General features: G+C 41.9%; 1 protein-coding gene across 6 annotated transcripts; it reads right to left on the minus strand.

The window, feature by feature from the left end:
• Positions 1-27241: 27241 nt before the first annotated feature.
• On the minus strand, positions 27242-223594 carry LOC126191013 (hydroxylysine kinase). Of its 6 annotated transcripts, none has more exons than XM_049931700.1 (8): positions 223485-223594; positions 106745-106901; positions 87507-87630; positions 85868-85948; positions 72270-72388; positions 45423-45597; positions 38027-38280; positions 27242-27745 (listed from the first exon to the last, which is right to left on the minus strand). In XM_049931700.1, the coding sequence occupies exons 2-8, from the start codon at positions 106889-106891 to the stop codon at positions 27557-27559; spliced, it is 1089 nt and encodes a 362-aa protein (XP_049787657.1). In that variant the 5' UTR covers positions 106892-106901; positions 223485-223594; the 3' UTR covers positions 27242-27556. The 6 variants fall into 6 exon arrangements, with proteins under 6 accessions (XP_049787657.1, XP_049787660.1, XP_049787661.1 ...); XM_049931703.1 differs by lacking the exon at positions 223485-223594 and adding an exon at positions 147450-147519 and having other exon boundaries at positions 106796-106901; XM_049931701.1 differs by lacking the exon at positions 223485-223594 and adding an exon at positions 199819-199842 and having other exon boundaries at positions 27243-27745.
• Between the last annotated feature and the right edge of the window lie 64764 nt (positions 223595-288358).

Below are 288358 nucleotides of genomic sequence, written 5' to 3' on the forward strand. Positions count from 1 at the left end.
TTCAGTCTGTATATTGAGCAAGCAGTAAAGGAAACAAATCAGAGTAGGAATTAAAATCCATGGAGAAGAAATTAAAACTTTGAGGTTTGCCGAAGACATTGTAATTCTGTCGGAGACAGCAAAGGATCTGGAAGAGCAGGTGAATGGAATGGACAGGAGGACATAAGATGAACATCAACAAAAACAAAACGGGAATAATGGAATGTAGTCAAATTAAGTCGGGTGATGCTGAGGGAATTAGATTAGGAAATGAGACACTTAAAGTAATAAAGGAGTTTTGCTATTTGGGGAGCAAAATAACTGATGATGGGCGAAGTAGAGAGGATATAAAATGTAGACTGGCAATGGGAAGGAAAGAGTTTCTGAAGAAGAGAAATTTGTTAACATCGAGTATAGATTTAAGTGTTAGGAAGTCGTTTCTGAAAATATTTGTATGGAGTGTAGCCATGTATGGAAGTGAAACATGGACAATAAATAGTTTGGACAAAAAGAGAATAGAAGCATTGAAAATGTGGTGTTACAGAAGAATGCTAAAGGTTAGATGGGTAGATCACATAACTAATGAGGAGGTATTGAATAGAATTGGGGAGAAGAGAAATTTGGGGCACAGCTTGACTAGAAGAAGGGATCACTTGGTAGAACATATTCTGAGTCATCAAGAGATCACCAATTTAGTATTGGAGAGCAGTGCGGAGGTTAAAAATCGTAGAGGGAGATCAAGAGATGCATACACTAAACAGATTCAGAGGGATGAAGGTTGCAGTAGGTACTGAGAGATGAAGAAGTTTGCACAGGATAGAGTAGCAAGGAGAGCTGCATCAAACCAGTCTCTGGACTGAAGACCACAACAACAACAACAACAACAACAACAACATCAACCCTGCTTGTCCATGACGTCTAGATGAGTATGCCCAAGTACTAAACTATATGACAGTATAAGAGGAAGAAAACAGAATACAGCGTAGTATAAGACTTGAAGAGAAAATGAATATTGAAGTAACACCAAACCCAACTCAGGATCCGGCCATCGTCACTCCGACCGTAAACAGAGAATGTTATTGTCCCTGGGATCCCATGGATCTACTCTTAACATCACTTGAGCAAGTGCAGACCAGCACTTCTCATTACATTTTGTGTGAAAGTCTCCCCTCAACAAAACAGATACCCCTTTACTAGTCAACATTACATTCTGTGAAGATATCCTTTTCTCTGCCTTATTCTGGATAAGTTTAAATTTCTTCCACAAATCGTCTATGCCGTTTTCAGTATCATTAAGTTCCTATGCTAAATGTGATGGAACATTGTCTGTTTTCACCCTCTCAGCAACTTTCTGGCTGATTAATTCCTCTATCTGTTCCTCCAGACCGCTTATATTTATGGTGTCTGAGGTTGCTAGCTTTTCACTAAAATTTCTCTCTACCGAATCAACACAAGTGTTGACCCCTGCAATTTGTGATTGGATAATAGGGATCAGTTTTTCTTGTCTTTCAATGGTATCTTTTAAGGTATGTAATCTCTGTTTCACTCCATCGAATGAAACATTACACACACTTTGAAATGACCATAACTTTTCATTAGATTCAGACTCTTTATTGGTACACTTGTCCTCAATATCAAATTCTAATTTCTGGAACAAATTATGAAATTGATCATCCTGCTTTTGGTTAAAGTCTGTAAGCATTTGATTCATTTGTACAGTTAAGGAATTACTTAATTCATTCTTTAAATGTATGCATAAATTTTCCAATTTATCATTTAACATCTCAAATTTAGAGTCTAAAGCTTCACCCTATGCTTCTAAATTTTTACTTAAAGTAGTACTTATTTCATTTCTCAAATAGTCAATTTGAGCAGTTGACATTGCATTCTGTGCTTCTAACTTTTCGCTTAAAATAGTACTTATTTCATTTCTCAAAGAGTCAGTTTGAGTATTTGAAGTTACACTCCATGCTTCTAACTTTTCACTTAAAGTAGCACTCTGTGCTTCTAGTTTTTCATTTAAAGCAACATTTTGATCATTTGAGAAGTGGCAGCTACACTTTGCCCATTTATTTTTTCACTTAACGAAGCGTTAACATCTAATTTGGTATTTAACTTGGTATTCACTGAGTCTAACTTCAGACTTAGTCTCTTAATTAAATTTGCTACTTCAGTCCAGTCTGGTGTGACCTTAGTCACTGTCATCGCTAAAGCTGGTTCTACAGTTTCTGTAGGTTGTTCCCCCTCCTCCATAGTCCTCATTTTCTTTGGTCTTGTGATCATTAAAAAAAATCACCTCTGTAAATAATGACCACCCTAGTTTACATTCAAATAGTTATTATCTTGAGCTCACCCAGCATAGGATTGTAGGCTGCATCGGTGAGGTGTAGAAATGGCATCAGTGAATCACACGGGCACCGGCAGTGTCAAATGTTGGTCACGGCGTGACTTTCTAGCTGCGTGTAAGGATAACTTTGTGACAGGGATGAGTGAGCAGGCAAAAATTAAATATGTTAAGAGACAGTTGGAAGGGGGAGCTCAAACCTGGGTGAACCAAAATGATGATAAATTTTGTGATTTTAAAACCTTTGAAAATTTTTTCTTGAACAAATACTGGGACCAGGCAAAACAATTAAGATTGCAAAACGATTTTTTGAATGGACCCAGTTACAAGAGTCGAAAGGAAAGTATGAGAGAGTTCTGTTAGAGAACTGAATAAATTAAATCATCTGCGAAGGCCACTGGGTGTATTAACAGAAATATCTACACTAAAGAGAAGATTACCAGAGCATTGGCAATGGGATTTGATTCACAGTGCAACAGATTCAGTGGACGAATTTCTTAATTTTGTGGATAATATGGACAGGGCATTGTGTTACAGACCTAAATACATGGGACATAGGGAGAGTGGAAGGTATCATGGAAGGCCACAAAGGTATAACAGAAATTTTGGGGGGAGAAGAGACAATTTTGATCAGATGAGGAGTGATAGAGAAGGTATGAGAATAGGAATGCCAGATGCAAATAGACAGGGTAGGCAATCAAAAAAACTAATTGATGCCTCACTTAAGGTCCGCAGGGGGGCTGGTAATTATGTGAACAGGGCCAGACAAGGACATGATGGGATTAGTAATAAAGTCAGCCAGGAAAATAGGGAAATTGGGATATGTCATATGGATGCTGTCTTAGGAAATGAAAATCTATGGGGAGGTTTTAACAATTATAGAAATACAGATAAAAGGTATAAGAGGAAAAAAGAAAACAAGGTTAATATCAGCAGTGAACAGTGAGAGTTTAACATTGATGACATGTTTAAAAGGGAAGAGAAATTACAAGCAGAGGAGGACAATATTGGTATGTGTGCAGCAAAATTCATTGAAAGATCAGAGACAGAGGTAGTTTCATCAAAAAGGGGAACAAAAGTGGATATGTAATTAAGGGGCAATGTTCACAGTAATAATGGGTGTGATGAATGGGTAGAGATGTCTATTGGAAATAGTATGGAGAATTGTGGAAAAGGTGAGGAGAGGGTTATTCAGAGTGATGTAAAGGCTAATATGAGTGGTGTATTTGACAATGTGGAAAATGCTGGTAAATTACCTGCTGATAAGGTTACTGTGCTTGTGGGTGCAGGTGTTAACTGTGGTAGTGATAATGACTTCAGTGTGGATATGGAAATGTGTAATGATATGGAGAATGTTGCTGTAGGTTGCCTAGAAGATAAAATTGAAACCTATGTTCTCTTAACTGATGATGCAAGCCTGAAAGGTGTTAATTGTGGATGGTTAGGAAAGGAGGAGGCTGATTATGATTTGAGTGATTGGGTGTCCTATGCAAAATTACATAAAGCTTTGATGCCTGAAGAATGGGGTAAAATAAAATTTAAAATTGCCAGAAAATTGGAAGAATTAAGTGAAGAAGAGAATGTTGAGTTTGCTACGAGGTGCATTCAAGTTCTAAGGCCTCCGATTTTTTTTCTCCGGACTGGAAAGAGATAGAAACATGCACATTGTTTTAAAATGAGGCCAGGTTCATTGTCAATACGTCCCAGAGATGGCAGCACTGTACGGCAGATGGAATTTTACTGCCAGCGGCGAGAATGAGAATTGTTTTAAATACTTAAAATGGTGACGTTTTCCTTACTTGAACAGCATGCAATCATTCGTTTTCTGAATTTGCGTGGTGTGAAACCAATTGAAACTCATCAACAGTTGAAGGAGACATGTGGTGATGGAGTTATGGATGTGCAGAAAGTGTGTTCGTGGGTGCAACAGTTTAATGAAGGCAGAACATCGTGTGACAACAAACCGAAACAACCTCGGGCTCGCACAAGCCGGTCTGACAACATGATCGAGAAAGTGGAGAGAATTGTTTTTGGGGATTGCCAAATGACTGTTGAACAGATCGCCTCCAGAGTTGGCATTTCTGTGGGTTCTGTGCACACAATCCTGCATGACGACCTGAAAATGCGAAAAGTGTCATCCAGGTGGGTGCCACGAATGCTGACGGACAACCACATGGCTGCCCGTGTTGCATGTTGCCAAGCAATGTTGACGCACAACGACAGCATGAATGAGACTTTCTTTTCATCAGTTGTGACAATGGATGAGACGTGGATGGCATTTTTCAATCCAGAAACAAAGCGCCAGTCAGCTCAATGGAAGTACACAGATTCACCGCCACCAAAAAATTTCGGGTAACCGCCAGTGCTGAAAAAATGATGGTGTCCATGTTCTGGGACAGCGAGGGCATAATCCTTACCCATCGCATTCCAAAGGGCACTATGGTAACAGGTGCATCCTACGAAAATGTTTTGAAGAACAAATTCCTTCCTGCATTGCAACAAAAACTTCCGGGAAGGGCTGCGCGTGTGCTGTTTCACCAAGACAACGCACCCGCACATCGAGCTAACGTTACGCAACAGTTTCTTCGTGATGACAGCTTTGAAGTGATTCCTCATGCTCCCTACTCACCTGACCTGACTCCTAGTGACTTTTGGATTTTTCCAACAATGAAAGACACTCTCTGTGGCCGCACATTCACCAGCCGTGCTGCTATTGTCTCAGCGATTTTCCAGTGGTCAAAACAGACTCCCAAAGAAGCCTTCGTCGCTGCCATGGAATCATGGCGTCAGCGTTGTGAAAAATGTGTATGTCTGCAGGGCGATTACATCAAGAAGTAACGCCAGTTTCATCGATTTTGGGTGAGTAGTTAATTAGAAAAAAAATCGGAGGCCTTAGAACTTGAATGCACCTCGTATTAAGGATCTGTTTGAAGGGGATACTGATGTATGTTATGAAGAAAGACCTAAAGATATTTGCATTATGCAAGAGGAAAGCAGGAGTGAAGTAGAAAGAGATTTATTACAGGAATCAGGGCTGAAATGAGTAGAAATAGAGGTGATACAGCCAATAATTGATACCAATGTGGGAGGAGTTACAGATATAGCATTATTGGACTCTGGCTCAAGTTTATCTGCAATCTCTGGATCTTTCTGGCAGCAGATTAAAGGTTTAGGATTAATAAAATTACCAGTTACAGGAGTCAAAATTAAGACAGCAACTGGGACATGCAGCAAGCCCATCAGCAGAGAAGTATTACTGGAATTTAATAGTAATGAGTATTGTTTTGATATTAGTTGCTTTGTAGTGAAGGGTTTGGCATTGAATGTAATTTTGGGTATGGACTTCTTGTACAAGTATGACTGTAGCATTTTTATAAAGGACAGAGTGGTAGAATTTGATGCTGGTGGAAATAGACGAAGAATAAAATTTAAAGGGGAATTAAAAGGAGGCGAGACAATTACTCATTTACAAAGGATAGATGAGGTAGGTGATGAAATGTGCACTGAACAGCAGATATATGACAAAGTAAATGAAATGGGACATTTAAATGAGTAACAAAAGGTGCAGTTTACAGATTTATTGCGTAAACAAAAGCATGTGTTTTCTGACAGACCTGGAAAAGTCGTAGATTTCATTTATATTTTGAGGGTATTGCCACATGAAGTGATAAGGGCCAAACCTTATCCTATAGCAATAGCTAATAGAGAGGCTGTAAGGGCAAGGATACAGATGATGTTGAAGTGGGGCATTCTGGAAATGGGGAGGAGTGAGTATTGTAATCCAATAGTAGTGGCGAAAATGAGGGATGGTTCTATAAGAATAGTATTGGACGCAAGAAACCTAAATAAAATAATAGTCAAAGAAAATGATCAGCCAGAGAACATGGATGAGCTGTTGCAAAAATTTTATAATGTTAAAATTCTGTCAAGTGTTGATTTGACTTCAGGGTTCTGGCAGGTGCAATTGGCTGAAGAGAGCAGAAAGTACACTGCTTTCTTATTTGAGGGCAGGACTTATATGTTTACAGTTGTGCCATTTGGTTTATCAATATCTGTAGCAGTTTTGGTAAGGGCTTTGAGTCATGTGTTGGGTGATGAACTAATGAGAAAATTGACAGTGTACGTAGATGACATTTTGATTACGAGTAGCAATTGGCAAGAGCACTGTCAGCTGTTGGAGGATGTATTCAAGGCTATATCTAAAGGAGGGATGACCCCTAAGTTAAGTAAGTGTGAATTTTTTCAAGCAACATTACTATTTACATCTACATTTATACTCGGCAAGCCACCCAACAGTGTGTGGCGGAGGGCACTTTACGTGCCACTGTCATTACCTCCCTTTTCTGTTCCAGTTGAGTATGGTTCGCGGGAAGAACAACTGTCTGAAAGCCTCCGTGTGCGCTCGAATCTCTCTAATTTTACATTCGAGATCTCTCGGGAGGTATAAGGAGCGGGAAGCAATATATTCGATACCTCTTCCAGAAACGCACCCTCTCGAAACCTGGCGAGCAAGCTACACCGCGATGCAGAGTGCCTCTCTTGCAGTCTGCCACTTGAGTTTGCTAAACATCTCCGTAACGCTATCACGGTTACCAAATAACCCGGTGACGAAACGCACCGCTCTTCTTTGGAACTTCTTTATCTCTTCCGTCAACCCGATCTGGTACGGATCCCACACTGATGAGCAATACTCAAGTATAGGTCAAACGAGTGTTTTGTAAGCCACCTCCTTTGTTGATGGACTACATTTTCTAAGGACTCTCCCAATGAATCTCAACCTGGCACCCGCCTTACCAACAATTAATTTTATGTGATCATTCCACTTCAAAATCGTACCATACGCATACTCCCAGATATTTTACAGAAGTAACCACTACCAGTGTTGGTTCCGCTATCATATAATCATACAATAAAGGATCCTTCTTTCTATGTACATTACATTTGTCTATGTTAAGGGTCAGTTGCCACTCCCTGCACCAAGTGCCTATCCGCTGCAGATCTTCCTGCATTTCGCTACAATTTTCTAATGCTGCAAGTTCTCTATATACTACAGCATCATCCGCAAAAAGCCGCATGGAACTTCCGACACTATCTACTAGGTCATTTATATAGCCAGCCGTGGTGGTGTAGCGGTTCTGGCGCTGCAGTCAGGAACCGCGGGACTGCTACGGTCGCAGGTTCGAATCCTGCCTCGGGCATGGGTGTGTGTGATGTCCTTAGGTTAGTTAGGTTTAAGTAGTTCTAAGTTCTAGGGGACTTATGACCTAAGATGTTGAGTCCCATAGTGCTCAGAGCCATTTGAACCATTTTTTCATTTATATATATTGTGAAAAGTCCCATAACACTCCCCTGTGGCATGCCAGAGGTTACTTTAACGTCTGTAGATGTCTCTCCATTGATAACAACATTCTGTGTTCTGTTTGCTAAAAATTCTTCAATCCAGCCACACAGCTGGTCTGATATTCCGTAGGCTCTTACTTTGTTTACCAGGCGACAGTGTGGAACTGTATCAAACACCTTCTGGAAGTCAAGGAAAATAGCATCTACCTGGGAGCCTGTATCTAATATTATCTGGGTCTCATGAACAAATAAAGCGAGTTGGGTCTCACACAATCGCTATTTCCGGAATCCGTGTTGACTGCTACAGAGTAGATTCTGGGTTTCCAAAAACAACATGATACTCGAGCAAAAAACATGTTCTAAAATTCTACAACAGATCGATGTCAGAGATATAGGTCTATAGTTTTGAGCATCTGCTCGACGACCCTTCTAGAAGCCTGGGACTACCTGTGCTCTTTTCCAATCATTTGGAACCTTCTGCTCCTCTAGAGACTTGCGGTACATGGCTGTTAGAAGGGGGGCAAGTTCTTTCGCATACTCTGTGTAGAATCGAATTGGTATTTCTCGGTCATCAGTTAACTCCTGATGGCATTCTGCCCAATAAAGAGAAAATCAAGGCTATTGTTGAGTGCAAGGTGCCAACGAACAGGATACAATTGAAATCATTTATAGGACTATGTTCATTCTACAGGAGGTACATAAGTGATTATAGCCTGAATTCACCTAACTTATGTAGACTATTAAAGAAAAGTGTAACCTGGTGCTGGACATCTGAGTGTGACAGGGAATTTAAAGCCATCAAGAATAGCTTAAAAAACAGCAAAATTTTGTTCTATCCAGATTTGTCTTTGCCTTTCTGTATTGGGGCAGACAGCTCAGATTATGGGATAGGGGCAGTGCTATGTCAGGAGAGGGTAGTAGATGGAAAGACCGAGCACAGGGCAATCGCTTTTGCAAGCAGAATGCTGTCCAAACATGAATTAATGTATGGTACCTCAGAGAAGGGACTTTTAGCCATAGTTTTTGGATTTCAGAAGTTCAGGATATATGTGGAAGGTACGAAAGTGATTGTTTACACAGACCATAAGGCTCTGAGCTATTTGCAAGAATGTAAGCTGTTAAATAATAGACTCATGAGATGGGTCATGTTTCTGCAGCAGTTTAACTATGAGATAAGATATATTAAGGGCACAGACAACAATGTGGCTGATGCCTTATCAAGATTACCTTTCATTGGAGAAGAACATGAAGTGAATGGAGATGAGAAAGAACTACAGATATTGTATATGAAAGGAGTGGGTGGAGAGAAGGAAATCAGATCCATCTGTAAGGACATGAGGAGACTTCAGAGTGGGGACCAAACCTTGAAGTTTATCAAAACAAACTTTGGAAGTAAAGAACATGAAAAAATAGCTAAATATTATAGAATTTATAAGAGTATTTTATTTAGACGAAGAAATTTAGACAAAGAGTAGTGGAAGGTATGTTTTCCAGATGAGCATGTGGAAAAATTAATAAATTACATCCACCTTAGCCATGGGCATTATGGGGCTCAGAAATGTTTGGAAATACTGCAGGACTATGTTAGTTTTAACAACATGGCCAGGAGAGTAAACAGACAACTGGATTCTTGTGACAAATGTCAAAAAGCGAAGTACAATACTATTGCAGTACAAAGAGAAATGCAGAATATTGTTCCTAAAAGAAATGGTGAACTGCTGGCTATTGATTTATTTGGAAGGCTTCCAACAGGTCGAAGGGGTGTAAAGTATGTTCTTTTAGCTGTTGATGTATTCTCAAAGTTTGTAAGGCTGTATCCACTGAAAAAGGCCACTAGCCAGAATATAATTAACAAGCTAGAGAAAGATTACTTTGTGAATGTTATAAAACCAGAGAATGTTCTGTCTGATAATGGAGCACAATTTGTATCTAGTGTGTGGGGGGAAGTTTATGCAAAGATCTGGGATAAAGCATATAAGGATTTCAGTGTATCACCCTGCGGAAAACCCAGCTGAGAGGTATATGAGGGAACTGGGTAGGCTATGTAGGACATATTGCAGTAAAAAGCATAGTACTTGTGCAGAATATCTAACTGTGTTTGAGGATCTTATGAACACAGTGAAGAGTTGTGTGACAGGATTCTCACCCTATGAGCTCATGAAAGATATCAAGCCAGACAATCTAATAGCAGAACACATAGATTTTCCTCCATCTCAAGGCTTGACAAGTCAAGAGAAGATGCAGATGGCCAGACAGCAAATGTTAAAGAAAGGACATGAGAGACAGAGGAGGCATGGAGAAAGGTATAAGACAACAAAGTTCAAGGAGGGAGATAAGGTGCTGGTGAGGAACAAGAAAAAATCCAGTGACATTGATGGTGAAACCAAAAAGTTATTTGAATTATACCATGGACCCTTTGAAATAACTGGTTGTCCACACCCTAATGCATATAGGTTGGTATATCCAGTGTCCAAAAAGCCATTTAGACTGAGAAATGTAACAGAGTTGAAAAAATATGTGTTGAAAGAATAAAGGGTAAGGAAGTGAGATTCCCATGTATACTATTGTCTAGTTAAAAAGGGTGTTGAGATTTTATTAAAATTTCTAATGTATCTGTGGCGCCTGGTGTTGATACTGGTGCGTGGGGGTAGGATTGTTGTTGGGACAGTCAGGTAGGGCAGTCACTAAATATGCAAATTGTAGAGGCATATGGGAAATAATTAACTTGCTTATTATAAGATGTACATGAGGGAAGTGAGGGAAAGAACAATAATGGCTAAGTGGATGCTTGTAAAAGTTTATGACCTTGGTGAGTTTGTTTGCCATTTATGATTGAATCTAGTTAGCCATGGAAATGGCATAAAAGAATGGGTTTCAAGATATTGCCAAATATTATGTGAAAATTTATATAGGAATTCATGAAAAAAAATTGAGCGTATTTATGTACAGTGATATAGCTGTATGGGTGCTTAAAAAAATATAAGAATCTGCATCTGGGAATAACTTCTCTTGGTGCGGGGGTAGAAGTGTCAGAGCTCCTGATCTGGGAGCATTTGAAGGGTGAAGTAGAATATATTTAACTATGCCATGTTTGTGTTTGATTTGTGTGCATGTTTGTCATTTGTACAAGCCTCAATAAGAACTGATCAGTGAACACAGGATGTTCCAGGGAGGGTTTGGATAGCCTGACTCCTGGGAAATGTGGGTCTGCATGTCTAGGCAAGATTTATGAGGATTCGATTAAATTTTGATAGGATGGCTTGGCTAACAAGAGTAAGCACAGTACTGCTGGCTGACAAGTTTGGAAAGCCTGCATTCCAATGCATAAACCTGTGAACACAAGGATCTGGTTACAACCACCTCGTGCAACTTACAGAAACAACTGTGTAAAAAGTGAAAGTGTTAATGTGCAGTGAGTGTGCAACCTACTTATAGACTAACATGGGCATTTATATAAGTTTCCTTGCATTTTTCCTGCCCAATCAGACTCAATAGGAGACTATCTAATTGTATATTTGAATTGGATACATTGTTGAATAATGTTTGTATGTTTTCTGATGACAGTACTTACACTGATTAACTCACCACTATAACACTGTTCTACATGTTTTGGTGCCATTATAGTTACAATTAAAATGTTTAATATATAAAGTAATATGGGTTGACTCCATTTGGTGCTACTTCATGTTGCCATTACTAAGATAATGTCTCCATGAAGTGGGGGTATGTAAGGTAACAGGGGATAATATAGAACTCTTTAGAGTAATTTAAAATTTAAAGCACAGCAGCAGAGATAATATGCTGGGCAAAATAGACGCAAAAATACTTGTTTTGTGTTTTGATAGGTGTTGTAGTTCCATTGCATAGTATTTTGGTTTTCTTTTAATTGCAACAAATTATATAAGTGTGTTGATAATTTGTAAAATTATATAATGTATTTAGATTTAAGTATTTAAATATTATAAAATATTGTAAACAAATTGTGGCCATGTTTAGCGATTATTTTGACTACTGTGGTGTCATGTGGCCTGACTCAGGACTGTGGATATGAGCGGGAAAATTGAGGTCTTTTGTCGTTGGCCGTTGTGGTGGCAAGTTGGGAGCGGCAAAGTGCCGCGAGTGCAAGCATGGACGCCAGTGTATGCGAAGGAACAAGGTGAAAGTGTGTGAGTGTGAGACAAACAGTGTACGAATTGCACTGATTATAATTTGTGAACTTAAAAATGTATGGCTATAACGTTAAAGTGTTTCTTTTGAATAAATAAGTTTCAATCTGAATGTGTATAGTTCAATTCACTGCTCTTCAAAAGCCAGCCAATATCTAAAGGGTCGCAAATGCAACCGTTTACTACCAACCCCCTTTGCGGATGAACCACGTGAAAAATAGGTAGTAAACGAGTCAGAGTTCAGTTGCACCCTCATGCTAAAAGCAGCTTTTGAAATTTCTGGTTTTTCTTGGTTTGTAAACTAAGAACTTAATGTAGTTGTTGTGTTTATGAAATAATTGTTTATACAATTTGGCAAATCTCGTTTTTTACTGTTGACATTTTCTGCATTTTTGAGAATGATGTCCTAGTCTTTGTATCTATTTCTTGTTTCAGCCTTCACAATTGCCATGCAGTCTGGTTCTTTACAGCTTCTTAGGGAAGTACATTTCAAAATATCCCACAAAAACTGAACAAAATGAGTTATATGCATCACTTGTATCTGTTAAAGACAGTACTTGTCCCTGGAATTCATTTGTTAGGATGTTTGTAATTCTACATGGTTTTCTATAGGAAAACTTCTTTCTTCTTTCAGTGGTGTTGAAGGAATTTTGAGTCCAAGTGCATTGTGATGTGATAATACTAAATCAGTATCTGTTACTTCTACTTTTATACAATGCACATTTGAAAATATGTTACCTATAAGACTGTATTATATGTTACCCGCTGCTTCACTTGTATATCAGTAGTTTTGTTATATGTTACCTGCTGCTTCACTTGTATATCAGCAGTTTTGTTATGATGAGCGATGGTGAGTAAGCAAGCTAGTAATATTACAATATGTCTATGTATATAGTATAAATAAAAAATATATGCAGTGCTAGTATGTAGGTACATGATGAATGTTTATCTATTATTTTGCTGTATGATGAATCTGAAAGCATTATTTATATTTTCTAATTATATTTAAAAATGCCTCAATTCATTATATTCAGGCAGAAGTAGAGTTCTTAGGTGTTTCTCTGGCTCACCTAGAATTGGATTTGAGATTTTGTCACCAAAGCAACACATACCAACCATTTCTCGCTTCCATTTTAATGCATAATGGTGCCTACAGTTTTTATCCATTGCTCTATGGTTAATTTATGATTAACATTGTAAGTTAATAGATCATAATCATACGCAGCCTCACCAAAAGCAAACTATGTTCCACATGTAAAGGTATGACTCTTTGTTTGTTGTACATCCTTTAAATGACACCATTCTGAATACAAAAATCTTAATTATGGGGTGCCCCAGGGCTTGGTATTGGGACCATTGTTAGTCTTGATTTTTATTAATGACCTACCTCAACAGTTTTCAACAGCTGATGCCATATTACTTGCTGATGATATCTGCTTCATTATAAAAGGGAAGAATGGTTATGAGATGCAGCAAAAAATCGACAAAACAGCAGAAGTGGCAGAAAAATGGTCAATGGCAAGAAAACTGTATGGATGAACTTCAACCACATAAGGAACAAAAATAGGACCAATGTAAAATTCACATTATCGATCAGCCAAATGCAGCAAAAGAATCACACAAAATTTTTAGGATTATGGGTGGATGAGCATCTAATATGGGAAAAACATGTAGAAATGCTTAACAAAAGATTAAGCAAGTACTGTTACATATTGAGTGTTTAAAGATCGCTGTGATACTGAAACTGTGTTAAGTGCTTATAACGCATATATACATAATCTACTGAAGTATGGAATAGTGTTCTGGTGAAATACCTCTTTTGCAAAGCAATCTTTTAAGCTCCAAAAGAAAGCTTTAAGATTAGTAAGTGATGTTGCTTACAGAGCACCATGTAGAGGTATCTTTAAGGAATTAAAAATCATGGCTTTACCGTCTATATTTATATTTGAACGCATATGCTTCATTAAAAACCATCAAGTTTCACCTCTGAATTGTGAGCTCCACCATTATCAAACAAGGAACAAGGATGACTATCATAGGGATGTGGACAGAAAATCAATATATCAGGACAGTGCTGTTTACAAACCAAAAATTCTGTACAGTGCATTGTCAGATAGCATCAAAAAAATACCACACAGTAATACATCCAAAAAAGAAGTAAAAATGTACTAATAAACAACTGCTATAGCATTAACTAATACCTGAAATTTTGCTCAAATCTGTAGATCTGCTCCACAAATTTCTAAACAAACATTCATAATTATCAACCAAACCTAGATGAAACCAAACTTCTTTCATTCATGTATGTACGTAATTATGCACCTAGCTTTCATGCTGTATGTTACTATGCCTAGTTAACTAAAGTACTGGTATTTAATAGTTTTAGTAAAATCAACTAAGGGGTTTCACAAGCTTTTCTTCTGTCTGTATGTACATAAGCAGAATAATGTTTTTGTTATAAGGATGTGTTGATACCAATGATAAGATTTTGTACATGATGTAAATATGTAATACTTTGTACTGTTCTGTACTTTGGCAAGTCCAATATCATGAATGTGATAATACAGGTGCTAAATAAATAAATAAATTATTGGAACAATTTAAAGTCAGCAAATTTGTATTTACCCCTCTCACAATGGATTTTGTATTTTTCTTTGTCAACAGCCTTTGTTGCCCTGCCGTATACACATTTTCCTTTTGCTTTTCAAATGGCTCATGAGTACTGCATCGTATTGCACTTCCATCATGTGTGTAGAAGTACTGGAAATGACATGTTGTGCACAAAACTTAGATTTATTTTGCAGTTTTCTTGATCCTACACTTTGTGTTTAAGGCTACTGAACTTCACTGTAGCCCACTTTTCTGAAAAGGTCAAATTATTTTGTGGGAAACTTGGTGTGTTCATTTCACTTTTTCTTTCTGGAAGTTTGGGGATATCCATTATCAGGGCACTAATTGTAAACTGTAAACTAATAAAGTGTTCATTTAGCTTGGTAATTTCGTCCTTACACTTTTCACACTCTTTCTTTTTACAGAAAAATTCACATTTTTATGGAGAGACACATTTCAAACTTTTACCACTTTCCATGGCTACAAATACCTCTCTTTCTTTCCATACATGAGAGGTAGTGTGCTCAAACTCCTACACTCACCCCCTGAAGTATTCTGCAGCACATCGAACCTACATGATATTGTAGTCCGCCCCTATGCCCTTACTGTTCAAAAGCTCTTATCCAGTCAACGGCAAGTCTTTGTGTGACAGCATCCATGTTATGCAGCATTCTATGTGGATATCCCTATCAATGGCTACCATCAAAATGCAGTTAACCACAAATTTCACAGCTCAGTTGCTGTGCATGTTGTACACACCACAATCCAATTACTTCAATGGTTGCTTCAGTAACTAAGCCATTTGGTTGTCATCCTCTGAGTTCTCCAGTAGCCTGTACTGTTAATAAAACACACACTCAGCAAATACTCCTGTCATGAAAGAAACACAAGAAACAGAGCCAAAAATCCTATCTGTAAAAGACCAAACTGATCACCAACCTACCTCCAATAGCTATAAAACAAACACCTGCAGAAGTTTTTTCACCAAAAGTAGTAAAAGTATCAGGAACAGTTACAGCAAAAACAACAAAATCAGCAGCAGCTCCATCAACAGCAGAGCCAGACTAGTGTATATACTTCTTCTCTACACTATCTATTGAAGGTTTCACTTTTCTGACCATATTTAGATCGAAAAGGATGTATTTCATAAAAGGCCAGGAGTCACTAGTTTTGTTTGTTTTTTTTTAGGTGTAAATTTCACGCGTGTGTAGATTTTCATTTTTGACTAGAGTTATCACTTCAAAGTCAAATTAATTCATGTTGGTCAAACAGAGTGTAGGTAGTTAAAACTTTTGGAAGTAAGTACAAAAGTTTGTTTACATTAGTGTTTATTTACCGATTAGTAGGCTACAGGTTACGAAACTACTGTGGTCTTGAGCCAGCTTATCTCTGCTTTTGTGTTAAGTTTGTCTATCAAACCATGTGTGACAAATGTGGTGGTTGCTGTAGAAATTTGAAAGAGGGGGTGTTCTGTGCAGACTGTGTTATGGTTTCTTTGGGGTGAATATAGCAGCGAGGAAACAAGGGTCAAAAATGAGGCTCTTCCGTGACAGTGTAGGTTATGTAGAAAGGACAGAAAAATCGCTGAACAGGAGGCAAAAATTTGTGCCCTCAAGGCTGAATCAGAAAATGCAAACTTGGAATTACGCAGGTTAAGGGAGGAAAAAGAGACTGGGAACTGGAAAGAGGTAGCAAGCAAAGGGCGAAAAAGGGAAACACTTAAAAAAAAATCCAGATATTCAATTAGTAAATCAGTTTGGCTTGCTATCTGAAGTGGAGGAAGGGCCTCATCCAGATGTAGTTGAAAGTAGGTTGAAGCAGAATATTAGCTTAAAGAAAAAAGACAGGTCGGGATCAAACCAGAATAGCAAAAGAAGAGTTCTGCTTATAGGCAGTGGTCATGAGAGGGGGTGTGGGCCAGTAGCTTCAGGAGAAATTAGGTGCAGGGTACCAGGTCACCAGCTTTGTGAAACCAAGTGCTAGCCTTATCCAGGTGACAGAAAACTTAGGTCAGCTATGCAGGGACTTTGAGAAGGAAGATCATGTAATTATAGTTGGGGGAGCAGGAAACAGCCTGCCTATGAATCCAAGATACAATATTAGGAGTGACCTGGATAAAATAGGAGCAGAAACTGAGCACTCAAATGTGGGATTTGTGGAGGTGTTTCAGCTCTATGATCAGCCCTGGGGAAACACTGCTGTAAGGCATGTTAACACTGAGGTGAACAGGATGAACCAGACACCGGCAAAATCTCACGTAAGGCATTGTTCCAGTAAATACCATTGGTAGGTGGGGATACACTACACATGGCCTGTGCCTGAATAGGATGGGAAAAATAAGTTAGCTTCTCTATTAGCAGAAACTGTAAGGGGGCCCACAGTCACACAAGGGGTGATCCCTGTGGTTAATGTGTCCAGGCAGACAGGTTTTTTTAGGTTAAAGCCAAAGTCCAGACAGATGACAATCAAGATAAATAGAATAAAAGAAACTTCATGTACAGTAAATAGGGGCAGTCTCAACTTACTTCATCAAAATATCAGGGGAATAAAAAATAAAGTAGATGAGCTATTAGTGTGTTTAGATGATCTCAAAAATAAGAATGGGACTGATATACTTTGTCTGTCTGAACACCATGTAACTGTGGGCATGGATAGTGTCAGTATAAGTGGGTATAATTTAGCATCTTACACTTGTAGATCTAGGATGGATAAAGGAGGAGTTGCCATTTTCATAAAACAAGGGTATAAATGGAAAACTGTAGAAGTAAGCAAATTTTGTGTTAATCAGCACTTTGAGGTTTTTGCATGTGAACTACAGCTAGATAATGTCGTATTGATATTAGCAACAGTGTACAGGTCCCTATTAGGAGGGTGGGAGCTGTTCATAAAAAGTTTAATTCCCTATTATGCTGTCTGTCAGACAAAAAGAAGACGTTACTAATCTGTGGTGATTTCAATGTAAACTTTCTAATTCTGATAGTAAAAGTGAACTAGAAGTGTTATTAACAACATATAACTTAGAATCAGTGATCAATTTCCCTATACTTCTAGCTCAAGACAGTAGCATGCTAATAGATAATGTATTTGTACAGAAAGAGGATGTAAAACAAACACATGCTTTCCTTGTGGTAAATGGATTGTCAGACCACGATGCACAACTGATTAACTTACAAAACCTAACAGGGTGTACTGTTTGGAAACCATTAAATACACTACTGGCCATTAAAATTGCTACACCATGAAGATGATGTGCTACAGACACAAAATTTAACTGACAGGAAGAAGATGCTGTGAAATGCAAATGATTAGCTTTTCAGAGAATTCACACAAGGTTGGCACCAGTGGTGACACCTACAACGTGCTGAGGTGAGGAAAGTTTTCAACCAATTTCTCATACACAAACAGCAGTTGACCAGAGTTGCCAGGTGAAATGTTGTTGTCATGCCTCATGTAAGGAGAAGAAATGCGTACCACCACATTTCCAACTTTGATAAAGGTCGGATTGTAGCCTATCGCCATCGCGGTTTATCGTATCGCGACATTGATGCTCGTGTTGGTCGAGATCCAATGACTGTTAGCAGAATATGGAATCGGTGGGTTCAGGAGGGTAATACAGAATGCCATGCTGGATCCCAATGGCCTCGTATCACTAGCAGTCGAGATGACAGGCATCTTATCCACATGGCTGTAATGGATCGTGCTGCCACATCTCGATCCCTAAGTCAACATATGGGGATGTTTGCAAGACGACAATCATCTGCACGAACAGTTCGACGATGTTTGCAGCAGCATGGAATATCAGTTCAGAGACCGTGGCTGTTCTTACCCTTGACACTGCATCACAGACGGGAGTGCCTGCGATGGTGTACTCAACGATGAACCTGGGGGCACGAATGGCAAAACATCATTTTTTTCGGATGAATCCAGGTTCTGTTTACAGCATCATGATGGTCGCATCCGTGTTTGGTAACATCACGGTGAATGCACATTGGAAACGTGTATTCATCATCACTGTACTGGTATATCGCCCGGCGTGATGGTATGGGGAGCCATTGGTTACACGTCTCGGTCACCTCTTGATCGCATTAACGGCACTTTGAACAGTGGACGTTACATTTCAGATGTGTTACGACCTGTGGCTCTACCCTTCATTCGATCCCTGCAAAACCCTACATTTCAGCAGGATAATGCACGACTGCATGTTGCAGGTTCTGTACGGACCTTTCTGGGTACAGAAAATGTTCGACTGCTGCCTTGGTCAGCACATTCTCCAGATCTCTCACCAATTGAAAACGTCTGGTCAATGGTGGCTGAGCAACTGGCTCGTCACAATATGCCAGTCACTACTCTTGATGAACTGTGGTATCATGTTGAAGCTGCATGGGCAGCTGTACTTGTACATGCCATCCAAGCTCTGTTTGACTCAATGCGCAGGCGTATCAAGGCAGTTATTACGGCCAGAGGTGGTTGTTCTGGGTACTGATTTCTCAGGTTGTATGCACCTAAATTGCGTGAAAATGTAATCACATGTCAGTTCTAGTATAATATATTTGTCCAATGAATACCCGTTTATCATCTGCATTTCTTCATGGTGTAGCAATTTTAATGGCCAGTAGTCTAAAAGTGTGAGCTCGCTCAACCCGGTGTCTATAGAGCACTTCAGAGAATGCTTAAGAAATGTTAACTGGGGAGATGTATATAATGAGCCAAATGCTAATGATAAATAGAACATATTTCTTGATAAATTTATATCCCTTTTTGAACATTGTTTCCCAAAGAAAATTTCTAAATGTAACACTAGACACTTTTCAAAGAAACCTTGGACTACTACACATATTAAAGTGTCTTCAGAAAGGAAAAGAAAACCGTATGAGACAGCAAGAACTAATAAAATCTAGAAGTAGTTTTACACTATAAAAATTATTGTGACATACTGAGAAAAGTTGTAAGGAAGTCAAGAAATATGTATGTTAGAGAAGAACTCCAGCAATAAAATAAAATCAATATGAAATGTTGTTAGAAGGGAGACAGGAAAAGTAAGTAGGTAGTATTACTATTAAAGAAAACGAGACCATCCTAACCAACAGCACACAAGTAGCTAATGTATTTAACAACCATTTCTTAAAGTGTAGGAGAGAAAATTGGTGAGAACAGTTCAAAAGAAAAAGCCAGGCAATACATGGAAGATTCTGTTTTGAAAAAATTTAGTCAGATTAACTTTCACCTAACAACCACTTGTGAAATAAGTAAAATTATTAAATCTTTGAAAAATAAATGTTTGTTGGAGTAGATGACATCTCTAATAAGGTATTAAAACAATGTGGAGCAATGACAGATGATGTTCAGAGTCACATATGTAATGCATCACTAACTCAAGGTATTTTCCCAGACAGGTTAAAATTTGCCATTGTCAGGCCTCTCTACAAAAAGGGGGACACCACAGATGTCAATAATTATCAGCCAGTATCCTTGCTTTATTTATCCTATTTAGCATTGGAGGGCAGCTTGGAGGGTAAAAATCGTAGAGGGAGACCAAGAGGTGAATACACTAAGCAGATTCAGAAGGATGTAGGTTGCAGTAGGTACTGGGAGATGAAGGAGCTTGCGCAGGATAGAGTAGCGTGGAGAGCTGCATCAAACCAGTCTCAGGAATGAAGACGACAACAACAACAACAACAACAACATCCTTGCTTACAGCATTTTCAAAAATGTTCAAGAAAGTAATGTACTCAATGGTGGTTAGATATCTCAACAGTAATGGGATACTCAGTAAATCACAGTTCAGATTTCAAAAATGCTGTTCCACTGAGACAGCAATATACAATTTCACTGTCCACATAATAGAACCTTTAAATAGTAAAATGTCACCAATAGGAATTTTCTGTGACTTGTCCACAGGATTTGATTGCGTGAGCCATGACATTATGTTACAGAAATTACAATTCTATGGAATAAATGGAATAGCATATGAGTGGTTTAAGTCGCACCTTCAGAACAAGACGAAAAAAGTTTCCTTATACGGATCAAGTGATTTAAATAAGTTTGCCACTTCATCTAACTGGGGTGAAATTACATTAGGTCTTCCACAGGGTTCAGTCATGGACCCCTTTCTGTTCCTGATATATGTGAACAACCTCCCTTCCTATGTGAAACAGGAAGCTGAACCAACACTGTTTGCTGATGATACAAGCATCATTATTAATCCAGTAAAAGAAACTCCAATTGAAAATGATACAAATAAGGTCTTTGGAAAATTCATTAATTGGTTTTCTGCAAATGGGCTTGCTCTAAACTTTGAAAAAACACAGTGCATCCAATTTTCTGCTGCAAAAAGTACAGTTCCTTCAATAAATACAAGACATCATAGATGAGAATCTTAATTGGAAAATTCAAATTTTGGATCTTCTAAAGCAACTAGGTTCAGCAACTTTTGCGATCAGAATAATTGGGGATTTTGAGAATATAGAAATTACTAAGCTAACATATTTTGCATACTTTCACTCTCTGATGTCATACGGAATAATATTTTGAGGTAACTCAACATTTAGACAAAAAGTATTCACTGCTCAAAAGAAAGTGGTTAGAATAATGTGTGGGGTTCATAGTCGCACATCTTGTAGGCATCTTTTTATAAGATTGGGAATTCTTACAACAGCCTCACAGTACATTTACTCACTAATGAAATTTGTTCTCAACAACATGGACCAGTTTAAAAACAACAGTGACATTAATGATTATAATACCAGAAAAAAGAAAATACTTACACTATCCTTTACTCAAACTATCTTTAGCACAGAAAGGGCTAAAATATGCTGCTATAAAAATTTTCGACAAATTACCAGATGAAATAAAATGTCTGACAGACAGCAGTAATAGTTTCAAAAATAAATTTAAATCATATCTCCTTGACAACTCCTTCTATACCATAGATGAGTTCTTGAATAGGAATAAATAAATCTATAAATATAGTTTATGCATTTTGTGCCATTTAATGGGGTAAAAATAGAAATATTAATCTTTAACTCTGATAATAGCAACAGTAGCAGCAGAACCATCTGTAACAATAGCAGGCACAAATCCTGCATCAGTATATTCACCAAAGGTATTAAAAGCACCAAGAACAGGGAACAGCAACAAATGCAGTAACAGCTCCAGCAACTGCAGAACCAGCTCTAATGTTGTTGTTGTGGTCTTCAGTCCTGAGACTGGTTTGATGCAGCTCTCCACGCTACTCTATCCTGTGCAAGCTTCTTCATCTCCCAGTACCTACTGCAACCTACATCCTTCTGAATCTGCTTAGTGTATTCATCTCTTGGTCTCCCTCTAGAGGGAGACCAGCTCTAATACCAGCAGCAAAATCAACAGCAGTAGCAACAGAACCATCCATAGCAACAGCAGAACCATCATTAGTGAAAGCAGAACCATCCATTACAGCAGCAGGACCAACTCCAACTTTGGCAGAACCAGCTCCGTCAACTAAAAAAGAAAGCATAGCGCAGATGGAAACCAGTGCCTCCACCATATCTAATGATTTTTTGGAGGAAACCAGGAAGAGGAGGAATCCCACAGGAAAAACAGAGATACAATGTTATCTAAGGTAAGTGGTTCAAACACAGTCACCTCTCCCACTTCTAATATACTGTATCACAATGGTCAGTCCTTAACAAATAAGTTACAAGAACTTGAAGTACTACTGGGATCTGACCTAAGCGTTGATGCCATCTGCATAACTGACACCGGCTAGGAAGACAGCAAACAAATACTGTAAGTATTCCTGGTTTCCTCCTAAGCAATTAATTCTGTAGATCTTTTCACAAACATGGAGAAACAGCCATATTTATCAAGCAGAATATAAGGTATAGAGCAATCCAAATGCATGCTGATTTGATAAAAGAAAAGGATCTTGAAACAGGAGCCACTGAACTTTCTGACATGAACTTAGTTATTATCACTGTATAAAAATCCCCGACAGAAATTTTGAAGACTTTCTATATAATATAGAAATGTTCTTAAATACTCTAGAACCAGTCAAAAATAAGATCACATTTGGTGACTTCAACAGTGATTTTTTGAAACAGTCAAATCACAGAGATGAACTGCTGTAAATGACAAAGAGTTTCAATCTAATCCCCACTGTAAGTAAACCAACAAGAATTACTTTAAACAATACAGTTAGCCTAGAATAAATGTTCACCCATGAAGGCTACTAGCCATATAATACTGAAGTAATAAATGATGATGAGGATCTGTTGTTAACATTGGAATTTTTTTCAGCACAAAAGGTCACCTATTAAAGTAAGTGAGTGCAGGGACTTCAGTGATAGTAACATTACAAAAAAGAGAAAGCAGAAAGGTGGAAGGAGTATATAGAGGGTCTGTACAAGGGTGATGTACCTTGAGGATAATATTATGGAAATGGGAGAAGATGTAGATGAAGATGAAATGGGAGATATGATACTGCATGAAGAGTTTGACAGAGCACTGAAAGACCTAAACAAGGCCCTAGAAGTAGACAACATTCCATTAGAACTACTGACAGCCTTTGGAGAGCCAGCCCTGACAAAACTTTACCATTTGGTGACAAAAATGTATGAGACAGGTGAAATACCATCAGATTTCAAGAAGAATATAATCATTCCAATCCCAAAGGAAGCAGTTGTTGACAGATGTGAAATTACTGAACTATCAGTTTAATAAGCCACGGCTGCAAAATACTAACATGAATTCTTTACAGACAAATGGAAAAACTGGTAAAAGCTGACCTCAGGGAAGATCAGTCTGGATTCCCTAGAACTGTTGGAACATGTAAGGCAATACTGACCCTATGACTTATTTCAGAAAATAGATTAAGGAAAGACAAACCTACGTTTCTACCATTTGTAGACTTAGAGAAAACTTTTGACAATGTTGAGTGGAATACTCTCTTCCAAATTCTGAAGGTGGCAGGGGTAAAATACAGGGAGTAAAAGCCTGTTTACAATTTGTACAGAAACCAGATCGCAGTTATAAGAGTCAAGGGGCATAAAAGGGAAGCTGTGGTTGGGAAGGGAGTGAGACAGGGTTGTAGCATCTCCCCAATGTTATTCAATCTGCATATTGAGCAAGCAGTGAAGGAAACGAAAGAAAAATCCAGATTAGGTATTAAAATCCATGGAGAAGAAATTAAAACTTTGAGGTTTGCAGATGACATTGTAATTCTGTCAGAGACAGTAAAGGACCTGGAAGAGCAGTTGAACGGAATGGACAGTGTCTTGAAAGGAGGATATAAGATGAACATCAACAACAGCAAAACAAGGATAATGGAATGTAGTCGAATTAAATCGGGTGATGCTGAGGGTATTAGATTAGGAAATGAGATACTTACAGTAGTAAATGAGTTTTGCTATTTGTGGAGCAAAATAACTGATGATGGTCGAAGTAGAGAGGATGTAAAATGTAGACTGGCTGGCAATGGCAAGGGAAGTGTTTTTGAAGAAGAGAAATTTGTTAACATCAAGTATAGATTTAAGTGTCAGGAAGGCATTTCTGAAAGGATATGTATGGAGTGGGGCCATGTATGGAAGTGAAACGTGGACAATAAATAGTTTGGACAAGAAGAGAATAGAGGCTTTCGAAATGTGGTGCTACAGAAGAAAGCTGAAGATCAGATTGGTAGATCACATAACTAATGAGGAGGTATTGAACAGAATTAGGGAGAAGAGAAATTTGTGGCACACCTTGACTAGAAGAAGGGATTAGTTGGTAGGACATGTCCTGAAGCATCAAGGGATCACCAATTTAGTACTGGAGGGCAGCGTGGAGGGTAAAAATCATAGAGGGAGACCAAGAGATGAATACACTAAGCAGATTCAGAAGGATATAGGTTGCAGTCGGTACTGGGAGATGAAGAAGCTTGCACAGGATAGAGTAGCATGGAGAACTGCATCAAACCAGTCACTGGACTGAAGACCACAATCTAAATCTAACATTACACACTACTTCTACTAACTACACTGAGAAACATGGAATGAAATGAACAATGAGACAGATACAAATAAAATGTTCAACTACCTCTATGGTACATATAAACATTGTTTTGATATAGCCTTTCTGTGCATCCCCCTCCACTAGCCACTGGCGGCCAATAATATTCATTCTCTTTCTGAGCGACTAGCAGAGAATTACAGCTAGAGAACGAGAATCTCGCTCCTACATGCTGCACTGTTGCCGCACTTCATGACAACCGAATTATTGATTCAACTGTCAAATTTTTTTTTGTTTCCTTTTTTTTCTTGCAGCAGTGGATGAGTCAGGTGACGGTAATAAATGTGAAGTGCTTCACAAGCAGGCGTGGCAGTTTATTTAACGTTTTTATAACTTTTTAAAATGTGAATTTAAAAAGAGGTCTCATACTGTTGACATTAGAAAACATAAGAATGGACTCCAGAACTATGTGGTGTCAGCCAAAAGAACTGTAAATTGAATTGTAAACAAAAGTGTCAGAGCTGTAGGAATCTTAGAAACAGTTGGTTTTGTGTCGCCTGGAAAGCATCAAAATCGCAAGGAACCTGTAACACAAATGGATAGTTTTAACAATGATGTTTTAAAATGCTCCATGTGAATGATGAATGCCTGACATAACAAAAATGTGTTACAGTTATGCAGGGTTCAATGGTAAGTGCTTCACCATGGTAAAGAATTTTAAAAGGTGCTGGTTCCAGATATGTCAAGAAGAGAGTTTTTAGTTCAAAGAAGTGACCTAGGTGCAGCATGAACTATATCCCATATAAAAATTCATGATACAAGAGAAGGAGGTAGTTCAACAGTGTATTATCTTGATGAAACATGGGTCAATTAGAATCATTACAAGAAGATCTGCTGGATAATGAATGATGGTACTGGTGGTTTTAAAGTTCTCATAGTTCTTGGATAATTATTCTGCATGCTGACACTTCTTCTGGTTTTATTTCTGAGAAGAAACTTGTATTTACGTGCAAGAAAAACAGCATTGATTACCACTCAGCAATGAATGCTGTCAGTTTCGTGATGTGATTCACAATTCTTGTCATACCATGCTTCGAAGTCGGTCATTGCCAGTTATAATTCAACTCTTATAGAGAAAAAAAATCAAGTACAAACATCAGAAAAGCGGATATTTTTCCCCAGCTTAAAAACAAAATATTAAGCACTGTATAAACCAGACTTGTGCTAATCTCCTGCTGCTCGTTAATTTATACTGTACAAGTCACATGACATAACGTACAAACTTCCTTGCACGTAAATGGGATCACACAGTTTTGCGTTTACCCATGTGTCACTGTCATTGTAGCCCCATGGAATTAGTTTGGGCAAAGGGTTTTAAGGTTATGTGGGAGAAAAAAACAAAACATTCATGATTACTTACAGTGAATCATTTGTGCATGAGGCAATAGACACTGGGGCAACAGACAACATCCCACCTGTAGTGTGGGAACAGACTGTGCGGCATGCTGAAAAGCTTCAGAAAGAAGAATTTCACAGGGATGGATATAAGCCTTGAACCTATAATCGTAATTTTAAAATCAGATTGTTTGTAAACAGACTCAAATAGAAGTCACGATAGTATTATGATGTAGAGTTTGGAACAAAGTAATAATATTTCTTAGTTTTAAAGACTTATGGTTTAAAAAATGTTTTTGTCAACATATCAGTCGCATACACAAAAATGAGAACTTCCTAGCCTTTTTGATTAGGACTTTGTATCTTTTTAATTGTGCAGACTATAATGTTCAACATATTGCCCAAGAAGAAGTTAAGCTTCTCCCACTATACTGTAAACCTCTGTCATTTTCAAGGCACAAACTGGATAAGGCCCTAAAATGACAGTAACTGTTACTTGTTCGAGATATTGGTGGTTTTCAATATTATCGGTCAGATTCCCTGGAGTTATTCACAGATAGTGGTTAATTGTTTGCTTGTTCAATGGATCATAAATGCAGTCTCACACTGTAATATCGAACGTGTTAGTTTACATTCACAATGCCCATTAACAATGAAAAATATGACAACTTACTGACCATTTTTATGATAGTGTTTACTACCACAAATTCTTTTTTACACTCATCAATCATCAAACATTTTTACTTATAATGCACTTCAAATTGCAATAAATGGTAATTATTGCAAGCAGTTTCAGTGTTCTTTTGAGAAAAATTGTACTTCATGTCTTCACAAAACTGTTTTAGCTGTTCTCACGTCCCAACATCATGTTGAGTAAATCTGTGGAGCAGTGGATGAGAATTAATATTTCTCTCATGATGATTGATTGAAATTGGTTTCAATATTTATTATTCCCCTCATAGAACTGAACATATAATACAATGTACCATATGCAAACAAGCCTGACTTATCTGCAGCTATGCAGTTTGGCAATGTGGACTCTGTTTGCCCACTCTCTGCTGCGGCACAGGCACAGTTCTCATCCCCCCATGCTTCCTTTCTGCTCCACCTCTATTCATGGCAGTGCAATCCTATGTGACATGGGCTTTAGTACCTCAGAGAAATATGAAACACAAAATAGCAAATATGTATAACAAATGTATAAATATGATCATATGTATGTATTGTCTAACCATATTGTCTGTAGGAATTGTTTGTGGGATGTCAACTATATATGTAGTAAATGTTACTAAGATTCAATATGTAATCATGATTAATTTGTTTATTGTCTTAACGTATAAATGTCTTCGTGCGTATGTCTTGTCTAACTGTATTTTCTGTAGGAATCATTTCTGGGATATCAATTGTAAATGTAGTAAATATTTCTTATATTAAATGTGAAATAATGGTTAATTTCAGCATTGTCCTTATGTGAAAAATTTGTAATGTTTATCTATGTATTATATTTTGACTTGTCCTATATTTAAACAATATGTCATGAGACTAAATAAAAATAAACAAATAAATACATAAATCAGTTATAAACGGCTACTTCTGTTAGCTGTCAGATTCATGTTGTTCTTTCCACTTACAAAAATCTAAGCAGCTAAACTTGTGTTTTATTTTTAGGCTGTGCCTTATACAGCAAAAAACACTTCAGTTTTTTAGAAAAATAAAGCACTTCTAGCAGAACACACACATGCTTCATCTCAACTAATAATCACAGTCCCTGTGGTGCTGTTATTTCACTTATCCATTGCTGATTAATCTTGTCATCTGATGTATTCCACAACAGTCTGAGCATGTCCCATCCACGGGCTGCTGTTACCAACAGATAACTGTCTGGCTCTATGGAGTATGAGTATGCACCTAATACAAGGCTTTGGCAGAGACGTGCACACACACAGATCTGTAACAGAGTAATCAGTGACCTTCGGGTTTTTTTCCTGTTTTTAAAAATACAATTTTCAAAAGAGGTAGAAAAAAGCAGAAACTTTTGTATACATTTTCGCATTATAAGTGAGGATTCTTTAATATCATCAGGAGTAAATTGTAATTTTTAGATGATCAGTTTATACTAATGTGAGCATCTGAAATAATTTATGATTTCTAGCATGAGGCTTTATTTAATCTACTCCTTACATCTGGTTACACAAGGCATGTCTTCAAGCAAAAGAATAGTAATCAACACCATTCTACACAAAAAAGATGACTACATAATATGAGGGTAATCACAAAAGTAAGGTCTCCTATTTTTTTACAAGTACAGAACTCTGTGTGGCAGTTGGTCACACTGTTATGAAGAGGGCTTCACGTGCTGTGTGTAAACATGTGCTTAGTCTTGGCTTGGCAGCCGTTGAGAATGGTGCTCCCATTGGATGTTACCACCAAGTGCGAATTGTGCGCGGTTAATTGGTTTTTGAAAGAAAAGTGCACTGCACTGATTGAAATCCATTGCCAATTGATGGAAGTGTATGGTGAGTTGTGCATGGATGTCAAAAATGTTCATAAGTGGTGTAGGGAGTTTGCAGCTAGTTGGACCAAAAGTCATGATGAATAAAGGAGTGGGAGGCCATCAAGTTCTGAGGAGACAGTGTTGAAGGTTGAGCAAAGCATGCGTGAAGATCCACAGATCACTCTGGATGATCTCTGCACGTTGGTTCCTGAGGTTTCCCGAAGCACCGCTCACAGAATTTTAACGGAAACATTGAACTACCAGAAGGTGTGCACAAGATGAGTGCCACGCTTGCTGACTGAAGACCACATGCGGCAATGAGTTGATGCTTCCCATGCATTTCTTCACCACCTTGCAGCTGAACAGGACAACTTTCTGGACTCAATTGTCATGGGTGATGAGAACATTTTGCCAGAAAGCAATTCATCTCCGACAATGAGGTGAAAGAAGAGGTTCATAACTTTCTGAGCAGCATGGCAGTGGGCTGGTATGACATGGGCATACAAAAACTGCCACAGCATCTACAAAAATGCATCAACAGAAATGGTGATTATGTTGAAAAATAGCTAAATGTTCAAGCTGTAAACTGATGAAAACCATTGTGGAAATAAACAGGTCTATGTACTTATAAAAAAATAGGAGACCTTACTTTTGGGATTACCCTCATATTTTTCTAATATGTCCACGACAGAGAAAAGTTATTTGACTACAATCAGTAGGCCTAAGTCATTGTGATCAGTAGTTGCATTTCAGATGTGCAATTCCAGTACTGCCCATAGACACAGATAAAAATTATAAAATCTATTCTTTTCTTCAGAACCATTACTTTGTCCCTCAGAGAGGTTGTAGAAGATTAGAAAAAGGGATAGATGACTAAGAACCAAGGTTGTGTAGAGGATGGGCTATGGGCAGGCAGTGGGTGTTATAGAATGAATAGGGTAATTTTTAGATAAAGGCCATTTATTGGCAAAAGCATGTTGAAAGGGGTTACATAGGCCTAGGGAGGTGAGAGTGAGCCAGAGCTTAGAGTTTGGCGAAACATTGTTTGCGTAGCTACTGAAAGTTGTTGTCTGCCAAAACTAAGTCCACAGTGCCACAGCACTGGGAGAAGTGGGAGATTTTCAATGCTACAGGGCACGCATCCGACTCGTGAATGAGCAAGAATACCAGAGAGTGGGCCCGGCAACGAGCGGCCGGGTATATTCGATGCACCTCGCGGCTTCCTCCGCTCTGATTGGTCAGGATCGAGAAAACCGCACGGGCGGCATGGAATTTTCCAGAGTGTCACCTGCTAAGCGACACCTGGAGCAGCATTACCTCATAAGCACATAAGAGAGGCACGTGGCCAAGGTGCCCTTCCTCAGTGCTGACTTCCTGTTGCTAAACCATGGGACAAAAGAATTTACAGGCAGCTAACACTGCCAGCCATGGCTTGGCCGCAATGGAAAAATGAAGTTACTGCTTGGAGGCTCATATAATAAAGTAAAATTTCCTGCTGTCTGGCTCATTCTTTACAGTTGAGAGGGACACCCCTGTTATGAGGACAAAGAAAGACAAAGATATAAGAGAAAGCATCAGGGAAAGCATCAGAGAGAGTAGGGAGTAATGGATAGCACACTGGTAATCTCTATGCTAGCTTCAGTCCAGATGACAGAGTAAGAACTAATAATGAGAAGTGGGATGAATAGTAAGATTAAAAACTAAGATGAACATAGAAAAGGAGATGAGGAAGGAAAAATAAAAAAGAGAGAAGGATGAAGATAAAAAAGTCAAAATGAAATAGAGTAACAGAAAATGATGATATACCATCCATAAAAAAGTTATACAGTGGAGAAAGACTACCAAACAAAAATACTACCTACTGAAAAAAATGGGGAGGGGGAGGGGGGAAGGTCTGTTGATGGATGTTACATCCAGGTGATGATGGGTTGTGAAAATATGTTACACAACAAGTTCCCATCTCAGGAATTAAGGAAAATGAGTACTATGTGTTATAATTCAAACAGTAAGTGTGATGTACAGGTCTCTCAATACCCTTGAGTGAAGCTGCAAGTCCCTGAGGCATACAGTCCTTCAGTGTCCATTCCTGCACCCATCCAGTTTGGTGGTGGACTTCCCAACATATCACAGAGTGAACAAATGTTAGTAAATTACTTGTGTGACTTCAAATTTTGTTTTGCATTTGATGTTGTGTGCAATTGTGGTTGGATGCTTGGGAAAGTTTTACAGTGGAAAGATATGCAGGGATAAGAATGTTGGTGCAGGAAATATAACGCAGTTTGACAAGAATGTTATGGATTTTGGGAGAGCTATAGAAGCTGTAAGTGGGTGGTGTGAGAAAGATATCAGGGAGTGATGAAGTTTTTTCAGGACTCTGCTTGAGAAACTCTGAGGTGGGATAGAGTAACATAACGAGGCATTTGAAGTCTGTGCAGTTGTAGGTGAGAAATTGGGCACTTCTGGTTTTTTGGGAGTGAACTTGTTTTTGTCAGAGTGTGAGACAAAGATACTGCCCTGGAGATCAATTTCTGGAAAAGATCTATGGTACAACTGCAGGAGAGGAAAGACCAAAAGAGTTTTTTGGTGACAATGAACAAGGTTAAAGTAATTGGTGTTTTTATGTGGGATTGAAGGCTCTACATGATGTGTTGCAAATGCTGGTCTGCCAGGGTTCAGATGCCCTCAGTAGGGGCTTTGAAGGCTGCTACAATGGAATGACTGATGTGGTTGTTTTCATTTGGTTTGGGGTGTAGACAATAGATGAAGGTGCATGGGTCAGGAAAGGTAACGATTTCTTTGGAAGCAGTTGTGAGTCCTTTTAAGGAGCCTAGGGATTTACAGATTTTCTACAGCTCAGTCTGGATGGAAGGAATGTAGCATTAGGGGCAATTTCTTCAGCTGATAGATCTAATAGCTGGTGAATCATGTCTGCCATTTATCTATAATGGGCAAGTAGGACATTACAGGAGCCCTTGTCCACAGGAATCAAAATGCTAGGGCAGTCTGCTTTCAAGCTCGCTCAAGGTTAGTAAAGGTTGGAACTTTGTGATTTATTTAGCAAGGATGATGCTAGGAGTGTGGAATTAGTGGAATGCTTGGAAAGAATAGTTTTGAGAAAGAGGAGCAGGATCCCTTTGGGATTTGGGTTAGAAATGTTCTAGGCAGATTTAATACTGACTGTTGGTTGTGAGTTGGGATTAAATAGTGAAGTGGTATTTCCAGTTGATATTGTGAGTGTATGATGGGAGATCTTCGACAAGGGCAGTATGATTAAATCTGGGTGTGACACCAAAGGTTAGGCTTCAGAAATATTGATGTGATGCCTCAGGATCACAGAGTGTTTAAAAATGAATCATAGCCAGAATTTAAGGGGATAGAGTTGTATTACAGGTATAACTGGCCTGGGGTGGGGTGGGAGATTGGTGGGAATGGGAGCTAATGTAGGGACCCACATTGAGCTTTCTGGTTTGGAGATGGGTCGAGTAGTGGATGGTAGTATCAGGAGAGAGGGAGAGAAACAGAACTTTTTAAGTATTTGACCAATAAGGTGGATAGCTTCTTCAGGTAGTGGGAGGTGATTTCTTTTTTTTTTTCTTTTTTTAATTTTATTGCTAACTTCAACTGGCATTACAGTAAGTACTAGAGTGTTAGCAGATTCAGGGGCTCAAAGTTTGAAGAGTTTAAATAGAGGCAGCAACTGTTGGTAGTGGTGGGTGGTCGAAGAACTATGCATACCACGGATAAGGTTGCTAAGGTGTAAGGATTCACTTCTTTAGAATTTAAGGTGGGATTGGTGGAAAGATTCGTTGCAGGCAGAGATGAGAACTTTTAAGGTAAGGCCTTTACAAGCCATACCAACATAAATCTCACTATGTTCCCATTCCTATACCTCAATACCTGCAGTTATTCTGTAAACATGCTCTTGCTGTACTCAAGCAGGAGTTCCTCATACTTTTCCTCCAGTATTTCTTCTCCAAGAGCCTCAAGTGGAAATACCACTTCATCGTCCAATCCCAATCCACAATAAACAGAGTGAACATCAAACCCTGCCTAGAACAGCTGCAACCAAAACTGCTAAGGAGACTTCCTCTTCTTTCCCACAATCATCCTCTACAGGCATTCCTTACTGCCAACATCACCTCCCAAACCGTCCTAAAAATATTACAAAAATTCCAAACATGACTCAAGCTGATCCTCAGCTATCCATGATCTGAAGGCAGACCACTCTGTCACCATCCTCCCATGAGTATGAGGAGTATTTGACAGAGCAACACTGTCAGCTCTTGGACAACTCAACACTAAAGAACCATTCCTAGTGACCCTCTATCTTCCAAACAAACTGAGCTGAAGAAATTCGTTAAAAATACGAGGCCCCTTGTTTCCCCATATCAACAATGTTTTGAATGCATCAATAAATTACACAGCCAAGGCCAGGAGTTTCTGAAGTCAAGTTCTGAAATAAGATCATATCCCTCTGACATCACCTCTCACTGCCATCTCTCACCTTCTGTTGTCCCCCTAACCTCCACAATATTCTTGCCACACCATACGACATTTTTACACCATTATTCATACTCCACATATACAACCTGCTTTATTTACCACTGTAAAAACATGCACCATGTACCCACCCACTATCACCTACACTGGTAAACACTACAGCATCAAATACTGTTTACCAATATGTGTTCATTGTATGGTGTTCTTACACCATTATTCATATTCCACACATACAACCTGCTTTCTTTCCCACTGTAAAAACATGCACCATGTACCCACCCACTATCACCTACACTGATAAACCCTTCAGTATCAAATACTGTTTACCAATATGTGTTCATTGTATGGTGGTTTATATAGGAATGACCACTGCAAAACTGTCTGAGTGCATTAGTGAAAACTGAAGAACTGTTCACTTAGGGGGCCCTCAGTACCCTTTTGCTACATGCTCTGCAGTATAACTCAAGGAACCTGTGTGCCTGTTACATCTGGTGGGCTATTTGAAGCCTTCAATAAGAATTCTGGAGATTTGAAATTGCTGTCCAGTCTCCACCGCTCTGCTGTACTTAACCTCCATTAACTTACAAGAACCACTTTCATATTATTATTTATATTTTATTTGTGTACTTACTTAATCATTTCCTCAAAAACTTTTTTTTTCTTTTTTTTTTCATTGTCATCCCTCTCTCCCTTTCTCCCCGCCATTGCCGGTCCCAAGCCCGGATGAGAAAGGAGGAGGGTTAGAGGATGGGCCAACCCCCCATCCTCTGTAAAAAAAAAAGATTCTGGTTAAAGAAAAAGACAAAAGGAAAAACTGGACGGATCAAAATGGTGACGAAACTGGATACGTAAATGGATTTTCTGGATTTAGAATTGGAACATGGAATGTAAGGTCAATCATGACGGGGGGAATGAAACAACTTGGAGGAGAACTGAGTAAATATCAATGCATAGTGGCAGCAATTCAAGAAACAAGACTTCCTCAGGGTGTTATGAAGATTGGAGATACTCACACGCTCTTTAACAGCAATGAGCTAAGCCCAGCCTGGACTTCTGGAGTTGGTTTTGCTGTACACAATAAAATGATATCGGCTGTCAACAAATGGTCTCCTGTAAACGACCGAATCTGTTGGATGATTTTACACGCTAAACCATATAAGATCTGCCTAGTCAACTGCCATGCCCCATCAGAGGATGCCGATGAAGAAACAAAGAATAACTTCTATCTAGAACTAGAGAATGTAGTAGACAAACTCCCAAGACACTCAATTCAGTTGATAATGGGAGACTTCAATGCCCAAGTGGGAAGAGAAGTGCAGTATCGTCCAACGATAGGGCCTGATAGTATCCATGAAACAAGCAACGAGAATGGTATCAAATTAATTAACCTTGCCGATACAAGGAGAATGATCGTTAGAAGCACATACTTCCCCCGCAAAGCAGTGCATAAAGTAACCTGGATATCCCCAGATGGAAGTACGATGAACCAGATCGATCACGTTCTTGTTGACCGAAGACATCATTGTAGTGTCGAGCATGTAAGATCCTTTCGCGGGGCAGATATGAATTCAGACCATTTCTTAGTGGTAGTCAAACTACGTCTGAAACTTTCAACCATGTGGAGAAGAAATTCTGAAATGATGGTCCGCTTCGACAAGAATAAGTTGAAAGATGTAGAAGTGAGACAGCGCTATCAAGAAAAAATTGCAGAACATCTCACAATAACAGAGAACCCTAACAGTGTGGAGAACGCATGGATGCTGCTGAGGAATGCAGTGTTAGAAAGTGCAAATGAAGAACTAGTTTGCGATGCAAAACGAAGAAGTAAACCTTGGTTCGATGAACAATGTCGAGAATCTGTTGAGATTAGATCAGCGAAGAGGATAAAATGGCTACAGCAACTCTCGGAAGAAGCAAGGGTAGCTTACTACGAAGCGAGGCGTAACACGGACCAACTCTTGAGAAAGAAGAAACGGGACCACCACAAAAGTCTGTTGATTGCAGTCGAAGAAGCAAAGTCGTCACGCTCGTTTTTCCAGGCCTCAAGATTCGCCAGAGGCGCATACAGACAACGTACATTGGTCCTAACGAATGAGACGGGTGAAGTTGTACCGCCAGAAGAGCAAGCAACCCTATTTAAAAAACATTTTGAAAACCTATTGAATCCCGACAACCCACCAGTAGGGACAACACAGACGGATGCCCGTTTTGACAGAGTTGAAGTCCCTGAACCATCTGAGGAAGAAATCAGTGTTGCCCTAAAAGCACTCAAGAACAACAAGGCTCCAGGAGGTAGTGGTATCACAGCTGAGATGCTTCGCTTGGGAGGGGAAACACTGGTGGGTGCTTTGAAACGATTAATTTCTACCATCTGGGAAGCAGAAGTTATTCCTGAGGAATGGAAGGGAGCAATCATATGTCCCATATTCAAGAAGGGAGATGCTACTCATGTATCCAACTACCGAGGGATTTCGTTACTTGAAATTGGCTACAAAGTTTTTACAACACTGCTACTAAACCGCATGAAACCACTGGCTGAAGGAATTGTAGGGACCTATCAATGTGGGTTCGTTGCTGGACGATCGACAATTGATCACATATTTACTCTGAGGCAGTTGATAGAAAAATTCTACGAATTCAATAAGGATCTACACCTCATCTTCATCGATTTTCGACAAGCTTATGACAGCATTGACCGCGCCACGTTATGGGAAACGTTAGAGGAACTTGGCATCCCATCAAAATACATCCGCTTAATTGCTGCTTGCTACTCTCAGTCTACGGCCCAAGTGCGGTTTGGTAATCAACTATCACCATCATTCAGTATACAAAATGGATTGAGACAAGGAGATCCATTGGCGCCAATATTATTCAATTTGGCCCTGGAAAAAGTAAGCCGTGACACTTGTCGAACCAGAGAGATGGAGATGGTGGGAGCAGACACAATCTTGGCATTTGCTGATGATGTTGTGATCCTTGGCGACACTCTAGAGCAAGTACGCAGGGATACTTCCCGATTCCTCCACAATGCAGAGAAAATTGGGCTGGTGGTGAACGAGGAAAAAACTAAATATCTTGTTGTATCACGCCGCCGAGATCTCCCTCCTTCCATTGATGTCGACAGGCATACCTTCGAACGAGTTGAAGAGTTCAAGTACCTGGGCTCCATACTAACAAATAGAAGTGAAGTAACGAAAGAAGTACAGCAACGTATAACAAATGCTAATCGCATGTTCTTTAGCCTGAACAATCTTTTCAGATCTCGGCTGATATCGCAGAAGAACAAGATCCACCTATACACGACACTGGTGAGACCAGTACTTTTATACGGCTGTGAAACTTGGGCAACATCAGCAACAGCAGAAGAAGCAATATGTGCATTTGAAAGGAAGGTACTTCGGAAGATATATGGACCCATCTACAATGCCATGGAAGGTAAATGGGAACGAAGAAAAAAAGAAGATTTATACCAGCGGTATGGAAAGCCACACATTGGACGAATATTGGCACAGAAGAGACTCCAATGGTTTGGCCACATCCTACGGGCAGACGGATCCCTTCCAAACAGAGTCCTCCACTCTCAACCCACAGGAAAACGCCCTAGAGGACGCCCAAGAACTCGATGGAAGGATAGGATAACAACGATCCTGAAAGAAGTGGAACCAGCAGCCGTGGAGGAGGACGCCAACGACCGGATGAGATGGACTGCCATCTGCAACAGCTCCCTCCTCTCGTGTAATTGACAGACACTGCGTGTGTGTTTCTTTTGTTTTTTTGTTTCTGTAATGTATCCCTCTTGCCTTTTAAACCTTTGATTGAATGCCCTGTTTATTTTTTCGTTTCTTCTTTAAGCTGTAATGTACATATGTAACTTTTACTACTGTATAGAGTACTTTTGTAAGTCTTTTTGTCTTTACTTTTCCTTTTGTTCTTCTTGCTGTAGGCCTTAAAGGCCCGATAAGGCAATAAATGATGATGATGATGATGATGTCATCCCTCTCTCCCTTTCTTTCTCCTCCCCTCCCTCTATCCATCTCTCATGCTCTGTTTTCCTTATATCCTTTTTTATGTCCTATTAATTTTTAATTGCACTATTCACATTTCTTCAATTTAATCCACCTTTACTTCTTACACTATCCTTCTATCAGTTCTGGACTTTAACTGGAACAGTGCTTATCAGTATATCTACCATCTTTGACCCCCCTCCCCTTTCTTTGATATCACTCTCTATCATTGTCTCCCTTCATCCTTGTAATAGATGGATTCTTTTCATTCTGGGGGATGTGAATGACCTATCCCTCCTTTATAATCCTCTTTCCTCCCTAAGAAAGGGCCCAACAGTTCCAAAGGCTATGATAGTTTTCCTGTAATTTTAAATGGATCTATTGATAGTACTTGAAGTTTTACCTCATGAAGGTAAGTCCTTGCCAGCTATTCTTTCTCCTTCCTTATATGCAAGTTTTATGTTTTTGTTATGATCGACATCATTGTGCAAAATTATGCTAATATTACGTAAAACATTGTTATGAGTCAAGTAGCTTGGGATTGTCAAAAAGAGGAGATGAGAAAAGAATAGCTGATGAAGTCAATAAACAAAAAATGGTGTGTGATGTTATAAGATTCCAGGGGGTAGGGGGTAGGAGGACATAACTGCTGCTGACTGACTGAATGTTCTGTTTCAACAATTACTTATGTAAAATTTGTATATTTCTCTTTTTACATTTTGAATAATAATCTACACATAATGTAGTCTAGCATTAAATTCACTTGATGTTTCTTCAATTTGTAATCTATGACTATTCTATTTCACTTTGACCCAATGACCATTCCTCTACAATGCTATCTTGTGAGAAGTGGAAAATAAGCTTCTAAATTTTGTTGTTAACACTCCTATTTTGGTAAGCCATGATAGATTAAAAAAAGGTATGTGTTATTTCCTTAACAGGTCATATAGTTATAAAATGTCCAGTTTGGTGCATTTTGAGTAAGGGTGCACAGCTGATGGTGAACACCTGATAATGATCTAGGGACCAGAACCAGTCATGTTAATATATACTAGTACACTTTAAGTTAACTAGAGCTGCCACCTGAAAAACAATGTTGACAGTTACAAATGGCCAATGTTCAAGAAGCATGTTGGACAAAATAACATATTCACAGACTGTAAAATATTCCATGCTTTTAATAATCATGAACTTATAAAATTAGTAACAATTGTGAAACCTACAATCATACCTTCAAAAGTTCAAGTTCCCTTTCAGGAAGCCTTTTTATTTTAGTGTAGCCAGAAATAACATGTCTTCCTGCAGTGAATGGGTCAAGTTCCTTTGCTTGCAGAATCATATAGCAAACAGCAATCGAAAGTTCAAATATATAGAATGATACATGACTGTCTCCAAAATCTAATATTCCACATATGTCCCAGATATCATTCTCAGAACCTTTACTAACAAGTATGTTCTGCTCATTGAAGTCACCATGAATTAACCCTGAAAAAGAAAGCAAGATGTTAGGTGATATTAGACTAGAGGAAACAGATTAGTGTGAACTGATTTTCCCAAACCTTTGTTCTGCACAACTTATTATTTTCTTTGCTTTCTCATTATGCTTTTATACATCTTTGTGTCACTTCTGATTTCTTTCTGCCCAATGGAAAGAGACATTCAATTCCAGGTTGCATATATTTTTGAATGTATTGATATGCTCAACCATGTTTTCCCCATAGAAGCAAAACTGTGGGGATTGGTCTTGAGTGAAAAAAGCTTTTCCCATAATGCAATGTTTTTAGTTTGAGTCCCAGTCTAACACACAGTTTTAAACAGTCAGCAAGTTTCATCAAGAATTTTGTTAGTTTGCTTTTTTATTACTATCATGTGATGTAGTGCTTTTTAAATAAGTGTTCCATATCAATGAAGTACCTTTTAATTATGGAACATGTATTACTAGGTAATAGACAATGCTCAATGGTTCATCAAAAGCAGCTCCAGAGGTCATGAAGTAGGAAGACACTTTGCAGAATCACAGGAATTTCATTTAAACACATACAATGCAAACTGCAATTACCTATCCATCAAGATGCAGTTATCCTGTAAGAAATCAGCTTTGGTCAAGAAAACAATCCATAAAAACAACTATGAAACTGCACAGATCTCAGTTCAACTTAACAGACTCATGGGAATGAGACTGGACAGAGGCTTCCCACCACAATACCAGAACTTGCTCTGTGTAAGGTAGAAACACCCTTCCTTTGTTCAGTGGTGCAGAACATGGATAATGTTTAACAGAATATCCACCTTTTATGGTAGAAGCATGTACTCTCTTCACATACGTGTTTGTAGAGCAGACAGGCAAACCGTTCGTCAAATAGTTACAGAATGTCCCAACGAGGTCTCTCGTAGTACTTTCGACAATTTCCTGATGGCAACAAATGATGCAATTAATTATATTAAAGATTTAGAAGTCTCTTTGTTAATTTCATGTGTTGTTTGTATTATATTTAATATTTTTATTAATATTTTGCTTAAAAAAATCATATTAATCATCACAATTCATACATGACTACGCGCAAACATTTGTGGGGACATAGCTCCGTGGAGTTGCCTGAAACAATATTGCTGCTGTGAGGCAGATCAACTAACCTCTCTGGACCTACAGTTACTTCACTCTGATTGATGTTTGTAACAATGTGCTTTGTACCTAGTAGGACAAGAAAATATATTTGTATGAAATCATAAAACTTGTTAGTGTTATTATACATAATGAGTACTGTACTTCCTACAAATTTATTGTGTTCTCTAGATTCCATCCTAGCAACCTTGGAAGATAGGATTAAACAATAAGTACAAAATTTCACAATTGTCCCAGGTAAATGTTAGCAATCTAGAAAGAGACCTGCACACAACTCATGGTATGCACATGAATGAAAGAGACAAAAAGACTGCCAGCAAGTTAATTGTTGAGGAAATTAGACAAAATTGTCCACAAAGCAGTGTACATAAGTGCATTGGCATGGTATGACACAATCCACCAAATCAGAATATGCCACACAAATAGCCACTGCAGGCAAGCCTGGGAAACTTGCAAAGCCTGCTGGACAGTTTGGTAGCCCTAAATCATCCTGTACAGTCCAGCAGGAGAAACTAAGACTTAATGTCATACACCAGAATTTCTGTAGTCTTAAAAACAAGTACAATGATCTGGATATTATTACGTCTTAATTAACCTGATATTTTAGTCATACCTGAACACTGGTACACTGGAGACTTAATTAGCATTAGTCAACCACACTCCATGGAAGTTTGATCTCCCTTTAGTAGGAAAATCAAGTCTGCAGATGGCATAGCAATCTTCACTATTGCAATTATTGGTATGTATAGGCCACTTGGGGAATGTATGGATACATTTTTCAAAAATCTATCTGACTTGCTGATATATATAGACAGTGCAGTCTCTGGGTTAAATGGCCATGTAAATACTATAATAACAGGGGATATAAATAAATACTATAATAACGGGGGATATAAATAGACTTATCAAGCAATGATGCCAATACCAAAAAGCTACTCCTCCTACTCGATGAATTTAATCTGACTACTCTTATCCATGAGCCAACTAGAGATACTGGTAACTACAAAACATATCTGGATAATATGATAACAAACCTGACCCATCTTTCCTACAGCACATCTGTTCTATAACATCTCTGATCACCATGCAGTACAGCTTCAATTGGAGGCAAATGAGATGCCCTTTGTCACTAAAAAGAAAATATATGTAAGCAAAAGAACCATGTTTAATGATAACACCAATTGACTGAACTGCATGTTAGTATGCATACCATGGTTTGAGAATGATGGCTTTTCCTATGATAGCTATGCTGCTGACTTCTATTACTATTTTGATGCCACATGTCCAGCTGTGGCCACAAAAGTTAAAACAAGATAAACAAAAGCATCTGGATAATTAATTATGTCATTGAAGCAAAGGAAAATTAAAATTATTCCGTAGTGCAATGTTGAATAATAAACAAAATCTCAAGCTAAAGGAGGCCTTCAAAACTTATCAAGAATACAATAAAGATTTATTAATACAGACCAGGAGCAACTACATTGCAAATAAGCTTCAGGCTTCACACAGTGTTACTACTGGAGTCTGGAGAGTGATAACCAGTTTTAGAACAGGCAGAGACAAATCCTGTATGGATTTTATTATTGACCACAATGGGATGGTAATAAAAGATCAACTTGAAATTCCTAATGTATTAAATGAATATTTTTCTTCAGTATGGGAAGCTACCAATGACAAACATAACAACATGCAGTATAATTTTAAAGGTAATCCACCTGAGCATAGCCTATTTGTAGCCCCACAAATTGCAAAGAAATAATTAACATCATCAGCTCTCTAAAATCTTCCAGTTCCACAGGGCATGAAGGCCTCAGTATTAATGTATTAAAAGTGTGTAGACAAAATGTCTCTGTACCTCTGTCTGCAGCAGTAAATAATATAATAGAATCAGGTACTTTCCCAGACAGACTAAAAATAGCTGATGTAACTCCAATATTTATAAAAGGAGACAAACTCAAAATTCAAAACTGCAAACCAATCTCAGTACTTCTTGTCTTTTCCAAAATAGCTGAAAAAGTCATATACAGCAGAATTATAAACTTTCTCCAGATGCACAAACTAATGTTTGAAAATCAAAATGGATTTTTAAAATGTAAATCAACTAGTACAGTAGCTGCTCAGTTAACCTAAGAAGTAATAAACAGCATTGAGAACAAGCAACATGTTGCAGGTATATACCTCTACCTTGAGAAAGCTTCTGAACTGAAAACATTTTGTACTGCCTAAAACTGAAAGTGGAGATCACAAATCCAAAATCACTAAGATAAAATATGGAGTGCCCCAGGGCTCAGTACATTGTCCTCTTCAGTTTTTGATTTATGTAAATATGGTGTTGCACTCAAAGTTCCAAAATAGTTTTGTATGTAGATGATACATCCATTGTATGTTATAAGGAATCATTTAACTAGAGACCCACTGTAATAATGTGACAAACGAAACTGTTCAGTGGTTTAATTAAAGCCACTTACATGTAAGCAGGAGTAAAATGTGTCTCATGGAGTTTAACAACAGTAGTTTTAATAATGAAATTAACTATACATCAGCAATGAAGTAGTAAAAAAAGAGTTTAGTGCAAAATTCGTAAGTTTAACAATCCAAAGGAATCTAAAATGGGACATACATGTTGACACTCTAGCATGTAAGTTATCTAAGAATATATTTGCAATTAATATGATTAGCAAGTTCTGCAAAACACTGTTGTCCTAAAGAATGCATACCATACTCTATTTTCCTCTCACCTGAATTACAAAATAGAAATTTGGGAGCAGCATCAAAGCAAATCAAAATATGCTATTGTTACTTAAGAAAGGGTTATAAGAATCATCTGTGGAGAAAAATATAAGGAACCATGCCATGGTTTGTTTAAAAAAAAACTGGTGTACTAACCATAGCAAACATGTACATTCTAAAAGCTGCATTACTTATTAAAAGCGTGCAGGCCAATATTTGTTCCGGTTTGTATCAGAACAATACCAGAAATAAAGAAAAATTTTACACCAGCAGCCACAGAACAGCACTCTATGAAAAGGGTCCACAATATGCAGGTATTAAGTTAGCCAATGCACTGCCCAGAAAAGTTATGACCATACCCACAATGAAGCTTAAATTTCAGCTAAAGAAATTCCTGTAACAAAATTCATTTTACACATTAGAAGAATACCATACTTACATGCACAATAAGAAGTGCTTCGTAAAAAGATGTAAATAATGTTAAGCGCCATCTTATTTGTAATTTAATTATTTTGTTAATCAATTATGCATTCTGAAGAACTTATTATTGTGCTATGTATCAAGAATTGTAACCTGTTTTTATACATATGCAATGAGTCATTTGATGTTGAATAAAGTATTATTATTATTGTTATTATTATTTCTTCCCTTTCTCAGACATTACGTCTGGTTAAAAATTGAAAGTGACGCGGACCTCGATCAAGCGTAACTTCCTTTTAACTGTGCGGTATATGTTACATTGCATTTAGGAACTTTCGGGTAATTGAACATGTATCAATAATTACAGGTTTCTGTAGTTGTATATATATGTTTGTATGTAGCTGCATTGCGTTGATGTACCAGTGGATATTGTGTGGTATGACTCCTGTAGTTGATAGTATAATTGGTACAATGTCAGCTTTATCCTGATGCCACATGTCCTTGACTTCCTCAGCCAGTTGGATGTATTTTTCAATTTTTTCTCCTGTTTTCTTCTGTATATTTGTTGTATTGGGTATGGATATTTCGATTAGTTGTGTTAATTTCTTCTTTTTATTGGTGAGCATGATGTCAGGTTTGTTATGTGGTGTTGTTTTATCTGTTATAATGGTTCTGTCCCATTATAATTTGTATTCATCATTCTCCAGTACATTTTGTGGTGCATACTTGTATGTGGGAACGTGTTGTTTTATTAGTTTATGTTGTATGGCAAGTTGTTGTATTATTTTTGCTGTGTTGTCATGTGTTCTGGGGTATTCTGTATTTGCTAGTATTGTACATCTGCTTGTGATGTGATCTATTGTTTCTATTTGTTGTTTGCAAAGTCTGCATTTATCTGTTGTGGTATTGGGATCTTTAATAATATGCTTGCTGTAATATCTGGTGTTTATTGTTTGATCCTGTATTGCAATCATGAATTATTATTATTATTATTATTATTATTATCATCACATTAGTATTTTTCAAACGAATATCTACCTCCATCTTTATATACAGACCCCTGTTTACAGTACATTATTATACGTATATTTCATACAGCTGTACAATGAACACTGATTTTTGCCGTGTAGCAAGTGATCTCAACACTACCTGGAAGTAGAACTCTGATCTCTGAGCATAGAACTGTTGTGTACCTGCAGATTCCACCATGCTGAAGTTGGACAAAACATTCCTATCAGTTATTCAAAATTATGAATTATTTACTTGTCCCTGATTATAAACACTATGTCACTGAATGTAACATTGTCTGAAGCAGGGAACTTTATTATCAATCCTAGATTGCAACACTTGATTAGAAAATAGCCACATGAAAAAAATACGTTTTTTCTATGACTTTTACAATAAGTGTTTGGTTTTGTTCCTGTGAATGGTAACAGAAAATTTAGCACTCCACAAACATTGTGTGCTTTGTATTTTTATTGCGTGTATTCTGAAGGAAACTGACAAGTATCTCATATACTACATGTCTCACTGTGTACATGTATATATCTTGTCAAATCAGACCAAATGTAGTATTTGTAAGTGCAGATAATCTTCTTGAAATTTTGATATATAATGTCCTGTTGAGAAAAATACATAAACTATGGTACACAATGCATCACTTGAGATATCAAGTATGCAAAAATGTGTTTCACTTTAGACTGGAATGTAGGTGCCCTCAGACATTTTACACTTAATGATTACTTGCTTAGTTCATTCCTAGTTTTCGTCATCCATAGTTACATGTCTGAGCTAAGGATATCAACTTTAAGATATGTCTTCACTGTTTACTTGCTTTTACAAATTACACACGTATAAAGTTAGGATAATATAGTAACAAATCTATCAATTAATGTTGAATCTCATGGCATTCTTTTGCACAATGACATGCATTAGTAAATCGTAAGTGAAAACACACACACACACACACACACACACACACACACACACACACACACACACACACACACACACACACACACACACCAGCTGTCTGATCAGTCTGTCAATGCACAGTTCACATCAGAGTTTACAACTGACACAGCTGACATGTCTCCATTTTTTCACTGGTTTTGAAACAGTCCATTTCGTTCTACTCCAGAAATCGAACTTCTAATGTAAAAGGCTCATGTGATGAAGAATTGGAAAGTATTTTCTTTTGCATTGCAGTGAGACTTCACAGCTGCCATATTGCAGTTAACAGGAAATGAAGTATGAGGATCTTTGGCTGGCATGCTAAAATAGCTGCAGTTTGACATCCAGTTTAAATAGAGAATAACGCTTGTAGCAGCTTGTTGAATATCTCTGCACCAGAGTACATAATTCCACTCTGAACCCCAGACAAGAGGGAAAAGTTTAATGAAAATTAATTTTTATTCCTTGTATTAAGGTGATGTAAATCACAGTTCAAACAAAACTAATTTTTACTGTCAGCAACAAAACCATTAAGGAGTAAATTTATTAGGAAGTGAGGGTAAAAATTCCACAATCCTTAAAAACTCTTATAGGTCCTACTATGCTTCCTTGGGACATATTGAATGTTACTTTGATTTCTTTTGAACACTTACCCTTCAGCATAACATACTGTGTTTTATTAGTCAAATATTCATCTGTACTGATTCTTTCATAGAAGTACATTTTGCTCCAGGAAAATCATAGTGTTTGAGCTTTGAATATGCTCTAAGATCTATAAGGATTTTATTAAACATTTTTCCCTTTATAACAATTAAAATTTGAATCAACAAAATGGCAATCCTTTTTGCACCATGATATGGTTTTCAAAATGATACATACTGAGAGAAAAAATTGAATATACCTTTCTCCAACTTTTCTTGATTTCTGAGAACGATTTCTTCAAATGACTTGATAACTTCTGTTACCAGACTCTTATTATTCTCATTTGGAACAGCAAACAATAGTTTCAGTACCAGTGGACAATGCTGTAACAGCCATATATTTTTGCGATTCTCAAATCCTGTATGTTGAAATCCCTAAAATAAAGAAACAGTTGAAATTCAAGCTTTTGTTTAACACCAAGGCAGAAGAATCAGTACTACTACTACTATTACTACTGTTACCATAAATGTCTTTCTCTTACATATATTTCATTTAAATTGGCACAAAGGATTAGGAACATGGAACAAACAAAATGAGAAACATTGGAAGTAACAGCTATTGTGCAACACAAACACAGCTAGCAGTTAGTACTTGTGTGACGTCAGCTAAATAACTTCCTTTATTTGTTTATACTAAAAGAGAATGTAAATGAAAGTTCCAAACTTTCACCTTCATTTTCCTAAATCCATGCTATGCTTCAGCCAGGATATTTTATTTTTCTGTGAATTTTATAACTTCTCCTTCCCCCACCGCCATCATCACCTTTACAAACTGGCACAACTTTCCTGTTTTACAGACATGTTGGGAACGTGTCCTTTTCCATTACCAAATTTACTAAGGGATGTCAGAGGCTTTGCTAGATATTGTGAGCAGTGTTTAATTACTACACCCCCTGTATTTTTGTTTCTCAATGATCTGATGGTATTATTTTGTACTTCTGTTCCAGCTCCTTGAAAAAGGAAAAGGAATTTTGTAATTTCTGGTGAAATCACTCTGTTTTTAGGAAGTGCTTCATATCTTTAATTAGCTTTTTTCACTATGATCAAACAATGGAAAATCCAGGATGGAATGATACAATATTGTGAAAAAAAAAGTTGCTACTCACCATGTAGCGGAGATGCTAAGTCACAGATAGGCACAACAAAAAGACTGTCACAAATAAAGCTTTTGGCCAGTAAGGCTTTCATCAGAATTAGAACACAAACACACACATACACACTCATGCAAACGCAACTCAAACACACATGACTGCATTCCAGGCAACTGAGGCCACACGGCGAGCAGCAGCACCAGTACATAATGGCAGTGGCATCTCGGAGGGGTAAGAAAAAGGCTGGGGCAGGGAGAGGGAGGGAAAGTAGGGTAGGGGTGGGGGACAGAGACGTGCTGTTGGGGAGCGCACAGGGACTAGGTGGAAAGAGGGTAGGGCAGGAGGTTAGATGGAGGGCAGCGGAGAGGTAGGGATAGTGGAAAAGGAAAGAAGTAAAAAGACTGGGTGCAATGGAGGAATGAGGGTTGTGTAGTGCTGGAATGGGAACAGGGAAGGGGTTGGATGGATGAGGACAGTTTCTTGGCCACAGTTTGTCGATGACCATTCATGTGGACAGACAACTTGTTTTGTTATCCCACATAGAATGCAGCACAGTGGTTGGCTTGTAGAGCACATGACTGGTTTCACAGGTAGCCATGCCTTTGATGGGATAGGTGATGTTTGTAGGTGGTGGTGGGAGGGTGTATGGGACAGGTCTTGCCTCAAGGTCTACTATAGGGGTATGAGCCACAAGGTAAGAGGTTGGGAGCAGGAGTTGTGTAAGGATGGACAAGTATATTGTGAGGTAAGTGGATGGCAGAATACCACTGTGGGAGGGGTGGCAAGGATGGTGTGCAGGACATTTCTCATTTCAGGGCACAATGAGAGGTAGTGGAAACCCTGGCGGAGAATGTAATTCAGTTGCTCCAGTCCTGGATGGTACTGAGCTATGAGGAGAATGCTCCTCTGTGGCCAGACAGTGGAACTTTGTGAGGTGGTGGGGGACTGGAAGGATAAGGTACAGACTTGTTTTTGTACAAGGTTGGGAGGATAATTATGTTCTGTGAAGGCTTCAGTGAGACCCTCGGTATATTTCGAGAGTGATCACTCATCACTGCAGATGTGATGACCACAAGTGGCAAGGCTGTATGAAAGGGACTTCTTGGTATGGAATGGGTGGCAGTTGTCAAAGTATTGTTGCTGGTTAGTAGGTTTGATATGGAGGGAAGTACTGATGTAGCGATCTTTGAGGTGGAGGTCAACATCTAGGAAGGTGGCTTGGTGTGTTGAGCAGGACCAGGTGAATCAAATGGGGAAGTAGTTGAGGTTCTGGAGGAATGTGGGTAGAGTGTCCTCACCCTCAATCCAAGTTGCAAAGATGTCATCACTGAATCTGAACCAGGTGAGGGGTTAGGAATCTGAGTGTTTAGGAAGCATTCCTCTAGATGGCCCATGAATAGGTTGGCATAGGATGGTGCCATGCACGTGCCCATAGCTGTACCCAAGATTTATTTGTAGTTAATGGCTTCAAAGGAGGATAATTGTGGGTGAGGATATAACTGGTCATGGTAACTAGGAAGGAGGTTGTCAATTTGGAATTTGTCAAGTGTTGGGAAAGGTAGTGTTCTATAGTGGTAAGGCCATGGGCATTAGGGATATTAGTGTGCAGGGAGGTAGCATCAATTGTGACGAGCAGGGCACCGTGTGGTAAAGGAACAGGATCTTGGAGAGTCAGTGGAGGCTATGGTTGGTATCTCTTATACAGAAGGGTAGGTTCCTGGTAGTAGGTTGAAGGTGTTTGTCCACGAGAGCATAGATTCTGTCAGTGGGGGCACATTAACCGGCCACAACTGGGTGTCCTGGGTGGTTGGGTTTGTGAACTTTAGGAAGCATGTAGAAAGTGGGATGTGAGGCATAGTAGGGCTGGGCAGAGAGATGGACTCTGGGGAGAGGTTCTGGGATAGGCTTAAGGATTTGAGGAGTGACTAGAGAGCCTGCTGGAGTTCTGGAATAGGGTCACTGTGGCAAGGTTTGTAGGTGAATGCATCTGACAGCTGGCCAAGTCCTTCTCCAAGATAATCCTTGCAGTTCAAAATAACAGTGGTGGAACCTTTATCCACAGGTAGGATTGTAAGGTCAGGAGCAGTTTTTAGATGGTGGACTGCAGTTCTTTCTGCGGATGTAAGGTTAGTTTGCATGTTGAAGGATTTGGGGAATGAAACTTCCTGGCTGATTCAAACTGTGTGCTGGACCGAAATTCAAACTCTGGACCTTTGTCTTTCACAGACAAGTATGACTCACGACCCTTCCTCACAGGTTTACTTATGCCAGTATCTTGTTCCTACCTTCCAAACTTCACAGAAGCTCTTCAGCGAACCTTGCACAACTAGCACTCCTGGAAGAAAGGATATTGTGGAGACTTGCTTTGCCACAGTCTGGGGAATGTCTCCAGAATGAAATTTTCACTCTGCAGCAGAGTGTGCACTGATATGAAATTTCCTGGCAGATTAAAACTGAGTGCTGGACCGAAACTCGAACTTGGGACCTTCGCCTTTTTCAAGCAAATGCTCTATCATTATGTTGGGGAATGGTGGGAGGCAAGGTTCAAGGTTAAGAAATTCTGGAAAGTTAACAGGGGTGATTTAGGGTCAGTGGGGGTGGAACCCGGTTAGATGGAGGAGTGAACTGAGTTAGGCAGGGTTCAACATTGGTCTTTGGTTGAGTCTGATTGGTAGGGTTGGTGGCAGAAAAGTGTTTGCACTGTATGGACTGGAAGAAGGAGAGAAGATCTTCATAACTCTTTATAACTATGTACGTAAATTGTACATCTTTATTTAATTTTCAGGTAGCCCATGCTCAGTCATTATGAAAATATATAGTTGCATATGATTTACACCGCTTCATGACTATCACGTTTTATGTGGCTGTGGCGTTTTTCAACTAGATAATGTATCATGTCACAAGCCCAGGAGTGTGATTGAGCAGTTCAAGGAACACAGTGGCAATTTACAATTGATGTGCTGGCCCCCAAATCGCCAGGTCTGAACCCAACTGAACGCATCTGCGATGTAATTGAACATGGCATCAGAGCTCACCATCCCATATCCAGAATTAGATGACGTGCAGACGTGGTGCCAACTCCCTCCATTGACCTACTGAGGCCTCAAAGCTTCCATGTCATGACACATCGCCACTGTTATCCATGCCAAAGGGGGACATACCGGCTATTAGGTATGTAGTCATATGTTCTGGTTGATCAGTGTAGTTTGTTCATGATATCCTGGACCACCTTTCATGCAAGTGTGGGGTGCAAAGGAAGCAAGCTCTGCCTACTGAAGCCCAACAGATTCACAACAATGGTAAAAGTGGCGGTGTGGTGTGAACATGCTGTGCTTTCTTCCCACTGTTCTGGTAATCACACTTGCTTTCTGGTTTGATACATCATGGTAGAACATGACAATCATTTAGCTCAAAGTCGACTAACTCCTACTGGCTTCAGCCAATCCAGAACTAGGGAGCCCTTGTTCAGGACATTGTGAACAACCTATAGTTTCAATTTTGTTTTCTAGTGCTAAACATGATGAACTAAGCTGCTGCATAATTTTATATATGTGCTGACTCTAATATAACTTGTCCTTCAGCTGGACTTCAAGGAATAATACACAAAATTCCTTTTTGTGTACACTTATTTATATCTGTTTGCAGTACTAACAGGTAAGCTGTTTGAAAGTGCATAGTACTGATCACACGTGACAAGTTAAAACTTGACGTTTGGCACCAAGTGTTGGGTTGAAAACGGGAATCAATTATATTCTCCACAGAACGCTACAAAAATTCAATCTTAGTAAAAGATTTTTCACTCACTTACTCAGATCTGACACTTATAGGGAAATAACCCATATTATCTAAGGAGTGGTAAGGATATGAATGATGGGCTTGACATGCAATAGCAAGAGGTAGTGTAGTGTATCATACAGCAGCCAATTGTGATATTCTACCAATTCTGCTTGCCCTGTGTTCTTCAGTTTGCACATTAGGCATTTAATGTTGATATTTTAGTGTTACACATTTGGTGATTTCTATTTTACTACTGTGGTGCTCATAAAGACTGATGTAAAACAAATACAAAAAGTATTATATTGACCAATATTATTCCATGAATATCAGTTTCATGATCAGAAATTGTAAGTAGAAAATCAGCTTCCACTTGAAGAACACCCCAGTTTTTTACAGCTGCCAGGAGAGTGGACAACTGGTGTCACTGAAAGCATTCTCTCTCTGTATGTAGAATGCACTAAGTGCTGACATTCTCAGTTGCTCACAACTCTTCCTATTGCACAAATTGTGGTACTTTAAAAATATATTAGTCATTGAGGGCTGTTGATACAACGTGACTCTTAAACACAGTATCTAACTGTTATTTGTTTTACACATTTTGGGAAAAATGAAGAACCATCTGACCAGGCATCTGAATCAATGTGGCTAACTAGTTTCCATTTCTCAGATACTTTCCATAGGATATTTGTATAGAGCTTGGCTGATCTTCAGATGTAGGCTATAACTAATTATCTTTTCCTGGCATGCTAGAAGACTCTGTGCAAGACCCACATTGAACATGAAATTATTTCTTCAATGTTTTATGAATGTTGGCTTGAATGGTGACTCACTTCACCCCCCCTCCCCCCAAAGATTCTCCTTTGTGGTGGGACTTAACATAATTTGATGGATGATGACTTAACTGATGGAATATTCCATGTAAAGTAGGACACACTTATATGATATTTAAAAGTTTAAAATTTGGTACTTTTTATATATTTTTTGAAAAGGATGGACTTGTTACTGTATGGCAATAATGGTTTGTGACCCATTATTGCTTTCCCTCCATAATTTGTACCATTTTTATAATGCCATATGTTTTTCCATGTGATGAGAGTGTGAATTATTGGACGTTTTGGACCTTCATTTCAACTGACTGGCAGGTAAGAATTAGCATATCATTATTATTATTACTGTTAAATACCCAAATGTATTGTGTAAAGAGTATAAAACTGAAGTAGGTAAACTGTAGGTTGGGTTAAATAATATAATACAACAGCATGAATTTTCGTGTAACATGAGTCACTTTCATGTAATTAAGTTTTTATGACCAGAGAAATATTAGAGACAACTTTATCTTGTTCAGTAATTTACTTCTTAGTGTGAATGTGTAACTAATATCACTACTAAAAATTTCCCAATTTGAAACAATATTGTAAAAACAGAAAATTAAATGAGTAACATGTGTCAAGTAATCTGAGTCACAGTTGTATTATTTTAAGATTAGAAGAAGAGGATGCTCTCAGCAGCAGCAGAAAGACCGAGTAGGAGGAGAGAACAGTTAAAGAGTGAAGGAAAACATGAAGAATTTAAGAAGAAGCATCTGGAAGAAGCTCTAAAAAGCCAGCAGAAGCAGAAATAAAAGTTTATACAGTTGAGTCAACATAAGCAAGGGCTGGTATTAGAAGAAAGAAGAGCTAAAAAATAGGAAGCAAGTTAGAAAAAAAAGGCAGCATGAGATGCAAGATCAGCAACCTAGTAAATCAAGTTTGTCACTGTACAAGTCACATAGTGCTCTGCTGCAATTGCTTAGATTGGCAAGGTATTGCCAATTATATATGAAAATGTGAAGGTAGTTTCAATCTGGTCAGATGAACCTGCCTTACAATTTAAAAACAAATATGTTACTGCTGCTGTACCTCAATTTAAATCATTCTATAATGTGAAATCTACTGGAACTTATTTGCTACATCCCACGGTAAAGGAGCCATAGATAGATTTGGTGCAGTTGTTGAAAGGCTAGTGAGGAATGCAGTAAAAAAGCGAAAATTCATAGTAGGTGATGCATCAACCTTTGCTCAGGTAGCTGCGAGTACCATAACTATGGAGGTTTTTCATGTGTCTACTGATGAAATTCAAGGAATCAATCTAAAACTTAATCTGGCTCAAATATTTTCTTCGGCACCATCAGTACCAAACATAAAAGCATTCACTGCTTTCACTACAAGCAAGGAGTACTACAAACAATCTGCTGTCTCCACAGAATTTTGCTGCTGCAGATCGTCATACTGAAGAAACTATAGAAAGTGTGAAAATTGGAGACTGGAACCAAGTGGAATATGACAGTAAATTCAATGCTGGAGAAGTACATGCAGTTTTTGGAAATTCTTACTTGATCAGTGCAATGGAGTGTGCTGGTCAGTATTGGAAATGGCCTGTAAAATATGACAAAATTATAAAGAAAATTAATCCACTTGATGTTGTCAATGCCAGAGGATATTTTCAGTTTTCTGACTTTTAATTTAATTTACAGTTCATTTTCCCAGATGCCATGCTCTTATAATTTTTCATAGAGTTTGAAAGTGAAATGTTAATGTTAAGTTTATCTTATTTGGCACATAATGTCATATTTTCATTTCTCTACTTACAGGAAAAAAGTTTTTCCAACAAGATGTAGTAATTAACATGAATCACATAACACTGAGTCACATGCCTCTTTCAATATATTACTGCATTTCACATGGTATAAATATTTTTAGAAGTCTTTAATCTGTCGTTTGAATGCCAACATAATATGTATTTTCTTTGATAAAAACCAGATCCATACTTCTAACAGTTTGAGGGCACTTTTGACCTCAATTGCACGTTAGGAATAGAATGTCCCAAATTTGTAATGTGAGCCACAACCTAAATTACACTCTTGTTCTTTAATTTAAATGCTCTTCCCTGCTTAAATAACACTTCAAGATCTTTGTCTGAATAACACAATTTATAATTACAATTTACAAAAGAAAATGTGGGTTTATAGATAACAAGTCAACATAATAAAATACTAATTCACTACAGCCTGCTTTCCTCTGAACTGTCAACTGGCTCACATATACAGCTACAGGAGGACCCACAAAGCAACACACAATCTAAACAACAGTACAACTTTGCCGTTTTCATTATTCAAAGCAGAACTTGAGGAGAAAGTCATGTTAGATATAGAGAGGGGAGGAGATGGGTGAGATGACATGATGCACTTTATTTCTGATGAACGATGCTCAATACTGGCTGAACTGAAGGCATCAAAACTGAGTTAAATGTGAGTGGTGACAAAACTGAGTTAAATGTGAGTGGTGACAAAATTGATGCTATCAATCAAAAATTAATACTGTGGAAAAATCAGCTTCAAGTTCATGACATGAAACACTTCCCATAACCGAAGGCAGTCATTTGTGGACCAGACATGACTGAATATGTTTCAGTAATTGAAACATTTCATCATGAATTCTCAAAGAAACTGGGAGACATTTGATTTATTTGTCAGATCTTTTGTGCTGTCAATATAGCTCATTATTCCTTACTTGAGGTTACAGATTGCAGTGGGGCACCTAGTTCAATGACTGGTTTATCCAATTCAGAATTTGCAAGACTTTTGTAAAATGTTTCCCCAAGAGCAATATGTTTGACTGCACAAACAAGCATGGCAACTCACTTCAGTGTTTGTTTCAACAATGTGTGTGAACATTTTTATTTCTCTTATGAAACTGACAAACTCCCATCAATGTATGGGTTCAACAGATTATAATCTGCGTGACTCCATGTGTCACTGGGGTTATGCAGGCTTCAGCCCTTCTCCACAGTGAATCACGCATTATTTCAAATAGACCTGGTTCCATATTTCCAGAATTATTACATGTTCTGAAACTGAAATGTGTATAAGCTTACAAACATCACAACTTAATGTTAGATGCCTAAAGTTAAAAACAGACATGTCTGAGAAACACATACTTATAAAACCATGCTGCAATGTTCATCTCTTAGAAATACAATATTCATCTCTTAGAAATAGCTGCACTCTGTTGCAGACATGTATTTGTAATTTTCCTGTGTGTGTAGCCTTTAGCATACAGCCACCACACTAACAGCTGCTCGAAATAATGCAGTGGTTAGGGAACTCAGCAGACTCATGGAGTGCGAGGGTGCTCTAGGAGTTCAAATGTTGGCTGGGCCTGCTGTAGACAATGCTGCATGTGGTCACCAAATGTGCTGACATATTCTTCAGCCCTTGTTCACAGTGAATGGTGCATAATTTCAAATATACCTGGTTCCATTTAGATCGCCTCAGACTCTGGTAACATCTGCACATGGTCCGTGGGTTGTGCACACACCAATGTCTTTAAATGTCCCTATAGCCAGAAATCCAATGGATTCAGGTCCAGTGAGTGGAGAGGCTGTGTTACTGGACTTTCTTGACCAGTACACTACCCATGAAACGTTACAGTGGGGTACCATCACATGATCCACAGACAATCGACAATATGTAGATGTTACAGGAGCTTGTGACCAATGCATGTGATGCAATCTGTAGGGAGCCAGGTGTACTTGAAAGAGGGTGTAATTCACTGTGAAAGAGGGCTGAAGAATGTTTCAGGATGCATGGTAATGACATGCAGCTCTGCCTATAGTGTCTACTTCTATGTAACACATAACATACAGATTGGACTGCGAGGATAGACTGGCTCACATCTCAACAACTACTGGTTTCTGGACATATCATTATAGGAACTTTTCTTACAGTTTTGACCACTGCTACAACCTGTAGGAACATGTGACACCTTTTTTTTAAACATTCTGTATTTTTTAATCCTAGATATTGAACCCTGATATTTCAATTCATATCCAAATTCACTCAGACACCAAGCCAGAATATACATTAATAAGCAATTCTTTGGCCTGCAACACCTATCATTTTGGAGGATCAAGCGCAAAGTTGAAGCTGACTGCCACCAACAAACATTTCATGTAAATACCATGAAGATATGAGAAATTAGGGTTCATATAGAGGCATATCGACATGTCATTTTACCCTCACTCTATTTCCGAGTAGAACAGGAAAGGAAACGACTACTAGTGGTACAGGCTACCCTCTGCAATGCACTGTACAGTGGCTTGCAGTCTATCGATGTAGATGTAGAAAGTGACGGTAAGCTACGTGCTGGTAAGTGGCATCTGACCAGTTACTACAAAATGAGGTACCTTGTAAAAAATACATCACTATGCCATAAATCCAAATGAGACATATGAATTAATACAGGAATAGTGCTGATCACTGATGACACACAAACGCATGCATCTTATCCAAGGAATAAATTACATATTCTGTTTTCAAAAATAATTCATATGAATTGAACCCTCATTACACAGAAACTTAGGGACGAGGGGGGACGATTAGATTTTAACATCCCATCAACAATTAAATGGGAAAAACAAATACCCAGTAGACATATTGTTATCTTATTGTTTCAAGCAAGACTCCATGTATTAGTCCCAGCTTGGCACACAGCTATGATCTTAAAGAATACTTTTACATAATGGGTGGTTCATCTAAGTTGCTCACTTCAAATATTTCCTGAACCATTTAAGACATTGTAATCCTGTTTTCACTCAAATGATTTGCGAAAAAGACCATACACCTTCCCATAGGTATATTAATTGCAGAATCAGTATCAACTCCAGTTTTTCAAATGGAACAGTATCATAGTTCTAAAAGAGAGAAATTCAACAGTGTTTCACTCTTCAAAATCCAATTAATAGTAATGGAGAAATTACAATACTTAGAACTTTGGATTTATCTGTTCACAAACTGATTGCTGTCTTGTGCAGAAGTTCGTGTTGTTATTTAGAACTGTCAGATCAAGCTGATGGGTGCTCCAGCTTGATGCAGTCTTAGCTTAAAAACATGGAATACTGGAGAAGAGTTTACTTCAAAACTGATATCAATCATGGCACTATTTTCACCAGCTGCGACATATTCGCATATATGAATAGTGATCCAATACTGTCAAATGTTTTTTATTCCAGTCTTTGATCACAATATCAATTCTGAAACCAGTCATCATCAAAAGAATTGATATTGTGATCAGAGACTGGAATAAAAAACATTTGATACCAACCACATCAGGGACAGCTTCTTGTTAAGGGTCAGAGGGGCCCGACCCCATCACATATTTTGTGATACAATTTTCTTCTGCGTATTTTCTCAGTATTGTATCAAATAGTTTGAGTATGACATGATTTTAGCGTATTGCGAATGACGGAGACTAGAGGTAATGTGGCCCAGTCCCCACTGCTCTGTTGCAAGGACACAATGTTACTCTGAGCTGCCATTAACCGGGCTGGACCGGACCTTACCACTAGCCCCTCTCAACCATCCCCCATCCCCTCAATGCATCCTTCCACAGTGACGAACTTGTTCTCCTTTCCCCACCCAAAGCCAATGGGCCAGCGAGAAGTGGCTTGTTCTACCTCCACAACCCCAGCTCCTAAAACTGCAGTGATAGTGATATGGTTTCATCTCCACTTTTCCAGCACCACACATAACCCACTTTCCTTGCACCCAGCAAATCTCTTGTCTCTCTTCCTTCCTTGCCCATTTGTCCGCATGTCCATAGCCAGAGCTTTATCTAGTTAATCCTGTACACCTAGCAGAACTGCTAAAGCTGTCTCACCATTGGGGACACCCCCCACCCCCTGCAGACACACACACACACACACACACACACACACACACACACACACACACACACACACACATATGTTACTTAAAATGACCTATGTAGACAAAAAATATTGCACACAAATAAATTAAAATGATATAAAATTGTGTGCCATATGTGATGTGTTTTCCCCATTTCCCTTATTATTCTATCAAATATTTTGAAGCAGTCTAGCTTAAAAAATTTCACTTCAGTCCTCAGTTAACAGAAATGGGTGAAAATAGCAAGCCTTTGGTGAAACAGCATGTTATTTGCTTCAGAAACTGGGGGCTAACCTTTAAAATCCTTCATTAATGTAAGAAGCAGCAGCAAAAACCATGAGCTAGCTGCGTACACAACAGTTGTATGAACCAACTGCAGTGTTGACACACAACCCAAGTGAAGCATGTATGGTAGTGGTCATTTTTTTAACTGGTTAGTCTTTGCACCTGCTCTGTACCTGCACCTTTGGCAAGGACCTATTTCGCCAAGGACTCGATATGCACCTACCTGAAGTGCAAATTTTAATTTGTCATATTCTGGAGCTGACAATGGCCTTGCTGCTGTGGTAATACTGGTTCCCATCATATCACCAAAGCTTGACTATTACTTGGATGGGCAATCATCTGGTCTGCCGAGTGCTGTTGGCAAGCGAGCTGCACTTGGCCCTTGTAAGGCTAATTGAGGAGCTACTTGATCGAGAAGTAGTGGCTCCGATCACAAAAAGTCACAATGGCCACAAGCGCAGTGTGCTGAGCACATGCCCCTCCATATCTGCATCCAGTGATGCCTATTGGCAGGGGTTGACCAGAAGTTGAGTCAGTACTGCTGGGCCTTCTGAGGTCTGTTTGGTGGGAGTTTTAGTATATTCTGGAGCTTTGTGTTTGAAACTCGAGTATTCTTACAGTGATTTTGAAATTAATGAAGGAGATTATTTACTACAAATACCCTTTAATTTATTAAGTATGAAAGATTACACGCACGCATGCACGCACACATGCACACGCATGCACGCACGCACGCACGCACACACGCGCACACACACACACACACACACACACACACACACACACACACACACACACACACACAAATAATGTAATGTTGAGTTCTCTTCTACACACACTTTATTACTGATAAACAAAATTTTGTGGATTAGGCCCATTTATAACTGTGTAATTACCATATTTATTATTTTTCTTGTATTTTTACGCAGTATGGCATAACTGTAGATTATATAATAAACCATTTGTAACAATTCCATTCGAAAGTTTATTGACTTATTATCTGGACCCCACTAACAAAAATCACCACTGAATCATATTTGTCTACGTGTGGTTGGACTAACACAGCAACTGCAAGGCAAATGACATGGCATACGATTATTCACTAGTTAACTATAGCAACCATTCTGCTCTTGTTCCTGCCAGGGCCTTGAATCACACATCAAAATTTGAATGATTTGCAACTGAGGTATAAAGATTGTTTAATAATAACTTCATGTCATGAGTTTAGTGTAAAAATAAACACATTGCAAAATTATATCAGTAACAGCAACAAAAAGGAAATCACAAAAGAGTTGGTCATAAATACATCCTTAAAAATTCCATTATGTTATCAAATGTCTGAAATGCCCACCATCCACTGCAATACATGTTTGCAGTTGCTGGTACAAGGACTGCTGGACAGACTAAAGAGATTTCTTTGATATCATTTCTTAAATCTTGTTGGGCCATTAGAAACTTCTGCAAAGGCTTCTTTGAATTTAGCCAGCAAAGAAAATCTGTCATGCCAAATCAAGTGAAAGTGCAGGATAACTGATAATGCCTTTACCTCCTATCCTGCAACTAGGAAAGAGATGGAAGCACACTTTCCTCATCCCAAGCAAATAGTGAGCTGGGCTCCCAACATGTTGGAGTGTATTGTATTGTATTGTATTGGTCCAAGAGATCGCAATATTGTACAGTTTGTACATATGATACTAGACAAGTCAAGTACACCTTCTGACAAGCAATTTTTACAATTTATTTGTTACAATTGTAATCTGTACCTGCAAACCTGTGCAATATCATGAGAAGATAACAGGTATCACATTGTACTTTCACTTGTTAGATGGATTGTAACTTCTTTTCATGATACTATGGAATGCAATGGAACATTAGTGGGAGCAAAACAGGAATAAATACAGATGAGTACATTACATATTTTAAGGAAACATGCACTGTACATAATTATCAGGAACAAATGATCTTTTATTTAAAAACTAGACAATATTTATTACCACCTTTAAAAAAACCATTTACTGTGTAAAAGTTTTGTTCTGAAAGATTTAAAAAATATATATGTTATTGGCATTTCTGTTCTTTTAATTTCATATGGTAATTTATTATTCCAACATGTAGGACACTTCTCTGGTAACCACTTGCTCTGGACTGAATCATATGTAGGTCAGACTGCTGTCTTGTTTCATAACTATGAATGTACTCATTTAATTTAATGAGCTGTTTTTGTTTAGTAGATACACCTTAACAAATGATGTATACTATGGGCCTAAATGTAAACAGATGGCAATGTCATAATGACAAGTCTCTTGAAATGTTGCCTGAATGATTCATTATATCCCAGATTGCATATTATACATCAAATATTTTTGAAAATGTACTGAGCTAAGCCACTGGCCTGTAACCATCTACATCATTTTCAGGTCCCTTTTTGTGGTGTGGGGTAACTTCAGCAACTTTTGGAGGTCTCTGAAAACTCCATTACTAAAGGCTGCTTAGTTATATGAGTTAGTGGTTCTACAATATATTCCTCACACTTCTTTACAATGAAATCTTGTATGTTGTCACTGACGCTGGAGTATTTACTTTTTATGTCCATGCCAATAATTACTTACGTTCATGTTCCATGTATAATTTGCACAATAAACCGTAATGGTATGGAAAAGGTCATTATATATTGACATAATTTTTTTTGGAAATATGCCTGCATGCTGATCATTTATTAGTTTTTATGTTCTTTAATTGAAGTCCAACAGATGTTAGTAATTCCTACCCATCACCATTTATACATTACAGCAATAGATAATCTTCTGCGGAAAGGTGTTGCCACGCTGGATAGCTGTGTGATCTAAGGTGCATTGTCACTAGAGATGGGTCATCCGTGAACTAACAGGTCCAAAGGAACAGTTCATCAAGATGAATGGATCGAGCAAGAAACGAATTCTAAGGAACGGTCTTTCATAGTTCACTTCAGTAGCGGCTTTCTACATGTAGTTCCCAGGAATGGGAAATGGTCCATCTCATTCCCGCAACAGCACTTTGGCTGGTCTTGTACCAGCCTTGGTCCTGTTCCTGACTGTTTCGGTCTTGGTCATGGCTTTCTACTTACAGTTCCTGGGAACGGGAAATGGTCAGTCTCATTCCCGCAACAGCGCATCGGCAGGTCTTGTTCCAGCCTCAGACCTGTCCCATCTGTATTGGTCTTGCTCGGCCGGACTCTTTCTTCTTTGCATGGCCACTCGTCACAGTTCCAAGCAAACTGCTCATAGTTAGTTCAGATCAAGTTGTTATTTGTTTCGTTCACTGCACATGCCCATTCTAGATCTGTTTCAAACCTTATTTAAACTTTGAACTTCTGGTTCTTTTTGTATTCTATTCAGTGTCCATAACCAGTAATTAAAATGTATTTAATAGTTACGTAAATTTCATAAACATTACGGGGTATGTAATAGCATACATATTTTCAGGTAACAAAACGGCATATCAGCTTACTTCACTATTTTGATAAACAGCAGAAGAAATACTTGTAAAAAGGCAAGATTTTTTTGTTATTAAACATGCAAAGGAAGTCGACACGGCACACACGAGTGGCCATTTTCCATCTTTTTCCAATCCGAGGTAAAAGAGCATGTTCATTGTTACGGAAGGCAGACCGACTTACAATTGAATGAAGCCCGCACACCATAATCGAGTGTCTGATGTCACATTTTGCAAAGAGAATACGATAACTTCTGCAACATCATTTCAGTGATACAGGGTGGCACACAAAAAATCGGCCCCGAGTAATAGACTGCCCATTGTTGCCCACCAATTGTCATTATTGTTTCGAAGCTGTTGTTTGCACTAGCTTATTTGTTATTTCTTTGCTGCCTAATTAGTACATGTTTATCTATTCTGCTAGTAGCAGTCAACGAATCGTGCATAACTGGCAAGCAGTCTGTACTCAGGGCCGGTTTTTCATGCACCACCTTATATTATTTCACTGCGATCAGCCACATAACGCCACAGTTGACTAAATGAGAGGTTTTGCAGAATCGCAAAAATTACAAATGTGTGAGGATTCTGTCATGAATAAAATCTCTGTACTCCAGGGTGGAGGCAAGTGCTCCCTCCTGGCACCTTCCATCTTCAGTCACCTATGCTACTAGTTTTCAATGTATCATAGGAATCATATATCAAGCACAAATGAATGGTGCACAAGTAAAAATGAACGATTCCCAAAAAAGAGCAATCACCAGTGAAATAGTTCCCAAGTATGAACGAGTTTGCCTATCTCCAATTGTCACAGCCCATGTGGCTCCCCCCATCGAAGGTTTGAGTCCTTCCTTTCGTCATAGTTGTGTGTTTGTTGTCCTTAGCGTAAGTCAGTTTAAATTAGACTAAGTCGTGCAAAAGCTTAGGGACCGGTGACCTCAGCAGTTTGGTCCCATAAGACCTTACCACAAATTTCCAAATAGGAGTTATCAAAGAGAAACTTCTTCAATTTAATTTCAAAATTTTACTTTGCTGTTTGCCAGAAAGTTTATATGAATGGGTAAGTGATCAAAACTTTTGGTTGTTGCATTGGAAACCTTAATGTGGCGTAATGAATGCAATTTCTCATCTGGTATCGTAATTATGTATGTCATTGTACCTGCTGAAGTGTAGTGGTGTATTTACTATTAACTTCATGATGGAATAACTATACTGTGACACAGATAGATTGCTAATTACACACCGAGCACAAGGCAGGCACGATGATAAATTTTCAGCCAAAGCCTTCTTCAGAAAGGAAGCACACCACACCTACACATTCATACACACAAAATTCACTTACATATCACATCACTGGCTGTTCTAGCCAGAATCTTTTTTAAATGGGGAGGAAATGTCGACAGTGAGTAATAACTATTGGCAAAAGGAATTTAGGGCATCAGACATTGCGCCAACAATAAGCGCGATTTCATAGCTGTATGTTGGCCATGGTCCAGACCTTTGATACAGTGTTGCTTGGATGTTGGAGCATTTGCGACTTGGAAGGCAATGAAAAGCAAAGGAAAGACAAGAAAGAACGAGCACTGAGTAAAGTAAGGCAAATCTAAAAGTCAAATGACAGAAATAAACCCATCACAACAAAAGTCAACAGTGCAACAATAATTCGTGTATACAAAACAAAATACTGCTTGCATTGCTCCACTTATGAATGGAAAGAAGGGGAAAAATGAACACTGTGTAAATTAAGGCAAATTTAAAATCAAATGACGGAAATAAAACCATTACAACAAAAGTCAACAGTGCAGATTGTTGTTGTGGTCTTCAGTCCAGAGACTGGTTGATGCACCTCTCCATGCTACTCTATCCTGTGCAAATTTCATCATTTCCAAATACCTACTGTAACCAACATTCTTCTGAATCTGCTTAGTGTATTCATCTCTTCGTCTCCCTCTATTGTTTTTACCCTCCACACTACCATCCAATACCAAACTGGTGATCCCTTGATGCCTCAGAACATGTCCTATGAATCGATCCCTTCTTCTAGTCAAGTTGTGCCACAAATTTCTCTTCTTTCCAATTCTATTCAGTACCACCTCATTATTTACATGATATACCCATCTAATCTTAAGCATTCTTCCGTAGCACAACATTTCGAAAGCTTCTATTCTCTTCTTGTCCAAACTATTTTATCATCCATGTTTCACTTCCATACACAGCTACACTCCATACAATACTTCCCGACACTTAAATCTATACTCGATGTTAACAAACATCTTTTCTTCAGAAACGCTTTTCTTGCCATTGCTAATCTACATTTTATATACTTTCTACTTCGACCATCAGCAGTTATTTTGTTCCCCAAATAGAAAAACTCATCTACTACTCTAAGTGTCTCATTTCCCTCAGCAACACCTGATTTAATTTGACTACATTCCATTATCCTTATTTTGCTTTTGTTGATGTTCATCTTATATCTTCCTTTCTTGCTGTCTGGCAGAATTACAATGTCTTTGGCAAACTTCAAAGTTTTTATTTCTTCTCCATGGATTTTAATTCCTGTTCCAAATTTTTCTTTTCTTTTCTTTACTGCTTGCTCAATATACAGATTGAATAACATTGGTGATAGGCTACAACCCTGCTCCCTTCCCCACCACTGCTTCCCTTTCATGCCCCTTGACTCTTATAACTGCCATCTGGTTTCTGTACAAATTGTAAATAGGCTTTCACTCCCTGTATTTTACCCCTGCCACCTTCAGAATTTGAAAGTGAGTATTACAGTCAACATTGTCAAAAGCTTTCTCTAAGTCTACAAATGCCAGAAACTTAGGTTTGCCTTCCCTTCCTCTATCTTCTAAGATAAGTCGTAGGGTCAGTATTGCCTCCCGTGTTCCAACATTTCTATAAAATCCAAACTGATCTTCCCTGAGGTCAGCTTCAACCAGTTTTTCCATTCATCTGTAAAGAATTCGTGTTAGATAATTCATGTATACCCAGCATAATCTAAAGTTTAAACAAATCACATTTCATTTGTAACTGGAGCAATAACACTCACTAAAATTGACACATCAGGAATGAAAATTAAATTAAGAGAAGTATAGTAAAAACATTGAAAAGGAAAACATAACAGTGGCTACATAAAAAGAAACTTACCACATATGAACTTCCAAAGGAATGAAAGATCTATCTAGGCTGACAAGAAGAATAAAATAAGGACATAACAAAAACAGTAATGTTAGGAGGTCAAACTATAGTGAAATACGCTAAATTCAGAATAACTAATCAAAAAATTAATAAGACTCACAAACTGCCAAGCACTGAAGAGGCACCACCCAAATCAGTTCTTCCCTACCACCCGCCCTCAACCAGAAGCAAAATTTTATAATAATAAAAAAACGATATCACAAGTCAATCACATAGCGCCCCCGGGCACAAGACACAGCAACACCCCTCACCCCACCATTGTAATGAAAAAAATATTAAATGACAGAAAAACCTCCTCTCAGAGAAACCAAAAAAGTAACAACCCACAGTACAGTAACAGAAAAAAACGCAACGTAAAATAAGAGAAAAATATCAGATCCACCAACACCTAACTAACAAAACGAGACTTGCACATTTTGTTGAATATTTTCATAAGTACAAAAAATACACAATAACGTTTAGGAATACTCTTCCTCCAACAGTATTCATCAAAATGACCTTGCAATACTGAAATCATTCTCTTTCCCCATCCGACAATAGATTTTACAGCCCCCCAATACCACTCGATAGTATTGGTACATGCCCCCATCTTGTAATCTTTAAACTGAATATTGTGATTCATGACCAAATTATGATAACCCCTTTAACACAATCCCTTGTATGAAGCAAACCCATCCGACATGACCATGGAACCTTCTTCCACATATTCTTCTATTAAAGATGTCAACACTTCCTTTGTATGGTTTGGTACTACCCTAAATACATCAGCACAATCCCCTCCAGAAACCACCACTCCAAAAACCCAAAGCCCAACAACCTCATGCCCCTTTTTCATGCTTTGTCTTTCCAGAATGTGACTCACCTACTTGAACTGTAAACCCCCCCCCCCCCCCCCAATTGATCCCCTATACTCTAAAAATTAACCGTAGACTTCTCTACAAAATGATAACCAGTAAATTACAGAGCTACATGAAACTCCTGCTTCATGCATGACAGATTTACAGGAATACTGATAGCAAAACTAGTAGGTTAACATGACTATTACTTCTAAATTCAGCCTCTATCTTTCGAACCAGGTCCCCCTGCATATAGACCTCCATACATTATTTTTTCTGCACCTCCATATGTATTTGTCAGAAGTTCGTGATGATGGAACCTTTGTCAAAACCATATAATTTCCACAAACATGGCACTTGCAAAATTCTGCAGTAATGCCCAATGATTGCAAAAATCTTGTAGTTGATTTATGGACAGTCATTCTCTTAAGGACAATTTTTGCTGTAAACACAACTGACTCACCCATAATGAAAAGTAATTGCATGAGAAACCAATATCTTAAAAATCATGACTACTTTCATCAACAAAAGATGCCGAAATCAAATTACGATATGAAAACAAAACAATGTACAACGAATTTTTAATATACGCGTGTAACGAGGAAATCCAGAGAAATCATTTAAGTTTCATTGACCACAATCTGCGGCACAAACAAAATAATGTCACATGTCATTGGTGAAAGCCGACGGGTGGAATCAGACACTAGAATTGACCCCATGTTTCGACAGTGACACTCTATGCTTTAATATTCCAAACAAGCTTCCCTACAAAAAGAATACCATTCAAGAAAGGTAAGCTCATTCATGCAACATTCATGAACACATAACTACACAGGATACCTCAAACACCAACAGTATGTCATCTTTGTGATATCTCTCAAGGCCACTTTCTATTTCTCAAAACATGTTCCTCTTCGAATTAAACACCAGAACTTCGATACACCTCATCATGAGTACGACGCGGTGAAACACTAATCAGCTGCATTAGTTCGACGTACTCACAATGAACATTATCAGCCATAAGCCCATGTAATTGCAAGAAAAGAATCGTAGGCAACGTATCTACATCTAAAACCTCCTTTAAATCGTCCATGTTCATATGAATAGATAAATCCATACCTACAAATGAAAACCAAAAATTAAAAATTGTCAAGAATAAAAATCAGATCTTCCAAAATATCTCAAACTCACTAAGAATGAAAATAAGCACCTAATGAATTGGAACGACCAAATGATTTAAATTATCACAAGCGACAAAATGTGTACACAATATCTAGCTCTGTCCTTTAATAACACATTCATTTATTTCAATTTACAATGCTGACACTTTGTCACAGAAGATAATCGATTATCTATGGCTTGAAATGCACTATGAGACTTAACATCTGAGGTCATCGGTCTCCTAGAACATAGAACTACTTAAACTTAACTAACCCAAGGACATCACACACATCCATGCCCGAGGCAGGATTCGAACCTGAGATCGGAGCGGTCAGGCGGTTCCAGACTGAAGCGCCTAGAACCACTCGGCCACACTGGCCAGCTTGGTTATTGACTTACTTATTAGGTGGTGAACGGAAAAACACTATATATGCTTAATGACTGAACTGATTGAACAGAGCCACAGATACCACATGTCAGCCATGACCAATAGTGTAATAGTAAGCTCAATGTGAACACAAACATGTTTTCAAAACAGCAACCAATAATATTACCCATTCCCAAGGCTACATCAAGAGAAATATGATACAACAGTTTGTTTCAAAGATACAAAGAACATTAAATTAGTGCAAACCATCCGTAACTGGAGCCTTATCAAAAATATCACTTGACCTCTATAACCCAACTTAAAGGGACTGCTACCAATACAAAAGGCCAAGAACCATTAGCAGTACAAAAAGGCGATACTAGTACACATAGCCAAAACTTGCAAGAACTAAGAAAACATGTTACCAAAAACATCATTTGGCCTCTGTAACTCAAGATGCCCATAGTGATAAAAAATTGAAAAACAGAAAACTGGCGGCAGCAGAAAAACCCCCAAAAAATACAAAATGATACACAAAAATTATCACAATTAATGAAACACAGTATTGAAACAAAACAAAGGATTAATAGTTAATATCACTATAACACAAACTCAACATCAATCTCTCAAAGCAAGTAGCACACCAGGCAAGAATTTTATACACAAAAGGAAAATGTATTCATAAATTATTCCAAGTACATGTAAATTAGTCAGTGTTTCTGTTCGTTACTAGAACAACAAAAGGTAGCATTAAATTAGTAGCATAAGTTTGTTAAGAATTGACATCACCCAACACAATAGTATTACGTTATGGTTCAAAGCTGCCTGGCAATACAGAAGGCTCATGTGGACCCGTAGCCTGAGGCCTAGGTCAGGTTGGAGTGTGATAATTTCAGTGAAGCCAACACAGGTGAATGACAAAAACTAGATGTCTTGCCTGACTGACCTCTACCATAGCTCAAGGTGTAGGTTACACTGGAATTTGACAATTTGCTAGTAAGTTGGCAAAGCCAACGAAATTTAACATGAAAATACAACTGTCACAATAGACTGATGTGTAGCATAGAACGAGATATACATTTGTCATTTCACTAACCAAGTTGTGTGTCTTATATCCAATTTTACGAAAATTCTGACTGTGATTAAATTCTAGGTGGGGGTGGTTTGACTTTGTGGGCACTCAACAGCAAAGTTATCAGGACCCATTAAATTCTAACCTAACTGAACAAAATATATACAGAAGTGACAGGAACTAGAGATAACTCAGGATGTTACACCAATGCCCCTAACTAACAAGTTTGAAGTGCTGTCTGCCATTTCCCTAAAACAGAACCTGATCCAGTGAAACTCACTTCATCTGTTGGAAAACATGCTGTGTCCTATGTCAAGGGGAAGAAAAACCAAAAGGGTAAGGATGAGTTAACCACTGGCAGCTTAAACATACACAGAGTAATGAAATCCTTTAGGGAAATGGCACCAGTCGATGGGAAGGAACATTGTGCACTCATTGTGAATACCTGGGGGCCGCATTCGACATGTTGAAGAGGCTATTCAGGCAATCATTGAGGGAACAGCATGTAACCACCTGCAGATCACGGTGTACTTTGGGACAAACCATGCCTGTCATCTGACCTCTGAGGTCATATTTGAATCATTCCAGTGACTGGCAGAGAAGGTTGAGAATACTGTCCTTAGTCATGGAGTTTCAGCGAAGTTGACAATTTGCAGCATTATCTCCAGAATAGATCATGGCCCTCTGGTTATGAGCCAAGTGGAAAGCATGAACCAGAGACAGGGTAGGTTCTGTGATGAGCTAGGCTGTGACTTCCTAGACTTTTGCCAGAGGGTTAAGACCTGTAGGGTCCCCCGAAATGCATCAGGTGTCCACATTACATGTCAGAAGCTGCTACACGGGTAACTGGCTGTATATGGGGTGCACACGAGGAATTTCTAGATTAGACAACTCTTAATCCATTATAGATAACAATAACTACAAGGGGCCCCATAGTACCAGTGTAAGATTCAAAGAAATGCCTCCCTCAGATGAGAGTATTAAAATCCTAGTGCTTAATTGCTGAAGCATTCGCAACAATGTGCCGTAGTTTGTAGCACTTCTGAAAAGAAGTGAACCTCACATAATACTGAGTACAGAAAGCTGATTAAAACATGAAGTTGACAGCAGTGAAATATTTGGGAAAAATTTTAGTGTATATTGAAAGGATAGGCAAATGGGAAATGGCGGTGGTGTGTATTTGTTGCAGTATACAAGAAATTCAAATACACTGAGACAGAAATTGAAACTGCATGGGAGATTATTTTGGTAAGTCTGAGTATCAGGGATGGGCACACTACTGGATCCTTCTGTTGACCACCAGACTCACCTCCAAATGTGACAGTAAGCTGCAGAGAAAACCTGAGCTCTTTAGTACAAGAGTTCTCCAAACATACTGCAATTGTTAAAGGAGACATTAATCATCCACCAATCAACTGGAATAATTACAATTTTGGTAGTGGTGTGTGTGAAACCTTATTAAATGCCTTTTCTGAAAATTACCTGTAACAGATAGTCCAGAGCCCCTCTCATGATGGAAATGTATTTAATCTAATGGCAACAAATAGACCTGAATTTCTTGAGGATTTCTACTTCAAAACTCGTATCATTGACCATGAGGCAGTTGTAGCAGCAATAACAACCAAATGGCAACTAAAACAAATAGGAAGATTTATATGTTCAGCAAACTAGATACAGAAGCAATAGGGTCATGGCTCAATAATGAACCGGAAACTTTTAGCTCAGGACAGGAACACGCAGAGGAACTGTGGCTCAAGTTTAAAAGTATAGTTGACCATGCAGTGGAGAGATACATACCCAGTAGTACAACTCATGATGGGAGAGATCCTCCATAATCACTGCAAACAAATTTCTAAAAGAACAAAGACTACTGCATAATAGATGTAAAACAAAGCACAGGGCTATGGACAGAGAGATACAGAATTAAACATGTTTGGATCTTTAGAGAGCAGTAAATGAAGCCTTCAATGACTACCGTAGCAGAATGTTGTCAAATGGTCTATCAAAAATTCAAAAATTGTGGTCATATGTAAGTTGTTAGTGGAAACAAAGTTACTGTCCAGCCAGTCATGGACAAGACAGGAACTGAAAATTAGAGCAGGAAAGCTAAAACAGAAATGCTTAACTCCTTTTTCAAATGTTCCTTTACAAAGGAAAACCCAGGAGTACACCAAGTTAGTTCTCATCTGACACACAAAATTAATGTAAAATACCCTTGACATCTATTTTTTGTAGAATCTTAGAAGGTATTCTGAGTTCAAACATATTGAAGTAGCTCAGACAGAATGACCACCTCAATGGCAACCAGCATGGATTGGGAAAACATCAATCATATGAAACCTAACTCACTCTTTTTTCACATGGCATCCAGAAAGCCGTGGAACAACAAAGTCACATAGATGCAGTATTGCTCGTTTCCAAAAAATCATTTGACTTGTTACCAAATCTATGCTTATTATCAAAAGTATGTTTGTATTGAACATCAAGTGAAATTTGTGACTGGATTGAGGATTTTTTTGGGTACGATGCAGCAAGTTATCTTGGGTGGAGGGACATCAACAAATGTAGGAGTAACTTAAGAAAGTTGCTGATTGTATTGTATATTAATGACCTTGCAGACATTACTAATAGTAGCCTTGGATTCCTGCAGATGATTCAGTTATCTATCATGAACTCTGAAAGTAGCTGCACAGTTATTCAGCTAAATATTGATAAGATTTCAAAGTGGCACAAAGTGAGGTAACCTGCTCTAAATAGTCAGAAAAATAAAATTGTGCAGTTGTGAATTTTAAAATTTTCCCGGGTAACTGACTGTTCAAACAAATTTCGGGCTTGCAGCCGGTCATCATTCAATACCTTGCATGATATTTCAACTGGGAACCTGCCAGTCATCTTTAAGTGAGCCATCGCAGACTGGTGGAAATGTCCTCCATTCCGCAGTATATAGCGCACCGTAACTATTCTGTGCATGCATTGAAAACTTGATAGATGGACCACACTGCCTGCCAGCAGCACTCTCCCTGGTGGAATAGCAGAACTTAGCCATCCTCTGCGTTGCTGTTTGCGGCGGCCGTTGGCGCACTCTGCCGTCTTTGATTTGAGCAAAGTGGTTAAAGAACTTAAAACCTGAATGATGACAGAATGCACCAACAGCCGCTGCAAACAGCAATGCAGAGGACAACTGAGTTCCGCTATTCCACCAGGGAGGGCACTGCCGGCGGGCAGTGTGGTCCATCTATCAAGTTTTCGACGCATGCGCAGAATAGTTACAGTGCGCTATATACTGCAGAACAGAGGATGTTTTTGCCAATCTGCGACAGCTCACCTGAAGATGCCTAGCAGGTGCCCAGTCGAAATATTGTACGAGGTATTGAACAATGACCGGCTGCAAGCCCAAAATTTGTTTGAACAATCAATTCGCCGGGAAAATTTTAAAATTCACATCAGATGCCTTTACGGGGAGGAGATGGCCTCACAGATCCGAATTTTCGAGAAGCTGCATGGTAAAAGAGCAAAGCTTTTAAGTTCTTTAACCTTTTTGCTCAAATCGAAGATGAAAGAGTGCACCAATGGCCGCGGCAAACAGCAACACAGGGGACGACTGAGTTCTGCTATTCCACCAAGGAGGGTGCTGCTGGCAGGCAGTGTGGTCCATCTATCAAGTTTTCGATGCATGTGCACAATAGTTACAGTGCACTATATACTGCAGAACGGAGGACATTTTTGCCAGTCTGTGACAGCTCACCTGAAGATGACTGGCAGGTGCCCAGTTGAAATATCATGCGAGGTATTGAACAACGACCGGCTGCAAGCCCAAAATTTGTTTTAACAATAAAATAGTTCACTTCACAAAACAAAAATATGTAGTATCCTATGACTCATACATATACTCGATTGTAACAATTTGTGGGACTATGAAATGGAATGCTCTTATAGTCTCAGTCATAGGTAAAGCAGGTGGCTGACTGTGGTTTGTTGGTATAAGAGTAGGGAAATGCAGTCTACAAAGGAGACTGCATACAAAACACTCATGCAACCTATTGTAGAATACTGCTAAAGCATGTGGGACCCTTAGGTATAGGACTGACAGGACATGTAGAACAGATACAAAGAAGAGCAACATGAATGGTCACATTGTTTGACTCACAGGACAGTGTTGTGACACTTGAAGATAGATGCAAACTATCCTGGGGAAACCTGCTTGCAATGTTTCTACAACCAACTTTAAGTGATGAATGTAGGAAGTGATGGATATAGAAAGTGCTGAATGCATGTGGCTCTCCCATAGGGATCACAAAGACTAGGTCAGACTAATTGCAGTGCACACAAAGGCACATAGACAAGCATTCTTCCCACACACTGTATGTGAATGAAACAGAACATACACTCAGCCAAGCACTTCTCGGTGGTTTCCAGAGGACATATGTAGATGTAGAATTTTTTTTCAGATTCATTGAATCTTCATTCTTGTAGAGTTTGTACAATTCATCTGTTCTCTTTGCATAAGTTCTGTATTACCCTTTAAGTAGTAGTATACACAGTTTCTCTTGGTTTTCATTATACATTTATTTTTTTTTCAAACTGACCATTGATTGGTGGACATGAATAACGTAGACAGAATCTGTGCCCCTGGTATCACAGTGCTACAACATCCTGTTTCTGTCTCATGTGGCTATGAAATCACACACTTGCACACAAGACAACAATTGTTTTCATGTCTGAAACAGATAAATCCTAAGTTCTGAATTGTAATGACTCTGAAAGTAGTAATTTGATGTTGAAGACTGAAATAATGTTGAATTAATCTCTTTTGAAACTACAGTAGTAGTAGTGGAATTAATATAGTTCCATTTGAAAAAGCAAAGTTGATTTCTCTATAATTAATACAGTTATGAGAAAAGACTATATATGTCATTTAGTGAGGACTTTCTCACAATTCAGCTGGGTGAAAACAGAATTACAATATTTTAAATGGTTCCAGAAATATCTGAGGTGAATCAATCTGTGTAATTTATTAATTTTTCTTGAGACATGATTAATTAAAGGGCAGGTAGTTTTCACATACCTGCATGGCAAGATCTAGCTGTGCTATGTAATTGCCTGCTTGTTGTAGCAGTTGATTTGTCACTGGTATCTCATGAAAGAGAGAACCTGGCTGATACTTCAACAATCTCACAGCATGTTCTGAAAATTAAACATAACATATGCTAATTGTCAGTATACATTTGAATTAGAGATGTACAGTTTATAACAAATATGAAATGTTGATAGTTAAAGATGGAGTTAGATGAACAATTGAACTGAATGTATTTTCCTTTTGTCTTCCTTCCTGATATCTGCTTTCCTCTCTCTGGAACTTCCCTGCATATATCTAAGAATTGAAGAAACCATTATTTTGTGGAATCAAAATGGAATAAATTGGGAAGAAATACAGATATTAAAACACAATTATTTAGAAAAGTAAAAAACAGGTTCAAGTACAAAGTAATCAAAGTATGTGATAACGTTTGACATTATTGTGTTCTCTTTTACCCATTATAATTGTTCTACAATGAACACAATATTGTGGAAATATTAATGAAGAGGGGATACATTGGGCTGGTCACATAACCAGAATCTCAGAGTAGAAGTTTGCTTTTATATTACTATTGAAAAGGCCTGAAAAGAATAAAAGAAGAGGAAAATGGTGAATGAGGTGGAAATACTACCTTCAAGACAAGACAGAAATGTTAAAGGTGGTCACTAGGCACATGCCACATCTAAAGTCACCAAAGTGTTCTAGTCTTTTTCATTTTGTTCTCCTGTGTCTCTTACATTTCTAGTTACTCATTTCTACTAGACTTAGAATGGACTGTGCAACTGGAAGTATATACACTGTTTAGTTTCATTATTATTCATATTGTATACATCAATAACTAGTGCATGCATTGTCCATACAATGCCACTGTATGTTTTTATCCAAAAAATAAGCCATGTCTGAGAGGAAGTACTGTTTTGGCAAAAAACTCATGAAAACATTTTTTTCAGGACAAAATTTATTTTTACAAGAAAGAGTATTTCTCAAACTATTTCCCTGCATAGTATGCCACCAATGTCCAGATATTTGTTACTGTGGGAAACCAACTTTTGTATGAGCTCTTCATAGAAGTATGCTGCCAGTAAAGACAGCCACTGCTTGAACACCCTTTTTGCATCATTTTCTGCTTCTTGAGCTCCCTCCCAGAGGTGAAACTGTCAGTGCTGTCTGATACTGTGAAACATCGAGAAAATCTTGGTGCACATTCAAAACAAAAGAAATGGCATGCTCACTCAAGATATCGAGAAAACCAATTTCCTTGAAGACCTTGCCCCTTCGTCTGGGGTTCAGGCTTGGGGTATATGTTCTACTGTGGAAGTCTTCAACAAACTCCAATCTGACATACAGTAAGAAACTGAGAACCTCCAGTAGTGGAAAAGAAAATTATTAATGTACCCCCTTGGTCCCTCTTCTCCAAATTATGTAGTAAACATAACAGATAACACAAAATAAAGGAAAAACAAACATTCACCTGTAGTAGACCAATGCATGATGCACAGAAACATGTAACAGAAAACAATATTTGCATCAGCTTTTGAGTTCTTGCTCTTTTTCTAGTAAAAGTTCACACATTCACACACAGACACCCAAACATGCAATCCTGCAGTTGCAGCAAGACTCCCTGTTTATCATCAATTTTTTAGAACAGTTGTCTGTGCAGGTGAATGTGGGGAGAGGATAGAGAATGATGCATGAGGCAAGGAGGATGTAGTGGGTCAGTGGGACATAGTTGTTTTTGATAGATGATCCAGTGGTTACACAAAAGCAGTACAAAAGATAAAACAAGTGACAGAGGGAGAAGGGAAGGAAGGCAAGGAGAGAAAGGTGGAGATGGAGAGGGAGACAGAAATGGGTGCGAGAAAGAGAGAGGTTTGCCCACATGATGTTTGGAGTGGGGGAATAGAAGGAAGAGTGGTTGTAGATGTCAGTACACAATCTGGACAGGAAAGTAGAGATGTGAACAGAAGAGAGAAGGGGAAAGGTAAGGTGTGGCAGTAGGAAACAGGTGAGTGGAGATTTAGGCCAGGAGGCTTGCGAGAGTGCAGGGTATGCTCAAGAGACAATTCTCACCTGTGTAGTTCAGAGAAACTTGTGCTGGAAGTTACTATTCAGCTGGCCTGTATAGTGAAGGAGCTGCTGAAGTCATTTGTGTTGGTGGTGTGCAGCATGTTTGGCAACTGGATAGTCAAGTTTGCGATTTGCTTCAGTTTGATTGTGAGTAGAGAGATGGTTACTGTCATGCCCATATAGAATGCTGTGCAGTAAATGCAGCATAACTGAGACAACATGGCTGCTTTCAAATGTGGTGCTGCGTTTTTTCTAGGTAGAAAATGCCTGTGCCTGGATTGCAGTTGAAGGTGATGGATGGGTGTGTGTGTGTGGATTAGGTCTTGCACCTGGGTGAACCCCAAGGAAGTGACCCAAGAGGTGCAGGTTTGAATGAAGGATTGGAGTAAGGATACACATGGATATATGGTTGTTTGTGTGGGCAGCAGTATGCTACTGTGGGTGAGGTGGAGAGGATTTTGGCTAGGGTATCCCTCATCTCGAGGCACAATGTGAGGCAGTAAAAACTCTGGTGAAGGATACAGTTGAGCTTTTCAAGGCCAGGTTGATACTGGGTGATCAGAGGAGTGCTGATCAGTGGCTGGTTTAGGTTTACTGTTGTTACAAGAGGATATGTCATGGGATGTATGTTTTTGGATGAGCTGGAAGGAGTGTTTATTTGTCAATAAAGGCTTTGCTAAGGTTTTTGATATGTAAGGGGCAGCCATATGAAAACTAAATACCCACACCACAGTGAGACCATGGAATAGTTTGATTCAAAAGTAATCACCAAACCCATAATACATTTTATCTCACTGGAAGATGAGATTATCAATTCCCATTTCATAGAATGCCATCGGTCACTGCCTGGTCCACAACCGCACCCTCTCTTCCACTTCCTCATCCCATTGACTCTGATGTCCATACATGTCTCTCTTCAGGTCATCCAAGACCAGAAAATCACACAGCAAATGATCCTGGCTGTATGGAGGATGTTACAGTTTCCCAACTAAATATCATTAGGCAGGAAGTGACAGCATTGCACCTCAACTCTGTAAAATAATAAACCAATCATTTGATGAGGGCTGCTTTCCAGACAGACTGAAATATACTGAAGTTTGTCCAATCTACAAAAAGGGAAAACAAGATGATTTAGTAAATTTCCGCCCAGTGTCTATACTCCCAGTGTTCTCTAAAATAGTTGAACAAATAGTATGTAATCAATTAGAAAAGTACAATAAAGGAGGTAATACTATTCTCAATAACCAATATGGGTTTAGGAAGGGATGAAACATTTTACAAGCTGTAAATAAACTAATCTCTAAAGTAAGTAAATGCCTCAACAACAAACAAAGTGTATCTGGTATTTTTTGTGACCTCTCAAAGGTGTTTGACACAGTAAACCATAAGCTACTGCTCCAAAAATTGGGTACCTATGGCTTCCATGGAAAATCTATAAGATGGTTTTCATCTTATCTCAAAAACAGTCACAAAGGGTGGTGATACATCAAAAGGGAGAGAAAAATTGTTCTAGCTGGAAAGAAATACAAGCAGGCGTGCCCCAGTGCTCGATATTAGGACCACTTCTGTTCTTATATTACATAAATGACATGCCTAGCAAAGTAAATACAGATACAATACTTTATGCAGATAATGCAACTGCTGTAGTCTGCTCCAAAAACACTGAAGAATTAGTATGGACTACGAAACAAACTCTACAAGAAGTTGAACAATGGATAAAAAATAATGATATGAAATTAAATCTTGAAAAAACTCAAATCATACACTTCAGGACCAAACAAACTACTGAATGTATATCGCAAATAGAATATTCAGGTGAAGAATTGGCCACAGTTGATTCTGTAAAATTTCTTGGGATAACTTTAAATAAAAACTTGCAATGTACCGACCATGTGGACAGTTTACTGAAGAGATTAAATAGTTTATTTAATGCAATGTGGGTACTACACAAAGTAACAGATTTAACGGTGAAGAAAATTGTATACCACGCGTATTTCATAACATTTATAAGATATGGAATAATTTTTTGGGGTGCTAGGTATGTGTGGAATGAACTGAATTGTGATCTTGCAGTCATTTGAAGAACATCTTAACCTTGGGGATTGTATGACAATAGGTGTATAAAGCACAAGATGTATTGCCATATAATAAAGTTTGCTATGGTATCTTAATGGTCATTTTTAATATCATATGTCTAGTCGACACCTAAAAACCACTTGCCTGGTTACTGTTCATTGATGACATTTTCAAGATCTGAACTTGTGAAAGGGACAACCTTTGCTCTTTCCTCAACACCTACTCCCAGATCCACTTCGCCTGGCCCTTCTCAGCTCAATGAACCACCTTCCATAGATGTCAGTCTCCAGTTCTCAGATGGCTCCACAAATACATCTGTTCACATCAAATGAACCAACCACCAATAGCAAGAACATCACCTCTCCCCATCTCCTTCTTCATCTCCACCTTCTTCTCCTTTCCTTCTTCCCTCCCCCCTTTCCCTATAGCCTCAGAGCTCCTTTCGTCTTCTTGTGCCACTGTGAGTCGTATTTTGAAATACTTGTTTCTCATTATCCCACTATGTCCTCCTTATCTTATGCATCCTTCTCTACCTTCATCCCACTTCAATCTGCCCAGGCAATTGCTCTCAGTAATAGACAATCAACAATTAGTCACTGCAGGAGTATGTATTTGGGTATCTGTGTGTGTGAATTTATGTACTGCTCTGCTAAGGTGAGTGGTTGCCTTTCTCTTATTTTAAATATTATTCCATCCAGAGGAGTGCTGATCAGTGTTTGCTAAAGTTAATGAAAACGCTGTGTGTGTAAGGATAACTGATCATTTTCTTTAACATAATTTGCTATCCTCCCCCTATGAACCATGGACCTTGCAATTGGCGGGGAGGCTTGGGTGCCTCAGCGATACAGATAGCCGTACTGTATGTGGTAGGTGCAACCACAACGGAAGGGTATCTATTGAGAGGCTAGACAAACATGTGGTACCTGTAGAGGGGCAGCAGCCTTTTCAGTAGGTGCAGGGGCAGGGGCAGGGTCTGGATGATTGACTGATCTGGCCTTGTAACATTAACAAAAATGGCCTTGTTATACTGGTACTGTGAACAGCTGAAAACAAGGGGAAACTACAACCATAATTTTTTCCAAGGGCATGCATCTTTACTGTATGATTAAATGATGATGGTGTCCTCTTGGGTAAAATATTCTGGAGGTAAAATAGTCCCCCATTCGAATCTCTGGGTGGGGACTACTCAGGAGGACATCATTGTCAGGAGAAAGAAAACTGGCGTTCTACGGATCAGAGCGTGGAATGTCAGATCCCTTAATCGGGCAGGTGGGTTAGAAAATTTAAAAAGGGAAATGGATGGGTTAAAGCTAGATATAGTAGGAATTAGTTAAGTTTGGTGGCAGGAGGAACAGGACTTTTGGTCAGGTGAATACAGGGTTGTAAATACAAAATCAAATAGGGGTATTGCAGGAGTAGGTTTAATAATGAATAAAAAAATAGGAGTGCGGGTAAGCTAGTAGAAACAGCACAGTGAATGCATTATTGTGGCCGAGATAGACACGAAGCCCACACCTACCACAGTAGTACTAGTTTATATGCCAACTAGCTCTGCAGATGATGAAGAGATTGATGAAACGTATGATGATATAAAAGAATTATTCAGATAGTGAAGGGAGACAAAAATTTAATTGTCATGGGTGACTGGAATTCGATAGTAGGAAAAGGAAGAGAAGTAAATGCAGTAGATGAATATGGAATGGGGGTAAGAAATGAAAGAGGAAGCCACCTGTTAGAATTCTGTACAGAGAACAACATAATTATAGCTAACACTTGGTTCAAGAATCATTAAAGAATGCTGTATAGACAGAAGAGGCCTGGAGATACTGGAAAGTTTCAGACAGATTATATGATGGTAAGACAGAGATTTAGGAACCAGGTTTTAAACTGTAAGACATTTCCAGGGGCAGATGTGGACTCTGACCACAATCTATGGGTTATGAACAGAAGATTAAAACTGAAGAAACTGCAAAAAGGTGGGAATTGAAGGAAATGGGACCTGGATAAACTGACAGAACCAGAGGTTGTACAGAGTTTCAGGGAGAATGATCGACAGGAATGGGGGAAAGAAATACAGTAGAAGAAGAATGGGTAACTTTGACTGATGAAATAGTGAAGGCAGCAGAGGATGAAATAGGTAAAAAGATGAGGGGTAGTAGAAATCCTTGGGTAACAGAAAAAATATTGAATATAATTGATGAAAGGAGAAAATATAAAAATGCAGTAAATGAAGCAGGCAAAAAGGAATACAAACATCTCAAAAATGAGATCGACAGGAAGTGCAAAATAGCTAAGCAGGAATGGCTAGACGACAAATGTAAAGATTTAGAGGCATATCTCACTAGGGGTAAGATAGATACTGCCTACAGGAAAATTAATGAGATCTTTGGATAAAAGAGAACCACTTGTATGAATATCAAGAGCTCAGATGGAAACCCAGTTCTAAGCAAAGAAGGGAAAGCAGAAAGGTGGAAGGAGTACATAGAGGGTCTGTACAAGGGCGATGTACTTCAGGACAATATTATGGAAATGGAAGAGGATGTAGATGAAGATGAAATGGGAGATATGATACTGAGTGAAGAGTTTGACAGAGCACTGAAAGACCTAAGTCAAAACAAGGCCCTGGGAGTAGACAACATTCCATTAGAACTACTGACAGCCTTGGGAGAGCCAGTCCTGACAAAACTCTACCATCTGGTGAGCAAGCTGTACAAGACAGGTGAAATACCCTCAGACTTCAAGAAGAATATAATAATTCCAGTCCTAAAGAAATCAGGTGTTGACAGATGTGAAAATTACCGAACTATCAGTTTAATAAGTCATGGTTGCAAAATAGTAACACAAATTCTTTACAGACAAATGGAAAAACTGGTAGAAGCCGACCTTGGGGAAGATCAGTTTGGATTACTTAGAAATACTGGAACACGTGAGGCAATACTGACCCTACGACTTATCTTAGAAGATAGATTAAGGAAGGCAAACCTAAGTTTCTAGCATTTGTAGACTTAGAGAAAGCTTTTGACAATGTTGACTGGAATACTCTTCCAAATTCTGAAGGTGGCAGGGGTAAAATACATGGAGCAAAAGGCTATTTACAATTTGTACAGAAACCAGATGGCAGTTATAAGAGTCAAGGGGGATGAAAGGGAAGCAGTGGTTGGGAAGGGAGTGAGACAGGGTTGTAGCCTATCCCCGATGTTATTCAATCTGTGTATTGAACAACCAGTAAAGGAGACAAAAGAAAAATTCGGAGAAAGTATTAAAATCCATGGAGAAGAAATAAAAACTTTGAGGTTCACCAATGACATTGTAATTCTGTCAGAGACAGAAAAGGTCTTGGAAGAGCAGTTTAACGGAATGGACAGTGTCTTGAAAGGAGGATATAAGATAAACATCAACAAAAGCAAAATGAGGATAATGGAATGTAGTCGAATTAAGTCATGTGATGCTGAGGAAATTAGATTAGGAAATGAGACACTTAAAGTAGTAAATGAGTTTTGCTATTTGGGGAGCAAAATAACTGATGATGGTCGAAGTAGAGAGGATATAAAATGTAGACCAGCAATTGCAAGGAAACTGTTTCTGAAGAAGGGAAATTTGTTAACTTTGAGTACAGATTTAAGTGTCAGGGAGTCGTTTCTGAAAGTATTTGTATGGTGTGTAGCCATGTATGGAAGTGAAACATGGACAATAAATTGTTTGGGCAAGAAGAGAATAGAAGCTTTCAAAATGTGGAGCTTCAGAAAAATGCTCTAGATGGGTAGATCACATAGATAATGAGGAGGTATTGAATAGAATTGGGGAGAAGAGGAGTTTGTGGCACAACTTGACTAGAAGAAGGGATCAGTTCGTGGGACATGTTCTGAGGCATCAAGGAATCACCAATTTAGTATTGGAGGGCAGTGTGGAGCTTAAAAGTTGTAGAGAGAGACCAAGAGATGAATACACTATGCAGATTCAGAAGGATGTAGGTACTGGGAGATGAAGAAGTTTGCACAGGATAGAGTAGCATGTGGAGCTGCATCAAACCAGTCTCTGGACTGAAGACCACAACAACAACTATTTCCTGTCAAATGTACAGTTCATTTTTAGAAGTGGTTTAACAACTGAAAATGCTATATTCTCTTTTCTCTGTGAGGTACTGGATGGATTAAACAAAATGTTTTGAATGCCAGGCATCTTTTAGATTTAACTAAGGTGTTCGATTGTATTGATCACAGAATATTGCTCCAGAAGTTGGACCAATATGGAATGTGGGGAGTGGCTCACAATTGGTTCACCTCTTACTTTAGCAACAAACAGCAAAAGGTTGTTACCCACAGTTTGGAGAATGATTATGATGTGGGATCTGAGTGGGGCTTGTTTACATGGGGTGTGCCACAGGGATCAGTGGGGCCACTCCTGTTCCTTATTTATATGAAAGCTGTGCCCTCCAGTATTACAAGTGACTCTAAAATATTTCTGTTTGCTGATGACACTAGCTCTGTAGTAAAGGATGTTGTGATCAACATTTGCACTGTTTCAAATTGTGCATTTCTTGACATAAGTTAATGGCTTGTAGAAAATAAACTAACGCTAAATCCAACAAAACCCGACATTTTAATTTCATAGAATGGGCATATAATTAATGAAACTGAATAGTTCAGATTTCTAGGTGTTCAGATAGATAGTAAACAGTCATGGAAACCCCACATTCAGGATGTTGTTCAAAGACTTACTGCTGCCATTTTTACTGTTGTAATGGTATTTGAAGCAAGTCATAGTTCAGCACGAAAAGTAGTTTACTTCACTTATTTTCATATGCTTATGACAAATGGTATTATATCCTGGGGCAACTCTTCCCATTCTGAAAGGATATTTTTGGCTCAGATATGGGTGGCTTGGGCAATAACTGGTGTGAGTTCACAAACCTCTTGTTGACCCCTGTTCATTAGTGTGGGTATTCTGACATTGGCCTCTCAATGTATGTATTCTTTACTGTCATTTCTTGTTACCAATATCAGCTTATTCCCAAGAATTAGCAGCTTTCACTCAGTCAATAGTAGGCAGAAATCCAATTTGCATTTGGATTGCACTACCTTGACTCTTGTGCAGACAGATGTGCAGTACACTGCTGCATCCATTTTCAATAAGCTACCACAAGAATTCAAAAATATTAGCAGTAATCCACACACTTTCAAATCAAAACTGAAGAGTTTTCCCATGGGTCACTCCTTCCATTCTGTTGAAGAGTTCCTTGAAAAATTAAGTTGATTCCTGTGCTATATTGTTGATTGTGTTTACATAAACTTATGGTTTGTCTTTTTTTGGGTTCATAAACATTTTATTTTATCTGTTATTACTTTTATGTTGTAATTTCATGCTCTGACATGTTCCATGACCTTGGAAATTTGCTCCTCAATTTGATCCTACAGTACTAGATGCATAAAATAAAATAAATCATGAGCCTGAAAACAAAACACATGCTAAAATCAACAAGGTCTCATACTTTACATATCTTGGAGCATTCATCAAACTGACAGGCCTTGAAAAAATCTCACCGCAAAATACTCTCCAATACGTCAAAAAAACATTAGTGTAAGTCCAAAAACTCTGCAACAAAAAATCCATGTCAAGACAGATAAAAATTCAAGAATACAACATAGTCTCAAAATCAATAGTCCTCTATGCAAGCAAAACACTGATGCTTAGCATAAAACACAAACTCGAAGAAATCAAAAATGAAGAAAGATCATTAGGAAAATTTTAGGAACAAATCACACCCATGATTGTAACAGACTGCAATCAATCAAAACAACAGAAATGTTTTCAAACATTTAAACTGATGTTAAGAAAAGATAAGTCAAATTATTTGGTCATCTCAACTGACTACCAGAAAAGCGGTTGACAAAAAGGATAATAGATTACGTAAAATCACTTAAGAACTCAACACCTTAGCTGAACAAAATCTGGAAGGATCTCAATGGTGCAAACATAAGACCAACCACCATTTTAGAAAGAGACACCTTTAGGTGCAATGTAGACAAATGGTAAGTTACATCAGAGCAACCAGAACAAAAACAGTAGAGGCCAAAGTGGTCAGAAGAATGTAAACAAGTCTTCTCAGTAATGTCTTCCATTTATTGGGAGAATTTGCTAGTAATAATAATAATAATAATAATAATAATAATAATACTTATCTGAAACTATATTATGCAAAGCAACTGCAAGGCCCTGACGAAGAAGTCTAGGGCGAGAATTATACTGGCTTTACCATGTCATTTAGGGGAATACTACAAAAAGCTCGAGTTTTATTGATTACATTGGATTCATTATTGCTTACACAGAGCCTTACATTTAATTCAGATGTTCTCTTAACATTATGATCTACCAAGGTCAACAGATTATTTACTTGTAATATTGTTTTGGAGGTGTAAATGTATCAAAGTTGAGGGTGAAGACCACTCTTGCACAATTGTAAAACATAAATGATTTTTATTTCAGTCAGTAGGTCTTTTGAATAAAAAGGTTGATATTCCTTTATCAAGATGGTCAAATGAAAATTTAAATAGAATATGTCTTAAATGATAAAAAGAAATGGAGAGGGGTTTTATGACTATGAATATAAAGAGCATAATAAAGTCTTAAGACCTAGAGAGTTAGTATTGTGCTCAGTGAGAGTTTGAACACTTAACTGTAATAATGGATATGAAAGTATAGAAACTAATGGTATTGCCAATGTATAATTTTTCTGTGTATTATCTTGATTTGAATTTGAGTTGGACTCTAAGAAATTTTACACATATGGTACTATTTCATTTAGTGTAATTTTTATTATTATTATTAAATAATGGAAAGTCGAGGCTGGAATGTAACAATATTATGAAAAGGAAAGTTGCTACTCACAATATAGTGGAGATGCTGAGTTGCAGATAGACACAACAAAAAGACTCTCACAACTGAAAAAACTGTGTGTGTCGATTTTTATTTAATTCCTCCAAGTAATCAAATGTCTATTCAAGCGCAATTAAAAAAGATGATCCCCTAGAAAATATAAGTGTCACAAAATTTTTGGGTCTATGGGTTCAGCAAGACTTTAAGTGAGACACACATATAAATAACTTGTCTAGAAAACTATCATCTGTGTGCTATGGCCTAAGAATTTTAAAGGCTATAACAAGTAAAACTACAGTACTTCAGGCATACTATGCACAGTTCCACTCACTAGTCTGATATGGGATCGTTTTCTGGGGATACTCAATTAACAGAGTAAAGGTTTTCAGAATGCAAAAAAGAGCTCTAAGAATAATTTGTCACCTTAAAAAGATAGAGTCCTGTAAATCCCATTTTACTGAGCTCAGTATTCTAAATGTTCCAACTTTATTCATTTATGAAACTATCTTGTTCACTAGGGACTACCTCCTGAAAACAGGCAAACTGCTACAGAACAAAAATGTACACAACTAGAGTATCAGAGGGAAATCAAATACACATCAAAAGTATCACAAAACAACACATCTATCAGAGAAGCATTATTAACATTGGTGTAATACTACACAATAAGATACCAGAGGAAATAAAAAATGCTACTCATCCAATATTTAAAGCTAAACTAAAGGCATTTCTAATAAAGCACTGTTTCTATTCTGTCAGAGAATTTCTGAATACGTAACAAAATTAACTGTAATAGGTACCTATTTTTAATTTGCCTACTATTTTGCTAATACTATGTATTATTATAACTTATCTTTGACCTGTCCAATATCAATTGTACAATTTGTGCTGTATGATAAAACTGGACCAATAAAAAATCAAATCAAATTAATGCTTTCAGCCAATAAGGCAACACACACACACACACACACACACACACACACATATGACTGCAGCCTCAGGCAATATGGTTTCAGTTGCCTGAGAATGCAGTTGTGTATGGGATTTGCATTTGCATGAGTGTGTGTGTGTGTGTGTGTGTGTGTGTGTGTGTGTGTAATCTATTGTTGTTAAAGGCCCAAATGGCTGAAAGCTGTAATTGTGAGAGTCTTTTTGTTGTGCCTATCTGTGACTCAGCATATCCGCTACTTTGCTGTTGTTGTTGTTGTTGTTGTCATCATCATCATCATCATCATCATCATTTTTTTCCTGGCAGGTCATGTTTGTTTGTCTGAAATTGTTTAATACCAGTTTTTGTGAGACTAACACTTAAACTGTTCGCAAAAACAAAAGTTTTTAGCTAACTCTTTTATGTCTTTGGATGGTCATTTACAAAAGACAAGAACTGGAACATTCCCTCCAACACAGAATCTTATGAGTCTCCACACTTTATATTACCCTATTTGGCAATTAACAACAGTATTATGGATAGGACAGATTGCTACTCACCACATACAGGAGGTATTGAGCTGCAGATGGGCACTATCAAAAAACTACTAAATTTTAATCTTTTGGTTTTCTTTGGAAATAGAAAGCACACACACAGTGACACAAACATAACTGAAACATACATGGCCATCGTCCCCAGCTGTTGTGGTCTGAATGAGTTGTGCTAGTGTCACTGTGTGTGTGTGTGTGTGTGTGTGTGTGTGTGTGTGTGTGTGTGTGTGTGTGTGGCTTCAATTTGTGAAGACAGCCTTTTGGCCAAAAATTTAAACTTCTAGTAGCCTTTTGATTCTGCCTGCCTGCAGACTGAGCACCTCCTTTAGGCAGTGAGTAGCAATTTGTCCTGTTCATAATATTATTGTTATTTCATCCTGGACTTCCCATTCTTCTATTCTGAAGTCAGGTTTTTCTTGGGATTCCATCAGTTGTATGACCTTCTGGCATTCATGGTACATGCAAGACCACATCCAACCACGGGGTTACAATAATATTTCATTTTCTGAAATTAAATTGTGTGATTCATTTTATTAAAGAGTTTGGAAACAGAAAATACCAACAGGATAATTTTTCCTGATTGGCTCTGGTAGGACTTGATACGAGGAGATACACACCTTTCTTGGCAAATAATTACTTACAGAAGCCAGTCCAAGAGACAAGCAATCTCAGGAAACTGGGACATTGTTCCAACTCTGGCTAACTTCTCGACATTTTTTTCTAAAAGAATGGCATGTGTATTTGTTTAGAAATTACTTCTATATCTCAAGATGTAAATCATATACTAATTACGAACATTGGGTTCTTATGAAATCAGTACTCTCTGTCTCTGTCAGTAATTTTTATTAGCATCCAAAGCAATGCAAAACTCCACCCATTTTATACATTTCCTATCACAAATATACTACAGCCTGCAGAAGACACAAACAGTCTCTTTGGAAAATGATGGCTCTATTAAAACTTTAACTCTTATGTTGAGCTTCACCTGCACATTCTGTGTGGTGTTGACTAGTGGAAGGAGCAATTTTCTGTCACATAGTTTTTATTTTAAAGATTAAATGTGATATAAAGAGTATAAAAACATACCATACCTTTGTCTGAAATTGTTTCCTTTGAGTAAAACTCTCCTTTTAGATTTTTCACAGGTACTGGGCACACAAAGCCTTGTTCTTCTGTGTGGAATAAGATAATCCCAGAGTAGTCATTTTATATACATATGCACCAGCAACACTGAATTTCTTACAAGTGTTTGAATAGTCTCACTTTTTGTAATATATAGAACAATGAAAAAGAAGCACTGACACATCATAAGTATTGATTCAGTCTAGCAACTACTTTTATTGCTTTGAATAACACTTCACTTTTCATAATATTTTTAAAAATTTTGTACATCCTTTAATTAAAACTATATTTCAATTAATATTAACTGCAGTGGTAAAAAAGCAATCAAAATGATACTATGTAATATAATTTAGTAGCTGTAAATCATTCTTTCAAAAAGTTGGGAGACAGCACCAGAAATATGACTCAAGACAAAGCTTAGGGCAGGTAATTTACAGAGTAGCTGCATTAGAGATCATAGATAAGCAGTCAGTGAATGCTAAGGATTTTTTGAATTTGGAGATATGACATTCTAAAATAGGTTCTACTCACTAAACAAGGCAAAAGATGGAAGTGTATAACTTACTGAGAGATTGCCTGACATACTGCAGATTAGCAATAAGGTAATGACTGTAATATCTGACTCTACTCAACACTATTCATGTGATAAAAGTAATCTCTTAATTTAATTGTAGTGCATATATTATCTGTGTTAGTGCAGTTGTATAATGTACACAAACAGTGACTAAAAATTCAATTATATCTGGAATAACCAACAGTAGTGACTGGAACCTAAAAGTAAGTGGAAAGATATGGAAGTTCAAAAACCAATGTTTTTCCTTTGAGACATAAGAAGAAGAAAAAGCAAGTGAGCGAAATATTAGAATAATTAGAAATATGATGACGAGAATGCCAAAGATGGCCAAGGAAGCGACAGTAAACATATGACAATGGAGAACCAAAACATTCACAAAAATCTGTGAAATAGTTGCTTGAATCATGAGAACTTTTAAAGTTGATAATTTATTCATAATATCACCATGTCTGTATATGTCCCAGATGCTGTTGAGGAAAACAGAATGATCAGGACTACAGTAATGATATACTCAAAAGTCATTTTCAAAATGTTGATTGGACTGAGGTTTGCATTTTAGAAACAGTGAAGATCAATAAAATAAACCTCAGATCCTTACAAGTATGAGAGCACTGTAGAGAATTTAAAAATGTCAGTGAAAATAGGAAATATATTAGCAATATTTTTTATCAGAAATCAGTGTGTATTGAGTAACAGCTGTAAAAACAATAATAATTGTGCAGAGCTGATAAACACTCAAATTATTAAATTTACTTTGTAAGGAGAAAGGAAAATATGTGGAGCAGGAGAAGGAAAGGGGAAGTAGTAAAATGCAAAATTGTCTAGTAGATGTCTTAAGTGGTAGTTAAAAAAACTGGCTCACATACATGAAAATAAAAAGTGAAACACTGTACTGAGGACTTGGTATTACATTAGGTGTAGAACTCAATTTCAACAATGAAAACTGTGAATCTAATGGCATAATACTGCAGAAAAGGAATAACTGTATGTTTGTAACATTCTAGAGAAAGTATAGCATGAAAAATATACATTACCCAAGTACAGAAGCAGTTCAGTCTGTCCATCAATAGCTAATGTGTCAGTAGAGTCCAGTGAATTTATAACTTTCAAGACATATCCATGGCACCAAATGTCTGCCTCTTCATCCACATGTTTCACCTGTATTCAGTCATAGTTAGATGCTTTTTATAAAATAATGAAATAATATCATTAGATTATAATTATAGACAACATGTTAACTGCAAAGAGAAAAATGCAACAATACTGCTTAATTAAGTGCTTATTTACTAATTTTGTTGAAACATTTTATTTATATGTTGCTATGAAATTACCTTCAGGAGTCGAAATGTACAGTACTGTCAATAGACTCATATAAAAGTGCTGTGACACAACCTAGCATTTAGAACTAATAATTCCTTCATCTAGGAGGGGAGAGGAATAGGTTGGGGAAGATTAAAAAGGGAAGACTAGGTTACTCAGAGTTCAAGATTAGAGGGACCCATCTGTAGTGTGGATTAGGGTGGGCAAAGATGAAGGAGGAAGCGACAGAGAGATACGGTCAGAGATAATACATTGTTAAGCATTGTGCCAAATGAAGACTAGAGAGAAGTGAAGATGCATTAGGAAGAAGATAGATGAATATTGTTTGGAAAGAAAAGAGAAGTTTAAATTATTTAGTACAAAATATGAAAAATGAGAGGGAAGGACATCTTAAGGGAGTTTAAGTCCAGGAGAGTGCAAAGATGTGTTGGAGGGAAAGATCCCATTTCCAGGCTAGCAGCAGCTGATCTTGGGAATTTCTGTTCCAAGCATAGGCTGCCATTAACGCCACACATAAAAGAGCTGTGTCTGTAGTAGTGCCATGACCAGGCAGCATGGACTGCTGATGAATGGTGCTGCACTGTGTTCAGTAATAAAACACAGTTCTGCTCTAACCTAAATGACCATCTATAATGGATATTATGGTGTCCTATGGAGAGCTTCCATTCTTATAATGTTTTGTAGAGGCACGCTAGTGTTACTCCTGGTGCCTTGGTGTGGACAGCCATTAGATATGAGTTCAGGCCATGGAACTCTGATGGCAGACGTCCTGCATCCTCATGTACTATCTCTCATGTGATAGTTTGGTGGTGCCATTTTTCAGCAGGACAATGCTTTTCCGTATATAGCACATGTCTCTATGAATTGTCTGTATGAAATTGAGCTACTCCTGTGGTCATCAATATCCATAGATCCAGTGGGCCCAGCTTGGACATCACCTCCGTCCCAATGCCAGTATCCAGAATATCAAGTGCCAGTTACAGCAGTTGTGGAATGTTATACATCAAGAGAGGACACAACAACTTTATGACATCCTTTCCAATCGAATAAGTGCATGCTTCCATGCCAGAGAGGGTGCAATGTCATCCTGTTATGTGAGCTCATGCTGGTAAGTTCTTTGTAAATTTGGTTCAATTTTGTAATCACTGAAATGATATCACATACCCTCTCAGGCTGTGACATTTCATTTCATTTCCTCCTCCCTTTCTGGCTCCTACACTATTTTTGTCAGGCAGTGTACATGTATATAATGGCTCATTTTCCTGTCCTAACTCTTATTTGCATTGGTCATCTCTTTTAGTCAAAATATATTTTTACTCCTCACTTTGTCCTTATCACCTCTGGACTTAAGATGGTAAAGTGCTTATTGTCTTGGGGTCTGGGTAACTTTCCCTTCCTTCTCAGTCTAACCTTCTCTCTTCCTTGATGAAGGGCTCTTCAGGTATCTACATCTACATCTGCAATTCATAGTTAAGTGCCTGTCAGAGGGTTCTTTGAACCACCTTCAAAATATTTCTCCACTGTTCCACTATCTACAGTGCATGGTAGAAATGAACACATAAATCTTTTTGTACAAGTTCTGATTCCTCTTATTTTATTGGTTGGCCGATTTGGGGGAGGGGATCAAACAGTGAGGTCATCAATCCCATTGAATTAGGCAAGGAAGTTGGCTGTACCCTTTCAGAGGAACCATCCCAGCATTTGCCTCTGGAAATTTACGGAAATCACAGAAAACCTAAATTAGGATGGCTGCACGTGGATTTGAACTTTTGTCCTCCCTAATGCAAGTCCAGTGTGCTAACCACTGTGCCACCTTGTTTGGTATTATTTTATTATGATGATTAATTCACCCTATGTAGATTGTTGACAGTAAAATATTTTCACATTCAGGGGAGAAAGTTGATGATTGAAATTTGGTGAAAAGATCTCACCACAATAAAAAACACCTTTGTTTTATTGATTGACATCCCAACTTGCTTATCACCTGTGACATTCTATGTGCCCAACATCAACTCCAACTGGTAAGAATCCCATATAGCACAGCAATACTCTAGCAGTGGATGCAGTGGAGTCAGTCTCTTTTGTAGGCCTGAGTGCATCTTGTTAGTGTTCTGCCAATAAAATGAAGTCTTTGGTTTGCCTTCTCCACAACATTATCTATGTGCTCATCTCAACTTCAGTTGCTCATAATTGTAATTCCTAGGTATTTAGTTGAATTGGTGGCCTTTAAATTTGCATGGTTTTTAGTGTGATGAAAATTTAATGGATTTCTTTTTGAACTCATGTAAATGACCTTATATTTTTCCTTATTGAGAGACAACTGCTACTTTTTGCACTATTCAGATGCCATGTCTAAGTCATTTTGCAATTGGTTTTGATGTTCTGGTGACTTTACTAGACAGCAAATGACAACATCAGGTGCAAAAAAATCTAAGAGGGCTGCTCAGATTATCTCCTAAATCATCTTTGTCAGTTCCAAAAGCTACATAGTTTGACATGTTTCCTTTTATTTGTGTTTATCAGCAGAACAATACATTTTGCCCTCTGAAGTTAAGTACTGACCAGCAATTCTGTCTCAATTTTGTTTTATTTTTCCAGGTTGAATTTTACTTTGATACATATAGCTATATTGAATTAGCTTTTTGGTATTAAAGCTCAGGTAACAGTGCATTATCCAAAAAATGCAAATATCTATACTCAAAATCCAATCCAGTAGTCATCTTTAACTTGTCACAAATGATCAATATAGGACATACTTTGCTTAGATTTTATGTCCATTGGGAATGTGGATATTAGCAACAGTAGAAGCTCAGGTAGGGTAAAGGTGAGAAGAAAATTGCTGTGTCCTTTTTCAAAGATACCTTCTTGAAAATCATAGCTACATATGGATCTGAATCTTGCTTCTCTCAGATGGGAGCCCAGTGTTTGTACCACTCCTTACCTAGCTTGGTGAATTCTTTAACTCTTATGTTGGTGTGATAACCATACTTATCCTACTTATATGCAACCATTTGTGACTAAGTAATACATTTTTATGAATTGGAGACTCATTATTGTGGGTCTAGCCTTGGTAGTTCACATTTTCAGTCCTTATCTCTTTTCACTTGTCTCATCTTCTTCCTCTTGATACAGTACAACTTGTGATGTACCTTCCTACATCATGAGATGTATGAAAATTACCAAAAGCAATCTGTTAGTTTCATTGCATCACTTCTCATTGGTCCAGAAAGTCTTAAATGTGTAGTACAAATACAGCCTTTTGTGGGCGTATGCCATCTGAGCATGTCTCATGAATTTATCCAAAGCAGAAATGTGGATTGAAATCCTGATCTGGCACTTAATTTTTTGCATATTATCGGTGCTAAAAATTCATTCTCAGCTACAATCATGAGGCTGTAGATAAACTGACCCCCCCCCCCCCCCACTATATCCTTTCACTGGGCTGCTAGTCTCTCAGCACAATGAGACAGCCTCTCCTGAGTTCACAAGGAAAGATAAGAAGTTGAAAAGTTGAATTTTTGACTCATCTTGAGAGCTGTGCTCATATGGCATAAATGATAGTACACAGTCTATAAATGGCATGGATTCAGGACGGGACTGATAATTGGCACTCTGTCGTAACTTGTCACTGCGGATATTATGCCAACCATTCTGTTGGCTGTTATGGTGGTAGCATAACTGCGTAACTACTGGTAGGGTCAGCAATACCAAATGGGCCTCAGTGGAGAACCCAATAAAATAAAGGAGGAGGATTTCTTCAGCCTTCTGTGGGCATATGCCATCTGAGCATGCCTCATGAATGTATCCAAAGCAGTGGAGAACCCAATAAAATAAAGGAGGAGGATTTCTTCAGCCTTCTGTGGGCATATGCCATCTGAGCATGCCTCATGAATGTATCCAAAGCAGGAATCTGTATTAAAATCCTGATCTAGTACTTAATTTTTTGTGTATTATCATTGCTAACATACTTTGAATAGAATAAAAATTCATTCTCAGCTACAATCATGACGCTGTGTATAAGCTGACCTCCCCACTATATCCTTTCATTGAACTGCTAGCCTCACAGCACAGTGAGGCAGCCTTTCCTGAGTTTACAAGGAAAGATGATAAACTGAAGATCTTACTCATCTTGAGAGCTGTGCTCATGTGGCACAAATGATAGCACACTGTCTATGAACGGCAGGGATTCAGGACTGGATTTCTAATTGGCACTCGGTCCTAACTTGTAATTGCTGATATTATGCCAACCACTCTGATGGCTATTATGGTAGTAGGGTCAGCCATACCAAACAGGCCTCAGTGGAGAAGCCATTACAATAAAGGAGGAGGATCTCTTCAGGTCAGCTGAAACCTGAAGTTCAGCTTCTGATCTAACTGGCAAGGGGGTGGTTGCAGAATTGACCATCTATCACTGTAAAAATGAAAAATTACAAAATTTTGTTTTGTGTTGGATAAATTAATGGAAGGAAACACAGCACAGAAAAAAATAACTAGAAAATAAATAAGAGGGAAAACCAGATACTTATATAGGGACAAGGACAATTTGCTAATTACATAACAATAGTTTTTCCTTTGTACTTTCACACTTCAAAATTTTCAATTTTCTCCCTGGTGTCTACTAACAACCTGTTGTAGACGTCAGCATTAGGATATACAACTCCATTCTGAACCTAATTAGGGGTGTGTAATCCATATTATGTTCCAAACAACCTACAACCAATCTAACATCAGGTATTTGCCATCCACCCTGTTTGTTTATGTCTAAAGATAAGTCCTGTAGGCAGATTCCCTTTTGGCATGGTTTTCCTGTGAAAAATCATACATGGGGGCAGCTTCCTTCCATCTGCCAGACCATCCAGAAATTCTTTTACTTTGCCCTTTCTTTGCCAAAGATTTTTATAGGAACAGTTTCAATGGCCTCACATTGAGAGTAACCTTTGATGTTTTATCAAAATAAATACACATCTACTCGACATTGCACATATAGCAAAGCAGCCATGCTGTTTCCCGCAATTGATCAGTTGTTCTGATATGAGAGTAGTTTTTCACTGAACACCATAGGGAGTCACTGAACTAACATTCTTCTGTGTCTGAAATCTAAGCCCCCCACCCTCTTCAGCATCCTAAACAAACCAGTCTGTACTTGGATTGAATCCATGCTGCACACTGTCAGAAAATTTCTCTTCTAAATTATAGAGTAGAGCAATCAGTCATCCTTTTTAGATTTTATTATGCAAATCCAGATTTTGGCTAGATGCTAGCCATTCTCAATGCACTATTTTTATTATCAGTGCATGTAAGTCCCTGTTGTTCGGGCATAGTCACAGTTCTTTGACTGAACTGTGACTGACGCCCATTGTGACTGTCATTTACATGCATTGAGAATAAAAAATAGTGCATTGAGAATTGCTAGCTACTAGCCAAAATCAAGATTTGCATAATAAAATCTAAAAATGACTGATTGCTGCACTCTGTAATTTATAAGTCACATACAGTCACTGAGTGCATCCACTTTCCGAATGGAAGGTAACCTGATGAAATTTCTCTCATCCCCTACATCTTCATTCAGATAATTTATCAAGTAATTGGTAAGTCTTCATTGCATTTCTTTCACATGTACTGAATAAACTGTTGCTTCAGTTTGTTACACCTCACCTTTTTCAGTACCAATGGAACTAGCACTGTTTATTCATTCTTTGTCTGATGCCACCTACAAACACTCATTTCTGTGATAGCAAATTTTCTTCCTGCTGCACAATTGTTCATGGTCTCTGCCTCATGGATCACCATTAACTTAAAATTAATATCATATTATCTGCATAAACAAATTGAACAAATTGTGAACTGCAAAGTCATAGATTTACATTTCTCAGCAGAATTATAACAATGATTCGCAGTCACTATCAGTCACTACAATTTACCATTCTTACAGCACTGACTAAACAAACTGAATGACAGTAATACAATATCCTTTCAACTATGTAGTGCTGAGGGAGCAGAAATCAGATCATTTCGGGCTAACAGTTTGCTTCATCATTTGTTGCCAACCTTAGAAATCGATAGTGCTTTGGAGCAGTAGCAGCATTAGATCACCTGTTGAACCTCATGTATCATTTGTTGTGCTGCTTTTTGAGTGTTGTGAGCATATTTTATAATTTGTATCATTTAGCATTGTATTCTACTGTTGAGTGTCTGTCCTTTTGTAAAGTCAGTTTAGTTCTGACTATATTTGGATTCAGGTGAACTGCAGTTTAAGTATGGTAAAAGTTCATAAGTCTGCCTCCATAGAAAAATGGTCAGTGTGTCCAACTGCTGTGTGAAGGATGCAGGTTCAGTTCCCAGGGATTTTTGCTTGGTGGTAGGACTGGTGCAGGGTGAACACAACATTGTGTTGCCAATGGAGGAGCTATGTGGGTGAGAAGTAGTGTCTTTAAGGTCTGGGAAACACAATGGCCAGGGGAGTGGTGTGCTGTTCCCATGCTTCTCCATACTGTGTCTGAACGACACCTTTGGCAGATAATGACACAGTGGGCAGTCAGTACTGAATGATCCACCAGTGTCAGTACATGGACATATTTATAAAATATGGTATATATTTATAAAAAGCAAGTTATATGGGATGTATTCCCATGGCTGGCAACACAGCTAAATTTGATACCTGGTTGCTGTTCTCCATCCCATATTCATTCCAGTGCTCACTTAAACTGGTGTCACTCATCAAGGTTGGTGCCACTACTGGGAGGAGAGGGTTCTTTGTAAAATTAAGGAGATTAAGAGCTAAGCTATTTGCTTTGAATCAGTTGTAATCCTGTGCCATTATTGTGCTGTCTATATCTGGTGCAGATGTGTTTAGGCCCTTTACCAGCTTACTTGTGTTATCAGCAAACAACATGGTTTTGAAGATTTCTCCAGTATCTTGAGTAAATCATTTTTGTAGATCAAGAACAGGAGTGTGCCATGCACCAAACTTTGAGGGACACTATATATAATGTCTTTCCTTTCTGGGTTCTGTCTTATTCCTGTGATATAATTTGTTAATTTGTTTCAAAACTGTTAAGATATGATTCCATTCCCATAAGAGGGAGGGTTTAATGCCACACCATTATACCGGGTGTTCAAAAAGTCTCTCTGCAGTGCTGTTTGATTGTAAGCCCCACATGCCGTATGCCGCAGTGAATATACCAAAATGAAACTCAGTGAAATACTAGTTATTAAAGTTATTGAATATTCATTTTTACTCACAAATTTTCACATTAAATATTGAAAGTGTCCAGACTGTTGTTGAACACAAAATTCAATTCGTCTAATCATGTTTCCAAAAACAAGCTGCAACATTTCTTCTCTAACAGAAGCAGTGAAAGTGGATATTACAGTTTGCAATTCATTGATGGATTTTGGATGCTTTTTATAGACAGTTGCTTTCGCTACACCCCAGAAGAAAAAGTCAGGTGGTGTCAGGTCAGGCGATTGTGGAGGCCAAAGTCCCTGTGAAATTATGCGATCACCAAAAACATCAGTAAGCAGGGACATTGAAAAGTGAGCTGTGTGCACAGTTGCACCATCTTGTTGAAAATAACTGTTCAGTATTTCACATAACACAAGTTCTCCTATGAATGGGTGCAGAATATCACTGCAGTATCATTGCGTGTTTATTGTTTCATTGAAAAACATGGGACCCACAATCCGACATCTAGAAATTGCAGTCCAAACTCCTATTTTCACAGAATGAAGTGGTTCCTCATGAATACGTAATGGATTTGCAGTACTCCACGTATGAGAATTTTGCAAGTTCATGTACCCTGATAAATGAAACCACACCCTATCAGTGAAAAACGTTTCATTAAGAATATCCCTTCCATTTTGTTGAACGAAGTTTTTGAACCATTGACAATAATGCAGTCTCTTGCCATGATCAGTATTTTTCAGTTCTTGCATGACTGTCACTTTTTATGGGAAAAGTTCTTCTAATTTTTTCCTTACAGCTGTGTGGGACATTCCAACACTAACATCGATATCCTGGACAAGTTTTCTTACTGACTTGTTCAGACTCATGGACATTTTATGGGAAATATCAAGTAGTTTATCCTCAGATAAAACGTTAGGATGACCACTTCTCAGAGCATCTGTCACTGAACCTGTACTTCGAAATTTGTTAATCAAATCTCGCACAGTATCGCGATGTGGGACTGTTGTCTCCGGGAAAGCTGAATTAAATGTTTGATGAACTGAAACTGTGTATTTACTGCCTGCTTTGAACACTTGTTGAACTGAAAACACATGTTCTTCAATGGTTAGCATTTTAACAGTGACAAAAATGAAACAAACGAGCAGAGGAACTAAACTTAAATGTTCACGTCAACCCATAACAACACACACCAATGATACTACTGACACTGGCTGAGATAAACAAAACAGTGGAATGTTGGGAGAGTGCACTTTAAGGGAAGTAACCCAGGCAAGTGAACAATCATATGGCACGTGTGGCTAACAATCATACAGCACTGCGGAGAGATTTTTTGAACACCTCGTAGTTTCCTGAGTGTAGTCCTTTGATCTACATAAGTGAAGGATTTGACAAGGTACAGAAAATTCAAACAAAGTAATTTTCCTTATTTAGTTCTACCTGAACTGAGTTTGTGGGATTATATGTTACTTTCTCTGTAGACAAGTTTCTATGGAACCTGAACTGAGTTCTTATTGAAAGATATTCTCAAACAGATGAATACATATTCCATTGAAAATCACTTTCTAAAACTTATGTGATCTTGTTTACAGTGGATTTGATAAAAATTATTTATAGTGATGGAGTATGCAGTGACTTTATAAATAAACCTGATAGACCTGCTTTAGATTATTCATTTTTTGTCCTATTTTTCAGTTCTTCCTTGGAAGAAAAAATTTTGGAAATTTGTGGTAAGTTCTTATAGGACCAAACTGCTGAGGTCATTGGTCCCTAGGCTTACACACTACTTAATCTAATTGAAACTAACTTACGCTAAGGACAACACACACACCCATGCCTGAAGGAGGACTTGAACCTCAGGCAGGGGGGAGCCGTGCGAACTGTGGCAAGACGCCCTAGACTGCGCAGCTACTTTGTGCTGCTCTTTGGAAGAATTATTGGATTTAGTGGCCAATAAACTGAATTGAAATCATCTGTCTTGCTGCTACTGTCATTGAAAATTGAATATCATTTGCCCTACCCAGTTTATTTTTTTCATACTTACAAATTACAGTTTCTTTGTTTGTGGAATTATTAATTTTTTGTGCAAAGTAAATGAATACAGTTTGCCTTTTGGACAACACAATGGAGAATTTTGCAGTACTGCTTGTAGTGCATCTTTAAGTCTTCATTAGTACTAGTCTTTGCATAAATAAATAACTCTTCATAGAAAAAAATATTTTAAACCCAGATGTAAGCCAACCTTTTTTCATCTTCCATTGTAATTGACCCTGGCCCATTGTAAAGGAAAACTAAATTCATTGTGTTATTGAAGTGTTTTCTTTTAAAATTAAATTTCCAATCTACTGTATGTCCTTGGTAAACTTCTTTTTATCATTCATCTACTAAATTCTCTTTGTATAGTGTGGCTAGGTCATCATTTACGATACCATATAAATGCAGTTTTCTTTTTTAGCTAAACCTGACTGAGGGGGATGATTTATTGCTGCCATTTGACCACCTTGATTGGCCAAATCACTAAGGGTAACTTTACTGTTATGACCAAAACAAGTACATCTGTAATGACAGCTGCTGGAGGAAATGAACATCATCTGCCTCCTCACGTAGTTTATAAGGCCACTCATTTGTATCCAACCTGGACTGAAGGTGGAGTGAATGGTACAGCCTACAACAGAAACAAAGTGGATGGTTTGACCCCAATACATTTGAAGATTGGTTTCAAACAATAGCTTTGCCATATCTTACACAGCTTGAGGGAGTCAATGTTCTGGTAGGAGACAATCTCTCAAGCCCCATTTTCTTGTTGGTAGTCTCCCAATGTGAGGAGAACAATATTAAGTTTGTGTTGCTCCCACCAAATGCAGCACACGTCTGCCAGCCTGTAGACATGGCATTCTTTCACCCAATGAAGATAGCTTGGCGAAAAACTTTGACTGATTGGAAGAAAGGCAATAGGGGTGTTCTTCCAAAAAGTGACTTCCCTAAGACATTGAAGGTGACATTTCAGTACATGGGTGAGAAAATTCAAGACAATGCTATTACAGGATTTCGTGCTTCTGGTATCATGCCTTTCAATCCAGAAAAAGTTTTTACCTCTCTTACCTGTTAGTAGTTAGGAAAATGAAACAGGTGACCCAACGCAGGTATGGTCTGATGCCTTTGTGGAACTCCTGAGATATGTTCGTTATGGGTCTGTTAATTCCCATCCCAAAAAAGCTCGTGGTAGAAAACTGGAAGATCTCTCTGGGAAAAGTGTCCTGTCACAGACAGAAATTTCAGACAATATTTGTGTGGATGGCAAGGAAAAGGAAGCTGATGATCCCAAAGTTTTGGAGCAAGAAACTGTAATATCTGAGACAACAATTTTAGAGGAATACGGACCTGGACCTTCCGAGACACCTCCAATGACACTGGTTAAGAACGATTTTGTCTTGGTTAAGTTTCCTGTTTCAGAGACTGACCTTTCAAAATTATATGTAGGAATGATTGAGGCTATGGAACTGCATGACAACATTCAAGTTAATTTCATGAGGAAGAAAATTAGTGAGAAACAAGAATACTTCTTTTTTCCTGATGTTGTAGACATGTGTGAGCCATCAAAAGCACAAGTTGTGATGAAGGTGAAAGGAACTGATTTCTGATGAGGAAGAATGATATTCATCATTGTTGTAGAAAAGCATTTGTAAGCTCAAAGATTTAATGTTTAATAAAGCTGGTAGGTAATACACTCCTGGAAATTGAAATAAGAACACCGTGAATTCATTGTCCCAGGAAGGGGAAACTTTATTGACACATTCCTGGGGTCAGATACATCACATGATCACACTGACAGAACCACAGGCACATAGACACAGGCAACAGAGCATGCACAATGTTGGCACTAGTACAGTGTATATCCACCTTTCGCAGCAATGCAGGCTGCTATTCTCCCATGGAGACGATCGTAGAGATGCTGGATGTAGTCCTGTGGAACGGCCTGCCATGCCATTTCCACCTGGCGCCTCAGTTGGACCAGCGTTCGTGCTGGACGTGCAGACCGCGTGAGACGACGCTTCATCCAGTCCCAAACATGCTCAATGGGGGACAGATCCGGAGATCTTGCTGGCCAGGGTAGTTGACTTACACCTTCTAGAGCACGTTGGGTCACACGGGATACATGCGGACGTGCATTGTCCTGTTGGAACAGCAAGTTCCCTTGCCGGTCTAGGAATGGTAGAACGATGGGTTCGATGACGGTTTGGATGTACCGTGCACTATTCAGTGTCCCCTCGACGATCACTAGTGGTGTACGGCCAGTGTAGGAGATCGCTCCCCACACCATGATACCGGGTGTTGGCCCTGTGTGCCTCGGTCGTATGCAGTCCTGATTGCGGCGCTCACCTGCACGGCGCCAAACACGCATACGACCATCATTGGCACCAAGGCAGAAGCGACTCTCATCGCTGAAGACGACACGTCTCCATTCGTCCCTCCATTCACGCCTGTCGCGACACCACTGGAGGCGGGCTGCACGGTGTTGGGGCGTGAGAGGAAGATGGCCTAACGGTGTGCGGGACCGTAGCCCAGCTTCATGGAGACGGTTGCAAATGGCCCTCGCCGATACCCCAGGAGCAACAGTGTCCCTAATTTGCTGGGAAGTGGCGGTGCGGTCCCCTACGGCACTGCGTAGGATCCTACGGTCTTGGCGTGCATCCGTGCGTCGCTGCGGTCCGGTCCCAGGTCGACGGGCATGTGCACCTTCCGCCGACCACTGGCGACAACATCGATGTACTGTGGAGACCTCATGCCCCACGTGTTGAGCAATTCGGCGGTACGTCCACCCGGCCTCCCGCATGCCCACTATACGCCCTCGCTCAAAGTCCGTCAACTGCACATACGGTTCACGTCCACGCTGTCGCGGCATGCTACCAGTGTTAAAGACTGCGATGGAGCTCCGTATGCCACGGCAAACTGGCTGACACTGACGGCGGCGGTGCACAAATGCTGCGCAGCTAGCGCCATTCGACGGCCAACACCGCGGTTCCTGGTGTGTCCGCTGTGCCGTGCGTGTGATCATTTCTTGTACAGCCCTCTCGCAGTGTCCGGAGCAAGTATGGTGGGTCTGACACACCGGTGTCAATGTGTTCTTTTTTCCATTTCCAGGAGTGTATAAAAATATTAATTGGCATGAATTGACATAAAGTTGAGGTAGTATAAATGCATTTTTCATAGTAAAATGCTTGTAAGATGTGTTTCATATGTTGCAATTCTCCTTACCACATGTTTCAAATGCAACTGCTGTTCAAAACATGCAGTGTTCCAAATCAGGGGTGATTTTGAACACAGTTCAGATTAAAATTTGTAGGAGGGTTATGGTAGAACATTTTTATTCTTATAATACATTGCTAAATTTCAAAATTATAGTACAATATTTAGATATCAATTTTCAGTAAAAGCTTCATTTTCTGTTCCATCCGCCCCAAGTTATGGTATGTGGATAACACTAGGATCTCTCCATCAGTGCTATCTCCAGAATAAATACCGAAATCTCTGTATACAAATCATTAAATTTTATTAGTATGAACTTTAACAGCTTAATGAAGTTTAAAATATTTGTTGTTGGGAGTCTGTTGATTGTGAGAACAATGAACTACTGTCCTAAATGTTTGTAAATCTTTTACTGAAGTACAGCACTCAAAGAATTGTTCAGTACAATTGGTCCTACTCATTAAGCTCTGTAGCAGGGACTTAATTCCATATTTTTTTGAATGTAGCCACTTCCCCTTTTCTTATGTTAAACCTACAGTAATGTAATAGTAATTGGTAACTGTTCAATTCCTTTGAATCCCATATGATGTTTTGCCATGCATAGCACATCTATGGAAATACCTTTTAGATTTTCAGTTTCCTGTAGAAATGTGTGTAGCTCCTCTTTCTCTTTTAGTATGTTTATTATATTTTGATGGAAAAGTTCAAATGTATTGTAATTTTTACTATTTGTGGTACCCAAACTGTCATTTTGTGTGTCTCCACTGATAGTTGTAACTGTGTCTATAGCTATTTGGCAGTTCTTTCTTTTGTGAAAGTTAAATGTAAGAGCTGCCTAGTGATAATATTGGGAAACATAGAAATAGGACAGCTAGTACTGTGGTTAGACTGGATGCTTTTGAAAATTAGTTGTGGAAGTAACCTCTTACTAGAAACATCCAGGTATATGCCATGTCAGTGTGATCCTGTGAGGAATGACACATAAATTAAATCCATACGTGATTATCCCATTCTGTTGAGTGATCTATGAAGCATGCATTTACATATTCGACAGAATGCTTCATCTAGGGCTTGTCATATAACTGAAACAATGAAACAGTCTTCACATTTGTGCCATAAGCATTCCCAGTAATGTGGCTTGTTGTGGGTTGGCAAGAGAGCCAACCCGGTACTACTAGAGGAAGCCGAAAGGCACGCGTTTTAGCTCACGCAGGCTGGCGTGAGGTCTGGAACAGGACAAGGAAATTAGACTTAGAAAAAACTGACGTAGCTGATGGAATACTTAACTTTAATCCATAAATGGTGAACATCGCTCGTGACGGTACATGTTTTACAGCATCAATAGTAACTGGTAATGGCACCTTGCTAGGTCGTAGCAAATGACGTAGCTGAAGGCTATGCTAACTATCGTCTCGGCAAATGAGAGCATATTTTGTCAGTGAACCATCGCTAGCAAAGTCAGCTGTACAACTGGGGCGAGTGCTAGGAAGTGTCTCTAGACCTGCCGTGTGGCGGCGCTCGGTCTGTAATCACTGATAGTGGCGACACGTGGGTCCGACGTATACTAACGGACCGCGGCTGATTTAAAGGCTACCACCTAGCAAGTGTGGTGTCTGGCGGTGACACCACATGACTAAAGTCATTCTCAATTGCATGGTTGAGGGTATGGTGCAAACTGATCTTGTTAGCCCTAATAATAGCTACAGGATCTTTCTTGCCAAGATCTTTCCTCAAAGGGTCTAAATTGTAGGTAGCATTGGAATAAATGGAATAGCTGGTAATCTTAAATGAATAAGATTAATCTTATCTGCAAAATTTGAAAATGTGATTATTTTATCCACACTGTTGACAACTAAAATAGTCCACAAGGGAAAACAGCCCCCCCCCCCCCCCCCTCCCCAGTGATAACACAGTGACCCAGATAGATCACATACTGATAGATGATAGGCACAAATTAGACCTTCTCAATACAAGAAGTTTTAGTGATCCATTATAATCCAGAATTGGTCATAGTCAGGGCAATGATATTAAATTCATCAAAATAGAACACAGGCATTCTAAAGACAACTGAAATCAAAATCTAGACATATGAACAAAGACACTAAAGAGACTGGGGATGCATGGCTTTTTGGTAGAGGTGGGAATGTCAATATAAGGACAAAATTTATTGACAAACACAATACTGGAAGCACATCCATTCACAGACACAGGTTGTAACACACTGCTGCACTGCAGTTTTTGATCAAGTCACAGGTATTGCAGCCCTATCTCACTAGAAGTGGTTGTAAGTATTGATAGCCCCACAACTTCTTTGAAGAAATGAGAAAAACCATTAAACTGCAGAAAATTAAGTGTTGGACAATAGACACAGAAGAAACTCATGGTTCGACATTGAGTAGAATACAGTTACCAAACAAATACTCAAGGTTTAGGAAAGGACATTACAAAGAAATGTATAGGAATGATAAAACAGAACTGTAAAGAGATACAGAGAACTGTTAAAAAATTGATTGTGAAAGAAAAGAGAAAGTGTGAATGTGAATGTTCAGCAAATGGAGTCACTGTGGAATCAAAATGAACACCATCTTTAATATCCATCAATCAAAAAATAATAAAATTAGGAAGACAGTTATATGCTTGCTATTATGGAGGGCTGATATGGAGGCATGAAAGATGATATTAATTGAAAATCCTGGAGGACAAATGTGTTACAACCAGTCAAAACCTAAGTGAATAGACAGTGTCAGAGAAGATCTACAGAAAATGGGAACAGAAATTGGAAGGCTTTATCAAAAAAGGAATAGCTGGCAAAAACTGTGTAAGAGGCTAAGCTCCACAGTGTGTAGTAAGTGATAGCTTTAAACTAAGGTAACTAAGTTATGAGACAAAAGAGGCAGCAGTTGCTGTCAGTAAGAATGTCACTGTAGTTTGTAGCCGGAGTTTTAATCTCTCTCTCTCTCTGTCTGTCTCTCTCTCTCTCTCTCTCTCTCTCTCTCTCTCTCTGTCTGTGTGTGTGTGTGTGTGTGTGTGTGTGTGTGTGTGTGTGTGTGTAATAGTGCAGAAATTTGATTTAAGATTTACAGCACTTTCATCTGCAACAAAGAATATGTTTAATTTCCTGAAGCACAGGTTAAGAAAACAACTGTACATCAAGGTAAGTGCAGAAAACACCAGAAAAGTTATTTGCTTAAGAGTATAAAAATAATGAACAAAAGTACAGATGAATGGAGTCTCCATAGCTAATGACCCGTGTGGAGTTGCTAGCCTCCCATCGGGTGCCTCCCTGGGTGGTGGATAGGGGAATGCTCACCAGATATGGTGGGTACTGGGGAAATAAAATACCCAGGGTGGACCAAAACTAGCAAGCCTCTGCCCCTCTAACAAGGGAAGGGGGTTGGCGGCAGGAAGGGCATCCGGCTGTAAAAACATTGCCAAAACAAGAGGAATGATGGATGCTTCTCAAGATGAATGTTCCTGAGTAATAGCCTCCCATTTGGATCTCCGGGGGAGGCATTTTGTGAAGGATCCAAAGGTGTTCAAGATCAGAGTGGGAACTCTAAATGTGGGAACGATGACGGGAAAGGGAAGAGAGATAGTAGACATGATGCAGAGGAGGAAGATAAAGGTTTTGTATGTGCAAGAGACAAAGTGAAAGGGCGATAAGGCAAAGATCTTAGCTGAAGGCTATAAGATACTTTATAGTTGTGCAAGCCTGGAATCAAGAAATGGAGTTGGAGTTATTTTGCACAGAGAGCTTCAAGAAGAGGTATGTGAAGTCAGCAGAGTAAATGATAGGATCATGTACGTTAAGATGATGTTTGGTGGAGAAATGGTAATAGTGCTGATAGCCTATGCACCCCAAGCGGTATGTTCGGAGGATGAGAAGGAAAAATTTTGGAGATATTTAGATGGAGTAATGGTCAGAATACCAGAGAATGAAAGAGTGATAGTCGGAGGGGATCTAAATGGTCATGTTGGCAGAAGGAAAGGTGGGGAAGAGAGGTGGCATGGAGGATGGGGATATGGTGAGAGAAATGAGGAAGGAAAAAAGATAGTGGAGGTTTCAGTGGCTTTTGATCTAGTGATTATGAATACCTACTTCCAAAGAAAAAGAGAAAAACTAATAACATACAGGAGTGGCAAAAATAAAAGCTAAATTGATTACATATTATGTAGAAGGAAAAATAGTGGGGAGGTGCAAAATACTAAGGTCATATACAGTGAAGGAATAGCAACACAACATAAGTCGATTGAAGCGGATAGTGAGATGAAAGTATGTAAAAGACAGAGGCCCATAAATCAATGTGAAAGGAAAATTAAGTGGTGGAGATTAAAGGATAAAAATTTGAGAGAGGAGTTTAGTAAAAAAGTACTGGAAAAGGTAAAATTGGCACAGAGTGTGCAGGAGTGGTGGAAAATAAATAGTGCTGTTGTAAGGAAGACCGGGGAGGAAGTGTTTGGGTTAACATCTGGGAGAGGGGTGCCGAAAGATAAGGAAGCATGGTGGTGGAATGAAGAGGTGCAGAAGATTGTGAAGGAAAAAGAAAGACACTAAGAGGAAGTGGGATATGTCCAGAAGTGCTGAGGATGGGCAAGCATACAAAAGTGTAAAGAAGAAGGCAAAACGAGCTGTGGCTAAAGCTGAAGCTGAATCAATAAGGGAGGCATACGAACAACTACAGAAAAATCATGATATGAGACAACTGATGCAGATAGGCAAATCAAGAGATAAAGCTTCTAAGGATCTAACAGCAATAAAACAAATGAAAGATGAAACAGAAATAATTCTGCTTGACCATCGAAAAATAATCCAAAGGTGGTTGAATTATTTTGAGAAATTGCTGAATGAAGAAAATGTAAGTGTAAAAACTGAGGAAGGAGGGGCAAATGAAGGATTAACAATGGATATAAGAAGAGATGAAGTTGAACAGGCAGTTGAAAAGATGAAAAATGGGAAGGCAGTTGGCCCGGACCAGATCCCCGTTGAGGTATGGAAGTGTCTCGGTAAAAAGGGAATTGAGCTCCTTTGGGATTTAATGAAGATTTGGTGACAGGAGGAGATGCCAGACGAGTGGAGTACTAGTGTACTGATCCCAATATTCTAATATTTAAGAGGAAAGGTGATGTGCAGGACTGCAGTAACTATAGAGGTATTAAACTGATGGCACACACAATGAAAATTTGGGAAAGAGTTATAGAAGAAAGATTACGCAAGAAGACTGTGGTGTGTGAAGAACAGTTTAGGTTCATGCCTGGAAGAGGAATGACTGATGCAATACATGCTTTAAGGTGGATAGTGGAGAGACACAGGGAGCTACAAGCTGATCTACATATGGCTTTCATTGATTTGAAGAAAGCATATGACAGAATCCCAAGGGGAAAAATATGGAGAAGCATGAGAGAGCAATTCGTGCCAGAGAAGTATGTGAGGTTAGTGAAGGAAATGTACAGAGGAGCAATGACACAGGTGGGAAGTAGTGTGGGCATGACAAAGGAGTTTCTAGTAAAAGTAGGGTTACATCAAGGGTCTGCACTTGGGCCCTGCCTCTTTGACCTGATTATGGATGTGCTGGTGAAAGATGTGAAGAAGGAAGCACCGTGGAATATGATGTTTGTGGATGATGTGGTTCTTTGTGAGCAGAGAATTGACAGACTTGAGAAAAAGCTGGAGGATTGGAGGAAGGCATTAGAAGAAAGAGGGATGAAAATTAGCAGGACAAAGTCAGAATATTTAGCACTGAAGGATGTGCAGATGAGGTCTTGCAAGATCCAGGATTATGAGCTGAAATCGGTCAGCAAATTTAAATACCTGGGGTCATACCTACAGAGGGACAGAGGACTGGAAAGCAAGATACAACACTGAATAAATTGCAGTTGGAACAACTGGAGGAAAATGAGTGAAGTGTTGTGTGACAAGAAAGCTAGCACTGGGTTGAATGGGAAAGTGTACAAGTCGGTGGTAAGGCCTGCTGTGATATACGGGGCAGAGACATGGCCAATCACAGTAGCCCAGGAAAGGAAGATGGAAGTGGCGGAAATGAGGATGCTGAGGTGGATGTGTGGGGTAACAAGGAAGGACAGGATTAGAAATGAATTTGTTAGAGGAGCTTTGAAAGTGGGACCCATGGGGAAAAAGGTACAAGAGAGCAGACTAAAGTGATATGGACACTTACAGAGAAAAGGGGAAGAGTATATCGGAAACAGAGTTGAAGATATAAAGATTGAAGGAGCGAGAAGGAGAGAAAGACCGAAGATGAGGTGGAAGGATAAGATATCCGGGGACCTGAGGGAGAAAGGATGGAAGAAGGAAGAGGCAATGGATAGAGTTCTATGGAGGAGAAGGATCCAGAAGAGAAATGTCGACCCTACGTGACGTGGGACAAGGTGATGATAAAGAAGAAAGAAGAAGAAGAAGTCTCCATAGCTAATGAATAAAGCAGAGTTTCAAAATAATTAAAAATTGCAGAGTTCGGTAAATCCATAAGAAAGAACTTAAAATGTTTTAAGTAGAAGTAATAAAACCTTTAAGTGGAAATTTTTATCATCATAACCATTGAGTTCAGTAACTGTTACTTCTGGCAGCCCATATAATTTGTATGCCAACTCTGCTACAGCCTCTTTATTTATGTCAGGTCGTATCCTTTTTCCAGGCTCCAAGAATTCATTCATTCTTTGCTTCCTGCAAAAGAAAATAAATACGTTTCATTGTCAAACAGAAAAGTGTTTCTCAAGCATGTAGAGCAAGTGCAGACAGTTTTCTTTGCTGTAATCGATAGTATTAACAAACACTGTCAATACTCAGACATTACATCAGCAAACTAGTCTAGAAAACACAATCAGAGCTATTGTCAGCTATTTGTAAAGCATTTATAGTTTTGTTGTATTAGTAAAATTTCATCACGTTACGTAGCTCTCATCATGAAGGGTGACATTCGTGCAGGGTGAGTCAGTGTTACCTGGTGTTTTTGACTCTGTAGTAACGGGTGAGTCAGCATAGTGGAGGGGCATGCTTGGGCTCATTGTTTTCCCCTGCAGCAGTAGACTAGTTTCAGTAGAGAGGTGGACTGTGCAACACCGTGTGCTCGTCATAGAAACATTCTTTAAAACTGCAGAATCTGTGGCCACCCCTCAGAGGGAGTTCTGTCTCCAGTTCAGCATTAATGGTGCAGTTCCAGCCCACAATACCATTCTGCTGCAGTTTAAGAACTTTCGTGAGACAGGTTCTGCATTGAAGGAAAAACCAGGAGGCAGTGCAAAGATGGCCATGCACCTGAAAATATTGAAGTTGTGCATCATGCAATTCAACAGAGCCCCAACTGATCTGCAAGATGACAGGCACAGTCTCTTGGGTTATCAAATTTATCCATTCAGTGCATTTTACACTGTCTAAATTTTCATCCCTTCAAAATTGTGATTGTTCAGAAGTTGAAACCTTGAGATTTTGTGATATGGAGACATTTTTCTAAAGTACTGAAAGAGATGTTAGAGAAAGAACCTAGAATTATGATTTTAATGTAAGATGAGGCTCATTTTTACCTATGCCATAGAGTTAATAAACAAACAACCCTCAGCAAGTGCACCAGCGCCCATGGCACTGTTAAAGGATTACAGTGTGAGTTGTATTAGGGAAATCTGGTGTCATACGGCCTTATTTCTTTGAAGAAAATGGGAGAGCCATCACCATCAACTCTGAGTGTTATTTGGCCATGTTGTGTGAATTTCTTATCCCAGAGCTTCATCTCCATGGCATAAAACATCAAAATGTTTGGTTTCAGCAAGATGGTGTGACAGCTCACACTTCCACTCTGTGCGTGTCTGAAGTAAGGGAGTTGTTTGCGGGGAAAGTGATATCCAAGAGGACATGTTGACAGGCCACCCCCTTCTTCAGGTCTTACTCCATGTGACTTTCTTGTGGGATTTCATCGAGAACAAAGTGTACATCAGAAGCCATGTACTTCAATTGAATTAAAGTATACCATTAAAGAAGAGGTTTATGCTATGCACTGTAGCATGTGGAGCAAATGCTGACAAACTTCTCGCAGAATTTCGATGAGTGTGCTGAAAAAGAGGGCTAATCTATAAAGGACGTTATCTTTCACAAATACTTAATTTCTGTGAAAATTAACATATAGGATGGAAACTGTTATTCTTTGTGTATCTTTTGAAATAAAATAAGGTGCAACATCTTAAAATGTCACTGTGTACTATAAATTCAGAAACCATCAGACAATGCTGACTCACCCTGTCTATGTAGAATGAGGGAAGATTTTAATTATCACATCAAAAAAGAGTTACATAATTAATTTTTTGTTTGTTTTTAGGCACATATCTGCAGTCTTAGTACACACTGAACTTCTGATGTCAAAGTGCTGCAGTGCATCATTAGAGCAGCAAAAACAAAATGATGCAGCCCATTTGTTTGGTGGAATATCATGCAGTACTTCATTTTCTGCTTATCCAGGGGAAGAGTGCTGCAGCAATTTGTGCTGAGCTTGTGGGAGTGAATGGCAACAATGCACCATCAGAAAACATGGTGGTTATGTTGCACAGACATTTCCAGTGTGGTCAAACAAAACTGCGTGATGAAGAATAAAGTGGCAGACCATCTCTCTGTGGAAAACCAGAAAATGAAAGAAAAGGCCATGCACTGGTGTTTTAAGTCAGGCATATCACAATGGAGGTCATAGTGGAAAAATGAAAATCAGTTGTGGAGCAGTTTTCAACGTATTGCATAGTGTTTTGAATGTGGCAGAGGTCACCACCTGCTAGGTTCCACTGCATGGGAACAACTCAGTTCATTCTGTACACAGCACAGTTATATATTCTGATTCTCTGAGTTATCAGATTTTGCCTCTTCCCATTAATCTCCTGACATTGCACCCAGTGACTTCTTTCTCTCTCCTCATATGAAGAAACTACTGTGTGGAAGACACTTGCAGAATGACAAGATAATTTTCCAGGTGGAGAATTTTTCTGGACATCCAAAATGTAAACTTCAAGAAACAAGGTTTCTGCTAAGTCATTTATTATCAGTCATTAGTTGGTGGTGGGTGGTTGGTCAATTTGGGGGAGGAGACCAAACAGTGAGGTCATCAGTCCCATTGGATAGGGAAGGATGGGAAAGGAAGTTGGTCATGCCCTCCCATAGGCACCATTCCAGCATTTGAACCTAAATTAGGATAGTCTGAAGCAGGTTTGAACCATCATCCTCCCTAATGTGAGTCCAGTGGGCTAACCACTGTGCCACCTCTCTTGCAGAAAATATGTTGGCTTAATGGGTGACTGTAGAGTGGGAATGACAGCATTGCCAAGTTTCATGAACACACTTTGATTTTTTCAATATCATAATTACAACTTTATGACTGTCCATGGCACTAAGGAGCTGCTGCCCATCTGCTACTGAAGGGTTATTAGCAACATGAGTCCATAGGATGAACATCTCCATGTAAAAATCTTCAGTAATGAGATCAAGATAATTGGATAAATCCAAGTGGTGTCTAATCTGATATATTTTAATTTAAGGGGATTCCTAATACCTGACTCTATTGTTCACAGTTAACTGTTCAAAACATTTGTACCAGAATACAAAATATTCTCTACACCACAGATAATGTGGCAAAAATTACACGAAAATTATGTTTTTCATAGATTCCAGTCATGTAAACCACAATACAAACTGAAATTTATTTCTTCAGTGGGAGGAAAATGATAAATTGACAATCAAAGAAATACAGAGGCTGTCTGGAGAATTCTCACATGTATCCCTGTACAAGACGTTGGGTTGTTGCTGTAGTGTTTGATGTTTCCTCCTATCTGTGTGAGGTAGTCTGAAAATGCAATGTAGCTGTGGGCACTAGCACTACATTCAACATGGACCAGATGACACTAAAAATATTTTTGGTACATATTTCAAATAGTGTTGGACTGTCATCAGTGAAGCTATATCTTTGTGATGAAACAGAGTAGCATTACTCAATGATTGATAACTTACTCCTAGCCATGCAGTTGAGCAATTACAGCATTTTGTTGGTTTATAATGTTGTTTCCCTTGAAATTAAATGTTTCTTGATAGACATGGCATATCTTGCAATAGTCCCACTTTTACACTTCCATTAACTGATGTGGTATGACCTTACAGATATCTCAAATATCTGAATCTAGTGCCACAGAAGTTAGTTAAAAGATCTTGAATAATTTTGGTACAGTTCATTTTTCTATGTTTTTATCAGTTGGCTGCTGCGACATTTCAGTGAAGAGATATTCTTCTAAGCAAAAGCTCAGTTTATTATGACAAAGCATCATACCCAGTGTTTTATCTTGACTCTGGTATTCAAGTGAGGGAAATTATGGTGATCTAATACAGTACAGGACTGCACAATTATACGAAATTTCAGGTTGCAGCCAGAGGACTGACCAATGTGTGATGCTCTTGACATGCCAGTTTCCATAAATTACATTTCACTTGAACATGTTTTATTTGCTGAAAAGTTCAGCTAATTTTATTTACGTGAGGCCATTGCATATTTTAAAACTTTCTTTCATGTTTGAGCTACTATTCAGTATATGCTGACATGTATTTCCATTAGATAAAGAAGATATTTTCACATATGATTTTTTAAAGCTGCACGTGTGTACTTCTTTATGTGCTTCCAGTAGTATAGTGATTTGTTTGTGTGCTGCTGAACATCCATGTAAACATACAGATTCCATTTGAGTAAAATCATATGTAGAGTGTGATCTAATGAATTCATATACCCTTGATTGATGATGCTGGCTATCTCAGATTGAATTCATAAACAAGGTTCTTAAAGAGGTGATTTTCCATTGTCTTTCTCTGACCTGTGAATTGCTTATCAGCTGTTTAAATGTATTGTACCAGTGAGGTGATGAATACTTATGCAAGGCAATGTGTTATGAGTAAAAACAGAACTGATAGGAAGTAAGAACATGAAGTCTAACATTGGCACACAGTTTAGGCTAACCATCTAAAATAGCACAAAGTGTGCTTCCAAAATTAGTTGTAACTTTCACTGACACACCACCAAGGGTATACAGTGTCCTATGTCTCTGTAAGACATTGTAGAGAGGTTTATAGTTCAACACAGATCGGAGTACATGGTCTGATTGCCAAGAACTGTGTACTTACAGCTCTCATTACCTCATTGAAGAAAGATACTGGTATATGTGCGTTACACTCTTGTGTTCATTAACTGAATTAGTGGACAAGTGCTTACATAAATTGATAACTGTTACCTAGCCTACAAATAAAATCTCAACAGATGAAATGTAATTCATTGGTTCTTGTGTATCCTGAGTACCTAACCTCAGAGAGTCTATGTCCATTGGGATATAAGGAAATGCTTTGTTTAGCAGTTGCCTATTATGTCTCAGATTGATAACCACTTCAGTCAGGACGTTTTGCTGCACTCAAGTGGCTTCATGTTGCTGCCTTGAGCTGCAGCTGTGATAGGATGCCAGTTGTAAAAGCTGTGGTTCCTCTGGCACAGCTTAAGAGGCCTGACTCTGTTACACCCTCTGCTGCACTTGGCCTTGTTGTTTCATCACTATCTGAGAATAAATAGCAGGCACTGACAGATAATGGTTCTGCAGGTATGGACTGCACTGAAACAGGAAGGGAAAAATTGTGGAGGAAAATGAAGGCTTCAATACAGCTATCAGGTTCAAATACATGTAGATTGTAGTAGTTATGAAGATACTTGCACTGGTATCTGCATCAAACTAGTCTTTGCACTGAAGCCAACAACAACACAATGCCAAATTTTCATTTGAATCAGCATGACGTACTTGAACTGTTGGAATGGGAGCTGATCATCCTGGGAAGTCTTAACTAGAGTAGAGAGTAAATAAGCTAGTGATTCAGAGCTCTGATGCTAGACAGGGAATGAAAGACCTCGGGGAATCAGCTGGCAGTTCAGGAAGGAAGCCTAGCAGGCATTCAATATTTTTGCTGTTGTGTCTCATTCACAAGGCAGAGGAGCCTATACCAGTGGTAACTGAGTGCGGCAGGTGCAGCTGACTCCATATCACATCTCATGTAGAGATCAAAACCTCCTGCTGTTAGCATTCTTGGTTCATCCTGCATTTTATTAGATCCCTGGCTAAACAGGTTAAGACAGTAAGCCTTCCCTCTGAAATAGAAGCATAGTCCATGATTAGAAACATCATTCCTAGAACTGACTATGTCTGTATTATTTACTCTTCATAGGCTCAGTGATGAGCACTTGGAAAGATGGGTAGGTCACCTACACTAAGTATAGAGACAAATATTCATTATAAGTCAAAAAGAGAAAATATTAATCTGATTTTAGTGAGCACCTAGAAGATCTATGCTGAGACACAAAAATTCAAGCTCCATGTCAACAGTAACAGTGCCTTGTAGTATCAGGAGCATAAAGGTTACTGGACAGAAGTGAAAATCAATACCACCTAAAATAATGAAATAAATTCAGGGTTATTCATAAGTACCTCTGGGATTTCAGAAGCGGACTACATGAAATCTGAGAGAAAAAAAAAAATTGCAGCATCAAGGAATTGTGTGACATAAATGAAACTTAGTAGGTATGTTCCCACATCTGAAAGATGATTATTAAAATTTCACTCCAGTTGCACAAGAGTGGGCCTAGTAGCTCCACTATGAGGAGGTAAATCTTGTTTGCTTTAAATACATGCTGTAATGCTTGTGAGCATTAGTTACCTTTGAGACTGGACATGGTGAGATGATGTTATTCAAGAATGCCATTAAGGTGACAAAGATGCCATTATCTGCTACTCACTGAGTTTGAACAAGGTTGTGCAATAGGGCTATGAGAATCTGGTTAGGCCTTCTGTGATATTGCAGAAAGATTTGGCAGGAATGTAGCCACTGTACATGATTTCTGGCAGTAGTGGTCATGAGAATGTACAGTCCCAAGAAGATCAGGCTCCAGATGGTTACATGGCACTACCAAGAGGGAAGACTATTGTGTTCCACATATAGCTCCGGTGCATCATACTGCATCTGCAGCAGCAAATCCAGCAGCAGTTGGCACCAAAGTGAAACAATGAACTGTTACATAGTTGGTTACCTCAAGGCTAATTCTGAGCCAGATGCCCTTTAGCTTGAATTCCATTGACCCCAAACCAATTCCATTTGTGACTTCAGTGATTTCAAACAAGAGCTTATTTAAACAAAAGGTCATTTAAAAATGGGCTCATTGGAGGACAGGATGGAAGTCTGTTATGTTTTCTGATGAAAGCTGGTCCTGCCTTGGTGCCAATGTTGGCTTTGTGTTGGTTAGAAGAAGGCCAGTTGAGAGCCTGTCTGTGTGCTAGACACATTGCACCTACCCATGGAGTTATTGTCTGCTGTGCAATGCCATATGGTATCAGGAGCACTCTGATGGTTATCCCATATACCCCTGACTGCAAATTTGCATGTCAATCTGGTGATTCAACCTGCTGCACTGCCATTCATGATCAACATTCCAGGGGCTATTTTCCAGCAGGATAATGCTCACCCATATATTGCTGTTGTAATCCAATGTGCTCTACAGTGTGTCATATTTATTAGTGTTCTTGCCCCCCCTATTATTCCTAATCTATATAAATGACATTGAAAGGCCCAACAGATCATCAAAAATTATATTATTTGCAGATGATACAAGCTTAATTGTAAGTGATGACAGCAAATCCTTATTCACTACAGCTGAAAAGGTTCTGAAGAGTGTGCAACAGTGGTCTTATGCTAATAAGTTAACACTCAATTTAAATAAAACAAATTACATGTGGTATGGTAAAGTAAATGAGAAGTATGATCACCATTTATCATTGAGTGACCATGAAATAGAGAAAGTCTGGTTTACAAAATTTTTGGGCATGTTCATTGATCAGCATTTGAGCTGGAAAGACCATGTTACATACATATCCAAAAAACTCAGTTCAGCATGTTTGGCACGGAGAATAATTTCTAGAGTTTGCAGTGCAGAGTGTACAAGATTAGTGTATATGGCTTATTTCGATTCTATTATAACCTATGGAATAACATTCTGGGGTGCAACTAAATGTTGCTTGAGAGAGGTTTTCAAATTACAGAAAAGGGCCATTAGAATTATTACACACAGCTCTCCACAAACACGCTGCAAGCCCTTGTTCATGCAGCTAAACATACTTACAGAACATGTAAAAGAACAACACATTAATTCAATGTTTTAGTTAATTTAATGTGTTTGATAGAAATTTGTAATATTCTGCTGTGCATATTCTGGACAGTATTATGACAATTCCTATATCATGTAAATGATGAAAAGGATGATAATAAATGAAACGAAAAAATGAAATGAAATACGTTGCCTTGGTCTGCTCAATCACCAGATCTGTTTCCAATTGAGCACATATCGGACATCATAAGAAAACAATTCCAGCATCATTCACAAACAGCATTAACTGTCCCTGGATTGACTAACCAAGTGTAACAGGGATGGAACTCAAACCTACAAACTGACACCTATGCAACACAATGTGTGCACATTTGCATGCTTGCAGTCAGCATTCTAGCATATCTATTGAAATGAAGAAGTCAGTTAAGATAGGAAATTTATTCTGGAGTATGATGGCATGGAATTTAGGTGAAAACAAATAAGGTTGGCTCAAATATTGTAGCTGGTTGCATTCATAGACTACCTGCCTTAAGTGCTCTGACACAAACTAGGGCACAAACTGGAAGAGTGTTACTTGATTCTAGATGTTGGTATGGTACTGGAGGGGGGGGGGGGGGGGAGGGGGAGGATTTACAGCTGTAGTTAGTTGGAAGTGACGGTATTTCGGTGATATAATCATAAACATCTTGTTGTTGTTGTTGTGGTCTTCAGTCCTGAGACTGGTTTGATGCAGCTCTCCATGCTACTCTATCCTGTACAAGCTTCTTCATCTCCTAGTACCTACTGCAACCTACGTCCTTCTGAATCTGCTTGGTGTATTCATCTCTTGGTCTCCCTCTATGATTTTTTACCCCCCATGCTGCCCTCCAATGCTAAATTGGTGATCCCTTGATGCCTCAGAACATGTCTTACCAATTGATCCCTTCTTCTAGTAGTCAAGTTGTGCCACAAAATCCTCTTCTCCCCAATTCTATTCAATACCTCCTCATTAGTTATGTGATCTACCCATCTAATCTTCAGCATTCTTCTGTAGCACCACATTTTGAAAGCTTCTATTCTCTTCTTGTCCAAACTATTTATTGCCCATGTTTCACTTCCACACATGGTTACACTCCATACAAATACTTTCAGAAATGACTTACTGATGCTTAAATCTATACTCAATGTTAACAAATTTCTCTTCTTCAGAAACGCTTTCCTTGCTATTGCCAGTCTACATTTTATATCCTCTCTACTTCGACCATCATCAGTTATTTTGCTCCCCAAATAGCAAAACTCCTTTACTACTTTAAGTGTCTCATTTCCTAATCTAATACCCTCAGCCCTCCCCCCCCCCCCCCCCCCCGCCCCCCCATGAACCATGGACCTTGCCGTTGGTGGGGAGGCTTGCGTGCCTCAGCGATACAGATAGCCGTACCGTAGGTGCAACCACAACGGAGGGGTATCTGTTGAGGGGACAGATAAACGTGTGGTTCCTGAAGAGGGGCAGCAGCGTTTTCAGTTGTTGCAAGGGCAACAGTCTGGATGATTGACTGATCTGGCCTTGTAACAATAACCAAAACGGCCTTGCTGTGCTTATACTGCGAACGGCTGAAAGCGAGGGGAAACTACGGCCATAATTTTTCCCAAGGGCATGCAGCTTTACTGTATGATTAAGTGATGATGGCGTCCTCTTGGGTAAAATATTCTGGAGGTAAAATAGTCCCCCATTCGGATCTCCGGGCAGGGACTACTCAAGAGGATGTCGTTATCAGGAGATAGAAAACTGGTGTTCTACGGATCGGAGCGTGGAATGTCAGATCCCTTAATAGGGCAGGTAGGTTAGAAAATTTAAAAAGGGAACTGGATAGGTTAAAGTTAGATATAGTGGGAATTAGTGAAGTTCGGTGGCAGGAGGAACAAGACTTCTGGTCAGGTGACTACAGGGCTATAAACACAAAATCAAATAGGGGTAATGCAGGAGTAGGTTTAATAATGAATAGGAAAACAGGAATGCAGGTAAGCTACTACAAACAGCATAGTGAATGCATAATTGTGGCCAAGATAAATACGAAGCCCACACCTACTACAGTAGTACAAGTTTATATGCCAACTAGCTCTGCAGATGACGAAGAAATTGAAGAAATGTCTGATGAAATCAAAGAAATTACTCAGATAGTGAAGGGAGATGAAAATTTAATAGTCATGGGTGACTGGAATTCGACAGTAGGAAAAGGGAGAGAAGGAAACATAGTAGGTGAATATGGATTGGGGCTAAGAAATGTAAGAGGAAGCCGCCTGGTAGAATTTTGCACAGAGCACAACTTAATCATAGTTAACACATGGTTTAAGAATCATGAAAGAAGGTTGTATACATGAAAGAACCCTGGAGATACTAAAAGGTATCAGATAGATTATATAATGGTAAGACAGAGATTTAGGAACCAGGTTTTAAATTGTAAGACATTTCCAGGGGCAGATGTGGACTCTGACCACAATCTATTGGTTATGACCTGTAGATTAAAACTGAAGAAACTGCAAAAAGGTAGGAATTTAAGTAGATGGGACCTGGATAAACTGAAAGAACCAGAGGTTGTACAGAGTTTCAGGGAGAGCATAAGGGAACAATTGACAGGAATGGGGGAAAGAAATACAGTAGAAGTAGAATGGGTAGCTTTGAGGGATGAAGTAGTGAAGGCAGCAGAGGATCAAGTAGGTAAAAAGACGAGGGCTAGTAGAAATCCTTGGGTAACAGAAGAAATATTGAATTTAATTGATGAAAGGAGAAAATATAAAACTGCAGTAAATGAAGCAGGCAAAAAGGAATACAAACGTCTCAAAAATGAGATCGACAGGAAGTGCAAAATGGCTAAGCAGGGATGGCTTGAGGACAAATGTAAGGATGTAGAGGCTTATCTCACTAGGGGTAAAATAGATACTGCATACAGGAAAATTAAAGAGACCTTTGGAGAAAGGAGAACCACTTGCATGAATATCAAGAGCTTTGATGGAAAACCAGTTCTAAGCAAAGAAGGAAAAGCAGAAAGGTGGAAGGAGTATATAGAGGGTCTGTACAAGGGCAATATACTTGAGGACAATATTATGGAAATGGAAGAGGATGTAGATGAAGATGAAATGGGAGATACAATACTGCGTGAAGAATTTGACAGAGCACTGACAGACCTGAGTCGAAACAAGGCCCCCGGAGTAGACAACATTCCATTGGAACTACTGACGGCCTTGGGAGAGCAAGTCCTGACAAAACTCTACCATTTGGTGAGCAAGATGTATGAACCAGGCAAAATACCCTCAGACTTCAAGAAGAATATAATAATTCCAATCCCAAAGAAAGCAGGTGTTGACAGATGTGAAAATTACTGAACAATCAGTTTAATAAGCCACAGCTGCAAAATACTAACACGAATTCTTTACAGACGAATGGAAAAACTAGTAGAAGCCGACCTTGGGGAAGATCAGTTTGGATTCCGTAGAAATACTGGAACACATGAGGCAATATTGACCTTACGACTTATATTACAAGAAAGATTAAGGAAAGGCAAACCTACGTTTCTAGCATTTGTAGACTTAGAGAAAGCTTTTGACAATGTTGACTGGAATACTCTCTTTCAAATTCTAAAGGTGGCAGGGGTAAAATACAGGGAGTGAAAGGCTATTTACAATTTGTACAGAAACCAGATGGCAGTTATAAGAGTCGACGGACATGAAAGGGAAGCAGTGGTTGGAAAGGGAGTAAGACAGGGTTGTAGCCTCTCCCCGATGTTATTCAATCTGCATATTGTGCAAGCAATAAAGGAAACAAAAGAAAAATTCAGAGTTGGTATTAAAATCCATGGAGAAGAAATAAAAACTTTAAGGTTCCCCGATGACATTGTAATTCTGTCAGAGACAGCAAAGGACTTGGAAGAGCAGTTGAAAGGAATGGGCAGTGTCTTGAAAGGAGGATATAAGATGATCATCAACAAAAGCAAAACGAGGATAATAGATTGAAGTCGGGTGATGCTGAGGGAATTAGATTAGGAAATGAGACACTTAAAGTAGTAAAGGAGTTTTGCTATTTGGGGAGCAAAATAACTGATGATGGTCGAAATAGAGAGGATATAAAATGTAGACTAGCAATGGCAAGGAAAGCATTTCTGAAGAAGAGAAATTTGTTGATATTGAGTATAGATTTAAGTGTCAGGAAGTCATTTCTGAAAGTATTTGTATGGAGTGTAGCCATGTATGGAAGTGAAACATGTACAATAAATAGTTTGGACAAGAAGAGAATAGAAGCTTTCGAAATGTGGTGCTACAGAAGAATGCTGAGGATTAGATGGGTAGATCACATAACAGGAAGTATTGAATAGGATCGGGGAGAAGAGAAGTTTGTGGCACAACTTGACCAGAAGAAGGGATCGGTTGGTAGGACATGTTCTGAGGCATCAAGGGATCATCAATTTAGTATTGGAGGGCAGCGTGGAGGGTAAAAATCATAGAGGGAGACCAAGAGATGAATACACTAAGCAGATTCAGAAGGATGTAGGTTGCAGTAGGTACTGGGAGATGAAGAAGCTTGCACAGGATAGAGTAGCATGGAGAGCTGCATCAAACCAGTCTCAGGACTGAAGACCACAACAACAACATCAACAATACCCTCAGCATCTCCCAACTTAGTTCGACTACATTCCATTATCCTCGTTTTGCTTTTGTTGATGTTCATCTTATATCCTCCTTTCAAGACGCTATCCATTCCGTTCAACTGCTCTTCCAAGTCCTTTGCTGGCTCTGACAGAATTACAATGTCATTGGCGAACCTCAAGGTTTTTATTTCTTCTCCATGGATTTTAATACCTACTCCAAACTTTTCTTTTGTTTCCTTCACTGCTTGCTCAATATACAGATTGAATAACATCAGAGAGAGGCCACAATCCTGTCTCACTCCCTTCCCAACCACTGCTTCCCTTTCATGCCCCTCAACTCTTGTAACTGCCATTTGGTTTCTGTACAAATTGTAAATAGCCTTTTGCTCCCTGTATTTTACCCCTGCCACCTTCAGAATCTGAAAGAGAGTATTCCAGTCAACATTGTCAAAAGCTTTCTCTAAGTCTACAAATGCTAGAAACATAGGTTTGCCTTTCCTTAATCTAGCTTCCAAGATAAGTCGTAGGGTCAGTATTGCCTCACGTGTTCCAATATTTCTATGGAATCCAAACTGAATAAACATCTTATCCAAAAATTATCTTGTGTAGTTAATTGTAAAACTGGCCCACAAGTCTTGGGACCACTTCTATTATGGAAAGTGCCTATCAAGATGTGATCATGACACTACGACCCCTACTCTATGCCATAAGTAAAATCTGTGCATCAAGTAGTGCCACCACCTGAACTACGGTATGCTGTAAAGGTATTTGTCCTAGACCACAGATTCACTCTGTTTACTCATATCAGATATTACAAGGAAGCTATTCTTATTACAATTATTGCTACACAGTTGTTCACAAATTGGATATTAGTTCTCACTGGAATTTTTCATATATTATGTCAGCAACTATGTTATTTCACAGTTATCAGTGTCAGTACACTTTATCAGTGCTTCAAATACATTTTGTCTTCTGTTCAATAAATTGTTTAGAAACCACTACAACATTGATGACAAGAACACAAATACGTGTGGGCTCCCCATGTTAAAAGCATTATTGCAACTGCTCTTAAAACCAAGACGAATTGATGAAACTCCTTCAACAACAAGTGGCTACACTCACTATAGTAATACATCATCATCATCATCATCAGCCAATTCAATCATTAAGTGATATGGCCTCTTCGAGTCATGGATTCAGGTAGGCTTTCAGCAGTCGTTGCCAGGTGGAATGGTCTTGGGCAGTTCTCTGCCAGTTGCTACCAGCAATCTTCTTGATATCTTTGTCCCATCGATCCGGTGGTCTTCCTCTAGGCCTTCAATGCTCTCTCAGACTTAACTCCAGTATTAACTTGGTCCATCTGCTGTCTTTTCTTCTTGTGACATGGCCAGCCCACTGCCATTTCAAGGACCCTGCTGTCTCTAAGATGTCCCTAACCTCCATCACAGACTAAATGTCATCTACCCTTTTCTTATCCTTTTTTTATAGCCCAGCATTGATCTTTACATGGGTCTCTGTGCTGGCCTAAGTTTCCCTTTTGTAAATGAGTTCAGTGTCCATTTCTCACATCCATACGTTGCATTGCAAGAATGCATTGATCAAATACTGATTTCTTCAGATTTACTGGCATTTTTGATCTGAATACTGTTGAATTAGCCCCAAATGCTTACCAGCCAAGCTTGATGTGCCGATAGATTTCTGGCCTTACATCTACCTTCATATTTATAATCTGGCCAAGGTAGATACATTCACTGACCTCTTCTAATGGACTGTCCTTGACTTTCACATCTCCAGCTGGGACCCATTTGTTGGACATTACATTTGTTTTGGAAATGTTCATGATCAAACCAACCAACTGATATTCTGATTCGAGATCTGTAACTCAGTTTTGGAGCTCTGCGAAGTCATTGGCCAGTAAGGCAATATCACCAGCAAATCTGAAGTTGGTAAGCCTTCTACCATTAATTCTAATTCGCTTACCTTCCCAGCTAAGCTTTGACATAGCCATTTCCAGTACAGCTGAGAACAGTTTTGGGGGTATGGGGTCACCTTGTCTGACACCCCTCATGATGTGGAATTCTTGAGTTGATTCACCGATATTAACATAAGCTGAAGAAGTTTCACAGATATTGCTGAGCAGTTCAATGTACGCTGCTCCCACTCCTTGCTCACTCAAAACCTGAAAAAAATGCAGGGTTTTTGAAGAAGAAGTTAAGTACTCAAGTCACAACCTTAGCAGAATGAGAATCAAGCTCATAGTAAAACACCTAAGAGTAGTCAGTGCGCTGCACCTGACAGAACTACAGGCTCTTTTGGGTAAAATAAATTATTATGCCAAATTTATTCTAAATCCTGTTGACATATTCTAGCTTATGTCATAAGGACATCACATTCATAAGGTCAGAAGCATGTGAAAAGACATTTCAAACATTAAAGGAGAAACTAAGATCAGCACCACCTCCCACCATTTGCACATCTGCAAGGATATTAGTAATTACTATGGATGCCTCGCAGTATGACCTCAGAGCAGTGGTGGAACATAGGTATACAGAGAGATCAGAACAGCTAATCTCATTTATGTCTAAAACATTAGTGGCAGCTCCAAGGGACTGCTACCAATTTGGGAAAGAGGCTTTAGTTACAACTTTTGTCAGCAAGAAACTCAGAACAAGATTTCATTTAATCACTGACCACAAACTGCTTCTATCATTGCTTTGGCTCAAAGACTAACATTTCTGATGAATACATCTCAATGATACGGCATTGGTATGTGTTCCTCAGCTCCTGCAAATATGAAAACTGTTACGAGCCTACAAGTAAGCAGACAAATGCCGACAAATGATCATGACTTTCAATGAGACAATATGTAATATATGATAAAGGTGAAATAGTCCAGACATGAACAATTATCTGGTGATGGCACACATAATTGCTCTCAGCCTATGAGCATTGTTGAAACCCTTCCAAAAGTGCTAAAGAACAGTCTTGCCACAGAAAATATCAGTGGACATCCAACTGTGTATGCCTTATCACATGCAGCACCAGTGGTTGCTAATAGATGCTGTCTTCCTGCAGAGTCCAAATAGTGAGCAACATTACATTATCATAGTTTTCAGATCACAAATTATAACATTGCTCCAAAGTAGCCACTGAGGGAGAATGGAAAAGTTGGCCAGGCAACATTTAGACTGGTCTTGGCCTATTTAAGATATTAACCAAACAGTGCATCACTGTCAAAGTTGTAGTGAGCAGCAGCAGGCTCTGTGTGCCACGATCTCATCTCGGCCCACTTTCACACAGCCATGGTAATGCATCCACCTAGATTTTACTGTGCCTTTCAGTTAACTCATGTAGTTAATAACAGTATATGCATTATACAATTTTCTGCATGTTGTCTGATAAGATATGTCATCACATATGGTACAGTTAGGTAAATATGAGGGCTTGCTGGTAAATAGTGCCTCCAAATTTTTTATGTGAAAACTCTTTATTTTTAATATCTACATATTTATTTCACAACATAGTCACCTTTGTGCCGAACACATTTCTCTCAACAAGAGATCAGTTTGTTGATATTGTCACTGTAGAATGTTTGACTTATTAGTTGATGGAACGACTACCTCACCTCTGCTTGTACTGCTTCATCACTATCAAAATGAAGCCCTTGAAGGTGTTTAAGGTTTGGAAGTTGATCACAATAGGATGGGGCCAAGTGGGGATTCTATGGGGGATGACTGATGACAGTGAACCCAAGGTGTCGGATTATTTCAGATATTGCAGTGTTCATATGTAGTCTGGCATTTTCATACTGAAGGGGAAGGTGCAACTTGTGTGGACAAACTTTTCAAATTCGAAACTCTGTTAGAGCACACTGTTTCTCACACACTGGCATAGTTATGTTACTCACCACCAAGTTATACCTTACAATTCAGAGAGTTCTTGTGGCAGAGTATGGGAAATATGTGGACGTGAAAACTCTGTTAGAGCACACTGTTTCTCACACACTGGCATAGTTATGTTACTCACCACCAAGTTATACCTTACAATTCAGAGAGTTCTTGTGGCAGAGTATGGGAAATATGTGGACGTGATGAATGTAGATGTAGAATATTAATAACATTCATTTTATTTAAAAGTGCATTGAGAGTTTGCAAGTAAAAACTTAAGATGCATCACTTTTCTGCATGCCCTCATATGTAAGAATTTGTTGATAGAAGGCCTCTGCCACACTACTGTATCAGCAGTGGACCGTAGTTTAATTTGAAGAAATTTTATGATTCCTGTAACAGAAATGGCATTCTCCATGTAAAATCTTCACTTTCATATTTACTGTTGTTTCTTACCACTTACAAGATCACACCCATCAATGGGATGAGCCTAGCAGAGATCCTACATGCCTGTCAACTGTGAACACTGAACTTTGGAGACTGGTCCACATCTCCATACATGCAGTGCACTTCTGACCTCACACCTAGGTGTTGGTGTATACATTTTACCCCAGGAAAATTAGTAAGAAAATCAGCAAATGTGGACAAAAATTTATAAAGTTTTGAAACTTCGGGAAAATACTCATATTGGGTGTAGTAATAAGAAACAGAAAAGTTCCCCTTCATAGACGGGGCATGTTCCCCTTTTATCCCCTCCAAAAGTCAATTTGTACCATATTTTAAATTTATACACAAAAAGGCTCATTTTTCTAACAGCTCTCTTGTTAGTAAATATATTCCTCACAAAACTGAACATGAAAAAGATCTTGTGCATCTTTTCATTTATACAAATGGTATTTGAGGTATAAGAATTGGAACAGAATTCTGTTAACATAATAGTTTGTAGTTTTTATTGCTTAGCAAAATGAAAAGCGCAATTAAGTGTATGGAAATATTTCATAGCCTATATATTCTACATGATGATATTTCTTTTGCAGTCAGTATTGTCAAAATCAGGAGTACATGTACATGCCAACAATGAAAATGTCAAGTTCCCCTTTCCATTCACTCACCATCCCTTACCAATATTGGTGCTGCCATTTTTTCCTATCCAGTGTCCAGTTCAGTTGCGTTAACATTGTGAACTGTCAAAGTAGTGCCAGAGAGTTCTGTTTATGTGACAGTATTCATCAGTTTGTGGTGGTATGTAGTACTTCTTCTTAGTCTCATTTCTTTCGTCTGGACTGAGAAAACAATAATTATGGACCCTACTATCTGTTTTATTTGTGGTAAATCTGTTTTGGAAGGAGAGACACCAATAGTGACAAATGGCTTGGAAACTCTGATAACCATCAGCAAGGGTCAGAAGTATGGGGCTCATAATCTTCTACAGAACGCTAGACTGATTGAAGTGCATGAGGTATGTCAACACGAATATATCAAGGAACATAATATAAGGAAACAAATTAATCAGAATGTTGCACAAGCAGATGATAAAACTTTCAGATCCTCTTTCTCTTATCCATTCAGTTTCAAAAAAGACTATTTCATATGTGCTGAAAAGTGTTACAGAGGCGGAAACAATAAAACCACTCCACAAACACCATGGAGTGTCTGAAGTTCACTCTTTAACTGTGAAACATACGTTGCTTGAGAAAGCAGAGAAACATACTCATGATTTCGGCAGAAAGGTTGCCAAATGCACCAACAGTGTTTTCTGTTTAGTAGCTGCAGAAACTGTTGTTGAACTACTACTCTATTCAAAAAAGAGGCCACGCTCATGATACCAACTTTGATGCCACTGTTCAAGAATTATGCAAATTTATAGATAGTTCAGAGGAATGTCAATTTTCACTGCTCAATTTGTTGCAGAAAGTTAATGAATGTCTCCAAGAAGGATAGACAATGACTATAAAAACTCTGAAAAATAAACTAACTGAACATTTTGGTGATGGGGTCTTGTTTGTCACAATGCCAAAAAATCCCCCAGTCATATGTTTTTGTGGCAGTGGCCACAAACTTTAATCAATGGTACAATGAGTGAGCTGTTAATGAAAAAGATGAGAGAAAGAGAATGACTGAAGCAGCAGCAGCTATCATCCACGAAGATATAAAAATGACTCCTTGCAGTATTATCGATTATCCAGATATCAATGACTTGACAGAGAATGCTGAAGTTATGGTTCCTGACAGTTTACACAAATTTGTGAAGGGTGTGGGTAAGTCAAAAAATAAAGGTAGTGAACAGTCCCCTTTTAAAAAAATGTACAGCACTGTCCCATGTGATTGTGTCAGCTACCAAGCCTCATTCATTTCCTGCAGTGTACTTGTTTTGTAAAGTGGGATCAAAAAACATTGTTGAAATTGTCTCGAATATGGGTTTCTGCTCTTCATACAGCACTGAGGCTTTATTTGGGGCTTCTGCCATTCAGTTCTGGAAACCAAATATTTCAAATGATTATTTCTCACAGTTTGTTTTTGATAATGCTGACTTCATTAGTGCAACAATGATGGGCAAAGCTACATTCCATGCTATGGGTGGAATCAGGTGTGAGACTCCAGGAAAGTGACAGGGCATCAGAAAGTAATGAAACTCTCTGTCATGCCGAGCTCTATTGAAACAGCAAGTGCCCAAAAAATTAGTCTGCTGACATTCCAAAGACAGAATAGAGTTGGAATTGAAGAAATTGTTCTGCAAAAGTCTACTCAGAACAGTCATTCACTAAAGCAACAGTGCCTACCAGTCACAATTTTAATTGGATGATGGGAAAGTTTTTACAGTTTTCTAGTCCTACATGGTGAGGTTTTACAGAGAAAATCACAACTGGGGGGAACCTCATATGCAATCAAATGTATTAGCACTTGCATTAATCAACAACCTGCCCACAGATTATAGCACTATTTTAACTGCTTTAACTTATGCCATCACAGAGAGTAAGAAGACCAAACAGCAAACTTGTATCATGATGTCTGATCAACCACTCTACTTGAAAGATAAAGATGTAGTTGCAGTGGAGGCTAATGGAGGGAAAGAGCTATTCACTAATGCAGTTATTAGATTAGGAGGCTTTCACTTGATAACGTCTTTCCAGAAGCAATAGGATTCTTAATGAGAGACAGTGGACTCTCTCAACTTTTGGAGACTGTATATACTGCAGCTTCTGTTCCCCGTATATTTTCTGGTCATGCATACAAGAGGGCAACTCAAGCTCACTCTGCAGTTATGTGTGCTCTTTCCATCATAATACTGGAGGAAATGGCAGTCATGGAGGAGGAGAAGCAACATATTAAAAACTGTATTTTTAATATGAGTGGAAATGGTGCGTCTTTTAGTGATTTGGAAAAAAAATAAAATGATTGAAAAGCTGAAAAATAAATTTGTCAACACAATGGATGATATTAAGCAAAGAGAGAAAACTTCCCAGCTATGGATACAACATATTCAGCTTGTCATCTTGGCATTGCATTTCATCCAAGCAGTGCGTATGGGGAATTGGGAGCTCCGTATAGAATGTGTGAGGGCTATGCCCCCAATATTCTATGCAACTACATACTTACTTTAGGCTAAGGCATGTCATTTGTACCTCCAGGACATGGAAAAACTGAAAGAAATCATGAAACCTGTGGAGTTCAATGAATTCACCAAGGACAGCTTCTTCATGAAGCTGATAAGTATTGGTGTGGAGTATGGACCAACATGACGAGAGACCAAATGCTTATGAAGAACCTGGAGGTGTTTCGCATGGAGGAGGTTTCACTGATAGTGTGTTGAACCAATGGATTTGTGGCATGCCAATGGCCCATCACATGTGTGAAGCTATGGAGCAGTTCTGCAATTTACATTCAGTTTCGAGTGATTAAAATGTTGAACTGAGGGGTGGGAGGACATAAATTGACAAGAAAATTCACAGAAGATTTCAGCTATGATTGCAACAATACACTCCATTTGCTTATAAGGAGCAATTGTATTCATTAGGACCTGGATTAGTAGCTTCTCAGGAAGTAAACTGCTACAAAGCCGTGTCTGTTGACGAAGAAGCTCTTTGAACAATAGTTACTGTCTCGCTAAAATTTGGTTCTCTAATCCAGCATGGTTAGGACAATGTGCATGCCAAATGATAGGCTTGAAAAAAATATAACTGAAGTAGGTACAGCTTAGTTATTTCAGAGAATACTGTGCATGTTTTATTCACCTGATGATTTAAAGGATTGCTTCACATATGAATTATCAAGTGTACCAGTATCTCTGTTTGACAGCAGCAGATTGATGAAATAAACAAAATAGTTGCTGCTGTACAATCTTTTCAATCAAGTACCTGAAAGGAATATTGACAATGATGAATAGAAGTTCTTTGTTATAGAAGGAAGGTTTCTTATCCATCAAGTCGTGTGATCCGAGAATGGAACCTTTGGTGACATATGTAAAACCTTAACAGCCTATGTTCAGAGACATTATAAAGATGATGTTGATGTTGTACTTAAAGGGTATTCAGAAAGCTCTCTGAACATAAAAACTATTGAACACTTCAGGCGAATGATGAAGTGGACCTCACAATAAATTTTATTTAATGACGAGATGTTATGCATTGAATCACAGTCCGTCTTTCTTGGTAACCTTAGCAATAAGGAAATGTTTATTACACAGCTTGTGCAAAAACTAGATAGTTTCGGTATTGAAACCAGGATTTTGGACGATGATGGAGAAGTTGAAATTGTTGCGAAAGCAATAAATGCCTCAAAATTTTATCAGCAAGTAGATCTTCTTGTGCTACTTCTTGCTCTTGCTCCAGATGACACAGACATAATCCTGATGAAGGGAGGTAAAGGTAGCATCAGAACAAGGTGTTACAAATCTAAAGATATATGTGACTTCTCACTTGTTCATGAATGCAAGAATTCGATACTGTTTCTTCATGCAGTAAGTGGTTGTGATAGCACTTCAACCTTCTTTGGGAAAGCAAAGATTTAAGCTTTCCAACTACTCAGCGAGTATCCCAAACTTCATAATTTTCCACAGACATCCAATGATCCTGCTTCCTCTCCTGATAACATTGCAAAAGCAGGAGAGAAATTAATACTCTCTCTCTCTCTCTACACAAAAACAGTCCTGATGATGACTTAAATGCCATTTGATTTAAATGTTTTAATGTACTTGTGGGTCAGGCAAACAATGGTGTCATACCCTCTCATTTGCCATACAGTGCTGATGGAGGATGCCTCCTCTCCTACCGAGTTTACCTACAAGTCCAGCTATGGCTGGGGAACCACTTGGATCCCAGAAACTGGGGCTGGAGGGAATAAAACTCATCCCTCTCCATGATTCACACAAAATGACCATCTGCTCCAGAGAAAACATTGCTACTGATTTCATGCGGCTGCCCTCAAGGATGCAGAAGAAGGTGCGGATGTGTGAAGGCTGATCTGCATTGCACAACAATGTTTAAAAACAGTCATGGACAAGCTGCACTAATGTACCTCACAGTGATTTGACAGAAGATTTGGATGATGCTTTTATGTAAAAAAATATATATATTTACAAGAATTTATTTGCTTGATAGATATCGCTGTATTTTCATTGTGTACAGGCTGTATATGTGATTGTAAATATATTACAACAGTAATTGTTGATTAGTTTTACAGTAATTCTTAATTTTATTACAACAGTAATAGTTGATTAGTTTTACAGTAATTCTTAATTTTAATCAAAAATGAATTTCATTGCAATAATTTAAGTTGCATTAATCTAAAGTAAAAGGCTATAAAGCAAGATTGTTCTGCATAAATAAAAGTCTGTTTTAAAAGAAATTTCACTTTTTTAGCTACAAATTTTGGCACTCATAAACTAATTACCTTGCTTAAACATGCATTTGACCTCCTCTGAGTAGAATTTCATCAGAAATATTTTCTGTCATATAGATAACTTCATTAAATGAACCATTTTTCGTAAAGTTTGGAAGAAGGGAAATAAATTACATTGAGGGGTGGAGGAGGGGGAAGCTCCCCTGATAGGGGAGGGAACTTCTCTGTTTTTTCACTTCTTCATCACCTAAGAGAGTTTTCCCAAAGTTTCAAAACTATAAATTTTTCCCCCATTTTTCCTAATTTGTGTGGTATTTACAGAAGTACAGCCTCGGATGTCTGCTAATGTGGTGACCTCCCAGGGCCACCTTAAGTACAAAATTTCACAAGGGAGGGCCTACAGTGTGACATGAACCAATTGTGGCTGCAACAGTCACAGATACAACTGCTGCAGAGCTTGCAGGTGCATGCACTGAAGTCGATGGATCATATGGTCAAGTATTAGTGGGGAAGTCTTTTATCAGAGAACAGCCCACCACCAAGTTGGAAAGGCAGTCTCACATACAACGAGCATGCCATGTGGTATCATGCTGTCATTAAAAATCACTTTTACCATGTAAGCACTTCAGTTGATGTTACTCACTCATAAAGCTGCTTATTCAAGCTATATCCTGGAATGCCCTACAGATGGTGACCCCAATGGTACTTGGTGTACTTTTATGGATTTTATTTGGATTATCTGTATCATTGTTATTAATAACTTCCCTTGAAGTGGTTTATGGGCTACCAGTTTGGTGTAGTATCTGTTCTTCCCCGTCATGTGTTGTTGTGTTTATTCTGGCCTATTATGATTTTTGTGTATTTAAAATGAATCCCAGTATGGGCCCAATATTTCACTCACTTAATTGCAGTCATTGACATCACCAACCCTGTTTTGTCCTCTGCTAATGATAGTATTGATGAATGGTAAGTTTACCAGAAATATTTTGAGCAGCACTTTGCTGTGTACTAGATACTAGACATCTCAGTTCAGTGGCTCCAGTTTTTTCTAAAATCCTCAGGATGAAGTTAGCCTTCTTTCTAAATTTTGTCCTCTAGACAGCTCCAATACTTCACATTTTTCGTTGTATTTGTGAACTGATGTCTGTGCACTATAGCAAGTACACCAGTGTAGTAGCTGTGCTGCTGCAGGTACTTCATTTACAGAATTCCACACCACAATCCTACTCAGGCTGGCTAGCAGAACTGAAAGGATTAAGCCAAGTCATCTTACGCAGACTCCTTGATTAGTGATATAATTTCACAATTGGCCTCATAAGAAGGTTGAGCACAGGCATTACACCAGTGAAACCCATCATTATTTCAAGTTCTGGCAAATGTGCAAGGTTATGAAGGCAGCGGAACAGAATCTTCAGTGCAATCTGAATGTAGATTTACATGATCAGGGTCTAGTTGTGGTATCAACGTTCAATACCACACTTGTTAGGGGTTGCAGTTATCGACCATACTAGTATCGTTGGACCCGCGAGTCGAGACTAGCACTGCTCCATGGCTTGCAACAAGTCTCTAGCTTGTGCTCAGCCACTCTTGCTTGGGAAGTCAAGTAGAAAAGTAGTATAGCCTTCAGCTGTTAGGAAGCAACCTCTAACAAATTGCTTAGTTAAAGTATGGCCTATGTGATTCCTCTGTAGCTCTCTGTTTGTGATTATATTCATCCTGACTATGAAGACTCCTGTACCACCAGTAAGTACAATATCTTATTTTTTACCAACAACTTCTAAATATTCCTACCTCAGACATAGTCACATCCCTACCATGTTGCTTTTGTGGCCATCTGTTGACCTTTTGTTACTGGTGATTCTTTATATTTCTCTATCCAAACGCAGGTTCACCCTGTATAACTTTCTTTCAGCGTCTTGTTTGAAGGTCCATACCTTTCTTAAGCAAAAACAAAAGAGCCCATCGCTTCTTTAGTGACCTCTGTTTCTCTGTGACAGGGTAAAGTTTAGCTTTCACCACTTTTCATTTATAGCACTAGGGCAGGGCTTGTAAGGGTCACAGATCCATATGTCTCTGGTCCGAGGATTTACTTATTTATTGTAGTGTCTCATTTCTAAATTCGTATTCAACTAATACCTTGGGGACTCTGTACCAATGGTAGGGTTCTGCTATGGTGGTACGTACCTTATCAATTGTGATGTATGATATATGTGAGTTGGTCTAATTTCTCATGAATTCTTGTGTATCTACATTAGGTTCCATATTGAGCTCCTCATGCAGTGTGTGGATGTGTGTGTATCGTTAAGTCCTGAGTATCCACTGAAGGATTGTAATTTGTAATGCTTGGATGTGCTGTATTTGTCTTGCTAGCGAGGCCCCATGACGTGCTCTCATAAAGGATTTTTGATAGTACAGTTGCCTTGTAGAGTAACTTTTGTTGAGATGTTGGGCTCCCTACTACGGAATAGTGGCATCAGTTCCCCAGCCATTCGGAGACTTTCTGCTTTAGGTCTTGCACGTATCTATGGAAAAAAAGGTGCTGATCCAGTGTGACTCCCAGGCACTTGACAGTTGAGCGCCATGGCACCTCTTGTTCTTGGATAGTAAGGTTTCCATTTACTTGTGGACGTTTTTTGCTGAAGTATATTGGCGTCGTTTTGGCTAGGTTAATTTTAATTTAATTTAATATCTGCACCACTCTGTGGTGAGGTTCAGTTGTGTCTGTTGTCTTCTGATGTTGGCATCCACTTGTAAAGTACACAGTGTCATAAGCTGTGGTGTCACCGCCAGACACCACACTTGCTAGGTGGTAGCTTTAAATCGGCCACGGTCCATTAGTACATGTCGGACCCGCGTGTCGCAACTGTCAGTAATCGCAGACCTAGTGCCACCACATGGCAGGTCTAGAAAGACGGACTAGCACTCGCCCCAGTTGTACGACGACTTTGCTAGCAACTACACTGATGAAGCCTTTCTCTCATTTGCTGAGAGACAGTTAGAATAGCCTTCAGCTAAGTCCATGGCTACGACCTAGCAAGGCGCAATTAACCCTATCTGGAGAGAGTCTAATTTGTATCGTCAATAGCGATGCACGACAATGATGGAATAAAGATAAGTATTATACAAGCTACGTACTTTTCTTATTAGCATTCATTACTTATCCTGTTCCAGACTTCACGCCAGTCGGTGTGAGTTGACGCGTGCCCTTTCGGTAACCTCACCCTGTGTCTAGACTGTCTTGTCTAGACACAACATAAGCGAACCGTATCAGTCGAATGTTTGTAATCATTGGTATCTCGTTTACGTAGATTGTAAACAACGGTGCTGACAAGACCCAGCCTTGCGCAATTCCGGCCTCCAAGAGTTTGATCTCCGATCTGATGCCTTCAGTCTGCACTCGCATATCCTGTCGAAGAGAAAGTTCACTATAAGTTAAAAGGAGTTGTCTAGGATCGTTATCTGGCCTCTCATCTTGCGTAACAAGTTTTCACGCCATACCTTATCATAGGCCTGTTCCACATCTAGACAAAGAGAAGCGGTCGAGGCTGTCGTACTGAAATTGTTCGTGACATGCTCCGCTACTCTCAATACCTCGATCTCCGCCGAAATCTTCTGTTAGAATCTATACTACTCTGGTCGGATCGTCTCATCTTCAATTAAAGTGTCTGTCCTTAATGATCCTTTCCAAAGTTTTTTCCAAGATTGCTCAGTAAACAGATCAGTCTGTGATCGGCAGGTTGAGTTAGTCTGTCCTTGGTTTTGGAATAGGAATGACGTGTGCCAGCTGTCATTTTACCGGGAAATGCTGTTGAGTAAGCAGCTGTTTTAAATTCTAGTCAATAGGACGTGTGGTTTCCTCGATAGTCTCTTGAGTTGTTCATTTGTTGTTACAGCTAGGTGCTTTGTTGTTCTTAAGATTCTTTACTTTTTTGTTAGCCGAAGTGCATTCCTTGTATGGCAACCAGCGCGCTGTTTGGTTAGTTATTACTTCGTACTCTCTTTTATAGACGTCCAGGTCTTCCCGTATTAGTCGATTTTGTGTTGCAGAAGTTTTAGCAAATGCTTGTGCTTTTCCGAATGAGCCGTTTCTCCGTTCCCAGTCTTCAGTGGGTGTTATCTGTTTTTTTCTCCCTCTCAGTCTTCTAACAAGCTGCTTCATCTCTGTTTTGCAGCAGCCTCTCGTCGCAATCTGTCGCGCATAATCGTAGTACTGGCCTCCATAGTCGCCTTTTGTATCTTTTCCGTGAGATAGTCAATAACTGTATATATGTCTCATTTAGGTGCGATGTTTACAGTTGGTCTGACGTTGTTGTTCATATATATACTGAATCTGTTCCAATCACTATCAATTGTCTTCAGACGCTATGGATGTTTTATAGCCCTTTGGATTTTTCCAATTACTGGGTGAGGATCAGAACAAAGGTCCACCATTGTCGTCAAATCGGGGTCACAGTCTATGCCCTTAAGTATCGTTATGTTCAATACATCAGGTCGATGATTAGTTTGTGTGGGACTTTTGGTAGGTCCCATGTGGTGGCCTCGAAATCTTCCTCCAAGTTCAACAGTTGTTCCTCCTTCTCACTTGTTCTGGTCGAGTACCATATCAGGTGTTTTGCATTGAAGTCGCCACCGAGAAATACTTTGTCGAAATGGTGAAATATGATCTTGAGGCATTAGCTGGGAATTAAGTCTTAAATAAGTCGCTACCTATATTACTTGTCCTGTTGTTGTCCAGATGGTTACCGCCTTCGCCTCAAGTTGTTGTAATGATCGCAGTCTTTCTTTCCAATGCGTGAAGCTGCGGAGGAAAACTGCCGTCCCACCTACTTTTCTATTTTGTCTGTCCGTTCCATAGCCTGTCGTGTTCCGCAGTTGGAATGTTTGACATGTGGAAATGTGTTTCTGTTAATGACAAAGCGTCAGAATTGTTAGTGGAGACAAATTCCTGTAGTTCTGCTTTCTTGTTTCGAACCCCTTTCGCATTCCAGATGCAGATTTTTAAATCCTTTGTGCAATTTCTTTCCATGGTGTGTGGTACTTTTAGTCAACGATAAATAAATAAATGTAGTGTGACTAGGGCCTCCCGTCGGGTAGACCGTTCGCCGTGTGCAAGTCTTTCGATTTGACGCCACTTCGGCGACTTGCGCGTCCATGGGGATGAAATGATGATGATTAGGACAACACAACACCCAGTCCCTGAGCGGAGAAAAATCTCCGACCCAGCCGGGAACCGAACGTTTTTATTTTAAATTGTAAGACATTTCCAGGGGCAGATGTGGACTCTGACCACAATCTATTGGTTATCACCTGTAGTTTAAAACTGAAGAAACTGCAAAAAGGTGGGAATTAAAGGAGATGGGACCTGGATAAACTGAAAGAACCAGAGGTTGTACAGAGTTTCAGGGAGAGCATAAGGGAACAATTGACAGGAATTGGGGAAAGAAATACAGTAGAAGAAGAATGGGTAGCTTTGAGGGATGAAGTAGTGAAGGCAGCAGAGGATCAAGTAGGTAAAAAGACGAGGGCTAGTAGAAATCCTTGGGTAACAGAAGAAATATTGAATTTAATTGATGAAAGGAGAAAATATAAAAACGCAGTAAATGAAGCAGACAAAAGGGAATACAAACGTCTCAAAAATGAGATCGACAGGAAGTGCAAAATGGCTAAGCAGGGATGGCTAGAGGACAAATGTAAGGATGTAGAGGCTTGTCTCACTAGGGGTAAGATAGATACTGCCTACAGGAAAATTAAAGAGACCTTTGGAGAGAAGAGAACCACATGTATGAATATCAAGAGCTCAGATGGAAATCCAGTTCTAAGCAAAGAAGGGAAAGCAGAAAGGTGGAAGGAGTATATAGAGGGTCTGTACAAGGGCGATGTACTTGAGGACAATATTATGGAAATGGAAGAGGATGTAGATGAAGATGAAATAGGAGATACGATACTGCGTGAAGAGTTTGACAGAGCACTGAAAGACCTGAGTCGAAACAAGGCCCCCGGAGTAGACAACATTCCATTAGAACTACTGACGGCCTTGGGAGAGCCAGTCCTGACAAAACTCTACCATCTGGTGAGCAAGATGTACGAAACAGGCGAAATATCCTCAGACTTCAAGAAGAATATAATAATTCCAATCCCAAAGAAAGCACGTGCTGACAGATGTGAATATTCCCAACAATCAGTTTAATAAGCCATAGCTGCAAAATACTAACACGAATTCTTTACAGACGAATGGAAAAACTAGTAGAAGCCGACCTCGGGGAAGATCAGTTTAGATTCCATAGAAATACTGGAACACGTGAGGCAATACTGACCTTACGACTTATCTTAGAAGAAAGATTAAGGAAAGGCCACCCTACGTTTCTAGCATTTGTAGACTTAGAGAAAGCTTTTGACAATGTTGACTGGAATACTCTCTTTCAAATTCTAAAGGTGGCGGGGGTAAAATACAGGGAGCGAAAGGCTATTTACAATTTGTACATAATCCAGATGGCAGTTATAAGAGTCGAGGGACATGAAAGGGAAGTAGTGGTTGGGAAGGGAGTAAGACAGGGTTGTAGCCTCTCCCCGATGTTATTCAATCTGTATATTGAGCAAGCGGTAAAGGAAACAAAAGAAAAATTCAGAGTAGGTATTAAAATCCATGGAGAAGAAATAAAAACTTTGAGGTTCGCCGATGACATTGTAATTCTGTCAGAGACAGCAAAGGACTTGGAAGAGCAGTTGAACGGAATGGATGGTGCCTTGAAGGAAGGATATAAGATGAACATCAACAAAATCAAAACGAGGATAATGGAATGTAGTCGAATTAAGTCGGGTCAGGTTGAGGGTATTAGATTAGGAAATGAGACACTTAAAGTAGTAAAGGAGTTTTGCTATTTGGGGAGCAAAATAACTGATGATGGTCGAAGTAGAGAGGATATAAAATGTTGACTGGCAATGGCAAGGAAAGCGTTTCTGAAGAAGAGAAATTTGTTAACATCGAGTATAGATTTAAGTGTCAGGAAGTCATTTCTGAAAGTATTTGTATGGAGTGTAGCCATGTATGGAAGTGAAACATGGACGGTAAATAGTTTGGACAAGAAGAGAATAGAAGCTTTCGAAATGTGGTGCTACAGAAGAATGCTGAAGATTAGATGGGTAGATCACATAACTAATGAGGAAGTATTGAATAGGATTGGGGAGAAGAGAAGTTTGTGGCACAACTTGACCAGAAGAAGGGATCGGTTGGTAGGACATATTCTGAGGCATCAAGGGATCACCAATTTAGTATCAAACCAGTCTCAGGACTGAAGGCCACAACAACAACAACAATCTATTATATTCCTAGTGTTGATTAATATTAGTGTCATTTTATATGTTTTCGTTTTTATATTTTCCTTTTTCGTTTTTCTCTTATTGTTGTTCCTTAAACCCTTTTACATGGCCATTTGTCGGTTTTTTTTTTTTTTTTTTTTTTTTTTTTTTTTTTTTTTTTTTTTTTTTTTTTTTTTTTTTTTTTTTTTTTTTTTTGTTGAGGGGTAGACATTGCAGGACAGGCATAACAGTTTATATTTGGCATCGATGCATTGATTTTGACTTTATGTTTCTGTATGTGATGCACTTGTGATGCCACAGGCACATTGTGTATTCTGGTTTGATCTCTTCCTCTAGTTACACTGTTAAGTGGGACAGTATGAGGGAAACGTCACCATGATAAGTGGAGCAGAAGTGGAAGAAACTTTTTTTTTACATATACTACTGAATATACCTAAATTGAAGAAGAGAGAAAATTTTGTCATATTACATAAGAGAAGCAGAAAGGATAGTGTGAATAATCAATAGAATTTTATAGGCACAAAGTAAAGGAAATCATTTTAAAAAAAATATCTAATAATAATAATGAGTAGTTGGCACTTTCCACTAAGTAATGCTTGTTTCCTATTCAGTATAGTACAAATAATGGAAGAAAAGTTAATTAAAAAAAACTGGTAGTACTACTGTGCATACTTTTGACTCTGTTTTGGCTGCGAGCATGACAGATGTTTGGTGAGAAGCACTTTGTATCACTGACTTCACTAAGAAGAAACACTTTATACTACTATACTTCACTATTTGATGCGAGAAGAGAAAGCACTTTATCTTTTGTGCTGCACTTGTTCGGTATCACTGCACACGTTATTCTTGTGGTGAGTGTGGTGAGGTGGCTGGTGGCGGTGCTGAGGGTCACAGGCTGGGGAGGACTCTGGCGATTGCAGCCTGCAGTGGAATCTGCAGGAAGTTTCTGAAGTTCTCGCGGCAGCGCCTGTGCTGCTGGGCTGTCTTGTTCTCCTCCCAGAGGTCCACCAGGAAGGCCAGCTGGTCGGTCTGCCTCCGCGCTACGATGGCGTGTGCCGTCACGGCGAGGATCCAGAGAGTCGCCCGTCACTTGGGCCATGAAAATGGGTTGCAGTCTGGGGCGGTGATTGCTTCCACTGTGATGCTTCCTGGCGCCGTTCTGGTGATGTGGGCCACCATCTGCTGGCACGCTTCCCAGATGTTGATGACATTCCCGCACGTGAATCGGTGCTCGAGGGTGTCGGTCATGCCACATACGTCACACTTGTCACCTGCGACGAGTTTTATCTCCGCCAGTCTTTGGTTGGTTGGTACCGTTCTGTTAATTATTTTGTACCGTGTCTCCTTCGCATGTTGAGGCAACACGTTTTCCGAGACGTTCCCCCATATTTGTTTCCAATTGTATTGCGGTAGTTTGTGTATAATTTTGTTTTTTGCCAGCTTCCCCCTGAGGGCCCAGTATATTCTCTCGGCTGTTCTGTGGCTGGGGTTCGCCACGGTGTCCAGAACGTAACTTTTGTTGGCGTAGTGCAGCCTGACGTGTCGCATTCTGAAGGGAATGTGCCTCGTGTCGACCGGCGCTTCTTGTGATGCGGGCTTGTATCTTCCAATCATCTTGGCTGTGACGATGTCAGGGTTTTTGTCCTGGATGGCGAGCGTTCGTTTCAGTAGAAGGGCTGCACATTTGGTCTTTATATCAACTAGACGTAGTCCCCCTTCTTTCGTTGGCAGCGAGCACGTTGCTTGCGCCACTTAGAATATACTCGTATATCGACGCCACAACAGGTAGTACACTGCGCTCGTTAGTGCTCGCGCAATTTCTGTCGGGATGCTTAAGATTTGCGCCAGGTACCAAGCTTTCGACAGGATCGTCGTGTTTATCAGTTCTGTTTTCTGCTACCCCGGGCCCTTAGGATTGACATTCTGTCGCGCTGACCACTCAGCTACCGGGGGCGGACTAGTCAACGATGTTCACTAGATCTTCGAGTAAGATAATTATTTTAGTATAAGTTTCAGGTGCTTTCCTCAGATTCCTCTCCAAGTTGAACAATTTTTGGAACAAGTTGCCGTTTTTTATAGAAGTTAACAATTTGGCTATCTCTGATAGGGCTTTTACAAGATTCCAGTTTTTTTGTGTGTTGTTGTACGAGATTGTCGCCATCTCGTCTTCCCAGTCGCTCGGTAGACGAATAAAATTTTCGTCTTGAAGGCATTGTTCTTGATACATCTTGGTGTTTGGTTTCACTTGTTAGGGATGCGCTGGCTTATATCGTCACAGTCGGTTCTGTCGTCGTTGTTGGTGTCACTATTTTCACTGTAGGCAAAATTGTAGCTTTTGGCTTAACATTGGTTCGTGCCTTGTGGGCTCGGATGGCTTCCTGGGCTTTCTTGCATCCTTTCCAATTTGCTGGATGACCATCCTGTCTGCAGTTTGCGAACTTGGCTAGTTCGCCTTTCGGATGGGTACAACCTTCACTGCTGTGGAGGTCTTCGCTTCTAACGCACCTTGCAGGAAGCCAGCAGTAGTTTCCTGTACGCGTCCATCTTTGGGAATTTTTACACTGGGGGGGGATCTCTCGTGGACTACAATTTTCTATTGTGGCTTTTACGCAACTTATATATTTCAGTTTCATGTATTCGTGGAAACACATTTGAAATTATGAAGCAGTGGTACAAACAAATATGCATATTGTACAAACGTATAAGTACAGTATCCGAATTAAGAAACATAAAATGCAAAATACAAATTGTAATGTTTCTTAACTCGGTATTTGATTAAAAACAATATTTCTAGTTACACTTCCAGGCAGCTGGGCGTAGCTGCTTCACGTGTCTACAATACGACTTTGTAAACGTCTCTACGGCAATGCCTCTTCATAGCTGTATAGGCGACTAATGTTTTCGTCTACAACCCTTTGTCAAAAGCGTTGTCAGTTGTTGGGGATTTCCTTACGTCGAACCGAGTGCAGGGGTGTCTTAGAAACAAACAATAAATGTATTTAAAGGTCATGCATGATGCAGCAGTTTTACACGCATATCAATGTTTATGACGTCATATCTGCTGAACTGTAATAGGTAGGTAGTTCTTATCCCCCCAGCGATTGTTGCTGGACAGTAAGGGATTTGTGTACTATTTTGGTTGAAATGGGTCCAGTCGTTTAGGAGATGTGGAACATACAAGCACGCGCGCACACGCACGCACGCACGCACGCACACACACACACACACACACACACACACACACACACACACACACATCAATTTTTATAATATTTATGGATTAAAATATGTCGCTCTGCGTTTCGAGCCTTGTCTCGTCGTCAGAATAATTTTGAGTCATCACGTGCGTGATCTGGCAAGGCGGCCTTACGGACTGCTCTTTACTCTTCGATTTTCCTCAAACTTATAGGATTTGAAAATCAGTGGCTGGATATCAATTTCCTAAAGCAGTACGACACAGTTCTGAAAGAAATATGTCCTACCACTGTTAAATACAAAACATGTCAAGATTAGTAACGCACTTGCCGATAGCTGAAAGAAATAAGCGCACTCGGTGAAATTCTAGTAATCACAAAGTTGTTGCTTTGGATCTCGTTGGTACCATTTTATTATTTTTATTTAAAGCCCGCATTTATTAACAAAAAAGTGTTAGTTAACAAATATTTAATAATAATTTTTAGGGTTTTATACCTAAATCATTAAAAATAGAACAATTATATTATCACTTTGTTGTTCGTTTGTCTGTCTGTCTCTCAGGACCCCTGTTTTTCAGGAACGAATAGAGATATCAAGTCGAAATTTACGTCAAAAAATAAGGTCTATGGTCTCTTGACAGTGTAAAAAAATTAAGCTTCTGAGTCAATGCAATCAATCATGGGCATTTATGTTACATATTTTGATCCTAGCAGACTCATTCAACAAACTCTAGAGATGAACGACTTATATACGCAATTTAAATTGCACGGAACCCGCACTTATTCGGTTTTTTAGTAAAAATAACATCTTTCTATTTTTAAATACCAATCGCTCAAAAATGCGAGTATTCATAGGTAGGTAAAATTTGGTACAAAAATGCGGAACATCTAGTATAGAAAATAAAACATCTGAACGAGAGTCCTTTACACGTAGGCTGTTTTATTTTAAAATAATCGCTTTATTTCGTTAATTAGCGATTAGCTAATTTCCCCCTGAGGAAATGCAAAACCCATGTAAAAAGTAATAAATGCGACGCATTTGGGGGTTTTTGTCGCTGTGCCATTACACAACACATTAAATGCACTAGGGCAACTACTTAAAACAAAAATACACATTCCTTGGTCAGCATCTGAAGATAAAATTTTAACTTTCCGAGTGTAGAGTGTAGAGTGTAGGCTGCTGTCGTTATTCAGAGATGAGAAGGGTTGTATAAGGCAGGGTAGCGTGGAGCGCAGAATGAAAACAGTTTTAGGACTGAAGAAAATGACAAGAAAGGTATAGTAGGGAGTACACATCAAGTGATTTGGGGCTGAACAGGGCGCAAACTTCCGTACACAGAGCTGCCGGCTATGGCAGCAGTAACGGCTGTGACCCCGCTGGGAATCGAGTCGACAGATACAGGTACGTCATTCCGCGCTACTTTGACTCGACTCCTGCCCCTGGCCAGCACGTTCTCTCCCGATCTCTGTCGCACCTAAAACATCTACCAAGACAACGGCCCTCCGCCACTCTCCATCTACATCTACATGGATACTCCGCAAGCCACCATAAGCGCGTGGGGAAGGGTACTCTGTACCACTACTTGTCATTTATTTCTCCTGTTCCACTAGCAAATAGAGCGAGGGAAAAACGACTGTCTATGTGCCTCCGTATGAGCCCTAATTTCTGCTGTCTTATCTTAGTGGTCCTTACGCGCAATGTATGTTGGCGGCAGTAGAATCGTTCGGCAGTCAGCTTCAATTGCCGGCTCTCCAAATTTTCTCATTAGTGTTTCTCGATAAGAACGTCGCCTTCCCACGAGGGATTCCCATCTGAGTTCCCGAAGCATCTCCGTAACAGTTACAAGTTGTTCGAAGCTACTGGTAACAAACCCTGCAGCCTGCCTCTAAATTTCTTCGATGTCTTCCTTCTATCCAACCTGATACGGATCCCAAACACTCGAGCAGTACTGAAGAATAGGTTGCACGAGCGTCACATACGTGGTGTCCTTTACCGGTGAACCACTCTTTCCTAAAATTCTCCCAATAAACAGAAGTCGAACATTCACCTTCCCTACCACAGTTCTCACACGCAAGCTCCATTTCATATCGCTTTGCAGTGTTACGCCCAGATACTTAAACGTCTTGACTCTGTCAACACTGTATCCGAACATTGTCGGTTTATTTTCCCTACACAGCCTCATTCACTTACATTTTTCCACATTTACAGCTAGCTGTCATTCATCATACCAACTAGAAATTTTGTCTAAGTCTTCTTGTATTTTCCTTAGTCACTCAACTTCGACACCTAACCGTACACCACAGCATCATCTGCAAACAACCGCAAATAGATGCCCACACTGTCCGCCAAATCATTTATCTATACAGATAACAACAGCGATCCTATCAAACTTCCCTGGGGCACGCCTGACGCTACCCTTGTCTCTGATGAACACTCCTCGTTGACGACAAGGTACTGGGTTCTGTTACTTGAGAAGTCTTCGAGCCACTGACAGATCTGTGAACTTATTCCATATGCTCATACCTTCGTTAACAGCCTGCAATGGAGCACCGTGTTAAATGCTTTCCGGAAATCTAGAAATATGGCATCTGCCTGTTGTCCCTCATACATTGTTCGCAATATATCGTGTGAGAAAATGTCAAGTTCCAAACTGGAACTAAAATTTTTGTTCCATTTTGCAGTTTTTGGCATTCAGTAATCAAAGAATTGGCGGAGATACGTTTTGCCAATAATCTTATAAACTGAGACAACGGTTTTCAACTGGATAAAAATTGGGATCCTATAATTAAAATTACCCAGTGACAGTGGAATCTACGGAGTCATTCGATACTCAGTGGTTAGATGAACTCTCACTTCCACCACCTACGACAGCACACACAACTCGGCTGCCCTGCGCATGTCATCACCCGACGCATGCGACGAAAGAGGCCAGCACATTTTCGCATGGGCGAAATTCGGCATAAATACCGTGAATGCACTAGGGCTCTTTCACCCCACCTGACATCCATGGCAAAAGTCCAGCGGATCCTACGACGGAAACGTGGCCGGTCAGCTCCTGGATTGGACGGAATTTTAAATGAACATCTTTGGCGCCTTCCGCGTATGCCTCTCATCTTGTTCACCAATATTTTAAATGGTTGTCTCACGTCTGGCTCCCCCCCCCCCCCCCCTCAGTAGAAGCAAGTCAAGCTGATTGCGATTCCCAAGCGGTTCGAGGACCCTACGGTCCCCACCAAAAACAGGCCCAACAGGCTTCTAAATACTACGGCGAAGGTCCTTGAATCTGTGATCCTCCACCGACTTTCCCAACCTCTGGCGGCAGCTGGGACGATCCGACTTGAACAGTTCGGATTTACTTCGCACCTCTCTGCCGAACTTGAGGTCGCACGAATCACTGAACACGTCAGCAAAGGCTTCAACACCGCCAAGTCGACAGCTGCCGTTTCTCTGCACTTGCAGAACGCCTACGACAAGACGACAAGATCTGGCACGACAGTCTAGTGCACAAGATGCTGACGCAGACCCCTATACCGGATATCTGTGTCAAGATTGTGGATGAATTCCTTCGCGGCTGGATTTTCCTAGTGGTTCACGGGGAATGTGTTATGGCATTCGCTAATTGTCGGTGGGCGCTCCACAAGGATCGGTGCTGTCTCCCGTTCTTTTTAACATCTATGTGAATGATCGGTCGCTGCATAGATGATACGACAGTGGACTTATCGATACGCGCTGCTGCTGCCGCTCACGGGCAAGTTAGGCAGGAAGTTAGTGACGCCAGTAAATGGAATAAGAAAACGAGGCGGCAGTACCGTAATGGAAGATGACAAACAATAAATGGCAAGAACACGAGCCGTGCACGGCTCACACTGAGCAAGCAGCTAAGGAAAATAAGCAGAAATTTGGAAAGAAAATTGAAGTTTAGAAAGGTGAAATAAAAACTCTGAAGTTTGGACATGACATTTGTAATTCTGTCAGAGACAGTAAAGGACTTGAAAGAGCAGCTGAACGAAGTGGATAGCGTCTTGAAAAAGAGGTTTTGAGATGAACATCAACCTAAGTAGAAGAAGATGGCGGTATGGAGCCATATTAAATTCTGAGTAAATTAGACAAGGAAATGAGATACTAAAAGTAGTAGATGAGTTTTGCTATTTGGGTAGAAAGAAAAGCACTTTTGGAAAAGAGGAATTTGTTACGATATAATACAAATTTAAGTGCTAGAGAGGTTGTTTTGAAGGTATTTGTCTGGAGTGTTGAGCTGTAATGAAGTAAAACGTGAACGATAAGCAATTCAAACAACAAGGGTAGTGAAACTTTTGAAACATCGTGCTATAACTCGGTCAACTAGGTAGGTAAGTCGAATAGTCTCACTAATGAGGAGGTACTGAACAGAGTTGAGGAAGAAAGATATTTATGTCACAATCTGATTAAAAAAAAGGGGTCTGTTGGAAGGACACATCCTAAGGCATCAAGAAATTGTCGCTTTGGTAATGGAAACCGTAGTGGGTAAAAACGTAGAGGGAGGCCAAGGAATGAATACAAGAAGAAGGTTGAAACGGATGTAGACATGGGCGTCCTTAACGGAGGGCAAGAGGGAGCACATGCCCTCTCCTGGAATCCGGGTAAAGTCTTTATTCTCTAGAATTTCTAACAATCTTTGTATGAGACTCCACTAAACTTCAGAAGCACGTTGCCGACGAGAAGTGAGGTTGATTCTACTACATAACTTGAGAATGATTTTGGGTGGTTTCTCACATTCATGTAGTCGTACATTAGCCCTAGGTTAAACTTTATCTACTAATCTAAAACAATCTAGCATTCACTTCATACTTTCAGTTTTCTTAGCTGTCACTCTGTTCACGGGAAATTAACCAATTCCGTATTGCCGTTGCGATGCTGCTCTGTACCCGAGATGAATACCAAACTTTACATAACCGAACCGAAGGCACTCGCCCTTTTATGCAGAAGGAAATCTCAGCTCTAGTTTACCAATTGTCTGAGGGAAAATAAAACTCTGATGGCTTGCTGATTCTGTATTCAGTCTTTCACGACAGAGTCATTGTTTACACTCGGAGGAATACATCTACACTGAATCCTATACACATCAGTCGAAAAAGAAAAATGTCATTTTCTGCGCTTGGAGAGATGGGGAAAGAAGCATAAAATTTCAAGGTCAAAGAAATTTGTTCTCCACGTCTGGTGTCTTCTCAGAGTCTTGGGACCAACACAGCACCAAATGTAGTCACAGAGCTACGAATTCTGCATTCCAATTGGCATGCCATACAATGACGTGACAAACGGGAGAGTTGAAGATTAACTTTTTTCAGTCTCAGCTGTTAAACGTTGGTTCTCCTAGACAATTTGAGGACGTATTTTGTAGGTACATTCTTCTAGTTGTATGTTGGCTTGGGCTACACTTTATTTAACCAACCTAAAACAACGAAGTTTACAAAATACATTTTGTTCAACTTCAGTTATCCCAGTCGACACTAATAAATATACGTCTTCAAAGTAAGGCAAAAAAATCCGTTAAAGTAAACAGATGTGAAATTTTATAAGCAAAGTGTTACGGATGGCATCAAAGTTCAATCAAATTTTTTTGTAAGTTTAGTTCCTGTTTCTCCACTTCGAGAGGTATTAATGTGACAATTTTCTTAATATCAAGTAGTATTTTTCCAGTCATTCTGACTTCTTTTCCTGTTTAAAATTTTTAATTTTCAGTTTCAACCTAACATAATGGGAGTCTGAATAAATTGTTTTCTAGCTTTATTTCGTAACCTGTCGGGTATCTTGAATTTAATCGTATTATGAGGATATAATTTCAGATCGTTGAATCGAAAAGGTGGCATCCAAATTAATGGTGATAACAGAAAAAGATGTACTCTGCATAAAACATTTAAATGTGCTTACCGTTTAGGAACCAAAATAATCTACTTTACAAATTATCAACTATTATCAAATATTTGACAATTAGTTTTGTGCACTTGTTTCCAAATTTAGTTCTCGAGGCACGACACGTTTCCAAACTGACCAAGTCAGTTATATCATACATGGCGCCGCGCGGGGTAGCCGTGTGGTCTCGGGCGTCTTGTGGCGGTTCGCTCGGCTGCCTCCGTTCGATTCCTCCCTCGTGCATGCGTGAATGTGTTGTCCTTAGTGTAAGCTAGTTTAAGTCAGATTAAGTAGTGCATAAGCCTAGCGACCGATGACCTCAGCAGTTTGGTCCCATAGTCATTACCACAAATTTACCAATTTCATAAATGGCAAATTTTGAATCTTGCCTCCTCCCGAAAAAATTTCTGGGGACGCAAAGCGGGTGGGAACACATTTGCCCTCCCCGTTTTTCCTGCCTGAAGTAGGCCTACGGTGTTTCTTCACTGCGCCCGCATCTCGTGGTCGTGCGGTAGCGTTCTCGCTTCCCACGCCCGGGTTCCCGGGTTCGTGATGGCTGGGTGTTGTGTGCTGTCCTTAGGTTAGTTAGGTTTAAGTAGTTCTAAGTTCTAGGGGACTGATGACCATAGATGTTAAGTCCCATAGCGCTCAGAGCCATTTGAACCATTTTTCTACACTGCAAAATTCTGATATATTTTTATATGCGTTTTCAATCGATTCCGCTAAAGCTCTCGTTTGGGGAATTGTAGCATTACGTGTGTGACTGCAGTGAGACAATACTGTTGACTTCTAGAAACTGAACAACTGATTTACATCAAAACTGACAATTTTAGAGTCATGTCCTCCCTCCTCCCGGATAAAGTTCTACAAATTTCTGCAGATGCCCATGGATGTATGTTACAAAATTACAAACCTGCAGCCGTCGTTTTGATGATATTATATCGCAACCAGTTTCGATGACTCAGTACACCATCTTAAGGCCTTAGCTGACGCTGAGAGAGTGAAGATGGTGTACTGCGTCACCGAAACTGGTTGCAATATAATATCATCAAAACGACGGCTGCAGATGTTTCGTTTTATTACGTAAGTGACAGGCCGAAGACCCAGGGACCATCCATCACAAGGATGGACATACAAAAACCTTTGGATGTAGGCTGCAGCAGTTAATCGTTGATGATGAGCCTTGCACAGGTGGTGAACTGCATCAAACTAGCCTTCTGACTGCAGAACACAACAACAAAAAATACTCTTGCTTTGTTATATGTATGTTTAGGCTATTTAAAATTTGTACAGAAACCAGATGGCAGTTATAAGAGTCGAGGGGCATGAAAAGGAAGCAGTGGTTGGGAAAGGAGTGAGACAGAGTTGTAGCCTATCCCCGATGTTATTCAATCTGTATATTGAGCAAGCAGTAAAGGAAACAAAAGAAAAATTCGGAGTAGGTATTAAAATTCATGGAGAAGAAATAAAAACTTTGAGGTTCGCCGATGACATTGTAATTCTGTCAGAGACAGCAAAGGACTTGGAAGAACAGTTGAATGGAATGGGCAGTGTCTTGAAAGGAGGATATAAGATGAACATCAACAAAAGTAAAACAAGGATAATGGAATGTAGTCGAATTAAGTCGGGTGATGCTGAGGGAATTAGATTAGGAAATGAGACACTTAAAGTAGTAAAGGAGTTTTGCTATTTAGGGAGTAAAATAACTGATGTTGGTCGAAGTAGAGAGGATATAAAATGTAGACTGGCAATGGCAAGGAAATCGTTTCTGAAGAAGAGAAATTTGTTAACATCGAGTATAGATTTAAGTGAAGTCGTTTCTGAAAGTATTTGTATGGAGTGTAGCCATGTATGGAAGTGAAACATGGACGATAACTAGTATGGACAAGAAGAGAATAGAAGCTTTCGAAATGTGGTGCTACAGAAGAATGCTGAAGATAAGGTGGGTAGATCACGTAACTAATGAGGAGGTATTGAATAGGATTGGGGAGAAGAGAAGTTTGTGGCACAACTTGACTAGAAGAAGGGATCGGTTGGTAGGACATGTTCTGAGGCATCAAGGGATTACCAATTTAGCATTGGAGGGCAGCGTGGAGGGTAAAAATCGTAGAGGGAGACCAAGAGATGAATACACAAAGCAGATTCAGAAGGATGTAGGTTGCAGTAGGTACTGGGAGATGAAGAAGCTTGCACAGGATAGAGTAGCATGGAGAGCTGCATCAAACCAGTCTCAGGACTGAAGACCACAACAACAACTAGGCACTTGCACATCGTACGCCGCCGAGCTAATTGACATAGTAAAGAAGCTGCTTTTGCCGCAACCTACCACGCCGCCCTGTCCATGTCACCGTGTGGATCGCCGGCCGACACACCCAGGAATACAGTAGCAGAACGCCGCGCAGCCCCTGTTCAAACAGAAGCCCCATTGGTGGCGCGGCCATCATCCAGTTAACACTCAATGAGCTCCACTCACGGTTTCCTCTGTGCACGCCCCTATGGCGCGGCATCGTTTCGCTGTTTAGACGCGTTACCCTTCGGTATAGCCTAGTTTACTCCCACCAGTAGACACGTCGTTCGGCTCGAACAAAAAAAGGGCAAAAAGTTGCAATTAGTAGCGAAACCTGGAACTTATGTAAATATTGATAACAGAAGTAATAATTTCCCGGTAAACGCGGGAGCACAAACTAGTCATTTGTGAGATAATAGCGAGTGTGTGCTTACGAGTTGCCACTGACGTTCAGTTGGAAGTATTGTTGCTATTTTGTTGAAAAGTAACGTGGTGAGCCCGTGGCTACGTGAAAACAAAGGTTCATTCTTACAGTAAAGCAAAAACAGCAATCCACTAGTTGTTGTTGTTGTGGTCTTCAGTCCTGAGACTGGTTTGATGCAGCTCTCCATGCTACTCTATCCTGTGCAAGCTTCTTCATCTCCCAGTACCTACTGCAACCTACATCCTTCTGAATCTGCTTAGTGTATTCATCTCTTAGTCTCCCCCTACGATTTTTACCCTCCACGCTGCCCTCCAATACTAAATTGGTGATCCCTTGATGCCTCAGAACATGTCCTACTAACCGATCCCTTCTTCTGGTCAAGTTGTGCCACAAACTTCTCTTCTCCCCAATCCTATTCAATACTTCCTCATTAGTTATGTGATCTACCCATCTAATCTTCAGCATTCTTCTGTAGCACCAAATTTCGAAAGCTTCTATTCTCTTCTTGTCCAAACTATTTGCCGTCCATGTTTCACTTCCATACATGGCTACACTCCATACAAATACTTTCAGAAATGACTTCCTGACACTTACATCTATACTCGATGTTAACAAATTTCTCTTCTTCAGAAACGCTTTCCTTGCCATTGCCAGTCTACATTTTATATCCTCTCTACTTCGACCATCATCAGTATTTTGCTCCCCAAATAGCAAAACTCCTTTACTACTTTAAGTGTCTCATTTCCTAATCTAATACCCTCAACATCACCCGACTTAATTCGACTACATTCGATTATCCTCGTTTTGCTTTTGTTGATGTTCATCTTATATCCTCCTTTCAAGACACTGTCCATTCCGTTCAACTGCACTTCCAGGTCCTTTGCTGTCTCTGACAGAATTACAATGTCATCGGCGAACCTCAAGGTTTTTATTTCTTCTCCATGGATTTTAATACCTACTCCGAATTTTTCTTTTGTTTCCTTTACTGCTTGCTCGATATACAGATTGAATAACATCGGGGAGAGGCTACAACCCTGTCTTACTCCCTTCCCAACCACTGATTCCCTTTCATGTCCCTCGACACTAGTATTATGATGAAATTTATTAAGAACAATAGCTGGATTCGAACCCAAAGATTCATCTGCAGACGGCTGTTCACGTATAAAATTACATTTTCCATATTTTATTTTGCTGCTCTTGCAGTGGCCGTTAGCAGATAATATTACTGTATATACGTTCCGCGCCGGCCCGTGTGGCCGAGCGGTTCTAGGCGCTTCAATCTGGAACCGCGCGATCGCTATGGTCGCAGGTTGGAATCCTGCCTCGGGCATGGATGTGGGTGATGTCCTTAGGTTAATTAGGTTTAAGTAGTTGTAAGTTCTATGGGACTGATGACCTCAGATGTTAAGTCCCATAGTGCTCAGAGCCATTTGAACCATAAACGTTCCGCATTTTATGATTATAAACAAAAACATTCAAATTGAAGAAATGCAACTTCTCAGCAAATATCGCATTTGTAAAACCTTCATTTACGACGACCGGTTTAGGTAAACAGAGTTACTCTCATCTGATCTGTGAATAGTGTACACAAAAAGTAAAATATATTACATTATGAAAACCAGCGTACATGCCATTAATATAATACATAGATTGAATTATTATTACACATACTTTAGTGGAAGTAAATACAAGTGGCAAATTTGGGCTATAAATGTACTGATTATCTTCATTTGCTGGACAGTTGACGTAAGCTGCATTGGAATGTCAAAATTACAACCAGTATATACAATACGTTCAAAGTTAAAACCAGTATGTACATAACGTTTCGCCAAGTGCACCCGTCCCATGTTACAAATCCAGAGTGCATCGCCGATGCAAGAGAAATTTGGTTCAAATGGCTCTGAGCACTATGGGACTCAACATCTGAGGTCATCAGTCCGCTAGACTTAGAACTACTTAAACCTAACTAATCTAGGACACCACACACATCCATGCCCGAGGCAGGATTCGAACCTGCGGCCGTAGCAGCAGCGCGGTTTCGGACTGAAGAAGAGAAATTTCCAGATGGCACTGCCTAGAGTGCAAAAAGTATTGTGGAACAGTGATGAGTGCGACTGCAAATTGTCTAATGAGCAGTGACTATAATTACAAGTGCTCCTTCTCCTTTTTCTTTTTCTTTGCCTTTGTCTTGTGTCCACACAGGGTCAGCATGATTACTATTGATTTGGAATGGTTAATCTAAGGGATGGCCAGATGCCCTACTTTCCGGCATCCTGTTACTTCCCAGCGGTCTGCGTGCGATGTTACCCATTTGAAGAAGTGCAAACGTTTTAGAAATTTTTGTGACTCGTGTGACTGGGGTAGGACTTGGGTACCAGTCAGGTAATGGAAAACCTGAGATTATGTTGAAAAAAGGGGTTTTGTAGCCACAAGAGCGGGAAATAATACGCTATACTGAAATCCCGAATAAAACGAACTTGCTGTCGGAAAAAGAAATGTGCTGCAGTGTTTATTGAAAGCCTCTCGTACTTTCAAGCAAGATTCCGAGATCCGACCGCTGGATTTCCCGGTTAACAGTTTTGTGCACATCCTCCAAACTGGTTGCTAGAAACTCCTGCAGAAAATCACGACAATGAAACAAGAATGGAGTTCAAAGTCAATAGGAAAGAAGTCATTCAGAAACACCTGTTTGCCAGGAAACATGCGAAACTTACTGGTATCAATTAACGCCAGCCAAATCCGCTGCCTTTGTCCAGCACCACCTCCAGCTAGCTAATGGCTCCTCGCTTCGCTCTGAGCCCTCTTTTTGTCGTACAACTCGACGGTTACTAATCCGCAACACTCGCTGAGGAATATAGGAAAGTGACAGAGCAGAATTCACCATTCACACACGGGAACACATTTCAGATTGCTTTGCAGGTTTTCCATTTTGGAAAAATAACCTCGATGAACATGAAGGATCACCAACTGCTGGACTTTTGAAATCATAACCACTTTAAAACACAATCTCCAACCCAGAGGGTCGCGATTCGCCACCCAAACCTCACGAGAGCTGCCGGACGATTGCTCAGTTTAGCGAGCTCCAAAACCGCTTCACGAAATTCAGACAGTCAGTCAGGAGCAGAACGTAGGCATTCTCGTTGGCCACCTCCTACTCCTGCTTTCAGTGATTCTGTAAAGTGCTGCCTTCTGGCAGGACTTTAAGAACTGTTTCAATAACGGATACCGGAAACTCGTAACTGGGAAATTACTCTCCCTTAAGGTACGTTGTCCAAGACGCGACGTACACTAGCGACTGCGACGGGTCGCTACGTGACGTCAGAAGTTGCTTGCTAGCACATGCGCAGTTCGAGTTTGGGATGTAACGCGCGACTGTTGCGGCAGCTGCCGCAGCACTGCACCAGTGAGCAGTGTTGCGACGGAAGTCGGACGACACAAAGACGTACGGCTGCCAGAAAGATGTCGAGCCAGTCAAGGAAAACTGAAATGAGCCACTCATAGGATGTGATTCTCTGTGAGCTGGTCTCGCAACATCCTTGCCTTTACGATTTGAAGAACCCTAAATATAGAGACACTATGTTCAGAGACAGAATTTGGGAAGAAATTGGTGCACAGTTGAAACTGGCAGGTGAGTGAAATATATAATATTTTCCCATTAATGCAAATTTTTCAGGCTGTTATGAAAAACAGTATAATCCATGCAGATGTAGAATTAGAATGATGAAAATGAACTTGAAGGTCAATTTTCGCATTACTCTTTTTTGTGACGATAAAAATTGAAAACGGCAAGTACATTATAAAATGAACAATCTAAAGTACAACGAGAAAGTTACATTTTACAATACCTCCACTTTGAAAGTAAACGGTAGATTGGTGTCTTGATGATACCTTCTAGTTGTGAAAAACCACCACCAGATTGTTGTACAGCTTTCTGTAATCAATAGATGCTCGTTTTTGAGGAAGGCGTTTCTCAACAGATTGCGCAAACAATATGCTGCAATAAGTAATTTGTCACATTCACTTCAATTCATTGGTAGAAGATAGTGCTCAAAAAACTTGTGCCAAAAGTGCACTACTGTTTTACAAGGCCCTTCTGGTCTGACACAGTTCACAATTGAAATTCGTCTTTTGTAAATCCTGGAGTCATCTTTTGAGTGCAGCTTGGCAAGATTAAATGTTCATGTCATCCATAACGATGTATGCTGTCAGAATATAAGAATATGGAAGTTCATTTGGATGGGAATAAAGACTCAGTCAGCTATGAAAGTTGCCTTAGCTTGTTCCAAAAGTTTCTGCATGGGAGAAACTGACAAGTATAATTTGGGGAAATTTTGTGAACAAGCACGGACATTATTTCTTCCACATTTCTGCCAGTGTATACTGTAGACGTTCAGAATGAAAATTCTAGAGATGTTTAAGGTGTAACCCTATCTTGTTGTCAAGAACTTGAAACAATGCAATGACGCAAGCGTGCGCTTATTGTTAATAAACTTATCTTTCATTGGAATTTTAGGTGAAATGTGCAAAAACAGATGGAGGAATATTCGGGACTCTTATCAGAGAAACAAACGAGAAAGAAAGCTTGGAACAGGTTCAGATGCCTCAGCAAAACCACGAAAATGGGTTCTGCTTGACCACTTGGGTTTAAGAAACCTACATTTCGTGGCATTTTAAATGAAATTGTCAAGAGCATATGGAGAAATATTAGTAACTCATACCGGAGAAATATGACATAAAATGGTTTCATTAGGTCCAAATGTGTCAGCGAAACAAAACAAATGCATTCTCTATCGTGTGATGACCACACGATTCTCGTTGCGCGTGGACAGAACTGGCGGCTAGTCGCGACGCTCCCGGAGATATATGAGCCCAAATCTCAGTAACGGAGTTCGATATCATTCTGATCTCAACTTTAAAAATAATTTCGATATGTTAGCTTCTTTTCATCGGCAACGATAAGGCAGCTATGCAGGATGCGGCCACAACACATGTAAGGAGCAGTAGAGAGAGACCAATCCATCGGCTTCAGGCTGAAGAAAATCCTCCCTGCCTACAGCCGGATGTTGCCCCACGCGACTGCAACAGTGAACAGGACTAGCACAGATAGGGGGCTAGGAAATGTGCACTGGCATAGGCAACCATTCCGACACCCGAACCCCTTTTTTGAGTGCGAGGTCGCAAAAGGCCACTGATGTTTACAGCCTTCGGCGACCCACATATTGTCTATCGAGCAACCACGATATTGGCTGCTAATGGATACAGGGGACAGGACTGCAGGTATCTAATGCTGAGCACAGCATGAGGCTATGGAACGAGTAACTGTCAACAGTGCCAGTACAAAGCAGAGCAATGGCAACGATAAACGAAGCAAACAATGCATTACATCTACAACAGTAGCCTGAATCGACATTTCGTCGGAAAGGAACCCAAGGAATTTCGCAAGGTGAGAAATAAGTGGTAGATGAAATATTAGCTTTTCTGCAAGATGAGTGAATGGAATGTGTGGTGTCGTATACGCTCTATTGTGCGGACAATGTACATGAGGAGTACAATGATGACGATACGTGCTTAGCGATTGTGAGTGAGCTTGAAACAGGTATCGAGCCATGTAGTTCATCATCATTGTCGGACAGGAAGCCGATGGGCGTGACTTACCTCTAATTGGGGAGGTTCGCGGTAGTATTTCGATTGGTGGATTTTCTTGGCCGCTGTCTTTTCTTAACGCTAGAAATCTAAATACCCCTTTAGGACAGGAGAACGATATGGAACATATACAAAGAAGAGGTGGCAATAGTGAGATGTGGGGAACATCAACAACAAGCAAAAATTAAACAGGGTGTGAGACAGGGACGTGCACTCTCCCCTGTCCTCTTTAATATGTACATACAGAAAGCAATGGACGAGGTCAGAGAAAAGTTAGGACAAGCTAATGGAATCAGGATCCAGAGAAAAATAGTTGATATGCTGCGTTTTGCGGATGACATTGCTGTCCTAGCGGAAAATGAGGAAGAATTACAAGTAGTGTTGGAGGAAATGGAAAACACTCTTGCTACACGGTACAACATGAAAATTAATAAGTCAAAAACAAAAATCTTAGTTGCAAGCAAACAAAATAATCAAGCAATTACGAATATAAGGCTGAATGGAGAGAAGCTGAAAGAAATACAAGACTTTGTCTACTTGGGAAGCAGAATAACATCAGATGGTCGTAGTAGGAAAGATGTAATAAGTAGAATAAATCAGGCAAAGATTGCATTCTATAAAAGGAAAGGACTCCTCACATTCGAAATGTGGTGTCTGCGAAGGATGTTAAAAATTCCATGGACGGCCAGGATGACAAATGAAGAAGTCCTGCAGAGAGCGGAGGAAGTTCCAGTTCTTTGGAAGACGGTCAAGAGGAGGAGAGATATATGGATGGGACACATTCTGAGACATGAAAGTCTTCTCCACACTATAACGGAAGGCCTTGTGGAGGGCAAAAGGGCAAGAGGCAGACCTAGAAGAAAGTACATAAGCCAGATAATGCAGGACCTAGGATGCGGAAGTTTCACGGAATTGAAGAGGCTGGCCGACAATCGCACTGAATGGAGAGCTGCTGCAAATCAATCTTAGGATTGGCAACTTAAGAAGAAGACTGGGCTTAATTTTGATTACGTGAGTGGAACCTTTCACTTTAAATTTTGTCATGCTGATAAAATTGGCCTTTGTTCCTGTAGGCGTTTTACAGTTGTGAATTTAGTGGGCAAGGACGACCTTCCTGTGGACGTTAGCCATCTTAGTCCGGAGCAGGTGGAGCACATTGAGCCGATTAATCGACGTTACCCTGACGTGTTGTCTGATGACTTGGCGGTTACTAATAGGATCGAGTATAACATTTTGTTCACTGATGATACCCCGGTCCCACATGCGCTATACGGGCTTTCCGCGCCCAAAATGAAGGTTTTAAGGGAAAAGATTGAGCAGATGTTAAAGCTGGGTGTTATTCGCCCTTCTACGTCTCCCTATGCGTCACCTATTTCCTTAATCCTAAAGGGCAATGGGAGGATTTCAGGGCAGTTATTGATTATCAGGCCCTCAATAAAAAGGTTGTGTTGGAATCCGTTCCGTTACCCGATTTACATAATTGTGCTTATCAAGTGAAAGTGAGATTGAAACAGGTGTCGGACAGGAAGCCACAAATTTCGTCTCCAGTGAAACGTAGTAAAAGGACAGTCGTTGTCCAAGGAGCGGGTACTAAACATAATTACGTACACGGAAGATCATCGGCATCATGGTAAAAAAATAATTGTGAACAGTGTTCGGATAAGACCGCAGCAAGATGACCGTGTAGTGCACAAGAAAAAACAACGCGTATTCAAGGGAGGACAAGGCGCACTTGTTACTAAAACTAGTGTTTGTGTATGTCAAGGATGCTCGACACAATTTACAGGATGTGCATGATAGTGGCCTACTACGTTATGTACTTCAAACTGCTTGCGACATACGCTGATCAGTTAGAACGCCGGCCGAAGTGGCCGAGCGGTTCTAGGCGCTACAGTCTGGAACTGCGCGACCGCTACGGTCGCAGGTTCGAATCCTGCCTCGGGCATGGATGTGTGTGATGTCCTTAGGTTAGTTAGGTTTAAGTAGTTCTGAGTTCTAGGGGACTGATGACCTCAGAAGTTAAGTCCCATAGTGCTCAGAGCCATTTGAACCCTTTCAGTTAGAACACTATGACCACTATGGATACAAACCCGTCCAGGCGACAACAGCGTCACCTGGCGAGGAATGACTGCTACTCAGAGCCCCCCAGGGTGCCTGTAGTATCAGTGAGCGAGCTGTCCCTGTGTTGAATGGGGAAGGCGCGCGATCTGTCTAACAAGGGACTCTCCCCATCGCACCCCCCTCAGATATAGTTATAAGTTGTCATAGTGGATAGGCCTTGAAAAACTGAACACAGATCAATCGAGAAAACAGGAAGAAGTTGTGTGGAACCGTGAAAAAAATTAGTAAAATATACAAACTGAGTAGTCCATGCGCAAGATAGGCAACATCAAGGAGGCTGTGACCTCAGGAGCGCCGAGGTCCCGTGGTTAGCGTGAGTAGCTGCGGAATGAGAGGTCCTTGGTTCAAGTCTTCCCTCGACTGAAAATTTTACTTTCTTTATTTTCGCAAAGTTATGATCTGTCCGTTCGTTCACTGACGTCTCTGTTCACTGCAATAAGTTTAGTGTCTGTGTTTCGCGACCGCACCGCAAAACCGTGCGATTAGTAGACGAAACGACGTGCCTCTCCAATGGGAACCGAAAACATTTGACCGCAAGGTCATAGGTCAACCGATTCCCCCAGAGGAAAACACGTCTGATATATTCTATACGACACTTTTGACGGCATGTGCGTCACGTGACAGGAATATGTTGTCGACCCACCTAACTTGTACACTTGGCGAATGGGTGAAAAGATTCTTCTACCTTGCCCGATTTAGGTTTTCTTGTGGATGTGATAATCACTCCCAAAAAAGTGATGAAAACATAAGAGTTTGTCACATAATCTGAAAATAAAAAATTTAACTTTTCACTCGAGGGAAGACTTGAACCTAGGACCTCTCGTTCCGTAGCTGCTCTCGCAAACCACGGGACCACGGCGCTCCTTGACTGCCAATGTCCTTGATGTTGCCTATCTTCGCATGGAGTACTCAGTTTGTATATTTTACTAATTTTTTTCATAGTTCCACACAACTTCTTCCTGTTTTCTCGATTGATCAGTGTTCAGTTCAAAAATGGTTCAAATGGCTCTGAGCACTATGGGACTCAACATCTTAGGTCATAAGTCCCCTAGAACTTAGAACTACTTAAACCTAACTAACCTAAGGACATCACACACACCCATGCCCGAGGCAGGATTCGAACCTGCGACCGTAGCAGTCCCGCGGTTCCGGACTGCAGCGCCAGAACCGCTAGACCACCGCGGCCGGCATCAGTGTTCAGTTTTTCAAGGCCTATCCACTGTGCCAACTTATAACTAAATCTGAGGGGGGTGCGATGGGGAGGTCCCCTTGTAAGTTTGACAGAATGCAGATTGTGATGACCCGGAGGATCGGCACTTTCTTTTCGGAAACTGCACGACTGGTCGGGTGTGCGAGGAGTGCTGTGATCAGTTTCTCCAGCACGTGGCGAAACCGAGGTGAAACCGCGCCAAGACGTTGTGGCGGTGGGCAGCCACCTCTCATTACAGACGTCGAACGTCGTAGGCTGGGCAGACTTGTAAAACAGGACAGGCGGCGAACTGTGGCGGAACTAACGCCAGACTTTAATGCTGGGCGGAGTACGAGTGTGTGTGAACGCCCAGTGCACCGAACGCTCTTAATGGTGGGCCTCCACAGTCGACGACCCGTGCACGTGCCAATGTCAACACCACGACTAATACGAGGTGCATTCAAGTTCTAAGGCCTCCGATTTTTTTTCTAATTAACTACTCACCCGAAATCGATGAAACTGGCGTTACTTCTCGACGTAATCGCCCTGCAGACGTACACATTTTTCACAACGCTGACGCCATGATTCCATGGCAGCGGCGAAGGCTTCTTTAGGAGTCTGTTTTGACCACCGGAAAATCGCTGAGGCAATAGCAGCACGGCTGGTGAATGTGCGGCCACGGAGAGTGTCTTTCATTGTTGGAAAAAGCCAAAAGTCACTTGGAGCCAGGTCAGGTGAGTAGGGAGCATGAGGAATCACTTCAAAGTTGTTATAACGAAGAAACTGTTGCGTAACGTTAGCTCGATGTGCGGGTGCGTTGTCTCGGTGAAACAGCACACGCGCAGCCCTTCCCGGATGTTTTCGTTGCAGTGCAGGAAGGAATTTGTTCTTCAAAACATTTTCGTAGGATGCACCTGTTACCGTAGTGCCCTTTGAAACGCAATGGGTAAGGATTATGCCCTCGCTGTCCCAGAACATGGACACCATCATTTTTTCAGCACTGGCGGTTACCCGAAATGTTTTGGTGGCGGTGAATCTGTGTGTTTCCATTGAGCTGACTGGCGCTTTGTTTCTGGATTGAAAAATGGCATCCACGTCTCATCCATTGTTACAACCGACGAAAAGAAAGTCCCATTCATGCTGTCGTTGCGCGTCAACATTGCTCGGCAACATGCCACACGGGACTGCTACGGTCGCAGGTTCGAATCCTGCCTCGGGCATGGGTGTGTGTGATGTCCTTAGGTTAGTTAGGTTTAAGTAGTTCTAAGTTCTAGGGGACTTATGACCTAAGATGTTGAGTCCCATAGTGCTCAGAGCCATGCCACACGGGCAGCCATGTGGTCGTCCGTCAGCATTCGTGGCACCCACCTGGATGACACTTTTCGCATTTTAAGGTCGTCATGCAGGATTGTGTGCACAGAACCCACAGAAATGCCAACTCTGGAGGCGCTCTGTTCAACAGTCATTCAGTGATCCCCAAAACAATTCTCTCCACTTTCTCGATCATGTCGTCAGACCAGCTTGTGCGAGCCTGAGGTGGTTTCAGTTTGTTGTCACACGATGTTCTGCCTTCATTAAACTGTCACACCCGCAACGCACTTTCGACACATCCATAATAACTCCATCACCACATGTCTCCTTCAACTATCGATGAATTTCAATTGGTTTCACACCACGCAAATTCAGAAAACGAATGATTGCACGCTGTTCAAGTAAGGAAAACATCGCCATTTTAAGTATTTAAAACAGTTCTCATTCTCGCCGCTGGCGGTTAAATTCCATCTGCTGTACGGTGCTGCCATCTCTGGGACGTATTGACAATGAACGCGGCCTCATTTTAAAACAATGCGCATGTTTCTATCTCTTTCCAGTCCAGAGAAAAAAAATCGGAGGCCTTAGAACTTGAATGCACATCGTACGGGCACGTGACCATCGGCACTGGAAGCTGGTGCAGTGGCAGAGCGTTGCATGGTCTGACGAATCCCGATACCTTCATCATCACGCCGATGTGAGGGCGCAAATCCATCGTCTTTCAGGGGAACAGCTCCTTGACACTTGTACAGAAGGATGGAAACAAGCTGGCAGCGGCTCCATTATGCTCTGGGAACTATCACGTGGGCATGCATGCGTCCAGTGGGGCTCGTGCAAGGCACCATGACGGCCAAGGAGTAACGTACACTGCTTGCAGACCACGTAAACCCCTTCATGACGATCACAATCCTAATGGCAGTGGCCTTTTCAACAAGATAATGCGCCATGTCACAAGGACAGGAACGTGATGGCGTGGTTCGAGGAATTAATGATCAGTTGCAACAAGAACTCACCAGAGATGGCTCACGTAAATGGCCTCATACAAAGCGCAAGCCAATCTCTGACTACCAAAGGTGCAACCCTGAAACGACGGCAAAAAAGGTACTTTCCATATTAATGTCATACGATTGCATACCACCAGAAAATATAGTCAGTGTAATACCATCTGGACACCATTATTATATTAATTTCATTGATCCTAAATTCAAGCGTTTTTTTGACATGGGCCTAGAGTTATACAAAAAAAACTATAAATGAATTAGAACTCAAAGGTTTGGAGAATCTTTTATGTTCTGGCTCAGAAGACAGTATATTTTACAGCCACTCTACAAATGTTTGGGAATATTATTATACTTTAGCAGATTCTCTTGCATGGCTAAATAAACTTTTGTTATTTCAATTTAATGATGACACAGATGAAGTGTCTAAATTTTTGTTAAATTTGGTGTCATGGTTTAATAGACAGGGCCTTTACCAATGGCAGGATAATAATTATGTACAAAATAAAAAATTAAACACTCTTTGTATTATTGGCCCACCAAACGCTGGAAAAAATTGGTTTTTTGATTGTTTCATTTCACTTGGACTTAATGTAGGCCACATTGGCCGATGCAATAATAAGACCAATCAATTTGCTCTTCAAGACGCCGTTAATAGGCGTATAATCATTGGAAATGAAATTTCCTTAGAAGAAGGTGCTATAGAAGATTTCAAAAAAGTTTGTGAAGGAATTGCATGCAACATTCGTGTAAAATATAAAGGAGACGCTATTTTAAGACGTACTCCATTACTGTTAATTTCTAATTCTCAGCCAATTGTATGTAGTCATCCAGATTTCAACAATGTTCGTGTGAGAACCATTAGGTGGAAAAAGTATGATGAATTGGAAAATGCAATAAAAAAGCCTTATCCTTTAGCTATTTTTTCATTGTTGCAAATGTATAATATTCCTTATTAAATAAAAAAACAATTCTAATTGATGTGCTGTGTCCCCATCTCGCCAGATCAGAACCCCATCGAACACATCTGGAATGTGATCGAACATGACGTCAGAGGTCATCACCCCATTCCTCAAAATTTATGGGAATTAGGTGACTTGTGTGTCCAAAATCCCTCCAGCGACCTACAAAGGCCTCGTTGCTTCCATGCCACGACTCGTCGCCGCTGCTTTCCGTGCCAAACGTCGACATATCGGCTATTAGACCGGCTATTAGGTAGGAGGTCGTAATGTTCTGGCTGACCAGTGTGTATCGCAGAGGCAAGCAGTGAATGGTTGCCTAACTTCAGACACAACTATGGAATTGGAAGACGGAGATATATACACTCCTGGAAATTGAAATAAGAACACCGTGAATTCATTGTCCCAGGAAGGGGAAACTTTATTGACACATTCCTGGGGTCAGATACATCACATGATCACACTGACAGAACCACAGGCATATAGACACAGGCAACAGAGCATGCACAATGTCGGCACTAGTACAGTGTATATCCACCTTTCGCAGCAATGCAGGCTGCTATTCTCCCATGGAGACGATCGTAGAGATGCTGGATGTAGTCCTGTGGAACGGCTTGCCATGCCATTTCCACCTGGCGCCTCAGTTGGACCAGCGTTCGTGCTGGACGTGCAGACCGCGTGAGACGACGCTTCATCCAGTCCCAAACATGCTCAATGGGGGACAGATCCGGAGATCTTGCTGGCCAGGGTAGTTGACTTACACCTTCTAGAGCACGTTGGGTGGCACGGGATACATGCGGACGTGCATTGTCCTGTTGGAACAGCAAGTTCCCTTGCCGGTCTAGGAATGGTAGAACGATGGCTTCGATGACGGTTTGGATGTACCGTGCACTATTCAGTGTCCCCTCGACGATCACCAGTGGTGTACGGCCAGTGTAGGAGATCGCTCCCCACACCATGATGCCGGGTGTTGGCCCTGTGTGCCTCGGTCGTATGCAGTCCTGATTGTGGCGCTCACCTACACGGCGCCAAACACGCATACGACCATCATTGGCACCAAGGCAGAAGCGACTCTCATCGCTGAAGACGACACGTCTCCATTCGTCCCTCCATTCACGCCTGTCGCGACACCACTGGAGGCGGGCTGCACGATGTTGGGGCGTGAGCGGAAGACGGCCTAACGGTGTGCGGGACCGTAGCCCAGCTTCATGGAGACGGTTGCGAATGGTCCTCGCCGATACCCCAGGAGCAACAGTGTCCCTAATTTGCTGGGAAGTGGCGGTGCGGTCCCCTACGGCACTGCGTAGGATCCTACGGTCTTGGCGTGCATCCGTGCGTCGCTGCGGTCCGGTCCCAGGTCGACGGGCACGTGCACCTTCCGCCGACCACTGGCGACAACATCGATGTACTGTGGAGACCTCACGCCCCACGTGTTGAGCAATTCGGCGGTACGTCCACCCGGCCTCCCGCATGCCCACTATACGCCCTCGCTCAAAGTCCGTCAACTGCACATACGGTTCACGTCCACGCTGTCGCGGCATGCTACCAGTGTTAAAGACTGCGATGGAGCTCCGTATGCCACGGCAAACTGGCTGACACTGACGGCGGCGGTGCACAAATGCTGCGCAGCTAGCGCCATTCGACGGCCAACACCGCGGTTCCTGGTGTGTCCGCTGTGCCGTGCGTGTGATCATTGCTTGTACAGCCCTCTCGCAGTGTCCGGAGCAAGTATGGTGGGTCTGACACACCGGTGTCAATGTGTTCTTTTTTCCATTTCCAGGAGTGTATATATATATATATATATATATATATATATATATATATATATATATATATATATATATATATATATATATATATTTCACACGAAGTGTCAACTTGACGGTGCAAACTGCGGGATTGGCCAGAAAATTTGTAGATGAGATAAACAAACTCATCTATCGTTCAGTAAGGAACTGTTTTCAACTCCGTTCATTCGGGATTTGAGGAGGAAATGCGTATGAAAGGAGCACTGGAAATTAGAGGTGCCAAGAAATCTGTATCAAGATCAACTAACATCGATGTCTTAACGCATTCGTATACAATTATGCCGAATGTTAATATGGATGGTAAATTGGCTGGAAAGTTAATTATTGCGCTGCGAGAAGTTGTAGATGCTCTGCCCAGTGCGATTCTTTCTGCCCTGCGTGATCGTGCAAGGCAAGTAGGGAACGTTTACGTCACAGTATGCAAGAGTGGGAAAATGGGCATAAGGGAACTACACTTACGTTATGGGGACTGCTTTTGGCCAATAGCTAGTCAAAATAACGTGTTTTTTTTTTTAAATTCCTGGTATGCGTATAAAAATCATACTCCTTTACATGAAGTATTCCTCCTGAAAAGCATGTGACCTTGCAGTTCATACCACCTGTAACCACCGGACAAATTCAGCCTCTGGATGTTTGTTTTTTCCACGCCTATAAAACATATTATCGCACTGTCTGTAGCTACACCTTAACCGATAGCCAGTTTCACGACAAGCTCCACGACAGATTGTTTCGCATGCGGTTGCATGCCACTACATTCCATCAGTTCTCATCACCCTGTTACACCAACATGATTCTATATGCACTCTTTAAGACTGGATACTTAGCTGAACGCCCTGCACGGTTTGTAGCTCCCAAGGAGTTCGTCTTCGATCTTGATGGTGTGGACCTTTGTGATCACTGGACCACTGCAGCGCGCCATTTTTCATTCGGTGTTCATGGTGCAAGTAATGGTTTGTTTTGAACATTTCTTGAATGTCAAAGATGTGTGTTTTGTGAAGTGCAATACATACATTCGTTAGAAGGTTGATCTCTGCACATCCCGGACACTGATTTTCTGCCGCTCTCCTGACGCACATGGTGAGTCATAAGCAGATAACACTTTCAAATAAGCCTTACTAAAGATTGAACTTGCGACGTCACACTCAAGGGGTTCCTTGTCAGATTTCCCATATGACCAGTAGGCACTAGTGTTGAGTAGGTTACCTGCCCTCCCCAGTGGGTGCGTGAGTGGCTCTGGTCAGAGACTTTTTCAAGTGCACAACAAAGGTGTGCGGGTGGACTTAGTGTGTTGCCGAACAGATCGGCTCTTAGAGAGTGACTTTTTGTCTTTTTATTCGTGCATATGTCGCTTGTAATCCCCCTCCCCTCCACCCCAACCCCCCCCCCTCCTCAGTGAACATGTCAAAAAGAGGGCGGCAAGAACGAGGCATCAAAATGAATATACGAGGGTTGTCCAGTTCTTCATGCCAATTCTCGGCCGCACACTGCAGGAGCAATGAAGACGCCCCTGCAGCGTTTCTGATGAGAAGTGTTTGGTCACCCAAAATACAGTCCGTAATTGGCTCCCCCTGAGTCTCATCTCTACCAACAAGAACCGCTAGCTATGAAGACAAAATTTTTCCACAGACAACGAGCTGCAGACCAGTGCAGATAACTGGCCGAAGGTACAGGCGACTGCTTCGTATGACGAGGATACTGGAAAGTTGATACAACACTACCACAACACTCGAAGTTGGAGCGGCGACTATGTAGAGAAGTAGGTGGAATGTGTACCTTACTGTTGCAAGTAAAACGTTTCTGGTTTTCACTGTGGTTTCCAAATGGAAACCGCAATGGGGCATACTAGAGACACTGTGGTTTCCACGCTGTTTTGGAACTGTAGGAGAGTTATATTTATTCAGTCTCGTCTTCTAGGTATAGGTGTGAATTATTGCAGAACAAACAGGAAGAAGTTCGAAACGATTGCCTGATACCCATCAACTTCTGCCACACGGTACTGGAGGAAGTAAATTGAGTCCAACAATATCTACAGTCTCCAAACAGACTGTAGATAAAGAACTCGCCAAATTAAAATTCTGATCGCGTTTACAGTGACGGAACTTCCTACAATTATAAGCAATACTTTTACTTTTGGCATTAAAAAGTCCAGAGATACGGACATTAAAAATGTCCAACGAGGGGAATGGAAGGTAAATAAAGTAATGCCGAGTGAACTAGTTCATGACAATGGGTTACTGATGAAGACTAAGTTCGTCAGTCAGTGTTTGAATACATAGACTGATTAATGATACACGGCCGTGACAGATATCACCAACACTTTCCAAATTGTTAACACAAAATTTTATGCTTGAAGCTTCCAGTGACGCTATGGCCGTAACACTAGAGAATCTGGTAGAAATTTACGATGAGTTTGGTGAGGAGCAGGTGCTGAGAGGAATAAAACAGTATCGCAGATATGTGCATGCAGCCGATACGAGTGTGGATGATTAAGTGGGGCTTCAGAGACTCCCTGTACATCACTTATAACTCCAATATTTCTTGACCTTTTGTGTCTCAGCCACATCAGGTGAGAGGTGTTTTTCTAAACTGAGTATAGTAAAAAATTATCTTCACTCTATAATGAATCAAGAACGATTAGCCAATACGTCGATTTCATCAATTGAAAGAAAAGTTTCAAATGAAATGGATTTCAACGGCGTTACTGAGAATTTCTGTATAACAGAGGCGCGGAAACATGTGATATAATAATATCAACAATAAATACTCGTTCTATCGCGTAATAAGGTTACGGAATTCATATCATAGCTGTACAAGATTTCTTTCCAAACGTATGAAGCGAAACATAATTTTCTTACTCTATTCTTTATTATTCCATTGCACTCTATCTGATGGTTGCTATGCTAAATGCAGATTCGTATTCTAAATTGCTCACCTATATCTTTAAGAATATACACTGCCGGAAAAAAAATGCAAGCTCAAGGACAAGCTCATTTTATTGACAAGTAAGGTGACGGGTATTTCATCATTGTAGGAGTATCCGATAACAAATTCAGGCCAAATGAAACACAAATGTCAGAGTAAAAGGAGTCCAAAAAGTCGCATCAATACACAGTGTACCCCCCCCCCCCCCCCTTTGGCGGCAACGTAGGCTAGTATTCTCGCGGCAGCGTAGGCGTGTGTTCTTTCACGCAAACTATCATAAAGATGAAGAATGGCGTCCTGCGATAGATTGCCCCTTGCGTCTTGCGCATTTTGTTGCATTTCGGTAACGGTTCCTGCACGGCCCCGAGAACGAGTAAGTTACCGTTTCATCATGTCCCACGTGTTCCATTAGCGAGAGAACTGATGATTTTGCTGACCAGGCAATTGCTGTATACCACGAAGAGCACACTGCGTCGTGGTAGCCGTTTGTGGACGTGCATTGTCCTGCAGAAAAAGCACATCATCTTCATGTCAAAGGACTGGCAAGAGCAACAGGATAACAGCCTATGAAATGTGGAGCCCACTGGCTACTTAACCATGCAGAAACACCAAATGTACCGCGAGTTGTAACTGATGGCCTCCCAAGATATGGCGCAGGGATGGGACTTGTGTATCGTGAGTGAATGCACTCTGCCATTGACAGATCAGCAGGTCTGAGCCGTACAAGTGTACATCCATCAGTCGCATACGGATTGGACCCACAGTTATCACTGAAGACAGCAGAGCGCCATTTCACTCCCCAGTCAACTGTTTTAAGACACAAGAGCTCTTGGCGGTGTCGTTGTGGAGGTGGTAGCCTGGGCAGAGCCACACATATATTAATCCTGTTGGAAGCAGACGGTTCACAATGGTCCCTCATGACACAGCATGCGTAACATGTGCCCGGATTTCGTCGCTGTATGATATTCTGTCGGCCACCACTGCTCGCATACTGCTTCGATCTACACGGGTGTCCAGAAACAGGTCTACAGTTGTTCGGATGCTCCATAGACTACTGTTGAAAGCAGCGACACCGCAGCACATTATGCCTAAAACGTGCTTCGGTCTGTCGATACGTCCATCCACCTTCCCACAGGCCCGCAATAAATAAATAAATAACTGAAACTGTTAAACAGGAGAACTACTGGTCTGTGGGGCATAGTTGTACCCTAGAGCGAATGTTACAAACACCGTTCACCTTTAAACACGCACGGATATAGGGTGGCAATTTCAGGGGGCGCCAAATCCATATTCTTGCAGAAAAAAACTAGCTTCAGCGCACGTTGCCCTATCGATTACTCATATGATTTTGAAACGCATCCCAGTTTGTTTCTTAACATTTTTAAACACATTCTAAGTTGATTTCTGAACGAAAGATAAGTTGATCTTTGAATGCGTGCATAGTGTACGTTATGTTCCTGCCAGTGCATCTAGAAATAAAAAACTTCCCCCAGACAAAAGCGGACGGGGTTATAGGAACTGAGCCGAATAAACCCGAACGGGTGAATGCCAATCGCTGTTTTCATGTGGCTGACTGGGTGTGCGAATGATCAGCGTTGTTAAAATTGTTAGCGAAATCCATAGATTCAGACTACCAGGGTGGAAAAAAAACGACTAACAGGAAAAACAGGTAAGAAAGTTACATATTATCTTCTCGTTGTGTCGAAGAAAATGAAATACTCACAGAAAATGTTTGCCAGAGAGTTACACTACTAAGAACCAGTTGTACAGTCCCCGTTAGCAGCCGCTGAAGTTCTATTCTCGGAATAGGGCGGAAAACGCGTTGTATGAACACGTAATAACGTGATTCCTATATTTAATTTTATGTCACACAAAAGACAAAGCTGCTATCTAATACGCAATAAAGAGTGCAAATTTTCTAAAGAGTTTCTGTTCTCCCGTTCACAAATATTCCCATCCAGTATTAACAGTGATTTTCTTAAAGGGAGGTAGAATGTCATACCGGCCGACTGGGAGCAGGAGAGGCACCACAGCACATTTTAATTTAGACTGTCCTGAATATAAGTTTAATGGATTCCATTACAAAACAAACACGTTTGAATTCCACAGAGCGAAGTACAGCGACGTGCGATAGAAGAATGCTGTGTGAAGAGGCGTGGCACGGCGCTTTGGCACACTTAAGACCAAATAACACGTCTTACATTTCCTCGAACATTAATGTTTTATGTGTCAAACTCTTGAGAAAGATGTGCGCTACAAAATGAACATACACTCCTGGAAATTGAAATAAGATCACCGTGAATTCATTGTCCCAGGAAGGGGAAACTTTATTGACACATTCCTGGGGTCAGATACATCACATGATCACACTGACAGAACCACAGGCACATAGACACAGGCAACAGAGCATGCACAATGTCGGCACTAGTACAGTGTATATCCACAATTCGCAGCAATGCAGGCTGCTATTCTCCCATGGAGACGATCGTACAGATGCTGGATGTAGTCCTGTGGAACGGCTTGCCATGCCATTTCCACCTGGCGCCTCAGTTGGACCAGCGTTCGTGCTGGACGTGCAGACCGCGTGAGACGACGCTTCATCCAGTCCCAAACATGCTCAATGGGGGACAGATCCGGAGATCTTGCTGGCCAGGGTAGTTGACTTACACCTTCTAGAGCACGTCGGGTGGCACGGGATACATGCGGACGTGCATTGTCCTGTTGGAACAGCAAGTTCCCTTGCCGGTCTAGGAATGGTAGAACGATGGGTTCGATGACGGTTTGGATGTACCGTGCACTATTCAGTGTCCCCTCGACGATCACCAGTGGTGTACGGCCAGTGTAGGAGATCGCTCCCCACACCATGATGCCGGGTGTTGGCCCTGTGTGCCTCGGTCGTATGCAGTCCTGATTGTGGCGCTCACCTGCACGGCGCCAAACACGCATACGACCATCATTGGCACCAAGGCAGAAGCGACTCTCATCGCTGAAGACGACACGTCTCCATTCGTCCCTCCATTCACGCCTGTCGCGACACCACTGGAGGCGGGCTGCACGATGTTGGGGCGTGAGCGGAAGACGGCCTAACGGTGTGCGGGACCGTAGCCCAACTTCATGGAGACGGTTGCGAATGGTCCTCGCCGATACCCCAGGAGCAACAGTGTCCCTAATTTGCTGGGAAGTGGCGGTGCGGTCCCCTACGGCACTGCGTAGGATCCTACGGTCTTGGCGTGCATCCGTGCGTCGCTGCGGTCCGGTCCCAGGTCGACGGGCACGTGCACCTTCCGCCGACCACTGGCGACAACATCGATGTACTGTGGAGACCTCACGCCCCACGTGTTGAGCAATTCGGCGGTACGTCCACCCGGCCTCCCGCATGCCCACTATACGCCCTCGCTCAAAGTCCGTCAACTGCACATACGGTTCACGTCCGCGCTGTCGCGGCATGCTACCAGTGTTAAAGACTGCGATGGAGCTCCGTATGCCACGGCAAACTGGCTGACACTGACGGCGGCGGTGCACAAATGCTGCGCAGCTAGCGCCATTCGACGGCCAACACCGCGGTTCCTGGTGTGTCCGCTGTGCCGTGCGTGTGATCATTGCTTGTACAGCCCTCTCGCAGTGTCCGGAGCAAGTATGGTGGGTCTGACACACCGGTGTCAATGTGTTCTTTTTTCCATTTCCAGGAGCGTATTTTTGAGAAATCCATTTTTTTAAATTTTTTACTTCCTATCTCAAACGCACGCGAGGGGGAGGGGGGGGGGGGCGCCAGTATCAAATTTTTGCCCCGGTTCGGAAATATCGTAGATTCGGGTCTGCCACTAAACTCAGCACATTTACTGCCTGCAGAGTCAAAACCGAGAGTGCACAAATAGGCGACCTGGGAACGTTGACAAATTAATCACAACACTACAACCCTTCAATATTAACATATTATACACTGGCACAACTGAACACAGTCCTTGAAGGTGTTACTTTTTTCCGGTGGTGTGTATTATAATTGTTACAGCTTAGTGCACACTTATTAGAAATACTTGAAGTTTTTGTCAGCCATTACCTCCGTTATTCATTTTTTACAAGATGTAAATAGAAATACATCAGAATGAGATTTTCACTCTGCAGCGGAGTGTGCGCTGATATGAAACTTCCTGGCAGATTAAAACTGTGTGCCCGACCGAGACTCGAACTCGGGACCTTTGCCTTTCGCGGGCAAGTGCTCTACCAACTGAGCTACCGAAGCACGACTCACGCGCGGTACTCACAGCTTCACTTCTGCCAGTACCTCGTCTCCTACCTTCCAAACTTTACAGAAGCTATCCTGGTAGAGCACTTGCCCGCGAAAGGCAAAGGTCCCGAGTTCGAGTCTCGGTGGGGCACACAGTTTTAATCTGCCAGGAAGTTTCAGAAATACATCAGTTTCCAGCCGCTCTGGGTCTCCGACGTGCTTCTTTTACCACTGGCAACATCTATAACAACATTTATTTCGTTCGCTCCTCTCCTTGCGGGCTTGGCACTTACCCTTTGCGTAATATTCCAGTCTCCTTCCAGTAACAATCTTTTGCTCACGCAGTCTGTCAGGATGCTTTGTACCTATAGATCAACTGCTCTCTTTGCGCTGCAAGTCTGTTGACTGACACAGACCGCCGATAGTTGAAGAGAGTCGTCATGTGTAACAGGCAAACATCACAGGAATTCCAGACTGCATTAGGATCCACTGCAAGTACTATGACAGTTAGGCAGGAGGTGAGAAAACTTGGATTTCATGGTCGAGCGCCGCTCGTAAGTCACACATCACGCCCGTAAGTGCCAAAAGACGCCTCGCTTGGTATAAGGAACGTAAACATTGGACGATTGAACAGTGGAAAAACGTTGTGGGAAGTGACGAATCACGGTACACAATGTGGCGATCCGATGGAAGGGTGTGGGTATGGCGAATGCCCGGTGAACGTTATCTGCCAGCGTGTGTAGTGCCAACGATAAAACTCCGAGGCGGTGGTGTTCTAGAGTGGTCGTGGAGGGTACTTGCACCCCTTGTTCTTTTGCGTGGCACTATAACAGCACAGGCCTACACTGATGTTTTAAGTACCTTCTGGCTTCCCACTGTTGATGAGCAATTCGGGGATGGCGATTGCATCTTTGAACACGGCTTGTAGCGGACTGGTTACACGACAATAACATCCCTGTAATGGAATGGCCTGCACAGAGTCCTGACCTGAATCCTATAGGACACCTTTGGGATGTTTTGGAACGCCGACTTCCGCCAGGCTTCACCGAACGACATCGATACCTCTCCTATGTGCAGAGCACTCCGTGAAGAATGGGCTGCCATTCCACATGACTGAAAGTTTTCTTCCGAGAGTGGCAGCTGTCGTCAAGGTTAAGGGTGGGCCAACACCATACTGAATTCCAGCATTACCGATGGAGGGCGCCACGAACTTGGAAGTCATTTTCAGTCAGGTGTGCGGATACTTTAGATAACATAGTGTACATACTTTCCTAACCGCATTACGTGCCCACAACACCACTAACGATATTTAATCCCGTGGTAGGTAGTGCTCATAATATTTTGCCTCAAAAGTGTATAATCTGATGTCAACTACAAAAATTAACCTGTAGTATACAGATCAAATAACAAAGACCTCGCACCTACTTTGCGACAGAAACTAGAACAACTTTGTCCTATCTGTGGTAATCAACGTACTTCTAAATCTGGAAAGACTGTAAATAATTTTGTGTCTTCCAACGTGTGTCGGCGTTGGGGCATTTATATCATTGCTTTATTACATCTGATAAAATCAACATTTTCCCGACCTCACAATCCACCAAGACGACAGCATTACATCAAAGACTGTTTGTTCATGGTTAAATATCATTTTGATGCTGGCCACAATGCAAAAGCTGCATCATCACAACTACATCTACATCTACATGGATACTCTGCAAATAACATTTAAGTGCCTGGCAGAGGTTTCACAACTCTGTATCATTCCAATTCCATATAGCGCGCGGAAAGAACGGTCACATATCTTTTCGTACGAGCTCTGATTTCCCTTATTTTATCATGGCGATCATTTCTCCCTATGTAGGTCGGCGTTAATAAAATATTTTCGCATTCGGAATAGAAAGTTGGTGATTGGAATTCCGTGAGAAGATTCCTCCGCAAAGAAAAACTCCTTTGTTTTAACATCTTTAAGAAACATGTGAGTAGGTGCATAAAACTGACCTCTACGTATGGTTTACTCATGGCTGCAATAATCAACTGTTTACATCATGAATAGCGGAGACATCAGGCTCCCAATAAACAGTCATAAAATCTGCGGCTTTGCAGTGATGGTTTGGTGGCGAAAGAGCACGACATTTGTAATTAAAGTGTACGTACGAAGACATTCTTCAAACAAACCTGCGGTATGATACCCTCTTCTACGGCTCCGGTCGATAAACTGAGAGGCATACAGTTGCTGAAATCGATAAATCTCAGTTTCCAGTCAATGACTGCAGATTACGGAATGAGATAAAATAAAGGCTTCTGTTTATTGTGCAAATATTTGTTATGTAATCTCTCAGGTTTTCTCCGCGTGACTGATAAGTGATGAGTTTTTGGATGTTCTTCAGTGTTTTTGATTCTGCAAAAAATGGAACCAAAAACTCGGCAGAACACAGCATTAATTTGTTATGTGCCTGTGAGCTACTTGACAGATGTTACTGAATGTACAACCCACATAGACAGGCGTTTCAAACATCCTGTTAAAGGCTTCTAAGGGTTTAGAGGGTATTTAGTAGAAAAAGTTTTGATAGCAAATCCATGACCGGAATTGTACCGCTTGGTTATAAAGTAAGCTTGAAGCCTGGAATACTTTGAAACCTTCCGTTTCGCGGTAAACACACGAAAAGCCACATTTTTGACGGTGAAAATCCGCATGTGACGCATTCACGTTGGTTGGTTGGTTGGTTGTTTGGGGAAAGAGACCAGACAGCGTGGTCATCGGTCTCATCGGAATAGGGAAGGATTGGGAAGGAAGTCGGCCGTGCCCTTTCAGAGGAACCATCCCGGCATTTGCCTGGAATGATTTAGGGAAATCACGGAAAACCTAAATCAGGATGGCCGCACGCGGGATTGAACCGTCGTCCTTCCGAATGCGAGTCCAGTGTCTAACCACTGCGCCACCTCGCTCGGTACTCACGTTGGTTTCAGCAGCGGTTCGATATCAGTGTGTGGGCCAGTATCATTGATGACAGCCGAAGTGTTTGATGCTTCGAGAGGCACCGTATTGAATATTTATACCTCTTACAGGGAAAGCGGAAAAAGTCACCCGCTAAGTCACAAAGCGGACTAAAACTATCCCGCCTGGAGGAGCCGGCTGTCCTGACCACCGCACTACGACAGACTAGTGCGGGTAGGACATAGATACGGGCGTAGGGTCACCTTCTCGGCCATGGAGGCTGTTGACAGGCTACAACTAAAGACCATGAATCTTTCCACCGACTTCGGCGCCCTGCGTGACCTAGTAAAGAAGGTATTTGAAAGAAGAAACGAAACTTCCAACTTCAACGAAATATACAATTAATCTGTCCTATCTAATGGGAGAATAGCTTATGACTGGACGAAAACTTTTCCGGAATCGTATGTACATACATATTTCCCATGACTACAGAAATACAGATAGGGCAGCTAAATGCACACTATAGCAGGCTGGTCATGCAGGAGCTTCGGAGAGTGGTGGAGGAGAGGAACCTTGATGTGCTCTGTTTGCAGGAGAAATACTCTCTTGCGGGGAACAGAGCTTTTGCTGCCATGAGTTGGCAAGTAGTAAGTTTCTGGGACGACCCGAAAGCCACCACCATAATAACTAACAAGGCACTGCAGGTAACGCACCTTCCGGATGACCACTGTTACGTTATTGAACTTCAGTCACCAATCGGCGTCATATACCTAATAAATATGTACTTTCAGTACGGCACAGATATTGAAGTGTACCTTGACCAACTCACGCAGGTGGCAACGGTTCTGAGGGGAAGAAAGGTAGTTGTGGTGGCGGATGTGAATGCCAGATCCCCCCTATGGCACAGTGGCACTCCAGACGAGAGAGGAGGCAAGCTGGAAGAGACTATTATGTCTCTACAACTCCTCATTGCCAATAGACCAGGAAACCGCCCCCCCCCCCCCCCACCTACACGGGAGGGGGAGGTTAGGGAACCAACACTGACATTACGATGATGACAGCCAACATCGCTGCCAATGTACAAAACTGGATAGTCACAGACGAAGATACAACCAGCGATCATAGCTCGATCACATTCACAATCTCAGATCGGGAGTGCCACTGGAACATAGGGTGGGAAGTACAACTAAACTACAAGAAGACCAACTGGGAGCACCTTGCAAGAGAGTTTGACGCCCCGACATGGCCAGAAGATGACGATGATGTCAATAAACACGCCGAAGAGCTGGTGAGCGCCCTCACCAGGGCGGTGAAGGCTGCTGTACCAACCAGCAGGAGAGCCGTGGCGGCCTCTGCATCACCATGGTCTGCAGAGGTAGGGCAGATGCGTCAGTTTGTTAGGAGGGCGAGGAGGTATTACCAGCGAAGTTTCGTCTGGGAGGAAAAACAAAGATGGCTACAAACATACAGACAAGCCAAAGAGCAGTTCCAGAAGGAACTGCGAGCTGTCAGGTTGGAAAGCTGGGAAAAATACGTGCACAGCCAATTGGCTACGGACCCCTGGGGCACTCCTTACAAAATAGTAAGGGAAAAAATCAGGTCGCCAATGGTGCTTTCAACAATTAGGGTTGGAAACCGGATGACTGGGTCTTGGCAGGAAACTGCTGAGGTCCTTCTCCGCTCCCTCCTCCGTGATGACAAAGCTGAAGAAGACACCGAAGAGCAATGCCTAATTAGTCAGGCTGTGCGGGAAAAATACCAGAACAACACCATGGAGGAAGTGACGGCGCATATAAAATCACTAAAGAAAGGAAAGGCCCCAGGACCAGACGGCATCGTCGCGGAGGTGGTGCAATACCTCACTCCTCAACTGGTAACACCTTTAGCAAGAACCTACAATGAGGCCCTGCGCCTCGGAACATTCCCCACAGTTTGGAAACAGGCCAATGTCGTAATCATCAAAAAAGGGCACCCTGCCGCCGTTGGATAAGCAGCTGCAGTAGCAAGTCGTGTACTCTTAGCTCACTTATTTGTTAAATAGTTTAATTCTTAATTTCTTTGCGTGTTTTTGTTATTTGCATTTTTTAATTCATAAATTTCGGGCGTATAAGTGTAAACGCAGCCAAAACCTCTCAAACAAACAGAAGCTAAACGATGTCAAAGTTATTGTAAGGAGGGCTATGCGTGAAGCGTTCAGGGAATTCGAAAGTAAAATTCTATGTACCGACTTGACAGAAAATCCTAGGAAGTTCTGGTCTTACGTTAAATCAGTAAGTGGCTCGAAACAGCATATCCAGACACTCCGGGATGATGATGGCATTGAAACAGAGGATGACACACGTAAAGCTGAAATACTAAACACCTTTTTCCAAAGCTGTTTCACAGAGGAAGACCGCACTGCAGTTCCTTCTCTAAATCCTCGCACAAACGAAAAAATGGCTGACATCGAAATAAGTGTCCAAGGAATAGAAAAGCAACTGGAATCACTCAACAGAGGAAAGTCCACTGGACCTGACGGGATACCAATTCGATTCTACACAGAGTACGCGAAAGAACTTGCCCCCCTTCTAACAGCCGTGTACCGCAAGTCTCTAGAGGAACGGAAGGTTCCAAATGATTGGAAAAGAGCACAGGTAGTCCCAGTCCCAGAGTTTTTAGCAAGCAGAACACAGCATGTTGTTATCAATGGAGAGACGTCTACAGACGTTAAAGTAACCTCTGGCGTGCCATAGGGGAGTGTTATGGAACCATTGCTTTTCACAACATATGTAAATGATCTAGTAGATAGTGTCGGAAGTTCCATGCGGCTTTTCGCGGATGATGCTGTAGTATACAGAGAAGTTGCAGCATTAGAAAATTGTAGCGAAATGCAGGAAGATCTGCAGCGGATAGGCACTTGGTGCAGGGAGTGGCAACTGACGCTTAACATAGACAAATGTAATGTATTGCGAATACATAGAAAGAAGGATCCTTTATTGTATGATTATATGATAGCGGAACAAACACTGGTAGCAGTTACTTCTGTAAAATATCTGGGAGTATGCGTGCGGAACGATTTGAAGTGGAATGATCATATAAAATTAATTGTTGGTATGGCGGGTACCAGGTTGAGATTCATTGGGAGAGTCCTTAGAAAATGTAGTCCATCAACAAAGGAGGTGCCTTACAAAACACTCGTTCGACCTATACTTGAGTATTGCTCATCAGTGTGGGATCCGTACCAGATCGGGTTGACGGAGGAGATAGAGAAGGTCCAAAGAAGAACGGCGCGTTTCGTCACAGGGTTATTCGGCAACCGTGATAGCGTTACGGAGATGTTTAGCAAACTCAAGTGGCAGACTCTGCAAGAGAGGCGCTCTGCATCGCGGTGTAGCTTGCTCGCCAGGTTTCGAGAGGGTGCGTTTCTGGATGAGGTATCGAATATATTGCTTCCCCCTCCTTATACCTTCCGAGGAGATCACGTATGTAAACTTAGAGAGATTCGAGCGCGCATGGAGGCATTCAGACAGTCGTTCCTCCCGCGAACCATACGCAACTGGAACAGAAAAGGGAGGTAATGACAGTGGCACGTAAAGTGCCCTCCGCCACACACCGTTGGGTGGCTTGCGGAGTATAAATGTAGATGTAGATGACAAAGATCCGAAAGAAGTGAAGTCCTATAGACCAATCTGCCTGTTGGACCTGTTAGGCAAAGTGCTGGAGAGGTTACTAGCTGACAGACTGACGGCAGACCGAGTGCTGTGCGGGATGAGCGACACGCAATTCGGTTTTCGGCAGGGGCGATCTACGTGTGACGTAATTGCCCTGGCGGCCGAGGTCTGTGGGTCGTCTCCGCACAAGTACATAATAGGCATCATGGTGGACATCAGTGGCGCCTTCGACAGCCTGTGGTGGCCTTCGCTCTTCTTCTGCCTGCGGGAGAAGGAGTGTCCAGGGCCGCTACACGGCTGTCCCTAGCGGGCGAATTGTCAAGAAAATTTCGAAGGGGTGTCCACAGGGCTTTGTCCTGGGACCGCTCTTCTGGGATATAAATATGGAGCCTCTCCTAGAGAGCTTGGAGAACAGTGTGGATGTGCTAGAGCCTACGCAGACGACCTCTTTCTGCTGGTTGGCGGCCGGAGTCGCAAAGGGTAAGATCTTTACCTACCTGCCGCTGAATCACCTTCCTGCTTGTGGCGCGGTTCTGCTACCCCCTTCGTTTTAAATAAGGACTACCGCTCTTAGCGTACTATCCGTTTACATGACGCAAATGATGAGGAGTGGCTCTAAGGCTGTTACCTTTCGGCGATGACCTATTAAAAAGAACCTTTATCACCTGAGGATGCGTCTTCTAGTGGCGCGAAACCGGTCGTGAGTTTTAGTAAAAAAGTATTCTACAGCCAAAGAGGAATATTCTTTCAAAAACTACGAGCTTTGATTACTGAATTTGCGCTGTCAGTTACAGAGAACAACACGTGCATGTGTGGATGTTATTGGACCATTAACAATTCTCACACAATGCTGCCACAACACGAGAATGACCATTGCGCCTGACAAGTCGACATACCTATTACTGAAAGGCCAATTGGCCAGAAATCCAACAGTAAGAATTGAGGGCTCACCAGTAATTCGGCGTCGCGAGGCCCGGTATCTGGGAGTGATAACTGTTGAAAGATGGAATTTCGCCAAACACATAGAAACTGCAACTCAAAGATTATTAGAAGCTCTGAACAGTCTTATCATGATAGGACACAGCAGATTTCATCTTCCACTGGAGCTCATAAAGCTGTACCACAACACCATTCTTGCTTCCATCGTGGGTTACGGATCTGGAGTCTAGGCACACTGGCTCACGAGGGTCGTGCCTGCTATGGCTGTGAGGAGGGTGCAACGCAACATGCTTCTACGCTCCATTGGAGCATACAGAACCTCTCCGGGAGGGGCACTACTAACACTCATGGGGGCGTGTCCCTCGGACATTAAAATCCGAGAACAGGCGGCCTGGTATTGGGTGAAAAGAGGAGATGTAGAAAAAACTGAGAGCATTTCGGGAGTGCGGGTGGGGACAAGTTAGCGATTAAAAGAAGAGGAGAAGAGCTATGGCAAGAACTCTGGGACAGAGAGGAAACAGGCAGAAGGACTTACCAACTGCTCCCGAATATCAAAGAACGCCTCCAACTTTCGCATTTCCAACCGAGCAAGGGACTGTTGCACTTCCTCACAGGTCACGGACCGTACCCGGCATATCTTTGCCGGTTCGGGAAAAGGGCTACCCCCTCGTGTGACTGCGGAGCCGAACAGGCTACTCCGGATCACGTGATCTACGAGTGCCCTATCTTCGATGATGTAGCCAGCGACTTAAGAAACCAGCTACCAAACAACGACACCTATCAGCTAATCAGAAACCCGACCACATTCGAAATAATAAACCGCCTTGCCAGCGAGGTAGCAGCAAAGGTCCTGCGAGAATATCGAAGGGAAAATAAATGAACCACTTAAACATGACATGACTCAATGCGACCCATCCCATTCCGCCAGGGCGTGGACTGGCCAATCGCCGTGACGGTAGGAATCCGCCACGCTCTGGAATAGGGGGCAGGTGCGCTAACACCCGAATTCGACAAGCGCACACAGATAATGACCTAGTAATTAGTTAATTTCTCAGTAGACCTGTAGCGATTTTCCAAAGGGCCAGTCCGGTGCCAGGGGCATGCCCACTGGGATTAGCTCGGTGGGCACGGCCACATAGTAGGTTTGTATAACAACTGGCACGCCTGTAACGCTGCAGGAAGTAGCCTTTAGAATAGTTAGTTAAGAGTAGACAGTAGATCTTACCCATTAAGAAACTAACTCATTATTTCCTGTAGCATGTAAGTATACTAAAACTAGAATTAAAAATTAAAAATGCTGCTAACATCATTAAAAGGTATTGTAGATATTAAGACCCACTAATGTATAAGGTGGTGGGTTATGATGTATGATATTATTGGATTGAATAAAGAATTTTTTTAAAAAAAGCGGCATAAAGTCTATGTTGAGTGATCGTGACGATAAGTTATTGAAGAGCATTGTGTCAAAAACAAGAGGACGACAGCTGCAAAAGTCACTGCAGAACTGAATGTCGCACTCGAGAATCCTGTCAGCTCCGAAACAACACGAATAGAGCTCCATATGCCGGCAATCGCAAGGCAAGCTGGTATTCCAGAAAACACTCATCAGTGATTTAGATGCCCGGAACAGGAAAACGTGGCACCGAAGCCATAAAATCTGGACTATCGCGCAATGGACGAATATCGTTTAGCCGGATGAGTCATTTTGAACACTGTTTCCAACTTCCAACTGAGTTTACGCCCCAACAATGAAACATAGCGCACCGTTTGGGTTTGATTTGGGTAGCCGTATCGTGATGTTCCATGAGCCCCATGAATACTCTGCAAGGTCGAATTACCGCCAAAGATTATGTAGCCATTTTGGCTCCTCAGGTCCATACTATGTTACGATGTTTGTCCCCCAATGGTGATGCTGTTTTCCAAGACGACACGGCCCTTGTTCACAACACCTCACATCGTCCAGGACTGGTTCTGTCAGTACGAGGATGAATTGTCACATCTCCCCTGATCTCCAGTCACAAAATCTCAATATTATTAAGCCTCTGCGGTCTGCTTTGGAGAGAGAGGTTCATGATTGCTATCCACCTCCATGAACTTGCCACTATTTTCCATTCCGAAACGACGTGACTGTTTTGAATGACAGTGGTTTTCCTACACCATTTTGGGCATGATAATGTGTTCTTGCCACGCGGAGTGGCAGCGCGGTTTGAGGCGTCATGTCACGGACTGCGCGGCCACTCCCGCCGGAGGTTCGAGTCCTTCCTTGGGCATGGGGTGTGTGTGTTGTTCTGAGCATATGTTAGTTTAAGTAGTGTGTATGTCTCACGGGCCGATGACCTAAGCAGTTTGGTCCCTTAGGAATTCACACACATTTGAACATTTGAATGTGTTCTTCTTGGTGTTTCGATATTTTTGTACATCCGCTGCAATTGACGTTCCTGTAATAGGCACAGGTGAAGTTATTGGAACATTTGTCACTGTCACCCCGTCATCAAATGTGGTTTTAACACCGTGGCGCACCAACGCATATTTCACGTAGCATCCGCGAGTTTCTTAACCACAAGCGCTGTGAAAACTGGATAGGTCGGGGTGGGCTATTTTCTTGACCACCATGATCGTCACACCCCTTCGACCTTTTCTTGTGGGGTCTTTTGAAGGGCCTTGTGTATGAGACTGTTGTAGTGTCGGAAGGAGATTTCCTTGTCCGAGTTCTGGTGGCAGCAGCAATTATTCAGCACACACCAACGTTTGTTGCCCGTGTGAATGAAGCATGTGTCCCAGGTACAGCCTGTGCAACGAACAGTTGGCTCGACGCGTGGAGCACATCTTCCTGACTACACAGATCAGAGCTCATTGTCTGTGCTGTGTGAGTACCGTGAAGCGGAGGACTGTAAACTGATTGAATCTTCAAACTTATCTTGCATCCAAGCAGTATACTTCCGGACATGGGTCACTTGTCAAAACTTTACCTACAAAGTCCCTTCTAAAAATTCCAGAAGTCTATAACGGGAACTGTGAACCAATCCGTACTTACGTTGGATTGTCTACATCTACATGTAATCTACAAGGCACAGATCAATTGGATGCAATGCATGCTTCCTTCCAATATCAGAAACTCCCATGCGTGTTCTATTCGTGTATACACTGGGGTGACAAAAGACATGAGATATCTTCTAATATCGCGCCGCACCTCATTTTTAGTGCAGCATCTCGATGTGTCATGAGTCAACAGATCATTGGAAGCCCTCTGCAGAAATATTGAGCCATGCTGCCTCTACAGTCGTTCATAAATGCTAAAGTGTTGCCAATGCAACATTTTGTGTACGAACTGACCCCTCGATTAAGTCCCATAAATGTTCGATGGGTGGCCAAAACATTCGCTCGAACTGGCCACGATGTTCCTCAAACCAGTCGTGAACAATTGTGGCCCGGTGACATGGCGCGTTGTCATCCATAAAAATTCCTTCGTTGTTTGGGAAGGTGAAGTCCACGAAGGGCTGCAAATGGTCTCCAAGTAGCCGAACATAACCATTTCCGGTCAATGATCGGTTCGCTTGGACCGGAGAACCCAGTCCATTCCATGCAAACACAGCCTATGGAGTCAGCACCAGCTTGCACAGTGTCTTGTTGACAATTTGGATCCATGGCTTCGTGGGGACTGCGCCACATACGAGCCTTACCACCTGCTCTTACGACTGTTTCCCAATCGTCTAGAGTCGAACCGATATGGTAGCGAACTCAGGAGAAGAGCTGCAGGCGGTGTCGTGCTGTTGGTAGAGGCGCTCGCTTCGGTTATCTGTTGCTACAGCCCATTAACGCCAGATTTCGCCGCACTGTCTTATCGGATACGTTCGTCGTACATACCACATTGATTTCTGCGGTTATTTCACGCAGTGTTGGTTGTCTGTTAGCATCGACAACTCTACGCAAACGCCGCTGCTCACGGTCGTTAAGTGAAGGCCGTCGACCACTGTGTTGTTTTTGGTGAGACGTAATGTCTGAATTTTGGCAATATTGCCATACTATTGACACTGCGGATCTTGGAATATTAAATTCCCTAACGATTTAGGAAGCGGCATGTCCTGTGAGTCTAGCTCCAACTACCAATCCGCGTTCAAAGTCGTTTAAGGGGCTCCGGAACGCCCTATACTTGCAATGTTAAAATAACGCTTATAAATTACATCTTTCCTCACAAAGTATTTGAGGTAGGAAGTTGAACTTTTTACAGATTATTTATTGGAATATGGGCTACAACTTAACACAGGGATTTTACAAAATTTTAGTTCAGTTATTAAAGAAGATTTTTTTTCAATTGTAATGAAAATTCACAACATTTTTTGCAATTTTTTATTTATATATTCAAAAATATACAGTTTTTTCGAAAAAGGCTGTGTTAAATTATGCAGAAGGTACTGTGTAACATTTACTGAAAGTTTGAAACAAATATGTTTGGAAGATCCTTAGAAAACATGTAATTAGTATGAGGAAATAAAAGTTTTGGGAATCGAGCGACAAAGATTGGATTAACTTTTTAGTGCATTCCAGGTCCATAGGATGGATTATCTTCATCCTCTGCAAACTCCTCCTCCAGCTTCCTCTTGTTCCTCCTCCTGTTTACTCTTGCTTGTATTTCTAGACTCTTTACAGCCCTGTCTGCAGCCAGAAGGCGTTCCTTGTCTAAAGCAAGCATCGCTCGTACCATGTTAGAACCTATCTTCATTCCCATATTTCTAAATACCTTGCACCTTACAATGTTGCCATCACTGAAAGTCGCAACAGCATCATACACACCAAAGTGAAGTGTTTCTATTCCAACAAATACAGTCTTGGGGATTCTCGACCATATAACACTATTTACACTTTCATTGGGGTTTTGAGACGTTATACTTCGCGTATATGCAACAGCTTTGACCAACTGAGTTGAGTGGAGAGGAGCCTCTTGTAGCTGTAGATGCAGGTAGCATGCAGCAGCCCTTATCAGTTAGGAGGCCTAGGTTAGTTGCAAAGTCAAACAGAAGGAAGAAGGTTCTGCTGCTAGGTTCACTCACTTGGTTATTGTCTTTATTGTTTACAGTAATAACACATACCTTTGGCTTTCCAACATTTCTCCTTTTCTTAAAAGCCTTCAGAGGATTTCTAATAACTTTACATTTACTCATGATTATACTTCAACAAAACAGAGACTCAAGAAACAGAATTAATTACGAATATTTTCGAGATAACGACAGAGTAAATAAACATGAAACAATCGACAATCACACCAGCGATATATATTGAACCATCACAGGTTAGCCACAACACATACTTTATCTCACATCACTAAAATGTACCTGATGAACACGGAAGTTAATAATAACACCATTTGACAGCAGTTTAACAGCGCCACAGTGGGTCACGCCCATGTAGAACCCATTTCAAAAAAAATTTAAAAATAGTTGTAGTCTTCGGAATTGAATAAATTATATATCTATTAAAAGGTAATAGTCTGCAGATTCAGAAAACGCAAAAAAGTAAAAATTGAACTTTTCATGATTTTGAGCCTTTCCGGAGCCCCTTAATACCTGTCGTGCGACCATAATCACGTTTAAAAACATGAATTACCTGACCACAAATGGCAGATCCGCCATTGCACTGCGCTTTTATACCTTGTGTACGCGATACTACTGTCATCCGTGTATGTCGGTCTCGCTATCCCGTGACTTTTGTCACCTCAGTGCAATTCAGTATAATCCATGGTAGTTTGTAGGTCGATTGAAGATGGTGTGGTACTAGAATCAGGCGCGACTTCATTTTTAAACGCGAAATTTAACATCTCATCGTTCCTTTTGCCTTCTGTTTCGACATCAGACTTGTCCACGAGGGACTGAATGGAAGACTTCGGTCCATTTAGTTAGGATAATAGCGACTCTCCATATGTTCTGCGGGACACAAATACTCTACTAGCCTTCTTGATATACTTGTAGCATTTTGTGATATGTAGTATTATCGTACATGCTAATATCTGTCTCTCTGATAGCACTGCGGGGTCCAAAAGATCTATAACATTTCTGTCGTCTGTGAGCTGTGTTGTGTTTTTTTTTTTATTTCCCTTTATTTGTATGGGTTTTTGGTTTTTGAAATTTACGGCCTTCGACAAATCTGAACTGCAAAGTGAGTGGATATTTGAAGTAGAAATGATAAAGGCGGGTAGCGGAAACGTAAAAACAGTTGTTACTGACAAACTTTTCTTGGAACTCTTGGATATGAATACAATTAAATACAGAGAGAATCGCAGATATTTCACTGTGTAATTAAATAACTCTGTTGGGAGAATTTTACAACAATAGCGGTTGTCCGTATTTTTGGAACCTTCATTTACTTGTTTATTTATTTATTTTGGCTGTGGGCAGGGAAAGATCGTACAGCCAACAGTGTTACGAAATTGTCATATTTACATAATTGTGATTGTCACAGTAGAGCAATAAAAAGAGTTCGATTTACCATCATAAGTGCTTAAAGTAAACTCAAACACTAAAATAAGAATATAATAGCAGGCAGTAGTTACAATAGTGCCAAGTTAATATCAGTGCAGTTTTCACAACAAAACAATGATAAGAGTGTGAAGTACAAAGGTAAGTTCGTTATACAAATTAAAAAACACGAAATTACAAGCCAGAGTTCCAACTGGGCCGGTTGCAGCCTCTTATAATTAAAAGCTGGACAATGACGTCGTTTATACAGATAAGTTCTTAATGCAAAGTAAAAACACAGACAGACGTCCCAATTTTCGAAGCGGACTGCTTCCATGGGAGGACAAGATCCCCACAACTTATAGGTCAGAGCTGGATACCGCTATCTTTGAAATAGTTCGCGAGCTAATAATGTTTATATATATAACCAGCGAAGTAAAGCTGTTGCACTTGTAGGGAGGGGGTAGCCCTTCGCAACCAACTATTTGTACAAGGCCGAGCGTGCGGCCGAGTACTTGGTACACGCCAGTGTGACGTGGTTCAGATTCGCCGTAGCCCTTGTGTTAGGAAGCTATGATTTTTCAGCCGGTATAGGTGGGCAGGGCAACATCCCGTGTCCCAGCCATATGCGGATGCGAGAGGTCACATGGCGTCTACCATACTTCACCGAGGTGAACCATGGCCGAGAAGAGACGTTCGGTTGTATGGCATCCAGGAGCCCGCTCTTTACGTGCTGTGGTACGTGCCATTCACAATTCCAGTTTGGATCTTTAAACAGGAATGGACGCGCTAGACCTGTCTCCCTGCAATAGATCAGTATGGCCTGGGCAGTATCTTTGCAGTTACCTGTCTTTACTAAATCCATAAATTTATATGGTCCAATAACATCCACACATGCACGTGTTGTTCTCTGTAACTGACAGCGCAAGTTAAGTAATCAAAGCTCGTAGTTTTTGAAAGAAATATTCCTCTTTGGCTGTAGAATACTTTTTTACTAAAACTCACGACCGGTTTCGCGCCACTAGAAGACGCATCCTCAGGTGTTAAAGGTTCTTTTTAATAGGTCATCGCCGAAAGGTAACAGCCTTAGAGCCACTCCTCATCATTTGAGTCATGTAAACGGATAGTACGCTAAGAGCGGTAGTCCTTATTTGAAACGAAGGGGGTAGCAGAACCGCGCCACAAACAGGAACGTGATTCAGCGGCAGATGGGTAAAGATCTTACCCTTTGCATAGCGGTCAGTAATGCCTTGCCTGCTGCCGCTCGCCGGCCGGTGAGGCCGAGCGGTTCTAGGCGCTTCAGTCTTGAACCGCGCGACTTCTACGGTCGCAGGTTCGAATCCTGCCTTGGGCACGGATGTGTGTGATGTCCTTAGGTTAGTTAGGTTTAAGTAGTTCTAAGTTCTAGGGGAATGATGACCTCAGATGTTACGTCCGATAGTGCTCAGAACCATTTGAACCTCTCTTTGAGCTGCCGCTCAATCACATTCCCCCTTGTGTCGCGGTTCTACTACCCTCTTCGTTTTGAACAAGGACTACCGCTTTTAGCGTGCTATCTGTGTACATGACGCAAATGATGGGAAGAGGTGTAATGCAGTTACCTTTCGACGACGACCTATTAAAAAGGACCTTTATCACCTGAGGATGCGTCTTTTAGTGGCGCAAAACTGGTCGTGACTTTCAATAAAAAGGCATTCGACAGCCAAATCGTATTATTTCTTTCAAAATGTGCGAAGTTCGGTTGCGGTTACCACACAGCCATTCTATCTGTGTGACAATTTTTTCTTTCATTCGACAACACTGATAATGGGAATATAAGATTCCAAATCAAGTCTGCGAATTAAGATCAAAGAAAAACTATAGTTTCTTCCTCTACGATAAACACGATTTCAAACACATCGTTTTCACATAACTGTAATAATTTTGTTCCCTAATAATTTTAATTTCTATTGATTAAAATCGTAAAGTTCATGTAGGTGCACGCTTTGGAACTGCTTCTGATTGCGGAAGACAATGGTTGACAGGAAGAAATCTTTCGGAAGTATCGGAATCTTTACACCTCAAAATTCTTAAAATAGGAGAAAAGACAGAATGAGACTTGCAGGGCATCTACCCTCTATTGGTGCTGGCACATGACGCTGTTGGCATAAATGCGATCAATCAGTAAACTACGTTTCCGTATGAGACAAATGTGAAACACATGGAATAACGAATGGACAAGGAACACAATGAAACGAAACACTTCACGTAAATATCGGTAAGGATAAAGAAGAAAACGTGCAGTCAGCAAACTGGCACTGTGATTAAAGTCATCTGCAACGACCCATAATACACGGAGAACTGCTATCGTCTGTGGTGTATATGGGTGTGAAAAAGAGTTTAAAGTAGACGTCTTTTTAAAGAGCTTTCGGTTCGGCGTCTGATTATCGTCAAGTGTATACAATACGTTGTTAGATAATACCAAACTAAATATGAACTGCTCCCTGGACTTGTCTTGAGAGATAGCATTTATAAGTTCATTGACCTTCTTGCCCATTCCCCCCTCCTATCTCTCTCTCTCTCTCTCTCTCTCTCTCTCTCTCTCTCTCGGTTGGCGGTAGTGCAGCCGTTAAAGATACGGTCAATATGAATGGGTTCATACCCCTTGTTGGTCCATTCTTATAGACGCTTTCTGCGGTTTCCTAGGTGAATGACGGAACGATTCTTTCAAGACGACAATATCGAGTTTCCGCTCCCATTTTTTGTCTAGTGATACAGCATCCAGCTGCTAATACCCTCGATTTCCACCACATGACTAACTCCGAAATTCCATTTCGTCAGTCTGTCATTCGGCTGGAACGGAAGGTTAGTATACTTACAGCGAAGATACGTCGATGTAAAAACACATGGGATGTCCTATCGTATGGGATTTAAGCTCAGTAGAACACATACTGCGTCACTGCCAAGTATATAACGTTCCTCCTTGCCGATTTCCCCACGGAGGAAAGCTACGCAGATCCTTTGGGTCATAAATGTAGCTGTGTGGTGTAGATTCCTATTGAGAGGACCTGCTAAGTTTGTATTCGTGTCCTTCACCATTAATGGTTAAGTGAGGGGAGAGAATCTGTATCTATACGGTGATAAAGCCAAGATTAGCCATCACAAATATAACCCAAAAAGAGTAAACAGATCGAGGTGTGGTTTTCTGTAAGTTTCTGGTATATGCAAGTAATTTTTAACATTTATAGGTGCCATATTATGACTCTTACTGTTTACTTTTTTTTTTGTATGTAACATTACACTGAGGTGACAAAGATCATGGGATAGCTCCTAATATCGTGTCGGGTCTCCTTTTTCCTGGCGTTATCCAGCAACTCAGCGTGCCACGGACTCAACAAGTCGTTGGAAGTCCCCCTGCAGAAATACTGAGCCACGCTGCCTCTACAGACGTCCATGACTGCGAAAGTGTTCCAGTAGGATTTTGTGCGCGAACTGACCTCTCAGATATGTCACATAATTATTCGATGGAATTCATGTCGGACGATCTGGGTGGCCACAGCATTCGCTCGAATGATTCAGCTTGTTCTTCAAACCAAACGCGAACAGTTGTGGCCCAGTGACATAGCGCATTGCCATCCATAAATATTACATCGTTGTTTGGGAACATGGAGTTCATGATCGGCTGTAAATGGTTACTAAGTAGCCCAACATAAGCACTTCCAGTGAGCGATTGGTTCAGTTGGGCCAGAGGAGTCCGTCCATTGCACATAAACACGGCCCACTCCATTACAGAGCCACCTCCAACTTACCGCAGAGCCTTATTGACAACTTAGAGGCTTCCTGGGATATGCGCCAATCTCGAACTCTGCCATCAGCTCTTACCAACCGAAATCAGCACTGATACGACCAGGTCATGGTTTCCCAGTCGTCCAGGGTCCGACCCATGGAGGTAAGAATAGAGGGAGACGCCGTGACGTCACAGCTGTGAAGCTATGTGAAGCCGAGGGTAGCCATCTCAATCCGACCAAAACATTGCTGCTGTAAGCTTGTGTGCGTAGGCTTGTCGCTCGCTTTTGGAAGGATTTTGCGCTATTATGGTGACTTGTGTGGTGTTCGGATGTACGAATCGTTCTGATTGTGATGCGAAATCGAAGGGAATAACATTTCATGTGTAAGTTGTCTCGTTAAGTGTGATTTTACAACTTCATTGTGAATGAACGTGTGCTACATGGGTACTTGTACTATAGCGTGTTTTTCTCCTGTATGATTTTAGATTTCCTAAAAATGAAAGTGGAAAGCTCTGTGGGAGAATGCCGTGAGGAGGAAGAATTGGCGTGCGTCTAAATGGAGCACTATATGTTCTCAGCTTTCCCGAGAAGAGGACATAGACCGAACTTCCCTTTCAGCAGTAAGGCTCCGAGAAAATGCTGTACCATCAGTTTTCCCTACACACCCAAAACGTTTGCAAAAGGTATGTTAATTCAAAGAATTAAATTCTTAGTTTTCAAGTTCACGTTTCAGTATAATACGTACGTATCGTCGATAATCGAAGTGTTGAGTAACTCAATTTGTCTTCATCATGTACCAAATTAAAAGCTAACACTACATTAACTGGCGTGAAGTATAGGCCTAAACAGGACACTGTGTAGACTTGCCATTCTATGTACCGTATTTCAGTAAATATTGGTGGTAATGAACAGTGTTTCCCAGTAGTGTAATGTAACTGAAATGTCCCAGTACGTATTACAAACAAGATGCATTTATGGGGCTTTGGAGGGAGGGTATAGCTAACTTAGTTTTCAGTTTCTATTATTTAGTTTGTGATACACGTTTATTACTGAATTAACAAAATTGTATAGTTTACATTGAAGGCTAGCTATTCGTAATATTACATTAAAAACTATTTTTAATCAGAAGAAATGCGGAATTTCGCCTTTACGAGATTTTATTTTTAACAAAAACTTTGAAACAACCAATATGATGACGTTACATGCGTATATGTTGCAATTAGCGACTGTAATACACGCAGCGCTATAGCACACTGGCAATGTTTTGGTCAGTGTGTCATGGCAGCGAGCCACGCCCCCTTGGCTTCAAAACGTAGTACGGCTGGGATACGTAGCGCCATCTCCCCTTATTCTTACCTCCATGGTCCGACCAATATGGTCACGAGTCCAAGAGAGGCGATGCAGGCGATGTCGTGCTGTTAGCAAAGGCACTCGCGTCTGCTGCCATAGCCAATTAGTGACAAATTTCTCCTCATTGTTCTTACGAATGCGTTCTTCGTAAGTCCCATATTGATATGTGTGGCTATTTCACTCAGTGTTGCTTGTCTTAACACTGACATGTCTACGGAAACGCCTCTGCTCTCGGTCGTTATGAGAAGTCCGTCGGCCACTGCGCTGCCCGTGGTGAGAGGTAATGCATGGAATTTGGTATTCTAGACACACTCTTGATGCTGTGGATATCGGGATATTGTTCCCTAACGATTTTCGAAATGGAATGTCGCATGCGTCTAGCTCCAATTACCATTCCGAGTTCGAAGTCTTAATTCCCGCCGTGCGACCATGATCACGTCGGACACCTTTGTCCAAGAATCACGTAACAACAAATGGCTGCTCCTCCAACGCGCTGCCATTTTTTATCTCGTGTACGCGACGCTACCGCTATCAGTATATGTGCATATCTCCATCCCATGACTTTAGTCACCTCGGTGCATATAATTTTGTGCTTCCAAGAGGACTTCATCGACATAACATGTGTCGAGCTTGATCAAACACGATAATAACAAGATACGACCGCCGGAAGCCACTGTTCCGCCGTAAGGAGAGATCAGAAAAAGAGAGTGTCCTACTGTACCAAACATTAGCAAATATATCTGAGGTACGGTCTGTGTCCTACTGCTATAGCGATAATAAAAGTAGTTCGTGTCGGTATTCAGATCTGATCAATGTTTCCGAGAGTCGAAAAAAGTGGATACAGCTTTCGTTTATTACGAATGGCGCCAAACTGTTAGAGCAGTGGAAATGTCAAGCGTAAAATAAGCCTGCTAAAAAAAGCAGCAACTGATGAGCGAAATACAACAGATATTATAGCAGCCGATATCACGCAATCCACAGATCACTACGAGGTAGCTCAAATATGCAAGTGGGATCAGAAAATGAGTGTTCTGCGAATGTTGCCTTCCAACGCACTTCATCGTTTCCACATTTCGCGCTATCAACCGTTTCATAGCAATGACTTTCAAAATTGGTTACAGTTCTCTAAATGTAGCTGATGCGGCGTTTCGATGTAGAATTTTGTTTACGGATGAACAGTCGTTTACAAACATGGCAAAGCAATCTCAACAGTGTGCATTACTGTTCAGTTCAGAATTCACGCTAGCCGAAACAAGCGGATAAACAACGTTCTCAGACATTCAAATTGTGGTGCGAGATTTGAAAGAACAGTATTATTGGTGCCCTTTTTCATTGGTGGCACTCTAAATAACCGCAAGTATTAACAGTTCCTAACATTGATTGGCAACACCATAGAGTGCTGTGCGGACAACGACCATATGATAAATAAAATTAGAACTAAGGTCAGCATTGGCCGTTATTTTGACGATTTATTAACAGCAAAATCGATTTTCGATCACATAATGATCATCTTCAGTGCTGGAAGTTAAACGTTTCACACAGCGATCAGTCAATAAGAAACAAAAGACCACAAATGCACCTGAGTATAAACCAACTGTTGGTAAGACCATACCTTCAGCGTACAGATTACAGCTCGTAGATACTGGTGTCTTGTTATTAGCAGTAACAGAAGCTTTGAAACGATCACAATAACTGAAGCCGCTGTTTACATTCACCTATACAGCAGACCTCGGTGTGACAGGGGCTTGGAACGCCCTCTATGTGACATGTGTCACGTGAAGACTCAACATTGCTTTATTTGGCAAGAGATTACCACAAAATACCAGAGGTGCACTTGCAAATTATTAATTGAATGTTTCAAATTTAAAATTGTACATTAAAAACACATAGCAAAAAGGAAGGGGGAAATGCACATCTTGCCAACAAACACTGGCGTGTTATTTTCAAAACAAAAAACATGCAAGAATAAATATCAACTGGTCAAATTATAACGTGTCAGATTACAGGACTAGCAAAAATATACAAATAACATGACATCAAATATAACAGAATGTTGTGTAACACAGTAACCGCCATCTGCCGTGGGAAGTCAGAGGTGCAAAATTCTGAATTTACGTAAAATATTACGTTAAAACCAAGAAGTCAAATACATAAATAGTGGTGACTGTACAAAATATGCCACGATTTAACAGGTCAAAATGTCATGAAACACAATATTCTTTATATAATTTTTTTTAGGGTGCAGACTAATAATTTTTTATCGTATTTAACGACATGATGATACACACATCTCATTCGTCCCGTATGGACATGTTAACACATTATAACTGTTTCTGAGGCTTAATTACAAAAATCTTCGTAATTATAAAAAGCAGAATCATATAAAAGCACAGTGTGGATGCAGAGATCGTTTAGCGCACTCATCAGTAAGAACTACTGTTACAAATTGCAAAGAAATAGTGATATGTTGGCTAGAGACACAAGTACACTACTGGCCATTAAAATTGCTACACCACGAAGATGATGTGCTACAGACGCGAAATTTAATCGACAGGGAGAAGATGCTCTGATATGCAAATGATTATCTTTTCAGAGCATTCACACAAGGTTGGCGCCGGTGGCGACACCTACAACGTGCTGACATGAGGAAAGTTTCCAACCGATTTCTCATACACAAACAGCAATTGACCGGCGTTGCCTGGTGAAACGTTGTTGTGATGCCTCGTGTAAGAAGGAGAAATGCGTACCATCACGTTTCTGACTTTGATAAAGGTCGGATTGTAGCCTATCGCGATTGCGGTTTATCGTATCGTGACATAGCTGCTCCCGTTGGTCGAGATCCAATGACTGTTAGCAGAATATGGAATCGGTGGGTTCAGGAGGGTAATACGGAACGCCGTGCTGGATCCCAACGGCCTCGTATCCCTAGCAGTCGTGATGACAGGCATCTTAACCGCATGGCTGTAACGGATCGTGCTGCCACGTCTCGATCCCTGAGTCAACAGATGGGGACGTTCGCAAGACGACCACCATGTGCACGAACATTTCGACGACGTTTGCAGCAGCATGGACTATCAGCTCGGAGACCACGGCTGCGGTTACCGTTGACGCTGCATCACAGACGGGAGGGCCTGCGATGTTGTACTCAACGACGAACCTGGGAGCACGAATGGCAAAACCTCATTTTTCGGATGAATCCAGGTTCTGTTTACAGCATCATGATGGTCGCATCCGTGGTTGGCGACCTCGCTGTGTAGGCTCATTGGAAGCGTGTATTCGTCATCACCATACTGGCGTATCACCCGGTGTGATGGTATGAGATGCCATTAGTTACACGTCTCGGTCACCTATTGTTCGCATTGACAGGACTTTGAACAGTGGACGTTACCTTTCAGATGTGTTACGATCTGTGGCTCTACCCTTCATTCGATCCCTGCGAAACCCTAAATTTCAGCATGATAATGCACGACCGCATGTTGCAGGTCCTGTAAGGGCCTTTCTGGATACAGAAGAATACGTCAGCACTACTCTTGATGAACTATGGTTTCGTGTTGAAGCTGCATGGGCAGTTGTACCTGTACACGCCATCCAAGCTCTGTTTGACTCAGTGCCCAGGCGTATCAAGGCCGTTATTACGGCCAGAGGTGGTTGTTCTGGGTACTGATTTCTCAGTATCTATGCACTTAAATTGCGTGAAAATGTAATCACATGTCAGTTATAGTGTAATATATATGTCCAATGAATACCCGTTTATCATCTGCATTTCTTCTTGGTGTAGCAATTTTAATGGCCAGTAGTGTATATGAAATACGCTGGACTAGTAGAAACCTCCACTACCGCACCTATTATTTTTAGGATAAATTTCCCCATATGATACAAACAGCACAATGGTATAAGGAAACAGTGTTCTCTTTAAAGTATAAAAGCTTGTACTTTCAGCACGGGTTTTGTAATAACCTCTGTCAACTGGTGGTCAGGTTACATAACTGACAGTCGTAATAGGCCAATCTGGCGCTATAGACAGGTGGCCTTCTGCCTATCTTCTGTGTCTCCATCAATCAGTCAATCTAAAAGTGAAAACCGTAACAAAATTCATACATCAATGCAGAGAGTAACCTAAACATACAGAAGAAATTGCAGGGGAGGATTTTAATGTAAACACTGACGGAAAAAATTGCAACAACAAGGAGTTGTGTGACATAAACGAAAGTCGGTACGTGTGTTTTTACATCTGAATGGTGGTGTCTACTCAGATTTCGCGCCAGTCGCACAAGAGTGGCGCTAGTAGCGCAACTATGAGAATGAAAATTAGGTTTGCTTTAAATACACGCTATGCCGGTCGTGAGCGTCAGTTACCTTTGACACTGGACGTCGTGAGCTGATGTTAGTCAAGAATGTCTTTAAGGTGACAAAGACGCCATTGTAAACCTACTCACTCAGTCTGAACGAGGTCGAGCATAGGGCTACGAGAAGGTGGATGTTCCTTGTGGTGTCACCGCCAGACACCACACTTGCTAGGTGGTAGCCTTTAAATCGGCCGCGGTCCGTTAGTATTCGTCGGACCCGCGTGTCGCCACTATCAGTGATTGCAGACAGAGCGCCGCCACACGGCAGGTCTAGAGAGACTTCCTAGCACTCGCCCCAGTGGTACAACCGACTTTGCTAGCGATGGTTCACTGACAAAATACGCTCTCAGTTGCCGAGACGATAGTTAGCATAGCCTTCAGCTACGTCATTTGCTACGACCTAGCAAGGCGCCATTACCAGCTACTATTGAGATTATGAATAATGTACCGTCAAGAGCGATGTTCACCATTTATGGGTTAAAGTATTCCAGCAGCTACGTACGTTTTTTGCTAAAGTCTAATTTCCTTGCCCTGTTCCAGACCTCACGCCAGCCTGCGTGAGCTAAAACGCGTGCCTTTCGGCTTCCTCTCCTGCCAACCCACAACATTGCTTCTGCAATTTTTCAGGAAGACTCGGCAGGAATGTAGCTGCTTACTGTATACGATTGTTGGCAGCGGTGGTCACGGGAATGTACGGTCGCAAGAAGACGCGGCTCCGGACGGTCACATGGCACTAGCGAGAGGGATGACCATCGTGTTCAGCGTATGGCTCTGGCGCATCGTACTGCATCTGCAGAACCAATCTGAGCAGCGGTTGGAGCCACAGTGACACAACCAACTGCTACAAATCGGTTGCTTCCAGGACAGCTCCTAGTCAGACGCACTATACGTTCATTCCCCTCGTGCCAAACCCCGCCATTTGTAACTTCAGTGGTGTCCAGTGAGAGCTCACTGGAGGGCACTGTCGAGGTCTGTTGTGTTTCCTGATGAAAGCTGGTTCTGTCTCGGTGCCAGTGATGGCCGTGTTTTACAGGGAGTTTCAAAAATGACCGGTATATTTGAAACGGCAATAAAAACTAAACGAGCAGCGATAGAAATACACCGTTTGTTGCAATATGCTTGGGACAACAGTACATTTTCAGGCGGACAAACTTTCGAAATTACAGTAGTTACAATTTTCAACAACAGATGGCGCTGCAAGTGATGTCAAAGATATAGAAGACAACGCAGTCTGTGGGTGCGCCATTCTGTACGTCGTCTTTCTGCTGTAAGCGTGTGCTCTTCACAACGTGCAAGTGTGCTGTAGACAACATGGTTTATTCCTTAGAACAGAGGATTTTTCTGGTGTTGGAATTCCACCGCCTAGAACACAGTGTTGTTGCAACAAGACGAAGTTTTCAACGGAGATTTAATGTAACCAAAGGACCGAAAAGCGATACAATAAAGGATCTGTTTAAAAAATTTCAACGGACTGGGAACGTGACGGATGAACGTGCTGGAAAGGTAGGGCGACCGCGTACGGCAACCACAGAGGGCAACGCGCAGCTAGTGCAGCAGGTGATCCGACAGCGGCCTCGGGTTTCCGTTCGCCGTGTTGCAGCTGCGGTCCAAATGACGCCAACGTCCACGTATCGTCTCGTGCGCCAGAGTTTACACCTCTATCCGTACAAAATTCAAACGCGGCAACGCCTCAGCGCCGCTACCATTGCTGCACGAGAGACATTCGCTAACGATATAGTGCACAGGATTGATGACGGCGATATGCATGTGGGCAGCATTTGGTTTACTGACGAAGCTTATTTTTACCTGGACGGCTTCGTCAATAAACAGAACTGGCGCATATGGGGAACCGAAAAGCCCCATGTTGCAGTCCCATCGTCCCTGCATCCTCAAAAAGTACTGGTCTGGGCCGCCATTTCTTCCAAAGGAATCATTGGCCCATTTTTCAGATCCGAAACGATTACTGCATCACGCTATCTGGACATTCTTCGTGAATTTGTGGCGGTACAAACTGCCTTAGACGACACTGCGAACACCTCGTGGTTTATGCAAGATGGTGCCCGGCCACATCGCACGGCCGACGTCTTTAATTTCCTGAATGAATATTTCGATGATCGTGTGATTGCTTTGGGCTATCCGAAACATACAGGAGGCGGCGTGGATTGGCCTCCCTATTCGCCACACATGAACCCCTGTGACTTCTTTCTGTGGGGACACTTGAAAGACCAGGTGTACCGCCAGAATCCAGAAACAATTGAACAGCTGAAGCAGTACATCTCATCTGCATGTGAAGCCATTCCGCCAGACACGTTGTCAAAGGTTTCGGGTAATTTCATTCAGAGACTACTCCATATTATTGCTACGCATGGTAGATATGTGGAAAATATCGTACTATAGAGTTTCCCAGACCGCAGCGCCATCTGTTGTTGAAAATTGTAACTACTGCAATTTCGAAAGTTTGTCTGCCTGAAAATGTACTGTTGTCCCAAGCATATTGCAACAAACGGTGTATTTCTATCGCTGCTCGTTTAGTTTTTATTGCCGTTTCAAATATACCGGTCATTTTTGAAACACCCTGTAGGTAGGAGGCCAGTTGAGGGCCCACAGCCAACCTGTTTGCCTGCTAAACACACTGGACCTACACTCGCAGCACTGGACCTTCACCTGCAGTTTTGGTCTGGGGTACGATTTCGTATGACAGCAGCACTCTCGATGGTAATCCCATGCACAACAGCTCCAAATTTGTACGTCAGTCTGATAATTTGATCTATTGTGTTGCCATTCGTGAACAGTACTCCAAGGAGTGTTTCCCAGAAGGATAACTTTCGCCCATATAGCATTGTTGTAACCCAACATGCTCTACAGAGTGTCCACATATTTCCTTAGGATGCTCGGAGACCAGATGTGTCTCCAATCGATCACATATATCATCGGACGACAGCCTCGGTGCCATCTACAACCAGCATTAACCGTCCCTATACTGACCGACCAAGTGCAACAGGCATGGAACTCCATGCCGCAAACTGACGCCTAGCACCTGTAAAACACGATGGATGCACGTTTGCATGATTACATCCAACTTTCTGGCGGTTACGCCGATTATTAACGTACCAGCATTTCACATTTTCAACGGCTTATCTCGCGCTTGCATTAACCTGTGATATTGCAATAATAATAATTTTAATGTGTTACGTAGACAAATGGCAAACCACCTCCGCTAGGACCTTGCCTAGTAGGCGGTGCTGGTCTCCCGCATCGTCCCCTACGTTCCTCGGACTATGCGACCTCATCATCATCACCTAGACAAACGTATTCACGAAATTTCATTACTCTACATTAATTATTTATTGGTGTTGCGATTTCTTTCCATCAGTGCATATACCGGGTGCCCTCCTAAGAGTCGTCAGGTGCGTTTTCTCTGTTGTTTCGGCACACGTTTGAAGTTTTGTTTTTGCAATGCGTAGCTGGAGTCAGTCCAAAAAAATGCTGCTCACAATGTCTTTTGTGTCACGCTCAATGTCGACGGAAAGCGTCAGTTTGTTTCCAGTCACAAACAAAATGATTTTTAAAATGGAATTCTACGCGTCAATTCGACACAGTGGTCCCAAATTATTCTACTGAGATATTCGTTCTATAGATATCTATTAACAGGGACAAAGGCAAGAAAAATAGCCAGTATCTAGCAGCGACAGCACCATCCTGGTCCATGCTGTTACCACCGTACAGTAGGGCTGCTCAGTCGCTTCTTTTTCGTGTTTTAATGCCCCTGTTAACAGATGCAAATAAAACGAATATCGTTCTAGACTAATCTGGGACCGCTCGATCTAATGGGCAAGTGAAATTTCTCTTTAAAAGTCGTTTTGTTTGCAACACATAAAAAGCCGACACTTCCGTCGACATTGGCATCACATGAAAGACTTTATGAGCGAGCTGACTGCAGCTACACACTATCGAAACTAAATTAGAAGTATCTGACTAAACGCAGAGAAAATGTCCCTTAGAAGGGACACCTTGTATATAGATTAGTGGCATGTTACTTTCCACTTGTTAGGGACCTACTTAAAAATGACGATAGCTGGATAAATATTGGTTTGCATGAAAAATGGTACACAACTTTTCCAATCCGTTCAGCACTATCTGTACGTCGTTTGATCTTAGCTGGATAGTAGCTACATTCCTTCCAAGTGTTCCCACAACATCGCAGAAGTAACATCCATTTTGATTAATGAGACAGATAATCGACAACAGGGTGTCAATGAAAACTTGATGAATTAGCTGTGTAACCGAGATCTTCTCTCTTTTTCAAAATGGGAGAAAGCTCCTTACATCGACCTCCATGCGTAAATCCAATTTGCTAGCAGAAACAAAATGAGCTTTAACTCTATTCTCTTGAAAGCTTGGGTACCGTGCCCAATGTCGCACTGTAGCGGCAGTATTTGTATCATGGTAATGGAGAGTCGCCGGTGATCAGAGGTTTGAAAATCGGCAATTCTCCGTAAATATTAGTTTCCATAGTTCACGAAGTTGTAGACACAATTTGCTGTATTTGGAGATTGATTACATACTTCATTTGTAATTTCACTACCTTTCTTTCTAACATCCCTATTCAAGTATTGAACTCGAGCACTTCTGACGGGCATTTGCCACTATCTCTTTTCGCTGATGATTCCCACGAACTCTACAGTGATGTGACAGAAGTTCAGATACAGCGATATGCACACATATAGATGGAGCTAGTATCGCTATCACAAGGTGTAAAAAGGCAGCGCATAGGCAGAGCTATCATTTGTACTCAAGTGATTCATGTAAAAAGGTTTACGATGCCATCATGGCGGCACGACAGGAATTAACAGACGTTGAACGCGGAATGGTAGTTGGATCTATACGCAAGGGACATTCCATTGTGGAAGCCGTTAGGCAATTCAATATTCCCAGATCAACAGTGTGTACAGAGAAAACCAAATTTCAGGTAATACCTCTCATAACGGACAACGCAGTGGCCGACGGCCTTGCATTAACGACCGAGAGCAACGGCGTTTTCGTAGGTATGTCAGTGCTAACAGACAAGCAATGCCGGCCGGAGTGGCCGAGCGGTTCTAGGCGCTTCAGCCTGGAACCGCGCAACCGTTACGGTCACAGGTCTGAATCCTGCCTCGGGCATGGATGTGTGTGCTGTCCTTAGGTAAGTTAGGTTTAAGTAGTTCTAAGTTCTAGGGGACTGATGACCTCAGCTGTGAAGTCCCATAGTGCTCAGAGCCATTTTTTGAAGACAAGAAAGACTGCATTAAATAACTGCAGATATCAATGTGGGACGTACGACGAATATATCCGTTAGGGGAGTTAGGTGAAATTTGCCATTAATGAGCTATGGCAGCAGACGACCTATGAGAGTGCCTTTGCTAATAGCACGACATCGCCTGCGGCACCTCTCCTGGGCTCTTGACCATATCGGTTGGACCCTAGCCGGCTGCTGTGGCCGAGCGGTTCTAGGTGCTTGAGTCCGGAACCGCGCTGCTGCTACGGTCGCAGGTTCGAATCCTGCCTCGGGCATGGATGTGTGTGATGTCCTTGGGTTAGTTAGGTTTAAGTAGTTCGAAGCCTAGGGGACTGATGACCTCAGATGTTAAAACCCATAGTGCTTAGAGCCATTTGAAGCATTTTTTTGATTGGACCCTAGACGACCGGAAAACAGTGGCCTGGTCGGATGAATGTATCTTTCGTTTGAAAAGAGCTAATGGTAGGGCTCGAATGTGGCGAAGGCCTCACGAAGTCAGGGACCCAAGTTTCAACAAGGTACTACGCAAGCTGATTGTGGTCCATAATGGTATAGGCTGTGTTTACATAGGGTGGGCTGCGTCCTCTGGTCCAGCTGAACAGATCATTGGCTGGAAATGGTTATGATCGGCTACCTGGAGACCATTTGCAGCCACTCATGGACTTCATGCTCCCAAACAACGATGGAATTATTATGGATGACAATGTGCCATGTACTGGGCCACAATTTTTCGCAATTGGTTTAAAGAACATTCCGGACAATTGGAGCGAATGATGTGGCTACCCAGATCGCCCGACATGAATCACATCGAACATTTATGGGACATAATCGAGAGGTCTGTTCGCATACAATATCCTACGGCAACACTTTCGCTATTATGGACGTCTCTAGAGGCAGCATGGGTCAATATTTCTGCAGGGGACCTCCAACGACTTGCTGAGCCCATGCCAAGTCGAGTTGGTGCACTATGCCTGGAAAAATGAGATCCGCCGTGGCATTAAGAGGTATCCCGTGACCCTTGTCTTCTCAGTGTATATGTCTCACATACATCTACTCAGTAGAGTGGACAAACACGTTTTCGTACTGTCTGGTGTACAGTAGACTACCTTCCTGAACTACAATAACAAAGGGTAGTCGCAGCACACAAATTCAGCGTAACCACCTTACGAATGGCAGAGTAAGACCACTCAAATTATTTTCATTAGCATATCGATGTCGTTAAATGTGACAGATCATATTAAGGTATCAAGGAAAAGAATGCACTGAACGCCGAGTATAAATTTCTTACACATTCAAAAGGACTCAGCTAACAGTTACTGTTAGTAACATCTTCATTATGGAAGATTCTACAGAACTGATTACAGTGGTTTCCATAAAAACTGCACCTGGTAAGGAAATGTCACCACAATGACGTTGTGAAAAACCGGAAGATGTATGAGAATTTTAGGTTCAATGCAGATGATGATCAAGATGCCCCAAAACGATTGAAACGGAGTAATGAAGTGACATTTAATTTATGTAGAAAGTTGAATAGACACTATATACACAAATGAGGATCCGAGAAACTTTCGGTGTTATTAAGATATAATGTGACGTCCTAAAAGCAAACATGTTTTTCGCTGTTTCTAAATTACCAACGTTTGGTCCATTTTTGTCTTAGGTGAGAGCACTTGGATATGCTGAAACACTAGTTAATGATACTGTAAGTCATGACCGAGGAGGAAGCATAGGTATTTTTTTTTTTCAACAAGAGGGCGCTGCACCACAAGACAGGGCTAGAAAGGTGGACAGGTACGTGCTTTGAGAGGCGCTAGAGACGATAAAACGCTATTTACAGAACTACTGCCTGCAGTTAGTGTCAAAGAGAATAATTTATAGTAGAAATAATGCGTGCCTGAAATACGTCAATATCATAACTTGTTTGTACAGCATGTCTGCAACATTTCTCGTGTGGAACCTGGCAGAAATACGTGGATGGAGATAAAAAAACAGGAGCTCAGATTCCCCTGATGCCACAGCAGTCTCAGAATGTTAAGTATTTTTGAAAATATAATGCCACGAACAAGAAATTTTGACCAAAGGAACGGTGGTACTTACCTGATAACGCACAAGTCACTTACCAGATCGCGGCACTAGCAAGACAGTGGGAGAGAATGCTCTGTGCCTCTCACTTGAGTAAACGAAGACATGTTTACTCCCGTTATCGCGTGTTCCCTCTGACAGCTACCGTGGGGCGCACTGTACAGTGGCATTAAGTGTTGAATGGCGCTAACTGCTAGTGAGGGATACGGGAATCTACAACACGTTGTCCTTACGGTGAAAATAATACATGGCGCATACTTACAAGGGAACCTCCCCATCGCACCCCCCTCAGATTTAGTTATAAGTTGGCACAGTGGATAGGCCTTGAAAAACTGAACACAGATCAATCGAGAAAACAGGAGTAAGTTGTGTGGAACTATGAAAAAAATAAGCAAAATATACAAACTGGATAGTCCATTAGAAAGATAGGCAACAATAAGAATGCTTTGGGCTTAGTAGCGCTGTGGTCCCGTGGTTAGCGTGAGCAGATGCGGAACGAAAGGTCCTTGGTTCAAGTCTTCCCTCGAGTGAAAATTTTTATTTTTAATTTTGAGACAATTATCAAAGTTCAGGTACTCACACATAATCAACTTCGCTCACCAAAATTCCAGGACATGTTCAGATTTGCTTGGACATATGCAGGATTTGACAGTCTACACACGGAAAAATTTTAAAACGTTAAAAACATATGTTTCCACAGAGCACAGGGAAAACTGTGCGACTGTGAAACTGTTGTATTTATTTGTTGCAGTTTATGTGACAAACTCTTATGTTTTCATCACGTTTTTTAGAGTGATTATGACATCCACAAGAAAACCTAAATCGGGCAAGGTAGAAGAATCTTTTCACCCATTCGCCAAGTGTACAAGTTAGGTGGGTCGACAACATATTCCTGTCATGTGACGCACATGCCGTCACCAGTGTCGTATAGAATATACCAGAGGTGTTTTCCTATGGAGGAATCGGTTGACCTATGACCTTGAGATCAAATGTTTTCGGTTCCCATTGGAGAGGCACGTCCTTTCGTCTACTAATCGCACGGTTTTGCGGTGCGGTCGCAAAACACGGACACTAAACTTATTACAGTGAACAGAGCCGTCAATGAAGGAACGGACAGATCGTAACTTTGCGAAAATAAAAATTCTCACTCGAGGGAAGACTTGAACCAAGGATCTTTTGTTCCGGAGCTGCTCACGCAAACCACGGGACCACGGCGCTACTGAGACCATAGGTTCCTTTCTGTTGCCTATCTTGCGCATGGACTACTCAGTTTGTATATTTTGCTTATTTTTTCATAGTTCCACACAACTTCTTCCTGTTTTGTCGATTGATCTGTGTTCAGTTTTTCAAGGCCTATCCACTGTGCCAACTTATAACTAAATCTGAGGGCGGTGCGATGAGGAGGTTCCCTTGTTAGCAGTTAGTGCGCCTTACTGGGATCAGGAGATGGCGCGTTTCGTCTTCGTTTAGAGAGAGGCATATCAACGCAACGACCTATGGTGAAGGCATGTAATTCTGGTATAATGAATCAAAAAAAAAAAAATAGCTGTTCAAATACCTCATTGACATGATAATCAAATGTATGGCTCAAATGGCTCTCAGCACTATGGGACTCAACTGCTGTGGTCATAAGTCTCCTAGAACGTAGAACTACTTAAACCTAACCAACCTAAGGACAGCACACAACACCCAGCCATCACGAGGCAGAGAAAATCCCTGACCCCGCCGGGAATCGAACCCGGGAACCCGGGCGTGCGAAGCGAGAACGCTACCGCACGACCACGAGATGCGGGCATAATCAAATGTACCAAGCTCCTTTTCTTGTTAGTGATCAATACCCTTCAGTTTTCTAATGTTAGACAAGTAATTTCTTTTCTGATTTATGTTAAAGTTTCTTACTATTACAACATCTACCGGTCAAGACAAACATTGTCGGCGTACGCAAGTTCCGAACCGTCATTTTCAGTTGTTAAAACTGCGCAAGTGTTTCTCTGTAATGCATCGCGTGAAAACATACTTTAACTTAAAATATCGTGCGTTAATATTCGATGTCTTTGGTTATGTTATCACACTGTTACGCCGTGTAAATTAATTAAGTTAAGCAAGTTAACTACGACTACATCTTTCGTGAAACAGTGGTAACTGAAAAAAATGTTCGTATTTGTGAACGATTCTATGTGCCTTGGAATTAGGAAGCATATAAGACAATGCGCGCATAAGTGCTAAATAAAGTAATGGGTACAATTCCCTTGTGAATGTACCGTTAATTATGTAAGTAAGAAAAAACTGAAAGTGTTTCTTTATTTTTGCATTTTGATTTAGTCCTAAGCCAGAACTACCAAGTGACTGGCTTACACCTAAATAAGAGTCGATAAAATCTGAGCTCCTCTTTTTTATCTCCATCCACGTATTTCTGCCAGGTTCCACACGAGAAATGTTGCAGACATGCTGTACAAACAAGTTATGATATTGATGTATTTCAGGCACGCATTATTTCTACTATAAATTATTCTCTTTGACACTAACTGCAGGTAGTAGTTCTATAAATAGCGTTTTATCGTCTATTACAAATCAAAGTAAAATACAATAAGATCAAATCTTAAAGATATGGCTCACCAACGAAATATATATATACGAAGTCTGTTCAAAAAATTCCGGAACTTTGTCCACAAAATTTTTCTGCCCTTACCTTTTAATTATCGGGCGTTGTCTCCGAAATACACTCGCCCACAATTGATCCACCGCTCCCAACGCTACTTCCGGAAGCAGTCTAGGTACGCCAATTGCTGGATCGCGCGAAGCGCCGTCTGCGAATTTTCTTTTATCTCTTCTATTGTTGCAAATCTTCGTCCTTTCAACGGGATTTTCAGCTTTGGAAATAAAATAAAGTCCGCAGGGACCAGGTCTGGAGAGTACAAAGTATGGGGCAGCACAGTGATTTCGTTTTTTGTGCACTAGTCACACACCAACAGGGATGAATGTGTAGGTGTGTTATTGTGATGCGCGAGCCATGAATTGTCCCGCCACATTTCTGGCCATTTCCTTCTCACTTTTTCTCGCAGGCGTCGCAACATGTCCCGATAGTACCACCGGTTAACAGTTTGTCCCTGTGACACGACTCATTATGAACTAATCCTTCGGTAGATGCCGAAGGGTGTCCTGAACGAGGGTCATCTTTAACTTCCGTCCCGCTATTTTTAAACCATATGAACCATTTGTAGCACCGAGTGCGGCTTAAGCACTCATCACCGTAGGCAACCTGCATCATTTGCTGTGCCTCTGTGAAGGTTTTCTTGAGTTTGCAAAATTTAATGCAGACTCGTTGCTCCTCTGACTCTGTCATCTCGAAATTCGCAAACTGTGCGACACACGTTCTGCTCAACACGGTGCATTCAATAACTAACAGACGTACAACAATGTAAGTTCCAGCAGTAACACATTGGACACAGTGCGTGTAGGGATTCCAACCAAATTTCGCTCCACACACCATTGGTGCGAAAGTTCGAATGTTCTGGAATTTTTTGAACAACTAATTACCAAATTTGCACCGATACTATCTTTATTTTCTAAATGAAGCCCAATGGTTTTGTGGGTGTTGGTAGGATTCGGGTTGCCATGTGCCCCATGGTTTGCTAGTTGTCAAGTTCCACGGTAGACAGTATGCCTATACTAACAATAAAAATACAGTGAAATCCCTATTTTACGTTTTCGTGCGGTCCAGATTAAAAAAAACGCAAAAGTGAGGAAAATGCAGAACCGAGAAAAATGTTAAAACCCCCCAAAATACGAGCAGAAACACATGTAATCGGCATATATGATTAAAAATTGCAATCCTGTCCAATATTTTGTATAAAATCTGTGCAAGAGAAGGAAATTAAATGTATAATACAATGTTTATGCAATAATTAGTAGTAGTTAATTTCATCGGTTCTTACAAAATTACAAGTAAAAACTCAGTAAAAAATTGAAATTGGTATCTGTGTACAAGGTAATCAGGTAATCGGGCTATTTTCTGATATGCTACGACCACAAATTATACGTTCGAAACACACGTTTTGTACTCTCCCAGAAAGAAGCAAAAACTGATCAACACATTGAATTAAACCAAAAACATCACAGCAGCTAAGTGTTTAACCATATTCATAAATGCAGGCATCTGCTTAATGGCAAACTTTGTCGCCATTGCTATTATTGTTTAATGCTTTTATTGTGTGCTGCACTTCACATACTCACCGCCGTTAAAGCATTATTTTAGGCTTAATCAGAGTAACAGAGACGTGAATGAGGTTACTTCCTCAATTGAAGCTTATTACAAATCGGCCCAGTAAATTTCTGTACACTGTGTAAAATGAAAATTTGAAAGAAAGTTCAGGTGCTACAGTTCTAATTCATGCCCTCTATCACTGCTATCAATCTTTATGATATACATTGCGTGGTACAAAGTACATACACGAGTAGTGTATGTAGTTGTTGCAACTGTATCGTATCAGATCTGAACACGAAAGTCTTTAAAATATGCTATCGCAAAACTCTTGTTCTATTTCCATATGACATCTGTCATATCACATCATCTGCACGAAAAGTATATTTTCAGGACTTCACAAAATGCTTTCATCCCTACCTGCACTCCCATCACTTAAGGGCCACTCCCCCTGTCCATACATCCAGTAGGCGAGCTCATTTTACGTGTGTTGGTGTTGTGTGGTGCCGGCCGCAGTGGCCGAGCGGTTCTAGGCACCTCAGTCCGGAACCGCGCGACTGTTACGGTCGCAGGTTCGAATCCTGCCCCGGGCATGGATATGTGTGATGCCCTTAGGTTAGTTAGGTTTAGGTAGTTCTAAGTTCTAGGGGGCTGGTGACCTCAAATGTTAAGTCCCATAGCGCTCAGAGCCATTTGAACCATTTTTTTGTTGTGTGGTGGCTGCGCTGACTGTTGGGCTACTCAACAAGCCGGCAGCCAATAACAGTTCACTAGCTGAAAATGGGTGATGGCACCTTGGTTATGACCGAGCATATTCTTTGAGACTCAGCGTTTGAATTTAAAAGGTAGACGATTGATACTGTAGCTGAATATAGTACATCGAAAATACGTGCAAAAAGATGAGACTGAGTTATAAGTGGCACAAGAAAAGGTGGCGGCTGCGCCCCTTTGTGATATATTGGCTCGGTCCGGAACACCTTGCGTCGACTGTCTCGTTCTTCGATTACCGCTGCAACCTAGCAGTAGTTGTAGCATAACTGCACGGTGAAGCTAAATGTTGCAAGTTGTGCTGGCAACACCGATAGTGCATTACGTCGGCATTTCCTCTCTCATGTCTCCCCTCTCCACAACAGCTAAAATATTCCCTTAAGTCCCTCACCACCCGTCTGTCTTTTGTGCCATTTACGAGGGCAGTTCAATAAGTAATGCAACACATTTTTTTTCTGAAACAGGGGTTGTTTTATTCAGCATTGAAATACACCAGGTTATTCCCCAATCTTTTAGCTACACAACACTATTTTTCAACGTAATCTCCATTCAATGCTACGGCCTTACGCCACCTTGAAATGAGGGCCTGCATGCCTGCACGGTACCATTCCACTGGTCAATGTCGGAGCCAACGTCGTACAGCATCAATAACTTCTTCATCATCCGCGTAGTGCCTCCCACGGATTGCCTCCTTCATTGGGCCAAACATATGGAAATCCGACGGGGCGAGGTCGGGGCTGTAGGGTGCATGAGGAAGAACAGTCCACTGAAGTTTTGTGAGCTCCTCTCGGGTGCGAAGACTTGTGTGAGGTCTTGCGTTGTCATGAAGAAGGAGAAGTTCGTTCAGATTTTTGTGCCTACGAACACGCTGAAGTCGTTTCTTCAATTTCTGAAGAGTAGCACAATACACTTCAGAGTTGATCGTTTGACCATTGGGGAAGGACATCAAACAGAATAACCCCTTCAGCGTCCCAGAAGACTGTAACCATGACTTTACCGGCTGAGGGTATGGCTTTAAACTTTTTCTTGGTAGGGGAGTGGGTGTGGCGCCACTCCATTGATTGCCGTTTTGTTTCAGGTTCGAAGTGATGAACCCATGTTTCATCGCCTGTAACAATCTTTGACAAGAAATTGTCACCCTCAGCCACATGACGAGCAAGCAATTCCGCACAGATGGTTCTCCTTTGCTCTTTATGGTGTTCGGTTAGACAACGAGGGACCCAGCGGGAACAAACCTTTGAATATCCCAACTGGTGAACAATTGTGACAGCACTACCAACAGAGATGTCAAGTTGAGCACTGAGTTGTTTGATGGTGATCCGTCGATCATCTCGAACGAGTGTGTTCGCACGCTCCGCCATTGCAGGAGTCACAGCTGTGCACGGCCGGCCCGCACGCGGGAGATCAGTCAGTCTTGCTTGACCTTGCGGCGATCATGACACACGCTTTGCCCAACGACTCACCGTGCTTTTGTCCACTGCCAGATCACCGTAGACATTCTGCAAGCGCCTATGAATATGTGAGATGCCCTGGTTTTCAGCCAAAAGAAACTCGATCACTGCCCGTTGTTTGCAACGGGCAGTGATTTTAACAGCTCCGTACAGCGCTGCCACCTGTCGGAAGTGAATGAAACTACACGAGACGAAGCGGGAATGTTTGAAAATATTCCACAAGAAATTTCCGGTTTTTTCAACCAAAATTGGCCGAGAAAAAAAATGTGTTGCGTTACTTATTGAACTGCCTCGTATAACTCGTTCAGTCACATCAAATGTCAATAGGAAGAGAACGGGATGAAGTCAAGCGAAACATCGAGGTAAATCTTACTATGAATAAATGTAAAATGGGGGAATTTTTAGCATTGATGTTGTAGTTTTTCACAAAGGCTACGAATTTATGTGTAGAAGCGGGAAAAATGTAAAATCGGAGAATGTAAAATCGAAGCTCCACTGTACCATCAAATATAGTTATCAATAACTATACGAGGTATAAACGTTAAACAGAATCAACTATTAAATACACTGTCTGACCGAAAGCATCTGGACACCAGACTAGTCCACGTTCGAAGTCACTGAGCTCTCCTGGTCCAGCCACTCCCCTTTTACTAATTTCAAAAATGGTTCAAATGGCTCTGAGCACTATGGGACTTAACAGCTATGGTCATCAGTCCCCTAGAACTTAGAACTACTTAAACCTAACTAACCTAAGGACAGCACACAACACCCAGCCATCACGAGGCAGAGAAAATCCCTGACCCCGCCGGGAATCGAACCCGGGAATACTAATTTCACCTAACAACACGATAGGCGGCTCCCCGTCTCCCTTCAGGCTGGCACGCCCACCTCTCGTGAAGTCTAGAGGCCAATTCCGCATTACGCAAGCGTGTACTGTCGATCATATAGTGTATATAGCCCTTAGACAACGACGTGTAATTATACCGACTGCTGTCTTGAATCGTAATACAGCTGACTGTTTTGTGTACATTGGTGTAACGAGTTGCAAGAACTCCGTAGAACACATATAATATTACACAAGGATTTAGAGATAAATGTATTTATTTGCAATATATTCGATGCACTCTGAGGAGACAAAAGTCTGGGATAGCGATATGCATATACAGAGATGGTTCAAAAGGCTCTGAGCACTATCGGACTTGATTGTTGAGGTCATCAGTCCCTTAGAATTTTGAACTACTTAAACCTAACTAACCTAAGGACATCACACACATCCATGCCCGAGGCAGGATTCGAACCTGCGACCGCAGCGGTCACGCAGTTCCAGATTGTAGCGCCTAGAACCGCTCGGCCACTCAGGCCGCCTACAGAGATGGCGGTAGTATCGTGTACACAAGGTATACAAGGACAGTGTATTGGTGGAACTGTTATTTGTACTCGTGTGAACCATCTGAAAAGGTTTCCTGCGTGATTATGGCCGTATGACGGGAATTAACAGACTCTGAATGCGGAATGGTAGTTGGAGTTAGACGCATGGGACATTCCATTTCGAAAATCGTTAGAGAATTCAGCGGTCCGAGATCCGCAGCGTTCAGAGTGTGCCGAGAGAAACAAATTTCAGGCATTACCTCCCACCACGGACAACGCAGTGGCCGACGCCTTCAGTTACCGACTAAGAGCGTTTGCGTAGAGTTGTCAGTGCTAACAGAAATAACCGCAGAAATCGATGTGGGATGTACGAGGTCGTATCCGTTAGGACAGCGCGGCGAAATCTCAAGTAACGGGCTACGGCAGCAGACGACCGACGCGAGTGCCTTTGCTAACAGCACATCATCTGCAGCGCCTCTACTGGGCTCACGACCATACCGGTTGGACCCTAGACGACTGGAAAACCGTGGCCATCCCAGTTTTCAGTTAGTAAGAGCTGATGGCAGGGTTCGAGTGCGGCGCGGAGCCCACGAAGCCGTGGACCAAGTTGTCAAAAAGGCACCGTGCAAGGTGCTGCTGGTTCCATAATGTTGTGGGCTGTGTTTACATGTCTCATTGACTGAAAGTTTTATGAATTTACTTGTAAAAGTACAGACAGTAGAAAATAAAATGTCCTGTGGTGCCTCTCCCGCTCCAAGTCGGCCCGTTTGACGTACTACCCCTCTTAACTGATTTAGAAGTCTGATTATTTTGAAATTCTTTGGGTCCCTGGGAGACTTCCCAGGTTTGCGTACTGCAATCACCACCGCCTGCTTCCAGCTGCTTGGATACTTTTTATGACTGATGGTGTTGGCGAAGACATCTGCCAGCTGGTCGTAGGCTATGTGTGCAAGTTCCATTAGTGCTTTTCCTGGGATCTCGCCGTGTTCTGGAGCTTTGTTCTTTGGTAAAGCTCTTGTAGTAGTAGTAGTAGTAGTAGAAGGTTTTGTGGGCGCACGACAGCAAGGTCTTCAGCGCCCGTTCAGTATCATAGTGAGACGGGGGTCAAGAAAGAAAGTCAGAACATTTACATCAAACGGAACATAAAACACGGGGAACAATCATGGAAAAATATGTGCTCACCCACACTGAAGCGTGGGATGAAGCAGGGCGTCAGCAGTAAAACATGGACAACACAGGAAGAAAAAGGTAGAGGGAGCTAAAACAATGGAGCAGATGGAAGTGGCTGGCTGACCGCAAGGAAAAAAGGGAGGAGTCAGCCACTCTGCAATACACTAAAACCCCCAGCCTAAAAGTTTAGGCCAGAGTCCAGACACATCACAAAACTTAAAAACCCTAGACACACACGTCTCATCGTTAGCTAAAACACAGGGCAGATCCCCATCAACTTGTGCTTCTGCCCTTGCATCACGGTATAAAACGCAGTCTGTTAAAATGTGCCGGACAGAGATGTGCACACCACAAGCATCACAAAACGGAGGATCCTCCCGCCGTAATAAATAGCTATGTGTCAGAGGACAGTGCCCGATCCGAAGACGTCTGAGCGCCACCTCTTCCCGCCTGAGCAGCCGGCAGGAGGAACGCCACGGCCGAGTGGTTGACTTTACCGACCGCAGTTTATTGGCCGTCAACGCCAGCCATTCGTCCTCCCACAACTCCATGCACTTCCTGTGGAGTGCAGCGATGACGGACTGCAAGGGGATGGGACACTGGACCACATCCTGCTCTCTGCAGGCCTCCTTGGCAGCCCGATCAGCCTGGTCATTGCCCAATATGCCGACATGGCCAGGCACCCAGCAGAAGGATACCTCTTTACCCCGCCGTTGGAGCAAGTACAGTTGGTCATGTATCAGCTGGACCATCTCTTCAGTCGGGTACAGGTTCTGCAGTGACTGTAAGGCACTAAGAGAATCGGAGCAGAGAAGAAATCGATCGCCCCGAACACGATGCATCTGCTCCAGTGCCGTCAGGATCGCGTGGAGCTCCGCTGCGAAAACGGTATATTCAGCAGGGAGGCGAATCCGGCTAACATGATCAGGGAACACCACAGAACAGCCAAGGAAAGTCGCCTGTTTGGAGCCATCAGTATAAACGACAGTGAAACTGTGATGCACATCTAAAATGTTAAAAAAACAGAGATTGGAACGTAAAATCTGGTGTGCCAGCTTTCTTAAAATTAGTCAAATCTAAAATAAGTTTGGGTCTCCGGAGGAGCCAAGGTGGAGATCTGCTCCAACTGCGACGTAAAACACGAAGACCAGCCATAGACATCGCACCGAGGCAATCCTGTGCGCGAATCCCATAGGGCTGCGTCGCACGTTGCCGGTTATGGAACAATCGTGCCAGAGGAGGCTGAGCAACGGTATGGTATGCAGGGGTGTATGGTGTGGACAAAGTTTTATACGCCTGGCGCACTGTAAGTAGCCGTCGCCGCATATGAAGTGGCGGTTCACCAGCCTCTGCACAGAGGCTGGGTATGGGGCTAGTTCGGAATGCCCCAGTGGCCAACCGAAGCCCTTCATGGTGCACAACGTCCAACATTTTTAAGTAAGAAGGCCTCGCAGACCCATACACCGAGCACCCATAATCGAGCCGAGACCGCACAAACGCTCTTGTAAGACACGTGAAGCCTTCTGCAGTGATTGGTGGGATGTCTTCTTCTTCGTCACTGTTTCCTGTCAGCAAAGTGGCGACGCTCTCCGTACCATCGTGCGTTTGTTGTCGGTCTACGGAGTCTTCAGCTGGTCTGACGTTATCTTGAAAAACATCAGTTAGGGAGTACGCCGTTTCTTCAGGTCGGTAAAGTGTACCAGCTGCAGCTTCCAGGGGCGGTATTTGAGTTCCAGCGTTGGTGAAAATTCTTACTACATCCCATGCTGAGGCGTCAGATTGTAGCGACGAGAGTATGTCAGCCCATGGCTGATGTTTACGACCGGGGAGCACCGCTTTAAGTTCCCTCCTAAGCAAATTAATTCTTGGCTTGATCTAGGGGTCTCTCTTAAGGAGCGAATCTTTGCAGAGGCGATTGCGCTCCCTAATCGTTTCTTGAATTTCCCTTTGTAGAGTGGCGACAGAGCGCTCTAGTCCTCGTGGTGGTGGAGCAGAAGCAGTCAGGACTTCAGTGACGGCGGTGGTGAATCTAGCAACAGGGTCGTCGACATGGCGTCCACCTTTAGCCAGAGTCCGCGTCAGGAAGCGTGATTCACTGTCACGAAAACTCTCCCCAGCTAGACCGCCGAAGATTCTTCTTGATGCCTGTGGTCACTGGCTCCATGCCAAATCTGAATATGACAGGCTGATGGTCAGAAGGCAAGGCTTGTAGAACATCAGCTGTCATAAAGTTATTGATGCTCTTTGCAGCAGCTATATCAAAGATATCAGGACATCCTCTGTGTGGGTAACACGTTGGTTCAGTCGACACATAAACGCGTCCGTGAAGTTGCTCGGCCACTTGCAGTAGACGCCTTCCTCTGTGGCTGGAGCTTATCGAGTTCGATGCTGAATTCTTCGAGTTGAGATCACCAGTAACAAATAGTAGCAACTGTCGTGGGTCATCTATGTTGGATGTCTTCCATGGGCCTACAAGTTGCTATGAAGTGGTCTCACTAGCTGCTTCCGTTGTCCCAGTCGTGCAGCATATTGGCGAATAGATGCCTTTATATAGATGGCTGTGCCACCCCCAGCAGTCGCCGATCAGCCCTGTAGCGTCTATAATTAGCTGCGTTTGCTCTCATGTAAGCTACTTCATGTTAGTTTCAGTCACTAAGCTTATATCGACGTTTTCGTCTCTCAAAAAATGTTAAGATTCTAACCAAAAAATTCAGATGTGTGTGAAATCTTATGAGACTTAACTACTAAGGGTCATCAGTCCCTAAGCTTACACACTACTTAATCTAAATTATCCTAAGGACAAACACACACACCCATGCCCGAGGGAGGACTCGAACCTCCGCGGGGACCAGCCGCACAGTCCATGACTGCAGCGCCTCTGACCGCTCGGCTAATCCTGCGATGCTAAGATTCTAACAGATGAGGAAATAGTCCATTGGCGTTGTACGTCACAATGAGTAGGTCTTCAGTTCCTCTGATCCTAGCCATACAGAGATGTTGATGTGTGGCATCCTGCAAGGGTCACTCTTCTGATGGCTGCATCAACATCTACAGTTATGGTGAGAGGTAAACTTCCTAGCGTTCTGCTGATGACAGCAATTGCTGTTGTCAGGTTCGTGAGTAGCTTGACGATGTCCGTAAGTTCTAGTTGGGTCGTCTGCTTCGACTGCTGTCGGTTATCTTCACTTCAGACGTCACTTGGTTGTTGCTGCTGTTCAGGAAATTCTGCTCTGTCATTGTGGGCCGTGCCTCTGACTCGCTTGACGATGTCTGTTGCCAGTAAACCCCTATTAACCCTGACAGCTTGTCGTCCCGCCAAGGAAGGTCTGCCTTCATGTGGATTTTCTCCAGACGCCATGTTGCGCTGATATACTGCACACGGTGTATAAAAAAGAATGATCCGATTTCGCACGTCCATATTGCTGAAACTAATAAACATTTACAATGAATTTTGTTTTTTTACGAACGAGAAATTCAAAAAGTTTTTTTCACGCCTTTTCGTGGATGTTCAATACGCCCCCCTTAAAATGCATGGCATATCTCAATGCGGATTCAAATTGTTCCCACACTCTTGAGTTACAGCTTCCACAGCTGCTGTTACGCGATGTCTCAGTTCATTCATTGTTGTTGGTAAAGGAGGCACATAAACAAAGTCTTTTATACATTCTCACAAGAAATAACACATACAGCCACACGTCTGGTGACCTTGGAGGCCAGTAATGTAAGGCTGAATCATTTGGTCCAGTGGCACCGACCCATCGTTCAGTAACCCTTTGACCTAAATATTCCCGCACTTCAGATGCCAGTGTGGCGGTGCCCCATCCTGTTGGTAAATGAAGTCGTTCAAATCAGTCTCCAACTGTGGGAAAAGAAAGTTCTCAGCCATATCGAGATATGTGTTTCCTGTAACAGTTCAAATGGTTCAAATGGCTCTGAGCACTATGGGACTCAACATCTTAGGTCATAAGTCCCCTAGAACTTAGAACTACTTAAACCTAACTAACCTAAGGACATCACACACACCCATGCCCGAGGCAGGATTCGAACCTGCGACCGTAGCAGTCCCGCGGTTCCAGACTGCAGCGCCAGAACCGCTAGACCACCGCGGCCGGCCCTGTAACAGTAATCTCGGCAAAGTAAAATGGATCATACACCTTTTCTGACGACTGCTGTGGCAGAGCGGTTCTAGTACCTTCAGTCCGGAACCGAACTGCTGCTACAGTCGCAGGTTCGAATCCTGCCTCGGGCATGGCTGTGAGTGATGTCCTTAGGTTAGTTAGGTTTAAGTAGTTCTAAGTCTAGGGGACTGATGACCTCAGATGTTAAGTCCCATAGTGCTTAGAGCCATTTGAACCATTCATACACCTTTCCCCTTGAAACTGCAGAAAACACATTAAATTTTGGAGTGTCCCTCTCATGTTGTACAGCTTCATGTGGTTGATGTGTTCCCCATATTCTCACATTATGACGGTTCACCTTTCCATTTAAATGGAATTTTGCCTCGTCAGTAAACACTAAGCGTGGAAGAAAACCGTCATCCTCCATCTTGCCAAGAACGAAATTACAGAACTCAACTCGTTGTTGTTTGTCACCTTCACTAAGAGCTTGCAGTACCTGAATCTTGTACGGTTTCATGCGTAAACGTCGACGCAACTCACGCCAGACGGACATCGGGGGCATGGTGAGCTGTCGAGCTGCACGGAGAACGGATTTATGCAGACTCCTTGGGAAGCTATGGCCGATGCGTTCGGCGTCTGTGTCAGACACGCGTGGACGCCCCCGCGATTTGCCTTTACACTAACAACCTGTTCCTCGGAATTGTTCATGCCAGCGTCTAATGCTCTGTGCTGTAGGTGGATCCACACCAAGTACGGAAGTCACGCTGAACAGTTATAACTGACCCGCACTGCGCAAAACGTAGAACACAAGACGCTTTCGGTTCAATCCTGCGTCCGGCTATCCTGATTTAGGTTTTCCGTGATTTCCCTAAATCTCTTCATGCATAAAAGATCAGAATAACTTTTGAAACATCAACTTTACACATGAGCATTAAAACAAAACAGAATAAATAATGTCTAAACATCTTTACAAAGAAAATAACATATTATTAGAAAAATTCTACAACATAGCTCTCATTAGCTAAACACATAAAGACAGGAAAAAGACAAATAAACGAGGGTACATAAACACATAGTGGGATAACACAAGGAAAGGACAGGTTTTGCTTTATTGCAGTATTTTGCAAACAAAACTTTCTTTGCTTCTTGGAGATCTCCCTTCATTCATCATTATTCCCAAAAAGTCCTATCTATACCTCCTTCCAGTATTCTATTCCTATTTCTTTCAAAATAATTATTTCTGATTGTACAATACTCATTTCGGCCCAAATATTTTTCATATAACTTCGCAATGCATTCTTTACCTATTCTCCATAGTCAGTTTCTTATATAGTCTACCCCTCTTAAGCTAACTTAAATCTACTGAGCTCAGATGCTAAACTAAGGAACGAGGCAATGCAGCAGCACAAAACAATTAACGCAAACAGCAATGATAAAAATGCAGATTTGCGAAGCAAGCAGCATTATAGAAATTAGCAAAGCAATTGCAATATTACAACTAATATAAGGCAATGTGCAGCAAACAAGAAAAATAAATCAGTATGGTTCCTTATAAAAGTGCACGCTCGACATCCTTACCCATTTTCCCTAATCCGATGTGACCGATGACCTCTCAATTTGGTCTCCTCCCCCAAAACAACCCAACCCGACAAGACGCTTTCTGTTGTCCCAATACCCTTTTTTACTAGAAGTGGGCGCACAATGCTGCTACCTAGCGGGAACGATGTAAAACTCGAGAGTTTGCTCTTTCCAACAGTACGTTATGATTTCTTGTGATACGCCCTGTGTTACAGTTTTCTTCGGTGCCCCGGCTGGTAGTCCTCGCTGCCTCTTGCTGGCTTCCTTGTGCTTCTGGCAACCCCTGTAATTTACAGGATGGGCCTCCAGACAAAGAGGCCATTTAGCAAGGCGTCTCTCTCGTGCTCGTGTGCACAGTCTACAGTCGTGTCGTCCGCTGCACTTGACGCAAACAGACGGCATAGTGCGTTGGCGTGCCACATCGTTAAATCGTTGGCAGCAGTAACACTGTGTGGGTCCCAACTATTGACGACAAGCGCGCAAAGCCTCGTCAGTTGGAATATTTCTCGATGTTCTGCAGTGTCTTGTACTACACTCCTGGAAATTGAAATAAGAACACCGTGAATTCATTGTCCCAGGAAGGGGAAACTTTATTGACACATTCCTGGGGTCAGATACATCACATGATCACACTGACAGAACCACAGGCACATAGACACAGGCAACAGAGCATGCACAATGTCGGCAGTAGTACAGTGTATATCCACCTTTCGCAGCAATGCAGGCTGCTATTCTCCCATGGAGACGATCGTAGAGATGCTGGATGTAGTCCTGTGGAACGGCTTGCCATGCCATTTCCACCTGGCGCCTCAGTTGGACCAGCGTTCGTGCTGGACGTGCAGACCGCGTGAGACGACGCTTCATCCAGTCCCAAACATGCTCAATGGGGGACAGATCCGGAGATCTTGCTGGCCAGGGTAGTTGACTTACACCTTCTAGAGCACGTTGGGTGGCACGGGATACATGCGGATGTGCATTGTCCTGTTGGAACAGCAAGTTCCCTTGCCGGTCTAGGAATGGTAGAACGATGGGTTCGATGACGGTTTGGATGTACCGTGCACTATTCAGTGTCCCCTCGACGATCACCAGTGGTGTACGGCCATCTACATCTACATCTACATCTACATTTATACTCCGCAAGCCACCCAACGGTGTGTGGCGGAGGGCACTTTACGTGCCACTGTCATTATCTCCCTTTCCTGTTCCAGTCGCGTATGGTTCGCGGGAAGAACGACTGTCTGAAAGCCTCTGTGCGCGCTCTAATCTCTCTAATTTTACATTCGTGATCTCCTCGGGAGGTATAAGTAGGGGGAAGCAATATATTCGATACCTCATCCAGAAACGCACCCTCTCGAAACCTGGCGAGCAAGCTACACCGCGATGCAGAGCGCCTCTCTTGCAGAGTCTGCCACTTGAGTTTGTTAAACATCTCCGTAACGCTATCACGGTTACCAAATAACCCTGTGACGAAACGGGCCGCTCTTCTTTGGATCTTCTCTATCTCCTCCGTCAACCCGATCTGGTACGGATCCCACACTGATGAGCAATACTCAAGTATAGGTCGAACGAGTGTTTTGTAAGCCACCTCCTTTGTTGATGGACTACATTTTCTAAGGACTCTCCCAATGAATCTCAACCTGGTACCCGCCTTACCAACAATTAATTTTATATGATCATTCCACTTCAAATCGTTCCGCACGCATACTCCCAGATATTTTACAGAAGTAACTGCTACCAGTGTTTGTTCCGCTATCATATAATCATACAATAAAGGATCCTTCTTTCTATGTATTCGCAATACATTACATTTGTCTGTGTTAAGGGTCAGTTGCCACTCCCTGCACCAAGTGCCTATCCGCTGCAGATCTTCCTGCATTTCGCTACAATTTTCTAATGCTGCAACTTCTCTGTATACTACAGCATCATCCGCGAAAAGCCGCATGGAACTTCCGACACTATCTACTAGGTCATTTATATATATTGTGAAAAGCAATGGTCCCATAACACTCCCCTGTGGCACGCCAGAGGTTACTTTAACGTCTGTAGATGTCTCTCCATTGAGAACAACATGCTGTGTTCTGTTTGCTAAAAACTCTTCAATCCAGCCACACAGCTGGTCTGATATTCCGTAGGCTCTTACTTTGTTTATCAGACGACAGTGCGGAACTGTATCGAACGCCTTCCGGAAGTCAAGGAAAATGGCATCTACCTGGGAGCCTGTATCTAATATTTTCTGGGTTTCATGAACAAATAATGCGAGTTGGGTTTCACACGATCGCTGTTTCCGGAATCCATGTTGATTCCTACATAGTAGATTCTGAGTTTCCAAAAACGACATGATACTCGAGCAAAAGACATGTTCTAAAATTCTACAACAGATCGACGTCAGAGAGATAGGTCTATAGTTTTGCGCATCTGCTCGACGACCCTTCTTGAAGACTGGGACTACCTGTGCTCTTTTCCAATCATTTGGAACCTTCTGTTCCTCTAGAGACTTGCGGTACACGGCTGTTAGAAGGGGGGCAAGTTCTTTCGCGTACTCTGTGTAGAATCGAATTGGTATCCCGTCAGGTCCAGTGGACTTTCCTCTGTTGAGTGATTCCAGTTGCTTTTCTATTCCTTGGACACTTATTTCAATGTCAGCCATTTTTTCGTTGGTGCGAGGATTTAGAGAAGGAACTGCAGTGCGGTCTTCCTCTGTGAAACAGCTTTGGAAAAAGGTGTTTAGTATTTCAGCTTTACGCTTGTCATCCTCTGTTTCAATGCCATCATCATCCCAGAGTGTCTGGACATGATGTTTCGAGCCACTTACTGATTTAACGTAAGACCAGAACTTCCTAGGATTTTCTGTCAAGTCGGTACCTAGTATTTTACTTTCGAATTCACTGAACGCTTCACGCATAGCCCTCCTTACGCTAACTTTGACATCGTTTAGCTTCTGTTTGTCTGAGAGGTTTTGGCTGCGTTTAAACTTGGAGTGAAGCTCTCTTTGCTTTCGCAGTAGTTTCCTAACTTTGTTGTTGTACCACGGTGGGTTTTTCCCGTCCCTCACAGTTTTGCTCGGCACGTACCTGTCTAAAACGCATTTAACGGTTGCCTTGAACTTTTTCCATAAACACTCAACATTGTCAGTGTCGGAACAGAAATTTTCGTTTTGATCTGTTAGGTAGTCTGAAATCTGCCTTCTATTACTCTTGCTAAACAGATAAACCTTCCTCCCTTTTTTTATATTCCTATTAACTTCCATATTCAGGGATGCTGCAACGGCCTTATGATCACTGATTCCCTGTTCTGCACTTACAGAGTCGAAAAGTTCGGGTCTGTTTGTTATCAGTAGGTCCAAGATGTTATCTCCACGAGTCGGTTCTCTGTTTAATTGCTCGAGGTAATTTTCGGATAGTGCACTCAGTATAATGTCACTCGATGCTCTGTCCCTACCACCCGTCCTAAACATCTGAGTGTCCCAGTCTATATCTGGTAAATTGAAATCTCCACCTAAGACCATAACATGCTGAGAAAATTTATGTGAAATGTATTCCAAATTTTCTCTCAGTTGTTCTGCCACTAATGCTGCTGAGTCGGGGGGTCGGTAAAAGGAGCCAATTATTAACCTTGCTCGGTTGTTGAGTGTAACCTCCACCCATAATAATTCACAGGAACTATCCACTTCTACTTCACTACAGGATAAACTACTATAACAGCGACGAACACTCCGCCACCGGTTGCATGCAATCTATCCTTTCTAAACACCGTCTGTGCCTTTGTAAAAATTTCGGCAGAATTTATCTCTGGCTTCAGCCAGCTTTCTGTACCTATAACGATTTCAGCTTCGGTGCTTTCTATCAGCGCTTGAAGTTCCGGTACTTTACCAACGCAGCTTCGACAGTTTACAATTACAATACCGATTGCTGCTTGGTCCCCGCATGTCCTGACTTTGCCCCGCACCCGTTGAGGCTGTTGCCCTTTCTGCACTTGCCCGAGGCCATCTAACCTAAAAAACCGCCCAGCCCACGCCACACAACCCCTGCTACCCGTGTAGCCGCTTGTTGCGTGTAGTGGACTCCTGACCTATCCAGCGGAACCCGAAACCCCACCACCCTATGGCGCAAGTCGAGGAATCTGCAGCCCACATGGTCGCAGAACCGTCTCAACCTCTGATTCAGACCCTCCACTCGGCTCTGTACCAAAGGTCCGCAGTCAGTCCTGTCGACGATGCTGCAGATGGTGAGCTCTGCTTTCATCCCGCTAGCGAGACTGGCAGTCTTCACCAAATCAGATAGCCGCCGGAAGCCAGAGAGGATTTCCTCCGATCCATAGCGACACACATCATTGGTGCCGACATGAGCGACCACCTGCAGATGGGTGCACCCTGTACCCTTCATGGCATCCGGAAGGACCCTTTCCACATCTGGAATGACTCCCCCCGGTATGCACACGGAGTGCACTTTGGTTTTCTTCCCCTCCCTTGCTGCCATATCCCTAAGGGGCCCCATTACGCGCCTGACGTTGGAGCTCCCAACTACCAGTAAGCCCACCCTCTGCGACTGCCCGGATCTTGCAGACTGAGGGGCAACCTCTGGAACAGGACAAGCAGCCATGTCAGGCTGAAGATCAGTATCAGCCTGAGACAGAGCCTGAAACCGGTTCGTCAGACAAACTGGAGAGGCCTTCCGTTCAGCCCTCCGGAATGTCTTTCGCCCCCTGCCACACCTTGAGACGACCTCCCACTCTACCACAGGTGAGGGATCAGCCTCAATGCGGGCAGTATCCCGGGCAACCACAGTCGTAGTCCGATCGGGGGATGCGTGGGACGAGCTGGCCGTCCCCGACAAACCCCCATCCGGACCCCCACAGTGATGCCCATTGGCAACAGCCTCAAGCTGTGTGACCGAAGCCAACACTGCCTGAAGCTGGGAGCGAAGGGATGCCAACTCAGCCTGCATCCGAACACAGCAGTTGCAGTCCCTATCCATGCTAAAAACTGTGCAAAGAACGTCTGAACTAATCTACAGAGAGCGCAAACAAAACGACACAAAATTGAAGCGGTTATTAAAATACAAGATTGCCTAGTAAATGCAGTAATGCTGCCACTTGTGCACTGCTGACACACTGCTCGGCAGCGGAAGGAGACTACGCGATTTAACACTATTCGAGTACTAAAACGTGATGCTACAACTCTCAAATACTATAATACGCCCGAAATTTATGAATTAAACAATGCAAGTACCAAAAACACGCAAAGAAATTAAGAATTAAACTATGTAACAAATGAGTGAGCTAGGAGTATACGACTTGCTGCTGCAGCTGCTTATCCAACGGCGGCAGGGAGCACACTGACTGTGACCAACCGACACTGGCCGTTCAAAACAAAAACAGTTGACAGACGACTACGCGAATTTACACTATTCAGGTACTAAAACGCGATGCTACAACTCTCAAATACTATAATACGCCCGAAATTTATGAATTAAACAATGCAAGTACCAAAAACACGCAAAGAAATTAAGAATTAAACTATAGTGTAGGAGATCGCTCCCCACACCATGATGCCGGGTGTTGGCCCTGTGTGCCTCGGTCGTATGCAGTCCTGATTGTGGCGCTCACCTGCACGGCGCCAAACACGCATACGACCATCATTGGCACCAAGGCAGAAGCGACTCTCATCGCTGAAGACGACACGTCTCCATTCGTCCCTCCATTCACGCCTGTCACGACACCACTGGAGGCGGGCTGCACGATGTTGGGGCGTGAGCGGAAGACGGCCTAACGGTGTGCGAGACCGTAGCCCAGCTTCATGGAGACGGTTGCGAATGGACCTCGCCGATACCCCAGGAGCAACAGTGTCCCTAATTTGCTGGGAAGTGGCGGTGCGGTCCCCTACGGCACTGCGTAGGATCCTACGGTCTTGGCGTGCATCTGTGCGTCGCTGCGGTCCGGTGCCAGGTCGACGGGCACGTGCACCTTCCGCCGACCACTGGCGACAACATCGATGTACTGTGGAGACCTCACGCCCCACGTGTTGAGCAATTCGGCGGTACGTCCACCCGGCCTCCCGCATGCCCACTATACGCCCTCGCTCAAAGTCCGTCAACTGCACATACGGTTCACGTCCACGCTGTCGCGGCATGCTACCAGTGTTAAAGACTGCGATGGAACTCCGTATGCGACGGCAAACTGGCTGACACTGACGGCGGCGGTGCACAAATGCTGCGCAGCTAGCGCCATTCGACGGCCAACACCGCGGTTCCTGGTGTGTCCGCTGTGCCGTGCGTGTGATCATTGCTTGTACAGCCCTCTCGCAGTGTCCGGAGCAAGTATGGTGGGTCTGACACACCGGTGTCAATGTGTTCTTTTTTCCATTTCCAGGAGTGTATAACAGCTCACCAGGAGGTCTTCCTCTACTTGCTTGGGTAGTACAGTAGTCCACAGCAGTAGCCGTGAAACAAACAGCTTCAAGTTCTGCTTTTAGTTCTTCGTTAGTCATTTATTAGAGATGCTGTAGATAGCTGCCTTCAATATCTGCGGCCTGACCATGGAAAAGGTGAAGTACGGTAACCCTCTCGCTCCTACCGTATCCATGACTTTGACGTAATCTTCTATCGATGTTAAAGTCTGGCGGTGAAGAGACATTTGCAATTATTCTTTAACCGGTCATACAGCTGTTTGTACGTATCTGGTTACTGCAGCAGGATAGATCTCCTGTTGCTTAGACTGTGGCTCTTGACTTGCTTGAGTTGTAATATCTCCAGCTTGACAGCCATCACATTTAGCTACGAGAAGCTCTTCTCAGAGCAGTTGAGAAGGCAGCAGAGGGAAGGTGATGTAATGTGGTGTGAGGTACCAATGACAGATGACTTGTTCGGTAAGGGTATCGTGGGGAAGACCGCCTATGCCCTATATTGTGGTCCTCTTCCGCGACTGGCTGCTGCTTTCTGAAGTAGCGCGCCAGAATGACAACTCCCGTTATTAATATTAGAAAAACTAAACAATGAATTTACTTGCCTTTCATGCAAAAGCATCTCTAAATAGCAGACTATCATTATATAATTTCAAAAGTGTTAATAAGCAGCAGAATAATAAACAACTGCTAAACGAAAAGGCAGACGAAGCACTTGGTAGATCTTTGGATGGTGCCTAATTTGGATGGCGGGCGAAGTGGTTCGGCTCTAAGATCAGAGCTGGTTTGGCAGTCTCGGAACACAGACATGTTGTCTGCCTTGGTCGGTATCGGATAACAACTTAATTAACAATCTCTAGTTTTCTGGACATGTAACTGAGAACAATTTGATAGTAACTACGCAATTACGCCGTTCATTAATGTATTTATTTTCTATGAAAGTGCGAAGAATGGAGATGACTTGTGATTCATAAAGTGGATTGTAATTCTGTAGTACCTCGTGTTCTGATAATTAAAAAAACGAGTAGCATCCCATATAAATACACTAATTGAAGATTTAATTATTTGTGCAGTATCGGTTCCTCGCTAAGAGTTTATTACAGCCCAAGGATGACGGATTCACGACCTACGTGCTGTTTTCTGCTCACGAGACAACAACTGTAGAAGGCTGCAGGTTGGTGAACATTAATTAGAACTTATGCATTCTACTCAGGGCGGCGGAAGCAAATGGGCACCTCACGCGTACCGCTGTCTTAGAACAAACGAGCTCAGTGACACATCATCTGTGTAAAACAGAAGAGCTATGAAGGAGAGAAAATTTCGAGTGAAGGGGTTTATTACATACACGTGGACCTCTCTCTAGCCCTCTCTTCTTCCACTTGCCTTAGATTGTCTTCCTGAACTGCTTCATATCTGTTGCTGGTCCTCACCTCTGGCACTTCGGGGACTTATTTGTGTTTCGCCTGCCTCTTCTTCGGCGTGTTAGTGACGCCGTATTCATCAGCGACAGCCTAGCGTGCTGTCATGTTATCATCTTTTCCTTTTCGCCCGAAGGCCTTCACAGGAACAGAACGACAGAATTCCATTTCCTCTTCGCTGGAAAATGAGGACCGTTTTTACAAATTCCGCTTTATTCATTTTTTAAATATTTTTTTTCTTAACAAAAACTGTTCAGCTTCCTCTAAAAGCCTATGCACCCGGCTTTAGGAAAACTTGCTTTATTCCACACTTTCAGAACAGAGAATACAGCCCGTTTCTGCAAAACTTGCCTCATGCAAAACTCACTTTATACTATTTAACTTGCCGAAGCCGTTAGAGGTATTCCTGAATATACACTCTGAAGATACTGTAAAAGTTGTCTTTGATGTTTTTTCAGCAGATGTGTGCACTGAAATATAGTTTAGTAGGATTTATGTGCTTGTAATTGATCTCATAACTACTGTGAAAAAGTTAAGTTGATCTACAAGGTCAATTCTAGTTACTGATTTTTTCTTTTTGGTTTTCGGGAGTTGTGTTCTGGCTTTTCTTCTAGAATTCAGTGTATCGGTTTCTCAACATTTCATGCTGCTGTTTCGTATTTGTTGTCATTCATTTTATTTTCCCGTTTTTCTTTACATTTTGGTTTCTCGCCGTCCAAAACCCCAACTTTCCTGCTCTTGTCCAGCGAGAATCAGTAGTTAAGAATAAAATGAACGCTATTTTATAATAGTATGACTTCACCATCACTTTACCGTAATGCAATTTAAAGGTTGTCTGTGCTTTTCTACTCGCATAAACTACGATAGTAGTTGATGGTAGGAGATGAGGTACTGGCAGAAGTAAAGCTGTGAGGACGGGGTGTGAGTCGTGCTTGGGTAGCTCAGTTGGTTGAGCACTTGCCCGCGAAAGGCAAGGGTCCCGAGTTCGAGTCTCGGTCCGGCACACAGTTTTAACCTGCCAGGAAGTCTCAGTGAATGAAGCAGACTTCATAACAGATTTGTACACTAGATTATTCGGGAGATTATGATCTACGGGCAGACCGAAAAGCAAATGGTATCTTTGTGGTCAGATTAAAGCTCCGTATAGTGTCAGTTAAGCTACAGAAATTTTCTATGACATCGATATAAGCAGATTTTCCAGAGGCTACTTACCGCGAGAAGCTACGTTTAATACTCGACCTCGAGTCCCGCTTCCGTTCTGCACGGCTGCCGGCATCAACGGAAGACAGTGGGGTGAAGCGCTGTTTGCGTCGCAGCACAAAAACAAGCACAACTCGCGTGCCGTCGACCGGCACAGTTCGCTGGCCTCCGGAAGCAACGAGCTCCACGCATGCGCGCGGCCAAGGTTCCAACGTTGAATGTCAACACCGGGCCCAAAGTGATGTGCAGTGTAGCAACTACACTACATAGAGACGTGTGTCCCGGGAACTGGAAGAGGTAGTCGTAGTCACAAGACGTTGGCGTATTCGGATGCATTACACCTTGCAGACTTCTAATATTGCTATCATTATTCCACGTTGTGTGATGTTGATTTAAGCAGCCTGGCTTCTTTGGAGTGAGATAAGGACTCAAGCCATTACAAGGCTCCTTTGAAATTAGTTAAGGGCTCAAGACATTATTTTCAAAAGAGATTTCGTCATATTTTCCACAGATCATTTGCAAAACACATACGATACGGAACAAACAAGCTCACAGATTATTAACACAGTTACTTTTATATCTGGGAACACGCTGCGCACTGACAGAATAGCAAACACAAACGTGAAAAATATTGCTGTTTTAAAATAGCAAGCATGTATGCAATTCTGTTACGCTGTAACCCTCTTGAGTAGCCATAATTCTGCCGCATTTACATATCAGTATCGTTAAAACCTGATTTACCTTCTTTTTCTTCATACTAATGTGTTTTAAGGTTGGGTTTGCGTTATACCAAACACTTATTGTCTTTTTATGGCGCCACCGCTACGGTCTCAGGTTCGAATCCTGCCTCAGGCATGGATGTGTGGGACGTCCTTAGGTTCGTTACGTTTAAGTAGTCCTAAGTTCTAGGGGACTGATGACCTCAGATGTTAAGTCCCATAGTGCTCAGAGCCATTTTTTTTGTCTTTTTATCAAAAACATGTTACGTCACTGCTGTAGCATCATTAAAAAGTTTATCACGAATTATTCTGAAATTAATCTTGATCATTTCATTTTGTCGTGAGAAGTATGAATTGTGCCTGCAGCATCAAAAAATGATGCACTACGTAAGGACAGTGCAAAAGAAGTGCAAACGGAAAATGAATTAGTGTAGTAATAAGAACTACGAGGGTCATTTCAAAACTTCTGCATACTATAAGATAGCACTGAAGAAAATAATTTATTTTTACAAAATACCTTTACAGGCCTTCAGTACAATTTCCATTCTCGCTTATGACAACTTCTCAACGTTTTGGCAACTTTTGTATTGAGGATAGAGCACACTTTTAAACTGTCTTATTATTCGGCTCAGCTCACTGAAAAATTTATCAGCGGTATCAAAATGTTTTCCACGCAGCCGTTCCTTCAGTTTGGGAAAAAATCAGGGGGTGATGGTCTCATATCAGGACTTTATGGTGGATGAGGAAGTATTTCCCATCCATATTTCTGGAGGGATTTTCTCACTGGTAGGGCAATACGCGGCCTTGCATTACCGTGCGAAATGAGGACATCAGCTGCAACAATGTCAGGTCTTCTGTAACGAATTTTCGCGCACGTAACATTTCGCAGAAACGGTTTGTAGTACGCGCCTGTTAAAGACGTCCCCTTGGGCACTCTATTTGTAGCTATGACTCTGTTCATGTAATACGCAAAGGTCATCATCAGTTTCAACTTTGATTGTTGGGGGCGGAATTTTTAAATCATGTTTTCCCGCGTTTAACTGTTCATTTAAGATTATGTAAATTTAAGTGAGAGATTCTGGCCTCATTTGCAATTTCCTCAACGTCGGTCCTCTCTCAAAATGCTATTAACAATAACCTCAGAGGTGCAGTCTATTACAGTTGATGCACTTCCACTTCTTGGGTTGTCCTCAGTAATTATCCGACCTTCATGAAAATGAGCTGTCTATCATGATAATGTGTTACGATCCTCTAAACTATTCCCACACACTTCTCTCAAAGGTTGTAAATTTCCATTGGGTTCTTTCCCCGTTGGGTTTCATTTTTGATACAGGAACATTGGTCACTACCTGTAATCCAACCTGACTCCGTTTCGGCTTCCATTTTAAAACTGAATTACTCACGACACAGCCTCGTGAATCAGCAAACACATATACACACAACAAAAAAGTTTTGCATCACCCTGGTTCCCAGAACTCCTGAAGATAGACGTTGACTGTGGATATTGTATCACAGACACAGTCCCTTTGACTGTTCAAAGATGTCACTAAACCCGCCCAAAGATGTAAACAACCATGCATGAGCAGCGCCTATTAGACGGAGGAGGGTCCGACAGCCGATCAGTTCCAGTCATTCCACCAGGAAGAGGGTACATGGCTCGTGTTGTCTCTAGTTCAACCATGCCTACACGGTCAGTACTGCGGATCGATCGCGTCCGCATTGTTACTTTGTGCCAGGAAGGGCTCTCAACAAGGGAAGTGTCCAGGGGGCTCGGAGTGAACCAAAGCGATGTTGTTCGGACGTAGAGGAGATACAGAGGGACAGGAACTGTCGTTTACCTGTATCGCTCAGGCCGCCCAAGAGCTACTACTGCAGTGGATGACCGCTACCTATGGATTATGGCTCGCAGAAACACTGGCATCAACGCCACCATGTTGAATAATGTTTTACGTGCAGCCACAGGAGGTCGTGTTACGACCCAAACTGTGCGCCATAGGCTGCACGATGCGCAACTTCGCTCCCGACGTCCATGACGAGGTCCATCTTTGCAACCACGACATCATACAGCGCGGTACAGACGGGCCCATCGTCATGCCGAATGGACCGCTCAGGGTTGGCATCACGTTCTCTTCACTGATGAGTGTCTGCCTTCAACCAGACAATCGTCGGAGATGTGTTTGGAGGCAATCCGGTCAGGCTGAACGCCTTAGACACATTATCCAGCGAGTGTAGCAAGGTGTAGGTTCTCTGCTGTTTTGGGGTGGCATTATGTGGGACCGACGTACGCCGCTGGTGGTCATGGAAAGCGCCGTGACGGTTGTACGATACGTGAATGCCATACTCCGACCGACGGTGCAACCATATCGGCAGCATATTGGCGAGGCACACGTCTTCGTGGACGACAATTCGCGCCCCCATCGTGCACATCTTGTGAATGACTTCCTTCAGGATAACGACATCGCTCGACAAGAGTGGCCAGCGTATTCTTCAGACATGAACCCTATCGAACATGCCTGGAATAGATTGAAAAGGGCTGTTTATGGACGACCTACCAACCGTTCTGAGGGATCTACGCCGAATCGCCGTTGAGGGTAGGAGAATCTGAACCAACAGTGCCTTGATGAATTTGTGGATAGTATGCCACGACGAATACAGGCATGCATCAATGCAAGAGGACGTGCAACTGGATATTAGGGGTACCGGCGTGTACAGCAATGTGGATCACCACCTCTGAACGTCTCGCTGTATGGTGGTACAAAATGCAATGTGTGGTTTTCATGAGCAATAGAAAGGGCGGAAATGATGTTTATGTTGATCTCTATCCCAATTTTATGTACAGATTCCGGAACTCTCGTAACCGAGGTGATGCAAAACTTTCTTTGATGTACCGGGTGATCAAAAAGTCAGTATAAATTTTAAAATTGAATAAATGACGGAATAATGTAGATATAGAGGTACAAATTGACACACATGCTTGGAATGACATGGGGTTTTAATAGAACAAAAAAATACAAAAGTTCAAAAAATGTCAGACAGATGGCGCTTCAACTGATCAGAATAGCAGTAATTAGCATAACAAATTAAGACAAAGCAAAGATAATGTTCATTTACAGGAAATACTCAATATGTCCACCATCATTCCTCAACAATAGCTGTAGTCGAGGAATAATGTTGTGAACAGCACTGTAAAGCATGTCCGGAGTCATGGTGAGGCACTGGCGTCGGATGTTGTCTTTCAGCATCCCTAGAGATGTCGGTCGATAACGATAGACTTGCGACTTCAGGTAACCCCAAAGCCAATAATGGCACGGACTGAGGTCTGGGGACCTGGGAGGCCAAGCATGACGAAAGTGGCGGATGAGCACACGATCATCACCAAACGACGACGCAAGAGATCTTTCACGCGTCTAGCAATATGGGGTGGAGCGCCATCCTGCATAAACATCGTACGTTCCAGCAGGTGTTTATCAGCCAGGCTGGGGATGATGCGATTCTGTATCACATCGGCGTACCTCTCACCCGTCACGGTAGCAGTTACAGAAACAGAATCACACATTTCCTCGAAGAAAAAAGGCCCCAAACGGTAGATGTGGTAAATCCAACCCATACCGTGACTTTCTCGTCGTGCAATGTATTTTCCACTACAGTTCTAGGATTTTGTGTAGCCTAAATTCTGCAGTTGTGGCCGTTGACAGACCCTCGGAGCGTGAAATGAGCTTCTTCGGTCCACAACACGTTACTCAGCCAATCGTCATCTTCCGCCATCTTTAGAAACGCCCACACCGCAAATGCCCTCCGCTTCACTAAATCGCTAGGTAACAGTTGCCGATGGATTTTGTACGGATAGCATCGGAGGGTACGCCTAAGTGCCAACCACACAGCAGTGTATGGAATGCCGGTGCGACGTGCGACTGCACGAACGCTGACTTCCCCGAGCATAGACGAACCCGCTACAGTCTCCATGTCTTCCTGAACTGTCTCAGCAGCATTACGCCTTGTACTCGGTCGGCCACTACGGGGTCTATCGTCTAAACAACCCGTGGCTTCGAATTTCGAAATCATTCTCGCCACAGCTGCATTTGTCAACGGACCTTTACCCGTTCGAATCCCCTTCCTATGGTGATAGGATCGTAACGCTGAACTAGCACACTTCACTAAAATGGCCTTTTCAGGTAACGTTTACATGCTGCGACTGCTGGCGCATCTGATTCTCTCTCTCTCTCTCTCTCTCTCTTTTTTTTTTCTTTATTGAGTTTTGATTCCCCCTAAAGGGGGGCGGGCTGGCAGCAGCTTATTACGCCGCTCTTCAGCGTACAGAATTTGTTTTAGAAAGATTAAGATAACAAAAAAATAATAACAGTTGGCGATAAAATCAGTGACTTAAAGGTAAAATAGCAGAAAATTCTGGAGCTTAAAACATAAAACACAGGGTTGATGATGCTAATAAAATACACAGGAAGCAGAAAATAATAGACTGACAATTAAAAAACACAGCGACAGTCTGGGTTCTGTTCGCAAGAGATATAAAATGCACACCCAGCGACAGCATGATTTCTGTTCGCAACACTGTGGAAAGACGCACAACACTGAACACTCACATAAACACTGCACTAAAAAGTTGGCACAAATAAGACATACCACATCCGAAAGCAGGTGGGGGGAAACTGGTCAGATGACGGGAAAAAAGGGGGGAAGGAGAGGAAAAGTGAAGGGGGAGGGGGGATTCTCTCTCTCATTACAGCTCCTTTCATACACGATTGTCATGCGCACTCACTGACGTTTTGCTGTCCAGCACCATCTGTCGAACATTTGGTGAACTTTGTTTTTTTTTTTTTGTTCTAATAAAACCCCATGTCATTCCAAGCATGTGTGTCAATAGTTACCTCTCGATCTACATTATTCCGTGGTTTATTAAGTTTTCAAATTTAAACTGACTTTTTGATCACCCGGTATGTCCACCACGTTGCTCACAACTCACACGAATTTCAACTTCATCACGCCGCCGTAAAAGTCGGGCATGCGCTGTGTGCAGGGCTTTTGAAATGATCCTCGTAATAGAAACACAACTGTGAGTCTGAAAGTCGCACATGTAACTGAAAGAGTTGTGTAGAAGAAATACATGAGTCCATTTTGAAACCTAACTTTGAGAAATCTGTTTTAAATTAGACTAATGAAGCTTACGTTTTCGTCTTCTGCCGAAATCAAACACAGTACAAATGTTGATGTCTCAGGTATTCTCGCCTCTATTGATTAATAGTGCGCTTTTGAAAGTCCAACCAATTGTCGATTCAGTTTCCTTGCAAGTTATTTCGACGGCCAAATCAGTCGCCTTATTCTGCTGCTCCGAGCTCTGCTCCTACACGTACTCCCTGCCTGGAACCTAGCCCGCGGCACGTGAAGAAGACGACGTGACCGTTCATCTAACAAGGGGAGGCCACGGCGTTGGGATCACGGATTTACTTCAAAATTTGTACACCTTTAGTAGGCCAATAAAACAACATACTGCGCAAGTAATAAGGTGCAATACTCTGACAATTCCGAGAAAATAGCAAGAGATGTTTTGCACGTCTAATATGTAACGGATGTATTTGTGCTAGGTGCAGAATGTGGTAAGTTAGTGGTGATCAAGTGGTTAGCGCCCGAATTTCGGAAGACAAACGTGTAGGTGGCGACATTTCCACTCCCGCTTAAATTTAATTTTTAATCTATTTTTTTCATCACTGGTCATATTATTTGGCTCTGAGCACTATGGGACTCAACATCTTAGGTCATAAGTCCCCTAGAACTTAGAACTACTTACACCTAACTAACCTAAGGACATCACACACACCCATGCCTGAGGCAGGATTCAAACCTGCGACCGTAGCAGTCCGGCGGTTCCGGACTGCAGCGCCAGAACCGCTAGACCACCGCGGCCGGCTGGTCATATTATTTAATTTATCTGACATTTTAGAGGTAATATAATTTTTAAAAAGCACGTCTACTTGCATGAAGTTTTAGTGAGTTTCATGTTATTTGACTACTTACTAATTTTAATTAAATTTGATTATTAGAACTAACATATTTGTAACTATCGATAAGTAAATGAAGAAAAGAATAGAGTTTTCATAAAAATGTATACTTTTCGTGATTTGCGAAATCCCTTATTCATGCAATCTGGCAAGGTAACCGGAACTACTTTGCACCTGGACGCTTCGAGGTGCAGACACAGTAGCAGGCCCCGTTTAGCAGTCAACCTGCATAGCGCTGAGACGTTGCTAATGTAGCAAGAACGAATAGTATAGGTGCAATTCTTTTTTAATATCACAGAATTTACACTTGTACTACAAAAATGAATAGCTAAGCGACAGTCGAACCGTCGCCTGACACACGTTCATCTTATGAAGCTTAAATGCTAACCACTTTTTTAACTTTTATTTTTTATTTTTGGGGGTGGGAGGATCAGGTCACGGGCTGGCGGAGGCAGGGTGGGCAGGGGTCGCAACACGAGGCCTGGCCACAACGTCTCCACCTTCTCTCTTCTGGGGATGTGGTCCAAGGTATGAAAGGGACTTTTTTATTTCTTTTATTTTTTAATTTCTATTTGAGGTGTTTTTGTGTCTATTGATCTTTATTGTCTTTCATAGGTGCTAAACACAACATACAGAAACTAAAGGTGCCATTCAACACATCTAAACGACTCCTAACGCCGTCTATATTTTAAAGAGATCACTAGAAAAATAAAGAAAAGAAAACGGGACCCTGCAGCGACCCTGTTAGCGTGTATCCTGGTCGGCTTCTCGCTAACTTAAAAACGATGTGGATTTCCCTGAATACATCAGGCATGAACGTTAGTTCCTGAACGTTGAGCTATCTCCTCATTTCTCTTCTCATACCCGGAACACCCCAAGTAGCCGGAGGGTCCGTGGATAAAGAACCCAAGTAATTGGAGAAACATGTTCTATATTTCACGTGTCGCCGTAAGATATCATGTTGCTCTTGCAATATGCACCAGAAGTCTATGACGTCCTTGTCATCGGTGCGATACAAGTAATACGTCGCCATCCCCTTTATCCAGTTTACAGCGTTTGTCCAGGCGGTGGGAATGTATGCTTTGTCCGGGAACAGTAGGTCGTCAGATTTGACCGACGCCGTACGCAGTAAAAGGGTCAGCATTCCCTCGTTAGTAGCCAACAGTCGATTGCCGTGCAACAAACCGAACTGTGCTCGTCGGAGTCGACGACCGCTCAGTGGGGGCATATCGGGTGTCGACCAGATGGACAGAGTGCGCTCGTTGACGGTTCGGGAATTTAGATTAGATTAGATTAGATTTACTTTCATTCCAATTGATCCGTAGTGAGGAGGTCCTCCAGGATGTGGAACATGTCAGAAAAACAACAATACATGACAAATATTTACAACTAAAACAAATAACATATGTACCATTCCACAGGTCCCAAGTGGAATGATAGTCATTTTTTAATGAACACTAAGTCATTTTACAAATACTAATGCACTGAATATAAAATAAAAAAGTTTTTTATTTATTTATAAGGTAATAAACATGTAATACAACTACTGTAATACTTATTTACAATGAACACATTACTGCACTGAAATGGTGCAGAAGTTAGATTATTCTTACACACACACACACACAAATTTTCAGTGAACACATTACTGCACTGAAATTGTGCAGAAGTTATGTTGTACTTATATACAAATCAGTTGGTTTTACTAAGAAATTCATCAATGGAGTAGAAGGAGTTGGCCACCAATAAATCCTTTAGGCTTCTCTTAAACTGAATTTCATTGGTTGTTAAGCTTTTTATGGCTGCTGGCAAGTTATTGAAAATGTGTGTTCCTGAATAATGCACACCTTTTTGTACAAGACTAAGTGACTTTAAATCCTTGTGAAGATTATTCTTATTTCTAGTATTGATTCCATGAATTGAGCTGTTGGTTTGAAAAAGTGATATATTTTTAATGACAAATTTCATTAAGGAATAAATATATTGGGAAGCTGTAGTTAGTATCCCTAGTTCCCTAAACAGGCTTCTGCAGGATGTTCTTGAGTTCACACCACATATAATTCTTACTGCACGTTTTTGTGCCCGGAAAATTTTAGCTTGGCTTGATGAATTACCCCAAAAAATTTGCCGTTCAGCACTACACACCACAATGCACGTACCTCTATAGGGAGAGACGGAAGATGGACCGCTCTGCATATTCTCTGCCACTGTGTCGCCGGGTACTTCTATTCGGCCACATTGCGAGATAGTTGCTGAAGGAAGCTTCGATACATGTCTTTCATTGTGGGCAGCCTGGTCTCCGGCAAATTGTCCTGACGTAACTGTAACCGACGAAGAAGTCCCGAAGGTGTGCGAGCGGTGCCCTGATGTGGCCTACGTTGACTGGTGGACAGACTGAATTCGTTGATCACAGCGCCCATTAAAAGGTGACGTGCTCGGTTCTCCAATAGCGTTGCATCGTATTAAGAAATAGCGCACGCGCCCTGTTCTTCGCGTTTACGAGTCCGATGTCGCCTCCTCTCCGTGGCAGAGTCAACGTATCGTTGCGGATTTTGAAGAGGAGCTCCGCACTTATGAAATGTCCGAAGGCCGACTGTACTCTTGAAGCGTACGTGGCGAGCAACGGCCGTATGTGTGCCAAGTGACTTATTTTCGGTGCCAAACAGACTTTGACATAATGTGCGCGCTGGAACATACCTATGGCGAGCAGTGCATGTTGTCGTACTAATGTGCGAATCTGTCGCAGTAGCCGTCGATAAATATCCGCCGCTGTACGTCGTATATTTCCATGGAACACCACTTGAGAGTGGGGACCTTGGCGATGGTCACTGCTGTCGCTGGTGGCAGCCCTCTGCCCACTTCCATACATCGGGTCTTCCGTAGGTTGGTGACACTGGGTCTTCCGTAGGTTGGTGACACTACCCGCCACCTCTCCATACTGCTGAAGCCATTCCAGCGCCGCTTGGATTTCGTCTCCTGACTTGACCAAAAGAACGACGTCGTCGGCGTATGCGCGGCATTGGAAGGGTGCGGTCCGTGGCTGGACGCCTTCAAGTCGTCGTCCGAGGTTGCGTAGTGCAGGTTCAAGAGCGACTGCAAATAAGATGGCCGAAAGGGGGCAACATTGCCGCACTGAGTGCTGGATCGTGAAAGGTTCTGAGCTAACACCGTCCACCAAGACTCGAGTTCGCGCCATTATTCAACATCAAGCACCATGAGGGGGATTCCCACCCCTTCCATGACCCCTCGTAGGAACACATGGTCCACTCGGTCGAAAGTGTCTTCGAAATCCACTGCCACGAGGGCTCCTCGTAATCGACATGCCGACACCAATGCTATGACATCCCTGTATGCCCCTACCGCCGTGTGTATATTGCTCTTCCCGTCTACACATGTTTGATCTAAATGTATTTTATATACTAAGATGGTATCTGTTCTTTCGGACATGTCCGAAAGGACAGATACCATCTTAGTATATACAGGGTGTTTCAAAAATGACCGGTATATTTGAAACGGCAATAAAAACTAAACGAGCAGCGATAGAAATACACCGTTTGTTGCAATATGCTTGGGACAACAGTACATTTTCAGGCAGACAAACTTTCGAAATTACAGTAATTACAATTTTCAACAACAGATGGCGCTGCGGTCTGGGAAACTCTATAGTACGATATTTTCCACATATCCACCATGCGTAGCAATAATATGGCGTAGTCTCTGAATGAAATTACTCGAAACCTTTGACAACGTGTCTGGCGGAATGGCTTCACATGCAGATGAGATGTACTGCTTCAGCTGTTCAATTGTTTCTGGATTCTGGCGGTACACCTGGTCTTTCAAGTGTCCCCACAGAAAGAAGTCACAGGGGTTCATGTCTGGCGAATAGGGAGGCCAATCCACGCCGCCTCCTCTATGTTTCGGATAGCCCAAAGCAATCACACGATCATCGAAATATTCATTCAGGAAATTAAAGACGTCGGCCGTGCGATGTGGCCGGGCACCATCTTGTATAAACCACGAGGTGTTCGCAGTGTCGTCTAAGGCAGTTTGTACCGCCACAAATTCACGAAGAATGTCCAGATAGCGTGATGCAGTAATCGTTTCGGATCTGAAAAATGGGCCAATGATTCCTTTGGAAGAAATGGCGGCCCAGACCAGTACTTTTTGAGGATGCAGGGACGATGGGACTGCAACATGGGGCTTTTCGGTTCCCCATATGCGCCAGTTCTGTTTATTTACGAAGCCGTCCAGGTAAAAATAAGCTTCGTCAGTAAACCAAATGCTGCCCACATGCATATCGCCGTCATCAATCCTGTGCACTATATCGTTAGCGAATGTCTCTCGTGCAGCAATGGTAGCGGCGCTGAGGTGTTGCCGCGTTTGAATTTTGTATGGATAGAGGTGTAAAGTCTGGCGCATGAGACGATACGTGGACGTTGGTGTCATTTGGACCGCAGCTGCAACACGGCGAACGGAAACCCGAGGCCGCTGTCGGATCACCTGCTGCACTAGCTGCGCGTTGCCCTCTGTGGTTGCCGTACGCGGTCACCCTACCTTTCCAGCACGTTCATCCGTCACGTTCCCAGTCCGTAGAAATTTTTCAAACAGATCCTTTACTGTATTGCTTTTCGGTCCTTTGGTTACATTAAACCTCCGTTGAAAACTTCGTCTTGTTGCAACAACACTGTGTTCTAGGCGGTGGAATTCCAACACCAGAAAAATCCTCTGTTCTAGGGAATAAACCATGTTGTCTACAGCACACTTGCATGTTGTGAACAGCACACGCTTACAGCAGAAAGACGACGTACAGAATGGCGCACCCACAGACTGCGTTGTCTTCTATATCTTTCACATCACTTGCAGCGCCATCTGTTGTTGAAAATTTAACTACTGTAATTTCGAAAGTTTGTCCGCCTGAAAATGTACTGTCGTCCCAAGCATATTGCAACAAACGGTGTATTTCTATCGCTGCTCGTTTAGTTTTTATTGCCGTTTCAAATATACCGGTCATTTTTGAAACACCCTGTATATAGTTAAGGCTCACCGGCCACTTGACCATCTTCTTCTGTGCGAATGCACAAACAGTGCCCGAACTCTTACGGGAATCGGCAACGCGCCGCGAGTAATGAGTATAATGGGCGAGGGCACTACGAATGTAACGCGGGACAATACGTTGAGAATGTGGGTTTCGCGGGAGGCGTGCCCGAGATAAATCCCTGCAGTCGCGCTATTCTTGTGACCTCGGTGGCTCAAATGGAGATTGCCGGCACGGTAGCTCAGCGTGTTCGGTCAGAGGGTTAGCTGCCCTCTGTCATAAAAAACTGAGTGAACGGCTCAATACTGAACTTGAACGGGTGTCCTGGGACATCCGCACCGAACACATGCAACGAACAAAATCGAACAATAAAAAAAAAGATGGATAGAGCGTCTGCCATGTAAGCAGGAGATCCCGGTTTCGAGTCCCGGTCGGGGCACACATTTTCACCTGTCCCCATTGATGTATATCAACAACACCTGTCGGCAGCTAAGGGTGTTCATTTGATTGTAAATGTATTTTGTCCTTTATCGCCGCTTGAACGCAAGCACGGAGGATATGTGCAAAGATTTTGTAGTCTCCATTCAATATTGTCAAGGGCTGGTAGTCTTGTGGTGTACGTCCACCACTCTGTTTTGGAACGGGTATCATGATACCCTCTGTGAACTCGGTAGGGACACGTGAGGTAGGTGATATGAGTTCATTGTGCATCTGTGCCCATGTCGGTCCCATCAGAGAAGCAAAGGTGCGGTGGAACTCAAGTGGGAGCCCATCCGGTCCAGGGGATTTGTTTAAAGCAGCACACTTGATGGCCGCGTCCAGATCATCTCTGGTGATTTCAGCCATAAGGCCGGCCACTTCAGTGGGATGCTCTCCGCTGGCATTTCGCGTAGCACTTTAACGCCGGAAATGTATATCCTCCTATTTCCATCCATTGTACTATAATTTCTTCTCCTTGCTTTGTTACCTCAAGATATGACATTTCTGTCTCTTTATATATTGTAATTGTTTTACTGTTTGTATATATATATATATATATATATATATATATATTTATGCATTTATGTTTGTTTGTTTTGTGAATATTATTTGTATTTTTACGCTGGGTCTTGCCTAGGGAAAACTGCTATCGAACGATTACATCGATAGGTCGTGTGAAGAATCAAAGTGTTTAGGATCTTTGGTAGTGTTAACTCTGTCGCGTGGAGCGCGGGCAGAGAGAGAGTCTGGCTGGAGTAGCGAGTGGAGCAGGTTTGTTGTGTGAAGCTCCCGCGAGTTGCCGCGCTTTCGGGGTTTGGCAGCATTAAATTGCGCTCGACTTGCGATGATAGTTTCTGACATGGTGCCGCGGACGGGAAGCATTAGCTGGCGCACATCAAGAGCCCGTTTCGTCTGGTGACCGTATCGAGAAGAAGGCGCGCCAACATCCAGCTTCTGCAACAGCGACGGCCGACAATGAGTGACTGTCGCCACCTCCTCGATCGACGGCTTCAAACCTCCAACCAACCAACAAGGAAGACTGGAAGCACGTAAAGTTTTAGAACTGTATGGCAGACCTCAGCATTTCATACTTTTAAAATGGTTGCATCACAAAATTACAGCAACTTAGTTGAACCTTTGTTGCTCATTGTCCCAATTGGATTACCAAGCAGGGTCCCTTACTTTTCCGGAATGAACCCGAGTGTCGTTGAAATTCAAACGCCAGCATCATTGATTTCACTGCTTTAATTTCAAAGTTCAGTTAAGGTATTCATATGTGGCTACAATATTTAGATTACACAAGCACAAATTAAGAGTGCGAGTTTTGTTACCATATTTTAGCTTACCTGTAACTGCAGCTCAGCTTGGTACGTACTAAATTTTACTATTGTTAATTGTTCAGAATTATTTAATTCAAGTTCAAAGTTAAATCTCCTATTTCTAAATTGCGTAGATTCAAGTAGCTTTTGAAATGATTGTTGAGGTAGTCCAAGACTAACCGTATTTTACTGAATTTCGATGTGCTTCAGAAAGAAAGCTCACCATTAACTTCAGTCACCAAATTAACTTTCGATTTTCCTGTTTTATTAATTCTTTTGCTAAATTAAGTCAGAGTGTAGCGAAATTTATTACTTCTGACAAACTTTCAGTTTTCGCACTGCACGTGTCAACCTTCAGTTGCCACGCTTCTAGTGCTAATTATATGTGTAATAACCTTTCTTTTTCAGGTACTATAGTAATTGTCCTTAGGACTGGTGACCTTAATTTCCCCCAAATCTCAATATCTAATTACCGCTAGTTAATTGTTAACGTAACGGCCGCACATTCACTTTCTTTATTAACTTTACCCTTTTTCAAAATTAATTTCCACCAGTTGCATTAGCATTTTTCCTTTCATTTAGATGTAACCCTTTCCTCCTTCTTTACCGACAGATTAACTTCGGTGACGATTGCTTTTCCCAAATTTCCATTAGGTACACGCGGTTTAATTTTTCACTGTCATTAAGGTCGATAAGTGAGGGGGAGGTTGCAGCACGTCTGCCAGTCCTGCTCTGTCCAGCTGCTCCTCCGCATAGGAACTGCGATAGTGGTGAGCAAAAGCACGTGCAACACCGTTCTGTAACGTGGCCCACGATCCATCGGCCATTTCAACATGCCGTATAAGTGTACGTCGCCACTGCCTTCTTTCTCTCAGTATACAGTGTAATGACGGCCGTTCGTTGCGTAGTCCGTCGAGGATCCTCGCACATACTTTAACTGCTTCCATCTTCACTGCCGTAAGACGAAGCAGTTGCGCTTTGATACGATGGACGGCCTGCTGACGGTCGGCGGACAGTGGTTGTTTCGCCAACTCACGTAGGGCTGTGAAATAAAATTCGGAAGTCGCCCGTCGCCAGTGTGACTTATCTTGGCCATATCGTGTGAACGTTCTGCGTGAAGCCGGTTGGACGCAGCAGAGCCACCATTTAAGCCTAGAATCGAACGAAAGTTGACGCCGTTGACATTGTCGCCATATGACTTCAACCTCCCGTACACAGTTCCCTTCCCGCAGGCGGGTAACGTTGAGCTTCCACGGGTCCCTACTGCGCCATGTCTTCTGTCGTGGCGGAGCGATGGTGCAGATGTAAGCCTGGTGGTCTGTAAAGGCCGTAGGCCACACCTCGGCGTCAATCGTCGCCTTGCGTAGGCCACGTGACACACACACCCTGTCTAGTCGACTCGCTGTGTGGCTTGTAAAGTACGGATATTCGCGGCTGTCGCCGTGAGTCATTTCCACGGTGTCATGCAGTGCAAGATCCCGGACCAGCGTCTGTAACGACGGGCCGGCCGGGGTGGCCGAGAGGTTCTAGGCGCTACAGTCTGGAACCGCGCGACCTCTACGGTCGCAGGTTCGAATGCTGCCTCGGGCATGGATTTGTGTGATGTCCTTAGGTTAGTTAGGTTTAAGTAGTTCTAAGTTCTAGGGGACTGATGACCTCAGAAGTTAAGTCCCATAGTGCTCAGAGCCATTTGAAGCGGTTTTTTTTTTTTTTTTTTTTTTTTTTTTTGTAACGCTGGGTAAGGAATGAAGTGTGGTCGTTGGTCCTCGGGCCGCAGAACGCAGTTGAAGTCGCTGCCGACAATATATTTCTCCTGACGCCCTCGAAATAGCGGCGATACTTCCTCTGTGTAAGAGGTTGTGCGTTCGTGTCTCTTGGTCGAGCCAAACGGAGCGTAAACATTCACCAGGTGGACAACCCCTACAGTCAGGGCAAACCACAGGTCGATTGTAAGTGTTCCACATCTTCCGCCACTGTTCCTTCTAGTAACAGCATGGCTGGGTCACCACTACCGTCGTAACCTGCTAAACGATAGACGTCATAATCATAAAACTCAACAGGAGCATCGTTTCGTACCTCCTGCATAAAACCTGTGTCGACGTCCGCCGCCTGCAGCACATCTTGTAGCATTTGAATCTTTTCTGGGGTGCGTACACCATTCATGTTTACTGTACCAATAGACGGCAGACGTGTGACATCGTATCGGCTGTGCACTGCTAGAAGGTCACGCACCAACGAATCGGCTGTCTACGGAGCATTCATTCTTCCTGGACCAGCACCACAGGACACCGCCTCAATGGCCGCCATGAACAAGGTTCACTTCCGACTCGTTGTCGGTGGTGGCCAATGACCGAACATCGACCTACTGTATCTCATCACTTTGGTCCATTTCTTGCGCCCGATCTCAAAATGAACTGATGAGGACTCTGTTGACGAGCATTCAGCTGCAGGTGGGACGTCTTCCTGTTGCATAATTGTATCCATCGCGTATCTTTGATGTGGCGACTCCTCCACGGTCTGTAGCTCAGAAGCTGTGGCTGTGACGTCGTCTGGCCAAACGGTGGAAACGAATCATGATCGTTCCCACTGCCTTCGTAGTGGAGCCTCCTTGTCTGCTGTGGGATGCCTTTCACTGCTATCCTCTTGCGATCAACTTCCATATCTGAAGATATGTTCGACTGGAGTTTGGAAAGACCTTGGCTCCGCATAATCCAAAGTCTTTATTGGCTAATTCTGCAATGTGATAGGTGCGGTAGGCGATGATGTCTCTGTCGACGAAACTTTCCAGCCCGGGAACATTGGGAACTCCAGTGCCACCCCGTACAATTGCCACTGTAAGCCATCCGTTACCATGTGAAAAAGAATCATTCAAATCAATGCTGAAGTTAAGTCTACAGCCACAGAAAACAGCGGGTCCGTCGAGAAGTGCAGTTGAAGCAATGTTCTTCACAGCGTTCTTCTTCTTGTCAGCAGCAGACGTTGAGAATTCTATGTTCTCAATCGTTTTATAGACTGTTTGTCTTGCACTTAACTTCAGCATTGATTTGAATGATTCTTTTTCACATGGTAACGGATGGCTTACAGTGGCAATTGTACGAGGTGGCACTGGAGTTCCCAATGTTCCCGGGCTGGAAAGTTTCGTCGACAGAGACATCATCGCCTACCGCACCTATCACATTGCAGAATTAGCCAATAAAGACTTTGGAAAATCCGCATATATGTCTACCTCTGCCCTATCCCCGTATACGCCGTGTGGCTGATGGTGTGACAAGGTCATTTGCGCCGTCAGTGACGTGGGATCGGGGGCGATACTCGTACACTCTTCGGGCAACGGCCTGTCACGCAAGTCGCCGACGTCGTTCCATAGCACTTTCAGAGACGTAATAAACAGCGATGTCATCTGCTGTGGCGGGTGCTGGGTGTCCCGAGGTAGCTGTACGAGACGCCGCTGAAGACAGTCAGTTTTGGACATGGCCTCACAGCCAGAGCAGATTTTCGGTTGACCATCGTTTATATCGATGGCTCGACAGATGGTATGCGCTTCCGGAATTAAATTCTTATTTGGCCCACTCCGTCGAGTACGGGATACGTCTCGAGGCTGATCCGTTTCTCCATAGCATGATTAAGGACCTTGCCATAGGGGCTATGTGCTGCAATGACCATGTCCGCAGGAACTTCGAACGTAATTTCGAATATGCGTACCTTTGACACTCCGAGACCGGCATGATCAACGGCAAACCACACCCACGTTCCCGTCGGCGTGGCAAAAGCGGTTACCTCGGTGGATCGACGAATGAGTCTGCCGCACACTGCCCCGTCTATGAGTTTTGCCTATACGACGCTGGTCACTATGCATAGATGAATCCCCATCAGCTCCGGGGGATCTAGTTTCACCACTTCGCGCATGAAATGTTCAATTTCTTGTGTTTTAGGTCTTGAGTATTGTGCGTCGAACGTGAACTTGATAGTCGCATTCCGGTAAGAAAGAGCCGTCGTGGTCTGTAGTAATCACTGCACCGCTATGCGAAGTCTCAGGGACGTAAACACAGTTCGCGCTACACGGGGCATGGCCGGTGCCCTAGGCAAGTCAGAACCGCTACAACGCCGAAGGCGGAATGAAACACTCGACAACCATGAACTGTAGCAGTGGCAGATACATCAGGTACATAATAAACTCGTAAAACTTCTCTTGCGATTTTCTCGGAATTGCCAGTGTAATGCACCTTACTACTTGCATTTTATGTTGTTTTAATGGCCTACTAAAGGTGTACAAAGTTTAAAATAAATCTGTGATCCCAAAGTTGTGGCACACTGCCAATCTGTTAATCTCATTTGCCTACTTTCACATGTATTACTCCCAAACGATGTATTCACAAAGTTATGGTGTCTTTTTCTTGACTTAATGTGGCGACCATGTAGATCGGCTAAGTTAAATAGGGAAGTAAATACACATTAAAATGTTTAGGCAGTGAATTCATTTCAGCACAATGACAGTATACATTGAATGAAAATGGTTCAAATGGCTCTGAGCACTATGGGACTTAACATCTGAGGTCATCCGTCCCCTAGAACTTAGAACTACTTAAACCTAACTAACCTAAGGACATCACACACATCCATGCCCGAGGCAGGATTCGAACCTGCGACCGTAGCAGTCGCGCGGTTCCAGACTGAAGAGCCTAGAACCGCTCGGCCGCACCGGCCGGCAGTCTACATTAAAAATATAGCAAATCAGTATCCGTCACTTGTACAAGAGCCCGTAAAATTAGCTAGAGATCGAACCGAGTATCTTTATCTCGCTCACTAATTATAGGATATGTTTACCACTTTTTGCAAACACGCTGTTTTCTCTTTTTACCTAAACATGTTTCAGCACCTCTGTGCCGTCATCAGTGGATTTTTGTTTGTTGAAAAGTGTATAAAGTGAGCCTATTTTAGGTTGTACCTGACTAAACAAATTGACGCCCAAAGAAAATTCTTGTTCGTTTTGCTTCTTACGTGATTTTAGATTATATGATTTTGCAGGACCATCTCTACGGTGTTCTGCACTGATAGCTTGTCATCTCTAAACATTTACAGTGCAGGGCACCATACAGATGGTCCTGCAAAATCATATAATCTAAAATCACGTAAGAAGCAAAACGAACAAGGACTTTCTTTAGGCGTTACTTTGTTTAGTCAGGTACAACCCAAAATAGGCTCAGTATTTACAGTTTTCAACAAACAAAAATCCCCTGATGACGGCACAGAGGTGCTGAAACATGTTTAGGTAAAAAGAGAAAACAGTGTGTTTGCAAACAGGCGACACCCATATCCTATAACTTAACTGCAAACGGGGAAAGAAAGGACAAGAGCTGCAGATACAAAAGATGAATATCGCTCACTAATGTTAATGAAAGCTCTTATTCCTCAAGGTAGTAAATCATACCGTGTGCTTCAGCCCATTTAATTCTTCTATGATTACAGGTTCGTCAAATGTCCGGGTTTTACTCTAAATTGTTTTCTCCAAATTGTTCCGCGGATCTATATTTCAACTCCATCTAAATAACGAAAGTTTTTGCTCAAGAAGCTGACTGAGTCGCTTAAGGAATATTGTTATGCAGTAACGTTGCTGCGTTTCCAATACGGTTCCTAACCGCATCTCTGTTTAAGCTTTGCAGTTACGTGATACTCTGTTTATTTGTGTGGTTCGTACCGCGGTTAATTTGTTGTTTAAGTGTTTGATAGTTTCATGTGAACTCGAATTGCCGCCGCGCGGTCTCAGGCGTCTTGTCACGGTTCGCGCGGCTCCCCCCTTCGGAGGGTCGAGTCCTCCCGCGGGCACGCGTGTGTGTGTTGTCCGTAGCGCAAGTTAGTTTAAGTTAGATTAAGTAGTGCGTAAGCTTAGTGACCGATGACCTCAGCAGTTTGGTCCCATAAGGCCTTACCACAAATTTCCAATTTCGAACTGCCAATGAGGAAGTGTACATTGCAAGAAAAATATCCAGAAAAATTGTTCTTCGTGAAACGAAGATGAATGTGTAATTTGTGTTATGTTTTCATTACACATGAGAGAAGACCAGATGTTAAGGATCATTTAGATAGTGTACATCATAAATCAAATGTGTACTCTGCAACCACTTAGAAAAAAAGAAATGGACAAATTTCATATTCATTTAAACAGGGAAAATTAGTAACAGCAATTCAATTAGCAATGTGAAGTCAGCCAGTTAAACATAAAATGTTTTTGAAATCATTGGACTGTACTTCTAGGCTAAGCTCCAAATTTCGTGATGAGTCCAAAGCAAAAAAAAAAAAAAAAAATATGACATTGGGCAGAACAAAATCAACAGCAGTTGAGAGATCAGTGTTGGCAGTCTGTTATTTTGGTATGGCTACAGACGCTAGAAGTCACAAACCTAAGAAAATATATGCAATAATTGTTCATTGTTTTATACCGAAAAAACGCGTGCGAGTAAAATTACTTAAATTAACTGCCCTGCCAAATGAAACTGCCTTTGTAATTGGTACAACTGCGTGACTGCCCTAGAGGAAAAGAAAACTGATAAAAGTAAGTGCATAGAGTTTTGCGGTAACAGTGCCAATACTAATTTTGGAGGAGTACAGCGGGCTGATGCAAACAACGTGTTCGCGAAACAGAGAAGTTAAGTAAACGAAAATCTTGTAGGAGCTGGATGCTGCAAAGGCAGCCGCTGGCGTGATGAATGTTGACGTGGAAACATTTGTAATTATGCTTTTCAATTACTTCTCCATATACACAGTACGAAGCGTCTAAAATAATTTTCAGAGAAGTATTCCGGGTTATGCTTCCAAAATTACGTTCATTTTTAGTCATTTTAAGAGAAATGTCCCGGTCTGTGAGACAGAAATTGTGGTAACACTAATGATGTCCACTCTTCAGATTTCAGCAGTTGATAAGTACACTTCAACCTGCAGGTACCTGCCACTCGTGCATAGCAGAGATGAACATTCTCGAAGAGTTCGCTTGTTGCGTGAATGGAACAGCTCGAGTGTACTTACTCAGTGAGATGGTGTGCTTCGTAACAGCGCAGCACACCCGCTCGACAAATACACTGGGGGAACTACGTATATGGGAGGGTTCGCGCTGCGTGTGTGAAGTTCTCCCTTCCGGCTGTTAATAGGTTTGTATGGGGGGAGGGGGGGAGGGGGATTGAGTGGAGGGGAGAGGAAGGGGCGTCATCCCCCATCTGAAGTACAGTACAGCGAGCACAACTTCAATATGGCAAGGAAGGACGGAGCTTTCAATGCTTTTACGCCGCACCTCGATGCTGACACATCGCTGCTGGCCGTCAGCATTCACCCTACAGATGTGCACATCATCATCGCTAGCTGAGTGCGTTACTTGCAGCGGTCCGAACGGAAAAACATATTCTCTGCACCGCCTGACAAAAGAGTCGTTACAAAAAAAGCCGTTATTGGCAAGGAGGAAGAAAAGAAGGAATGAGGAGCACCGTTCGAACGCACAACGTCCACATCGTAGATACTTTCACTTGTTCTAACAACAGCTCAAAAGCTTCCCATCGTACTTTTCCAGACAGTTACAAATGTCGCAACCAGTTTTCCAATTTATTTTAAATATTACTGAATCAGAATAGTTAAAAATATGATGAATCGACCCACCATTATTAAAGCGATTTCTGTGGAAAAGCGATTCGCATACCTAATCAGTTAGTATTCCGTCAGCATTTATACACATCTGCTTCATGTACCAAAGGTGCTACTTGTAGATTTTCGTAAAGAAAACGGTACATTAAGTAAAACATACGAACTAATTTCCAAAAATTGCTACACCTCATATTGTGCATCGTGAAGCGGTTGTTATGATCTACACGCCCTCAGCCACTGATACTAAAATGGCGGAAATAAGTGTCTGTTTAAAATCATTACTTGTAGTTCTTATTCTTGAAATTATCTCCTAATCTCACGACAGACACTACTGTCTGCATATGTTGCTTTCATTAGTAAGGTAACTGTCTTCATACAATTTTTTCATTAGTAGGATACTGGGAAAATGCATCCAGTCTACAAAGGAGATTGATTACAATACAGTCATGTGACCCATCGTAGAATATTGCTTGTGTGTCGGATTCATACCAGATAGGACTATAAGCAGGTACTGAACGTATACATAAAAGGACAGCACCAAAGGCCACATGTTCGTTTGATCCATGGGAGAGCGATACGAAGATTCAGAAAAACTTGAGCTGGCAAATGCTTGAAGATAGACACAAATTGCCTCATGAAAGACTGTTGCCGCGCGGGATTAGCCGAGCGGTCTGAGCGGCACGGTAGCTCAGCGTGTTCGGCCAGAGACCTGGTTGGCCTCTGTAATAAAAAACTGAGTGAAAGTATCAACAAGTAACTTAAACGGATGTCCTGTGACGTCCGCAACGACCAAACACAACAGTCAACAACGAAGAAAATGAAAAAAAAGAAAAAAGCGGTCTAAGGCGCTGCAGTCATGGACTGTGCGGCTGGTCCCGGCGCAGGTTCGAGTCCTCCCTAGGGCATGGGTGTGTGTGTGTTTGTCCTTAAGATAACTTAGGTTAAGTAAAGTGTAAGCTTAGGGACTGATGACCTTAGCAGTTAAGTCCCATAAGATTTAACACACATTTGAACATTTTTTTGAAAGACTGTTACAAAGTTTCAAGTAAGTATTAAGTGAAGAGTCTAGGAATATGCTACAGCCCCCTACGAAACTCTCTTGAAGTGATCGGGAAGACAAAATTAAACCAACTACAAGGTTGCACAGAGGCAGTCATTTTCCTGCGCTTCATGCATGAATGGAATAGAAAGAATTATTAACGTGATACAATAGGAAGCACCCTCTGTGATGTACTCCGCGGTGGTTTGGAGAGCATGGATATAGATGCAGATGTTGTTGTACGATGTGCAAATATTTGTGTAAACGAGAAGCAGCCCGGTAAACAATGGTACCGCAGCTTACCTTCAAGCAGCCAATCACTGCTCAAGTGTCATGGCAGGCAGCCAGACCTAGCGAGATGTGAGCAGTGAGGTTGTAGCAAAAATGCACCCTAAGGGAAGTAAAGTAAAAAGGGTAAGTAAAGTAAAAGGTAAAGCTGTCCTTGATACAAAGATTGGTTTGAACACAGCAGTGCTTTACCAGATGTAATACTGTTGGAGAGGATGTCCCTTTACCTTCCTCTATCCTTTGAACTAACTTACTCAGATAGTTGTAGGGAGACCTTCACTTTAACACAGGTAACTTAGCAGGTCTCACATACACATATCAATCGCAGAGATAAATGAAGCGATAAGTGGTGGAGAAGATCAACCACTAAAGAACTACATATTTCAGTTTCTAAGACGACGTTTGCGACAATGTTGCTAATATAAATTGGAAAAGTTAATTTGAAAATGTTTGTAACATACTTATAGGTTTCATAGGGAGTAACTGTGCTGTCAAATGATTTGCGTGTGAAAACCGAACGTTTGTAGGGAAACAGACAGTTTCGTTATAGTATGGGCTTTACTAGAAGATGAAAATGTTTTATTTCGGAAAATACAGTTTATGTATGTATTTCTGAACAAATTGCGGTACTTCGTAAATATAAATTTTCAGTTTCATATTTTATTAACATTTCAAAAACATTCCAATTTAACCAGATACTTTGCCTAAAAGTGAGAGCCTAGTGAAAATAAATTTTGCCAAAATTCTATGATGAATCTAAATTCATAAATTTTATAATAAAATTATTTTTATATTGTACAACCCTTATTACGTACATGAAAGAAGACGTGTTGTAAAGAATTTTAATGTCTCAAAGAGTGTCACAAGCATACTTAAGTGCTGGCAGACATGTGGCAAGGAATAGCAGTGCAATAGCAGTGCAATAACAATTGAACATTTGAGCTGGATTATCTTGTGAAGAAATGTGTGATACTAATACTGTGGTTGCTAAAATTATGTGTTGCAATTAATAATGAATAAATTCACTGTGTTTCTCTCTGTAATTTAATTTTTTCATGGAGATGAATCTTTGTTCTACAATGAGTATTCCAGTTTCCTAAAAAAAATAATTTCATATAAATATCATTAAATATTTTTGAGTTCATACAAGACATTAGTCTTGTATGTTATGTTAATTTTATGAGAAAATCAAGGAATAGGAAATTACAATTATTGGCTTATAATCAAGATTAATATTGCATTAAAGCAGATATTAATTTTATAGCCCAATTTTTCGATGCAATGACAAGAGTAGCAATATTAATATGCGTCTTCTGAAGAAAAAAATGTGCCAGTAGACTGAGAACTGTGTCTGCCAGCAATCCTCCAAAACGATAAATTATTTATTTTTATCTCAGTGAAGTATTTACAGTGTTGGAATGCTTAGCTATGTGACAAACACTGAATCGAATAGCAGTGAGTGGGGAAAAGGTAGGTCTAAATTAGATCAGTAAGCGGGTAGATCTGCTGGATAAGAAGAAAACGGGGAACTACCTGAAATGATTACACAGAACAGATGTTCCTGATTTTGGAGGACAGACAGTGGCGTTAACATGACAGGTGACAGAAAACAGTAAACAGCTCGCACACATGAAAGAGTTTGACAGGAAGTTAGGGAAGGACTCGAATGAGGGTATGGATAATTTAGCATCCGAAGTAGAAAGTTTTGAAGAGAAAATGGACACAGCGTATTTCGTGGCGTCGTCAGTGTGCACTCTGCCATTGTTGGATTCCACACGCTCCATTCGTTGTCTACCTGAACTGGCAACACGGGTAAGCGCCATATTCGACTACAAGATAAATTTAAATACTCAGAAAAGTATCGCTGTCACTTCTTAACGTAATACTTGTATTTGTCCGCATCTCGTGGTCGTGCGGTAGCGTTCTCGCTTCCCACGCCCGGGTTCCCGGCTTCGATTCCCGGCGGGGTCAGGGATTTTCTCTGCCTCGTGATGACTGGGTGTTGTGTGCTGTCCTTAGGTTAGTTAGGTTTAAGTAGTTCTAAGTTCTAGGGGACTGATGACCATAGCTGTTAAGTCCCATAGTGCTCAGAGCCATTTTGAACCTGTATTTGCTTTATTCCACCTGTAATAAACACCACAGTTGTTAAGTACCCGCACCTGACGTAAACCATATGCACGTCCCAAATCGCATGCTAGAGTCAAATGCAGCAAAATGACACTAGTGGCAGGAGTGGCACTTGTCCCTGCTCATCTCTCCACTCTTGCTGAAAGCCATTGTTACCTAGAACTGCGGCAACACTAACGCCATGATGTAGAAATGTGAACTAAATTTCTTTAAGTGATTGGGCATGGCACACATTTAAAGCAGCTGCGCCAAGCCCACTTCCACTGTCGCAAATCTATTTTGGCTGTGCAGGTCGTTGTATCTGTAGTGTACGGATGGAAGAGAAGTTCGCTACCATCTGGAAACAGCTAGAAGCTCTGGGTGCAGGGGCGATGGGGTCTCCTGGACATTGGGAGCAACACCTGATGTGGTGTCGGCATTGCCTGCAAATCTTGGGGTATCTGCACCTTCTGAGGTGCTTGACCTGGCGCGTTCGACCTCTCCTTATGTTGAATGGACAACAGTTGCGAGAGTTCCTGTCTCTACAGGCAGGGTTTGTACCAGTACTGTTTGTATGGCTACCTCTATGCACCTTAACAGGAGATATGAGGTTTTGCCTACTTTTGAAACTACGACTGATTCGGTAAGAGTCACCACAGCCTTTTGGGACCGAAGCTCACCTACTTGTAAGGTCTGGACTTGCACAGAGGGAGTGGTCACTCGTAACTGGAACCTTTAGAGTTTAGCAGGTATGAAACCCTTTCAAGGCAGTGTCAGTAAGCTGCGAAGCATGCTTTGTTGGTGGGGACTCGTCCGATACATGGAGGAGACTCTGCTGGCGGCTACTGAATGTGATCGAGACAGCTAGCTGCAAACTGTGGGTCATGTCAACACTAACCTTTGATCAGCTCCTTTCGGCAGCTGGCTGCATTAGTCAAAGCTGATAGTTTTGCTGATGGGCTGAAAGAACCGCTCACAATTTGTAGCATTACCTCTGGACCAACTGTGATTCTTTAGTTTGGAGCTAGATGCAAAACTTAAACCAAAGTATCTATCGATTCTGCATTCAGAATAGGAGAAGAGGTCAAAGGATGTTGTATCGCTCCGCTAAACGTGTTTTTCGAAAACTATTTAGAGCATTTGGTGGAGACAGTCCACCTTGGAAAGACACTTATTGGATCCGCTGGTAACGAACAGACCTGAACAGTCATAAATGAAAAGCTACGAAAAGTAAAAAGATCCCAGAAAGAAATTTTCACTCTACACCGGAGTGTGCGCTGATATAAAACTTCCTGGCAGATTAAAACTGTGTGCCGGACCGAGACTCAAACTCGGGACCTTTGCCTCTGGCGGGCAAGTGCTCAACCATCTGGGCTGCCCAAGCACGACTCAGGCCCGCTCCCCACAGCCTTACTTCCGCCAGTACCTCGTCTCCTACCTTCCAAACTTCACAGAAGCTCTCCTGCGAGTTGGTAGAACACTTGTCCGCGAAAGGCAAAGGTCCCGAGTTCGAGTCTCGGTCCGGCACACAGTTTTAATCTGCCAGGAAGTTTTACATCAACGGACACTCCGCTGCAGAGTGAAAATTTCATTCTGGAAACATCCCCCAGGTTGTGGCAAAGCCATGTCCCCGCAATGTCCTTTCTTCCAGGAGCGCTGGTTCTGCAGGTTTCGCAGGAGAGCTTCTGTGAAGTTTGGAAAGTAGGAGGCGAGGTACTGGCGGAAGTAAGGCTGTGAGGACGTGGGTAGCTCAGATGGTAGAGGAATTACCCGCGAAAGGCAAAGGTCCCGAGTTCGAGTTTCGGTCTGGCACACAGTTTTAATCTGCCAGGAAGTTGCAAGTAAAAAGATATTTCTGCTTACTTTCTGAACAGTAGTAGCAAACATTCAGTACTGCGAAAGAGAATGTGGAGAACCTCTGACAGAAATTAAGACATAGTTGTAGATAAATTGGTCAGGGGTGGAAAGTATCCACTTGGTTGAATGATAACTTTAGGATGCTTCTATGAAATCAGAGACAGGATTGCGTGGCAGACTGAAATGAAGCTGAACCAACTGATGACAAACGAATGATGAACAAAGTCAAAACAAGCGTAAGGACAGCTACTCGAGATGGTTTTAATGAATTTGAAAGTGGCTGTTCCCTGCAGAGTTATCAAAAACCCTGAAAAGATTTGTTCCCACTTAAAACCAGTTAATGGAAAAAATATCTGTCCTAATGCTCATTGACCATAATGGCAATGAAACCGAAGATGACAAAATGAAGACTGAAAATATCCGTGGAACAAAACCGTCTGTCCAAATGTTCACTGGTTATGTTGCCGCCGAAACGAAAGATAACAAGACCGAGACCGAAATACTAACTTCTGTCTTCTGAAGCCGCTTCACTGAAGATCACAGCGTGTTTCCTACGTTCGACTGTCCCACAGTTGCCAAAATCATAGATATAGAAATAAATGAGGGCAAACTTGAAAAACAGTTCAGATAGTTTGAACAGAGGAAAGGTGATTTGTCCTGATGAGGTGTTCCTTAGATTCTACATTGACTAACCAGAAGAATTAGAACCTCTTCTAATATCATTTTACTGTAGGAAAATTAGATCATAACACTAATGTTACTGAAATTCAGGTTCATGTATGAATGTACCGACAACTATTTTTCCTGTGTAAAAATTTACACTTATAACTTGGCTCATACGTGTACAGACGGCGCAGTAGCTGAAGGAACAACGGTAGTGTTGGGTGCTCCGTTATGAACAGCAACAACTTGGTAGGGAAGCTGCAAGTAGACAGCCGAAGCCTACAAACAAATGCATGTTTCACGTAACTTGGAAGGTACAGCTAGTGAGTCTGCAAACATTTCTGCTAACAGGTTACAACAGTACGACCAACAATTCGAGAATATATGTAATGGGACGTGAAATTCAAGCGTCACCCATCCACAAGGATCAGCTCAGTTTGCAGGTAAATATAAGTTAAGTGTTTTGTTTATGTATTTGTAATATTTTGTTATGTTTGTAAAATATTTAAAGTTTGGTATTTTTGTTTTGTATGTTTCATGTTTGGAGAGAGCAGCGCAACTCGCGGAAACAGCATCTTCACTGCCGGAACCAGAAGGAAAATTGCTGGCCACGAGACGTCGCGGGTCAACGGCCGAAGAGCAGCAGAAGATCCTGTGACCGGGTTGTTGCGTCGAACCTCCAACATTCAAATAAATAAAAATTTGTAATTTTCCATTGTAATGACGTCACAGAATGTTTAGTTCATATTGTATTTTGTTCAGTTCTGTTTTGTCGAGTCTGATGATCACATCTGTATGTAGCATATACGAAGATAATAAAACAGTGTACGCTCTAAAGCTTAAATACGTGTTTGAGAATTATTTATGAAGAGTTATATTGAGGAAGAATTATTACTGAATTTTTCCAAGATATTAATTTTCAGAAGAGTTTGATTTCGATTTTTTGAATCTTAAAGGTTTTACAGTCTGATTTTAATATGGGAAAAATAAGATAACTTGCAAGAATATAATTTCCAAGAAGAAACAAACGACATCTAAATTTCAAAAGTTTGCGCAAACCAGTTGAACTGAGTGACGTAATTCTGCACAAACGACTCAACTGAAGGTGCTTTAATTACAGTTTCGTTCAAGAATCTTTTGTAGAGAACTTTAAAAGAATTTAAATAATTTTTTTGAAGTGTTTTGTAAACGACGTAGGCGACGAAGTCTGCACATGGTCGTATTTCAAACAAAAAATCATTGAGTCATACACTACATATAAACGTTCAAAGTCAATAGTTTTTCACTAGAGTACTGAAAAAGAAATGGTCATATAAACATAGGATCAAATGAAGCAAAGCAAGTCTGACCATGCACTGCCGGCAGGGAATCTCGTAAAACAAAAAAGGAATAAAAAATTCAGTGCATCAGGAATTTCTTTACTGACAGAACAACACTGACAAAATACGAAAAGTACGTATGTCACTTAGAGATTGTGTGGCAGTCTCCCAGCACCCTGTTCCTCAATATCAACTAATACAAAATTTCCTTCTCCTTCTTCCACTTTCTTCCTGAAGTAGTGAAGCTTTGGTTAGTACTTGTTATTTTATTTATTCGTTTATTTTTATTCATCTAAGGATCATCTCACAATGCCGTAGGAACAGTCATGGTAAGACAACAAAAATTAATAGCTAAAAATATATATATACAGAGAATATGAAGGTATACTTTACGAGGACAAGACAAATAGTCAATCATGGCCTTGATGAAGAAAACGTCCAGGTATTTGCCTGAAGTGATTTAGGAAAACCACAGAAAATCTAAATCAAGATGGCCGTATGGAGCAAACTCTATCCTCCCAAATACGAGCTTGGTGTCACAGCAGCGGCACTGCCTCATTTGGTTGGCCACTATTGCACAAAGTTCTTAGATTTACTCCCGTCTTGCTTCAGATAAATTGTAATATACTCGTAAAACACAGATTTGTTCTTTGTCACTGCACTGCACTGCAGGACACCCGTTGGTGACTCCTGCTGCTATGCTCTTGCAGTAAGTCTGTTCGGAAAACTGACTCCAGGCCGCAAACATTCAACTATGCTCCATGCGTTTCTTCATGTCCTTCCCTCGGACCACCTGGAAAACAGAGCCAGCATCTACCTTAATGATGGGCGAGATGTTGAACTCAGGGGAATGACAAGACAGTACTATAATGCACTTAACATCTTATCACGTGATTTTCTTGTGAATGAAATAAATTTTGATCAAGTAATGCTATTCAACAGTGCATTGTACTCATCTTCTTTCACTATTAACCACTCCACTGAGTCCTCTAAGCAATCTTTTAATTGTGTAGTATGCCATTAGGCGAGACTGTTGTAACTTGGTATACTTTTCAGACATTCGACTCTAGCCAACCCTATAACAAAAGTTTAATATATTTTCCTGTTGTGTTTTAAATTATGGTGCTTCCTTTTTGTGTGCTGCTGTATTTTTCTGAACTTACAAAAGTTGCTCGAAAAAATTAAGTTTTTCCAAATGTGAAAACGTCTTCCAAGGTACAACATGGCCATGTACACAGAACAAATATTTGATTGCAATCTAAAAGTAGTGAAATCAATAAAATCCTGTCAACGCTATATTTAATAGTCTATATCTTATAGTATTGCCCTATTACAAACCAATAATCAGTAAGTGACACCAATTCAAGTATAACTAGTTAAGAGTTAAATACATTTTCAACTAGAAGCTGTTTGAAACTAACACATATTTCCATTTTCACGACAGGTAAAATTATGAAGATATTAAAGAAACTCTTCATTTCCAAGTATCACATGTTCCACGTTAAAAGACCTCCTTCTGTTTCAAGGTAAAGACGCTCCACCACCAACGAAGTATGTTATACAAGTGTTTCTCAAAAAATGCAATATTGTACTCGCCGATTCTGTACCTGAAGAATTAACAATATATTCCAGATAGCTTTACTATACTACATAGCAATTACATGTGCAGAACGCAGAATATTTACAAATGCTGTGAAAACCTAACTTCAGGTCTAACAACAACAAAAAGTGGAGAAAATGGCGGAAATTGCTTATGGCAGTCTCTAGTGTGCATTCTGTCATGTGATTTTAAAATAAGGCATTAGACTGAAGCCCCGACCAAGAAACATCGTGTGTTCGTAGGTACACTATCCTCTAGGTACAACACTCTCCCGTACTTACGAAGACTGTTTTAGGCATCTTTTTAAACAAATGTGTTTTAGCACCTAAGTTTTCTCCTTCCTTCTTTATTGACTTTATTGTGCAGCCCTATCAACGACACTTCTCAATGAGAATTTTCTAGGCGCTGCAGTCTGGAACCGCGTGACCGCTACGGTCGCAGCTGCGAATCCTGCCTCGGGCATGGATGTGTGTGATGTCCCTAGGTTAGTTAGGTTTAAGTAGTTCTAAGTTCTAGGGGACTGATGACCTCAGCAGTTAAGTCCCATACTGCTCACAGCCATTTGAACCATTTGAGAGTTTTCCTCCCTCAATTACCTCTTCAGACATAAATTTAATCGCATTGCTTACAATCACACATGCCTGATAATCACACATGAAGACCTTTCCCTGTGGCAGTATGTCATGTTGCAAAGATATCACAGGGAGACGCTCAAAGTACTCAGGTTAGTACGCTACAATCAACTGAGACGGCCGTCCCTTCCAAACATGTGGCGGACTCACGAAGCTTGCTGGACAAGAATACTTTTCTGCGCAGGTTATTTTACGTGAGCGCTACCGACTGTGAATGGGTTAGGAAGAGGGCCAATGAAACAGCTGCACCATATAACGTCCACTAACGTCCACCCCACGTCGTACAGTGGCTTGCAGAGTACGGACGTTGATGTAGAAGCTGTCAATGTCAAAGCTCACCTCTGAACAGGCACCACGTGGCATCCAGTAGAAGATGTCAGAATATATCATGACACACCATTAATTTAGTCGTCAGGATTTGCATATTCCGTGTTTTATTTTACTGAAAGCATCTTCAGAAGTAATAGAATATTGGTATTGCTTTCAGTTTCTACACAGTTGCTGCTCTGAATTATACTGCCCTTACATTGGTAAGCGCCATTTCTTCCAGCCGATGTTCCGGCATGTAGTTTTGAGGGTCTACATACCAGAGCTTCTTCTATCAAAAACTGCTAGAGCGCCATATTTTTGAGGTAACTACAGAGAAATGGAAAAGAAGGTTAAGGATCTGTTACATGACGATCAGTTTGACTTGAAGAAAGGTAAAGCTATCAGAGGCATTTCTGGCGCTACGCTACAAAATGGAGGCAAAGCTTAGGGAAAATCAGTACAGTTTCTCAAGATCTGACGACTTAGGAAAAATGTTCGGCAACGTGGAATGATGTAAGACGTTCGAAAGTCTCAGAAAAGAGGTGAAATTTAATAATAAGGTAATACACAATATACACAAAAACGAAGAGACTGCAGTAACAACAGAAAATACAGAAGTGGTTTTATTAACGCGTTCGCCGCTGCCACGCCAGGCGTGGTATCCCGAGGAACAATACGTGCCGGCCGCTGTGGCCGAGCGGTACTACGCTCTTCAGCCCGGAACCGCGCGACTGCTACGGTCGCAGGTTCGAATCCTGCCTCGGGCATGGGTGTGTGTGATGTCCTTACGTTAGTTAGGTTTAAGTAATTCTAAGTTCTATGGGACTGATGACCTCAGTTGTAAAGTCCCATAGTGCGCAGAGCCATTTGAACCATTTTTGAACAACAACAAAAAATGGTTCAAATGGCTCGGAGCACTATGGGACTTAACATCTATGGTCATCAGTCCCCTAGAACTTAGAACTACTTAAACCTAACTAACCTAAGGACAGCACACAACACCCAGTCATCACGAGGCAGAGAAAATCCCTGCCCCGCCGGGAATCGAACCCGGGAACCCGGGCGTGGGAAGCGACAACGCTACCGCACGACCACAAGCTGCGGACTTTTGAACAACAGGTGGCCGACGTCACACCTAGCGTTTTCTGACTATCGGCGCCTCAGTCCCTGTCCCAGCACTCTCCACTGAACTTCAGTCTTGACGCAATAATGATAACTTCATGATTACCCCTCCATAGCACCAAGTGAAAGCTTCCAGTCGAGGTATCTTCCTGATGCAAACAGTTCAACAGAGGTTCCACTGTGGCTGCCGCGAGGCCGATCACGTAAGTAGAGAGGATCTGAAGAACAGTTCCTTTTGTAGGTTTTACATTACATTTAGGTCTAAAGTATGAGATACAAAAGACGTTTATATCTGACCTAATATTGATGTCAATTCGATCACTACAGTTCTTGAATACTTTGTTCATCACGACAGCAATGTAGAGAAAATTGTGGGAATCATACTCGATTGATCGAACTATGAGGTTGTCGTCATGTTGATCGAGGACAAACATGCCGTCTGAAACTGATACACTAAATTAACGAGCTTCACAGGCAACCTACACTATGTGATCTGAAGTATCCGGACACCTTGCTGAAAATGACTTACAAGTTCGTGGCGTCCTCCATCGGTAATGTTGGAATTCGATATAGCGTTGGCCCATCCTTAGCCTTGATGACAGTTTCCACTCTCGCAGACATACGTTCAATCAGGTGCTGGAAGGTTTCTTGCGGAATGGCAGCCCATTCTTCACGGAGTGCTGCGTTGAGGAGAGGTATCGATGTCGGTCAGTGAGGCCTGGCACGAAGTCGGCGTTCCAAAACATTCAAAAGCTCTTCTATAGGATTTAGGACTCTGTGCAGGCCAGTCCATTACAGGGATGTTATTGTCGTGTAACCACTCCGCCACAGGCCACGCATTATGAACAGGTACTCTATCGTGTTGAAAGATGCAATCGCCATCTCCGAAGTCCTCTTCAACAGTGGGAAGCAAGAAGGTGCTTAAAACATCAGTGTAGACCCATGCTATGATAGTGCCACGCAAAACAACAATGGGTGCAAGCGCCCTCCATGAAAAACACGATCACACCGTAACACCACCGCCTACGAATTTTATTGTTGGCACTACACACGCTGGCAGATAGCGTTCACCAGGCATTCGCTATATCCACACTCTCCCATCGTATCGCCACATTGTGTACTGTGATTCGTCACTCCTCGCAACGTTTTTCCACTGTTCGATCGTCCAATGTTTTTTCTCCATACACCAAGCGAGGCGTCGTTTGGCATTTACCGCGTGATGTATGGCTTATGAGTAGCCGCTCGACCATGAAACCCAAGTTTTCTCACTTCCCGACTAACTGCCATAGTACTTGCTGTGGATCCTGATGGAGCTAGGAATTCCTATGTGATGGTCTGGATAGATGTCTGCCTGTTCCACATTACGACCCTCTCCAACTGTCGGCGGTCTCTGTCAGTCAACAGACGAGGTCGGCCTGTACGCTTTTGTGCTGTACGTGTCCCTTCACGTTTCCACTTCACTATCACATCGGAAACAGTGGACCTAGGGATGTTTAGGACTGTGGAAATCTCGCGTACAGACGTATGACACAAGTGACACCCTATCACCTGACCACGTTCGAAGTCCGTGAGTTCCGCGGGTCGCCCCATTCTGCTCTCTCACGATGTCTGACGACTACTTGTGTCGCTGATATGGAGTACCTGGCAGCAGGTGGCAGCTCAATGCACCTAATATGAAAAACGTACATGTTTTTGGGGTGTCCGGATACTTTTGATCACATATTGTATCCTTATTTTGTATGTGTTATGTACCAGGTGTAGTGTCCCTTTTGCAACATTCACCCTTATCAAGGTGAAACATAAATAAAACCGGCAGTATGTGACTCAAAATTAATTGCAAACATTGATTTATCATTGATTTATCTGTAAAAATATACAATATATATATCGATAAATGCAGAAAAGACATTATTTTTATTGTATGAGATTATAATGTGATTATTTTTGTTAGAGTATAAAATACAATTCAATGCTCATTCTTCTGTCTAGTCTGTTTTCTTCTGTTCGTTCTGGTGTGAGCTGGAATAAGGTACGCAAGCTATTGCGCTGCGCTAGCATTTGTTTCTGTCGTAGCGTAATTGCAAATATTTAATAGTGTAAACTGTGTCCTAGTAAGAATATATTAGTATAAAGTGATCTCCCTGTGTTATTTCAAGAACCTACGCCACATTTATCTTATGAAAAGAATATTTAATGAAAATTATTTAGCATGTTTCCAGCTGCTGCGGAGCGAGTAACAGTAATCTCTGACTGTTAACAATTAGCCGCCATTACGCGGTACATTTAAAAATATTTTTTCACAGCACTATGTCTAATAGCCGGAGCGGAAGAAATTAAGTAAAAATATTCTGTGAGATTAATTGAAGTAATCCAGTGAAATAATTTTATTAAAACTTGTCTATTTTCTGTGATAGTAATAATTTCAGAGCTGAGTACTACTACGCTATTGCATTTACAGTAATTTGTAGGGAGCCTGGCGTTCGATAAAACCAGATATAATACGTAATTGGCAACCTACGAAATTCATTATTTTGCTTATTATATCTCTTTTGTATTTTTTTTTTTGAAAGCTAAAAGTAAAAACTAACTCCACTAAGGATCAGTGACGGATCACGATAAATCAAAGGACAAACGAATTTACTAGGAGAGTGTTTCCGCTAAATAAATAAACAACATAACATTATATTTCTTTTAAGAGATATAATACAGGCTTAAGGTGTGGACAACATACACCGCGAGAGGCTGCCACTACACAGGTTCAGCCACTCACATAGTGCCTCTCAGTTCCGAGCAGCAGCCTTTAGATGGCGCTCACAAATTCAGACCACTCTGTGCTTCTGCGTGACGTCCATCTGCGAGTCGAACCAGCCCGCTGATAGTGTTGACAGTAGCCAAATGGAGCGTTGTCGACTGCGGACAACAATGCTTCTGCCCTATACTGGTAGACATGAAAATCCTGCTGCCGACAGGCACAAAACACGACGCACCCTGGACATTTGGCATTAGACAGTTTCGTTCAGTGCCTGCAGCCAATTCAGTGTAGTTCCTGCAAGACTACATTTCGATTTAGCAGTCACTATCTCCGGAGTAATAGGGCAGCTAACTGAGAGTGTCCGCCGTATACATTCAGTCACAGTGACAATATCGTATACTAAAAAGAGAAAACAAAATTATTTAGATTTCAACATATTAGATATATGACTTGAAGCACCACTCATCAAACTGTGCCAAAGTTAAGTGCCATTTTGTAACATACTCTTAATAAAAGTTATTGGTTATTTGTTATTGTGTTGCCACATTTCTGCTCTATTGTCATCCTGTCAAGTGTTTAGGTTGATAGTTACAGAATGCAACTGCTATCATTAAAGAACTACAGCAGGAAAACCAGTTTTTCACAGCCATGGATTTTGGGTTGAATTAATAGTAGTGTAAGGCCGACCACATCTAGAATGAAGCCTTGTTACTTTGCACATTTTGTCATTGAAACGACTTTATGCATTTTCCCTCATATTTCTAGAACTGTGTTAGTCCACCAAAGTGATTCTAGCTTCCTTTATTTTGAACTTAAATGTTGTCTGTGCTAGTGTATATCGGTAGTTACTGTGGTATATCCTTCCTCGCTGCGGCTGGTAAAATTGTTGCTAGAATTCTGTTCAATCGCCTCCACACTCTTCCCGAGACTGTACTTCCTGAATCTCAGTGCGTATTTCGCCCCTCCAGAGGAAATATTGATATGTTCTTCTGTGCGCGACACCTACTGGCTGTTTATGTTTTCTTTATGTAAGTAGGCTGTTTATGTTTTCTTATTGGCAACGTTACTTAGCGCTCTATATGAAAATCACTGGCTGTGCTGTGTGCAGTCTGTGGCTAGTTTGCATTGTTGTCTGCCATTGTAGTGTTGGGCAGCGGCAGCTGGATGTGAACAGCGCGTAGCATTGCGCAGTTGGAGGTGAGCCGCCAGCAGTGGTGGATGTGGGAAGAGAGATGGCGGAGTTTGGAAATTTGTAAGACTGGATGTCATGAACATGTATATTATGGTTTTTCAACACTATTAAGGTAAATACATTGTTTGTTCTCTATTAAAATCTTTCATTTGCTAACTATGTCTATCAGTAGTTAGTGCCTTCCGTAGTTTGAATCTTTTATTTAGCTGGCAGTAATGGCGCTCGCTGTATTGCAGTAGTTCGAGTAACGAAGATTTTTGTGAGGTAAGTGATTTGTGAAAGGTATAGGTTAATGTTAGTCAGGGCCATTGTTTTGTAGGGATTATTGAAAGTCAGATTGCGTTGCGCTAAAAATATTGTGTGTCAGTTTAAGCACAGTCGTGTATAATTGTTTTAAGGGGACGTTTCAGTAGCATTCAGTTACAACATATCTAACAATATGTAATTAATATCCTGCCACCAAAATAAAGTAAACGATACTCAGCAGTCATTAGCACCGCCCTCCAATTTGAAACCTCCATATCATATTCTTGTGAGAGAGGAGAAATAATAAAAGGCCGACCACATCTAGAATGAAGCCTTGTTACTTTGCACATTTTATCATTGAAACGACTTTATGCATTTTCCCTCATATTTCTAGAACTGTGTTAGTCCACCAAAGTGATTCTAGCTTCCTTTATTTTGAACTTAAATGTTGTCTGTGCTAGTGTATATCGGTAGTTATTGTGGTATATCCTTCCTCGCTGCGGCTGGTAAAATTGTTGCTAGAATTCTGTTCAATCACCTCCACACTCTTCCCGAGACTGTACTTCCTGAATCTCAGTGCATATTTCGCCCCTCCAGAGGAAATATTGATATGTTCTTCTGTGCGCGACACCTGCAGCAGAAGTAAAGGGAACAATATAAGCCTCCACTGTTTGTGTTCTAAGACCGAGAAAAGGCCTTTTTTACAGTGCCCAGAGAAGCTATATGAAAGGTCTTAAAACATTTTGGCTACCGTGAACACTTTGTTAAACTAATCCAAGATTTCCATGACGACACGTCTGGGCAAGTACGATACGAGAATCAAACATCTGACAAATACTCTATCACTAGTGGGCTCGAACAAGGATGTGTCCTCGCGCCAACATTATTTGCTCTGTACCTAGCAGCCATGCTTTTGGAGATATCGTCTGCAAACAACGCAGGAGTGGAACACAAATAAAGATTTGATGGGGAGCTATTTAATCAGTCCAGATTGCACTCTAAAAGGTATGCAAGTCTCACTCAGGTAACTGAACTACAGTATGCTGACGACAATGCCTCTGCAGCTCACACACGTGCAGAGCTGCAGATGTCTGTACATTGTTTCAGTACTGCATACAGACGGTTTAGCCTGACCATTAACATCTAAAAAACAAAGATACTACTACTGCCAGCTCCTGAAACTGCCTTTCCGGATCTGAATATCTTCATTTCCAGTACATCTTTGGAACAAGTAGATCGCCGGCCGCGGTGGTCTAGCGGTTCTGGCGCCGCAGTCCGGAACCGCGGGACTGCTACGGTCGCAGGTTCGAATCGTGCCTCGGGCATGGGTGTGTGTGATGTCCTTAGGTTAGTTAGGTTTAAGTAGTTCTAAGTTCTAGGGGACTTATGACCTAAGATTTTGAGTCCCATAGTGCTCAGAGCCATTTGAATCATTTTTTGAACAAGTAGATCACTTCCTCTATCTGGGAAATGAGTTATCAGCTAATTGCTCGTCGGGAAAGGACGTGGAGAACAGGACTTATGCCGCTCATGCTGCTTACGGACGTCTCCTACATCGAGTGTTCCTGGATGAAGATCTGACACTATGTACCAAACACATGGTGTATCGAGCAATTGTTGTTTCTACCCCACTCTATGGTTGCGAAACCTGGACGCTATATCGCCGTGATCTTAAGAAACTAGAACGTTTCAGCCAACAGAAGCTTAGAACCATTATGAACACCTGATGGGGATGACTTCATATCAAACACTACGGTTCTTGAGAAGGCAAGTTAGGTGAACTGGCCATGTCCGGAGGATGAGAAACAACAGACTTCCTCAACAAATTTTATATGGTGAAGTAAGCACAGGTAGAAGGCTCCGTCGTGTTCCTCTGAAGCTCTATAAGGAGAATCTAAAGAGTCTGAGCATTGACCAAAGCAACAGGTGTGCCACTGCCGAAGATCGTAAACGTTGGTGCACAACTACTTCAACTGCTGTGTTACATTCTGAGTAGGAACGACGGAGGCAGGGAAACCAAAAATGTGGGATATGCACATCCGCCAAGCCCAGCCACACACTTCACCTTCTATTACGTGTAATGTGCGTGGCCGCATGTTTCGTGCTAGGATTGGCCTAAGCCATCATAGGCATCTCTGTTCCTGAATTGTCATGTAATAACAGAAATGGAGGAAAGAAATGAAAACTCGGATACAATCATGAGCCTACGACGAGGTGTGTATTTCATTATTTCATTTCACCATATAGTAGCATTTTTGTGTGTACCTGCCTCTCGAGATTTTTTTTTGTTTTTTTTTTTTTTTTGGTCATCAGTCTAGTGACTGGTTTGATGCGGCCCGCCACGAATTCCTTTCCTGTGCTAACCTCTTCATCTCAGAGTAGCACTTGCAACCTACGTCCTGTATTATTTGCTTGACGTATTCAAATCTCTTTCTACCTCTACAGTTTTTGCCCTCTACAGCTCCCTCTAGTACCATGGAAGTCATTCCCTCATGTCTTAGCAGATATCCTATCATCCTGTCCGTTCAGCAAATCATTTAATTCTTCTTCACTTTCACTCAGGATAGCAATGTCATCAGCGAATCGTATCATTGATATCCTTTCACCTTGTATTTTAATTCCACTCCTGAACCTTTCTTTTATTTCCATCATTGCTTCCTCGATGTACAGATTGAAGAGTAGGGGCGAAAAGCTACAGCCTTGTCTTACACCCTTCTTAATACGAGCACTTCGTTCTTGATCGTCCACTCTTATTATTCCCTCTTGGTTGTTGTACATATTGTATATGACCCGTCTCTCCCTATAGCTTACCCCTACGTTTTTCAGAATCTCGAACAGCTTGCACAATTTTAAATTGTCGAACGCTTTTTCCAGGTCGACAAATCCTATGAAAGTGTCTTGATTTTTCTTTAGCCTTGCTTCCATTATTAGCCGTAACGTCAGAATTGCCTCTCTCGTCCCTTTACTTTTCCTAAAGCCAAACTGATCGTCACCTAGCGCATTCTCAATTTTCTTTTCCATTCTTCTGTATATTATTCTTGTAAGCAGCTTCGATGCATGAGCTGTTAAGGTGATTGTGCGATAATTCTCGCACTTGTCAGCTCTTGCCGTCTTCGCAATTGTGTCGATGATGCTTGTCCGAAAGTCAGATGGTATATCGCCAGACTCATATATTCTACACACCAACGTGAATAGTCGTTTTGTTGCCACTTCCCCCAATGATTTTAGAAATTCTGATGGAATGTTATCTATCCCTTCTGACTTGTTTGAGCGTAAGTCCTCCAAAGCTCTTTTAAATTCCGATTCTAATACTGGATCCCCTATCTCTTCTAAATCGACTCCTGTTTCTTCTTCTATCACATCAGACAAATCTTCACCCTCATAGAGGCTTTCAATGTATTCTTTCCACCTATTTGCTCTCTCCTCTGCATTTAACAGTGGAATTCCCGTTGCACTCTTAATGTTACCACCGTTGCTTTCAATGTCACCAAAGGTTGTTTTAACTTTCCTGTATGCTGAGTCTGTCCTTCCGACAATCACATCTTTTTCGATTTCTTCACATTTTTCCTGCAGCCATTTCGTCTTAGCTTCCCTGCACTTCCTATTTATTTCATTCCTCAGCGACTTGTATTTATGTATTCCTGATTTTCCCGGAACATGTTTGCACTTCCTCCTATCATCAATCAACTGAAGTATTTCTTCTGTTACCCATGGTTTCTTCGCAGCTACCTTCTTTGTACCTATGTTTTCCTTCCCAACTTCTGTGATGGCCCTTTTTAGAGACGTCCATTCCTCTTCAACTGTACTGCCTACTGCGCTATTCCTTATTGCTGTTTCTATAGCGTTAGAGAACTTCAAACGTATCTCGTCATTCCTTAGTACTTCCGTATCCCACTTCTTTGCGTATTGATTCTTCCTGACTAATGTCTTGAACTTCAGCCTACTCTTCATCACTACTATATTGTGATCTGTGTCTATATCTGCTCCTGGGTACGCCTTACAATCCAGTATCTGATTTCGGAATCTCTGTCTCACCATGATGTAATCTAATTGAAATCTCCCCGTATCTCCCGGCCTTTTCCAAGTATACCTCCTCCTCTTGTGATTCTTGAACAGGGTATTCGCTATTACTAGCTGAAACGTGTTACAGAACTCAATTAGTCTTTCTCCTCTTTCATTCCTTGTCCCAAGCCCATATTCTCCTGTAACCTTTTCTTCTACTCCTTCCCCTACAACTGCATTCCAGTCGCCCATGACTATTAGATTTTCGTCCCCCTTTACATACTGCATTACCATTTCAATATCCTCATACACTTTCTCTGTCTGTTCATATTCAGCTTGCGACGTCGGCATGTATACCTGAACTATCGTTTGTAACGCCGGAAATGCATATCCTCCTATTTCCATCTATTGTACTATAATTTTTTTCCTTGTTTTGTTACCTCAAGATATGACATTTCTGTCTCTTTATATATTGTAATTGTTTTACTGTTTGTATATATATATTTATGCATTTATGTCGATGTATAATTGGTTGTTTTGTAAATATTATTTGTATTTTTACGCTGGGTCTTGCCTAGGGAAAACTGCTATCGAACAATTACATCGATAGGTCGTGTGAAGAATCAAAGTGTTTAGGATCTTTGGTAGTGTTAACTCTGTCGCGTTGAGCGCGGGCAGAGGGGGAGTCTGGCTGGAGTAGCGAGTGGAGCAGGTGTGTGGTGTGAAGCTCCCGCGAGTTGCCGCGCTTTCGGGGTTGGGCAGCATGTAATTGCGCTCGACTTGCTATGATAGTTTCTGACACGGTGTCGCGGACGGGAAGCATTAGCTGGTGCACATCAAGAGCCCGTTTCGCCTGGTGACCGTGTCGAGAAGAAGGCGCGCCAACATCCAGCTTCTGCAACAGCGACGGCCGACAATGAGTGACTGTCGCCACCTCCTCGATCGACGGCTTCAAACCTTTAATCAACCAACAAGGAAGACTGGAAGCACGTAAAGTTTTAGAACTGTATGGCAGACCTCAGCTTTTCAAACTGTACCATTTTCGTAACTATAATTACAGCAACTTAGCACGGACATTTGTTGCTCATTGTCCCAATTGCATTACCAAGCAGGGTCACTTCCTTTTCCGGAATGAACCCGAGTGTCGTTGAAATTCAAACGCCAGCATTAAAGTAATATTATAGCATTTCACTGCTTTAATTTCAAAGTTCAGTTAAAGTATTCATAGCTGGCTACAATATTTAGATTGCACAAGCACGAATTAAGAGTGCGAGTTTTGTTACCGTATTTTAGCTTACCTGTGACTGCAGCTCAGCTTGGTACGTACTAAATTTTACTATTGTTAATTGTTCTGAATCATTTAATTCAAGTTCGAAGTTAAATCTCTTATTCCTAAATTGCGTAGATTCAAGTAGCTTTTGAAATGATTGTTGAGGTAGTCCAAGACTAACCGTATTTTACTGAATTTAGATGTGCTTCAGAAAGAAAACTCACTATTAACTTCAGTCACTAAATTAACTTTCGATTTTCCGGTTTTATTAATTCTTTTGCTAAATTAAGTCAGAGTGTAGCGAAATTTATTACTTCTGACAAACTTTCAGTTTTCACACTACACTTGTCAACCTTCAGTTGCCACGCTTCTAGTGCTACTTATATGTGTAATAATCTTTCTTTTTCAGTTACTATAGTAATTGTCCTTAGGACTGGCGACCGTAATTTCCCCCAAATCTCAAACATCTAATTACCGCTAGTTGATTGTTAACGTAACGGCCGCACATTTACTTTCTTTATTAACTTTACCCCTTTTCAAAATTAATTTCCACAAGTTTCATTAGCATTTTTCCTTTCATTTAGATGTAACCCTTTCCTCCCTCTTTACCGACAGATTAACTTCGGTGACGATTGCTTTTCCCAAATTTCCATTAGGTACACGCGGTTTAATTTTTTACTGTCATTAAGGTCGATAAGTGAGGGGGAGGTTACACGTTGTCGGTGTTGGTCTGCTGTCGATTCTAATTAGAACAACCCGGTCACTGAACTGTTCACAGTAACACACCCTCTGCCCTACCTTCCTATTCATAACGAATCCTACACCTGTTATACCATTTTCCGCTGCTGTTGATATTACCCGATACTCATCTGACCAGAAATCCTTGTCTTCCTTCCACTTCACTTCACTAACCCCTACTATATCTAGTTTGAGCCTTTGCATTTCCCTTTTCAGATTTTCTAGTTTCCCTAATCTCGAGATTATGTAAAAAAAATGTTGTATACCATTGTTGGCTGGAAGTCCCACACGGTGGGTTGAGCAGCCTGTTGGACAGAGTGTTCTTTCTTCGTGCACATTGGCCCCTTTCCTCGCCGATGTGTGAAAGTTCTGTTGCATGTCAGTATATGGAGTAGCCTATAGGTCAGTGTGATGAATGCATACACGGGGTGTAACATATATGTATGGCACAAATTGCAGGACACATTCCTTGCACGTAGACGAAGAAATCATCTTATACAATATGTGATCAAAACTATCCGGACACCTGCCTGAAAATAACTTACAAGTTCCTGACGCCCTCCGACGGTAATGCTGGAATTCAATATGGTGTTGGCCCACACTTAGCCTCGATGACAGCTTCCACTCTCGCAGACATACGTTCAATCAGGTGCTGGAAGTTTTCTTGCGGAGTGGCAGCCCATTCTTCAGGGAGTGCTGCACTGAGGAGAGGTATCGATGTCGGTCGGTGAGGCCTGACACGAAGTCGGCGTTCCAAAACATCCCAAAGGTCTTCTATAGGATTCAAGTCAGGATTCTGTGCAGGCCAGTCCATTACAGGGATGTTATTGCCGCGTAACCACTCCACCATAAGGCGTGCATTATGGACAGGTGCTCGATCGTATTGAAAGATGCAATCGCCATCTCCTAATTGCTCTTAAACAGTGGGAAGCAAGAAGGTACTTATCAGTGGAGGCCTGTGCTTTGATAGTGCCACGTAAAACAAGAAGGGGTGCAAGCCCCCTCCATGAAAAACACGACTACACCATAACACCACCGCCTCCGAATTTTACTGTTGGCACTACACACGCTGGCAGATAGCGTTCACCAGGCATTCGCCATACCCACACCCTGCCATCAGATCGCCACATTGTGTGCCGCGATTCTTCATTCCACAGAAGGGTTTTCCATGGTTAAATCATCCAATGTTTGCGCTCCTTACACCAAGCAAGGCGTCGTTTGGCATTTACTAGTGTGACGTGTGGCTTACGAGCAGCCGCTCGGCCATGAAATCCAAATTTTCTCACCTCCCGCCTAACTGTCATACACTCCTGGAAATGGAAAAAAGAACACATTGACACCGGTGTGTCAGACCCACCATACTTGCTCCGGACACTGCGAGATGGCTGTACAAGCAATGATCACACGCACGGCACAGTGGACACACCAGGAACCGCGGTGTTGGCCGTCGAATGGCGCTAGCTGCGCAGCATTTGTGCACCGCCGCCGTCAGTGTCAGCCAGTTTGCCGTGGCATACGGAGCTCCATCGCAGTCTTTAACACTGGTAGCATGCCGCGACAGCGTGGACGTGAACCGTATGTGCAGTTGACGGACTTTGAGCGAGGGCGTATAGTGGGCATGCGGGAGGCCGGGTGGACGTACCGCCGAATTGCTCAACACGTGGGGCGTGAGGTCTCCACAGTACACCGATGTTGTCGCCAGTGGTCGGCGGAATGTGCACGTGCCCGTCGACCTGGGACCGGACCGAAGCGACGCACGGATGCACGCCAAGACCATAGGATCCTACGCAGTGCCGTAGGGGACCGCACCGCCACTTCCCAGCAAATTAGGGACACTGTTGCTCCTGGGGTATCGGCGAGGACCATTCGCAACCGTCTCCATGAAGCTGGGCTACGGTCCCGCACACCGTTAGGCCGTCTTCCGCTCACGCCCCAACATCGTGCAGCCCGCCTCCAGTGGTGTCGCGACAGGCGTGAATGGAGGGACGAACGGAGACGTGTCGTCTTCAGCGATGAGAGTCGCTTCTGCCTTGGTGCCAATGATGGTCGTATGCGTGTTTGGCGCCGTGCAGGTGAGCGCCACAATCAGGACTGCATACGACCGAGGCACACAGGGCCAACACCCGGCATCATGGTGTGGGGAGCGATCTCCTACACTGGCCGTACACCACTGGTCATCGTCGAGGGGACACTGAATAGTGCACGGTACATCCAAACCGTCATCGAACCCATCGTTCTACCATTCCTAGACCGGCAAGGGAACTTGCTGTTCCAACAGGACAATGCACGTCCGCATGTATCCCGTGCCACCCAACGTGCTCTAGAAGGTGTAAGTCAACTACCCTGGCCAGCAAGATATCCGGATCTGTCCCCCATTGAGCATGTTTGGGACTGGATGAAGCGTCGTCTCACGCGGTCTGCACGTCCAGCACGAACGCTGGTCCAACTGAGGCGCCAGGTGGAAATGGCATGGCAAGCCGTTCCACAGGACTACATCCAGCATCTCTACGATCGTCTCCATGGGAGAATAGCAGCCTGCATTGCTGCGAAAGGTGGATATACACTGTACTAGTGCCGACATTGTGCATGCTCTGTTGCCTGTGTCTATGTGCCTGTGGTTCTGTCAGTGTGATCATGTGATGTATCTGACCCCAGGAATGTGTCAATAAAGTTTCCCCTTCCTGGGACAATGAATTCACGGTGTTCTTATTTCAATTTCCGGGAGTGTAGTACTTGCAGTGAAACCTGATGCAATTTTGGAATTCCTGTGTGATGGTCTGGACAGATGTCTGCCTATTACACATTACGGCCCTCTTCAACTGTCGGCGGTCTCTGTCAGTCAACAGACGTGATCGGCCTGTACCCTTTTGTGCTGTACGTGTCCCTTCACGTTTCCACTTCACTATCATATCGGAAAAAGTGGACCTAGGGATGTTTACGAGTCTGAAAATCTTCCTTACAGACATCTGGCACAAGTGACACCCATCATCTGACAATATTCGAACGTGAGTTGCATGGAGCACCCCATTCTGTTGTCTCACGATGTCTAATGACTACTGATGTCGCTGATATGAAGTACCTGGCAGTAGGTGACAGCACAATGCAACTAATATGAAAAACGTTTGTCTTTGGGGGTGTCCGGATACTTTTCATCACAATGTGTATTGACATGGATCTGGAAACGATTTCTTTCTGTGTCACAACTAATTTTCTCCAACTCACTAATCATGAGAAACAGACAAGAACAGAACGATAGAATCATGGTGTACATGCACCCTTGGTGACGTCTGATTACGTTGCGGACTGTCAGTGTTGTTGTTGTTTTTTTTTTTTTTGCGTGTCCGTGTTACGAAGCGACGTACGCCATTGCCTGTTTATGGGGAACACCAACTGTTCCAGCGATTAGTAAGACAGTTGCCAGCAAACGCGGTACTATGAAGAATAATCCACAGACTTGCCTCGTGCAGTGGCAGTGTACACAAATGCTGAAATGACAGTTGCCGATTTAATGTATGGATTAGCTGACAGCAATGGCGCTCGCGCTCAGCATTCATAACGGGAGCGATTTCCAGGACGAAGGTGACCCGACAGGAAAACGTTCGAAACGATTAATCGTCGACTTAAGGAACATAGGGCATTTAAGCTGATATTCGCGACTGGGAGAGGCCTAGAAGGACGGGAACACCACAACAGGAGGGACAGTTCTTCATGCAATTGACGACGACCCTAGTGTGAGTACAAAGCATGTAGCTGTAGCACTGAGTGTTGACTACATGACTGTCTCTTAGCGTTGAACATGTCCTGTGAGAAAGACTTGCATGCCGTATGCTGGTGCGTTCTGTTAGTGTATGTTTCCTACGATTAATGAGTTGGAGAAAATGAGCTGTAACATGGGAACAAAGTGTTTCCAGACCCATGTTCATATACACTCCTGGAAATTGAAATAAGAACACCGTGAATTCATTGTCCCAGGAAGGGGAAACTTTATTGACACATTCCTGGGGTCAGATACATCACATGATCACACTGACAGAACCACAGGCACATAGACACAGGCAACAGAGCATGCACAATGTCGGCACTAGTACAGTGTATATCCACCTTTCGCAGCAATGCAGGCTGCTATTCTCCCATGGAGACGATCGTAGAGAAGCTGGATGTAGTCCTGTGGAACGGCTTGCCATGCCATTTCCACCTGGCGCCTCAGTTGGACCAGCGTTCGTGCTGGACGTGCAGACCGCGTGAGACAACGCTTCATCCAGTCCCAAACATGCTCAATGGGGGACAGATCCGGAGATCTTGCTGGCCAGGGTAGTTGACTTACACCTTCTAGAGCACGTTGGGTGGTACGGGATACATGTTGACGTGCATTGTCCTGTTGGAACAGCAAGTTCCCTTGCCGGTCTAGGATTGGTAGAACGATGGGTTCGATGACGGTTTGGATGTACCGTGCACTATTCAGTGTCCCCTCGACGATCACCAGTGGTGTACGGCCAGTGTAGGAGATCGCTCCCCACACCATGGTGCCGGGTGTTGGCCCTGTGTGCCTCGGTCGTATGCAGTCCTGATTGTGGCGCTCACCTGCACGGCGCCAAAAACGCATACGACCATCATTGGCACCAAGGCAGAAGCGACTCTCATCGCTGAAGACGACACGTCTCCATTCGTCCCTCCATTCACGCCTGTCGCGACACCACTGGAGGCGGGCTGCACGATGTTGGGGCGTGAGCGGAAGACGGCCTAACGGTGTGCGGGACCGTAGCCCAGCTTCATGGAGACGGTTGCGAATGGTCCTCGCCAATACCCCAGGAGCAACAGTGTCCCTAATTTGCTGGGAAGTGGCGGTGCGGCCCCTACGGCACTGCGTAGGATCCTACGGTCTTGGCGTGCATCCGTGCGTCGCTGCGGTCCGGTCCCAGGTCGGCGGGCACGTGCACCTTCCGCCGACCACTGGCGACAACATCGATGTACTGTGGAGACCTCACGCCCCACGTGTTGAGCAATTCGGCGGTACGTCCACCCGGCCTCCCGCATGCCCACTATACGCCCTCGCTCAAAGTCCGTCAACTGCACATACGGTTCACGTCCACGCTGTCGCGGCATGCTACCAGTGTTAAAGACTGCGATGGAGCTCCGTATGCCACGGCAAACTGGCTGACACTGACGGCGGCGGTGCACAAATGCTGCGCAGCTAGCGCCATTCGACGGCCAACACCGCGGTTCCTGGTGTGTCCGCTGTGCCGTGCGTGTGATCATTGCTTGTACAGCCCTCTCGCAGTGTCCAGAGCAAGTATGGTGGGTCTGACACACCGGTGTCAATGTGTTCTTTTTTCCATTTCCAGGAGTGTAACATAATTCCTTCGTCTATGTGTGAGAAACGTTTCCTGCAATTTCCGCCGTACATTTTTGTTACATCCTGAATAGTATAGCGTTATATTTGGCTCTAAGCACTATGGGACTTAACTTCTGAGGTCATCAGTACCCTAGACTTAGAACTACTTAAACCTAACTAACCTAAGGACATTACACACAACCATACCCGAGGCAGCATTCGAACCTGCGACCGTAGCAGCAGCGCGGTTCCGGACTGAAGCGCATAGAACCTCTCGGCCACAGCGGCCGACCTTATGTTTGTGTCGTATGATTATGATGTTGAGAGAGGGTGAAACCCGGTGCCAACACATAGCCTACTCCTCCCGAATAACACCAAGCGAGCTTAACGTCCGCATCCGACGAAAGTATCACCACCAACAATCCCACATGTCCCCACTTCGTGTGACCCTGCACAGAAACTGGTGCAAATGGTTCAAATGGCTCTGAGCACTATGGGACTTAACATCTGAGGTCATTAGTCCCCTAGAACTTAGAACTACTTAAACCTAACTAACCTAAGGACATCACACACATCCATGCCCGAGGCAGGATTCGAACCTGCGACCGTAGCGGTCGCGCGGTTCCAGACTGTAGCGCCTAGAACCGCTCGGCCACCCCGGCCGGCACAGAAATTGGAAACTGAACCCAGGACGTTGCGACAAAGACTGCTGATCAGAAATTCTATGCCACCACCCCTCTTCCCCTTGTTGACCAAATACTGGGGGTGAAAATTTTATCCGCCACCAGGATTGCCCGCATCTCGTGGTCGTGCGGTAGCGTTCTCGCTTCCCACTCCCGGGTTCCCGGGTTCGATTCCCGGCGGGGTCAGGGATTTTCTCTGCCTCGTGATGGCTGGGTGTTGTGTGCTGTCCTTAGGTTAGTTAGGTTTAAGTAGTTCTAAGTTCTAGGGGACTTATGACCACAGCAGTTGAGTCCCATAGTGCTCAGAGCCATTTGAACCATTTTGAACCACCAGGATTTGTAACCGGCGAACCTCTGAGTCGAGTGTCGCCACACAGGCGTGCATCGCGGCCACGTTTGCAGAGGCGGATGTGGATGGTGTTATTCGTTATACACTGAAGGGCAAAAGAAACTATTATACGAATGCGTATTCAAATATAGAGATCTGTAAACAGGCAGTTGGAAACGCCCATATAAGACAACAAGTCTCAGTTGTTAGATCAGTCACTGCTGCTACAATGGCAAGTTATCAAGATTTAAGTGAGTTGAACGTGGTGTTATAATCGGCGCTCGAGCGATGGCCCAGAGCATCTCCTAGGTAGCGATGAAGTGGAGATTTTCCCGTACGACCATTTCACGATTGTACCGTGAATATCAGGAATCGGCAAAACATCAAATCACCGACATCGCTGCTACCGGAAAAAGATCCTGCAAGAACAGGACCAACGAAGACTGAAGAGAATCATTCAACGTGAAAGAAGTGCAATCCTTCCACAAATTGCTGCAGATCTCAATGTTGGGCCAGCAACAAGTGTCAGCGTGCGAACCATTCAACGAAATATCTTCGATGTGTATTTCGGAGCTGAAGGCCCACTCGTGTACCCTTGATGACTGCGTGACATAAAGATTTATGTCTCACCGACATTCGACTGTTTATGGCTGGAAACATGTTGCCTGGTCGGACGAGTCTATTTTCAAATAGTATCGAGCGGATGGACGTGTACGGGTTGCATGGAGGCTTAATTAAAAATAATAATGAATAAATGCAATAACTTTAGTAGCTGTGTGACCGGTTACGAAGTCTCGTAACCGGTTGGCCCTGACTAGTATTAGCACGCAATCTGAGTGCATAAAATAAAAATAAAGAATGACAAGAAATTTCCATTAACAGAATTGATTAATTAAGTCCCCTGCAACTATAAAAGCTTCGAAACAACAAAGCACAAGTGTAACTGTTCTGTGTGTGGTAGTGTGACTCAACGTACATGCATCTGGCTCGGTTCTTCCTCAATACGACAAGATATTTTAAACACCATTTACAATGTACTAATTGAAAAACCAGAAATACTATAATTGCACACAGAAACCAGAATTACAAATCTAATACATGAACACGAGCCAGATGGTTTGTTGACTGAACCTGTGACCAAGAGGCATTGTCATTAAAAAAATGTGTAATACTTTTTTTACCTCAACATATATTGACGAAAAACACACTGTGATCATTGCAACATCTTCCATCTATACATTACACCAACCGAACAGCATCTACTCTCTCGCCCAACAGAACAACAACTGCCCTCGACATCCTCTGAACTACTACTGCCCTCGACATCCTCTGAACAACTACTGCACTTGTGGAGGCGGCGGAATAATAATCTTTGGCGCAATCTCTGGCGCTGTGACTCAGTGTAGCCACCTTTCATATGCCCCTCCTCCACGGGCTAGAATTTGATGGTATTTTTGCCAACATTGGTGGTGAAAATACCACCAAATTCGTCCAAAAAACACAGACAAAAATAAAAGATGATATTAATAAGTAAATATCACATAACTAAATAAATTTTGGCTTTGCACTGACCCAACCTAATATATAAAAATACAGTAAGGAATACAAATGCTTGCATACATGTGATTTTACAGAGTGGTTAAACAGTTCAATCAATGGTACCAGCAATGACGAATAGGTGCCGATAAGAGTCTCATAACATTTCATAAACAGTAAATACACAATAAATCAGTTTACACAAATATTCACATTAAATCTTTTCAATAGTTCAATAAAGAAGTAGCACTCCTTAGAGTAGTTGACAGTTCCAACAGTGGCACCCAGCAATGGTCAACAGGTGCAAATAGTAGCCCCATAACATTTCGTAAACAGTAGTAGTATATATATAGGGGATTGTTGAAGCTGGTGCACACACTGAGACGGTGGGTTTCGTGTGCAGTTGGAGTGATATGGGACCCCCATGCGTCTATATACGACTCTGACAGGTGACACGTACATAATCATCCCGTCTGGTCACCTACATCCATTCATGTCCATTGTGCATTCCGACGGACTTGGGCAATTCCAGCCGGACAATGCGACACCCCACACGTTCAGAATTGCTGCAGAGTGCCTCCGGAACACTCTTATGAGTTGAAACACTTCTGCTGACCACCAAACTTTTACGGATTTATGGGCAGCCCTACAATATACATGGTGTCAATTCCCTCAGCACTACTTCAGACGTTAGTTGAGTCCAGTTCGACAATAGTGAAGTCCATCCCATGTCGTGTAGTGGCACTTCTGCGTGTTCGCGGGGGCCCTACACGATATTAGGTAGGTGTACCAGTTTCTTTGGCTCTTCAGTGTACATTCTTGTGTATCTGAATTTCAGTCCTGTTCAGGTTCTTCTAGGTAACTCTTACTTAAAGTCTATTTTGGTTTGTTTCAATAAACAGAGTCCCAGAACAGTTCATAACAAAACCCATACCAAATAGTGGAGTGAGTTCTCTTAATCGTAACAACAATTGTAGATAAACATTGCAGGGTTACTCATGGCTAATCCCTCGATATCGTATAGTTACGAAAATCCTATCGACTATGTACCAATTTGCTTAGAAACCACAATGACTTTCTGGAATCATCTGTACCACACTAATACCAAACGCTCAGATGTTAGTATTAGGACTCCCTATTTGACAACTTCTGTGGGTTAACTATCCAAGTCCATATGTTTCGCCACCCGTTCTCCACTGCTCGATGAAATTTTTCAAATCTTGCTCGCACATATAGTTCTATTGCTGTAGTAAAGCAATATAACGAACATACATAAGCAAAATCTGATCACACATTTCACGTATTTAGTGCCACTGCTTAACTCATCATCCCGTAAACTTTCTCGGAACTGTGAAATGCTGTGCCCCATCAAGTGAACATGTTAGTGCAGTAAGTTTACGACTTGATCCAAATATGACTGCAAGGATATCAGACAAACTGGGACAAAGTCTATGCAATTTTCATAGTTACGTTTTACCGACAGAAAAGCGGTCATTGTCTACAACTGGACTTTTTAACATCATGGTCTTTCTCTTGAGGTCTCGTTGAATTTTACACCGGAGTACACTTCTTATTTGACATCTCAAGTCGTCCATAAGTGTCTGTATATCCACTTCAGAATCATCTAACCAGTCAGTAATTTACTTACAACTCGACTAGCTAATTTGTGCAACTGTTTGGTGCAAGAACGCGATTCAGCACCAACTGAAGCACATTCTGAATGAGGTTCTGAAGTCCAATATTCGGCTTCGTGCTGATGGCTGGTCTCTTTGCAGTGACCAGCTTGCTGAATCACCCCTGAGAACTATCATGCATGCCATTTCATAATCCAGAAGGTTCCATTGCCTAGAGTGAGGATGCATCTGAAATATTTTCTACACACATCAAAAAAAGTTATGCATCACCCCAGTTCCCAAAACTCCTGAAGATAGACGTTGGCTATGGGTATTGTATCACAGACACAGTCCCTTTGACTGTTTGGAGATGTCACTAAACCCGCAGTGCCTTTTAGATGGAGGGGGTCCGACAGCCGATCAGTTCCAGTCATTCCACCAAGGAGGTGGTACACGGCTCGTGTTGTCTGTAGTTCAACCATGCCTAGACGGTCAGTACCGCTGTTTGATCTCGTCCGCATTGTTACTTTGTGCCAGGAAGGGCTCTCAACAATAGAAGTGGCCAGGCGACTCGGATTGAACCAAAGCGATGTTGTTAGGACATGGAGAGAGACAGGAACTGCCTATGACATGCCTCGCTGAGGCCGCCCTAGGGCTACTACTGCAGTGGATGACCGCTACCTACGGATTATGGCTCGGAGGAACCCTGACAGCAACGCCACATGTTGAATAACACTTTTCGTGCAGCCACAGGACGTCGTGTTACGACTCAAACTGTGCGTAATAGGCTGCATGATGCGTAACTTCACTTCCGACGTCCATGCCGAGGTCCAATATTACAACGACGACACCATGCAGCGCCGTACAGATGGACGCAACAACATGCCGAAAGGACCGCTCGGGATTGGCATCACGTTCTCTTCACCGATGAGTGTCGCATATGCCTTCAACCAGACAAACGTCGGAGACGTGTTTACAGGCAGCCCAGTCAGGCTGAACGCCTTAGACACTCTGTCCAGCGAGTGCAGCAAGGTGGAGGTTCCCTGCTGTTTTGTGGTGGCATTATGTGGGGCCGACTTACGCCGCTGGTGGTCATGGAAGGCGCCGTAACGGCTGTACGATACGTGAATGCCATCCTCCGACCGATAGTGCAACCATATCGGCAGGCATATTGTCGAGGCACTCGTCTTCGTGGACGACAATTCGCGCCCCCATCGTGCACATCTTGTGAATTACTTCCTTCAGGATAGCGACATCGCTCGACTAGAGTGGCCAGCATGTTCTCCAGACATGAATCCTATCGAACATGCCTGGGATAGATTGAAAAGGGCGGCCTATGGACGATGTGACCCACGGACCACTCTGAGAGATCTACGCCGAATCGCCGTTGAGGAGTGGGACAATCTGGACCAACAATGCCTTGATGATCTTGTGGATAGTATGTCACGACGAATACAGACACGCATCAATGTAAGAGGACGTGCTACAGGGTATTAGAGATACCGGTGTCAACAGCAATCTGGACCACCACCTCTGAAGGTCTCGCTGTATGGTGGTTTTCATGAGCAATTAAAAGGGCGGAAATGATGGTTATGTTGATCGCTATTCCAAGTTTCGGTACAGGTTCCGGTACTCTCGGAACAGTGGTGATGCAAAACTTTTTTTGATGTATTTATTTTTCAAGAATCCTAAAGATCGTGTTTATAATGCTCAAGTTGATTTAAGCACACTATCTAAAGAGGACTTTTCCATTAACATTACATTTTCTAATATTGTGATGACTTGGTACTGCTTTCAAGACTTTCATGTTCTGTACTAAATCAATGATAAAAAAAATCACTTCACAGAACACAGGTTCATTCCCGCAGAGATTGGTGTCGTGCAGCCATCAAGGGTACACGGGTGGACATTAGGCTCCGAACGCCCCTATAGATGATGTTTCGTTGAATGCTTCGCACGCTGACACTTGTTGATGGCCCAGCATTCAAATCTGCAGCAATTTGCGGAAGGATTGCACTTCTGTCACGTTGGACGATTCTCTTCAGTCGTCGTTGGTCCTGTTCTTGCAGGATCATTTTCCGGCGGCAGCGATTTGATGTCTTACCAGATTCCTGATATTCACAGTACACTCGTGAAATGGTCGTACGCGAAAATCCCCACTTCATCGCTACCTCGGAGATACTCTGTGTCCCATAGCTCGTGCGCCGACTATAATACTACAGGGCTATTACAAATGATTGAAGCGATTTCATAAATTCACTGTAGCTCCATTCATTGACATATGGTCACGACACACTACAGATACGTAGAAAAACTCATAAAGTTTTGTTCGGCTGAAGCCGCACTTCAGGTTTCTGCCGCCAGAGCGCTCGAGAGCGCCGTGAGACAAAATGGCGACAGGAGCCGAGAAAGCGTATGTCGTGCTTGAAATGCACTCACATCAGTCAGTCATAACAGTGCAACGACACTTCAGGACGAAGTTCAACAAAGATCCACCAACTGCTAACTCCATTCGGCGATGGTATGCCCAGTTTAAAGCTTCTGGATGCCTCTGTAAGGGGAAATCAACGGGTTGGCCTGCAGTGAGCGAAGAAACGGTTGAACGCGTGCGGGCAAGTTTCACGCGTAGCCCGCGGAAGTCGACGAATAAAGCAAGCAGGGAGCTAAACGTACCACAGCCGACGGTTTGGAAAATCTTACGGAAAAGGCTAAAGCAGAAGCCTTGCCGTTTACAATTGCTACAAGCCCTGACACCCGATGACAAAGTCAAACGCTTTGAATTTTCGGCGCGGTTGCAACAGCTCATGGAAGAGGATGCGTTCAGTGCGAAACTTGTTTTCAGTGATGAAGCAACATTTTTTCTTAATGGTGAAGTGAACAGACACAATGTGCGAATCTGGGCGGTAGAGAATCCTCACGCGTCCGTGCAGCAAATTCGCAATTCACCAAAAGTTAACGTGTTTTGTGCAATCTCATGGTTTAAAGTTTACGGCCCCTTTTTCTTCTGCGAAAAAAACGTTACAGGACACGTGTATCTGGACATGCTGGAAAAATGGCTCATGCCGCAACTGGAGACCGACAGCGCCGACTTCATCTTTCAACAGGATGGTGCTCCACCGCACTTCCATCATGATGTTCGGCATTTCTTAAACAGGAGATTGGAAAACCGATGGATCGGTCGTGGTGGAGATCATGATCAGCAATTCATGTCATGGCCTCCACGCTCTCCCGACTTAACCCCATGCGATTTCTTTCTGTGGGGTTATGTGAAAGATTCAGTGTTTAAACCTCCTCTACCAAGAAACGTGCCAGAACTGCGAGCTCGCATCAACGATGCTTTCGAACTCATTGATGGGGACATGCTGTGCCGAGTGTGGGAGGAACTTGATTATCGGCTTGATGTCTGCCGAATCACTAAAGGGGCACATATCGAACATTTGTGAATGCCTAAAAAAACTTTTTGAGTTTTTGTATGTGTGTGCAAAGCATTGTGAAAATATCTCAAACAATAAAGTTATTGTAGAGCTGTGAAATCGCTTCAATCATTTGTAATAACCCTGTACTTTCAAACTCAGTTATCTTGATAATTTTCCACTGTAGCAGCAGTAACCGATCTAACAACGGCGGCAAGCACTTACATAGGCGTCGCCGACCGCAGCGCTGTATCTGCCTATTTACATATACACTCCTGGAAATGGAAAAAAGAACACATTGACACCGGTGTGTCAGACCCACCATACTTGCTCCGGACACTGCGAGAGGGCTGTACAAGCAATGATCACACGCACGGCACAGCGGACACACCAGGAACCGCGGTGTTGGCCGTCGAATGGTGCTAGCTGCGCAGCATTTGTGCACCGCCGCCGTCAGTGTCAGCCAGTTTGCCGTGGCATACGGAGCTCCATCGCAGTCTTTAACACTGGTAGCATGCCGCGACAGCGTGGACGTGAACCGTATGTGCAGTTGACGGACTTTGAGCGAGGGCGTGTAGTGGGCATGCGGGAGGCCGGGTGGAAGTACCGCCGAATTGCTCAACACGTGGGGCGTGAGGTCTCCACAGTACATCGATGTTGTCGCCAGTGGTCGGCGGAAGGTGCACGTGCCCGTCGACCTGGGACCGGACCGCAGCGACGCACGGATGCACGCCAAGACCGTAGGATCCTACGCAGTGCCGTAGGGGACCGCACCGCCACTTCCCAGCAAATTAGGGACACTGTTGCTCCTGAGGTATCGGCGAGGACCATTCGCAACCGTCTCCATGAAGCTGGGCTACGGTCCCGCACACCGTTAGGCCGTCTTCCGCTCACGCCCCAACATCGTGCAGCCCGCCTCCAGTGGTGTCGCGACAGGCGTGAATGGAGGGACGAATGGAGACGTGTCGTCTTCAGAGATGAGAGTCGCTTCTGCCTTGGTGCCAATGATGGTCGTATGCGTGTTTGGCGCCGTGCAGGTGAGCGCCACAATCAGGACTGCATACGACCGAGGCACACAGGGCCAACACCCGGCATCATGGTGTGGGGAGCGATCTCCTACACTGGCCGTACACCACTGGTGATCGTCGAGGGGACACTGAATAGTGCACGGTACATCCAAACCGTCATCGAACCCATCGTTCTACCATTCCTAGACCGGCAAGGGAACTTGCTGTTCCAACAGGACAATGCACGTCCGCATGTATCCCGTGCCACCCAACGTGCTCTAGAAGGTGTAAGTCAACTACCCTGGCCAGCAAGATCTCCAGGTCTGTCCCCCATTGAGCATGTTTGGGACTGGATGAAGCGTCGTCTCACGCGGTCTGCACGTCCAGCACGAACGCTGGTCCAACTGAGGCGCCAGGTGGAAATGGCATAGCAAGCCGTTCCACAGGACTACATCCAGCATCTCTACGATCGTCTCCATGGGAGAATAGCAGCCTGCATTGCTGCGAAAGGTGGATATACACTGTACTAGTGCCGACATTGTGCATGCTCTGTTGCCTGTGTCTATGTGCCTGTGGTTCTGTCAGTGTGATCATGTGATGTATCTGACCCCAGGAATGTGTCAATAAAGTTTCCCCTTCCTGGGACAATGAATTCACGGTGTTCTTATTTCAATTTCCAGGAGTGTATCTGTATTTGAATACGGATGCGTTTCTTTGACACTTCAGTGTATCTATGCTACAGCTAAGCAGCCCTCATAGATCATATCTATCATCTTTATGAAGATCTAACTCTGTAGCACCAATCAAGGTTGGGGAATGTCACGAAAAGAGTGCTGGACAATAAAAGTATGAAACACCTATGAAGCAACTGTGGCGTTTTTACGTATGAGCTTCTGTCAGGGCAAGAAGATTTTAAACTGTGGAGTTGATCAATGTGACCTCCAACGGACAAATTGATATGAGTATTTGTGGCAGGCAAGAATGTTAATGTCATGAGCACACAGTAGCAGAGGCGAGGATTTTCATACATTATTATTTCTTGCATAAAGAAAAGAAATCTATGTCACTGAAGTATTAAACTTACTAATACTGCAGTATCACTCGATCTGAGTGGGTTACCACCATAACAGTTACATTGTTAGGAACTGGAGTCTGTGCTGAACAATTTGTCTTTTTCCGATCTTAGAAATCAGTCCTCTGTTTGTTACAAAGTTTTAGAAACATGTATCATTTATTGAAAACTTCCCAAAATGAATCGTCGAAGACATTCTGGCTGAACCACATGAGGAAATGTCAGGAACGCCATTTGTGATGGTCGTTTGCACTGAGCCGAGTTGACTAAAACCTGGTAGTCGTAGGAAGGCAGGATTCGGTTACGATTGTGGACAGGGCCGTAATCAGTTACTATTGGTTGCCTTTACAGCTATACACAATTTATTTTAAACCAGTAAATCCACACTCAACAATAAATTAAAATACCACACGCTATTAATGAAGGCATAAACAACTGTTTAAATAATAGTGTTCGCTTGATGCGTTCCGAAGAAAGAGTCTCCATTCCTTCCAAGCTAGTTAAGTAAATGTAGACCAGATATGGCTCAAACTCAAAGATATAGTATCGACAGCAATAGATAGATTCATACCACCATGGTACACAAAACACGTCAGAACACTGTTGAAGAAAAAAGCATGCCAAATTAAGAAGAATGCAAAATCCTCAGGACTTAACAAGTTTCATGGAAGCTCGAAATTTAGTACGGACGTCAATGCGAGATGCTTTAAATAGTTTCCACAACGAAACATTGTCTCAAAATATGGTAGAAAACCCAAAGAGATTTTAGTCGTATGTAAAGTACACCATTGGCAAAACACAGTCGATACCGTCACTGCGCGATAGTGATGAAATGTTACCGATGATGGTGCCACTAAATCGGAGTTACTACATACAGTTTTCCGTAATTACTTCACGAAAGAAGACGAAGTAAATATTCCAGAATTCGAAACCAGAACAGCTATTAGCATAAGTGACATAAAAGTAGATATCTTAGGTGTTGCGAAAAAAATCAAATCACTTAAAAAAGGCAAGTCTTCCGGTCCAGTTGGTATACCAGTCAGGTTCCTTTCAGAGTATGCAGACACAATAGCGCCTTTCTTAGCAATGATATACAACCGCTCATTTGACGAAAGGTCTGTTGCTAAAGACTGGAAAGTAGCACAGGTCACACCAATATTCGAGAAAGGAAATAGGAGTAACCCACTGAATTACAGACCCATATCACTGACCTCAATTTGCAGTAGAATTTTGGAGCATATACTCTACTCGAACATTATGAATCACCTTGAAGAAAATGACTTATTGATACATAACCAACACGGATTCAGAAAATATCGTTCTTGTGCAGCACAGCTAGCTCTTTATTCCCATGAAGTAATGAGTACTGTCGACAAGGGATCTCAGATCGATTCCATATTCCTAGATTTCCAGGAGGCTTTTGATACCGTTCCTCACAAGCGACTATTAGTCAAATTGCGTGCATATGGAGTATCGTCCCAGTTGTGTGACTGAATTCGTGATCTCCTCTCAGAGAGGTCACAGTTCGCAGTGACAGACAGTAAATCGTCGAGTAGAACAGAAGTGATATCTGGCGTTCCGCAAGATAGTGTCATAGGCCCTCTGATGATTTATATAAGTGATCTAGGTGAGAATCTGAGCAGCCGCCTTAGATTGTTTGCAGATGACGCTGCAATTTACCGTCTAGTAAAATCATCAGACGATCAATTCCAATTACAAAACGATCTAGAGAGAATTTCTGTATAGTGCGAAAAGTGGCAATTGGCACTAAACAAAGAAAAGTGCGAGGTCATCCACATGGGTACTAAAAGAAATCCAAAAAATTTTGGGTATACGATAAATCGCACAAATCTAAGGGCTGTCAATTCGACTAAATACCTAGGAATTACAATTACGAGAAACTTAAATTGGAAAGACCACATTGATAATATTGTGGGGAAGGCGAAACAAAGACTGCGCTTTGTTGGCAGAACACTTAGAAGATGCGACAAACCCACTAAAGAGACAGCCTACATTACACATGTCCGTCCTCTACTGGAATATTGCTGCGCGGTGTGGGATCCTTACCAGGTAGGATTGACGGAGGACATCGAAAAAATGCAAAGTTTCGTGTTATCGCGCAATAGGGGTGGGAAGTCACTGATATGATACGCGAGTTGGGGTGGCAGTCACTGAAGCAAAGGCGGTTTTCTTTGCGGCGAGATCTATTTACGAAATTTCAATCACTAACTTTCTCTTCCGAATGCGAAAATATTTTGTTGACACCCACCTACATAGGGAGAGGTGATCATCATAATAAAATAAGAGAAATCAGAGCTCGAACGGAAAGATTTAGGTGTTCCTTTTTCCCATGCGCCATTCGAGAGTGGAATGGTAGAGAAGTAGTATGAAAATGGTTCGATGAACCCTCTGCTAGGCACTTAAGTGTGAATTGCAGAGTAACCGTGTAGATGTGTATGTAGATGTTTTAAAAGCAAGCCACTGTGATCTGAGCAGAAGGCCTTGCACGCCAGGAATGGCAATAAATTAAGAATTGTTTAACTCGCTGCAACTTACAAATTGCAGGTAATGAAATTTTAAAGGCAAGTCTACACAAACAAAGCAGAAGGCATCAGACGCAGGAATGGCTGTAAATAAGGTTTTAAAGGCTTACTGCGTAAATACAAATACCAAATTAGAATTTTAAGGCAAGCGACCACAATCACGGCTGAAGGCTTTACACGCCAGGTACGGCAATAATATAAAAAATTTAGAAATATGCTGTATAACAGCAAATACAATAGCAAAGGTTAATTTAAAAAAAAGCAACTGATCACCAAATGGGTGAAATAAGATGATGGTAAACTTTGTAACACAACCCTTAACATCCACTGAACACTACCCTGCTAGATTTATTCCAAAAGACGACCAGAACTATTAACTAGACATATAAAGGTTATATATAACCTTTAATGTAGGCATTACGAGGTATTCTAATAATAGAGTACAATAATAAAACACAAAGACCAATACATAAGTTGCTTAAAGGGTACTGTGCAGATTATACCCGCGGAAGGCGTGGACTGAAGGAGCTGCTGGGCATCAGACCTCCTTTTAGAACACACATGCCTTACAAGAACCAAGGGGCCACAGACGGTGCTCCAGGAATCGACCTCTGAGAAGGTCCAGCAACAAATACTTTCGCTAGCGATGAGATAGGCAGCCAAGAGTTGCATTCACTTCACAAGTTGGTAACTCAGACTAGTGGCAGTCTAACGAATGACTAACGATAATCTTACTGAAGCTACCTGACGTCCGATAAACCAAATGCAGCGATGGAACAATACGCCAAAGCCGGAACCGGCGGTCTGCACTACGTCCCCAGAATACTGTGCTTAGAGCGCCCGGAACGAGAAAGGGATCACTACTAACCAGAGTAGAAGAATCACCAACCGGCCTACAATCAAGAAAGCTGTCAAAACTACGCGCCTTACTGGACAGCAGCGGCAAGGCGATGAATCATACACTGCCATTACATACTCTTACCCCAGGGCAGGTAACTGGGGCGTTAGCGGCCACCAGCCAAGAAAAATTACGCTGTTTGAACTTAACAAATTGGAACGCAGTAAATAGTAATCAGAGGTCAAGGAAAGCTAATCAGATCCACCTTCCCCAAGCACTACACTCGCTGCTCTTCGAGTTGGCGACACTACGAGCAGCAACACGAACCCAAGTCACTGGAGAATCGCGAGATATCACAATGGTGGAGGTTCCTCTACTTGGATTGAAATGCACTCATCTTAAAGCTTGCTGGATCCGGTTTACGCCGAGGTCGTGCACCCTCGTGATCACAGCCCTTCCATCCCGCAGTCCATGTGTGCCGCCAGCAGTCCTGGCGTGTTCTCGCTCTGCACGGACCTGGCTCCTATTGAGTCCTGTGGCGAAATAAATAGAAAAACATTTGTCAAATTATTGTGTTTTTTAACTTTAGAATTTTTGAAAGGCTTTTTTACGGATTGTATTGACCGGCTTGAATGCGGACAAATACAGTGCTGCGTGAAATATGCCTGTAATATAATTTACCATTCCGATTAATTACATTTTGAATTCTACGTCATTGTTGATTTAATCAGAGTTCTCACCTTAGACGTAGAATTAGTCCTTCTGCCACAATATTAATTCATCAGTCACCATCGAAGTTCTTCTCTTTGTTGACCGTGTGTATCTTCCTAAGTCAGCATCGGTTCACTTCACGAAGACGGTGGAAACCCAGGAATACAATGCTACGTTGCTTTAAATAATTTTCGTAACACTTCGATACTTCTCACTATTTTTTATTCACAAGACAATAAGACTTGCTCTGCTCGTCGCACAAACCATAATTACTAACAATATGGCTGCCTTTCTGCAGACACCAAAAATTACGTCCATCCTCCACGAGGCAACAATCGAAAGTGTCCCTTAGCTCCTTCTTGGAGTATGAAACAAAAGAGAATCCAATGTGAACATTACAAAGATTATAACCTACATGCCTCTCAATTTAATCTTTGGCGCAGCCTTTAAGGTATTGTATGTCTCTGCGTCGGAATGTGTCATTACAGTCCCTAACCGAACTCGCACACTCACACGAGCCAGAAGAACGACGACGTCGCCCCAAAGATAGGGCAATAGTTACTATTTATCGATAACCGCCGCTGCTGCCACTAGCGGACAGGCAACGCTTGCGAAACCGAGTGGCGCCAGTCAACACGAGAAGAAGACAAACAACTGCCACCATGCCAACTAAATGATACTGTCTGGCCTCCAACAGAGAGTGGAAACCTACAAACAGCACCAATGGGAACGGCTCATTGATATTTTTTAAGGAGATATGGGAGAGGGGTTCTAGAGCCTAGTGGACACTGGACACAAGAAATGTCAACTTTCGGACCACAATAATGATACTTTGAACTTCAAACTATACAAATGATGCTTTTTGGAACTGAATGTGTACCAAATCCTTTCAGGGTGTTATGTAAGAGACGTATAAGTTCTCTTGTTTATCGACGATACCGAAAAAAAAAATCGCAACACTAAGAAGGAGCTATGCGTATTGGAAGGCGTGTTTCTGAATTTGGAAAATGATGTCTGTTCAAATTTCGCACCAGTCGCACAGCGCTTGTCACATAGTCGCATAGCGCCTTTATGAGGATGCATGTCAAGTCTGCTTTAAATACACGCTGCAACGGTCGTGAATGTTAGTTACGTTTGAGAAATGACGTGATGAGTGGATGTTAGTCAAGGCGACGAAGACGCCATTATCAGCACCTCACTGGGTTTGAAAGAGGCCGTGTAACAGGGCTACGAGAAGCTGAATGTTCCTTCTGCGATACTGCAGATAGACTTGGCAGGAATGTAGCCACTGTACATTACTACTGGCAGTGGTGGTCACGAGAATGTACAGTCGCAAGAGGACCGGGCTCCGGACGGCCATAAGGCACTGACGAGAACGATAACCATCGTCTTCGTCTTGGGAGTGGGGCCCTGGAGCATCAGCACCAATTTGAGCAGCAGTGGGCACCACAGTTACGCAATGGACTGTTACGAATCGGTTACTTCAAGGGCAGCTCCGAGCCAGACGTCCTGCAGCGTGCATTCCACTGACTCAAACCATCGCCATTTGCGACTTCAGTGATGTCAAGCGAGAGCTCATTGGCGGGCAGGTGTTTTTTGATGAAGCTGGTTCTGCCTCGGTGCCAGTGATGGCCGTTTGTTGGTTAGAAGGAGGCGTGATAGGCACACTGGACCTACACCTGGAGTTACGGTCTGGGGTGCGATTTTGCGTGACAGTAGAAACACTCTCGTAGTTATCCCACGCATCCTGACTGCAAATTTGTACGTCAATCTGGTGATTCGATCTGTTGTGCTGCCATTCATTAACTGCATTCCAGGGGGTGTTTCCAACAGTATAACGCTCGCTCCAAACACTGTTGTAACTCAACATGCTCTACAGAATGTCGACATGTTGCCTTGGCCTGCTCAGTCACCAGATCTGTCTGCAGTCGAGCACGATTCGATCTGTTGTGCTGCCATTCATTAACTGCATTCCAGGGGGTGTTTCCAACAGTATAACGCTCGCTCCAAACACTGTTGTAACTCAACATGCTCTACAGAATGTCGACATGTTGCCTTGGCCTGCTCAGTCACCAGATCTGTCTGCAATCGAGCACGTATTCGACATCATCGGACGAAAATGCCAGCGTTATTCACAAACAGCATTAACTGCACCTGTACCTGGCCGACCAAATGCAACAAGCATGACATCCTGCACTTGTACAACTCAATGCATACCCATCTGCATACTTCCATTCATATTTATGGCTGTTACACCGGTCATTAATGTACCAGCATTTCGCATTTGCAATGACTTATCTTATTCTTGCGTTAAGCTGTAATCTTGCAATGTTAATGACTTAAATATGTTACCTAGACAAATTTATTACCGACATTTCATTAACTCCGTCCGGATAGGCCGCGTAAGGCCCAACGGTACAGACCGACCGCCGTATCATCCCCTGCCAATAGGCGTCTCTGGATGCGGATATGGAGGGGCACACCACTCTCCCGGCCGCTGTCAGCTTTCGTGACCAGAGCCGTTATTTGTCAATCATGCAACTCCTCAACTGCCGCACAAGGGCTGAGTGCACCCTACAGTTCTTGGCAGATCCAGAAGGTGACCCATACAAGTGTTATTCAAGCCCAACAGCCCTTAACTTCAGTATCTGACGGGAACTGGTGGTCGACGAGGCCGTTTATTCTACATTAATTATTTTTTGGTGCTGCGATTTTTTTTCTGTCATTGTATGTTCACAATTGTAGCTTGGACACATATAATTTTGGACAACAGTTGTCTTTTATTATACTAGATATAAATCAGTAACAGTCGCTGCAACATTGCTAATTCCGACACACGCAAACGTTGTTAACAGTGACAGTATCACTGTTCCTAACGATGCTATTACTGCTACGTGCATCTAACGTATGTGTGGTAGGGAATTTCTGTCTTGGAAATCTAACTCTTACTCTATCTCCTTTAATTTGTGTCCTGCGAGCTTTAGATCATGTAGATGCCTAACCAAATGGTCTAGGGGCATATCTAGCTTTAATTTGGTTAAATTCCTTTTTTAATTATTACTCCCACAACAATCAAAGTTCACCTGATGAGTGGGAACAGTGCTGTAATTTTTTTTTAAATGTTAGTCCTTATTACATTTTCCTATTGAATTAAATCTTTGGGCACCATAACCACAACAGTTTGATAAAATTTCAATTTACTTGTGCCCTTTACCAGAATATTTGTGGGCTTTTCATTTTTATGTAAAACTGTTAATCCTTCTCCCTGAGGATCGAAGAATAACCATCTCTTGCTACAAAGTTTGGTCTATATAGTATCATTAAGTCTAGTGTGTCTTTCTCTTGAACAGTATACACATATATTTTCTGTTTGGGCTTCATTTCTGGTTGTAAACGTAATGCCATTTATTGAGTGAATTTATTGTTCTCTAGTAGAGGAACGTTTAAAACATAGCTCAATATGCTATCTGACATGAAAACATCTA

The sequence above is a fragment of the Schistocerca cancellata genome, chromosome 6 (genome assembly GCF_023864275.1).
Source record: "Schistocerca cancellata isolate TAMUIC-IGC-003103 chromosome 6, iqSchCanc2.1, whole genome shotgun sequence".
NCBI classification, from domain to species: domain Eukaryota; kingdom Metazoa; phylum Arthropoda; class Insecta; order Orthoptera; family Acrididae; genus Schistocerca; species Schistocerca cancellata.

What these genes read in the sequence shown, in the direction of transcription:
- LOC126191013 (XM_049931699.1), bottom strand. An exon ending in TGAACTGCTTCTGTACTTGG is followed by an intron (nt 85,949 to 87,506) that starts GTAATGTATATT and finishes TATTCCACACAG; the next exon opens with AAGAACAAGGCTTTGTGTGC. An exon ending in GGGAACTTGAACTTTTGAAG is followed by an intron (nt 27,746 to 38,026) that starts GTATGATTGTAG and finishes ACTCTGTTACAG; the next exon opens with ATCTGTGTGTGTGCACGTCT.